At 35.0% G+C, this 288,358-nt stretch overlaps 1 long non-coding RNA gene across 2 annotated transcripts; it reads right to left on the reverse strand.

Annotated features, from left to right (window-relative positions):
• Positions 1-33,669: 33,669 nt before the first annotated feature.
• On the reverse strand, positions 33,670-147,686 carry LOC118546009 (uncharacterized). 2 transcript variants are annotated; one of them, XR_013445325.1, is made up of 6 exons: positions 147,629-147,686; positions 80,064-80,143; positions 76,512-76,581; positions 52,498-52,559; positions 51,225-51,291; positions 33,670-34,015 (listed from the first exon to the last, which is right to left on the reverse strand). It is a non-coding gene; the product is annotated as an uncharacterized LOC118546009 (long non-coding RNA). The 2 variants fall into 2 exon arrangements; XR_013445326.1 differs by lacking the exon at positions 76,512-76,581.
• Between the last annotated feature and the right edge of the window lie 140,672 nt (positions 147,687-288,358).

Genomic DNA, 288,358 nt, shown 5'->3' on the forward strand with positions numbered 1-288,358 from the left:
AAAAGCTATTATTTTTCAAATGGATTTTTAAGAACGACAATGAAGAAGAATTGAAATTACAACATTGAGTAGGCTTTGCCATGATTCACAATTATTTTAATACTGATAACTAATATATATCAAATGATTTATTCAATAATTTCCATTTGTCAGATGGAACGGCTAATCTTAATATAAAAATATTATATTCCTTGTTCAAGCTGATATGTATAATTACAGATAAAATCCTGGCTGTTTAAAAAAACTTAAATAAAACCATTACTGCATAATGGTCAGTCTGTGGCTTTACCCATAAAACTTACTAAAAGAACTGCCAAGAGTTTGAGGTATTCTTTGTTCTACTTTCACTGGACAAAGGTGGATAACCTGATAACTGGAGTTAAAATTAAAGAGTTTGTAATGAGAAATCTCAGATATGAGGCAACTAAGAACCTCAAGACTACAACAGATTCATTGGTTTCTTTTCAAGTCAGAAATTACTTTCCAGTATGTTTGAATACAAATCCAGAATTTAAGATCCAATGTTGATTAAATCCTAATAAGCAGAATTTTCCTGTCTTAGTAGCAGACTAGTAGTTCATGCTTCACTAGTTCTCAATTTATAAATAGGCACGCATGATGATGCTTAAAACTACCACATTGACATCAGTCTCATCTCAAATTCAAGGCAATGGAAATGAGATGACAATGACTTATCTGCATTGCAAATTTTCCTCACTTAAAACAATGTTGGTGACTTCTGAAATGTAGTAAAAAGGTTTAGACTGCCACATATTCTATAATTTATGGATTTTTACAGGCCGATTTTATTCAAGATTATACTACAGAAATCCTGTTTGTCGCCACTTCAAACAGATTCTCTCTTTCCATTCCCATTCAACTCCTAGGATACAATATGAGTATGGCTAAAGAGGGACAGGTTAGGGAAATCATTACTCTTTTATTTTTTTTAAAGATATTTTTATTTATTTATTTGACAGAGAGAGAGACAGCGAGAGAGGGAACGCAAGCAGGGGGAGTGGTAGAGGGAGAAGCAGGCTTCCCGCGGAGCAGGGAGCCTGATGCGGGGCTGGATCCCAGGACCTTGGGATCATGACCTGAACCAAAGGCAGACGCTTAACGACTGAGCTACCCAGGCACCCCGGTAAATCATTACTCTTTGGATAGAGATATATTAGATATATAGAACTCTTTGGATAGATATATATTAGATATATAGAACTAAGCCACGTAGTTCTGAAAGACACTAAGAGCTTTAGGATCAAAGCCTGTTAAGACAGGAGTCAATTTTTATGCATAATTTGTGTGTAAACAACTGTTTTTACATTTATAAAATGTGCAGAGAGTGAACCCAACCACCAAGCAGAAAAATTCCAGTAGAAGCTAGGATCAGCCTTAGGAACTTTAATTTCAGTGAGTCAGATCCTCATCATGACACTAGGTCCTTTATCTGTGAAGTTTTCTCTTTCCAATAATTCAAGAGAAAATGAGAGCATCCCTTGCAGCCAGTGGTGAATGCTGGTCCTTACTAAATCACTTTTTGTTGAAGGATGAATAAATAGAAGCAAAATACCAGATCCAGATCTGGAAAATTATCTGAAAAGTTGGAAATCAGAGCATGATTTTAGAATATTGAAAATATATATATATATATATATATATATATATATATATATATATTTGAAAAATAATTGTTACAATAAATAGTTTAGAATATATCTGATTTGTAGTCTTAAAAAATTTTAAGAAAAAGATATGCTGAGAAGACATGACAGACTCATACAGATTGATTAAAAAGAAGTATGATGATACAGGGAGCAAAAGAAAGGAATCAAAACCTCATGGTAGAATAAAAATCTTTGTTATTGTTGTAAAAAAGAAAACAGTATAAAAAAGATTAGAATTAGAGGACAAATCCATCATCTCTTTATGAATGCATGGCAGGGAAAATAAGAGATGAAAACAAGTGATGAAAGAATTCACATTTAAAACACAAGGAATGAGTTTTCGTGAAAGATAAAGGAAAAATTCACCAGGAACACAATTCAGTGATGCAATAGATAAATCATTCTTAACTTTAAAAAGATATGAATGTACAATCAAACTGACTTAAGATGTCTCAGAAACAATTACTTAAAAAAAAAACAGGATGTAAAAGTTTTGAGCAGCAGTGTTAAATCACATATATATATTTTTAAGTGTAGAAATGTTTAGGAACATCTTAACCAATTTATTTCACTTACACTTTCCCTATTACATACGGCTAAGATTTATATATGGTAAGAACCTGTGACTAAATTAAGACCAAAATAACTCTTTAAATAAGTTAAAAATTCTAAGTGGTAAGAAGCATAATACCATAGTTTAATTAACAGTATTAAATCACATATTTTAAGTTCAAAGTACACCAAAAGAAGTTCCCCTAAATTCAGAAATAGAGCTTGCCAGAAATATGTTTTCAGAATAATAGCTGTTGTATGCAAATTACAGAAACTGTGTTATTTCAAATGGAGAATGAATATATTAGAAAAAGATAGTCTGTTGACTTTTATATCTTTAGAAAAAGTCTTTGGTTTCACACTACTTAGATAGTAGGAAGTATTCCTAGCAAATTTCCCTGTCTTACTCCACTCATCAAAGTAGAAATAAATCTTTTTTGAATAAATAGAAAAGAATCTCAATTGAAGGAGAGAAAATCATTGGAAAGCATCTCTACTTATGGATTCCTAATATTTTCCCCTCAAAATACCTAAAGTAAAATATGTCTCTGATGGATGTCTCATTAAAAGAAACAAACATGGAAACAAAAATTGTCAATTTTTTTTGCTTTTAAACTATTTACAATTTAGGAAATTTCTGCAGTGCAGCCATGACCTGATTTAGCTATAAAACCCAAATATATTATAATTTTTAAATATTCATGTAGTATAGTAGGATCCAATTGATATTTAATATTTTAACCTTGAAAATGATGTCATTTTTTTCATAAAAGTTAGCATTTGTAGCTGTTTTAAAATAATGTTACTGATTTCCCTCATGAGTTAAGAGCGTAAAATTATTTACCTGAGTATTATAGTTAAAAATTTTTTAAATCTATATGACAGTTGAATAGTAAGAACCCAGGCCAAGTACTTTTGCTTCAAGTTCTTTTTGTACATAAATATAAAACAGTGTCCACTTTAAGTTTCATCATCACACATATGGGAAAAATTACAAAGTTCCTGTATCACAGACTAAAAAAAATACATGTCATCTTAAAAATGATTCTATTATTCCTAAATGTACAGTACAAATACAAATACAATTGTGTAAATAGAATTATACCTGCTTTATCAGGTAAAAATTAAAAATTACTCTAGCATCTTCTACATTTATCTTTAAGTAATGAATGTGAATTTATTTCTAATAACTTTTGATTGACATTACATCATAAATATGATCAAAATACCTTTTGGTTTCCAGAAGCCCTTGCTAAGAGATATCATTTATACTTCCTATGGCAGACATATTTGGTTCTCACATCATATTTCCTCTGTCTGTATATGATTTCAGTAGTCAGCTGTGGAAAGACTCATTCTGCACTAGCTGTATTCCATCTCAAATGTGTGCCACTCAGTTTTCCATTCTGCCTCAGGATCTTTTTGGTGCAGCAACAGTCTAATTTGATGGCATTCATGTACAATATAAAATGTGAGATTGTTAATGCCTGTAAGAGCACCTCTCAAACCAATGAGGGTTGAGGGAGTCACGGGATAAATGCATTGGTTTCTTTTCATTCAGGTCGACATCACTGGAGGGCTTCTTTACTTATTAGAGCTCATAGCTTAGTCTTCCCTCTGGCGTTAATAATGCACTCTTACATTGATTTTCCATCTTCCCTGACTCTTCCTCTTTCCACTCTTTCACTTGTGCTTCTTGGTATCACCTCACAATTACCCACTTTATCCCAGTCTAACCTCATGCTCTGCTTGCAGTAAAGCATATGATGGTCTCTCTGTCCTAGAAAACAGACATTCAGTAGGAGATTCTGGAACACAATGACGTTAGCATTTGTAGAATTATCATGTGTGATAGTTTGGGCATGGTGAACTAGACAAAGTGACATTAGGGAATGAATTAAGTCTTGCATTAAAATAGTGTAAGCTCAACTGTAGTGGTAAGAAATGTGAAGTTGTCTGCTTTTAGTTAGCTGCCTTAGAAGCCATGAAGAAAGAGTGAAAGGCTCAGGTCAACAAACATCACTTAAAATACACTGTAAAAGTCATGGCCATGTTTAAAGTGACTATCCTTTATGGCAGTCATGGGGCAAACATTAGTATAACTCAGGACCAAGCTTCAACTATAAGGGTGAAAAAACAGACTAATCAATTAAATTTTTCCAATTTGATAGTTTGCTTGAAAAGTTTTGGCAGAATCTTAAGGAATAGCTTGGGGATTAGGAAATTTTAGAATGGATTTATTATATGAAACCAGAGAGCCCACAAGCTGAAAATAGTCTTTAATAAATGCTTGAGAATATTTCTTTCACTAAAGCAATAAGGAATACTCTAGTGGAGGGGCCACCATTACTTTTTAGCTCAGTTGTGCCCCTGTGCTGTGGATCAGGGTTGGCGGTAGAGATGCTGTCATGTACCTGGGATCTGGGTCTTAGAGTTCATGGGAATGATAGAATTCCAGAATAATAGAAGGTAAATGTCAGTACTAATAAGACAAAGGAAAGGTAGATCTAGCTATCAGAATGGATTGCAGTACCATAAATATGTGACCTTGACTCATGGTCTGTGGTAATGGCTAAGAGACATGATGTTCTTAGGGATCACAGGAGCTGGTAAGAAGAGGGTGAACATCAACTCTGTAATAGAAAACTGTGACCCCTCACTTAGTTTCTAGGTCTGCACCATCAGATTCAGAGCTCAGTGAAGGAAGGAGAAGCATGTGCCCTTGAGAAAGACTCTGACATGTTATTACATGATTATGCAATAAGTTGTAATCTAAATTCTGAGAATCTACTCTAAAAAAATACTTGCATATATATAAAATATAAAAATATAAAAACATGTATAGAAAATAATATCCTTTGATTTATTATTTGTAAAAATGAAAACTGGGTAAAAAATGATCTTTTGGGAAGGCACTCTTTCAAAATATTTATCTCATCCATATATTGGAATGCTATGTAACTATTAAAAAAAAATGAGAACCAGGCTTTCATGTGCTGATATTAAAAGATCTCTAAGATAGGGGCGCCTGGGTGGCTCAGTTGGTTGGGCGACTGCCTTCGGCTCAGGTCATGATCCTGGAGTCCCTGGATCGAGTCCCACATCGGGCTCCCTGCTCGGCGGGGGGTCTGCTTCTCCCTCTGACCCTCCCCCCTCTCATGTGCTCTCTCTCATTCTCTCTCTCTCAAATAAATAAATAAAAATCTTTATAAAAAAAAAAAAAGATCTCTAAGACATATAGCTAATAGGACAGTATATAAACTTCCACATAATTTATTTAATAAAACAACTACATGCTTATATGCACATAGATGATAGTTTAAATTCATTTTTAATGAACAGAAAAATGTACCCCAACTGTTAATGATTATTTAGAGAAGCTAAATGTAGTTGTAAGAGGGAAGTTGAGACTTACACTTTTTTACCCTATATTTCAATGCATTGCTTGAATCACTTTACAAAGGTGATGCATTCATGTCATATTTGTATAACTTAAAAAAAAAAAACCAGAAATGAAGCATTAAAAGTATCTTTTACCTGTGTACCCTCCTCTATCATAATCTCCTTGTTCGTCTAACCCAGAGGTAACTAAATGAAGAATTTTTTATTTATCATTCTATTGTTCTCTTTTTAAAAATAATATTACACATGCGTAAGTAATACTAAGCAAGAATTTTACATGTGTTGTATGTTATATTTATTAAGTCATTATGTATGTATTCTGTGACTACAATTTTCACTACCACTATATTAATGAAAGTCATGTGGTTTATTTCTATTTTGGTACATTGCAACTATATTCTATTGTAGGAATATAACATAATATATATATAAGGAATTTCTCTCTTGTTTGTATTTTTAAAAATATACATCAGTAAATTACACCCTTTCTTCTTTCTTATATTGGTTTTTATGTTATAAAAATCCTTCTATATACCACTTAAATTTAGTCCAAGTACTTGGGTATGTAAATTTTTTTCACTTCTAAATAGCATTTTAAATTGTTAATTTGGTTTTCTGACTCAGTTAGAAATGTATTTTCAGGGGCACCTGGGTGGCTCAGTTGGTTAAGCGACTGCCTTCAGCTCAGGTCATGATCTTGGAGTCCCGGGATCGAGTCCCGCATCGGGCTCCCTGATCAGCAGGAAGTCTGCTTCTCCCTCTGACCCTCCCCCCTCTTGTGTTCTCTCTTTCGTTCTCTCTCTCTCTCTCTCTCAAATAAATAAATAAAATCTTAAAAAAAAAAGAAATTTTAGTTTCTAAATATGGGGATAGTTGGTTATTTTTAAAATTTTTTTAAATTAAAATCTCCACAGTCAGAAAAAATAGTCTTAAAGTCATATATTCTTTAAAATTCATTGAAACATGACTTTATGGTCTTATAAGTGGTGAGTTTAGTAAATTCTCCAATTTATTATATTCTCCATTTTTTTAGTTCAATATTCTTACATTCTTTAGATCAAACTTAATTTTGTGTTATTAAATCTATATTATAACTTCTTTTAGAGAAAGATATGTTACAATCTCAAATTATTTGGTAGTATTATCAATTAATTTTTAAAAATCTGTTAATTTTCCTTTCAGTATTTTATTTTTACAATTTAAAAATGTATAGTTTATTGTGTATTCAGTATACCCCAATAAAGCTGTTTTAAAAAGGAATTTAAGTATTTTAAAACTAATTACTACCTAAAGGCAAGATTTTTCATAGCTTACTGGATGACTGAAATTTTTATTATGGTATCGTGACCTTTTTTATTTCTAGTAATGTTTTTTGGCCTTAAAATGAATTATACCTACATGAGTGTAGCTGTGAGTTTTAGTATTTTTTGTTAAATTATAATTCTTACAGAAAGGTATAAATGTAGATCTCATTGAATTTGTTCAAAGTATACATACCTACCAGACCAAGAAATCCAACATTGCCAGGATCTCAGAATACCAGATTTTAGTTTTGCCTGTTTTTGAATTCTATAAATAGAATCATAAAATATCTATTCTTCTGTGTTAGGATCTTTTCTTACTTTAACTGTAGTTTGTTCAAGTATTTTATGGTATTTCATTCTATGAATATATTACAATTTCTTCATCTTTCTACTGATGGTAGACACTTAAGTTGTGTCAGGTGTGGAACTCGGCCAAATAATACTGCTGTGAATATTACTATACTTTTGGTGCCCACATGCAGCTTTTTTTCTGTTACATATTTACCAGGAAACAGAGTTGTCAGATTAAATATCAGATACCCAGTTAAATGTAAATTTTAGATAAGCCACACAAAATATTTTAGTATATATAGTTACCAAAGAGTGCATGTATGCATTTACATGAAAAAAGATTATCCAATGCTTATATGAAATCTACATTTAACTAGGGGTCATGAAGTTTTGTTTGCTAAATTTGGCAAACCTACATAGAAAGAAAAATAAAGTAAAAATTAAAAAACCTCTTTTTAGTCAAGAAGGTATTTACTATTTTTTAGAAGCTTTTTTCTTAGGCCTTTCACTTTCGAATATATATATATTTGTGGATTAGAATTTCATTTGTACTGTGAAATTTGATTTGTCAGTTTTGATGTTTTTCTTTTCCAAATGGCTATCCAATTATACTTGAACATGTTAGAGAAAAGACCATTTTTTTTCTCTCCTACGTAGTTCCCTTTTGAGTTTGATCAAACCTGACTAAAATATGTGGGGATGTTAGGTGGGAAGATATTATATCTATAGATCAATTTGGGAAGAAAGGATAGTATTCAAACTGTGAACATGGTATGTAAGTCCACTACTTTAGGACCTTACTTTTTCTGAATATTTTTTAGTGTTTTATGTCTAAATCTTAAATATATTTTGTTAGGTTTGTTCCAAAACATTTGAAATTATGTTGCTATTTAAATAGAGTTTTGTGAAATTTTCCATAATTAAAATGGAACTATCTACCAATACTTCCTGGTCATTTAACTGTAAGGCTTATTAAGGCAAGACTCATATATAGTTTTATTCATCATTTTATCCAGAGTGCCTAGCTCCATGTATGGCACATAGTAGGCAATGATTTGAAAATTGGTTGTCAGTTCCATTTACATAGAATATTTGCTTGATGAGCATACTTTAGAAACACAAATGCCAACCTTCACCACATGCATAGTAATCTAACAATTTCTTTATGCTAGAAAAACACGGGACTAGTCCATTTGAATTTAGATTAGGAAAAGAAAGTTAGGAAATAATTACAGGACCAGAAAGGGGAAAATTGGTGAAATGATCTTTAGATTTCACTCTCAGGTACTTAAAATGCAGGGACATACGAACACAGAAAAACTGCTAAGATTCGCTCTGCATTATTAGAATCCAGAATAAAGGATGGATCCATTTTATAGACTTGGTAAGGCCCTAAGTTGCATTTAGTTCAGAAATCCAGGGGTTTTCTAAGGAGCAAGAGTCAAACTACTTGTAAAGAAAGCAAACAGAATAGGAAACCTCTAAAACTCTGAAAGTTTTTTAAATCAAATAAGGGAGTATTAAACCTACTCTCAAATGAGCTGATTAGAACACTTGTCTTACTCTGTGATGCTCCACGGAGCTACAAAGACAAAGGATTAAACATGACAATCAACTCTTGGTCAGGTATATGAAAAACATTGTAATGGATTTTTCCAAAGATGAAAAGGACCTATCACTCTATCAAAGATGAATTTTATCCCCCTTGTCAGAGCCTGCCTGCAGTCTGTGAGCATTTCTGTCATCCTTCCAATTATCAGTCTTCTCCAATGTAAACAATTAGAAAGGTATAATATTGTTCAGTCTCCTTAGTGATTATTATCCTTTACAAAATAATCAGTAAAAGAACAATTATTTTTATAAAACTTAATAAAATTTTTTTTTAAATGTGAAGTAGTTATACAGTCTTTGTATATTGGAATATATGAAGAAAGCATATGCCATCATATGTATGCATCTTTTTTTAGGAGGGGTGTGGTTCACTAAAACAAACAAATAAAAACAGTGTGGTAGTTACATGAACCAAAGAGAATTAGGTATATGAAGTAAAAAGATATTTTCATGTTTTTAATAAATATTTAAGGACTCCTGGGTGGCTCAGGTGGTTAAGCACCTGCCTTCGACACAGGTCATGATCTCAGGGTCCTGGGATGGAGCCCCGCATCGGGCTCTCTGCTCAACAAAGAGTCTGCTTCTCCCCTGTGCTGGCTCTCTCTCTTTCTCAAATAAATAAATACATCTTAAATAAATAAATAAATATTTAAGAAAACATTCATTATCTTTTTTATAATTTTCTTTGAATTTAGTGATGATATGACATAGTTATATTTTAAAATAACATTTAATTTTTAAAAATAGGGCAAGAAATTAACTGCTCCTGATGTTGCATGGCCCCTTCTTTATACTTACAGGCACAAAATCATACATCAGTAGTATTGCGGGTAAATGCAGATACAAGTAAAGTAATGCGCCATTTTAATTTAAATGCAAAATATTTATTGCTCTTACATAAAGTCAATAGCATCCATACTGGTGAATAAGTGCTTCTGATCCAAATCAATTTTTTAAATTACATAAAAATTTATTATAGCTCATAACTTGATATTTCTCTAGATACTGTGTAAATCTTTGAAAACAATTAGCAAATCCAAAAGCACTTTGTACATCTATGAATTTTTAATGCTCCTTTACATGCCATCTTTCTTCCAAGTTGAAAAAAATAAACCCTTTAAATGTCCCATCTCTCTTCAAACCCTTTAACTTCCAGCACTAAAGGCAGCTATGTAGAACATAAATAACATTAATTTTCATGGCTTATGAATCAGACAACATTTTGAATGGATTTTCAACTGGTATAAATGCCTCCCAGTCACATTGGCCTCCTATACAGCCATTGGCTGAATATGTATGAAACAAACTTCTTAGATGATGCGAAGGCCTGTGAAGGAATGTCACATCTTCCCAAAGCTGAAGGGTTAATCATTAAAGAATATGGGAGGTGATTAAATACACGATGGAAAGCAGAAAATGGTGGTAATGAAACCCTTGCTTCATATGGTTAAAAATTGTATATATTCTTCAGATTCATATGATATATTTTATAGGGAAGTGTCTACCCTGGAGCCTAGCTATTTATTAGCAAACTTTTACAGCATGAATTATGCCTTTTCAGGGGAGGGTTGTAAATGCAGATTTAGCATTAGTTAAGGAAAGTGATGAATACCAACTCTATCAAATAACCAATGGTTAATATTTAATTTTCATCATTATTTAATAATTGCTTTTGTTTTATTTTTATTTTTTAAAGATTTATTTATTTGAGAGAGAGAGAGAGAGAGAGTGCTAGAGCAAGTGGGGAGGGGCAGAGGGAGAGACTATCTAAGCAGACTTCCCTCTGAGCATGGAGCCCAAGACTGGGCTAGATTCTGAGCACAGCTCCTGAGAGAGGGGGACTGAAAGCTACCCAGAATGGGGAAGGTGGGCCAAGAGCACAACCCTCAACCACAGTGATGATCAGAGCGGAGAAGATAGATACATATTTCTTTGATCTCCAGGTTTGGGAGCATTGAGAGACATCACTGAATACAAATGAAAACCCTCCCAATGAGCATAACCAGGATTTTCAGGCAGTCTCTCAAGAGAAGGTACATTCATGGAGGTTGGCTTGAAGAAGAATATGGTAGGTACTTCTATACTATTGTTTTCTGGTTTTAATTTTGTATTTTGTAGTAATTGTAGATTTACAGAAAATTTGTAAAGATATCAGAGAGCATCCCCATATGCCCTTCATCTAGATTTTTGCCAGTGTTAAAATTGTATATAACTAGGATATATTTATTAAAACTGAGAACCAACATTTGTGTACTACTATCAACTAAACTCCAGACTTGATTCAGGTTTCCACAGATTTTTTTCCAATAGTGCTGTTTGTCTGCTCCAGGCTCCATCCTCAATAGCACATTGTATTTAATTATTAATTATCCTTTCTCCTTTGTCTCTTAAAATCTAGGACTATATCTAAGGACTATATCTAGGACAGTTTTGAAAAATGCTTAAAAATTTAAGCATTATTGTCTTTTACACGTATTACAAAATACAGAAGTTTGAATTATGATATAACCTTCCATTTTGTCAGATAAACAATAGCTAAGAGAAAATTAGGGAAGCCTAGCAATACTGAAGAAGATGGAGATGGTGCCTGGCTGTGGATGTCAATAGGATGAGAAAAATCTTTTAAACAAAAAACAAACTGTGAGAATTGTATATGGGTCCAATTATTGGGACATGAGAAGAAACAGAAATTGCCAAAAAAAAAGGAAAAAAGACAAAGTGAATAAGGTAAACAGAATACATATATATAGTTCAGATTATAAATAATTTAATAATTCCGTTATTCTGAACTTAGTACTGCCTTTTCTTATTTTCTTTGAGTCCACATCATATTGAGAGTTTTGGTAAATTTCATATCTCTTCTATTTATTAGATATATTTCAAAAGTGGTAGCAATAAAATAGAGCAGATGGTAGAGAATAAACTTATTTTGAGATGAAAACTGAAGATTACATAACAGTCAGGAAAAGGTAAGTCTTTTACTTCTTTATTTCTGCACACAGAAGTATTCTCCCTTTATTTCTAGAAATAGTTCTAGGCACCGTTCATTGAAGTTGATCTTCTGAAATAGTTCAAACTCTCATGCATATAAAGCATTAATGTAGAATTTTGTATTTTCTGTCAAATGCTGATGGACAATGAAATATGGGTTTCAGATTCATCTGTTTCCTCCATATTGTTTTCAATCTTTAAGTTGCTTGCCTCAATTTAAATGCTATTATTCTTTTATCTATTTAAAATTATTGATGGAGATGTATGGTGCTGTCAAAGACAAAATTCACCAGACAGTTAAGAGATGATTTTATTGGGCAACTACAATAGGGAGAATATACCATATCTGAAAATCAAAGTATTTAATAGAGTATTTAATAGAATATTTTTGCCTTAGCAATTTTTATAAGGAGGGGGAGAAAGTTAAGTGCTTTACCGTCAGGGTTATTTTGTATGTAGGGAACATGTCCCATTAGAATGGGACAAATCATTCTAATCCTAACTACTCATGGGACAAAGAACATGACACTGACTAGGGATGAAAGAGGAAGGAACTGTGTCTGACTTTGTAATTAGGTATAAGCAAAGGGAAAGGTCTGTTTTTGATTTTGTCAGTAGCCATCATAAGAAAATATTCACATGGCATCATTTCTCCACTAAATATTTTTTCATTATCCTTGCTGTGCAATACCATATTTAAGACTGACTGGTTCTCACATACTCATATTTTTTAATTCTGCCTGGGATATGAAAACAGACTAGATTCTCAAATTTCTTCACAAATGTGGCAAAGATGCCTACCTAGCCAACAACAACAACAACAAAACCAAAAAAAAAAAAAAAAAAACCCTTTCTCTTTACCTTCTAGAGACATGAATAGTATGAAGTCCTTGGTATTTTGGGGTTTGTCTTTTAGAATTTCATAATGCTCAAACATAACAATTACTTCAGTTTTCTGGGAATATATAGTAGCAAATGCACTGTTTAGAAATACTCATTTCTGATATTCAGAACATTTGCTATCTCTAGAACTACCACTGTCCTGTATATTGTTGATATTTTATTTTCAGATATTTCTCTCAAAAGTTATGTCTACCTAAAATTTCAGTTCAGCCTATTATTCTTGACTTTTCCATTTTGCCTGTGTAGTTTACTACTAGCATTCCGAAAGGTTTTTAAGCAATGGTTTTTCATAAATTAGCCTTACTTTTTTTTAATTTTATACTTTTCATCTCTGTAGCTTATTTATTTTATAATTCAAAGTTTGTACTTCTTAATCCCGTTTATCTATTTCACCCATCCATCTCCCCTCTGGCAACCACCAGTTAGTTCTCTGTATTTAGGAGTTTATTTTTTGCTTGTTTGTTGATTTGTTCTGTTTTTTAGATTCCACATGTAAGTAAAATCTATGATATTTGTCTTCGCTGACTTATTTCACTTAGCGTAGTGCCTTCTAGGTCCATCCATATTGTTGCAGATGGCAAGATCTTATTCTTTTTTATGGATGAGTAATATTCGTGTGTGTGTGTGTGTGTGTGTGTGTGTGTGTGTGTGTGTGTGTGTATGTACCAATTCTTCTTTGTCCATTCATCTGGTGGGCACTTAGGTTGCTTCCATATCTTGGCTATTGTAAATAATGCTGCAGTAAACATAGGGGTGCATCTATCTTTCTGAATTAGTGTTTTCATTTTCTTTGGGTAAAAACCCAGTAGGGAATTACTGGATCATATGGTAGTTCTCTTTTTAATTTATTGAGAAACCTCCATACTGATTTCAACAGTGGATGTACCAGTTTACATTCCCACCAATAATAGTGCAGGAGGATTTTCTTTTCCACTTGTTATTTCTTGTCCTTTTGAGGCTAATCAGTTGGACTGGTATGAAGTAATATCTCCTGGGTTTTGGTTTGAATGTCCCTGATGAAAAGTGATGTTGAACATCTTTTCATGTGTCTATTGGCCATCTATATTTTTTCTTAAATGTCCATTCAGGTGCTCTGCCCATTTTTAAATCAGATTTTTTTCTTTTGGTGTTGAGTTGTATAAATTATTTATGTATTGTGGATATAAACTTCCTATGAGATATATCATTTGCAAATATCTTCTCCCCTTCAGTAGGTTGCCTCTTTGTTTTATTGATGGTTTCCTTCACTGTGTAAAAGCTTTTTAATTGGTGTAGTCTCAATAGTTCATTTTTGCTTTTGTTTCCCTTGCCTTTGGAGACATACCCATAAATATGTTGCTAAAGAATTAGCCATATTTTATAATAATTATGTGTACATGATGAAATATTGTGTATGAAGTCTTAAGAGTACATACATAGATGTTCATACTAGCCATAGTGTGAATCCAAATGCCATAACTAAATAGAACAGTTTTGTGTTTTAGAAATGGCTTTGTTGATTCTGCTTTGCGTAACTTGTCTTAGTGCTGAGTTCTGGAGGGGATATACCCAAGAATAATGTGTTTGTTACTTTAAATATAGGGGGAGATAAAATTTTCCTCCAAATCATCCTTTTTTGGTTATAAAGGAAATATGAAGCACAAGTAGATGATAGGAGCTCTCTTTTCTAGAACTTTACAAATGGTAGATTCTCTTCTAGTTTGGCTCTTAGGAACTTCATCTAAACACAAATAAAGGGTTGACTGTGGGTATATTCTATAAGTGTGAAGAATTTTTTAAGAATTTAAATAAAAAACTAAGAATGACTTCCATACCATCAAATAGTTCCCCTGCCCCACGCCAAGAAATATATTTAGTGTTATATAAAGTATCATTCACTTCAGAAAAAAATTTCATTCTTAGACATTTTGTAAATTTAGAAGAAATAGTTTTACTAAAAAGTAAAAATGAGTTAGTCTCTAGTATTTAATTTTTGTGGCAAAGACTGCTTGGTTTAGAAAATATTTTATCTTAATCCAATAATATGTTGTATAATGATAACTATCCGAAGATGCTTAAAAAGGCAGATGGAACCTATGCAAATCTATATAGATGGATATAATTTCTGTACGGAGAATAATTTGAAAACTTCTTATGTGACAGGTTTAGGTAAAAAACAACCCATATCAAATATAGACTCATAAGTGTAACATGGAAAATATTAGGGTATATGTACTCTTTCAGATAATTCCACTTTCTCTTCTTTCTCTTTAGTTCAGGTTCCACTGTCATTTGAGATGGAGATGTAGATAAAAGTAGAATAATCAAGGAAAAGCAAATTTGGTTACATTAAAAGGAAACTAAGTCTGTTTATCAAAGAACAGGTAATACTTGCACAGTGAAAGGGCGAAATTAGTTAAAGACAGAATGAAGTTTGGGGTAGACACCAAATTTGAAGGAGCACCCCTCGAAATGGTAAGAACTTTGAAGGAAATCTGTCCAAAGATGAATTTTAGAACATCGGTGCTGTGTATAAGGATGGAATTCCAGTTTCCAGGCTTCCTTTTCTAGCATGCTGCATCAAAAATTACATCATTTTCAAGCCTTTGGGAGTTGAATTTATGCTCCTTTAGAATGTGATACCTGGTTAAATGGGTCTTACCAAGAAAATAAGAAGAGAAGAATAAGGTAAACAAATAAAGCCATTATGAAGAATTCTGCATCTCCCCGCACCAGTACCCCAGAGGTATGAAGCAAGTCCCTTGTGTTAGAGGCTCTCCTGCAGTGCTCACTGGCCACCCTGTGGAAGTCATGCTTGTGTAGAATGTAAAAGTAGCTAGAATTACTCTGGTGTGGGCCTGTCAGGAAGAATGATAATTCAGTTCTTTCTTCACCCCTATCACTTTATCCAAAAATATGAACTTGGACTGAAGGAATTAAAACTGAAAAATGGAAGAAATTGAAGAAAGGTATTCTACTCCCTAATAAAAGCAAGCCAGAGTCCAGTGGATTCCACTGGGGAGACTGTTAACTAGCATTACCGCCACAGGTTACAAGTCACAGGGGATGTCCAGGAGCCTAAAGAGGAACCTTCCGTAAAATGCAGTGCTGAATTTAAAACAGCGGATGATGTTCTGCCTTCAATTTTTATAGACCAAAGATCATTTAATTTTGATAAAAAATATTTTAGCGTGTTGAAGAGCAGACTGAACACCGTGGTACAACTGGGAAGTTTATCAAAAGCTTATCAGAAAGGGCACCTGGGTGGCTTAGTTGGTTAAGCATCTGCCTTCGGCTCAGGTCATGATCTCAGGTCTGCCTGCCTCTCTGCCTACTTGCGCTCTCTCTATCTCTCTGTTAAATAAATAAATAAAATCTTTAAAAAAAAAGAGAGAAAGTAGAAGACATTCAATGAAACAGAAGAAACAATTCAGAAATAGAACCAAAGGGTAGGAATTTTGTTGGCAACATAAATTAGTGGTAAAAAAAAATTTATTTTTAAAAAATGTGATGTTAATAAAAATGCTTAACTCTTTGGGAGAAAACTGAAGCTGGATCCCAAACTCATGCAAACCAATAAACGATCTAAACAACTAATCTGTAAAATTTCTAGAACTGTTCTAATATGACAGCTGCTAGCTCCATGTGGCTTTTGAGAACTTGAACTATGGCTGGTGTAAATGGCAACTAAAGTTTTAATTTTATTTAATTTATATTTAAATTTAAAACTGATATTTGATTCAGTTATTAGAAAATACTCAGGCATGATTGGAAAAACTTAATATGTCAATCTATGTTTTAAACTGTAAATTTTATAAAATTAAAATACAGATCAATTATTTCCAATGAAAACTTTACTTCAATTTGACATATAAGTGTAAAATACTCTTAAAATACTATATCTCATTAATAATTTTTATATTGATTCCATGTTGAAAGAGTAATTTGGGTATATTGAGTTAAATATTTTATTAAAATTAACTTACTTGTTTCTTTTTCTTTTTTAATGTGACTACTAGAAACTTTTAAATTCTATTAGCTGGATCACAACATACTTTCATTTAACAACACTATTCTAGATAAAACAAGGTTTTGGGGCACCTGAGTGGCTCAGTTAGTTAAGTGTCTGCCTTCAGCTCAGGTCATGGTCTCGGAGTCCTGGGATCAAGCCCCACATTGGGCTCCCCGCTCGGTGGGGAGTCTGCTTCTCCCTCTGCTTCTCCCCCTACTCGTGCTCTCTCTCTCTCTCAAATAAATAAATAAAATCTTTTAAAAAACCCAAAAAAACAAAAAACAAAAAAAACACAAGGTTTTGATATATTTATGATCCAGAGGTGGAGAAATCCTTTCAATCGTTAATCAAAAATCATTTAATCAGAAAAAAAAAGAAATCATTTAATCAGAACTTGTTTTTCAATCCTTGTAATCAAAAGCCACAAAGGGGAATACAAATATTTTTGTTTCGCAAAATAACGACAGCAAAGAAATAAGAAGTAGGAAAAACATACAATATTTTTGTAAACAACTGTATTAATGTACAAAGGCTCAACCAAGATTTAGAAAACAGGTAAATTATAAAAAGATATAAATCAGCAATTGGGAGCAAGAGAAAAGCAATTAGAAATATTAGTACATACATAGAAGGATATATAACCTCACTTGTAATTAAAAAAATAAAGATACCAACAAGGTAGAAATTTTTTAACTATCAGATACCTGGTGATTGAGAGAAAATGAGAGAAAGAAAAAGAAACAGAGAGAGAGATAATAAGGTATAAATTCATGGCAACTCCTAACACCTTTGGGGACAAAATTGATGATATCTATACAAATTAAAATTGCAGTTACTTTATGAACAGTAGATTCTAGATGTAGAATTTTGTCATAGGATTATACTTAAAAATTATGCTTATATACAAGAGGACATGTTTTGCAATATTGTATATAATAGCAAAAAAGTATGATAATGTAAAGTTTAATAAGCAAAAATTATTTTAAAAATTCTGGTGAGAGTGTGTGTGTGTATATATAATATAATTATATACAAAGAAAGAGTTAGATCTTTATTATGCTGATATGAAAATATATCCAAAATGTACTATAACAAAAGGCAGTAGATGGAATGTTTATGGTATAATGTACTGTATACTGAAAGAATAAATAGCATAAAAAAATCTATATGTTTCTATCAGAAGATTTTGAGCTGACATGAATTTATTTACCTAGCTATCTGTTTATTACTGTGGAATGCAAAAAAATTGTTAACAGTAGGTACATGTGACAAGAAGGATAGGGAAATGTTGAGGGAGTATGGAATTTTCCTTTTAACTGTATACATTTGAATTTTAAACGTACCTATTTATATTTTCAAAATCAACAATGCTGGTTGATTATATGGGAAGTTGGGCCTTTTTTTTCTCTTGATAGTTTTATATTTAAAAATTTTTAATAGTATAAATATTTCAAAACTCTCTGTGATTCTACATGGTAAAAATTAAGTTTCCAGTTTATTAACTACCTCATGATTTATCTTTCAAACTCTCTGAGAGATACATATACCATTATTTCCTTGTATAATGCAAAATAAGTTTATTTTATATAGGCTTTGGGTTCTGGTTATATTTTCTTTTTTTTTTTTTTTTTAAAGATTTTATTTATTTATTTGACAGAGAGAGACACAGCGAGAGAGGGAACACAAGCAGGGGGAGTGGGAGAGGGAGAAGCAGGCTTCCCGCGGAGCAGGGAGTCCGATGCGGGACTCGATCCCAGGACCCTGGGATCATGACCTGAGCCGAAGGCAGACGCTTAACGACTGAGCCACCCAGGCGCCCCCTGGTTATATTTTCTTACCTTTCACAAAAGCCAATATTATTTGCTTCCTCCTAGCCTACTTGTACAGCATTTTAAAGACAATAAATATTCGCTACTGTCATGCTCTTCAATCTGGTAATATTTTTAAAAATATATTTTTCTGATAAAGCAGAATTTTTAGGATATATTACAAAGATTGTTTTACTGTACATGGAAAAACAGGTTTGTAATACAAACTAAACCTTACTCCATAAATCTTACATTATGAAATTGCTTCCAAATAAAAATAACTAAATGAATATTGTTTTGTTTTATTTTTTAATTATTTATTTATCTCAGTAATCTCTATACCCAACATGGGGTTCGAGCTCACAACCCTGAGATCAAGAGTCACATGCTCTCTGGACTGAGCGAGTGAATATTGTAAAAAAAAAAAAAAAAAGGAATGTCATAATATTTATGAAGTCTTAAACCCAGTTATTTGCAAAAATTTATAGATAGCTGAGTAAACATTAAGCATTTGTAAAAAAAAATTCACATTATCAGTTTATTCAATAGAGTGTAGATTTTAGCAGATAATCCCTGAATTATTAATTCAAATAATATGTCCTAGTAGCATATTGCAACCTGATGTATAGAAAATTGTTCAAAGGGAATTGTTTTCGTAATAGTCTATAAAAATAAAATAATTTAACAATATTGAAATGGACATTTGGAAACTTTATAGAATGAGTTCTAAACATCAGACCAAATATAAACAGAGAAGAGAATTTAAATGGAAACCTGTTTGAGACTAGCATTGAAGCTGTAACTAAATGATTGAATCACTGAAAGTAAGTGGACTTAAAGGAGTAAAGAGGAGGGCAATAATATTCATTTAATCAATATTAATGAAAAAGAAACAATAAAATCTATCCAAAGAGCAGGAATATAGATTGTGTATCCTACCCTAAAATAGCACTGCAGCAATGTTAAATAGGAAATTGAATTTATTTTCTACTAGGATAGGAATATAAGTACAGTATAGAAACAGATATAGGCCATTCAAATTTAATAACTTAAATAGCATTATTATGTAGACAGTAATACTGAATCATACTAGTTTCTGCCTTTATTATCATTGCTTTAGACACAGATCTCTTGAAAGCATTGTGAATTCAGGGAAGATTTTTTCCTCATCTAGACTCTAAAGAAAAAGTTTAGAATTATAAAGGTCTTGTTTCCTAAGTTTAATCATGCTTAATTTGATACTTCTCTTGTTCATTACACTTATTAACAGCTGAATTCAGCCGGATCGGTATTTATAAATCCATTCACTAAAATGTACCTTTCTGTGCAGTCACTCCAATAAAATCAGTGTAATCCACTGTGTAGTTAAATGGCTGTATAAAAAAAAGAACTGCTACATGTATATACATTTTCTTTCCTTCTACCTCAGAAGCTAGATCAAAGCCTTTTATGTTATGTGATGCTGCTGCCCCTCAGGGTAGAGCAATAAACTCCTTAAAATTTCATACCTGCTAAGTTAGCAATATAAATGTCAATTTAGTTGAGCTGAAGCAGACTTTTGTAATCAATAGCAAAGATCACAGTCAGTAGAAAGTATATCTTGCTAGGTCTTGCAAGTAAGTGGTTAGTTGTGGAAAACATTAAGTGAACTGAATGAATCATTCTCAAAATGTTGTCAGTGAAATTTTATAATTTCTTATTGACTGCTTTCCAGTTGGTATTGCTGATATTAAATTATAAAACCTAGAGTCTGTTCACAATTCCTATTATGTTAGATTATCTATCCTCAACACAGAATCTCAATTTTCCTGGTTTGAATGTTTTCATTTACTCATAGCCATCTTAAGAGGAGAAAAAATAAAATTTAAAAAAAAGTAAGCAGACATGATTTAGGAGCCATGCCATCAAAGGAATTCTATGCATGCATGTGACTGTCAAACTCTGCATTTGTAGTATGGCTTGAACAAAACTTCTATGAAGATGTAATTTTAAATCAGTCAAAGAATGTACATTTCAGGAAAAAGAATAGCAAAGATTGACTTTTAAAAGTATTTAAAGGGTATTAAATGTACTTAAAGACAGGATTTCTAATGCAGGACATATCCTTGACAAAATTTTATCCCAGTTTCAGAACTGGAGTACTACTTCAATAGTAATGCCCAGGGTTAATTATAACCCTCTCCTACTTTATTTAATTGTACTGGTGAAAATTTTTTGTTGTAGTCTTTTCCTTCTCTTTTTTTTTTTTTTTTTTTTTTTGTACTTTCATTATTGAGGCAGGTGACCTACAGAAATCCCAGTGGATCTAAGCTACCAAAGGAAATTCTATTTGGTAAAGTCGGGAAATAGTCAATGCTACAATGGCCTATGTAAATAATTCAAGACCTTTGAATACTCAGAAGAAGATTGTTAGCTGATTATTACTCAGTAGAGGAAGATGAAAACATGGGAAGCAAAAGTCTTATCTCTTCCTGAAATTCCCTACCATTTCCCCTTTTTTAGCTTTTTTTGTCATATGAGCTTAAAAACAGATTTGACCTGGACAAACAGCTGACTGAACAATTATTCTGCATTAAACACTAAATAGATACAGAAAACATATATTCTATTTGCAGTCCTCCAGGAGCTATACTCCAATACCAGTCTGGATTCAGCCAGGAAAACACAATCCCCCCTCCACTGAATATAGAATTAGGCCTTTACCTAACTTTGCAGTTGCTTGAGGAGCGAAATCTAGGGACAGTTTTCACCAATTGTTCCCAGGTGCTGCCACTGAAGTTGGCAAAAAGTTGACACTGAAGATTTTTCCCCCTGAAGAACTAAACCAGAGTTCCTCAAGTCACTGCCTGAAAGCTGCTGCATTCTTTGAGGACTTTTGGAGAGGCTCCCACAAAATGTTCAGTCTGTTAACAGTGAAGAGGGTGGTTCTCAAGTACTTGTGAGAATGCTGTGGTGAACTTCCTCTCTGCCCAGGAATAGGTGCTTCCCCTCCCCTCACTTCATCCCTCTCATAAGGAAATCCTGTCCTGTAACATATAGTGAAGAGGATTCTGGGAAATGTAGTTTACATTTCCCAGGTGGAAGTGATGCCTAATTGACCCTAGATGGTCCTCTGTTGTGCACATATTTGTGGACCTTGCATCTGTGCATACCCCATTTATGCATATTTAAGTTCTGACCAAAAGTAAAAGCATAACGCTTTGCTTAACTTGTCAGAACTATCTGTGTAGAGTCAAAGGTGTAATCATCTTCTCAAAAGGCAAAATAGAAAATCCCATATGCCATTTTATTAATCTCTGGATAATGTTCATTTCTTTTCTAGCTCAGTCACTATCCCTCTTGGGTATCTTGAAACTTAAAGACTAAAATATAAATTCAATTTCTAGTGACACCATTTATATTAGATAATAAGAGAGCCACAGGGAGAAAGATGAAAAATGGACTTGTTAATATTTACAAACTTACATATATATAAAAACAAAGAAGAAAATAGGCATAATCCCTACAATCCTTACTTTTGCAAAAAGTCACATTGTCTTAGTTGACATCTATAACTTCCCTTTTCACTACCCCTTCCACATTCCCTCATCTTCAGCTAGCACAGTAAACAATCATGTTTCTTTGCCTGCTACATTTTCAAATTAATTGCCAGAGGAACATATGCCCTAAGTAGTCTTCCTTTTCTGAAGTAGTTTTATTTTTTTCATGGCTTTTTTTTTTTTTTTTTTAACCAGAAAACACAGATGTAGTAAGAGAATCTCTTCTCTCTGCCTCCATTGAATGATAGAAATCCAATTAAGACAAATCAGCTCAGCTAATAGAGTAAACCTCTTCTCTTTATCTAATGTTCCAGTGACAGAAGGAACATAAAATGTGTAGCTTTTGGTTTAATGGAATCAATCTTGAGTACCTTGGTTCAAATATCCTTCCCTTTTAAGAACCATGACTCCAAATCATCAAAGCCTAAAGTTGTGGCAATAGGATACAAAACTTTTGCTGATGAGAAATTAAGGTCTGTGATATGAACAACTACTGAGAGAAAGAATGCTATCCTCCTGATCACTGCTACAGAGCATAAAACACATCCAAGAGGACACTTCCCAGTCACACTAAGTGTTTACCCTGCTGATCCTCTTCTTCAAATATCCCACAGCTCTTTATCAGCTTTAAGGTTGTTGTATGACAAGGCTTTAGAGTAAATGATGGTGTATGATTATGAATAGAGCATGAGATAAGGCAGGAAAAGCAGGTCTACATCCAGAATAAATATCTGTTCTAAGGAAATGCGGATGCTGTCATTTCTAATACGAAGGTATACGAGATAATCAACCTGCTATGCAAGTTAATAAACCTACTGCCAGGTGACATGTTTGTCCCAGGGAAATGGTGTCATATTGGGAGCTCATAGCTAATCACGACTATTGGCAAGTGGGCTCTAGTCTAGTTAAATCTTGGATAGAGGAAGTACTGTGTTTTAAAATCTACAACTAAGCTCCACCCCTGTCACCACAGTCACTTTTTCAAGAGGCCATTGAGAAAGAGAAGAGGTTTCTGGCTATGAGACATGCATAGAACCAATCATCTTTCCTATCTTGATATTAAGAACTTACTTTGTTGTAATTATGCTTTTTGTCTATACTAAGATGTCCTTTTACTTAATCTCATCCCAAACCTCTTCTCACCAGGTTATTAATTTTGTTTTTCTACTCCATAGTGTCTAACCAACAAGTGAGTAGTGGCATATGAATCACTGTAGATGATTCTGGTCATCTATACTTCCAGGGGAATTGAACAATCAGACATGCTTTTTGAACTTCTGTCTACTGAGATCTTCCTTCACCCCTAGCATTCAAGGACATCCTTCTATTTTCTTGCTATTTTCTTTGTACTACCAGTAGGTGGTACAAAGTTCAACTTTTTTGCCTTTAGTGAGCTATTCATAGGGAGCTCCTCATGATGTCATGCATGTGGGCTGAAAAGGAAGCTGTAAGTCAGAAGTAGAGCCATGAGAAGAAGACTTATTAGGACTTGGAACATAATGGAACTTACTTGTTCCTTATGGAGTTCCTTGAGCTTGATCTCCTATATCTCACTTCCATTTGATTATGGAATAATTTTTAAGTTGTAATATTATGTACACATGGGGTATTCTACTTGAGGTCAGTGGTTTGTGCTCTTTAAAAATTTTAATTTTGACACAGTTTTGCAGAAGTATTTCACTCTTATCTATTTATATAGATAATACAACAGAACTATTATTAGAAAAAGTTGAGAATTTGAAGAATAATTGTTGCTGTCTCTCAGAGAAAACATTACCCAAAGGGTATTGGTGGTACCGGTAATGGTGAGATTAGAAAACAGAATCCCAGATACATAGAAAGATTAAAAAAAAAAAAAAAAAAAAAACCCACAAAGTAAGGATTCCACTACCCAGCCAGCAAATTAATGATAAAAACCGATCAAAATAAAAAAGGGCAAATAATAAAGACAAATAAAGAAATTAAGAAACAGATAATCATAAAACCAATGAAGACCAGTGATACAAACATATTCTGTCAATAAGGTTTTCAAGAAGAAGCAAATAGCACCCTCAGATGTGAGTCAAGGTGAACAGGGCAACTAATGAAAAAAAGTGCACCATGAGAGAAGCTGTGACCTTGAAGTGATTGCTGCAGTTAGCCTGAGGTGTCTCCACAGAGAGGATCTGGTAAAATAATCAGCATTGTTCTTAACGTCCCTCAGATCCAGGTCCAAGGATCTTAGTGCTTGAAAAAACAAAACAAAACAGAGGAAAGGGTGCTCATTGCTTTAGTCTGTCCTGGTTTGCTTCTTGTAGAGAGCAGATCATAAAGTAGTAGAGAATGGATCTAATGGAGCAAATGGAAAATACCTTTGGAAAGGACACTGTAGTGAGTATCAGATGATTTATCTGTTTCCATACCTCTTTACCTGAGGGGAACGCATACTTTACAGCTTAGATTAAGCAAATTCATATCATGAACAGAGAGGTTAGGCATGTGTCACAAGTCGGAGCAAGAAAATAACCTCATAATCTGGCCAATTCATTGTTTCAAAAATTGATATGAAGCCCAAGCTGAGAAAATCTACCTATACATGGTATGCCTGAGCTGTCAGGAAAGATATACACCTAAGAAGGATGTTAGACTCAGGGACTGTTGAGGTATGAGTTGGTAGTCAGATTACTGAGATTACTGAGACAGATTACAAAGACTACTGGAATCAAGAAGTGAGTAAAAAGACAAAGACCTGAGATTAATTTAAGTCCATAGGTCCATTCATTGTTGAAGCTAGCTGCAAACACAAATTTCTCAGTTCCCAGCTGTCTGAAACAGTATATTCACATTTCTTGGTTACAATAGTTTAATTTGGGTTTTGGTCACAGAATTTGATATCTGAAAATAGAATATTTCTTTTTTATTTTTTTGCAATTTTATTTATTTATTTTTTACTTTTTTTATTATGTTAATCACCATACATTACATCATTAGTTTTTGATGTAGTGTTCCATGATTCATTGTTTGAGTATAACACCCAGTGCTCCATTCAGTATGTACCCTCATTAATACCCATCACCAGGCTAACCCATCCCCTCACCCCCTTCCCCTCTAGAACCCTCAGTTTGGTTCTCAGAGTCCATCGTCTCTCATGGTTCATCTCCCCCTTCAATTCCCCCCACTTCATTTTTCCCTTCCTGCTATCTTCTTCTTCTTCTTCTTTTTTTTAACATATAATGCATTATTTGTTCTAGAGGCACAGGTCTGTGATTCAACAGTTTTACACAATTCACAGCACTCACCATAGCACATACCCTCCCAATAGTCTATCACCCAGCCACCCCATCCCTCCCACCCCCACCACTCCAACAACCATCAGTTTGTTTCCTGAGATTAAGAATTCCTCATATCAGTGAGATCATATGATACATGTCTTTCTCTGATTGACTTATGTCACTCAGCATAATACCCTCCAGTTCCATCCACGTCATTGCAAATGGCAAGATTTCATTCCTTTTGATGGCTGCATAATATTCCGTTGTATGTATACACCACATCTTCTTTATCCATTCATCTGTCAGTGGACATCTTGGCTCTTTCCAGAGTTTGGCTATTGTGGACATTGCTGCTATAAACATCGGGGTGCACATACCCCTTCAGTTCCCTACATTTGTATCTTTGGGGTAAATACCCAGTAGTGTAATTGCTGGGTCATAGGGTAGCTCTATTTTGAACTTCTTGAGGAACCTCCATACTGTTTTCCAGAGTGGCTGCACCAGCTTGCATTCCCACCAACAGTGTAGGAGGTTTCTCCTTTCTCCGCATCCCTGCCAACATCTGTCGTTTCCTGACTTGTTAATTTTAGCCATTCTGACTGGTGTGAGGTGGTATCTCATTGAGGTTTTGATTTGGATTTCCCTGATGCCGAGTGATGTTGAGCACTTTTTCATGTGTCTGTTGGCCATTTGGATGTCTTCTTTGGAAAAATGTCTGTTCATGTCTTCTGTCCATTTCTTGATTGGATCATTGTTCTTTGGGTGTTGAATTTAATAAGTTCTTTATAGATTTTGGATACTAGCCCTTTATCTGATAAGTCATTTGCAAATATCTTCTCCCATTCTGTTAGTTGTCTTTTGGTTTTGGGGACTGTTTCTTTTGCTGTGCAAAAGCTTTTTACCTTGATGAAGTCCCAATAGTTCATTTTTGCCCTTGCTTCCCTTGCCTTTGGCAATGTTTCTAGGGAGAAGTTGCTGTGGCTGAGGTTGAAGAGGTTGCTGCCTGTGTTCTCCTTTAGGATTTTGATGGACTTCTGTCTCACATTTAGGTCTTTCAACCATTTTGAGTCTATTTTTGTGTGTGGTGTAAGGAAATGGTCCAATTTCATTCTTCTGCATGTGTCTGTCCAATTTTCCCAACACCATTTGTTGAAGAGACTGTCTTTTTTCCATTGGACATTCTTTCCTGCTTTGTCAAAGATTAGTTGACCATAGAGTTGAGGGTTCATTTCTGTGCTTTCTGTTCTGTTCCACTGATCTATGTGTCTGTTTTTGTGCCAGTACCTTACTGTCTTAATGATTACGGCTTTATAATAGAGCTTGAAGCCTGGAATTGTGATGCCACCAGCTTTGCTTTTCTTTTTCAACATTCCTCTGGCTATTCGGGGTCTTTTCTGGTTCCATACAAATTTTACGATTATTTGTTCCATTTCTTTGAAAAAAGTTCATGGTGTTTTGATAGGGATTGCATTAAATGTGTAGATTGCTCTAGGTAGCATTGACATCTTCACAATATTTGTTCTTATAATCCATGAGCATGGAATGTTTTTCCATTTCTTTGTGTCTTCCTCAATTTCTTTCATGAGTATTTTATAGTTTTCTGAGTACAGATTCTTTGCCTCTTTGGTTAGATTTATTCCTAGGTATCTTATGATTTTGGGTGCAATTGTAGATGGGATTGACTCCTTAATTTCTCTTTCTTCTGTCTTGTTGTTGATGTATAGGAATGTCACTGATTTCTGTGCATTGATTTTATATCCTGCCACTTTACTGAATTCCTGTATGAGTTCTAGCAGTTTTGGGGTGGAGTCTTTGGGGTTTTCCACATAAAGTATCATATCATCTGCAAAGAGTGAGAATTTGATTTCTTCTTTGCCCATTTGGATGCCTTTTATTTCTTTTTGTTGTCTGATTGCTGTGGCTAGGACTTCTAATATTACATTGATTAGCAGTGGTGATAATGGACATACCTGCCGTATTCCTGACCTTAGGGGGAAAGCTCTCAGTTTTTGCCCATTGAGAATGGTATTCATTGTGGGTTTTTCATAGATGGCTTTATGATATTGAGGGATGTACCTTCTATCCCTATACTCTGGAGAGTTTTGATCAAGAAAGGATGCTGTACTTTGTCAGGTGCTTTTTCTGCATCTATTGAGAGGATCATATGGTTCTTGTTCTTTCTTTTATTAATGTATTGTATCACATTGATTGATCTGCGGATGTTGAACCAACCTTGTAGCCCAGGGATAAATCCCACTTGATCATGGTGAATAATCCTTTTAATATACAGTTGTATCCTACTGGCTAGTATTTTGGTGAGAATTTTTGCATCCATGTTCATCAGGGATATTGGTCTGTAATTCTCCTTTTTGATGGGGCCTTTTTCTGGTTTGGGGATCAAGGTAATGGTGGCCTCATAAAACGAGTTTGGAAGTTTTTCTTCCTTTTTTTGGGGGGGGGGAACAGTTTCAGAAGAATGGGTATTAATTCTTCTTTAAATGTTTGGTAAAATTCCCCTAGGAAGCCATCTGGCCCTGGGCTTTTGTGTTTTGGGAGATTTTTGATGACTGCTTCAATTTCCCTGTTATAGGTCTGTTCAGGTTTTCAATTTCTTCCTGGTTCAGTTTTGGTAGTTGATACATCTCTAGGAATGCATCCATTTCTTTCAGATTATCTAATTTGCTGAAATATGGTTGCTCATAATATGTTCTTATGATTGTTTGTATTTCTTTGGTGTTGGTTGTGATCTCTCCTCTTTCATTCATGATTTTATTTATTTGGGTCCTTTCTCTTTTCTTTTTGATAAGTCTGGCCAGGGGTTTATCAATCTTGTTAATTCTTTCAAAGAACCAGCTCCTAGTTTCGTTGATATGTTCTACTGTTCTTTTGGTTTCTATTTCATTGATTTCTGCTCTGATCTTTATTATTTCTCTTCTCCTGCTGGGTTTAGGCTTTATTTGCTGTTCTTTCTCCAGCTCCTTTAGGTGTAGGGTTAGGTTGTGTATTTGAGACCTTTCTTGTTTCTTGAGAAAGGCTTGTATTGGTATATTCTTTCCTCTTAGGACTGCCTTTGCTGCATCCCAAAGATTTTGAACAGTTACGTTTTCATTTTCATTTGTTTCCATGAATTTTTTTAATTCTTCTTTAATTTCCTGGTTGACCCATTTATTCTTTAGTAGGATGCTCTTTAGCCTCTATGTATTTGAATTCTTTCTGACTTTCCTCTTGTGATTGAGTTCTAGTTTCAAAGCATTGTGGTCTGAAAATACACAGGGAATGATCCCAATCTTTTGGTACCGATTGAGACCTGATTTGTGACCTAGGATGTGATCTATTCTGGAGAATGTTCCATGGGAAGTAGAGAAGAATGTGTATTCTGTTGCTTTGGGATGGAATGTTCTGAATATATCTGTGAAGTCCATTTGGTCCAATGTGTCATTTATGAAAATAGAATATTTCAAGTGAAGAACCTGAGAAATGAAGTTGTCTTAGATGAGGTTAGAGGTAGAGCAATGAGAATTTCTTCATCTTCACTTGGGGATGTCCATAATTCCTTAAAGCAAAGCAATTGAATTCTTGCCTGATATATATTTGGAAATCAGAGGGTATATTACTGAGACTACAGTGTAGAAAAATGTTTTTCACAAATATTTATAAGCTTTTTCTTATGTTTTTCAATAAAGTTTTATAAAAATTGAAACAATTTCTGTTCAAATTAACTACCTATAATGTGAAAAGGAATATGATCTGGGTTTTTATAAGAGGTCCTTACACCCTATGGTCAGCAATCTATATTAAGTGATTAATCATGTTATCTTTACTATGAAAAGCTAGTCCTTTGCTACCAAATAACATTTTCTTACTGCTTTAACACCTGCCAGACACCAGGCTTTCTTTCTGTTTTCCTCAGTTAGTGAGTAGTGTTTATTTGTAGGATTAATTTCTGGCACTTGAGTATTGTCTTTTGAGCTTTAATGTATTTTTAAAATTTTAATCTCATTTAAATAAAAACTTATAAAGGGAAAAAATTAAAATTTTAATTTCATTACATTTTTATGTTCAGAAACAGAATGCATCCACACAACCACAACTGTCACACTACCAAAGATGATTGTTTTATCTTGTTGAATTTTATATTTTGCTATATCTCTACCTATTAACTGCATCAAATGTTTTTGGAGGTACGGGTGAGAGAAAGAAATATAAATAAGTCTATTACAGCATTTTCTGTATACTAGTCATAGACCCAGCATGTTCTGCTTACAAGCTTTTGACATCATTAATTTTAAAAAAAAATTAGAAAAACCCTCATATAAATAGGCTTGTTATTTCTCCCTGAGAATTTAGATGTGTGTGTATGTAGAAATACTTTCATTTTAATCTTGATAAAAATAAAATGTGACATTTCTAAAAACAGTAATATAAAGGAGCGAATGCTTCAGTATGAATATCAGATAAAGTTGTCAGATCGGATGAGTCCCAATAGCAGTCCTAGCCAATAGATTTGGGATGGTGAATTCCCAAACAAGCTCAGTGGAGCCAGCACTGGTTAGCTCACCCACTGATATCAATAATTATAGCTTCAATGACTAAATAAATCCTGTTGTAGAAATGAATAGATTCTTTTAGAACTGATGCCATTTGTAAATTCATTTGATTAAAATTAATAATTTTCTGATTATGACTTGGCATTCTATGTAGGCCTGCCTATTTGTGTAGCTGGGTTCATGTGCTATGATAAAATATGGTTAGTATTCTGTTCTCATATGCCAGTCTTCAGGTTTGTTGATATAACTATTCCTCAGGTAGAAGACCCATACTTGTTTTGATGAAATTGGGTTTCTGACTCTTCCACATGAAGACCATAACTTGAATTGTGGTACAATGATAAAATCACCAGAGCAAATATATCTTGGATGAGAGCCATCCATCATTCCCTGCTTCTCAATATAGAACTATTATGCACCACCCTCTTGCTTTCTTCCAATTAATTTCTAACTACATTAAGGGGCAGACATGTTTTGGTAACTACCTACATGAGGAACCCCTTAAAAAGAACCCTTAAAACCTTGAAAAAATACAATCACCTTTCCCTCAAGGTGATTCATGTAAACCATGTTCATAAGCTCTTCTACTTAAATGTTATTGGAAAGAAATTTCCTGCAGATGCTGCAATAATTTCTCCCAATTTAGATTTATAGTTGGATATAGCATATAAATTATATCTACAGGCTCTATAAGCAATATTTGCAAACCTTACTCCTAGAGTGATCAATAGAGTCTTTGAAGAAAACAGCCATGGTTTTGGCTATGTAAGCTACAACTTATTTGTATAATTTTAATTTATTTCCAATCAAAATTTGACAGCGTTTCTGAAAATGCTAGGCAGTGTTTCAGAAATTACAGACAGATTCTATAACAGTAGATTATATTGTATTGCCAGAAGAACTAATATATTTAATATATGATAGAACTATGCCCTAATCTACCTTTTGTTAACCTTTGCCATCTTTGAAATATTCTATAAAATCACTTTCCTATGAAGTAAAAATTCCTGTTCTTGAGCATAAGCAGTGTTGTTTTGGTAAATGTTTAATAACTATGGGATTGGGGGAAGTTTCCAGTAGCATTTGATAATTTTCATTGTTCAAATACTCTTACTACAGCTGAATCCAAGCTACTAACATGAGATCAGTGAATGTGGAATTAGGAAAAGATATGCACAAATGCTCTCATAAACCAGAGGCATTTGACTTCAGCATATAAGTTAATAAGGCAATTTTAATACGAAGTTGGATGTATTTTTTAAGATTTATTTATCTTATTTTATTTATCTTATTTTTTTTAAAGATTTTATTTATTTGTCAGAAAGACTACAAGCAGAGGGAGAAGCAGGCTCCCAGCTGAGCAAGGAGCCTGATGCAGGACTCGATCCCAGGACCCTGGGATCATGACCTGAGCCGAAGGCAGCCGCTCAACCAACTGAGCCACCCAACCAACTGAGCCACCCAGGCGTTCCAAGATTTATTTATTTTAGAGAGAGAGCACATGTGAGCATGTGAGAGTTGGGGGAGAGGCAGAGGGAGAGAATCTTCAAGCAGACTTCCCACTGAGCATGGAGTATGACACAGGGCTCAATCCCAAGACCCATGAGTTCATGACCTGAGTGGAGACCAAGTCAGACACTCAACCGACTGAGCCCCTCAGGTGCCCTGGAACTGAACATATTTTTTATCAAGCAAAAAAAAGAAAGAATCCAAGCTTAATATGTCATAGAGAGATAACAAAGACTAAAATATGGGGATTTTAGGTTTATTTAAATTAAATTTTAAATGAAATGATTTTGATTGAAAGTAATATATTAGAATATTTTGCCCTGGCTCATTCATTTTACTGAAGAAAGGAAGTTCCAGAGTATACAGAGACTGGTTAGTTGACAAAGCTTGAACTACGACTAATTTTTCATATGCTTACAGTGAAAAAAATGGACTGAAAAAAATGAGTTAAGATTCAATAGATCAAGTTTTAGAGAGTTCTACAAATGTGTTATTCTGAAAATCCAAGTTCAGTGACCTCTTCCATCTAGGACTAATGATTATCCTTTTTGGTAAAATAAAAAAATTATGGATGAGGTGAAGAGTTCTGGAGTAATCACACTCCACCATCTCTCTTACTGAATACAGCTATATAATACCTGGGCAGAATTCATGGAACAGCTATTTGAAGGCTCTGAAAAGTAAACAGTAGCAGGTACATTGAGGAGTAAGATCAAAATTCAAAATATCACCCAAAGAGTGTTAAGTTTGTCATTTTCCCCCTACTGGTATACCCTGATTTTCACTTAGTGCAGCTTGAAACCTAGAAGTGGGCAAGGACCCTGACCAGGAATGGTCAAGGATAAGCCCTCTAGTTTTGGCTTGAGGGAAAAGGGTCTCTTAACATTCACAGCAAGTAGGAGGAATCCTCAATGGTTTACCTTTTCTCTGTTCTCCTATATGTTGGCACCCAAACAAGAGTATGGTGTAGCACTAGGAGCAGGAGTGAAATGGGCTGCTGGATTATCTGACAATCTAAGGTAGGGAAATTTACTCTAATCAGAGGACCATGGTCCCAATAGGATAAGACAAATCTCTATAGTTATCAGGATCCCCCCCCCGCCTGCCGCCCCGGCGTCTTGTCTCTTGAGTCACAAGCACAGATATGAGTTCATAGAAGATCTAGAAAATAAAGGGGCAGACTTCTGGCCAAAGGACAAAAAAAAAAAAGCGCCAGGGTACCACAAAGTACAAAAGGGATTATGGAGGGAGACAGACTTAGAAAGCAACACCCTAGAGTTGTATATGAACTCCTGAGCTCACCTCTAAGATATGCATATGTGAATCTGATCTAAACAACATGCACAGACATTGGAAACTGAGTCATGAGCTAGACCACTGCCAAGATCCCAGATTAGACAGTGGGTAGGGCACAGACAAGATAGCTCTGAATAGCCCTGCAAAGATTTGAAAAAAAAAAAAAAAAAAACCAAACACTTCTACTGAAGCCATGACCCACTGAACTTAGTCTTAATTAACCAACTAGGTTGATTTTCTATCAAAATAACAAAAATACCAACATACTCTATAGGATTTAAACAAAACATAGTCTCATACTATTCAAATGAAAATCAGACAATCCAAAATTGGTTGGCATAAAGTACTCAGAAAAATAACAACTCACATGGAAAAAGATCACCAACAGAATCAAATTTGAGACAACAGGTGTTACATTTGAGAAAAACTTTAAAGCAACACTTTGTAAAAATGTTCCAATAAATAAGGACAAACACCTGTAAAATGAATGGAAAGACAGAAATTCTCAGCAAGGTAATAAATGATATAAAGAACGGAAAAATTATTTAAAGATCAAATGGAAATTTTAGAACAAAAAGTAATAAAAAAACAAAACTCCTTCACTGTTTTGGATTCAAGAGCAGGTTGGAGATGACAAAAGTAAGAGTCAGGGAACTTAAGGATAAATCTAAAGTATCCAGTCTGACCAAAAAAGAAAAGATTGAAAAATATGAACAGTGTATCAGGTTCCTTTGAGGGACCACCCCTCATAGAAGTTGAGAAAAATTTCAATAGAAAAATAAAAGTTAAAAAAAGTCAAAAAGTTAAAAAAAGTCAAAAAGTTAAAAAAAGCCTGCAAAATCCCCAAATTTGGTCAAATATATAAATATATAGATTCAAAAAGTTCAATGAACCCCAAACTGTATATACACGTTGACAGGCAACCTTAGGAGTTTCCCAGGTGAAATACGAAATCAGCTCCCATACACCGAGGGCAAAAACAGAACAAAGAGGAAGATCACTCCAGATTGATAGGTGATAGGTTTAATACGGAAGGAAAATAACATACAAGGCTTGTTTTGGGAAGCCACAACCCATCAGGATCTTAAGAGTTCATATGGAGACTTTAACAGGGTTCAGGTCACATACACAGTCTAGATGGTCTCAGTAGCACATTACTCTCTCAAGTTTGCATACTTGAAACCAGCTCCTACCATGGAAACAGCGGGCAGAACATACATTCCAAAGACAGGGGTGGGGGTGAAGATCCTCTTGATTGTCCAGGTCCAGCTCCCAGGTCAAGTGGCAGTCATGTCTTCGATGACCTCCTTCAATAATATGCAAAGAAATGGACACTGAGAATATCAGAAACTTCTAAAATTAGAGACAAAGAAAAAATACTGAAAGCAGCTAGAGGAAAATTTACAAGCTAACAACAATGCAAATGACAGTATATTTCTCTTCCAAGACTACAGAGGCCAAAAGGAAGTAGCACAACATGTTTAAAGAGCTGAAATAAACTGTCAGCCCAGAAATCTATATCCAATGAAAATATTTTTTAAGAATGAAGGTGAACACATTCCCAGATTAAAGGAAACTAGGAGAATCCTTTGCAAGAAAACCTGTTTTGTTTTTTTAATTGCTATACGAAGTTCTTCAGGCAGAAATAAAATTGCATCAAATGACAGACCATAGATCAAAGAAAATTATCAAGAATAAGGGATATTATATGATAAAAAAGAAGTCAATTCACTAAAAAGACATAATAACTAAAATAATCTAAAATCATAATAAAATAATCTAAAAGCACTTTAAAATACATGAGGCACACATGGACTTAGTAGAAAGAGGAGACAAATGCATTGTTTTCACTGAGACCTCCAACACTCTTCTTGCAGTAACTAACAGAACTACTAGAGAAATAATCAATCTAGAAGACCTGACAGCACCATAAACCAGCTGGATATAACTGACATTTAGAGAGTACCTCACCCAATAGTGGAAAATATTTCCTTTTTGGTGCACATGGAATATTCACCAAATAAACCATATCTTGAGTCAGAAAACAGAGCTAAAAATAAACATAAAATGATTGTGGAAAATGACAGATAAGTACACTTTTACTTCCTGCTATTAATTTCTCTTTCCTCTCCCTTCCTGCCTCCTGTTGGACAGTTATATTCATTTTATTTTTTAAGAGTTACGGTATTTAAGATGTAGTTTCTTTCTATAATACTTCGCTGTTTAGACTCAAGTTCTGTGGAGATTGTTCTAATTGCTCATTATCAGTTGTCCGTTTAGTTTATCACAGCTTTTCACTTGTAATTATCTTACTTGGGTTTATTTTGTTGTTGGCTGAAATCCACTCAAGGGCTTTCTTCGAGACTTTCTCATGTATACCTTTTTTTGAATAGTTTCAGCATATTTCATCTCTGTTGTTTCAATAAATTCACAACAATTGGATTATAATATTTGGGTTAAAATTGTTCCAAAAAATTTGTAAACATTGCTCCACTGTCATATGACATTTGTTATTTATGTGGAAGCAACCATCGTATTTGCTGTGTGGCTTAAAATAACACAAATTTATTAGCTCACAGTTCTGGAGGAGAGAGAACCAATATTGGCCTCACTGAGTTAAAATCAGGATGTCAGCTGGGTTGCATTTCATTGTGGAGGGTCCAGGGGAGAATCCATTTTCTGGACTTTTCCAGCTTCTACAGGCTGCCCCCATTCCTTGTGACCCTTCTGTCTTCTAATCCAGTTAATTCCAGGCTGGGTCCCTCTCACGCTGCCATCTTGGATTCTTTCATGTCTGCCTCTGTCCTCCATTTATAAGCAGTGTTTCAACTGTATTGAACCAACCTGGATAACCTAAAATAATCTCTTTATCTCAAAATAAACTGATAAGCAACCTCATTTCCATCTGCAACCCTAATTCTCCCTTGCCAGGTAAACTAACATACTGTATTTTCTTGGAATTAGGACATGGGCATCTTTGGAATCCTATTATTTTGCTACCACAGAGCTTCTCAGTTTATCTTTAATGTTCATTTAAATATATATATATATTTATATGTATGTATGTACATATACATATGTATATGTATTATATATAGGTAGACAGAAAATGTTACATTAGTTTCAGGTGTACAACATAGTGATTTAACAAGTTTATACATAATGCTATGCTCATCACCAATGTAGCTACCATTTGTCACCATACAATGCTATTACAGTATTGTTGATTACATTCCCTATGCCATAACTTTTATTCCCATGACATTCATTCCTTAACTGTAAGCCTGTATCTCCTTCTCCTTTTTACCCATCTTACCCATCTCCCCACCCTTACTACCTTCCTTGGCAACCATCAATTTGTTCTCTATACATAAGGGCCTTTTTATGCTTTTTGTTTATTCATTTGTGTTTTGGATCCCATGTATAAGTGCAATCATATTGTATTTGTTTCTGTCTTATTTCACTTAGCATAATACGTTCTAGGTCTATCTATATTGTCCAAAGAACAAGATTCATTCATTTTCATGGCTGAGTTATATTCCTTATATATATGTATAAATGTATACACACACACACACACACACACACACACACACACACCCCACATCATCTTTATTCATCTGTCAATGGACACCTGGGTTGCTTCCATAGCTTGGCTATTGTTGCAATAAACATAAGGGTGCATACATCTTTTCAAATTAGTGGTTTTGTTTCCTTTGAGTAAATACCCAGTAGTGGAATTACTGGATCACGTGGTATTTCTCTTTTTAATTTTTTGAGAAAACTCCATATTGCTTTCCAGAGTGGCTGCACCAGTGTACATCTCCTCCAACAGTGCACAGGGGTTCCTTTTGCTCCATATCCTTGCTAACACTTGTTATTTTGTGTCCTTTTGATACTAGCCATTCTGACAGGTGTAAGGTGATGTCTCCTTTTGGTTTTGATTTGCATTTCCCTGATAGATGAATGATGTTGAGGATCTTTTTATGTGTCAACTGATCATCTGTATGTCTTCTTTGGAAATATGTCTGTTCGTGTCCTCTGCCCATTTGTTGTTTGTTTTTGGTATTGAGTTATCTAAGTTCTTTATATATTTTAAATATTAACCCCTTACTGGATATATAATTTACAAATATATTTTCCCATTCAGTAGGTTGCCTTTTCATTTGATTGATGGCTTATCAACCAGTGGTTTTCCACTGTGCAAAAGCTTTTTATTATGGTGTAATCCCAGTAGTTTATTTTTGTTTCTGTTTCCTTAGCCTGACATTTTAACAGTAATAATTCTTCCAATCCATGAACACAAATATTTCTCTACTATGTGTGTGTAAGTATATGCACACACACACATACACACTCATACATGTATTCTCCTTTTTTTGGTGAGAATATTTAAGTTCTACTCTCTTAGCAAATCTCAATTATACAATACAGTGTTATCAACTATAGTTGCCATGTCATATGTTATATCCTTTATAGATTTGCCTAACTTTGGACATTACATATATATGAAATTATAAATAGGTGCTCCTTTGTAATTGTTTTTTGGGTTTTGTTTTTATTTTTACTTAGCATGATAATTTCCAAGGATCATCCATGTTGTAGCATGTAGCATTTTTATGACCAAATAATATTCCATTGTTTGGATATACCATATTTTGTTTATCCATTTATCAGTTTTTGGACATTTCCACTTTCTGCCTATTTTGAATGGTGCTGCTATAAATATTCCTGTGCAAGTTTTGTGTAGACATATATTTCATTTTTCTTGAGTATATAACTTAGAATTATTTGGGTCATATGGTAACTCTTTATTTAACTATTGGAGAAATTGCCAGACCATCATTCAGAGTGGCTACATGATTTTACTTTCCTAGCTGCAATATGTGAGATGTCCATTTCTCCACATCCTTGCCAATATGTATTATATGATCATTTATTCTAACCATCCTAGTGGGTATTAAGTGAAAAGTTTAAGTTTTAAGGTTCTTCGGGGGAAATTAGAATTACTACAGGGAATTGGTCCATCAGGACTTAAGAAGAAAAAATTATAACCTAGTTCTAATCCTGATAATGAGGACAACTCTACATGTCACATTTGGCTAGAAAACTGAACTCAGTCTCAGAAATCTGTCCTTGAAGTCAAGCCATCATTATCTAATTCAAAATTATCCATTGTAAGAAGCCGTTTTGTTACATGAACTCTAGCATAATTTGATAGTATATATCTGTTATTTGTGGCTTCACAACATTGTGAACATTTTATAACTCTCCTTATTTTATGTCTTGATTTTCCATTACAAAAGGCAGATAACCTATAATTGTAGACTTCTCTATATGTAAGGTGCAGGTTTATGGCCTAGATTTCATCAGTCAGATACAACTGACCAAGATTTGGGTTTGGAGTCAGTCAGTGTGGTAATGAAGACTTGATTCTTCATGGATTGTAGTAACAGAAATGCTGGTACCCAGAAGCAGTGTCATTGGTGCTAAATGGTGTGTTTGGGCATAGTTCCTACTTTCTGGACCTCCCCCAAGAATCTGTGACAACCTAACATATTTTACTAATCTACCCAGAATGGATTTTGTTATTTGTATTCTCAATTGATACTGTCCTAAAATATTTTTCCAATTTACTTCAAGTTATCTATAAACCAGTAAAATACAGAATTATATACATATATAAACTAATCCCATTTATTCCCATTACATTCCCTTTTCATAATTCCAAAATGATAACATTAGAGAAATAATAAAAATTGATTTAAGTATAGCAAAAAGTAAATTTTAAATTTAATTCCAGAAGCATAATATTAAAAATTCTTTATTTTTACCAGCACCTGAAATTCATGTCAACATTATTTCAAGAAATATTCCACTCTACAGGCTCTTATTTTTTATCTTTTTAAATTATGGCTTTATATCAAATAAAAATTACATTTATTACAAATCTGTTTACACATTTTTTGTTTGCATTCACTTCTACTTTCTTCAGATTTTGAGGGAACATTTTTGCTACAATTTTGTACAAATTTTTTGCTTTGTTCATATTCTTTTCTTTGATGCCTGCATTAAAAACAAGATCTCTGACCACAAAACCTGTTAATACAGAAATCCCCTGCAACACTATGCCAGGAAGACTTTATCATGGCTGTGTGAAAAAATATTCTCAGGAATCTTCCTGTGCAAAATATTCTTATAAATTAGAGTCTACTTCGGAATTTACAGAATGAGGTAAAGTGATCTCAGGTTTTAGTTCCGCTGTTAGCAGAGAAAACTAGAAAGAATAAAATAACATTTTATGTCTTTGCAATTTAATACTTAAAATGATGTTAAAACTCTCTGAGAAAAATATACAAAAGTTTAACTTACTACATTTCTTTCTTTCTGTACTTTCCCTCATTCTATTTTTTATTTTTTCAGTCTTTACTATATATGCATAATAAGGAATTGTAGGTATGGTGTCATGAAAAATACTGAAAAAATAACTCTGTGTCACTGTCTTTTTCTACAAAAAATAAAATACTAATATCTATAAATCTATGTCTTTGTTTATTTTATAGAATTTGAGGTTTCCTTATCCAGTAACCTGTTACAATGCGGCAAGCTATGGGAACTTTAAAAGGAAACATCTCTTTAGATTTTGGAAAATGAAAGCACACTCTTGTTTTTTGATGTTCCCTGGAGCATAGAATCTAGGCTTTTGGGGGCTAGAGGGTGCAATGGTTTGTGAGGTACTCCCACTCCAACACTAGCAGAGTTTCAGGGTTTTGAAAGCATTCAAGAGGTTTGGAAAACCAAACAGCCAACAAAGCCTCCTCACGTTGACAGAATATATAGAAGTCCTGTCTTAGGAAACTAAAAAAATAAATGACATTTTCATATATTAAATTTTGGAAAGGATTTGTCAGGGCCACTTTCTATACTTGTGTAATGCCAAGGTGTTTGATATATTTTATCTGATAGAGGGGAATATTGTCCCAAATGTCTGCTAATAAACCAATCATCTAATAGGCATCTACTCTGCCCTAGCCAATGTGTGGTGCTATAGTGATTCAGGGTGATGAAACAGAAATAGTTCAGGCCTTAATGAGGCTTATATTCCAGTACAATAACAAAGAGAAAAGTAAAGCACTTTTAGATAGGTTATTTCACATGATAACATGGTAACCTGGTAATTGAGTAGGAAGTGACCTTAGATGGTTGGCCAGGGAAAGTCTAATGCTTTAGGAACTATATTTAAGCTGAGTCTGGAATTACTAGATGAGATCAACTATAAAAATATCTAGAAAGAATGTTCCCAGAGAAAAAAAAAAAAAAAGACAAAGCCCCTGTGGAAGAGACATGTTTGTTGATTTCAGATGTAAAGTCAGTATGGTTGACATATTAAGAGGTATTATGGCATAAAATAATAGTATATTTGTATATAAAATTTATATATTTGAAGTATATATATTTGAAATCCGTGTGTGTGTGTGTGTGTGTGTGTATATAATTCAATAGTTTTTAAAAAGTTCAGAGTATTTTTTTCCTTGAAAAGATGAGCACAAGGCTCAGTCTTTCTTACAACAGATGAGTGGGCATGGAAAGTATATCTGGCCCAAAGCCATCCAACCATAGGTGAGTCCGGAGCTTAATAATAATGCTGGTATATGAGTTCTTCAAACCAATCATCAGTCCTGTCTTGAAGAGTTTTGCATAAAACATGCAGAAATAGAGTATAGGCAGTGGCAAGATCCAAAGCTGAACAATACAAATAGAGGATGAAGGAGAAGCACTAGAATAGCAAATAATGTACAGCTGTTGCTACGAAAGCAATAAAGGAACCATGGCCACATGGCTGTACTGTGGCCTGAATGATTATATAGTTCCTGAACAGTATTACAGTCTCTATGAGATCTGACTGAGCACCTGCTAAGATTGCACTGTTTAATGAATTCCTCATGTGTTCTTTTAATACCATACCATTAGTTTAGTGCATCTGCATAGATTCTTTATGTTGTGACAGAGCTTTAATAACACATATGCTATTTCATTCTCATTAAAAACCATTTGACGAGATAATGTTAAAAGGTTAAATAGTAAATCTGTAGGTTAAATAGTAAAATCTGAAGGTTATACATTTAGTAAGTAGAAGATATGGGATTAATTCTGAACCATATCTGACACTAACATTAATATTCTAGAATGAGCACTTAGTCAAGTCTTTGATATAACCCTGATTCACACGTGCCTCCAGGATGCCCAGCTTCAATGAAGGTTAGAAATGGATACAAGTCAAGAGAATGAGAAGACAAGCCACGGGTTGGGAGAAAATATTTGCAAAAGATATATCTGACAAAGGACGATTATCCAAAATCACAAAGAATGCTTTAAAATGAACAGTAAAAAAAATGAATAAACCAATTAATAAGTAAACAAAAGACCTGAACAGACATGTCACTAAAGAAGATCTATAGATGAGAAATAAGCTTATGAAAAGATACTCATCTAGCCAACATATAATACATCATTAGTTTTTGATGTAATGTTCAACAATTCATTAGTTGCATACAACACCCAGTGCTCATCACCATACGTGCCCTTGAACATAAAATAAATAAATAAATAAATAAATAAATAAATAAATAAATAAATATTAAAAAAGAAAAGATACTCATCATCATATGCAATTAGAGAACTATAGATTAAAAAAACCATGAGATAATGCTATTAATTATGAGGGAATCACAAATCAAAACCATAATGAGATCACCTCGCACCTGTTATGATGGTTATTACCAAAAAGACAAGAGATAACAAGTGGTGAAGATGTGAAGAAAAGAGAACACTTGTGCTCTGTTGGTGGGAATGTAAAATGGTGTAGCCACTATGGAAAATAGTATGGGGTTGCCTCAAAAGATTAAAAACAGAACTACCATATGAACAAGTAATCTCAGTTTTGGATATATACGCAAAAGAATTGAAATCAGGATATCAAAGAGATTTATGCACTCTCCAGTTCATTGCAGCATTATCCATAGTATCCAAGAAATAGCAACAACCTAAAGGTTCTTCAGCAGCTGTATAGCTAAAGAATCTTTGATATATACATACAATGAGAATATTGTTCAGTCTTAAAAATGAAGAAACTCCTGCCATATGCAACAACATGTATTAACCTGGAGGACATTATGCTCCGGGAAATTAGCCAGTCACAGAGGGTAAATACTGCAAGATTCCACTTATATGAGGTACCTAAAGGAGTCAGAGTCATAGATAGTAGCATGGTGGTTTTCAGGGTCTGGGGAGAGGAGTTGGGGAGTTGCTGTTTGTTGGGTCTAAAGTTTTACTTATATAAGAGGAGTAAGTTCTAGAGATAGGCTATACAACATTGTGTCTATTGTTAACAGTACTATATTGTACACTCAACAAATTATTGAAAAGGTAGATCTCATGGTAAGTGTTCTTACTACAATAAAAAATAAGATAATTTTAAAAATAAAAAAGAACAAAGTAGTTGAGATGTAAGAAAAAATATAATGAACAACTATTGCATAAGTCGAAATGCTTTTTCTCTCCATCTTAAGAATTTTGTTTTATTGTTTTTTTTTTAATTAAAACTACTCAATCAATAAGATCTCACAAGTTTTCAAAGCCAAATAGGTATCTCAGAAATTAGATTTAAGGCATCCCTAAAGAACAATTGATTTAGTGCTGATTTAAAAACCATCCTACATGCCTGCAGTTTTTTTGCTGAAAGCCAGACATGTTGCATTTGTAAAAGGAATTGAGGTAAATAAACCTTTAATATGAGGTTTTGCACTTACGTAGCTAGGAGAAAAAAAAAAAAAAGAAAAAATATCCTACAGAATATGTGATTTGGTCTAAGTAATATTATTAGGGAAACTCTAGTTTCATGTAAGTTTTACCATGTCCGAAGCTACCAGAAATAATCTGTTTTATGAAGATATTGGATATTATAATTCAATTTATTGGATGCCTAACTTACATTTTTCATTGTTAATATAATTTTAGGTTAATCTTAAACATCTATGAAAGTAAAGTAGCCTAAGGCCAGTAAACTTATTTTAGAGAATAGGAAATTTTCATTAATTATGCTTTCTGTAGGATAGTAAAGTAAATATTATACAAAATAGATCACACTTACATTTTTATAATCTGGTAAAACCAGGGCAAAATTATATTATCAAATTTAAGTGATTCACTTTATTTGAAACATCATATAAAAATTTTCCCTTTTTGTATTTGTAAAATCGTATTAACACTTTAAAAACATGAACTGAACATAATAAAAAAACCTTCATTCCTTTTAATTTTATAACCAACTAAACAGGATAAACCCCTTTTTTAAAATTGCTGTCTAAACAGCAAAATTTTCCTTAGAAAGCCAAACATTGTTCTAGAAATACATAAGTATTCAGAGTCTCTGTAAACCAATTGACATTAGAGCTTCCGAAGATTTTGCAAAACTTTATAATCTGATGTATTAATTTACTCCCATTTTGTGTTATAGCTTACTGCATTGGCTAGATATTCCTAGAATATACACATAATGGCAATTTTATAAGCAACTGAAAAGGCTAACCATAATTCCAATTAAAATGGTTTCCAGTGAGGGAGGAGGGCATTACTGTTTAAAGCTTGGCAGTACCATGCTTCACATAGAATAAACACAGAAAGGTTGTCTTTTACAGATGAAAAACACAAATCCTGAAAAAGGCTGCAATAGCCTCTCTTCTCCCCCAAAATCACAGGTAGACAACAAATCAAAACTGAAATTTTAGGGGCACCTGGGTGGCTCCGTCAGTTAAGTGTCTGCCTTCAGCTTAGGTTATGATCTCAGGGTCCTGGGATGGAGCCCCACGTCAAGCTCCCTGCTCAGCATGGAGTCTGCTTCTCCCTCTCCCTCAGCAAACCCCCCCACTCACCCACATACACACTTTCCATCTCTCTCTCTTTATTTCAGATAAATAAGTAAAATCTTTTTTTAAAAAAACAAATTTTATGGAAAAAAATGAAAACTCCTTTAGAGAATTAAAAGAAATTCTCACAGGAGATGGTAATTTTCTGACTCACTCATGGCTTGGGACCACCAGAAAACTAACCTGAGCTAAAAAGCCCCCATGAAAGCTAAGGTTTAACTTTCTGTTGACAAGTAGCACAGTGCTTGTGAGTGAGGCTCCTAAAGAAATCTCAGTGGAACCCTCATACTGTTAAAGTGTAAGGAAAGAATTTACACTGAAGGTAAGAACAAAAGGAAACCAAGAACAACAACAAAACATACACACAAAGCTGAGTGTATTAATTTGCAAGAGAAGGAACCCCATGACAGAAGGGATTGAATAGTTTCCCAAGTAGTATAATTAGGAATTTTTAAACACAAGAAAGGGCAGGGCCTGGGGGTGGGGGTTATTTTCAGTTAAGCTAATTAAGGGTTAAAAGCAAAACTTCCTAATAAGCCTGTACTTGTTTATTAAAATAAGTCCCAGTGCTGCTTGTTTAGGAAATAGTCTTTATTTAAGTCCGATAAGGGTATAGTGTATTGTGGTGTAATGGAGTCTCTCAGAGTTTATGGTCCTTTATCTCCTTCATTTGTTAGAGTATAAGAAAACAGTACATTTAGTTTTGATATTACCTAGGCAAGCGTCACATTATATATAAAATGTTCTTTCTAAAACAGATCAAAGAAACTGCAAATAGTGAACTACATTGCTGCAATAAAGGATTTTTTTTCAACTCGAAAGTTTTTATGTTTTCAATTAGTTTTGATCAGAGAAATAGAAAAGTTATGAGACTTTTAACTTTTAGCACTATAGAAAGTAAATGGGAAACTGTGTATTCAGGTTTAAAGTTTACAGTATCACAGATATCACCTAGTCCAAAAGCTTCATTTGATATATAAACCTTCTGGCATAAGAAATATTTCACTTGCTCAACGTTAGACCCTGTGCTAATTGGAGAAGTATGACTGGTGTCCATGTTGGGGAATAAAACAGACAAAACGGTGACTGCTTTTCTATTGTACTCACTCTAGCTTAGTGTATGTAATTTTCTAAGACATTCAAATGTTTAAAAGTAATAGAATATTGAATTTGCAAGGCAAAAGTTTAGTCTAAATATTGATTAGTCTGACCAACTATGATATGGGTACATTTATGAAAGAAAAGAAAAAAAATACAATTTTCCATTAAGGAAAAACATCCTTGTGCACCTGCTTTTCTTCCTTTTATTTCCTTAAGTAAAACTAGGACCCCAAGACATTTTAAGACCTATTATCTAACAGCACTCACTCTTTCTGTCATAATTAATATTTCTGACTGTTCTTCTTGGCTTGCTGTAAAATCATTGCAAAGACTATTTTATCCCTCTAGTGATAGATATCTACAGCAGCCCAACCACTGTTATAAATTCAATCTGACCTTTTCTGGAACTGTTTGAGTAGGTAAATAGGAAAATTTAACTGTATATTGGCAACTATAGACATCCTTAGGAGTTAATGAAAGATTGTTTGTGGAGTGTTGATTTCTTCCAATTTTCAAACTGAGTTACTGCAAACCTCCATTAAAAATTTAAAATATAATGTCAACATTATAAAAGGACACAATCTCTGTACACAAACCTCCCTTAGTGGCTTTTGTAAATTAAAATGCTGAAAATGAAAACATGGATGCTTAGAAATAAGGACCCTTATTAAAAAGAGGACAGAGGGTAAAACATGTTGCTAACCTTTTTGAAATTTAAGTATTTATTTTAGGTGACAACATAATTATCTAATGTTCTTTTTTTATTTAAATTCAATTAGCCAACATATAGTACATCATTAGTTTCATATGTAGTGTTCAGTAACTCATCAGTTGTGTATAACACCCAGTGTTCCTCACATCATGTGCCCTCCTTAATGTCCATCACCCAGTTACCTCATCCCCTCACCCCCCTCTCCCCTCCAGCAACCCTCAGTTTGTTTCCTACGGTTAAGAGTCTCTCATGGTTTGTCTCCTTCTCTGATTTCTTCCCATTCTGTTTTCCCTCCCTTCCCCTTCTGTCTTCTGCCCTGTTTCTTATATTCCACATATGAGTGAAACCATATGATAATTGTCTTTCTCTGATTGACTTATTTCACTCAGCATAATACCCTCCAGTTCCATCCACGTCGATGTTCTTAATTAAACCTATAGAATGAGGAAAACCTAAGAAATAAGTCTACTAATATATATAACATGTAAACTTATGATAAAACAATTTAACATAGGGACTCCTCAGAATAAATGCCAATTCACCTTTTAGAACCTTGAAAACTTATGCATCCTTATTTCCTACAGTGACAACTTAAAGAGGCTTTAAAATCTTCTCAAATAATACGTTCTAAATTTGTTTTGGGATGCTGACCCAATTTGGAAAGGGCTTTCCATTTAAAAACAAAAATAATTTTTTTAAAGATATTATTTATTTATTTGACAGAGAGAGACACAGCGAGAGAGGGAATACAAGCAGGGGGAGCGGGAGAGGGAGAAGCAGGCTTCCCGCGGAGCAGGGAGCCCGATGCGGGGCTCGATCCCAGGACCCTGGGATCATGACCTGAGCCGAAGGCAGACGCTTAATGACTGAGCCACCCAGGCGCCCCAAAACAAAAATAATTTTAAATATTGTCACTCAATGTTTCCTTCAGGGTTACTGATTATGAGGTAGTAGAGACTGTCACTTTGTTTTGGTTGAATTTAAGTTAAATTCATTATTCCATGGAATATGGAATATAAGCCTTTATATAGGGTAAGGGCATCTGGTTTACCATTAAATATATATAAAATTGTACAATTAATATTTTTTACCAAATGAATGAGGATGGTTTGATTTTAAAGGGATTATAAAGTAATTCCACTTAGATCTCTATATACACTTAATCTCTTAAAAAATATAAAATAGTTTTTCATTAAGTTACTTTAAAATTATAGAATAAAGATGGTATAAAATGGGTGAGTCCAAATCAGTATATGTATTGCTTTTTTTTTACTGTGAAATAATTAACATATAATATTAGTTTAGGTATACATAATAATTTGACACTTGTAAATATGTGATATAATCACAGTAAGTCTAGTTAACACCCATCACAACACTGTTATAAATTTTTCCTGTGATGAGAACTTTCAAAATTTACTTTTATAGCAACTTTCAAATATACAATACAGTAACTACAGACAACATGTTGTACGTTATATCCACAACATTTATTTTATAACTGGAAGTTTGTACCTTTTGACTCCTTTTATCCATGCTGCCCACCCCTTATCCCCCTTCCTCTGGCAACCACCAGTCTGTTCTCTATATCTATAAGGTGTTTGTTTTGCTTTGTTTTGTTTTCGATTCCACATATAAGTGAGATCTTACAGTATTTGTTTTTCTCTGTCTTATTTCACTTAGCATAAAGCCACCAAGGCCCATCTATATTATCAGAAATAGCGGGATTTTCTTTTTTTATGGCTGGATAATATTCAATTATATCTGTGCATATATATAAATATGTATGTAAGGTCCATTATAAATATATATCACATTTTTTTATCCATTCATACATTGATGGACGCTTAGGTTGTTTCCATGTCTTGGCTTTTGTAAATAATGCTGCAATAAATATGGCAGTCCATATATCTTTTTGAGTTAATATTTTCATTTCCTTCAGATAAATACACAGAAGTGGAATTGCTGGATCATATGGTAGTTCTATTTTAATTTTTAAAGGAAATTCCATACCTGTTCCATAGTGGCTATGCCAATTTACATTCCCTCAACAGTGCACAAGGGTTCCCTTTTCTCCACATCCTCTTCAACATTTGTTATTTTTTTGTCTTTTTGATAATAGCCATCCTAACAGGTGTGAGGTGAGATCTCATTGTGGTTTTGATTTGCCTTTTCCTGATAATTAGTGATGTTGAACATCTTTTCATATACCTGTTGCCTATTTGTATGTCCTCTTTGGAAAATTGTTTTTTCTTTTCTTTTCTTTTCTTTTCTTTTCTTTTCTTTTCTTTTCTTTTCTTTCCCTTTCTTTTTTAAGAGAGAAAGAGAGTGCAAGCTTGGTGGGGGGCAGGAGGAAAGGGAAAGGAGAGAGAATCTCAAGCAGGCTCCATACCCAGCACAGAGCCTGGTGCAGGGCTTGATCATGGCTTAATTTCAAGACCATGAGATCGTGACCTGACCCAAAATCAAGAGTCAGACACTTAAGTGACTGAGCCCCCCAGGCGCCCTAACTCTGCCCATTTTTTAATCAGGTTATTTTTTCCCTATTGATGTATAATTTATTTATATAATTTGGATATTAACACCTTATTAGATGCAATTTGCAAATATTTTCTCCCACTTCATAGGTTGCTTTTTCATTTTGTTAATGGTTTCCTTGGCTATGCAGAAAGATTTTAGTTTGACGTAACCCCACTTGTTTATTTTTTATTTTGTTGCCTTTCCTTTTGATTTCACACCCAAAAAATCATCACCAAGACTGATATTAAGGTCCTTACCATGTATGTTTTCTTTTTGAAGTTTTATGGTTTCAGATTTTATGTTCAAGTCTTTAAAGCACTTTGAGTTAGTTTTTGTGTATGGTGGAAGATAGTGGTCCAGTTTTCCCAGCACCACTTACTGTAGAGACTGTCTTCTCCCCATTGTATATTCTTGGCTCCTTTGTAGTTAGTTGACTATGGATGCATGGGTTTATTTCTGGGCTGTCTATTCTGTTCCACTGAACTATGTGTCAGTTTTTAATGCCAGTACCATACTGCTTTGACTACTATAGCTTTGTAATGTAGTTTGAACTCAAGGAGGTATGATGTTTCCAGTTTTTATCTTTTTTTTTTATTTTTGGGGGGTCAAGATTGCTTTGACTGTTCAGGGTCTTTTGTGGTTTCATACAAGTCTTAGGACTGTTTATTCTATTTTTGTGAAAAATGCCAGTGGAATTTTGATAGAGATTAAACTGAATCTGTAGATTGCTTTGGGTAATATGGTAATATTAATGGGATATAATATGTGGGTGATAATAATTTTTCCAATCCATAACTACAGGATATCTTTTTATTTGTCTCTTTCAACTTCTTTCATCAGTGTCTTACAGTTTTCAATTTACAGGTTTTTCATCTCCTTGGCTAAATTTATTTCTAAGTATTTGATTCTTTTTGATGCAATTATAAATTAGACTGTTTCCTTAATTTCTCTTTCTTATAGTTCTCTCTGATTGTTAGTGTATCGAAATGCAACAGATTTTTCTATATTGATTTTGTATCCTACAACTTCACTGAATTTATTAGTTCTAACAATTTTTTGGTGGAATCTTTAGTGTTTACTATATATAATACCATGTATCTGCATATAGTGATAATTTTACTTTTCCTTTTCTACTTGAATACTTTTTATTTCTTTATCTTGCTTAATTGCTCTGGCTAAGATTTCCAATACTATGTTGAGTAAAAGTGGTGAGAGTGGACATCCTTGTCTTGTTTCTTATCTTAGAGAAGAAGTTTTCAGGTTTTCATTATTTAGTATGATTTTAGCTGTGGGCCTGTCATATATGAACTATATAATATGTCAAGGTTCCCTTTGTATACACTTCATTGAGTTTTTATCGTAAATGGGTGTTAAATTTTATCACTGGCTTTTTCTGCATCTATTGAGATGATTATATGCTTTTTATCCTTCATTTTTTTAATGTAGTCTATCGCATTGATGTATGTATTATTCTTTATGCTACATCAATATAAGCCAAAATCAAAATTCACTTTGATTGGTTTATATAAACTTGATTAGTGATATTCAGGAATTATTATCAATAAAAGGTGCATACCCATGTCACCATTGCTTTCACCAAACTTATCAATGGCTCTGATCCCAAAATGGATGTGTGTTCTGACTGAAATAAATTTCAAGACATTTTGCTCAGAAGACTTTGCCAAAATTTTTGATAGTACTGTTTTGTTGCTTAAATTGCCATTTACTAGTTTTCTTGATTTTTTGGGTGCATATTATTTGTCTTAACTCCTTCATCTGTTTCTTTCAACCTATTTGTCAGTGTTTTAGATTCCTATTTCCAATGCCACCTTGACCTATTCAGATAACTATCCTAAAGAACCCACTGCAAAACTGTATTCTAAATTGATAACAATAGAATTTGGTTTTTAAAAAAGAGCATTCTGATTATAACTTGCAGGCAGATTTTCAGAACAAAATGTAAAAGAAAAACTCATTAATCTCTCCCAGGATTTGAATGAGTTTTGAAGCCATTTTTTTGGAACACAATCCAAAAAAAAGTAGAATAGCCTTGAGGCAAAAAGTAGAAAGTTCACTTTTGATACGCAGATTTTAAAGTGCTAGAATGTTCTTAAGTGTAGATAACTTTGCTTCTACCTCATTAGAGAATTTATGACATTGTGAATTCTATCTATATAGTAAGCAGTAGTGGTTTTTTGCTGTAAATAGGTGTTCATTTAATCTTTTTGGGGCACATTATTCTAATTAACACCACCTTGCCTTACCAAGAAAGTGGCTTAAGTAAATATTAAGTGAAAGATATGCTTGGGTGAGAGGAGGTGCTTTAAGATATTCTTTCCCATTTGAATCCTGGGATACATCTTAACAGAAATATAGACATATACAATCATGGAAAACACCTCTTTGAATGGTTTGTCAGTTTTTGAGAAAACTTAATATTAGAGTGTCTGGATTTCAAGGAATAAGCATTTAGGGAAGACTTTAGATTTATCATTAAAAAAAAAAAAAAAGTTTCAAAGGATACTACCAGGACTTAAGGATATAGAACAGAGAGCCAGAGATTATATAATAGTTACCATGCCTAAGACTGTATTTTGTTATTTTTGCTATTCAATTCTTTTCTGACCCCATATTAATTTGCACAAAATCATTACTGTATGATGGAAACATTAATATATTAGAGATCTTGCCAGTTTTCTAATAGCTCAGTATATTCCAGCAATGTTGAAACAAATTGGTCTATCTATATTTCTAATCTGGAGATTAAACATAACTGTATCCAGGTTTAGATAAGAACCTCTCAGAAAAACAAAATATATTCTGGGTGGATTACTATCTATAAGTAATTTTTCTTGATTTTACTGGAATATAATATTTACCAAAAGCTATTTTGCCATTTTGAGATGAGTGCCTTCCATGCAATAGGATATAGTGGCATATAAGAGCTCAGTATGGTCACATAAAATGGAATTTTGAGAGTTTATCCTCCTAGTTAAAAATATAGGTTGCTAGAACTCAGGTGAAAGACAAAGGCAGGGAAGGGTGCAGTTAATGGTCAGAAACATCACTAACTAATAAATGCAACAAGGAAGAAACTAAACAGACTCACTCATGGAAGCAACAATATTACTTACTAACCAAGTATTTATTAAATGCCTATTCTTTGCAAGACTCTTTGACAGACATTTGGGATACAGTGATAAACAAGACAGTTATTTCTCTTACTACCAGGGATCAAGTTGTTTCAACAGCTTCACCTAGAGAAAAAAATTGCTAGTCTTAAAATTTATTCTTCAATCCTTACCTAATCCTCTGTCATTTTTTACCTATAGAGACCACTGGCACCAATGGGGAATAGTTTACTGTTCAAACTAGAAAAACAGAAACGAAGTCAAAGTCAATAAAAACCTGGAGTAAATGAGGCAGGGAAAGAGACGATGAGGGTAAAGTTCTGGGTTTTACTTGCAGTACTCTCTGGGAGTCTACAAAGACTTGTTTAAACTTAAAGAGCTTACATGATACACTTCCTCACCCACTCAAAACTATGAAAGCATAATTATCAAAAGTAAAATTTTATTCTCAAGTTAATATAGAATGAACATACATCATATGTTTTATTTAACCCATTATTAATGAAGGCTTTGACAAAACACTATGCACAACTCTGTGACAAAATCATATTGACTTTCCAGGCAGTAGTTGTGAGAGACAAATCCAAGATGAGGTTATCTCCCTTCCCACACCCTGAGTGGGGAGGATAGATTATTGTGATTCAGTTACCCCATTTAATTCTGCCACCAAATAGGCAGTTCTAGCCATAGCCTTGAAAAACTGCAAATTTCAAAAAGGTAAAACCATAACTTCAATGCAAACATAAAGTCAGCAAATATATAAGATCTTATTTAGCCCATTAATTAATGAGGGGAAAATTAAGTTATTATGATTGGTTCAATAGGTATCTGAGAAGCCAAATTATTTATAGTCAATTTAACAAAGAAATATTAATATAACATTGTTGGGTTAAATATAAAACTGGTTAGTGTTCAACAGGCCATAAATCTTTAGAGCAACCTGTTCCACCAGAGAGAATTTCTTTGTATCACTACAGTATAAAAAGCTACAAGATGAAATTTTACTTAGTCTGAAACTATAAATCAATAGTAAAAAATAAAATCAATTAAGTGCATTACCTAAGACTATTATTGTATATTTTTTGGTCACCATTTTAATATCAAAAGGACTTGCCTCCCAAATGTTTGCCTTACTTTTGCCCCATTTTAGATAATGATTTTTTTTTGATAACCTTTTTCACATGGATATTTCATACTGTCAAATCTCCTGACACAAATATCTAACTATTTGAATGATTTCATAACCCCTTTTCTCTTGGCTTGAGGCGAGAGGAAAAGAACCTTTCCTCCTTTCTCTTGGTCTTGAGGAAAAAATATATCACGCTGACAGTACTTTCTGAGGAAATCTTCCCTTGCAAAGTTCAATCCCATCATTTTATACTCTGGACAGAGGTGATCACTAATGTGAGCAGAGTTGATTTGTAAAAAGTGTAGAGGGTCACTTACCTTTCTTTTGGATAAGGGGATGTTTGTGATATTTTGTATATCCTTTGACTTTGGGGCTCAGCCTAAACAGTAACAGGAAGAGTCCATATTAACATTCTGTTTTAGCTTTACAAATGTCATTTTATAACATTCCTCACTAATGTCTTCAAACTGCCTATAACTGTTAAGTTATTCTACGATGATAGTTCATTTTGCAGAGCCGCTACCTATCTCCACTTATCTCTCAATTCTGAGCACACTGGGCCCTTGTTTATAATTTGATCTAAATAGAAGTTTCAACATATATATTAAATATCAATGCAATATTGAAGCATAAAACTTATTTCCTGGCTCAGATCTGAGCTGAAAGGGGAGGCCCCGTACCTGTGGTTCTCAAATGACAATCTGTGTGAAACCAGTATCAGTATCATCTGAAGCTCTCATTGAAAATATAAATTATTGGGTCTCTACCCAGATTTATCAGTCATTATCTTGGAGGGCTGACTTAGGAACCTGTACTTTTCATACTGTCCATAGATGATTACAATGCCCAACCAGGTTTTGAAGGACTGATCTGTTGTTTAATGTTCATGTTTTTGAAGCTTCTGGTATATCCACTTTGGAGCATCACTTGGTGCGGCAACAGGTGATTATTTTACTACTTAGCCATTTCATGTAAATGATCATTCGGCTCTTTCCCCTCCCCCAGCTTACACAAAATAGAATAACAGAACAAAATTCAAAATTTCCAAGTCATTTATAAATGATACTACTCAAATATTCATATAGTATCTTCACTTTATTTAAATATTTAAACATTGACATTAATATTCAATTTATTTAAATTCATTTAAATATTTAAATATTCAAATATTAAATCTTCCTATTTTAACACTTGAAAAATAATGGAGGGTTTCATACTTACTATGGCCAGAGTTAAATACATTGGAAATATCCCTTGTTTACACTCAGGTCATTATTTTTTAGATAGATGATAAATAGCTATAAATAAAGTGATAGACATGTTAAACATCTGCATTTGGGAATCTACCTCCTGAATATATCAGAAGCTCTTGGAGTCATAAAATACAGACAAGAGAGTGGTACTCCTCAGATCATGGGATAATGCTCTGGGTGGTTTAGTAGAACTGCCAGTTTGCTGTTGTGTCCTCTGGACCTTGGCAGTGGATATGGTTCTTGGCCCCATATTTTCATATATTTTTAAGGGCAGCTGTTCACAGGCTGGCACTCTAGTATGAAATTATGTCCAGTTTATTCCACATGGCTACAAGATCTGGTTACCTGACACAACTGGCATATAGCCAGGAGAGGTTGGCGTTTTAGAGAATAACACAATGGCAATTTCTGAGCTGTGGTTATCAGCATGACCCCTAAGATCTTTTTTTTTTTTTTTTAAAGACTTTATTTATTTGACAGAGACACAGCGAGAGAGGGAACACAAGCAGCGGGAGTGGGAGAGGGAGAAGCAGGCTTCCCACAGAGCAGGGAGCCCGATATGGGGCTCGATCCCAGGACCCTGAGATCATGACCTGAGCCGAAGGCAGACACTTAACGACTGAGCCACCCAGGCACCCCATGACCCCTAAGATCTTAACATGTCTACTTTTTCAGACTTTTCTATTGCCCTCTTCCTTCCTGATCATCATGCCTAGACATGCACACATCTTTACCTTTCTGAACTGTGTCTTTGTGATATTGCATATATTGGTCCATCTGTGGGGAGTTAACTCCTTCCACTTTCACTTGACCAATTCCCATTCAACTTTAAGGGTCAGTTTAGAGGTTGACTTACTCCAGATGGCTTCAATCATTATTTCCTTTCTTCACGAAAAGTACACTTTGATGTACTACCATAAAAGCCTATAGTCTAATCTGTCCTAGGGTTCATAAAATTATACTGAAATTATTTACTTGTCTGTCATCTTTACTCATCACAATTGTCCTTGGACATTTTATCTCTTTCAGTATGACCATCTAATTAGAAGCTTGTAACAGAGTAGGCATTCAGGTAAGGATTAATGATTTAGTTATGCTTATTCTGTATGACTGTATCCAAGCCTATTGATAATATTCTTAGTTTTGAAATGTAGAAATAAGAGAAATTATGAGGATTTTATCCTAAAGAAATTTTGCTAAAATTTTCCATGTAATGCTCTCATATTCTCCCATTGCTTTAAGTAACATTTTCAGTTACATATGTTACGCGGATTTTCATGTTAGGTCACTTTTCAAATAATTGTGTCAGCACTCTGATATAAAAATTTTCAGTAACTTTATCTAAAGTCTGTGAAGATACATCAGTTGTCCTTGACAATAAAATATATATATATATATATTCCTTTATAATATTCTATATTTTTATCAAATAATCATTAGAGTATGTATATATTTATTCTATATAAAATATGTAAATGCTGGTAAGTCCCTAAGTATTGGTTTTTGTTAGCTGAGCAAAGAATTACAATATTTTGTAAAATTTCCCAGAACCATAGAACATCTGAACATACATATAACATGTATTGGTTTAAAGGATTTACCAACTATTTATGCTTTCAAGTTATTTGAATTATGAAATTTGAATTAACCATTAATCACACCACTAATAGCACTCTAAAAATATCATACTGCTTTAGAATTAGGAAGTATAATACTAAGGAATTTTGAGTCTATACCAGCAAAGATTTAATCTTAATTTGATCATGAATGATTTTATGACTTGAATATATTTTACCATGTTCTACATTCCTCATTATAAAAACAATAAATGTTCAAAAAACATTAAATGTTCAATTTATATTTTTACAATAAGATATTGATAAATAATGGTTTGATTGCTTCGTTTAATGACATTGTCTGATTACTGATTTGGTATATTTTTCAATGTTTTCTTTTTTGGTTCTTGAATTAGAATATTGTTCTGAGAGTAAATATATCATGGGAAAACTGTGATTATAATGTCCAAAGTGAGATTCTTTTCTATATCATTTTGACTAGTAGAAATCAATGGTGTATGATGAACTTTAACTTAGCTCCAACCAGATAATACAAAATAGATATTTTATTCTAAATTAGAAATGACAAATGTCAAGTTAGAATTAACTGTAGCTATGATATAAAACTAATCTTACTACATCCATAATAAAATAATTTTTCACAGTAACATGAGGGGATACTCTAACTTAGTTGAATTTTCTTTTTCTTCATATTTTTTAATTGAAGTGTAAACATACAATGTTATATTAGTTTCATGTACATAACATAATGAATTGACAATTCTATACATTATTCAATGCTTACCATAAGAGTAGCCACCATCTGTTACCATACAATGTTGTTAAATATTATTGACTATATTCCCTAAGCTGTATTTATTATCTCTGTGACTAACTTATTTTATAATTGAAAGTACTTTTTAATCCCCTTTATCTATTTCACTCACTGCCCTTCCCATCTCCCCTCTGGCAAACCCTCTAGTTTGTTCTCTTTCTGAGTCTGTTTTTGGCTTTTGTTCATTTGGTTGGCTGTTTTTTTAGATTCCACAAATAAGTGAAATCATATGGTATTTGTCTTTATTTGTCTGACTTATTTTACTTAGCATAATATACTCTAGGTCCATCTGTGTGGCACAGATGTCAAGATGTCAGGAGCTCATTCTTGTTTATTCCTGAGTAACATTCCATTCTCTCTTTCTCTCTCTCTCTCTCTCTGTATGCATAGCCCTTTATCCATTCATCTATCAGTGGACACTGGGTTTGCTTCCATATCATGGTTATTATAAATAATGCTGGAATAAACATAGGGGTGCATGCATCTTTTCAAATTAGTGTTTTTGTTTTCTTTGGGTAAATAACCAGTAGTGCAATTACTGGATCACATGGTATTTCAATTTTTAATTTTTTGAGAAACCTCCATATTGTTTTCCAGAGTGGATGCACCAATTTACACTCCTCCCAACAGCGCACAAGGGTTCGCTTTCCTCCATAGCCTCTCCAACATTATTATTTCTCGTATATTTTTTGATACAACTATTCAGATTCATGTGAGGTAGTATCTCCTTGTGCTTTTGATTTGCATTTCCCTGATGATTAGTGATGTCGAGCATCTTTTCATGCATCAGTTAGCTATCTGTATGTCTTCTTCAGAAAAATGTCTTTTCAGTTCTGCCCATTTTTTAAATGGATTGTTTGTCTTTTTGGTCTTGAGTTGTATAAATATTTTATGTATGTTGGATAATAACTTTTTTTTTTTTTTTAAAGATTTTATTTATTTATTTGACAGAGAGAACACAAGCAGGGGGAGTAGGAGAGGGAGAAGCAGGCTTCCCGCGGAGCAGGGAGCCCGATGCGGGGCTCGATCCCAGGACCCTGGGATCATGACCTGAGCCGAAGGCGGACGCTTAACGACTGAGCCACCCAGGCGCCCCTGGATAATAACTTTTAATTGGATATTTCATTTGCAAATATCTTCTCCCATGCGGTATGCTGCCTTTTGGTGATTTCCTCTGCTGTGTAAAAGTTTTTGGTATAGTTCCAATAGTTTATTTTTAATTTATTTCTTAAAGAGGGAGAGGGGAAGAGGGAGAAAGAGAACCTTAACCAGGCTCCACGCACAGTGCAGAGCCAAAGGCGGGGCTTGATTTCACAACCCTGAGATCATAACCTGAGCTGAAATCAAGAGTTGGATGCTTAACCGGCTGAGCCCCCCGGGTGCCCCTCCAGTAGCTTATTTTTGCTTTTGTTTCCCTTGCCTGAGGAGACATATCCATAAACATGTTGCTAAAGGCAATGTCCAAGAGATTACTGACAATCTTTTCTTTAAGGGGTTTTATGGTTTCAGGTCTCATATTTGGGTCACATTTATCCACTTTTAGTTTATTTTTGTGTATGGTGTAAGAAAGTGGTCCAGTTTTCCCAGCACCATTATTGAAAAGACTGTCTTTTCCCCATTGCATATTCTTGCCTCCTTTGTTGTACATTAATTGACCATATAGGTGTGGGTATATTTCTGGGCTCTCTATTCTGTTCCATTGTATATATGTCTGTTTTTATGCCAGTACCATAATGTTTTGATTACTATGGATTTGTAGTATATCATAAAATCTGGAAGTGTGATGATTCCAGCTTTGTTCTTTCTCAAGATTGCATTGGTTCATTGAGGCCTTCTGTGGTTCCCTACAAATTTTGGTATTTCTTCCAGGGCTGTAAAAAAATGTTATGGGTATTTTGATAAATTGCCTTAAATTTGTAGATTGTTTTGGGTAATATGGACATTTTACTATTAATTCTTCCAATCCATGAGCATGGGTATGCCTTTTCATTTATTTGTGTTGTCTTCAACTTCTTCATTAGTGTTTTATAATTTTCTGAGTATGGGTCTTTCACCTCCTTGGTTAAATTTATTTCTAGGTATTTTATTCTTTTCAGTGCAGTTATAAATGAGATTGTTTTCTCAATTTCCCTTCCTCCTACTTCATTATTAGTGCATAGAAATGAACAGATTACTGTATATCAAGTTTGAATCCTGAAAATTTACTGAATTTATTTATCTGATAGTTGTTTGTTTTGTTTTGTTTCTTTTGGCAGAGTTTATGGTTTTCTACATATAGTATCATGTCATCTGCAGACAGTTTTACTCCTTCCTTCCAATTTGGATGCCTTGTATTTCTTTTTCTTGTCCAATTGCTATAGCTAGGATTTCCACTACTATTTGAATAAAAGTGGTGAGAGTTGACAAGCTTGTTTTATTTCTGATCTTAGAGGAAATTCTTTCAGTTTTTCACCATTGAGTATGATGTTAGCCATGTTTTTTTTCATATATGGCCTTTGGTATATTGAGGTATATTCACTCTTAACCCACTTTGTTGAGAGTTTTTATCATGAACAGATGTTGTATTTTGGCTATTGTGGACATTGCTACTATAAACACTGGGGTGCCTGTGCCCCTTTGAATCACTATTTTGTATCCTTTGGATAAGTACCAGTAGTGCAATTGCTGGGTCCTAGGTAGTTCTATTTTGCATCCCCACCAATAGTGTAAGAGGGTTCCCCTTTCTCCACATCCTCACCAACATCTGTTGTTTCCTGAGCTGTTAATGTCAGTCATTCTGACTGGTGTGAGGTAGTATCTCATTGTGCTTTTGATTTGTATTTCCTTGATGCTAAGTGATGTTGAATAATTTTTCATGTGTCCGTTAGCCATTTATATGTCTTCTTTGGAGAAATGTCTGTTCATGTCTTCTGACCATTTCTTGATTGGATTATTTATTTTTTTGGGTGTTGAGTTTGATAAGTTCTTTATACATTTTGGATACTGACCCTTTATCTGATAGGTCATTTGCAAATATCTTCTTCCATTCCATAGGTTGCCTTTTAGTTTTGTTGATAGTTTCCTTTGCTGTGTGAAAGATTTTTATCCTGATGAAGTCATGAAGTCCCAATAGTTCATTTTTGCTTTTGTTTCCTTTGCCTTTGGAGATGTGTCTAGCAAGAAGTTGCTGAAGGCCAAGGTCAAACAGGTTGCTGCCTGTGTTGTCCTCTAGGATTTTAGTGGATTCCCAGCTCACATTTAGGTCTTTCATCCGTATTGAATTTATTTTTGTTTATGGTGTAAGAAAGTGGTCCAGTTTCATTCTTTTGCATGTGTCTGTCCAATTTTCCCAACACCTTTTGTTGAAGAGACTGTCTTTTTTCCATTAGATATTCTTTCCTGCTTTGTTGAAGATTAGTTGACCATAGAGTTTAGGGTCCATTTCTGGGTTCTCTATTCTGTTCTATTGATCTATGTGTCTGTTTTTGTGCCAGTACCATACTGTCTTGATGACTTTGTAATATGGCCTGAAATCTGGAATGGTGATGCTTCCAGTTTTGTTTTTCTTTATCAGAATTGCTTTGGCTATCTGGGGTCTTTTGTGGTTCCATACAGATTTTAGGATCATTTGTTCTCACTCAATGAAAAACGTTGATGGAATTTTGATAAGGGTTACATTAAATGTGTGGATGCTTTGGGTAATATAGGCATTTTAACATTGTTCTTCCAATCCATGAGCATGGAATACTTTTCCATTTCTTTGTGACTTCCTCAATGTCTTTCATAAGTGTTCTATGTTTTCAGAGTACAGATCTTTTACCACTTTGGTTAGGTTTATTCCTAGGTATCTTATGGGTTTTGGTGCAATTGTAAATGGGATGGATTCCTTGATTTCTCTTGCTGCTGCATCATTGTTGGTGTATAGAAAGCAACAGAGTTCTGTGCATTGATTTTATACCCTGCAACATTGCTGAGTTCCTGTACCAGTTCTAACAATTTTTTGGTGTCTTCTTTTGGGTTTTCTACATAGAGTATCATGTTGTCTGGGAAGAGTGAAAGTTTGACTTCCTTGCCAGTGTGGATGCCTTTTACTTCTTTTTGTTTGGTTGCTGAAACTAGAACTTCCAGTACTATGCTGAACAACAGTGATGATGGTGGACATCCCTGTCATATTCCTGACCTTAGGGGAAAAGCTCTCAGTTTTTCCCCATTGAGAATGATATTGGCTGTGGGTCTTTCATATATGGCCTTTATGATGTTGAGGTATGTTCCTTTTATCCCTACTTTGTTGAGGGTTTTTATCAAGAAAAGATGCTATATTTTGTCAAATGCTTTTTCTGCATCTATTGAGAGGATCACATGGTTCTTACCCTTTATTTTATTAATATGGTGTATTATGTTGATTGATTTTCAGATGTTGAACCACCCCTGTAGCCCAGGAATAAATCCCACTTGGTTGTGGTGAATGATCCTCTTAATGTACTGTTGGATGTGATTACCTAGTATCTTGTTGAGAATTTTTGCATCCAGGCTCATCAGGGATATTAGTCTGTAATTCTCCTTTTTGGTGGGGTCTTTGACTGGTTTTGGGATCAAGGTAATCCTGGCCTCATAGAATAAGTTTGGAAGTTTTCCTTCCATTTCTATTTTTTGGAACAGTTTCAGAAGATTAGGTATTGATTCTTCTTTAAATGTTTGGTAGATTTCCCCCTGGGAAGCCATCTGGCCCTGGACTCTTGTTTTGGGAGATTTTTGATTACTGCTTCAATTTCCTTGCTGGTTATGGGTTTGTTTAGGTTTTCTACTTCTTCCTGTTTCAGTTTTGGTAGTTTATACATCTCTAGGAATGCATCCATTTCTTCTAGATTGCCTAATTTTTTGGCATATAATTGCTCATAACATTCTCTTATAATTGTTTGCATTTCTGTGGTGTTGGTTGTGATCTCTCCTCTTTCATTAATGATTTTATTTATTTGGGTCCTTTCTCTTTTCTTTCTGATAAGTCTGTATAGGAGTTTATCAATCTGTTAATTCTTTCAAAGAACCAGCTCCTAGTTTCATCGATCTGTTCTACTGTTCTTTTGGCTTCTATTTCATTGATTTTTGCTCTAATCTTTATTATTTCCCTTCTCCTGCTGGATTTAGGCTATATTTGCTGTTCTTTTTCCAGCTCCTTTGGGTGTAAGTTTAGGTTGTGTGTTTGAGGGTTTTCTTGCTTCTTGAAGAAGACCTGTATTGCTATATACTTCCCTCTCAGGACCACTTTTGCTGCATCCCAAGGGTTTTGGACTGTCATGTTTTCATTTTCATTTGCTTCCATGTATTTTTTTAATTCTTCTTTAATTTCCTGGTTGACCCATTCATTCTTTAGTAGGATGTTCTTTAACCTCCATGTATTTGTGTTCCTTCCAAGTTGTTTCTTGTGGTTGACTTTAAGTTTCATAGCATTGTTGTTTGAAAATATGCATGGTATAATCTCAGTATTTTTGTACCAGTTGAGGCCTGATTTGTGATCCAGTATGTGATCTAATTTGGAGTATATTCCATATGCACTCGGAAAGAGTGTGTATTCTGTTGCTTTAGGATGAAATGCTCTGAATATATCTGTTAAGTCCATCTGGTCCAGTGAGTCATTTAAAGCCCGTTTCCTTGTTGATCTTCTGCTTAGATGATCAGTCCATTGCTGTGAGTGGGGTTTTAAAGTCCCCTACTATTAATGTATTATTATCAATGAGTTTAAGTTTATTATTAATTGATTTATATATTTGGCTGCTCCCAAGTTAGGGGCATAAATATTTACAATTGATAGATCTTCTTGTTGGATAGACCCCTTTATTCTATAGTGTCCTTCTTCATCTCTTCTTATAGTCTGTTTTAAAATCCAGTTTGTCTGATATAAGGTTGGCTACTCCAACTTTCTTTCGACATCCATTAATATGACAAATTGTTCTCTACCCCCTCACTTTCAATCTGGAGGTGTCTTTGGGTCTAAAATGAGTCTCTTATAAGCAGCATTATCAATGGGTCTTATTTTTTTTTCTATTTAGTCACTCTGTATCTATTGATTGGAGCATTTATTCCATGAAGAGTTAAAGTAATTATTGATAGGTATGTACTTACTGCCATTTTGTTAATTATTTTCTGGTTGCTTTGCAGTTCCTCTCTGTTCCTTTCTTCTCCTCTTGCTCTTTTCTCTTGTGGCTTGATGGCTTCCTTTAGTGCTATACTTAGATTCCTTTCTCTTTATTTTTTTGTGTATCTATTATAGGTTTTTGATTTGTGGTTATCGTTAGGTTCATATATAACATCTTATGTGTATAGCAGCCTATAATAGAGTTGATGACTAATTAAATTTGAATGCATTCTAAAAGCTTTCTAAAAGTCTTCCAGATTGCTGATTCATTTTTCTACACCCTCTAATCTGTTGGTTCCCTCTAGTGTATTTTTTTCATTTCAGTTATTGAATTCTTTACTTCTGACTGATTCTTTTTTATATTTTCCATCTCTTTGCTGAAGTTCTCACTGAGTTCATTTACTCTTTTTTCAAGTGCAGTGAATATCTTTATGATGATTACTTTGAATTCTTTATCAGGCATATTGCTTATTTGTGTTTCATTTAGATCTTTTGCTGTGATACTGTCTTGTACTTTCATTTGAGACAGATTCCTCTGTCTTCTCATTTTTACCAACTTTCTGTGTTTGTTTCTTACGTATTATGGATGTCAGCTACGTCTCCTGGTCTTGAAAGTAGTGGCCCAGTGTAGAAGAGGTCCTATGGTCCCCTGTTAGTACAAACCCCCTTGGTCACCAGAACCAGATATCTAGGGTATCTCCTGTGTGGTCTCTGTGCACCCTACTGTTGTGACTGGGTCATGGTTATCCTTAGCGCAGTTTGCTGCTCTGACCCAGTTTGCCTGCTGTGTGTACACTGGGCTGGGTTTGGTCCAGTGTTGTTGAGAGGCCTGAGACCACTGCAGGCTCTATGTGGTAGAGGCCAGGAGTCAGACTAGGTGTCTACAATCCACCTCTTTGCTACACAGAATGGCAGGTCTTTCTCCCTGTGCAGCCAGCTAAGAAGCCTGGCTGCAGGAACTGCAGGGGCACTGGTGTGTGGACTTATTTTCCCCCTCCACAGGGCAGGAGTCACTTTAAGGTGGTGCAGATTTCTGCAAAGGCTGCTTCCAGGGTATGGCAGGATAGGAGCCACTTTGGAGGGAGCCTGCTGAGGCTGGTAGGGTGGATGCTGTGAGTCTGAGGGCAACATGGGGGTGGGGCATGTAGTACTAGCAAGATAGATGGAGTATCAGGGCTGGTTCCTGCTATCTAAACTGGGGGAGAGGAAGAGAAAGGGAATCTGCCAGCACTTTTGCTCCCATAGAAATCTGAAGATCCCTGTCACTCCAGCTCATATTCCAAAATTAGTAAATAAATCTTCATTTATACTCCACACGCTTTTCAAAAAAAGTAATTTGCTACTGATGGTCATTTAGGTCAATTCCAAATTTTTGATATTATGAAAAATTCTGTGAGTACATTTCAGTGTTGCCCTATTTTTTTGTGTGAATATCCAGGATAAGTTTCTAGGAGTTACATTGTTGTATAGAAAATAATATACATTTTACATTTTGATTGGTATTATATTTCTTTCCAAAAACATAATACTAAATACTGAATGTATACTATGCAACATATAAAATGCATTGCATTTATGATTTCTTTTACAAATCATCTGTAATTACATAGCTTTGACACACACAAGGAAGATGAGAACCATCTTTTATCCCTGAACAAATAACTAGTTATGATAAAAACATTTGTTGAAAATTCCAAATTTTTGCCACCAACTGAAGAATTCAAATATAATTATATATTAAAGTCTAACATGAATTTGGTTCAGTTCTCTTTTGTTGATTCCATTCTATTTAGGTTCTTATTCTTTTTCTGGTGTCAAATATTTAGTTACTTTTTTATTTTTAAAGAATGTAAGATTAGAAAACTCTTAAAATTCCTTACCTCTCTTCCACTTTCAACCTCTCAATCATTAATTATATTTTGTTCTTTTACGGTTACTGTAGCTTACTTTATTTTTAACGTTTATCATTTTAAAGAAGATATTAAAATTGCCCTGCAGTTATCAGTTTTGACTAAATAACTTGTTACATCATTAGGAAAAATACAGAAATTGACATACTATCATTTTCTGTCACCTCTTCTCTCTATACTTTATTCAATATAAGTTTTACTTTGTCTATGACATTTATTGAGTTACACTGTATGAAATTGGTATTTTTGTAGATGAAACATTTCTTATATCAGCTATCCTGTATGAGTCAGTCTATTATATTCTGTTATTCATAATTCTTATAACTCTTTAGCTTTAACTCTGTATTTAGATATAGTCCATATTAAAAATGCAACATTTTCAGGTATCTCTTGTTGACCTTCCTGTAAATGTCCTATGATTGTGATATTTCCTGAGCTCATATAGCACTCACAATTAGTGCCATTTTCATGCTACTGTCCTAAGAATTGTGACAGGTATAGTATTAGATTTTTGCACAACTTTGCATGTGTGTATGGGTATATTTATATTTATTGTAATATAAATAGATATACATATTTACATACATAAATATTTATATAAATATATAAAATTATAATTACATAAAATCCACCACTTTAAAGTGAACGAATGAATGGTTTTTAGTATATTGCCAAGGCTATACAACCATCCTAAGTAATTCTAGGATATTTTTAATACTTCGAAAAGAAACCCCATACCAGTTATCAGTCAGTTTCTACCCCCCTTCCCCTTGGCCAACAGGGGGAAAATATACTTTCTGACAATATGGGTTTGCTTAATCTGAATATCTCATACAATGGAATTATAAAATATGTGCCTTTTGGTTTCTTTCACAGCATAATGATTCTAAGGTTCATTGATGTTGTAGTATGTATTAATTGTTTATTTTCTTTGATGGGTAAACAATAATCATATATATCCGTAAAATGGGTGAATTTTATATAAATATATAAATTTATATATTAATATACTGTTATATTAATATATTATACAATTATAAAAATTTTAAATATAATCTATTCATGTATAAAATATATTTATAAATATATAACATGTAATAATATATATTTGAAATATATATACATATATATTCATATTAATATATATATATTTTTTTTTTTTCATACCCTGATGGACCCTTAGGTTGCTTCCATCTTTTGGCTTTGTGATAATGTTCTAACATTCATTTATAAATTTCTGTTTGAATACCTATTTTTTAATCTTTGTTATATAATTTCTATATATGAAGAAGTGGAACATGGGATTATATAATAATTCTACTCTTTTCTGGAACTGCCAAACTGTTTTATCTTTTGGCTGAAATCATAGTTTCACCAGCAATGTATGAGAGTTCCAGTTACTCCATATCTTGTTTTATATTTGTTTTTACATTATTATACCATTCTTTTATGTGTGAAGTAGTAGCACATTATGTATTATTTTGATTGGTATTTCCTAATGAAAATGATGTTGCGTACATTTTCATGTGCTTATTGGCCATTTGTATATATTCTTTGGAGAAATATCTATTCAAATACTTCCCCAGTTTTAATGGGTTTATCTTGTTATGTTGAGCTGTAAGAGTTCTCCATATATTTTGGGTACTAGACTTTTGTCTTATGTATGACTTGCAAATATTTTCTTCCATTCTGTGGATTATCTTACTATCAAAGGATAGTATCCTTTGATACACGAAACTTTGATGAGTTCCAGTTTACCTTATTTTTTCTTTGGTTGCTTCATTTTTGGTGCCCTATCTAAAAAACTGTTCCCCAATCCAATGTTGCAAAGATTTGCACGTATGTTTTAAGAGTTTTATAATTTTATCTTATTAAAATTAATTTAGATATTTGATCACTTTTGAGTTAATTTTTATATGTGGTGTAAGATAGGGGTTCAGGTTCATTCCTTTGCATGTGAATATCTAGTTGTGCCAGCAGCTAGATAAAAAGACGGTATGTTTAAAAGATGATTCTTTTCCCCATTAAATTTTCTTAGCACTCTTGGTGAAAATCAATTGACCATAAAAGTAAGGTTGGTTTTATGTCTGGATTTTAAATTCCACTCCATTGATTTGTCTATCCTTATGTTAGTAACACTCTTTCTTTACTACTGTAGCTGTGTTGGGTTTTGAAGTTGGGAAGTATGAGTCCTTTATCTACTTTTTCTAGATTTGGGCAGCTATTCTGAGTCTCTCATATATATATATATATATATATATATATATATATAATATCAATACTTAACACATGCAATAAAATTGATGCTCAGATGGACATTTATAGCTGTAATGTTGCCAATAAAAAAGATCCCAAATCAGTAATATCTAAGAAGTGTTCCTATATGTCTGCTTTTTAAAAAAAATAGTGTTTAGGAAGTATTAGTGTCACTCTTCTAAATGTTTGGTTGACTTCACCAGTGAGGTCATCTGGTCCTGAGTGATTCTTCATGTGAAGTTTATTATTATTATTATTATTATTATTAATTCAATCTGTTTACTTGTTATACATCTATTCAGATTTTATTTTTCATCTTAAGATTTGGTAATGTGTGTCTTCCTAGAAATGTACTCACTGTTGTTTAACTGTTTGGCATATATTTGTTTAAAGTGTTTCCTTAACATCCACTTATATTTCTGTAAAGTCTGTAGTTACGATCCATTTTTAGTCCCTGATTTAAACAACTGAATTTTTTCTCTTTTTTTCTTGGTTGGTGTAGCTAGAGTCATCAACTGTATGGATCTTTTCAAAGAATCAGTTTTTTGTTTTATTTTTTCTGTATTTTATCTTTTTTTTTTTCTCTAATATTTACTACTTCCTTCTTTTGCTTGCTTTGGACTTTGTTTGCAGTTCTTTTACTACTTTATTAAAGTTGGAGATTAGGTTACTGATTTGGGGTCTTTTTTATTGGAGGCATTTACAGCTGTAAATGTCCATCTGAGCACTAAATTTATTGCATGCATTAAGTATTGATATTACAAAATATTTTGTAATTCCACTGTGGTTTATTATTTGACTCCTTGGTTAATTTGTTAATAACCAATATTTTTGAATTTCCTAAATTTCCTTCTGTTATTGATTTCTAATTTCCTTTAATGTGTTTGGAGAACACACTTTATATGATTTCCATCCTTTAAATTTTTTTGAGGCTTGTCTTATGAACAAACATATGGTCTATCCTATAAAATGTTCTTTGAGCATTTGAGAAGAATGTGTGTTCTCTTGTTGGGTAGAGTGTCTATTAGTTCTAGTTGGCTTGTTCAAATCTCCTATTTCCTTGATATCTTCTACCTATTTGTATTATACATTATTGAAAGTTGGGTATTGAAGTGTCCAAATACTGTTGAAATATCTCCTTCTGGGGTGGTTCAGTTGGTTAAGCATCTGCCTTCAGCTTGGCTCATGATACCAGGGTCCTGGGATTGAGCCCCGCATCTGGCTCCCTGCTCAGTGGGGAGCCTGCTTCTCCCTCTCCCTCTGCCTGCTCCCCCTGCTTGTGCTCACTCTCTCTGTCAAATAAATAAATAAAATCTTTAAAAAAAATATATCTCTTTCTGCCTTTAGTCCTTTTAATGGGTACACTTGTGTTTGCTACATTTGATGGTGTCCCATAGGTCTCTGAGACTCCATTTACTGTTTTCATTTTTCTTTGCCTGTTCCTCAGACTGCACAGTCTGAATTTATCTTTTGTCATGTTTGCTGATTCTTCTATTTGCACAGATCTGCTGTGGATCTTTTCTACTGAATTTTTTATTTCGGTTATTTTAGTTTTCAACTACAGGATATCTATTTGATCCGTTGTTATAATTTCTCTCTCTCTCCTTATTGATATTCTGTATTTGTTGAGAGAATATTCCCATATGTTCCTTTAGTTATTTAGACATGGTCTCCTTTAGCTCTTTGAACACATTTAAAATAGCTGTATATATCATGATGTTTTGATGAAAAATGTACATTTCAAATACCATAAGGTACAACTCTGGAAATCAGATACTCCTCCTACCCAGAGTTTGTTACTAGTGCTGTTTGCTTTTATTATTTGGTTAATGACATTTCTGAACAAATTTTAAAGTCTGCTTCTTTATAATGTGTGGCCATTAAAGTCTCTACTTAGTTTGCTTAGTGATCAGATAATAACTAAATAGGGATTTTTTTAAATTTCTAGAACAAATAAGTCTTCCACTCTTTGCTGAGGGGCTCTGCGTGACCACACCCAACCAGGAATTTTAAACCCAGATTAGCTGTGCAGAGCCTCAGGGAATATCAGAGGTGAGACCTGAAGAGCTTCTCATGTATTTTTCCTGTACATGAGAACAACCCTATGAATGAATGATGCTTCCCAGGAATATATCAGAGATTTTTAAAGCCCCTATAGACATCTCATTCATCACCTTTCCCTTTTAAGATTTTGGTTAATCTGCTGTCTGCCCCAACTCTCATAAATCACTTTAGGCAATCAGGATGTTAAAATATTTGACAAATACCTCTTGGGGAGAAGCTTTTAAAGGCACTCAGCAAGTTCAAGTGAGGTGAAATTAAAATAAGCTATTTGAGTAGAGTCTTCCAGAGAACCACTACGCAGGTCAAGTCATTACTATTTGGAAATCAAGTTTGGAAACAGCTATGGTGCTGTTTTGCTTCCTCTGAAACCAGTAATATGGCCTATTATATTTATTTTCAAGTCTACTGCTGAACTGTAGAGTGGTGGATTAAACACCACAAAGCATGTTGTTGATGCTGAGATTCAGCCATTTTTCTTGATGAAACGTTACCTCATTGCTGAAGTCTTCAGAGTTCTGAGAAATTTGATTCTGAGTTTTTGGCTGCTTTTATTGCTTTTTTGGAATGTTTTTACCCCACGATCTCGCAGTTATCACTCCATTTATTTTCATTGGAAATTTAGAGATATTTCTCTACTTTGAACTTGCATGGTTCTGTGACAAAATCTAAAGGAAATCTTCCTTTTATGGTTGTTGGGGTTTTTTTTTTTGACAGAATGCCTAAATATATATATATTTAAAACCTAACCATGCCAAATGTTTTTGCCAGTGTTAGTTATTTTATGACAATTTTACTGAAACACTTTTGTCCCTTTGAATTAAAATTTCAGTTTTCTGAAATTTTGCTAATTTTTTTTATTGTTCTGTAAGTGGTTAGATTTGCTATTGCAAAATTATATTTTATTGTTCTTTAAATGGTTAGCAACTCATATTAAATTGCTATTATTGTTTTGATCATTTTTATCCCATCTTTTTCCTTTGCATTAACTATAATTATTTCGTTCTGTGTTACCAAATTATTTTCTATCTGTGTCTTTTCTTAGTTACTAAATTAGTTATTTGTTCAGCAGTGATTTTTTTTCTCATTCTTGGTGTACTGAGCTTGCCAAGATCCCTTTTTATTTCATTCCATTTTTAAAAATTAATTTTCTTTTTACATTTTTCCATTATACAACAAATGAAAGCAAATATCTGTTTCTTAGGTTTTATTTCCAAAAGGTATTTATCTGACATTTCATTCATTTTCCTTTTTATCCTTAGGTAGCATTTTTTCATAGTTGTCCTTACATATCTTTTCCATATATGTATACTGAAGATTAGAAATCCTATCAAAATACAGTTTTTCTGTAAAACATTCATCAATTTATTTAACATTTATGATTACCTATTAGGTTCCAGTGATTATTCCTATTATTAGAATACACAATGAAAAATAATTCCAAATATCCCTACCCTAATTCAGCTTGCATTTTATCAAGGGAAGGACAGACATAAAATATAATCCTAGTCCCTGTACCACATACCTGGTAAAATACCATAAGACAAGAATCGACTATGGATATTATGGTTTGAACTTGAGAGCACAATTATTGAGATATCTCCATGGCATGAACCAGGATGATGTCACTGAGGTGATAAGGACAAATGTCTTGGATTACATGGACGTACAATTTTAACTCGAAATTGTGACTTGAGAGGTTAAGTACTATATATTTTATCCATCTCTTCCATTGCAAGAGATTTTTGGGGGAAAGTGTTTAGTAGTACCAATACTTACATAATTGAAAACTTTTTGTTGTTGTTGTTACTCCATTTTTTAAATTTTTTTATTAAAATATAACGTATTATTTGTTTCAGGGGTACAGGTCTGTGATTCATCAGTCTTACACAATTCACAGTGCTCACCATAGTACATACCCTCCCCAGGGTCCATCACCCAGCCACCCTATCTCTCCCATCCGCCTCCACTCCAGCAACCCTCAGTTTGTTTCCTGAGATTAAGAGTCTCTTATGGTTTGTCACCCTCTCTGGTTTCATCTTGTTTCATTTTTCCCTCCCTTCCCCTATGATCCTCTGCCTTGTTTCTCAAAATCCTCATATCAGTGAGATCATATGATACATAGCATTCTCTGATTGACTTATTTCGCTTAGCATAATACCCTCCAGTCCCATCCATAATACCCTCTAGTTCCATCCATGTCATTGTAAATGGCAAGATTTCATATTTTTGATGGCTGTATAATATTTCATTGTGTATATATACCACATCTTCTTTATCCATTCATCTGTCGATGGACATCTAGGCTCTTTCCATGGTTTGGCTATTGTGGACATTGCTGCTATAAACATCGGGGTGCACATACCCCTTCGGATCACTACATTTGTATCTTTGGGGTAAATACCCAGTAGTGCAATTGCTGGGTCATAGGGTAGCTCTATTTTCAACTTTTTGAAGAACCTCCATACTGTTTTCCAGAGTGGCTGCACCAAAACTTGCATTCCCACCAACAGTGTAGGAGGGTTCCCCTTTCTCCTCATCCTCGCCAACATCTGTCGTTTCCTGACTTGTTAATCTTAGCCATTCTGACTGGTGTGAGGTGGTATCTCATTGTGGTTTTGATTTGTATTTCCCTGATGCCAAGTGATGTTGAGCATTTTTTCATGTGTCTGTTGGCCATTTGGATGTCTTCGCTGGAGAAATGTCTGTTCATGTCTTCTGCCCATTTCTTGATTGGATTATTTGTTCTTTGGGTGCAAACTTTTAATCTACATATTTTCCTGCCTGATTTTTACTATAAAAGCTATTAATGTCAGACATTAGCTTTCCCCCTCTCCAAGTGAGCCAGATAGATACTTTAGTCAATCTTGACTGATTAATGTTACAAAGAAAAAGTTTGCTGAGGGGATGATTTACGGAAAAGGCCCTATCCTTTAAATTAAAAAGAAAACGAAAATAAAATCATCCCTTCAGTTAAATGGGAGATGCCCACGATTTGAAATAATAGGAAATAAGCCTAGAAATCAAGCTAATAAACATTCAAGGAGGCTGAAATGTGAGTTCTAAATAGCAGCTCTGATGTTCTGAATTGGTGTGGAGCTCTATCTATCTCTGGACTTCTATTATATTTCTGGTGAGAAATTCTTAGCAAATGCATTCCCAATGATACAAAATGACAAGGATAACTTATCTGTTACCTGTAATATCAAAAAGCTTGTATTGTAATTCACTCCTAATCACGCATAGATTTTTTTGTTGTTGTTAACATTTGGTCAGAGATAATCAATCTCCCTCCCTCTAGCAGTTATTTTCACTGTGACAGTATCAGAGTTCAACCTATATGTAATCAGAATCTTATAAGTAGAATAAACAGGAAAGAGTATAGAAGAAAAAAATACTGAAGAATTTCCAAAATTAGACCTTAAACCACAAATCCAAGAAACAACAAAATTATGCATATTATATTTAAACCATTGAAAACTAATGGTGACCAAGGACAAAGAGAAAATGTTAACAGCTGCCAGAACAACAACAACAAAATACTATTTACAGAAGGACAAGTATTAAGAATACAGCAATCTTTTCATCTGAAACCATACAAACAAGACAAGACAGTGGTATCTTCATGTGCTGAAAGGAAAAAAAAAACTGTCAACGTAGCATTCTTTATACAGTGAAAACATTCTTGAGAGTTTACGGAGAAATAAATACTTTCAAGGAAACAAAAACCAAGGGAATCCATTGCTATTAAGCCTAATGTGCAAGAAATGTTAGAGAAAGGTCTTTAGGAAAAAGGCATGAGATCAATCAGAAAATTAGACTGTTAGTAAGATGTGAAGAACGTTGAAAATGGAAAAAATAGAGGTAAATACAGTATTTTTTTTTCTTTTTTGCAGTTTTTCTAAAACATAACTGATGAAAACAGGCCAAATTATATGTTAGGTGTTTACAGAATAAAATTCAGGTCAACAATGGCCCAAGGGATGGGAGAGGGAATGGTTTTCACACAAAAATTGTTTACACTGAACATGAGGTGGTATAATATTATGCTATAGTAGTTGCAGGTTATTTTTAAATGTATGTTTAAAACCCAGAGCAACCAGTAAAATATATGTTTAAATAATATAACCAATAAATTAGATTAAATGGACTCATTAAAAACTGCTAAATTAAAACCAGAGAAGGCAGAAAAAGAGAAAAAGATACAAGGACCAAATGGAGAAGATAGAAAACAACAAGATGCTACCAGATAACCCAACCACATCAATAATCATTGGGAATGTCAATGATCTAAACCCACAAGTTAAAGGAGAATTTTACACTAAAAAATAAGTAATGATCCAACTATATGTTGTCAATAAGAAATCCACTACAAATATAACATATGAATATGTTATGGTAAGAGGATGGAGAAAGATGCAATCAATTATTAACCAATAGAAATCTGGAATAACTATTTCAGACAAATTATACTTCAGTACAAGAAATTTTTTCAGGGATAGATGGGAGCATTACATAATGATAAAAAGGGAAAATTTTACCAAAAGACTTAAGAATCCTAAATTTGTATGCATGTGTCAACAGAGCATCAAAATACACGGGGAAATAATGGATAGAAATGAAAGGACAAATAGATGAATTTGTAACTGTAACTGGAGACATCAATATGCCTCTCAAAAATTGAAAGAACAAGTAGCCAGAAATCCAATAAAGAAATACAGAACCCAAAAAATACTATCTATCAATCACTTGGATCCAATTGAGAGTTCTGGAACACTCCATCTAACAATAGTGGAATACACATTCTTCTCAAGTGCACATGGAACATACATCTAGGTAGACTGCATCCCTGAGTATAAATCCTTAATCAATTGAAAAGAACAGAAATTACACAAAATATGTTTTTGGACTGTAACAACATTAAACTAAATTAACAGAGAGGTAGCCAGAAAATCTCCCAGTTATTTAGAAATTAAAAAAAAAAACATCTATCTAATGCATGAGTTGAAGAGAAAGGCTCAAGGGCAATTTAAACTAGCTGCTTTTTCTAACTTTCCTCTTAGCTTTAAAGAATAGTGATGGATAGCAGCAGTGACACTTTGAATGGTAAAGTTATACATCTGTGCAAGAGGAGTTTTCAGCCTCTCTCTATATACTCCCTGCCTACCTACCCAAGATGAGCCTTCCACAGTACCATTTTGGGTGGTAATAAGAATGAATGTCAGATTTTGACCACTCACCTTCCTTCCCCTCTAATACTGGGAGAAGCATAGCTATTATAGAGTTTAAGAGCAGTAATGATTTTTAAATGTGCTTTCTTTGTAGACCTGTTAAGATATAATGGTAGGTATCGAATTTCTGCTACTGTCTTTCCTTCCTTATTCATATTTGTTTTGGTAGGATATTACTAAGAAGGTTCTGTCATCAGTTTCTCTCTGTTCTTTTACTTGGAAAATTTTTCCAAGTATTTGCAGGTGTTTTTTTTTTTAATTGTTCCACAGTTTGTTTATAGTGAAAGGTTTTTCATTTAACAATAAGTTTATAACATTTTTTAACAAGATTTCAATTTGACCAACTCAATTAATGGCTTTATAGGCCTAATTTCAAGATGAATCATCAATTTCAAAGGTAATTTGATCGGGAAGGAATTTGGTATGAAATGAAGTCATATTCAGAGTTGTGGGTGATTTCTGAGCCCACTATGCAATTCTAAATCTAATCACAAAAAATAAAATTAAGAGATTATTTGCTCAGTCTCTTCCTTACAAAAAGAAGATTTTCAAAAGTACTACACTAGGAACAACAAGTGATAATAGCAATTTCTTAATTTAGTCCATTAGATTTTCCTTTTATCATCCTATTTCTCTATTACCTTTTAAATAATATTTTATCTTGCAAGGAAACTTTGAAGATGTATCTTCTGATAGAACTTTTAGAGAACGTTGCTCATGTTTGATACATGAGCCCACTTAAAAACCCTAGTTATGACTCAGAGTACTTTTCATCATTATTTTCTCTTAAAATTCCTAATAAATATATTTCATGGTTTCATGTAATTTAAAGGGTAAACACAACTTTAGTTAGTGAAGAGACCCAAAAGATTATTTCTCATTTTGTTAATTCTTTTCTATTGTTATTTCTTCTGAATCTCTGATAGCTTTTTTTCCCTTATTTTCCTTTTTTTCTTAGGTAACTATGAAAATATTAAGCATCAAAAGCAGTATGGAATTTTTATTTAACATTACAAATTAAAATTAAACAATTAGTAGGGGTGCCTGGGTGGCTCAACTGGTTAAGCATCAGTTCAGGTCATGATCTTGGGGTCCTAGGATCGGGCCCCACATTGGGCTCTCTGCTCAGCAGGGAGTCTGCTTCTCCCTCTCACACTCCCTTTCCCTCTCTTTCTGTAAATAAATAAAATCTTAAAAATATCATAAAATAAAAATTAAATAATAAGTATTCTGCTTTAGTTTAGAATGTTGAAGTCTGGGTTTATTTAAGGGCTTTTATATTTTATTATAATATATAAATTGTATATGCTATTATATAGTTGATAATATAAATTTTTTATTATATAGAGAGAATATGAACACTAATGGTCATAACTAATGGATCAAAAGCTAACATAATCCCATTAAATATACCAATGGAAAAAAAAATAAATAGAGAGAGAAAAAACATTTCCAGTATCTTCAAAATAGGAATACTCCTGGTTTAGTAGAAGCTTTCTTTAGGTGGGTGTAGGACATTAGTGAAATGTTGTTGTAAATATATTCCACTAATGGTCATACTCAAATGACTTAAACAGATTAAACAAGGGACTCTTCTTTGTGGGGACCTCCGTAGGCTGTTGGGAGCTGGCTGGCTGTTATCCCTACATTTGTTTGTCTTTCATTTGTTATTTTAAAATAGTTTCAGATTTACAATATGTATGCAGAGACTTTACAGAACGTCACAGCATAAGTGCAACTTAGGCAGCGTATCACTTCCTTAGAAAGCTCCCATATACTGCCTCAGGACGATCCTTTCAAGCAGATGTCAGTCATTGCCATTTAACAGATGGAAAAAAAAAAAAAAATTGAAGTGAGGATTTCTCAACCAGCAAGTGTGTCAGTACTAGAATTGTATCTTCATCCACCTTTTTGACACAAAAGGAACAAAACTTTTTAAAAATTTTAAAGAGAAGGGAAAAATATTTTACTTGGGCCCAAGTTAGGACAGCTGCCTGGGATACACAGTCTTCACAAAGAGAGTGCTCCGGGGAGGCTACATTTGGTGCAGGGTTATCTATGTTCTTTACGTAAAGAGACAAATCATCATAATGAAGGATGTTCCAGAAAGTTACAGACTTTATCTTATGTTTTTAGTATGTGCAAACTGCATGACTTTTATGAGAAGCAGGGATTTTTCCCCCCTTATCTTTATGTTTAGAATGCTCCTTTTTGATTGGTTAGTTTATTTATTTATTGGAAGCAGATGTACAATGTATGCTCGAGGCAGAAATAGAGCCATGCTTTGAGGTTTTTTGGAGTCATTTTGTCTTTGGTAAATGTTAAATAGCTTCCCTGGGAGCCCACAAACAGGGCCTATGAAGGTTAAAAGTTGAGAATTTCCTTTATCAGCTCAACTCCATAGCATTTACCCTTTACTGTATCAACAGAACATAATACCCATTATATTCTTAAGGAGTAGAGTAATGCATTCAAAAGGAGACTAGTTCAGGATTTAGACACTGGAATTGCAGCACTGGTTCTGCAGCTAACAACCTTTGTGACTTCAGGCATGTAAGTGAACTTCTCTGGGCTTAAATTCCTGCATCTCAGTAAAAAGGAATTGAAGTAGCTAAACCATAAATCTCCACCAAGCTCTAAAATTTTATGATTAGATTCATTCGTCCTATGTTTATAAACACTGGGCATTTGCCAGAAGCCATTTTAAAGAAAGAGAACAGAAAAATCTTACTATTGTAAATTGTCAAAAATGTATGTCATTGTAAACATATGTGTAGGGCCCTGAAGTTTAAGCTTCATTTAGCTTCACTGTAAATCTGCCTTTAGTGACATCACTGAATATGGTTTTGCTGGCATGTTTAGCCAGTGTGGTGGGAAAGAGGAAATGGTGGAATATTTAATGATATTATCCAGAAATTCTCCTGACCCCTTTCCTGTCTGAGGTGTTGAGGGGTAAAGAAGTGATCCATTTCTATTAGTAATTCAGAAAAAATGAATTTCTTGCTCTCTTGGAACAATTGAAGAGCCTCTTCTAGAAACTTACTAGAGTGGTAAGACTCACTAGAGTGGTAAGATCATTGGTTGTAAAGCCAAAGAGATGAAGTATTAAGTACTTACTTTCATTTCAAAATTAAGCAGTCAACAGTGCACCTAGTATACTGGAGAAAGCAAGGATTCCCAAAAGCTACTGCAAACAAAAAAAACACACACACATTATCTAAAGACTATGATATGAGCAATTTGGTAATCAAATACGAATGTAATTAGTGACAGGCCACATGACAAATGTGTTTAACAGCTTGAAAGTTGGGGGATAACATTTACATGTAATTCTAAAAATAAATGTGTTAAATGTGGAGAAATCAAGATTAGGTCTCAGGCTACCCTGCCTTTGCCTCATAAACCACGATGAATTGGATCGCACAAAAATTTCATCTCACAAAATCCCACTGGATGTAAACAGAAACTAGCTTATTTTGTTGCAATCTAAAATATTCTGCATACTAAAATAGCTCATAGTTTTGGATGATTTCACATCTGCCTAATGTACCATTCACTTTTGTTTTTGTTTTTTTAAGGAGGATACAGCTTTCAAGCAACAATGAGGACATTTGCTACAATGACATCTCTTTAAGATAAATTACCAAACCCTTCAAGACCTAAGAAGATGGGGCCGATTATTTCCCACATGTTGGTCAAGGTCATTGAGGAAAAAAATAGTATAAAAAGTTAATATTGCAGGAAAGACTTAGCATCAAAAATGAAATAATATTTGATACTGAAAAAGATATATTATCCCCATAGCTCTGCCAAATTCAGTGTCTACACAAATTATTATCTCTCTTTTAAGTGTCAGTAAGTTATAGTTCTCTAAGGGCAGCTTTAACTGCTTTCTGTTACCTAGAAATTTCCTCTGTTTTACTTCTCTCAATCAAAATGACTTCAATTTTTACAATGCCATTTCCTTTTATGTCAGAATTGTGTGCCATGGTATAGAATTTCCAATTGAATATACCTATTCTCTTTCTGTCTACAAAATATACATACCAAATGAATATCTTAAGTATAACTTGCTAAAATAAAGGATGTCACATTTCAGTTGCTCGTGGATACTGATACTCTTTGTACTAAAATCTTAGTACATATCCTCACTTTAAGAATTGTCAGTTTGCTGGATACAAGAAAAGTTCCCTTACTCGTGGAGGTGATAATATTAACAACTAATAACTCATAGATTAACACTACAGTGAGCTTTTAGTCCTAGAATAAAAGATGATAAATATATTATGACTCCTCTACTCTTATTTATAATTTTATTATCAGCTCTGTGGAAACTGTCTAAAAATTGCTTTATATATAAATTTAGCCCATTAAATATGGTAAAATTATTGATATTGTTGCAATTATACTATCAACTTTCCTGAACTCAGTTTCTCTAAATTATTGATATTGTTGCAATTATACTATCAACTTTCTCTGTTCTTTGCTTATAGTTGTGCTTAGAAGTAACTTTCTAGAATCCACATTTCCAATATGTGTTCTAAAATTACTGAAGAAGTAAGAAGTTATATACCTCAGTATTTGTTTGGAACATGGATATTATATGGATAATATATCTGATAAAAAATATTAGATCTTTACCTGGAAACGTTTAATGGTTGGAGTTTGGGGAATATGGTGGCAGCGGCGGTCTTTCCAAATCCCCATTAGACCAACTAAATAGGGAATACAAAATCTCTTGTACAATGTATCCAAAAACTAAATGAAAGTGTCTTTGCTCACTCCAAGATGAAAGCAGGTGGCCAACCATGGGAGCAGGAGTAGGAATTGAGAGCCTTCAGATCATGATGCAAGTTTAACAAGTGTTAAAAAAAGGACTGGGTGGGAAGTGTATCAGTCTACATCCCAGTTCTGAGAAAAATTTGACCTGGCCAATGAGCTGCCCATTGGTCAGTCCTGAAGTGGGCAGAAATCAAGTGGATCTAGTACTCCATATCAGGCTTAATCTTTGGCTGGGGCAGCCTTGAAGGAGCAGGGCCGTGGAGCCCAAGAGAAACATGCTTTGGTCTGAATGTGATGATAGAACCAGTGGGGTGACAGCTGGAGGATGAAAGTCAGCTATGCTCTCTGTGAAAGCCTGCGAAAGAGATCTGAGCAGAGCACCTTAATGGCTGAGGCAGTCTACCCATTACAACTTATACATGCACTTTTCTAAGCTCTTGCATGGTTTTCTGGGGCCTCTCTTTCTGAGAAGTTTACTGGAATGAAGCACAGCTCCTTTTTTCCACCGTTGTAACTGGGGCCACAACTGAGACCTCCTTCAGATTTTAGAACTTAGTGTTCTAACGAAAAATAAGAGAAATTGACACCGGATATTGAGTAGCCATCTTGTTACTGTCAGGTAAAAAGTGATAAGAATGTAGAGAATATGTATGGGAAAATGAAGACATTGTAAAAATTAAAATAAGTATATCTGATGAAGCTAAGCAGACATTCCAATCTGTATGATTCCAAAAATCTTAATCTTTAAGATAAAAATATAATTAATGGAGAATTAAAAGTTCAAACTAGACATATGAAGTGAAAATCAAAAAATATGTTATAATTCTCCAAAGAAATTACAAGATAGAACATACAAAATAGGATTTGAATTACAGAGAATAAAAAATGGTCTATTAGGCTTCTAATGATGATTTCATAAACTTATAGACAATTTAAAGAATATACCATTTAACAAGACAATAGCAATAATTTTCAGAACCAACATAAAATATGTTATCTAACTAAATAACAACAAAACCATAATTGGTCTCAAGCATGGGTCAAGAGCTAATTAACACTAAGGCACACAGAATCAAAAATAACTGAGTTAGCAAGTAAAAAAATGCTGGTTCTAAATCAGATTTGATGATAAGATTACCTATGAAAGAGTAACATACTCATCACAGAGAGCAACAATGTGTTACTGAAATAAAATCTTCAAAGTGCTGAAGGAAAATTACTATGAATATAATTTTATTCCAGCTACACAATCATTAAATAATGTAAGTGAAATAAAAACAGTTTTAGATACAATGAAAGCCAGATAAATTGCCACCCATCTACCTCCACTGAAAGTGCTACTCATGGGTGTAACTCAGCAAGCAGGAAAGGAGATCCAGACAGAGAGAAGGGGGTATAAGAAGTAAAGAAAATGGTAAAACCTATAGGTAAATATACATACATATATATGTGTGTGTGTGTGTGTGTGTACATATATATGTATATATATATGCACGTGACTATTCTGTGTGCATGTATTGACAATAACTCAGTGTGGGGTGATTAAAAATATCATAAAAATAAAAATTTAAAAGCAATATGAAAGATGAGAAAACTAACCACATTAGTTTGTCTTTATAAATGCCTTTTTTCTAGCACTACAGGAGAATAAATATGTCTATTAATTCAACATCCTCTAAAGATTGTTTTAAGCAATAACTAAAATAATATTAAGAGGTCTATCTCACACTGACAGAGGTAAAAAAAAAAAATGAATAGAATATAGAACGTATAATTTGGAACAAGTGTTCTTGATCTTAGCATATGGACATTTTGGACCAGGTAGTTCTTTGTTGCGTGGGGTTGTGCTATGCTTTGTAGGATATTTAGCAGCATCCCCAGACTTACCCAGTTGATGCTAGTAGCAATCCTCAGCCTGTTTTGACTGCTGTGAGAACCACAAATAGCCTCACTTGAGAGCCACTGATCTAAAATTAGGCAGAAAAGGAAAAAAAGATAGTCAATAGAAAATACAGAATATGTGAGAAGAATAATTTCACATATACTAGAAATCATAATGTAAAGTTTTAAAAATCACTTATTTAAACAGACTCCTGTATTTTAAAAATCACAAAAATACAGTGTTTCAAAAAGTCTTATCTAAATCATAATGATTCAGAAGAATAGAAAATTACAAGGGATGGGCCAAGCAAAATTCCAGACAAATCTATAAAAGAAAGGCAATATAATAATATTATGGGAATTTAAACAGAATAGTATATAAATAAAGGATAGTATCTAAACTATAATCATTCATCAAGATATAAAAAGCATGTATTGCTACATACCTATTACAATAGACTAAAAGTTATAATGCATGAATTGTTAGAATTCAAAAAATAAACGTATATTTAACATTAATTTTTCTCCAAATGAATCAGCCAGTAAAAAAATAAATACTAAGAACATTGATTAAACAGTAGTTTATATACAGAATACATATTAATATTCTACATATAAATATTACACATTTAATATACATGAAATTTAAAACATGTACATATGTCTAACTACTAATATCAACATATATGCATTTGTATGCTGACATACAGAGGTAGACAGATCTCAACATGTTAGTAATAACACTTTCCCAAATTTGATCATGTTTTAGGACATAAAAAAAAAATTCATAAGAAATAGTAATAAAAACGAGTAAAACTACTAAAAAAATAGTAGTTACCACCATACAAATCATCTTCTTTAAAAACAATATAATTCAATTAAAAATCACTAATTTTAAAAAGTCCCTCCTCCATTCTGTTACATTTTGGGAACTTAAACACTTCTAAAAAGTTCTTCCAGTTAAAGTTCAATCACAATAGAAATTACAAAATAATTGGAAATACACAAAAATGGAAGTTAGAGCATGTTTCCTCCTCTAAACCCTCTAATCCTACCTTCAGGGTTGGGGAAGAGGCCCACATATTGATGTGACACCCAGCTTCCCCACCATTCAGTCCATCAAAAGCTAACAAAAGAAAGCACACTAACTCAAAGCTAGAGTAGCTTTTCTCCAAGGGGAGCAACAGAAATCCTCCCACCAGAACAACTGGGATTAAGTCCACATTTCCCAGAAACTTTTAGTCCTGTCTTTTAGTATAGGCCTAAGCACTATAGCCAAGACCTTATTTTCCCTTGGACAGAGCTCTAACTACCCAGTGAAGTAGAGAAAGCTCCAGAAACTCACTGGGTCATATCCTATATTACTCAAAGCCTTGCTACCACTATCTGCAATGAATCCATTGGGACTAATCTCATTATGTCTTTTTTTATCTCAGTTAGCAAAAAACTTCCTAAACTGCTAGGTTTTCTTTCTATTTCTACACCTTAATCCAGTAAAGCCCTGTAAATCTCCATTGTTTCTTCTTTTGTAGTCTTCTGTCAACTTCTTAAATTTTATTACTCTATTCCTTGAAATTCAATGTTATGCATGAGTTACACATAAAATTCTCTATACTGTCAACATATTACCTGAATGGTCCCTTCACTCATTTTGTCCAAATTGCAATCCAGCTATCACCTGGATGTACTAATTAGTGCATGAATTCCCTCATAGTGTCTCCCAATGGTGGCTTTATTTTTCTCACTAGTGGCTTTATTTTTCAGAGTCCTTATATCACTGTTTTGGAAATGAACTAGATATTCTTTTATTTCTAAAGTCACATTTAGAACATATGCCCACCAAAAAAAAAAAAAAAAAAAAAACATATGCCCACCTTTTTAGTAGCCATGTTCAAATGTAATCCCTAATAATTCTCATCTCTTGGTATTCACATTTCTGTGTAGTCCTAGCCCACACTGTGGGAAGTGATAGAGTGTGACTTTCAGAGTAGGTCATAAAAAGCATTGAAGCTTCTGCCTTTTTTCTCTTGAATCACTTGCTCTGAATCTGGCTGTCATGTCCTGAGGACACTCCACCAGCCCTATAAAGAAGTCCACATTTTGAGTGAGATTTTCTTCCACCCACCACCATCAACTTGCCAACCATGAGTGAGCAACTTTAGAAGTAAATCTTCCAGGCTCAGTAAGGAAACTCTGATGACCCCAGTCAAGGCTGACATAAAAGTTGCACTATCATAAGAGAAATTTCTAAGGCAGAAGCCTGAAGCAATGCTTCTCTTAAATGCCTGACTGACAGAAACTCTGAAACAATAAATATTTGCAGTGTTTTTATGGTCCCAAATTTTAGTTAATTGGTTGCGCAGCAAAATGTAAGTAACACAATCATTTTTTTTTCTAAAATCTCCAGCTCTGAATCTCAGGTCAACAAGCTTTATTAACCACCATATCTCATTACTGTCATCATCTGCCTAGTCCTGGGACATCACCCTTCATTTTCTAATGATTTTAGCTAATGTCTCACTGTTACTCTTTCACAGACCACTCTAGCAGGAATTCTTCCAAGTTTCCATATATAGAGAGATAATCCTTCCCTACACGCTTTTTTCATATTTTTATTTTCTAATTTGTTGGAGAGAAATAGTATCTCATTGTTTTGGTTGTATTTTTTTTTAACCATGAGTGAGTTTGAAAATGTTTTCATATTTTCAAAAACCTTTTTTCTATCTTTTCTGTTGAATCGCCTGTCCGTGTATTTTTCTCATTTTCAATCAGAGTTTTGCTACTTAACACATCAGTTTTAAGGCTTTTTTACAATTAGGACTATTAGTCTTTTGTTCTGATTACTGTAAAAGTTTCTTCCCAGTTTCACAGTTTTCACTGATTATTTTAGGTCGATTTTCACAATACAAAAGCTTTAAAAATATTTTTACGTACTCAAATTCATCAATCCTTTTACTTATTGCCTCTGGATTTTTTAAAACTTAGAAAGCCTTTCCCTGCACTGAGATTCAAGAGAATTTCACCCATATTTCATTGTCATACTTGTATAGTTGTGTGTTTTTTACTTTTGTATCTCTAATCTAACTGGATTTTTTTCTTTACACACAATGTGAGATATGGATTTTTTTTTATTACAAATGACTACCAAGATGTTCAAGCACTGGGTGTTATATGAAAACAATGAATCGTGGATCACTACATCAAAAACTGATGATGTATTGTATGGTGACTAACATAACATAATAAAATAAAATATAAAAAAATAAAAGTCTGAATAGTCAAGGCAATCTTGAGAAAGAACAAAGCTGAAGGCATCATGCTTCCTGATTTCAAACTATATTACAGAGCTACAGTAATCAAAACAGTATGGTACTGGCATAAAAATAGATACATCTATCAATGGAACAGAATAGAGAGCCCAGAAATAAAGCCATACATATATTGTCAATTAATTTATGAAGAATATACACTGGGAGAAGAACAATCTCCTCAATAAATGTTCTTGGGAAAACAACAACCACAAGCAAAAGAATGAAACTAGATCACTATTTTTTATCATACATAAAAATCAACTTGAAATGAATTAAAGACTTGAATGTAAGACTTTAAACCATAAAACTCCTAGAAGAAAATATAGGTACTATGCTCCTTGACATAGGTCTTTGCAATTATTTTTTGGATTTGATATTAAAAGCAAAGACAACAGAAGCAAAAACAAATAAATGGGACTATATCAAAAGCTTCTGCACAGCAAAGGAAATTAATAACAAAATGAAAAGGCAACCTACAGAATTGGAGAAAATATTTGAAATCATGTATCTATTAAGAAGTTAATATCTACAATATATAAAAAATTCATACAAATCTATACCAAAAAAAAAAAAAAACCAATCCAATTAAAAAATGGACAGAGGATATGAATAGACATTTTTCCAAAGAAGATATACAAATGCCTACCAGGTACATGAAAAGATGCACAACATCACTAATCATCATGAAATGCAAATCAAAACCACAATGATATACTACCTCATGCCTGTTAAAATGGTTATTATCAAAAACAAACAAAACAAAACAAAATCCACAAGTATTGGTGAGAATGTGGAGCACAGGGAACCCCTGGTGGGAAAGTAAATTGTCACAGCCAATACGGAAAATGGTATGGAGCTTCCTCAAAAAATTAAATAATTAAAAATAGAATTACCATATGATCTAGCAATTCCACTTCTGGTATTTACTGGAGGGAAATGAAAACATTAACTCAAGAAAATATGGGGGGGATATATATATGGATATATTATTCAGCTATAAAAAAAAAGGAAATCCTGCCATTTACAACAACATAGATTGTGCCTGAGGGCATTATGCTAAGCAAGATATGTCAAGCAGGAAAAAATACCTATGATCTCAGTTATATGTGAAATTTTAATTTTTTAATTTTTTTAAAGATTATTTATTTATTTATTTGGCAGAGAGCAACACAGCAAGAGGGGTAACATAAACAGGGGGAGTGGGAGAGGGAGAAGCAGGCTTCCCGCTGGGCAGGGAGCCCAATGTGGGGCTTGATCCCCAGACCCTGGGATCATGACCTGAGCTGAAGGCAGACGCTTAAGGACTAAGCCACCCAGGTGCCCCTATATGTGAAATTTAAAAAAAAAAAAAAAAAGAATTTAAACGGAGATCAAATTGATAGTTGCCAGAGGCAGGGGGTGAGGATGGGTGAAATGGGTGAAGAGATCAAAAGGTACAAAATGCCCTTAATGAGATAAATAACTGATGGGGATGTCATGTACAGCATGGTGATTACAGTTAATAATACTGTATTATATATTTGAAAGTTGCGTTGAGAGTAGATCTTAAATGTTCCCATCACAAGAAAAACGTTCCTAGCTTTCTGTGGTGACGAATGTTAACTAGACTTACTGTGTTCATATTGCAATATATTGCATATATATACACACAGTGTGTGTTTATATCTATATATCTATCTATCTATATATATATCTCAAATCATGTACAGTTGAAACTAATATAATGTTAGGTCAATTATATCTGAAAAAATAGTGGAAAAAAATCTAAATTCTATCAGACCTCAAGAAAACATTGCAACTATATTGGTTACGAAACTAAGACCTGTATCCCATCAAAAGTGGAAGGAAGGAAAAAGAGGAGAAAAAATAAAGCTTTACTCAACCACTGTATAAATAAATAACCTCCAAAGCTTAATATTCCAAGTCTGTTTTGGCATAAAGTAATGGTTTGGGGATCAGAAACATGTATAATATAATCCTTTAAAAAAATCTATTTTTGACATCTGGTATCTGCTCAGAGATGAGACATCTGGAAAGAATTTTGATTTTACAGGGGAAAAAAGTCCAGACAAACTACAAATTCACAACTTCCCTTGAACCTACCTGGGCACTGAGGTTTCAGGTGAACAAAATCTAAGAAGGTGCCTGCAGGGAAAGATGGGACAGAGACGGGTGCCTGGGTGGCTCAGTCGTTAAGCGTCTGCCTTCTGCTCAGGTCATGATCCCAGGGTCCTGGGATCGAGTCCCACATCAGGCACCCTGCCCGACAGGAAGCCTGTTTCTCCCTCTCCACTCCCCCTGCTTGTGTTCCTGCTCTTGCTATCTCTGTCTCTGTCCAATAAATAAATAAAATCCTAAAAAAAAAAAAAAAAAAAAGATGGGACAGAGGCAGTGGCTTATTGGGCAATTAGCTACAAGGTAGAGTTTATTTAGCAGAGGCTGTGAATTGGTGGATATCAGGAGTGCACTGCTGAGGGAGTGGGAAACCCCTTATGGGCCACAGAAACTGGGGAGTCTACTTCCTCTTCAGGATTTTCTCCTTGAACCCCATCAGGTGCTCATGGAAATTACTGGATAAAGTTATAAGAAGATGTCGTTAACACTGCAGATTTAGAGAAAGAATGGCAGGTATGGGGGGAAGGGCATGCAATTCTACTTGTTCCTTTCTCCACTCTATCCCTTCTGGAATAAAAGTTTCAATATGTGGAGGTTAAAAGCAATAAACACTATCACTGTTGGACACTGAAATAAACATATTACGTCTAAAGGAAAGGGACAGAAACACAAACACAAAAACAAAACCTTGCACCTGGAAGAGGAATGGAAATATGAGAGGTGGGCCCAGAAACACATCTAGGGAAGGGTAGGGGCACCAAGAGGAATAGGAGCTGAGACTCAGGGACTTAATGCTTGCCTAAGACACAGGCTAAATCAGAAAGACAAAGTACATTCTCCCCCCAACACCAGGCTAAGAAGAGTTGGATATTGTATTAGAATTCTTCAGAGAAAAGAACCAATAGAGTGTATACACAGTACCCTCAATATTGCAGAATTTTCTGATTAAATTTTCAGCCACAAAACAGCTGCTTTCTGCTTTGTCTGCTTCTCACTCCCTGCACTTGCCCTTCAGGGGCTGGCTAATGCCCTATGTGCATTATTGTTTATAAAATAGTAGGTTCATGCACGGTTTTTATAGTTGTTTTTTTCTTCATAGATTATGTCTCGTGTCCTGGCAGCGTGGTAGTGCTGAACTGTGTATAATTATGTTCTCCCTAACTCACTAAGAACTCAGCAGGACCTAGGTTACTACTTTCTCTCAAATTCTAAATATTTTTTCAGGAGTCAGCAAATGATCAGATTTTCTGAAACATAATTTCATTGATGAATCTGGAGGTTTTTTTTAGTGTCCTGTTCTCAGAGATCTTAGCTTCTTAATTTCTGGCTCTCTTTGATGTTTCCTGGCAACTTTCAAGAGCTGTTTGTTTTCAATTTTTAAGCTGAGGTTTTATAATTATTAGTGGTGGAGATTGCATCTTACATTTTGTTGAGCTCATTGATAATGTTTCATCTAATGTCCTTTTTTCTATTAAATCTTTGTTCTTGGGTATGAAATGGTTTCTTGGTTACTTTTGTTATATTGCTTTCTCATGCTGTTCACTATTCTTAAATTTGGTAAGTCTCAGATGAGTGCATTTTTCATATGCTTTAATCTGTTTGTAGATACTGATTCACAACACAGTTTTCCTTTATTAATTCTTACTGAGGGTAGTGTATGTGTGTATGTGGTGGGGGGAAATACGGGATATACAGCTGAAAATGGTATAGTCAAACTTACCTCCAATGACTGCGAGTTTATGTTGAAAATTATGTTTAGTGTTTGATCATTTAGAATCTCGATCTCCTCATGCCTAGCAGATGTAACAAAACCTATGCATATGTCCTCACCTCTCCTAAGCACAAATCTGAAATTACTGCTCACGACTGAAAGAATAACTTTCTACTGTTAAATCCTTATGCTGAGGAGATGTGAACAGTGGGGAAAAATTATTATTTTGTATAAATAATCCTAACACAGTATTACCAGAAATAATTCTAGTATTATAATAAATCTTGCCTCCAAAAGATATATCCAAGTCCTAATCCCTGGACTCTGTGCGTATTATCCTATTTGGAAAGAAGAGGTTTAAAGACGCAATTAAGTTTGAAATGGGGATAGCATTCCAAATTATCCAAGTGGGCACTCAATCCAATAGGAGACAGACAGTGACAGAAGAGAAGACAGACACCCGGAGGAGAAGGGAATGTGAAGACAGAGGCAGAATCTGACAGAGGCATGAATGCCAAAGAAGGTCAAGGATAGCTGACAGCCACAAGAAGCTGGGGAACGGAAAAAAATAGATGCCCTCCTAGAGCCTGCGCGGGGACTACAGAGCCGCCAATACCATGTTTGTCGACTTCTGACATCCAGAACTACAAAAGAATAAATTTCTGTAGTTTAGATGCCCCCAAACCAGGGTAATTTGTTATAGCATTCTTGGGAAAGTTACCTTCCTCTTTCTGGAAGATAACACTTCTAGTTTTTGAATGTCTGTGAAAACAGTCATTTTTTCCCCCAGTATACCTCCCTATAAATGTTAAAAATTTGGTTAACTTCTTCAATATTATCCAATCCACTAGCCATTTTTCAGAGATGCCTCATGAAATTTGAGCTATTAAGTGCTTTTATTGCTTAGAAACAGAAGAGAAGGCTGCCTGCCACAGTGGTCGATCCACTATCTTAAAAACAATCTTCATCATATACTGAATATACTAATTCTAATCCATTTAATTAACAGTTAACACATTAAAATAAAGTTATTTAGAAGGAATTTTAATTTCAATTGCTAGTAATTGTTCAATTTTATTTTTAATTGTTTTCATTGTACTTAAATTGCTTGAATAAAAAAAGATTATTATAAACCACATAAAAAGAACACTACAACTAGTTTTCCTTTCTAATGTGTCTTCCTTTTTACACGTAATTCCTGTTGGAGTTACTCCATCTATGTATGAAAGAATGAAAAGTATAGAAATTAAATACTATTGTGCAAAAAGAATATGGATATCATGCTATTCAACTTAGAAATTTGCTTGGGAAGGCATTTCTAACAGAATTTCTTAACCTTGGGGATTGCCAGAAGAAGCTGAAGTGATACTGTTAAGTGAAAGTTTACAATCCCTTTAGTAGAGATAGAGAATTAAACTCCACTTAGCAAATTTCACTGTTTCCCTTAAAGCTGCTTTCATTGCTAATGCAAAAAAAAAAAAAAGGATAAAATTAAACAACTAAATTATTTTCACAAGTTTCAGGGAGATTTACATAATCTAGACCTTTCTTAAGTTTCATTTTATACTTTGGAGTTTTGAGAGCTTTGATTTTTAAGCACATGACAGATAAGATTCAGCCTTAGAAGACTGCGCTTTGACACTATAAATCGGTCATACCACACACACTGAGATTTATTGTCGTTTACAGTCACTTTGTACTCAAGGTAGAGGTTTAAAGCATTGGTTGTTAACACCTGTATTACAGAATTTGAAGAAACCCCTAGGGTTTGTCAGTCAGTTATGCAAGTTGAGACAGTAAATAACGAACTCAATTGCCAGGACAGAAAAGACACGTTATTTTTGTAGAGTTTAACAACCAAGACAAAATTACTGGTCTCATGACAGAAGCTTAAGTCCTATAATTAAACTTATTACCCTGTGACCTTGGATGCTGATTGTCCATTTGATGTTGAAACCAGCTGCTGACTCACAGGTTCCAGGTGGCACAGATAAAATGTGACAGTGAAAACTGGTCAAAGATTCTGCCTGTTTTGGGGTATTAGAAACCATTCACCAACACAAATGAATGATTCACAGTGATTCTACATGGTTAAATGTGTGAAAAGAGAGAATTGTAGTAAGGAAAATGATTTGTGATTTGACTATTATCTGGGCTCGTTTCTTAACCTCGGGGATTGCCAGAAGAAGCTGAAGTGATGTTGGTAAGTGAAAGTTTACAATCACTTTAGTAGAGATGGAGAATTAAACTCCATTAGCCTTATTTCAAATGAAGCTTTATATCATATTAAGGAGTGAATAAACATGCTTTAAAAGAGCTTGTTTTTGAGAACCATAAGATGATTAAACAAACAATCTGACTTGTAAATACTTTCTTGATAACCTTTGGTCTCTCTGGAAGGACATGTTTACAGACCATTTTTCTAGAAGCCTGGAGGCTATCATATATAACTGACAAACACCAATAAATGAATCTCTTGTTGGGGCGCCTGGGTGGCTCAGTCAGTTAAGCAGCTGACTCTTGGTTTCAGCTCAGGTCATGATCTCAGGGTTGTGAGATTGAGCCCCGCGTCAGAGTCCCTGTTCAATGAGGAGTGTGCTTGAAGATTCTCTCCCTCTGCTCTGACCCAAACACACACTCTCTTTCTGGCTCTCTCTCAAACAAATAAAATCTTTAAAAAAATGAATCTCTTGGGAAGATGGAATAGAGCATACCTATCAACTATTAGACATTGAGTATGATTATCTATACATACAGATCATCAGATCTTACATATATCCTTTGATTACAAAAATAAGTAACAAAAAATCCTTACTTGAGGAATATTATATAACTGAAAAGCAATTCCACAGTATAACCCCGGAACTTTAGCCATCATCAGGTCTTAATCTGACAAATCACAATATACAATTTTTCCCTGACACTCCAATTTCCATGCTGTTTTTTTTTTTTTTTTTAAAGATTTTATTTATTTATTTGAGAGAGAGAATGAGATAGAGAGAACATGAGAGGGGGGAGGGTCAGAGGGAGAAGCAGACTCCCTGCTGAACAGGGAGCCCGATGCGGGACTCGATCCCAGGACTCCAGGACCATGACCTGAGCCGAAGGCAGTCGCCTAACCAACTGAGCCACCCAGGCGCCCAATTTCCATGCTGTTTGGAGCTAATATTGTTTAGTGCTTAATTCTAGCGTAAGTCCTTAATGACTCTGGTAACAAGGTCCCAGCGGGTAAGAAGTAACATTCTGGTTTTCATGTGTCTGAACAACCCCACAGATCTACCCGAGAGTTTTGCTACTCCCACTGCTTCTCTCCACCTACTGTTTCAGCAGCCAGTAATATAAAGGGATCATCACAGCAAATGTTTTTTGTACTTTACATCTCCCTATTCCCCAAAGTGACTGTTGCTCATATGAGTCCTTTAGTCTGAAACGTGTCTTGCTCCCTGTGGGTTACAGATATTTAAAGTAAAGCTCAGATGTAAGAACAGTGCTAAATATACCCTAAAGTTTTATGTTTTGTTTTTCAAATATAAGAAGACTACTTACAGACTAGCAAAATAGAGACTACATGTCAAAAATATATACTTGTTATAAATAAGAGTATTAGTTGTTTTTTGTCACAGTTATTATTTTTATTATTCCATTCTGGCTTAATAATATTAAGGACTTAACATTTAGAAATCTCTGTATATTACTTAATGATATTTTTATAAATTGAATGTCATTAGAAATTTTGATAATTGTATGTACTTATCATTTATCATAGACTTTAAAGTTTATAAATAACTTTCCATTAAAATTTTTGTATTTAGCATTAGAGAAGTTCACTTCATCAGTGGTTAAAGTAATTATATTTCTTTTAATGATAAAATGTTTTAAGTAACTGATAAAAATAATGTATGTCCTGGGCGCATGGGTGGCTCAGTCGGTTAAGCATCTGCCTTTGGCTCAGGTCATGATCCCCAAGTCCTGGGATCAAGCCCTGCATCAGGCTCCTTGCTCAGTGGGGAGTCTGCTTGTCTCTCTGCCCCTTCCCTGCCTCAGGCTCTCTCTCTCTCTCTGTCTCACTCTCTCTCTCAAATAAATAAAAATAAATAAAATCTTTAAAAAATAATAATAATAATGTATGTCCTAAATTAACTTTCCTTCATTCTTTATTACATGGGTTCAATATAGATGTTCCTATTCCTGATTTTCATTTCTTCTCCTCCAACCATCCTCAAAACATACCTATTTTAAATTTTATTTAGTAAATTCTTTAACAATTTCTTTAACCATTTCTTTAATTTTCTTTAATTATTTGATTGCTTCAATGTTAAACTCTTATTCTAATTTTTCTACTAAGTACATTATGTAATCAACCAATTAATTTGAAGACCTATGTCAATGAAGCATAAAGTGCAAATAATTCAAGCAAATAAATTTTCAAATGGAAAGAGAATTCTATCACCAAACTGACAGTTGCTTACAGGATGAGAAATTACACAAAAGAAAATGATCTGGAAATTAGATAAAACCCTTGGATGGCACATAAGCCACAAAAATAGATTTTTATTTCACATGCAAAGTCATATTTGGTATCATACCCTAGGGCTTATTTTCTTTCATTACATCACATTGCAGAGAATATTTTTTCACAATTTCCATTGCTTCTTTCGTTCTTTTCCATATTCTTTTCATACTCATAGTGCACATACTCTCAAACAATCTGTTTAAACTCTAGTCTCATCTAAAATTCTAATGTCACTTGGAATAAAGTGGAAAAAATAGTGTAGCAGAACTCTGTTCACTCTTTAAGCTGTGTTTTAAAGTCCACACAAGAGCTAGTTGTTACATATTACAATAGATAGGTTTTGCTTCAGAGGCTTATTACTTTTACTGATTAACGATACCGTCTTTCATCTGCCTAGAGAATGCTGGATTCTTTCAGGAAAAAGGTAAAGGTTGTTGAAAAAAAACACTTGCCAAATGGTATCCATTAGAGTATAACAGAAAGGAAGTTACTTCTCTTCTAGTTGAATAAGACTGAATAAGTAGTCCTGTGAACAAATCTGCAGACAAGCAAAAGCTTAAGCACTGTGTAATTATAAAAGAATAGATAGTGATGTTTATACAATCCCCACAAAATTCAGTATTTAAGATAGGCTGGGAAAATAATCATGCAGATAAATTGCAGTTATTTTGTTGTTTTTAGGTTGGGAAATTTGCAGTTTCTACTGCTATTTTTTTACTTTCTTACATATTTTTTTCAGTCTATATATTTAGAAAGAACTATGTATAAAGATAATGGCATCCCACAAATTCTGGTTTGTTCTAATGCAGAACTCAAATCTTCAACTATGTAGTCACTATTAAAAAATCATATGTCTCTCTTTAAAATAATTTGAGATGCGTATAAATTGAGTTTCAGAAATATCAATGTGGACAAGACTATAAAGTCAGTAAGAACCATAAAACTCCTGACACTCATGTAGTGCTACTTCCATCTGATTGAGTCATCTTTATAAATAATGGCATATCAACACCCAGCATAATCACTAGGTAGTGTATTAAAAGGTACACTAATATATACATATATATATTTTTCTATTTTATAAAATAGTGATTATCTCATTGCATTTAGGACAATTATATCCCTAAAAAATTTTTAACAATACAAAAACAACAACACAATTAAATATCCAAGTACAAGTAAGTAAAATAAAACTTTCAATGTGCCTCAACAGAAAAAAAGAAAATCACTAACTAGGTTTACAATGAAAGGGAATGGACAATGACACTGATCCAGAATGATTTGAAAGGTGATATCCTTAAAAAAAAAAAAAAAAAAAAAGTGACATCTTGATAAAGAAGTATTGGCAAATAATGTAGAAAGAAGGGGCACCTGGGTGGCTCAGTCGCTAAGTGTCTGCCTTCAGCTCAGATCATGATCCCAGGGTCCTGGGATCAAGCCCCGCATCCCTGCTCAGCAGAAAGCCTGCCTCTCCCTCTCCCCCTGCTTGTGCTCCCTCTCTCGCTGTGTCTCTCTGTCAAATAAATAAAATCTTAAAAAAAAAAAAAAATGTAAATGAGGTCAGACATTAAGACCTCCCTCACCGATATTTAAATATAATTTTTAAAAGTTAGAAAAAAACCTACAAAACAAACTAATATACAAATTGACAATATCAAGGAGAAAATTATAAGTACAGTTTAATGCTGTGAATCTTACAAATAAGTCAGCAAAGAAAACTTTCACTTCTGGCTATATAAGAGTACCTTGTAGGACCAATTCTTATTTAAATGGAATTAGGAGTTGATATCCCAGTGATAAGGAAGGAACAAAGTGAGGTGAATCTCAATTTTTTTGCTAGTTTTCCCCAGAGATATTTACCATATCATAAGTGGCAAAGGTAAAGATATGAAGAGCTGAGCAGAAAGTTGTAACTGAGAGAGTAAGAAATATAAGGGTTTTATGTGGTCAGAGCTGAAGAGACAAGTGATGGTGTTTAGGACATTTATGAATTGAGGTTATAACATCTTAGAGAAAACAAAAAGTCAAATGGAGTCTTACGTTTTGTAAAACATTTTCCCTAATCCCTACGATGTGTTTTTATTTGAGTGCAGCAATTAAAAAAGGCTGATAATTAAGTATAAAGTAGAAGGTAAGAGTCTCAGAAGTCAAACAGGGCTTTTGGCAGATTATTATGGAGATCCTTGTGCATATAAGGCGTAGGATCCCTAGAGAAAGAGTAGGGCTTTAGGACAGACTCTGAAGGGAGACGCGTTAAAGGAAGAGCACTATGGAAATCGACCAATCAAAATAAAAATGGAAAACTCCTTAGAATCACCTCAATCCAAGAGTGATTCAGATCACCTACCCCTTCTCTAAATGCTTCCAGAACCAAAACATACACTTTCGCAGGAAGATGACGTTATTCAGAATCTCACATAAAATATCTACATTAAGCAAAATTATAATCATACCAGAAAGTAAGACCAAGAGAAACACCAAAAAAATAGAAAAAGTCTCCTAGACAATCCAGATATCAGTATTTTCAAATACTGTCTTTAGGGGCGCCTGGGTGGCTCAGTTGGTTAAGCAACTGCCTTCCGCTCGGGTCATGATCCCGGAGTCCTGGGATCGAGTCCCGCATCGGGCTCCCTGCTCAGTGGGGAGTCTGCTTCTCCCTCTGACCCTCCTCCCTCTCATGCTCTCTCTCAAATAAATAAATAAAAAATCTTAAAAAAAAAAAAAATACTGTCTTTAACCATTAATAACAAGGTCAAAAATACAAATGAGATGCAAAATTTCAGCAATAAATTGAAACTTATAAAAGAAACAAGGTGGACCTTCTAAAACTGAAATATATAGTAGATGAAATTATAAATTCAGCAAATGAACTTAAGAGCACATTAGAGGGGCTGCTGGGTAGCTCAGTTGGTCAAGCCTCTGACTCTTAGTTTTGGCTCAGGGCCATGGGATCAAGCCCCATGTCAGGCTAGGTGCTCAGCAGGAATCTGCTAGAGATCTTCTGCCTCTCCCTCTCTATCTGCCCCTCCGCCTGCTCTCTTTCTCTTTAAAATAAATAAATAAAATCTTAAAAAAAAAAAAAAAAGAACAAATTAGACACAACTGAAGAGACAACATTTGAATAGAATGATAGATTAGTAGAAAAGATGCTACTTGGGGCGCCTGGGTGGCTCAGTTGGTTAAGTGACTGCCTTCGGTTCAGGTCATGATCCTGGAGTCCCTGGATCGAGTCCCACATCGGGCTCCCTGCTCAGCAGGGAGTCTGCTTCTCCCTCTGACCCTCCCCCCTCTCATGCTCTCTCTCTATCTCATTCTCTCTCAAATAAATAAATAAAATCTTTAAAAAAAAAAAAAAGAAAAGATGCTAATTGAAGAAAAGAGACAAATTTATTATGAAAATACATAAAACAGAATAAGCACTATAGTGGTCATAAATAAAAATATGTAATCCAGAAGAAAGGAGCAGAATAATAGGGCAAAGTCTATTAGAAGAGACAGTGGATCAAAAGCTGATAAAACTGAAAAAAAAAATGGCAAAAGAAATTATTTAGAAAGATTTTAGAAGTTCTACAAAACCCAACAGGATGAATCTGAGAAAACCACACTTAGCATCATAATGAAAGTGTTTAAGAAGAAAATGAAAACAAGAGCTTGAAAGTAACAACAACAACAAAACCTGCAATTCACATTTAAAAGAACAACAAAGTAACAAAGCATTGTATTCACAAGAGAAATAATGAATTTCCATCTTCTAAATGCTAAAATAACTGCAAACATAGTATTTTATTTTCTGTGGGAAATAGCCTTCAGAGATACTGGCAAATGAAAGACAGTTTCAGACAAACAGAAACTAGAATCTGGAACCGCCACTAGGAGAACATGGCTGGGCATTTCTGACTTGAGTCTTTCATGAGGTAGTATTCAGATACCAGCCAGGGCTGCAGTTATCTCAAGGCTGAAATGGGGCTGGATGATTTGATTCGGCAGTGACTGACTCCCACAGGTTTGGAAGTTAGAATTAGCTATTGATGGGAGACCTCAGTTGTTCTGGAGGACTCTCCAAAAGACAGCTTGAGTGTTCTTACAGCATGTTAGTTGGAGTCTCACTGACTGAACAAAGTAGGGGTCCAAGAAAGAAGCTGGTATGCCTTTTACAAAACAAAATGAATAACAAAAAGCTAGTACTATAACGCGTAATTAGAGAAATGTAAATTAAACTACGCTATGATTCAATTTTTCACCTTCAATTTCTCAGATTGCTAAAAAAATTAAAATATCTGTTAAAAATTAAAAATATGAATGACAACATATTCTGAGCATGAATCGGGATAAACAGGTATCATATATACTTCAAACTAGGGAAGAATTTGTCAACATCTAACAAAAGTACATTAGCATTAACTTCTGACCCAGCAAACTCACTTCTATGAATTTAGGCTGGAGATAAATCAAACAACAACTTGAAAACACACATTTGCACACTTATTCATGCAATATTAGCTGTAATTAAAAACAGAAAAAGGAAAAAAAAATGAAACACTATCTCCATTGATAGGAGAGTGATTAAACAGACAGTACTTCTGCATGATGAAGCATTATGTAGCTACAAAAAATGATGATGACCTCTATGAATGGATAGGAAGTGATATCCAGGATATATTTTTAACTGAAAGAAGCAAAATACAAAAGAATATCTATAATGAGTCATTTTTTCATTTACTAAAAACGTGGCAAAAATATAAATGTATTTATTCTTTTCTTTGCAAAAATAAAGATAGAGAAAGTAAATCAAATACTAATGGTATTGATTACTTACAAAGAGTGGGTGGCAAGAGGGTTGAAAAGATAGAAGGGTGAAGATGACATTCTCTGTATTCCTCTGTGTACAATTTTCACTTCTGGACCCATATTACTAGTTTGTATACTAGTTTCCATATTTATGTTACTAGTTCACATACCAAAACAAACAGACAAATAAAAAATTGCTGATTCTACAGCTGGAGTTTGAAGAATAAAACTCTGGAACAGCTTTTGTGTATGTGTGTGCCAGAAAATAAAGTCATTAAAATATTGGTAGATCGATATATAGCACACATTTACAAGAGTGCACATGTAAATACACACATATCTATTTACATGCATGTATAACATATAGGTATACTTCATAGTTTGTCTGCTAAGGGAGAGTTGTAAGAAGATAATCTTCAAAGAATAAGCACAATGAGATTTGGGTTTTTTTTTTTTTTTTTTTTTAAAGATTTTATTTATTTATTTGACAGAGACACAGCGAGAGAGGGAACACAGGCAGGGGGAGCGGGAGAGGGAGAAGCGGGCCTCCCGCTGAGCAGGGAGCCCGATGCGGGGCTCGATCCCAGGACCTGGAATCATGACCTGAGCCGAAGGCAGACGCCCAACGACTGAGCCACCCAGGCGCCCCGAGATTTGGGGTTTTAATCACAGTTTCTAAAAATGGAAATTTTGTCTCCTCTTTATATAGATTAGAACCTAATTTTCTCAAATTCTGTTACTGTAACAGAAATGACTACTATATTGTTTTGTTTATTTAGTACTTGCTTCATTGAGGAATAGGTGTTGAATTTTATAAAAGGTATCTGGGGGGTATTTCTTAACTTGGTCATGAGATTTTTCTTTTATTACCATTAATGCAGTTAATTAAATTAATGTATTTTATATTATTGAAACAAATTTCCATTCCTTTATTAAATACTCCATGGCCCTAATATTTCTAAAGCACAAATATTTTACCCTTTTAATATTTCATTTTGGATATTTAAATTTATATGTGAAAGTGACATGGACTTATAGTAGTATTACTATTCAGCCTGAAGTGACATGGACTTATAGTAGTATTACTATTCAGCCTGAAGTGACATGGACTTATAGTAGTATTACTATTCAGCCTGAAGTGACATGGACTTATAGTAGTATTACTATTCAGCCTGGTATTAAGACTTCTCTAGCCTTTTATTTTTCTTATTTTTTTTTTACTATTTCATTTATTCATTTGAGAGAGAGAGAACACCAGCTCTCTGGTGGGAGGGAGAGGGAGAAGCGGACTCCCCGCTGAGCTGGGAGCCCGATGTGGGGCTCCATCCCAGGACCTGGAGATCATGACCTGAGCCAAAGGCAGACGCTTAACCAAATGAGCCACCCAGGCACCCCTCTAGCCTTTTAAAATAGCTTAAAGAGTTTTTATTATTGCCTATGACTCAAAACAACTCTGTCTCTTACAGGTTTAAAAGAATGAATATTACAACTATATGCCTGCAGTTTTTAGGTTTGTATTTCTCTTCTCACCCAAGTGATTTTTGAATAAAAGTTTTTCTTTAATTTTCTGGTGGAAGGACTTTTGAGTTTTTTATTCTTTTGTTTTATTGATGATTTCCAGTTTTACTGCTCTGTGATGAGAGAATGATGTATTTCTATTTCATGAAAATTACTATTTTCTCTCTCACCATCATTTTTTAAATGTTGATATGCATTTGAAAAGGTGATGTATCTTCTGTTATCACTATAGAAATTTGGTGCATATCCATAAATCTCAGTGATCATGTTGCTTAACTCTTCTGTGATCCTTTGTTTTACTCCCTAATTCCATTCTCTCTTCCACCCCAGAAGTAACCACTATTGTTCAACTGATGAATTTCTTCCTCATCCACATTTTATAATTTCACTACACATTTATTTGTCTATAATAAATTAATAGCCTCATCTATGTCTTCCTATATTGGTGAAAGCATCCCTAGGTTTTTTAAGTGTATACATGAAAATAGAATAACAGATATACAAACCTAAACTATTATGGGGTGTTATTATTAATATTTTACTTTATTTCCTTTACAGGATAGTATTTTTAAGCCATTCAGATTTTTAAACTTTTGTTTGTTTCATTTATCTCTTTATTTATTCCTTTATTGTGTGCTGGTGTAAAACAAAATTGACAATTTTTTATAGTGATTTTTCAGCATGTGCACACTTTTAGAATTTCATTAATTGTAGTTTCTATGTAGACATTGGTTTTATTGATACATAATTTGATCTTTTGCAAATAATTTTTTTTTTTTTGCTTTCTATCCTTTATTACATAGTTTTCTTGTTGTATTATGTTGGCTAGAATTAGCAATACAATATTGAATAGAAGCTCTGGTAATTAGCTTCTTGTCTCAATCCCAATTTTTTAATCAGCATGAAAATAATTCTAATGTTTCAACATTAAATAAAAATTACTAGAGGTTTTAGATAGACATTTTAGTTACAAAAAAAAAAAACTGCACATGGTAAATGTTTTTAACATGAACAGAAAGTAACATTCTGTTAATATTCATGTGTGTATGAATAATTTCCTTAATATTTAATCATCCATGTTTTTTTGATTTAAAACTTACTTGGTCACAATGTATGATTTTATTTACAGATAGATAAATTAAGTATACTTATATTTTAATAAGAAATCATTTTGTGAAGACATTTTTGGAGACTGCAATTAATATTAAAAATGATGTGGGAGGTTTTCCCCTTCTATTATGTCAGAAAAGAAATGGTATAAGATAGGGCATGTCATTTCTTTGAAGTTTGGTAAAATTCATTGTATAAGTGCATGTGACTGGTGCTTTCTTGGTGCACAGATTTTTTAGTACTGGCTAGATTTCTTGGTAAGATGGTTAAAATTATATTTACATATGTTTACAATTTTGTATTATTTTTGTAATTTTAATTTCTTTGTAAAATGTCTAATTTTGTTAAAGTTTATAAATAGAACCACTGCACCTATTCTTTTTTTTTTTTACAGTGTAGTTTTTTTTTTAAGTCTTTATTTAAATTCCAGTTAGTCAACATACAGTGTAATATTAGTTTCAGGTGATTCAGCACTTCAGGTGATTAGAATTTAGTGATTCAACACTTCCATACAACACCTGGTGCTCTTCACAAGTGCTCTCCTTAATCCCCATCACCTATTTTACCCATCCCCCACAGCCACCTCTCCACTGGTAACCCTCACTTTGTTCTCCACAGTTACTACTATACCTGCTCTTACTTGAATATTACAGATATGATGTGTCAGCAAGTCACCATGCCCCTCCTTTCCTACATACATAAAAGTGCCAGGATGACCTTGACTAAGTCATCACCTATTTGGGAAATATAATTATGCTTTAACAAAAAGACATGAAAAAGAAACTCCTGGAAAAGCTATTTTGGCCGATTTCTAGCTAGGATACTGTGGCAATACAATGCAGAAAATGCTGTAACTATACTGTAGACACAATATGAAGACATTTCTCCCCACAGCTCTTACTCATTACCTTTAGAGACTGCATGTTTCAATTTGAAGCCTCTAAGACTTTTCTTTATAAATCTGATGCATAATAAAAACATTTATTTGTTCCTTTTCTGCACTTTCAGAAGCCTCATATCTTTTTAACTTATAAACATTTTTAAGGAGGCACATAGCTTGTTATTTAGTTAGCATTTAGGCTACCCAAAGATAGCAGCTCAATAAATAAATTCAATAATTAAATTTCCCTATCTGCAAATATTTATCCTAAAATAATTTTTTCAGTCTTCATTTTTTTATAAAGAGAATAGGAAGAATAAGGAAAACATACATATATTATAATGTATGAGAAATATATTTTGACCATATTATAAAAGAGACTTTTCAAAAAACTTCAATAAACTACATCAAATAAATTTTGAACATTTGGAATGTACCAGATCTCAAATTAGATGCTGTGAGGATTGAGGCATATGTTTCTAACCTGATGATACTTACAGGAGCTGACTCACACTCCCATCAAAATAATTTTATTTTATTTTAATTAATTAATTAATTTATTTTTATAGAGAGAGAGAATGAGCAGGGTGGGGAAGGGCAAAGGGAGAAGGAGAGAGAGAGAGAATCTTAAGCACGCTCCACAACTAGCATGGAGCCCAACATGGGGCTCGATGTCATGACCCTGAGATCATGACCTGAGAGTCAGATGCTTAACTGACTGAGCCATCCAGACAATCCCCAACAAAATAATTTTAAAGAAAATATATTTTAAAAATATATTTAATTTTGGGACGCCTGGGTGGCTCAGTTGGTTAATCGTCTGCCTTTGGCCTGGCTCATGATCCCAGGGTCCTGGGATTGAGTCCTGTATCGGGCTCCTTGCTTGGTGGGGAGCCTGCTTCTCCCTCTACCTGTTCTGCCTGCCCTTCCCCCTGCTTGTACTCACTCTTGCTATCTCTCTCTCTCTCTGACAAATAAATAAAAATAAAAATATATATATTTAATTTTTTTATGTTTTTTTTTTAAAGATTTTATTTATTTGACAGAGAGAGACACAGCGAGAGGTACATAATAGAACTTCTATTAGGGGGAGTGGGAGAGGGAGAAGCAGGCTTTCCTGATGAACAGGGAGCCCGATGCGGGGCTCGATCCCTGGACCCTGGGACCATGACCTGAGCCAAAGGTAGACGCTTAACGACTGAGCCACCCAGGTGCCCCAAATTTTTTTATAAGTTTAAGTGTGATTTCCTTTTTGATTGCAACAATACTTCATAAAATTGCTAAGTGAAAAACGTTTAGAAGCAAACTGTAATTCCTATATATTAAACATGTTAATTTGCAATAACAATTTGGAAACATTCAAAGAATTTTTATTTTCCTTATCTCATCCTAGTAAGATATCCCTTACTTAGGGATAAGTTGCTATCCCTCCTAGTAAGTGGTAAGTTGCTATCCATCACATTTCAGTTTTTGTCACCATTAAGTGATACAAAGATCTGGAGTATTTATTCTTAAAATAGAGAAATAAAAGGGCACCTGGGTGGCTCAGTCTGTTAAGCATTTGCCTTCAGCTCAGGTCATGATCCCAGGGTCCTGGGATCAAGCCCTCTGTTGGGCTCCCTGCTCAGTGGGGAGTCTACTTCTCCTTCTGCCTCCCCCCATGCTCATGCTCTCTCTCTCTCAAATAAATAAAATCTTTTTTTAAAAAATAGAGCAATAAAGTTTTACCTGACTTCTCATTTCATAAAATTAAATATATACAAAACCTGGTACATAACTGCCTCAAATAATCTTTATAAAAAGCATTATTTGAAAATTAGACACTATCGCTTTTTCTTTTAAACTGAAAACTTTAAACATTTCATTAATTGTAGAGCATTTTTGACTGCAAATATTTCTCACTGTAATCAGTGATTTTGTATAATAAAGATTGGAAATAATTTAGTAACATTAAACTTATGTTACAAAATTTGTATTTGCTGTTGTAAAACCAGAATGAAATGGCATATACTTCTATACTACAATGTTTAATTTAATGGAAATACAGAAAAGTAATTATTCTAGAAAAACATCTAAATATGCAATTCAGTGACATAGTCTCCTAAGTTTAATTAAAATTACTTCCTGTTTAGGAAAACAGAAAGATCTGCAGTCTACTATTGACCATCCCAATCAAATGTCCCTTATGTGCCAAGACAGAGATTAATATACCTTCTTCTCTCATGGACCACCTTCATATCCTAAAGCATGATTACATATCTGAGGTTTCAAGCCATCTCCTTGATAACAGAAAGCATTTACTGAAGTTCTATTATGTACCAAATGTCCTCAGGGATTATGTACATTACCTCCTCTAATTTTTCAACAACCACTTAAGATAGGTAATAATTTAAATAATATCTGTCTATAACAACTATATCCCAGATACTTCTAAATTTCCACAATTTCAATAACACTATTTTAAAAAAGCATAAAGTTTCCACCCTCATGGACCTTATGTTCTCGTGGTGGTGGGAAGAAGAAAGAGTCAGAAAATAAACATAACAACTTATTAAAATACAAAATGTCATTTGCAGATGTTATTTTTAGAAAGCAGAGAAAGGAAATAGAGAGATTGGATAGTCAAACCAGGTCTCCCTTAGTTAGAACATAATTTTTTTTTTTTGAGATTTTTTTAATTTTTGAATCTTTACTATAGCTAGTATTTTTTTTCTTTTTTTTCATTTTATTTTATTATGTTATGTCAGTCACCATACATACCTCATTAGTTTTTGATGTAGTGTTCCATGATTCATTGTTTGCATATAACACTCAGTGCTAGAGAGACGATATTTTAATAAAAATCTAAAGTAGATGAGAGATTGAGTAATGCAATATCTGGAGAAGACCATCCCAAATCTAAGGAACAAGAAAGGGGAAATCTTTTGGGGGAAAGATTCCTGGTTTGTTTGGGAGTATCTTGAACAACAGTGTAGCCGAAGGTGAAGAAGTGCAGGTAAGAGTTTCAGATGATGAAGAAAGAATGGGAAAGAGCTATCAGATCCCAAAATATTTGTGATATTTTTAACAACTTTGGCTTTCACTGAGATAAAAAGGCTTTGAAGTGATTTCAAAAGAAGAGGGACATATGCTCACTTGGAAACACTGTGGCTTCATGAAGAGAATGACTGAAGGGAGAAGGGAAGCAGGGAGATCAGACAGGAAGCTATTGTGATAACTCATTTCAGGGCTGAAGATGGTTTGGACCAGTGGCTTTATGACTGTGGGGATGAAGAGGTTGTTGAGAAGTGGTCTCCTACTGGATGAAAGGCAGAGTCAATAGGATTTTGCTGAGGGTTTGAATATCAGATATGAGGGAAGGAGGGGAATTGAAAAATTTAGCCTGAGCACCTGGAAGGAAGAGGTTAAAATTTGCTGAGATGGGAAAGACTGCCCTGAGACTCTAAGAAGTTTATCTTTTGAAGTATTATGTATGAGGTGCCAATTAAACAGCCAAGTGTAATATCAAGTAAGCAGCTGCAGACATGAGCCTGGATTTCAGGGGGAGATCTAGGCTGAAGACGTAAATTTGGGAGTTGTTTGTAAACAGATGATACTCAGTGAACCATGAGACTGGATGAGAACAAAAGAGATTGTTTATATATAGAAAAGGGAGGAAGTCCAAAGGTTGGCATAGGAAGATAAAGCAGAATCAGCAAAACACTCACCAAAGGTAGCCAGGGGAGTAGGAGAAAAAACTAGAAAAGGCTGAATTAAGAATGTTAGTGAATAGAATATATATTTTTTTAATTTTATTATGTTATGTTAATCACCATACATTACATCATTAGTTTTTGATGTAGTGTTCCATGATTCATTGTTTGCATATAACACCCAGTGCTCCATTCAATACGTGCCCTCTTTAATACCTATCACCAGGCCAACCAATCTCCCCATCCCTCTCCCCTCTAGAACCCTCAGTTTGTTTCTCAGAGTCCGTGGTCTCTCATGGTTCGTCTCCCCCTCCGATTTTCCCCCCTTCATTTTACCCTTCCTACTATCTTCTTTTTTTTTTTTAACATATAATGTGTTATTTGTTTCAGAGGTACAGGTCTGTGATTCAACAGTCTTACACAATTCACAGCACTCATATTTTAAGAAGAAACCTACAAGGGATTTAGAAGAGCAAAGATTACTGGTGACTTTGACTAAACAATTTCGGTGGGGAAGGGCAGGGAGGGGTGGGGATAGGGGAGGGGAGGGGAAGGAAGGGAAGGGAAGGAACAGGGTAGCAGCTGGAAAGAGACAATAGGTCAGGAGAAGATTTGATTAAAGTGGAAAAAATACAGCCTGTGTATTTAGTGATGGGGAAGAAATAAATGCATGATTACGCCAAAAAGAAGGGAGAAATCTGGTGTGACAGCCTTGAGTAGAGAAGAGGGGATGGATCTGATGTACCAATGAAGCAGGTGGCCTCTGTTAAGAGCAGAGAGCTCATAAATATTTAGAGGAGAAAAGGCAAAGCACAAGAGCAAAAATACAGGTGAGTGGGGGTATATGTGATGATGGGAGCTTGCTGAAATTTTCTTCTCACTTTTTTTTTTCTTAGCAAAATAGGAAGAAGGTCAGCAGTTGAGAATGTGGATGAGGGACAAGGTGTTGGATGTTTGATAAGAGAAATAAAAAGAGAACTAGTCATCTAGAAGAGTCTAGAAACCTGAATGAGCCAGAGAAATGTGGCATGATTGGCAGGAGGAGTAGGGGACTGATAGAGATGAATGATTTTCTTTGTGAGATCAATCACAATTCTGCTCATTTGGTAGATGAGGAAATGGAGACAGAGAAAAAAGTCAGATGTCAGGCAGCTAGTAAATGTCAGAATTAAACATGCAACAAGTCCGAACCTAAGAATAGTTAATCATTTTATTCTGCCTAAGTAATCTTATGGCGTTACCAAAATTTCCCATGGATACCAGAAGGTAGAGTGTTGTCAAAATTTGAAGCAAATCATTCTCCATTCCCTTGTGAAAAGACACAACTGTCACAGATGGAGTTTAGCAGGCAGCCGCTAAAGCAGAATCAAAGAAAGCCTATATTCCCATCTCTAAAGGACCTCACAACCATAAGCTAATATGAGAAGGAAGGAGTATTTGGTGACTGTGGAATAGTCACACCTACTATACATGCCATAAGATTTTGATAATGGTAAGAAAAAAGTATACAGAATGGGAGGGAAAAAAAAAAAACCTACCGAGAAACTGAACCACTTACTTGCTGAAGATTCTTCATTTGATACCTGTGGCTTATGTGATATAGGGAATTATAAGATAATTCAACCTCCCCTGAATTCTCATCACAGATATTCTTTAAAAATATTGTGGACTATGCTTAAAAATGGCCAACATGGTAAATTTTGTGTTATGTATATTTTACTACAATAAAATTAAAGCATACAGATTTGGAAAAATATATGGGCCTTCATTGTCTCTAAAGATATCGTATGGTTTTAATATGGGTATAATCAAGTTTCAAAGTGTAATTTGACAGACTAAATACAAAAGCAAAAGGAGAAGACTTTATTGGGTATGAGCAAAGCAAGTTTCCCTATATTCTTAGATTAAAAGACAAAGAACATTTAGGAGGCCTGATTAGAGAGAGAGATAAAGGGGGCGGAAAGCCTGTGGTGGGCTGACCTTGTCCATAAAACTATACAAGGTTTCTCTGTGGACCACTGAGATTTTATCCTCTGGACCGTTGACACCCTCAGGGGTACTACTCCACACTGATGCACGACTATTGGCAAATGAGGCTCTTCTGCAAGATAAGCCAAGACTCAATATTTTCCAGACAGAAATATCAGCCATAATGTGTTAACTGTGGAGAGTTAGTTGGCAGGATGACTTCACAGTATAAAAGACCGACGAAGGGAGGTTAAGCCATTCAGAGCTCAAGAAAGACAAGACACTGGTATTTTCAGTCAAAACATTAATGTCATTTTTGTCAATTAACTGTACTTTTAACATGAAATGTTAAGCAAGAATAATCTAACAATCTAGACAGCCTTATATGCCCAAGTTTCAAAAATTCTTGTCCCTTGTAACACACTTCAGACCAAATTCGGTAATCTTCTTACCTTAGGTACATCTATTTCTATTTAAAATATAAAATTGTAAAAATGCGATGTTTGCTTTTCATTCTCTTTGCAGTAACATTTTGTCAGAAAATGAGAAATACCAACTGCAGGTTGAATAGAAGCTGCCCATTAGCTGTTTCTGCTAAATTGCAATTTCCAAAACAATCATTATTTTTAATTCTATTTTGCTTCCATAATGATGGTTATTAAAGTGCCTCATCCATAATGAAAACCTAACAAGTTAATTCTAGACAACTTTACCTTGACTACAATATTTCCAAAAACAACTATTTCACAACAACAGGAAGTATATTCCACTGTTTGTCTTTTTAGGGATGAGATAGTACCTAGAGTCTGGTCATGAAGGAGTTGAACCTTTTTGTATTTTTGCCAGTTACACTAGGAAACAATACAGCATTTTAAAGCAGTATTAATCAAAGTTCTAAAATTACACTATAGAAAATAAAATTTATTCATCTCATTTTAAATCTAAAGTAGAAAATACTTGTTTCTAATAGTTTTGTTTTAGCAAAAGTCTAGATTTAATCAGTAAAATATGTGTTCCTTAGCACAGGCAAGCTGTCTTACCTGTGGTACAGTTTTCTGTGTACTTACTTGCTGGCCACCCAAGTTAAAGCTTAGACAGGTAGAGATGGCCATTGTTGAAATCTCATACACAAAGAAGTATTATAAAGCTCAGGTCACTTCAGTGGTTCTGAACATTCATGTTTTAATCTTGTGTCTGTCTTCAGGTGTATTATCATTATACCCCAGGAAAATCTAAATTCCTGCCAAAAAGCTTCTAGCTTTTATGTTTCGATCATGTGGATTCCTTCTAAAAAAAAAATCCTCCCCAGCCCCCCAAATTTTCCAACATTTTCCCAAATGTAAATTCATTCTACACTTAATTTCCATTTCAATCTTAACCCCTCCACAGAGCTAGCATTGATCCATGAATTCTTTTACTTCCAGTGAAACACGTGCTGTCTGCTGCGAAAATTTCTATGACTTTATGGAACCCCTAGACATTACATACTTTTAATCTTTGATGAGAGTTAAGTGTGCACATGTCTAGTTTTCTACAATAATCACCTAGCAAAGGACAGGGGTCAGGTGTCATGTATAATGATAGTCGGGTTTCCACTTACAAGTACATAATTCCTGTAGAATATTCAATGCTAAATTATCACAGGAGTACCCACTACTATGTAGATGTAACGAACACTTGACAGTAAATATTGACTCTGTTCTATTACTATGGACTGTTTGTACTGAAACCTGCGTGATAGTAAGGATAGAGAGGGCAATCTAAGTAATTGCCTAATTAAATGTTCCAGGGCCCTGAGCAACTTACATAGTAAATAAGGAGAATGAGCCTCATCAATTTCCCAAAGGATTTCTTTTTTTTTTAGGTACAGTGGCCAATAAATAAAACAAGAGAGACAAGATATATATGCAATCATATCTACATTAACTTAACCAGAATATGTGAAAGAGTACATTCTCAAAATTCAGAAACACTCATGAATAGAAAAACTCAAGGTAATTCCTGCATTCTTAACTCATCAGTTTCCTTATGGCCTTACCAATTTATCTTTATCCTAACTTTCCCAAAATCTTCTCTAGAGTTTCAGAATAGCAGAGATGGACAGAGGTCCCCACTCTATAGTTACTCTTTTATTACCATAAGGTGAGGAGGAGGGCAGATCAGGGTACACGGTATGTCCAACATGGACCTTAGCTCTAGTCCTCTAGTAATTAAATTTCTACTCTCTCATTGACTCTTCTCACTTCTTTGGTCAAAGAATGCAAACAATTTCATGATTCTATCAATTTTCTCTACATGTTTTGTGACTCTTATAAGTCCTAGTGACCTGAACATATTCAATTTCAAATCTATTACATTACATATATTTTTAAAATAAATTTTAATTTCTTTCCCTCTCCATAAAACAGATATATGTCTCTGAAAATACAGACATTTAAACAACAAATAACTATAACATTAAAGTTAGTCATTTTGAACATTTATTATAACTACCATTTTTTCAAATATGCTACAGGGTTTGAGAAAATAGGGTTAATGTGAGATGATACAATATATGAGAATGATGATATAAAAGAAGCTATAAGAAGTCTTCCTGAAAACCTTTATAATGACAGGATGTCATGGCCTTAGTGATGAGAGACTGAATATACAAACGGACAATGCCAGAGCATATATAAAAATACAACTGACCCACAATCTGCCTGACCAATCCAAGAAGCCAGACCACACACTGTATGGCAATCGATCCCAGTCAGTCCTAAATCAATAACTGATACCTTACCTCATACTTGGGTCCACTTCCAACTTACGACCAGCAGGACAAAGCCAAATACGCTCTCCTAACCAATCACAACACCTTGTGTACTGCATACATTTACTATTTTAATACTCTATAGTTATTCATACATGTTGTATGCTTCTTATATCTTTGATTGCTTTCCAGGGTTTATAACTTGATTTGTAAGCATTAGGTATTCAGTAAATATTGGCTGAATATTAAACTAATGTGTTATCTTTTTAATAATTTATTTTGTGATATCATGGTAGTTATAATAATATCTTAATAAAAACTAAATTGAAAGATACTATTGATTTATAAAACAGATTTTTTGGGCACACCTGGGTGGCTCAGTTGGTTAAGCATCTGACTTTTAGTTTTGGTTCAGGTCATGATCTCATGGGTGGTGAGATGGAGCCCCTCCACCCCCCACCCCCGGGGACTCCACACTTAGTGGGGAGTCTGCATGAGATTCTTTCCCTCCACCTCTCCCCCCACTCACAGGTGCATGCACACACGCTCTCTTTCTCTCTCCAAAATAAATAAATAAACCTTTAAAAAAAAGATTTTTAAAATAATTTGTTTAAAATTGGAAGTTATCTGTTTCATGACTTCACTGAGCATGTCATTTATGAGTAGTTATCTTATATAGGTAAATTAAACCATTTCTTGAGATTAATTAACCAATAGTCTATCTATTTTATAGGGTGATCAGTACAATCAGCGTTACCCTCAATTTTAACCTAATTCTAATACTTTTAACTTTCCAAATATTTCCAAGTATATACTCTTGTTTGTTTGGGGTTTTTGCTTTCTTTTTTTTTTTTAACTTTGGTTTTTCATTGCCTTGAATATCTCAATGTGCTTAGAAGTTAAAACTAACCGATTATGTCTTTCACAATAGCCATGTGTATGATACTTTGTACAAATAAAAATTGTTATGCTTATTGATGAGTTCCTTCTGAGTCTTTCCTTAAGGTACCTTTTAATTTTATGTCTGTTTTTTGTTTAATCTCCCATTTATAACTCAAGTCCTTATAAGCAATATTTTTGTGTTAATTCACTACTAATATTCTCTTCAATTTTGTTCATCTTCAAGTACATATAAAAGGTAAGGGAATATGAGAAAGAATGAAATTCAAAAATTAAAATAGTTTGTATTTGGTGTATAGTATGAATGTCATAACCTTCAGATTTCTACCTTACATTTGAATCTTTTATTTTCTTTCACAAGTTTTCTGTTTTAATAATTGTATATCTTTAATAGAAGCTTAAAATAAGTCTCCTTTAAAAAGTCCTAATTTTGGAAATAATCCGAAGAATGTAGCATATGTTTAGTTTGTGTCATTTTTAGTAAAGTCATAGATGCTGCTCCTGATGGCACAGCTGCTGCTGATAATGAAGCAGAAACAACGGAAAATCACCTACTATTCTTTTTGTTTTGAAACAATGAAAAAAAATACTTACATGACAGCATTTATAATGCTTATGTAGTTTTTTTTTTTTTTTTTTTTCCCCTGCAAAGTTCTCTAAATCAGTATATTCATTTATTTTGTAGAAAGAGGATTGCCCTTGGAGGCAAAACTAAACTATCATTTGCTATGTATCAGCATTTTCTTTAATTCTCCTTCAGGAGACCTTTCGTTCTTATTTCATGATAAGGCAGGAAAATAGAATGAGCCCAAGGGTACTATTTAATTACATGCTTTCTCAGCTAGAAATCAAATAGGTCACTTCTCTCTGAGTGAAACCTTAATGATAAAGGAAGAAGGTATGAGAAATAATATTAGAATAATGATCGTCTAAATGAGATCCTGATACAGAACAAATCAATATAATTTTCTAGGGTTCCACTAATAATGACCTGCAGACTACCTTTAGGTTGACTGTTCAGTCCAAGCCAATAATCCCATTCTTTTTTCTATCAAATCTAAGTCTCTACCCACCAGTTCACAGAGTTGGACCTTCAATGGTAGTGTCAGTATGACGGGTCCCATCCCCAAAGCCACAGATGCCTACACAAGAAATGATGACCTAACCCAAGACTATTAAAATCCACTTCTCAGAATTTGAAATTGGTATTAGGTGACTGGTTTTTAAGGGATTATATTTTAATATATAATGGTCTCTTAAAAAGAAAAAAGGAGATTTAAAAACTTGAGTACTGTACTATGATTTTCCTCCAGTACTTTGACAAAGTTGCTGTCAAACAACAACAACAACAAAAAGCCCCAAAACCAGATTATAAAAAAACACAGTAATAAAGTAAACAAAGATGGGGCACCTGGGTGGCTCAGTTGGTTAAGCGACTGCCTTCGGCTCAGGTCATAATCCTGGAGTCCCTGGATTGAGTCCCGCATCGGGCTCCCTGCTCGGCGAGGAGCCTGCTTCTCCCTCTAACCCTCCCCCCTCTCATGTACTCTCTCTCTCTCTCATTCTCGCTCTCTCAAATAAATAAATCTTTAAAAAAAATAAATAAATAAAGTAAACAAAGAGAAACACAAGTGAGAATATTTTGAGTTCCTAATGCGTTTCTATCTCCTACTCTCGTCGCTTTCTGAGTCCCAAATATATTTTGTCCTTTTGCTTCTTCGAATCCTCAAAATAAAGCTCTTCTTCTATTAAACTCATGTTGGTTTCTGGTATTTACAAATAAGGTAAATACAGAATCAATGCCACATATGTCAGCAGTCTTGGCCAAGATAAACTACCTTTGTAAATGTAGCTGTGAAAATTTCTATCATTCTATCACATAGTATATTCCTAAAATCATTTAAATCCATGGATTCTCAAGGTCACAGACTGACACAAGAAAATAACTCCAGTGTATATTGGAAATAAAAAAACCTAAATTTTAAGTTGGAAACTTCTAGGGCCTTATCTAAGAGGCAAATATCCTCCAGGGCCTATTTTCCCCCTAAAGTTCTATTCTTTTTTTTAAGATTTTATTTATTTATTTAAGAGAGAGAGAGGTTGAGATTGAGAGAACAAGTGGGATGAAGGGCAGAGGGAGAAGCAGATCCCTGCACAGCAGGGAGCCCGACACGGTACTCAATCCCGGACCCTGGGATCATGACCTGAGCCGAAGGCAGATGCTTAACCGACTGAGCCACCCAGGTGCCCTAAAGTTCTATTCTTTATCTGCATAATTTGTCAATTCAGGTCATATCATTACTCTCTGATAGTGGAAATTGCTCAGAATATCGGCAGAGGGAGAAATAAGATAATCAATGGTGATCCCAACCCAGGGAGCATCATTCCAAGCAACTTGATGGTCTATCAGCATGTGATCTATGTTAAAAATGTCACTGCCACATCTTAGAGTATCCTATCTGGCCCTACTTGTTCCTACCTGTTCATAGGCAGTGTTTCATATTTTGTAATTATAAATCTTTGCGATGGCAATGATATCCTCCATTGTACGACTGAGTAAACAGAGCCAGAAAAGTTACTAATTGTGAGGACTGAAGCCCAGGCCTCCTGTATCCTCATAGGCTACCTTCCCAGGACCACACCTCTTCTCCACTTAGAGGACAGATGAGGGTGTGCAGGGCACTGACGTGCTGAGTCAGGATTGTGCTGTGCTCAAAAACAACATCCTAACCTCTGCTTCCAAGATGCTGAAGATTCCTATGTGGATTTACTAATGTAAAAAGCTGTTATTAGGACACAGCGCTGAGGTAATGAACTGTAGGTGGTGGCTAATCATTTTTATTTGTGCTTTAATTATAACACTTGACTGTTTTCAATTAAAAAACATTACTCTTTAAGCTAGCAACCTGAAAAACAGATCTATACTCAGAGTAATGAGATTCCTGAGAAAGAATAACATATACGTTTATAAAACTGAAGTGACAAGGATGCCAGTAAAATGGTCTAGAATATAGTTGTGCTGACCCAGGTATTTTGAAATACGGAGGGAAGCAAAAAGGAGATGTAACAAAGAGGTAAAGTTTCAAGAGAGAATCATATAGCATTTTATAAAGATCTTTACTGTAAAGTTTGTACAGATTTTTACATAATACATGAGGCATATTCACACACATGTACACACATGCAATACAATACAAAACATGTAGTCACCATTTTTTTTGGCGATATACTTAACGTTTTTTCCTCATTGAGCATTTCATTATTATTCATTCACTTAGTTTCCATATCCAATATGAAAATGTTTGGTAAAAATAAATGGGGTGCCTTTTTTTTAAATACTAAAAGAATCTGGCTGTATTTGCAGAGTAAGTTTTTCTTTTAAATACATATTCATAAAACTACATGTGCTCAGAAATATATACTAAAAAATAAATATATACTAATATAAACACTCTTATTTTGACTAATTAATTAATCTTCAGAATATCAAGGAAGTACAGAAGATATTATTCTCCCCATTTTTAAATTAGCATGCTCAGTGACTTGGGCAGGGTCATGTAGATGGCCTCTCCACAGAATGGTGGTGTCAAAGTAGACAGACGCCTGACATGGGGCTGGCTTCTGAGGACATGTCAAGTGGTAAAGGTGGACACTGCCGAGCTTTTCAGGTGAAGCCTCAGCAGTCACCACATTCTGTTGGTCCAGTCAGGTCCCGAGGCCAGCCCAGTTTCAGAGGAAGAGATAAATGAGTCCACTTCTCTATGTTAGGAATGGGAAAGGATTTGCATCCATATTGAATCCATTATTCTAAGAGTCTAGCAAGTACCCAGTCACCCTAGGATCCTCAAGACCAGAAACGAGGCTATCAAACTTAAAGGTGGTGATGGTCAGATAAGGGCCTCCTTAGTCTTCAAAAAGCTATAAAATAGTTTGAATTTGATTTAGTCTTCTTGAGCAAGATGAAGCTTTTACAGAATTCTGGAATATATCCAGTATCACTGATACTTAATCCTAATAATATGAATAGATGTTATAGCTTATAAGACAAGTGAATGTCGAATAACCAGAGTTCCTTTCAGCATAAATTTAGATTTCAAAGTTCTAAAGCTAAATGAGATATATACCATTATATATTTACTTGTTTTTTACTCTTTCAAAAGCACTTTTACTTCTTATTCCAATGACTGAATAAATATATAATAGGGTGTTTATCAAGAAATAAAATAAGAGATTGAAATACTTGTCCTGATACATGTATCATAAGTAAACAATGAAGTACTTGTGGAAATTAATTCTTAATAATCAAGGGAAGAACACATAAAAGACATAAATGGTATGTGATATTGAGATAAGTGCTTTTAAAAAGAAAAGATGTCCCTGTCAAATGGGAATGTGTTATTTCATATGGAAATTCATAAAAACCCTGCTGCTAGTATAATGGCAGTAGGATGGGTACTTGGAACTAATTTTTCAGTGATGGTTTTGAATTTGTGAACTATGGCATGTATCTCCCAGGTAGCTGGAATAGGGGAGAGGTTTTTTGGAATTTAGCCTTTGGTGAGGGAAAAGACATTTTCCTCAATGCAAACATTTGTGAAAGGATTTGGCATTCTAGGAAACTTCACTGATAATTATTAACTGAGCTTTGCTCTCAAAATTTCATAGAAACCTCGAAGCTCAACTCCAAGATCTTTGTCCTTGTTTTTAAGCTTCCTGGATTCTGATCCTTTATCTAAAATAACTAAGAGATATTCCATTTTCATCTCAAATTTGGCATTTCAAAAATTGAATTCATAATTTTCTTTACAAAACCAATTTCAGGCTTACCTTACTTATCTGCTCTTAATTTCTGTGTATCTTCTCTCTGCCATTCCTTTCAATTCTTACAGCTAACACTCCGTTGTAGACTTCTGTGTGTCACCTAAGACACATGGTCTAACCATATTTTTTCACAATTCCATTTGCTTTCTTTGTCTATGCCTTTTTGCACAGACTTCCAACCCTCCACCTCTAAGGATCAACCTCCTCATATTCCATCACCTCAAAGTGACAATATGCACGTACCCATCCTTTAAGGTTTAGTTATCTATCATCAACCTTGGCATTCCACCTTTACTCTCACTCTCAACTGTTCTCCAGATGGCTCTGTCCTCTGTAACTCCTAGCCTTTGTTTCCAACTCCCTTTGATCAGTCTTAACGTGTTTTGCCCTCTGTCAATTCTTTCTTTGATTCCTTTTATTCATGGCTTGTCACCTTCATTGATCATAAGAATGCTAAAGGTGAGGAAACCCATTTTTACTTATCTGTGGACCACATGCTGCTCAGAGTTTTTGGCTGATTAAGTTGATTCATGCAGTTCAATGAGGCAATAACACCGCTTGGGTTTATAAAAGTAGCACGACGTTTAAGGACTCTGAAATAAATTTTCTGCTGGATATGAGCCTAAATCCAAGCATCACAATAAAGTGCAATTTGGGTGGTTTATAAAAAGATCAAATGCCAAACAGAGAATTCAGATGTTGCATGTTAATTAATAGTAATTGATGTTAATGGCTGGCTAACTGAAAGATTTCAACAAAATAAGGAGATACTCACTAGCTGTAAATCATACACTAAGAAAATTACCACAAATTCCTTTCAATAATGGCAATCCATACACAACAGCAAACAAGCAAGAAAGCTTAGATCATGTCACAATATCCAAGAAACAACCTTTGTAAAAGAAAAATTTACTAAGAGAAATTAAATCTCTGTTTCATGTTATTTTATAGATAGTACTATGTAATCCATTGTGATATACAGTTTTGGGAAAAGAGGAGTCAACATGATTTTTTTAAGATTTCCATGGTTCTATCCATTCTGCTGTTATAATGAAAACTCTTAAGTTATGTTCATGCCTATAACAATATAAAACAGGATGCAAAGACCTTCCCGGAACCAATAGTATAGATGAAATTAAAACAAGACATAAACAAAATCAGGTAAAAATCGACAATGGAACTTTATGTCTAAGCAGTTATGGGCCATTACCTATCATATAGTGATAAGATAAATACTCTTTACCTAAAAGAGATATGCCTTAGACAGGTTGTCCATAAAGTCTCAAGGGTTGATTACTAAAACAGACTGGTAAAGCAAAACAACTCAAGTTGAGGGAATGAAATATTACATACCCACATTGTTTATCAAACACTGAATGGTAACTCCCGTTTGAATATCAGCCAGCACATCTGGACTTACTAAACAGGCATTCTAACAGAAATGACAGACTTTTCAAAAGACCCTAAGAGTGATTTGAAAGTTCAGCTCTAAAAATTTATTTTTATTTTCCCAATCTGGTGGGGTTTTTGTCAGATGCCATGGAAGGCATGGTGTCTGAGTCCCAAAGATAAAATGAACTGAACCCAAGTCAGAGATGAGAGAGGATGGTTGACAGATGATGGACATTTGGGCCCTTGTACACCCCGTACATTCTCCCTTTGCGATGCCTTTTCAGCGCCAGTTGGAGCAAGTCCCCACTGTCCAAACTGTCAACAGTAGTTTTGTGATATGTGCTTCTTCAGAGTCCCTGCATCTATGAATGTGGATAGATGCCTGTGCTCTGAGGGTCCTGATCGTTCAGTGTTTTAGCCCAGCTTCTACAGACTTCTGTATGTATTTGTGTAAACTAAAAAGAGCAAAATTCCCCCCATGAAATGTCCATGATACTTGACATGCTTTATAAATTTTTAACCTTTCATGTGATCAGTGATTTTCAGACTGTATCTTCTGTAAGCCAAAAATATCTTTTGTGTTCGATTTGTGACATTTACAAGCAGACATTATTCAGCATTCAGGGAGAGATACGTGGTATTTTGAATATATGATAAATGGGCTAGAATTAAGAAGGAAAAATAAATGAAGGCTATAATGGCACTAAACTGAGAAACACAAAGACATTAGTGAGTTCTAAAAATCAATCCAAATAAACCATTCAAAATAAAAAAGGAATACTGTAACTTTCAAAGAAGCTTCGAAACTGAAAAAAAAAAAATTAAAGGCTTATTTTGAAGAATGAAAAAGAATGACACTGAAAAGGATGTCAAATATTCCAAACTATTAGCTATATAGTTGTCTAAATTAGAAATAAAACAGGCAAAGCAACAAAACCTGCCCCAACCCATCCAAATATAAAATAAGAAAAAAAAAATATTCTTTAATGAATTTTAAAAGATTAAAAAATCATCAGATCCCTATTTACATGGCTTTCTATGCAAGAAATAGATTGAAAGCCAGATGAGACAAATTACTGAAGGTAATAGAGTAAGCAAGTAGTGGAGCCAATTCTGTAATCTTGGTTTTTAGATTTGATTGCTGTTATTCTTCCTTTATGTTTGGTGAACTTCCAAAGACACAAATCCACATGTGATAAGGGCTTTCCACCTTTTATCAAAACTACAGGGGCTAATGACACCTATGAAAGTGAATGAATGATAAGGAAATATCACACTGGATATAGGCTGTTGGGCTAGCCTCAAAACAAAAAGTTGTAGTTGGATTCACTTCAAACTCATATCTTTAAAACGCTGAAGATTTCAGAATTAGAAGTATTTCTGCGTTGGCAAAGTGGGCCCAACTGCACTTGAAGGAAAAATATTCATATGCATGCATATTCAGGGAAAAATCCAAATCAATACACTCTTGTCAAATTTGGAGAAGAGAAACATGAAAATACATCATCTCAATTAGACATTAACTCAACCTCATTGGGAAACAATGAAATTCATTTCTTCTTCACTTACTGTTTCATTTACTGAGTTCATCCATCTTTCAATTTATCACAACTCTACCTGTAGAAAGTTTAATTTTTTGACATTTGAAATCATTGACACTTGGAAAATATATTTCTGAAGAAACAGTTTTAAAGTAGTTTAAGAAAAGTAAATGTGGTTATTTTCTCTGAGATGAAAGAATTTTTGAATCAATATACACAATTTTAAATCTCTTGAAAATGGATTATTTTAGGATGGTAGATTGGCCATGATGACACTTGTCTGGTTGCTTACACCTCTCCTATTGAGTCTATTCAAGCTCCTAAAATGTTTTATACTGCCATCAGGGGAATTTGGAATGACTTACATTGGAAGAGTGTGCTCTGACCTAGGAGTGAATTCAATTAAAAGAGTGAACACTCAACTCAGGAGGAAATATAGTTTTCATTTTTTATAATTATGGCCTTTAGAAAGCAAAATTTATTTACTCTTATTCATAGTACATTAAATTCTAAATTTTGGCAAAGTCCTGGACTATCCTAAATTAAAACAACAGTAACTAATAATAACATTGATGTTATGTTTTAGTCACTAAATACTGTAGTTTTAATATTTTTGTGTAGAATCATATAATTATATAAGATTTCTATATAACTAATATGTAGTATGAAATTTAATTTTAAGTATTACATAATTTATAAGTAACATATTTCATTGTAAATATATAAATTTAAACAAATTCAGATAATTCGTCATTGCATTTAAAATTACCTAAGTCTTTTAAAAATATATTTATTCCGTATAATTATCCTCCACTAGACTGAGCATCTATTCAGCATCTAGAATGTAGTGCCTATTTCGTTTTTTCTTTTAAAGATTTTATTTTTAAGTAATCTCTACACCCAATATGGAGCTTAAACCTACAACCTTGAGATCCAGAGTGCCATACTCTACCAACTGAGCTACCCAGGCACCCCAACTAGTGCATATTTCTTTAACTTCTATTTTCTTTAAATAAGTTCAGAGATACAGTTTGAAAGGGAATACAATCTGTTTACTTATTTCTAAAAAAATGGGAAATAGAGAAACAATAAATTACATATAGAATATTTAATTCAGAGATTAAAATATTAATAATATAAAATATCTTCAGGGGTACCTGGGTGGCTCAGTCAGTTAAGCATTTGACTCTTGGTTTTGGGCCAGGTCATGATATTGAGCCCCACATAGGGCTCTGCGCTCAGTATAGAGTAGGCTTGAGATTCTCTCTCCCTGTCCCTCTGCCCCTTCCCCACCTCTTTCTCCCTCTCTGAAAGAAAGAAAGAAAGAAAGAAAGAAAGAAAGAAAGAAAGAAAGAAAATCTTGTGAGGACTGTTGTCACAGAATTGGTAAAGTATTTTATTCCAAATGGGCAAATGCTAAGCAATATGCTAGCATAGACTATTTCTTAGTCAGCATCGTATACCTGTACTTGTAAGAGTACCTGGTATAGGGGTGCCTGGGTGGCTTAGTTTGTTGAGCAGCCAACTTTTGATTTTGACTCAGTTCATGATCTCAGGGTTGTGAGAGCGAGTCCTGCATCAGGCTCCACACTCAATGGGGAGTCTGCTTGAGATTCTCTCCCTCTGCCTCTGCCCCTCCCTCTGCTTGTGTCCTCTCTTTCTCTAAAATAAATAAATAAATCTTAAAAAAAAAAAAAAAGAGTACCTGGTATATAATAGAGGGCTAACAGATATTTGTTAAACTATTGCATTGATGAATATATGCGATTTTGCCTTTTCTAAGTCACAAGATCTCATGTCTTCACTTGTAACCAATATTCACTTGACAGACATTTTGAAGATCATTTATAGACCATCTAGGCCACCTACAATGGTGAACTCAAAGAAAAAGAAAAGAAGTTCACATTTTCTAATGTGGGGTTTTGAGGAGGGGAAAAGGGAAAACCACTGCATAAACATATAACTTCTTTGCATAGCAATTTATATGAGAAAGAATATAGATTAGAAAAATATGTGTTTGGTTAAAAATTCTATATACATATTTACATATTCTATGTACAGACATATTTATGTATAGAAGAACTTGTCACACTTTCTAACCAAGTCTTTGGTATTTTTCATATTTTTATTCCTTATAGTCCATCAGAACTGCAAATAGTCTGTATGATGCAACTCATGCTAAAATGTTGGACCTACTGTGAAGAGCATGCTGATACAGTGTGTCTGTCTCTGCTACTGGATGTGCTACAGTCCTTAAAGATTAGAGAGCGCCTAGGAAGCCCAGAGAATTGAAATGGGAATGAAGGGATTCTGATAGTACGGGCGTTGTTCACACAGGTGGGTGAATAACTGGGAATAGAGAGGAGGTGATACTGAAAGTAAGTAAGTGGCAATTAAAAATCTGACACCACCCAGAAAACACTGGGGCTCATGTTTAGAACTCTAATCTTTGAATATCAAAGACAGCATTTTTATCAAGAATGCGTTTTACCTCTTTTTGACCTTATCCACTACATGCCATAATCAATTTCCTTGGGAAGAAAGAGAATGAGAGAAAGGAAGAGCGAAAGAGAAACGGAGATTGATATTCCTAGGATATGTGACCATCCCTTATCAGAGGAGGGCAGAGAACATTGACTGACAGTCATTCAGACCCTCAGTAAAAATGTGATGATTACTTACTCTGTATGGACCACTGTTCAAATATTCGGATAAAAACACTGTTCAAATATTCAGAAGAAAGTAAGTGAGCCGTTCATGAATACATCTGAGCAAAGTGTTTTTAGGCAGAAAGAACAGAAAGTGCAAATGCCCTGTGTGACCGGAGGGGCATGAGAGAGGGCACTACAGGGTGTAGTAGGAGATAAGCTCGAAGAAACAGCATGAGGCCTGGTCATAGAAGTCCCAGCAGGGACTTTGATTTTTATTGTAAGATGAGGAAAGAATGGAAAATTTTGAAGACAAATAAGTTGGTTTCGCTCCCTTTTTAGTAAAATCAAGCTGGCTGCTATGTGGAAAACAGATTATAGAGAGCTAAGTTTAGGAAGCCAGGAGACCAGTAAAGAGGTTCTTGAAATAACTTCAGTAAGAGGCAGGGGTAGTTTTCAGATGACAAAAAGGGGCCAGTTATGGACATAATTTAAATATGAGGCTAACAGGATTTGCTGATGAATTGAAAATAAGGGATCAATGGGGTAGACCAAGAGTGTAAGCAATGGGTAAAGGCATTTTTTCAAAAGTAAGCAATTTTCCTTCTACCAGAAGGAAAAATGATGCTTAGTTGACCAAAGCAACAAATGTCCACAGCAGTTTCCAAGAAGGTATGGGCACAAGTGAAAAAAGACAGGAGGCCCTTATCATCACTGTACCACACAATTAGGGACAGATCATCAGCGAGAACCATATGATGCTGATATCTGAAGTTCCGCACTGTAATTCCTTAAATTTCTAATACCCAAGATCTGGGTTGTTTATACCATCTGGGATAACTCTGTAAGTTTTGGTCAAATGTTCCTTTCTGTTGGTAAAAGGAGAAGCAAAGACTAGCAATTGGTTAAAAAAAAATGCGGGATGTATATCTTATAGTATTTAAAAGAAAACAGGAAATAATAATAAAGGCTAGTGTCACTTTTATTATATGGCCATGTACTTGATCCTAGTAATTGACCCCTGGGCAACAAAAGGTCCTGATATGGTTTTTCCCATGAGTACTGAGAAACAAGAATCCCACTAGATATTTTTCTAGTTATACAATGGGAAAAGAACTAGGCAGAAACATTGTTTCCATTCTAGGTGTTCTAGCCTAGAGCAACGCAAAGTGTTTCAGTTAAGATCTAATCAGAGAGACTAAAATGAATGCAATAAATGTGAACTGACTTTTCTAACCAAAGGACATTCCTATGTGAGTGGAGTAGTAATACATTTTAATATACATATATCTGAACTTTAAAAAATACCTTATGCAATAAATTGAAATAAAAGCATTTTCTGAGTATATGAGTAAAAATAAATTTAAATGAAATAAATCTCTCACATTGGGTGAGAGATTTTTTGTCTTGGTCAGTTGAGAATATTAACAAATTAAGATAACATTACTTCTCTAAGTTAAATGCTACAAATGCTACTTCAAATACTAAATGAGGAATTTTGCCTCTATCTTAAAATCCAGTAACATGTGAAGACAGTAACTGGAAGAATATTCATCTGCAACATAAGCCTTGGCCAGCAAAACACTGATGGATAAACAGTGCACAATCAGTGTTTGTTAACTAAATGATGCTAAGCACAGTTTGATTATTCCTTTTTTTTTTTTTTTTTCTAAAATGACTTTCCATTTGGGTTCTTTGTTACTAATCACACAATCAGAAGGGTACTTTTCACGATGGTCTTGCCTTTGTCATATTAATAATTCATTCAAATAAATTCCTATAACTGGCTCTACCCTTCATTCTTTTAGGCATTTGTGACACTTACTACTTAACCATAAGAGTGGATGGATGTGATAATAGTAAATAGAAAGCCGATCCCAATTTAGTAAAACTCTGAAGCTACAGTCATTAACTCAAAAATGCACTTGTCAGAGGGGCGCCTGGGTGGCTCAGTTGGTTAAGCGACTGCCTTCGGCTCAGGTTATGATCCTGGAGTCCCTGGATCGAGTCCCACATCGGGCTCCCTGCTCGGCAGGGGGTCTGCTTCTCCCTCTGACCCTAACCCCTCTCATGCTCTCTGTCTCTCATTCTCTCTCTCTCAAATAAATAAATAAAATCTTAAAAAAAAAAAAAAAATGCACTTGTCAGAAATCAGACTTCAACGAGACAAGTTTCTTCATATTTTACATATATGTATCTTGACATTAAGATAAATCTACATAAAAGCAATCCACACCAACTATAGTGTTTCAGAGAAATTCTAGAAGCATAGAAGGTGCTATTCATCTTTTTTTTTTTTTTTTTGAGTTTTAACCATTTAATCATACTCTCTGGTTATTTTTTTTTTTTTTTTATGCTTAAGAAAATCAGTAATTTTATCAGGTAACTTAGTGTTTTTTTTTTAATTATGTTATATTAATCACCATACATTATGTCATTAGTTTTTGATGTAGTGTTCCATGATTCATTGTTTGCGTATAACACCCAGTGCTCCATTCAGTACATGCCCTCTTTAATACCCATCACCAGGCTAACCCATCCCCTCACCCCCCTCCCCTCTAGAACCCTCTGTTTCTCTGAGTCCATAGTCTCTCATGGTTCGTCTCCCCCTCCGATTCCCCCCCCCCTTCATTTTTCCCTTCCTACTACCTTCTTCTTTTTTTTTTAAACATATAATGTATTATTTGTTTCAGAGGTACAGGTCTGTGATTCAACAGTCTTACACAATTCACAGCACTCACCATAGAAGGTGCTATTCATCTTATTCTTAGAGCAACAAACTAAAATGTGACCAAAAGGATCCAGATTCCTGGTACTGAACTAACAGAATTCTATACCCAACAGTATCTGTAAAATGACTTTCTAGGACTCATCCCATAGAAAGTTTGTAATCAATAGACTTAGAATTGATACATTCCAGAAGGTAAACTATGTAAGTGGTTAATCCACTTACATTTGTTTAGAAAGAGTGTGTGCGCGCCTGTATGTTTGTAAAATAATGGGTATATAAAATGATCATATAAGACAAAGGGATATGAAGAAGAAGAAGTCCAGAAAGACAAAGTAAAATCCTGCTGTTTAGAATTTGCATATTGTAGGCATGTATTAATTAATTAATTTATTATTATTATTTTTTATTTCCTGGATTCTTGTGTGTGTCCCCTGGTAGAGATCTTCCTTTTGGGTGTACTGGGATGCTGGCTTGGTAAGACTAACTCCAACTGCCAGTGAAGCTTCCGGCATGAACGCAGAAAGAGAGAAAGGAATGGTGGGGGACTCAAAAGTTTCCAAAAATGTGAGCAAACAAATGACTGTAATTATCTAATGGACATCATAATTCTCCTATGCAAATATAATTACTTCACTCTGTGCCTGATGTTGCTATCTTACAGAGCATAGGGCCTTAAAATCTTACCATGGAATTCTCAAGTGTATTAATATTTTTGTTGTATTTATACACAAATACTAATTTAAATCATTAATTTCCTTCTGGACTCCCCTGATCCTGCTTTCTTGGCTTCTGGTTGTTCTTCTTTACCTGATCATTCGTGTTTAACTTTCTTCAAGATACAGCTCAATCTGAAACCACATGTTTTTTCCCTAACCCATTAGATTTTCTCCTTCCCTATTATGGACTGTTGCTAAATTTATCTTTGTTAAGTCTACAAACACCAACAGGATATGTCCTATATTTTGCCCTCTTTAATATTCCATGCAACTCTGGGAACTATGTATCTAATATCATATTTGATGACTTAATGACCAATTTCCTGCCCTTACCCACTGTTTATCTTGCAGAGATATTTTTATAATTTAGAATGGATTATTTAGACTTCTAAATTGTGATGATCTAGTAATAAATAGCAATAGATAATTTTGTTTCAATTTGCTTTATCTGTATGTGGAAGATTTTGAGATTTTCTCCTTATGTTTGTAAGGCCCCTGATTTTTTTTCCTCTCTAAATTGCTCATATCCCTTGCCAACTTCTTTTGTGATATTTCTACTTTTCATGTTAAATCACAAGAGTTTTTTAGATGTTCTCTGTATTATTCCACCATCAGTTTTAAGCATTGCAAGTGTCTTTTTTCAGCCTATTTTTATAAAGCTTGTCTATACTCATTACAACAAATCCAAACAATAGAACACTGTGAGTAGAAGTAATTGCCTCTTCCCGAATACTTACGGAAAAATAGGGCTATTTCCTGTTGGCTGTGGAATAATCAGCATATTACACATAGTCAGGCACAACATACGAAATCCTTATTACGTGTCTTGAATATATTAATGAACATTACAAGCAGAATCACATTTAGAGGCAGGCAAGAGTTTCCATGCCCTGGGCTCCGTGCTCTAGGACACTCACGATTGCTCTCTTTTACCTTCCTGAGGTGAGGGGCCTATGGGACCAAATTAACAAGTGGACCTGAGCCTGAGGTCCCCTTCTACACCATATTCTAAGCATCTCTGGTCTTTCTGGCTCATATTGAATGAAGACAGGTTGGGTCACAGATGAGGGCATATCTATTTTTGAGTGGTGGCCACATAGAGGGATTTGGGTAAAGCTTGAATGTGAGGCCCTCAGAGTGCAAATGGAGCTGGGAGAGTAAAGGAAAGGGTGTAAGCCTGGGCTCTGCTGTCACTGTGGAGATGCTAAAGTGCTGTTTCTAGGAACTGCAAGCTTTCAGAAAGTTTTCCAGCAAAAACAAACAGACAAAAATCTAATGCATAGTCCCTCACCTTGCAGTGCCGTGTCCCTGTAGTGCATGCAACTGGCAGAGCTTAACAGGGACATAACTGTCAAAGGAGAAAAGTAATTTACAGAATCAAATCTCCAGCATCACAAAAAGGACAGACTAGGATTGTTTGAAACTGAAAGGTAAGAATTTAATAAATGACACAACATGCTAAGGAACTAGAGTAACAGCTACAACAATGATGAAGAAAGAGGAACAAAGTTAGAAGACTTAAGTGGTTAAAAAGAAAACCACAGGTTTGGGGCGCCTGGGTGGCTCAGTCGGTTAAGCGGCTGCCTTCGGCTCAGGTCATGATCCCAGGGTCCTGGGATCAAGTCCCACGTCGGGCTCCTTCCTCAGCGGGGAGCCTGCTTCTCCCTCTCCCTCTGCTTGGCACTCCACCTGCTTGTGCTCTCCCTCTATCTGTATCAAATAAATAAATAAAATCTTTAAAAAAAAAAAAGAAAACCACAGGTGCAAAGTGGAGTCAGTCATGCTAGGCCAGGTTACCAAATGAGGGTTTAATACTTAACCTAATTATAGTTTTGATCTTCCTCAGAAATAGAGTCTTAACTGGTCAGTCAGGGTTTTTGCACTCAGTACCAGTAAGGCAATCTGTCACACAGGCCCTCTCCGTGCCCCAAAGGAAGATGAGGTAATCCACCTAATAAGACCCTTTTGCAAAATGAGATAACCCACCTAATAAGACCCTTTGTCCCCAAAGAAAGGTTGGCTCACATGAAATGATTATTTTTTTCTGCCTAGGACTTCTTTGTCAGGCCTTCAAAAATCTTTTCCTTTGCCATTCCCCTCTACTTGTTAGATGGGATGCTGCCCAATTCATGAATTGATTCATAAAGCCAATTAGATCTTTAAAATTTACTCAGTTGAATTTTTGTTATTTAATAAAGCTAACTGATTAAAAGATTTATTATAAAGCTACCTAATCAAGGAGGTATGATAGTGGCATAAGCCTATTTTGAAAAACTGAACAGTAGAGAGAGTCCAGAAATAAAAAATATAATACATTGTTTGAACAAATGTATGGAAAAAGTTGAATCTCAGCCCCTACCTCACACCTTACATCAAAAGTAATTTAAGATGGATTATACATCTGATTTTTAAAATTAAAAAAGTAAATAAAGCCTCCAGAAGCAAGCAAAGAAAAATATTTTCCAGAGGTTGGAACAGGCAAATATTTCTTAAAAGATGATAAAAAAGCACTGGCTACAAAATTAAAAAGATAATAATATACTGGATTTCATCAAATTTAAAACTCCTACTCATCAAAAGGCAAATCACAGACTGCAAAATTTTCACAATATAAATATCTAACAAAGGATTATTATTCATAATATACAATGAAACCTTACAAGTAAACAAAGGAACAACAAAGAAAACAACAGTTTAAAAATGGCGAAGAAGAGATAGTTCAGACAATTCACAACTTAAAATAGAAATGGCCAATAAATACACAAAAAATTGCTCAAGAATATTAGTTGTAAGGGAAATATTAATGAAAACCCCAAAGTGATACATTTCATACCCATTTGATTGGCTAAAATTGAAAAGACTGACAATTAGAAGCATTAAACCCAACTACCTCTTCTTTGTTCCTATCCCGAATAATAAGAATATTTTTGCTTCAGGGGCACGTGGGTAGCTCAGTCGGTGAAGCGTGAGACCCTTGATTTCAGCTCAGGTCATGATCTCAGGGTTGTAAGATTGAGCCAGCATCGGGCTCCATGCTGAGCATGCAGTCTGCTTGAGATTCTCTCTCCCACTCTCCCTTTGACCCTCCCCCCAGTCACACTCTCTTTCTCTCAAAAAGAAATTTTTGCTTCATATACAAAGCATTTTCTTATTGCTGATGATACTATTCAAAAGCAATTGAATGCTATAAAAGAACTGTTACACATTAAGATATTTAATATTTTTATCTAAATATAAGTGATGAATGAGATTTTTAAAGCAAGAATAAAGTGAATATTTGAACTGCTTACTGTACTAGTCTTATTCCAAATTCATCTAGCTTCATTCTTAGGTAAATATCTCAGACTGAGATCTGATAATCAAGAACATGCAGATCCTAGTTAGTAGCTTAAAAAGAGGGTGTTGAGTCATCAAAGGAGCAGGAAGCAACTTTAAAGAAGATAACAATCTAGTGAATCAATGATTACCAGAAAATCTCCCAATAATTATTTCCTTCAGATGAGTTTTCATCTCCCAAGATGAGTTTCTCTCATGGAAAGACAAGTGTCTTCTCCCCAAGCCCCACTTTCACTCCCAGCCAACGGCACAGGATTAAACCCATCTCACGCTCAAGAACAAAGTGCACACACACCTACCAGATATTTACGGAAGTGCAACGGACTTGAGAAGTTAAACACTAGATATTCTTTTCTCATTCTCATTTCTTCTTTCAAATACCCCTAGCCAGGCCCCAAGCTCAGGAAAGAAAGCGTGGAAAACATACCATTGAATGAGAATCCCAGTTAACTTCAGTAATTTATACCACTCTCTGTCATAACCCCCCACAATACTTAAAAGCATCTGCTATACAGAAAAAATCTCTAGTGGAGTGTCCATATGCAAAGACATCTAAAAGCTCAAAAGGAACACGTATGAATTATTAAGGCAACAATTGCAGCACATAAAGATCTGTAGATACTAACAGCTTATAGTTTATCTAAAAGCATTTAACAATAAGATGCCCCTATTGAAAGCTGGCGGCAAAATCATAGTCCCTGGGAATTTCCTCTGATTTAATTTATGGAAACTTCAGTATTTCCTAAAATGATATAATTATTTTTAAGGAGCTTAATTGTTTTTTAAAGATTTTAAAAGTTGGAAAAGGCACAGAATCAAAGCAGACTTATGTATATCTGTATTTAGGAGGGGAAGCATGATGAAGGGTAAGAGAGTTCAAAGGCATAGTGATCACGATTTAATGAAGTTAAAATTTATTATTATTTTTTCATATTTATAAAAATCATATGACTATGTCTTTGAAGAGTGCTATGCAAATGAAGGAGTTTGGTGAAAAACTGTCGTGGTAAACCTTCTATGGATGTTAGCTTCTTGTGACTTCCTTTGGTTGAATACTTAATGTCATGTCTTGCTTCAAGCAGAAAGAAAAAGAAAAACCTTCTTGAAAGATATAGAGGAATACACAGCACATGTATGTGCTTAAGACATTTATTCATCTTCCAAAAAATAAGCCAAAAGGGGTTTGCATAAATATATGTCATGCTGAGATAAGAGGAAAATATATTTAAAACTTTGCAAATAAATTAAGGATATTTTTGGGTCTTTATTTTCATTATGAACTAACCAAAACAACATATGTTTAATGATGAGTAAACAACAGATTGCACTACATTTCTAAGAAGTGAATTTCTTCCGAAAAACTGAAATCTTGTGTCTCCTAATTACCACCAATAATTATGCTTGAGGTAAACCTTATAAGCTGTGATATTAACATTGAATAAATAGGTAGCTCTCATTTATTTGGAAGTGATTGAAAACACCCTTTTTAGAAACATATATGTGTTTACTGCCTCTAAATATCTTTCCCAAATAAAGGTCAGATGAGTATTCTCTATTTTAGCATCACTAAATGTACCTTTTTTTTTTTTAATCAATCTCTGTGTATTTGGCTCACCCAGGCAAAAAATACCCCTGTATTGGTCACTGCCATTAATATGCAAAATTAATGGATATACATTTAAACTGTTAACATATATTGTGCATATAAAATGGCAAGCATGAGCAAAATGATTTTATAAATATTATTTATCATTTTAAACTCTTAACACTCTGGCACAAAAAGGTGTTTATTGATGGATAACATGATGCCTATCTTTTTGGAAAATGAGAAAATCTAACCAGACTACCCAGATTTAGGTCCACAGTAGATGACTGCTGGGCCCTCTTTTAGGTCTTTGTTTCTCTACATTAAAGAGGCTAAGGTGGCTTCACTGCTCACCAAAAAGGTTTGCTTCTCTTTTCATAGTTTATAATTGTCACCTGGCAGTGTTCACCAGCTGGGGACTGTATTTTGCAGCCCTGCTTACATCTGGATGTGGCTATATGAATTATTCTCTAAAGGAAATGTGATCACAAGTGAAATATGTAACTTCTAGAGAAAAATGGTTAAAAAGTGGAAATATCTTCTCCACCTCTTTTCTCCCAAATGCCAGCTGGATTCAGAAGAATCCAAAGCCTTAATAGAGATTCAAAGCTGAAGATACTGTACCCTTATATCATCAGTTGGAATAAAGTCAGTAATGAAACACAACACGTGCACTGGAGTATTAGCAGAGGAAGAGTTTTTAAAATTCTATTTTATTCTATACCCATTTTGTTGATGAATGAACTAAAGCTCAGAGTTTAAGAAAGCTTCTCAAGGACACACCTAGGCAGAGGTAAAGCTGGATCAAATCCAGATCTGTATTATTTCCTGCATTAATTTTTCATTGTTGCTGTTAACAAATTGCTATAATATTAGTGGCTCAAAACAACACAAATTAAGTTATAGTTCTGTGAAGTCCTGCATGGGTCTCACAGGACTAAAATCACTGTGTTGATAGGGCTGTGTTACTTTCTAGAGGAGAAACTGCTTCCTCGCCTTTTTCAGGTCAGAGAGGCTGCCCATACACCTTGATCTTCCTCCATTTCCAAAGCCAACATACCATTTTTTTCCTCCATAGTCACATCTCCCTCTGACTCTATTTTGCTTTTCTCTTCAATTTGCAAGAACCCTTCTGATGGCAATTTCCCCATTTTGATGTCAGGCAATTAGCAACCTTAATTCTATCTGTAATCTTGAATCCCCCTTTTGCCAGGTTAACTGAACATATTCCTAGGTCCCTGGGGTTGGGATGTGGACATCTTGGGGTAGGGGGTGGGGAATTATTCTGTCTACCGCACTTCTCAAACCATACTCTTCACCATTATACAGAGTGCTTCATGACCTGGACCATATGTGGTGATGGTGCCACTTATGAAATGATCCCAAGGAATTTTCAAGATAAGATGCTAGAAAATATAATAGTCATTTCTTGATTGTAAGTTATCTTCGAATAGCTTTCAGCCATTTCTGCATACCTTTTCTGTTGGAAACCTTCTTTCACAAACCAAATATTTTTTTTCTCCTCATGAGTCTAAAAAAATAGGAGGAAGGAAAGATGCTCATATAGTCCTCCACAGCAGGTAGATTACAGCTCAATTTTCAGCATCAATAAAGTGTTATTTCTAAGGAAAGAATCATCAGGACTTCATTTTTCTCATGTTCATTTCTAGAGTATTCATGTAGGCACTCTCCTACCAAGTAGTTCAAGTAAATATAAACATAACCAGTAGGCAGACCTATATAAATAAAAACAGAGAAGTCCAAATGATAGAAAGATGTGCACAAAGGGAATATAAGTTTTTATGGTGCTGCCATATGAAGGTAAAGGGATAGGATTTGTGAAAATAGAGTGTGCTATCAAAAAAGAATCAAGATGTCTTAATAAAAGAAAATAGGAGTAGCTCTGCTTTAATTTTACATTAACTATACATGTAAGAAGATTTTAGGTTTTAAGAAACAAATTGTCAAATGAAGTATAATAGGAGATTGAGATCTGAACATTCAGAAATCATTCAGCCAATTCAAATTCCTAAGTCTTATGTATATGTTTATTGCACCCTCGATGATTGCCATACATAAGATTAAGTTTTATATGGATATGTTGAATTGAGGGAGGAGCAGTATTTGTCATGCAAGGGCACACCTAAACTTGGAACTAGTTCTCTCATGGTGTGGGTAAGTGGACCTGTAATGTCTACAAGCACGTTTATATGAACTAGCTATATGACCTTGAATCACCACTTGACTTCTCTGTTCTCTGTTCCCTATGTGTAAATGTAGGTTTGGACATCAGCAGTTTTCAAACATGAGCATGCCTCAACATCAACAAGAGAGCTTCTTAGAAACTGGAACGCTGGTCCCCAGTCTCAGAATTTCTAACTGAGTAGGTCTGGAGTGGGACTCAAAAATTTACATACTAAACAATTCTCAGGTGATGCCATTCCTGCAAACCCGGGGCCATACTTTGAGAATCATGGGAATAAATTAATAATAGTTCTTTTAGCAGTCGGTAAAGTGTATCTGAGTCACTGCACATGCATTATCCTCCCCACTCATTCTTTCCCTTCTTTGCTCTCTCAAGTGATTCTTGTGGTCCTTCACACCCTGCTAAGAATTAGTGGGTTATGCGATCATTTCAACCTGGTAACTCTTTAAATCTGTGTCAACAATGAAATCGTATGTAGAAAATATGTCCAAAAGAATGAAAGGATGCAAGAATGGCAGGAAAGAGGGAAGGAAGAGGAATTCCATTTGTACTGGGTTGTTACCATGCGCCTCGAACTGTGATAAATGCTAAAGAAGATAGAAGAAAAATATAAGAATTATAAGGATCCTGGTGTGAAAAGTGTACTAATACGTGGCTCAAGGCCATAAGAAGAACAAATGTAAGGCTGTGATGGAAAAAGAAGAGAAGAAACCCGATCTTGTAGTAATTGAGAAATGGAGTTAATTGTATTTCCAAAATAACCTGTATGACAAGCAAGGGTTATTTGCTAAACTCTGGAAGTTCCAAATTGAAACTGTGAACTAAAGTTTCAAATGGAAATGAGTTGGGCCGAGTATACAAAGCATCTCAGAAACCACTTAAATTGCACTATATAAATGACAATAATCATCAGGATAAGAATACTGCAAATGACACACACAGTTAGAATCGCTGTAAAGACTCATCCTGATTTCAAAAGATGTGGTCTCTATGGCAGCTCCTTGACAATGGTGCATCTGCAATGCATTGCCCCTGCGAGGTGAGAATTACCATGGAGTACAAAGTGGTCTGCTGTCATCAGAATTTGTGATTGCTTATAGTCTCTGAAGCATCTCGTGTTGGAGAGAGCCAAAGATCCCGAGCTGCTACAGCTCATAAAAGTCAGAAATAGCAAAATATGTTTCCAATTAATGAGTCACGAATAGGAAAAAAAAAAAAAAAAAAACTGCTGCATTTCTTTAGATGGCAAAATCCTTGGCTTTTCATGCTATGTAGCCAAAAAGGAAATAATGACAATGTTTCAAACAAGATGAACTCCATATGATAATGCAGCCTAATGAATCTTACAAGCAAGACTTTTGAAGAATTGTCAAGATTGCCATGGCAGCTCCTCATTAGTGCCTTTCTGTGGTTACCAAGTAATTCCAGTAACAAAATGCCCTGCTCAAGACGCAGGCTAAGGCAAATGAAAGCATGTGAACTTCTTCACTCTTAAATTACAAGTTTGAAAAAATCTATTTGGGTAGGGCCCTGGGAAGAAAGGACGACGCTGCATACATCAGGCAGTTTGCCAGGTACTTAAATTCCACGGTGGCACATTCTAGACGGTTTCCTCCAACCACATCTGCATCCCTGACTATAAATGTTATGAGGAAAAAAAAAAAAAAAAGAACTGGGAATCAACTGGGAATCAACTCACTACACTCTTTTTAACCTGTTAGCTGTGGAAATCAAGTGATAAAAATTCACAAAAACTGTACATTTTTTTCATTGTCTACAATTGTCTAGTAATTATCTAATATGAAAACAATTAATGCAACACTTAAAATAACCTGACAGGTATCATTTGAAGGAGTTCAATGGTTGGACGTAAACATCCAAGGGCTTGATTTAAATCATTAGTAAGGCACACGGTCTCGTTTGTTTTCCTCCAGTAATCTTATAACAGAAGATTTGTGAATGGAGTACACCATGAAGGTTGACTTAAATCCTCCTGTGAAAGAAAAGGAGATGGAATGTACCTAGCAAAATTTATACTCAGACAGTAATGTAATATTAATACTTAATTTCAATAGTTAGCTTCTTTGGGGATTCCTTTTATGACCTCCCTTGTTTCTGGAATTTAACAAGGGTCAGACCCATGCACAGGTGAAACACACTCATGTTTTCCACCCTGCTTATCTTATCGATATCTATAAGCTACTTGCAAGTGGTATCCTTCTATGCCCCTGACCTTGTCGCTGTGGTCCTCTGGGAAGTGCTCCTTTGCCACCAGAGCTTACCCCTGCACCGTACTGCATACACCTGCGGACAGCTTTCCCATCTTGGACATAACAGATTTGCATATTTACTATGGTAGTTCTCCAGCAGGTAGCAATACATGTTCTTATTCTTCCCAAACCAATATACTAGCAGAGTTTTCTGACAGAAAGAGTTAAAGTCTCCTTTGGAAATGGTGATTAATTTAATAAATTCACCATAGAGGTTAAAAGTAGCTCTGATTTCTTCCCTAGGATGTTCTCCAAATTGAAAAACCCTAGATTGTTGAGGCGCCTGGGTGGCTCAGTTGTTAAGCATCTGCCTTTGTCTCAGGTCATGATCCCAGGGTCCTGGGATCGAGCCCCACTCAGCAGGAAGCCTACTACTCCCTCTGCCCCTCCACTTCTTATGTTCCCTCTCTCGCTGTCTCTCTCTCTGTCAAATAAACAAATAAAATCTTCTAAAAAGAAAAACCCTGGATTGTTAATCAAAGCTTGTGTGTCATTGCTGGGCCCAGAGCGTCCTCCTGAAGAAAGTCTGAAATGTGTCACTTTCTTGAAATCTGTGTCACCTGACCTAATTTCTGCATCTTGAATTTTATAGACTCTTTCATACACGTGGCTCATTTTGCTGTGGTCAAGCTCACTCTCCGTAGAAATGAGGCATGGTCTTTGGAGCTTGGGTGGCAGGAGACATCAGTGGATCTCCATCTCTCCACACCTCGGCAAGGGACCCAGACGCACAGGCGTTGCGTTTGGTCTCCCTCATCCGCTCTCACTGCATACATCCATGCATTCACAGAGGAGCTCTGCAAGGGCTTGAATCCCAGTTTAGGCTCAACTGATAATCAACTCACTGCACTCTTTTTAACCTGCTAGCTTAATTGCTTTTAGTTTTTTCCTTTCTGACCTCAATTATCCTTTGTCTTTGCTTGTATGAGGATCTCAATTTGCAGTCATTATTTTTCAATATATCCTCTCTTCTTGCCCAGGATCCTCCTGTTAAGACTAATATTTTACAAATCCAGGTATTCATTTCTAATATAACGTTCCTTAAAATAAAAAAAAAATCAAAGATATTTGGAAATAAGAGTTTTCTCTTTTTTGAGCAGTAAAGAGGAGGAGCAGCAATGTCTCTAGAAGACAAAACCAAGGAAAACACATCTGATTCTCTTATGGGAAAGGAAATTAACTGGTATGAAACAAATAAATGAGAAACAAAAAACCTCTTTGTCTACTCTTCGGCAGTTTAACAAGAGTAAGGTGAGTTCTGAACACAAAGATAAGGCAGAATGGATTTTTTTCAAATATGAACTGGAGTATTAAAAATATTTTACTTCATATTGATAATATGGCCCAACTGACTACAGAAGATTACCAAGAAAGATAACAGCAAATATTAAACATGTGGTTTTCTTGCTCTAATATAAAGTAAAATAATGCAAAGTATTATATATTAAAGTTCTGTATCATTATTCTAAGTTTACATAAATTCCCAAATTATAGTTATAACTATTTATATAATTATTATATGTAAAATCATAAAACTAGTATCAGTGGTTTAGTTTTAACAGTTATAGAAATGGAAGATTTTTTAATGTATTAGAACCATATTATGCAGAGTATTTGGTGTAATAAATTATTATACAGTGATTATCATTTTAGGATTTTCCTTCAATAAAATCTAAGCAGGTTTCCAACTTTAAAGATAAGTCAATAAGCTTTGAGATTCATATTTTGTATCATATTATTTAAATAAACTAGGTAATTTGTATAATTTGTAACATATTTAACTCAGACTATTTATAGATCACTAGGTTAAATTCACAAACATATCTCCTGATGGATATATATGCAGTAGGTGGATATGTGAATGGCTTTATAGGGAGAAAAAAAACTGCACCCATAGGGAAAGAAGTAATCATAAGGATTTTATTTTTAAAAATGTCATTTAAAAGGCCTTCAATCTCTCCAAATCTTGGTATGAAATTGGATGGGAAAGTAGTTCATACTACAATAATTCAAAAATCAAAAACCACTTAGATTGATAAATGAAAATGAAAGAAATCATTCAATAGAAATTACTTTTTTCAATTGAATTCAGAATGGGCAACCTAGCAAAATTACAGAAGCCATTTAAAACAAGAAGCTTACAAGATCAGGTAGATAATAAGAAAGGAAATCAGGAGATCTAGGTAAGCTTCTCAGTCAGAGAAAGTTAAATGCCGTCCAAAAGAATCCCTAATTGTAACCCACGTGACACCAAAACACACACACACACACACACACACACACACACACATACATACACACGGCTACAGTTTAAGACAATCCCATTTGCTGTGTCTTCCTATACACTTTTCTTCCCAAATAATCTGATTGACCCTTCTTTGTAATTAAAATGGGGAACTAATCTGGAAACTTGTAAAATCTTCTTTGATGTTATTGTAGATTGTCCATGATCTCATTTTTTAAAAAAAAGGCAAAATTAAAAATATATGTATTTCTGGTGATGGCAAGATGGCGGAGGAGTAGGAGACCTGGATTTCGTCTCCTCTCAGGAATTCAGCTGGATAGGGATCAAACCATTCTGAACACCTACAAACTCAACAGGAGATCAAAGAAAAGAAGAGCAACAACTCTCTGAACAGAAAAGCGACCACTTTCTGGAAGTCATATTCTATCCCTTCATAGTAGTTACCCGTATTTTGGGCATATATATATAAGTTGTTTTCTCTTTAAAATCTTGAGATAGTTTCTTCTAACAGATCAAAATATACTCTAAATCTCTAGTGTATGGTTTTTTTCTACTCCCTTGCCTGATCACATTCTCTCCCTTTTTTCTTTCTTTTTTTTTTTTTTTTTTTATTTTTTAATCCTCTTCTTTCTTTTTTCAAACAACTTATCAAATCCTTTTTTAAAATTTTTTATAATTTCCATCTTTACAGTCATATTCCATCCCTTCATCATATCAACCCTTATTTTTGTACATATATAAGTTTTTCTTTCTTTAAAATTTTTCTTTCTTTAAAATTTCTTTAAAATTTTCTTTCTTTAAAATTTCTTTAAAATTTATTTCTTTAAAAATAAAAGGGACTTTCTTTTAACAGACCAAAATACACCCAAAATCTAGTGTGTGGCACTGATCTATAATCCAGCCTGATCATATTTGATCACATTCTGTTTTTGTTTTGTTTTGTTTTGTTCTGCTTTTGTTTGTTTTTATCTTTATCTTTTTCTTTTTTCTTTTTTTCTTTCCTTTTCTTTTTTCTCTCTTTCCCTTTCTTTTCCCACTGCTTCAGGTCTCTTCTGATTTGTTTAGAGTATATTTTCTGGGGACGTTGTTACCCTGCTAGCATTTTGTTCTCTCATTAATCTATTCTCCTCTGCACAAAATGACAAGACGGAAAAAATCACCTCAACAAAAAGAACAAGAGGTAGTACCGACTGCCAGGGACCTACTCAATACGGACATTAGTACGATGTCAGATCTAGAGTTCAGAATCATCACTTTAAAGATACTAGCTGGGCTTGAAAAAAACATGGAAGTTATTAGAGAAACCCTTTCTGGAGAAGTAAAAGAACTAAAATCGAACCAAGTAGAAATCAAAAAGGCTATTAATGAGGTGCAATCAAATATGGGGGCGCTAACTGCTAGGATAAATGAGGCAGAAGAAAGAATCAGTGAGATAGAAGACCAAATGATGGAAAATAAAGAAGCTGAGAAAAAGAGAGATAAACAACTACTGGATCACGAGGGCAGAATTCGAGAGATAAACGATACCATAAGACGAAACAACATTAGAATAATTGGGATCCCAGAAGAAGAAGAAAGAGAGAGAGGTGCAGAAGGTATAATGGAGCAAATTATAGCAGAGAACTTCCCTAATTTGGGGAAGGAAACAGGCATCAAAATCCAGGAAGCACAGAGAACCCCTCTCAAAATCAATAAAAATAGGTCAACACCCCGACATCTAATAGTAAAACTTACGAGTCTCAGAGACAAAGAGAAAATCCTGAAAGCAGCTCGGGAGAAGAGATATGTAACCTACAATGGTAGAAACATTAGATTGGCAACAGACTTATCCACAGAGACCTGGCAGGCCAGAAAGGACTGGCAGGACATATTCAGAGCACTAAATGAGAAAAATATGCAGCCAAGAATACTATATCCAGCTAGGCTGTCATTGAAAATAGAAGGAGAGATAAAAAGCTTCCAGGACAAACAAAAACTAAAGGAATTTGCAAACACGAAACCAGCCCTACAACAAATATTGAAAGGGGTCCTCTAAGCAAAGAGAGAGCCTAAAAGCAACATAGACCAGAAAGGAACACAAACAATATACAGTAACAGTCACTTTACAGGCAATACAATGGCACTGAACTCCTATCTTTCAATAGTTACCCTGAATGTAAATGGGCTAAATGCCCCAATCAAAAGACACAGGCTATCAGATTGGATTAAAAAACAAGACCCATCGATATGCTGTCTACAAGAGACTCATTTTAGACCCAAAGACACCCCCAGATTGAAAGTGAGGGGGTGGAAAACCATTTACCATGCTAATGGACACCAAAAGAAAGCTGGGGTGGCAATCCTTATATCAGACAAATTAGATTTTAAACCAAAGACTGTAATAAGAGATGAGGAAGGACACTATATCATACTTAAAGGGTCTATCCAACAAGAAGATCTAACAATTGTAAATATCTATGCCCCTAACATGGGAGCAGCCAATTATATAAGGCAATTAATAACAAAAGCAAAGAAACACATCGACAACAATACAATAATAGTGGGGGACTTTAACACCCCCCTCACTGAAATGGACAGATCGTCTAAGCAAAAGATCAACAAGGAAATAAAGACTTTAAATGACACACTGGACCAAATGGACTTCACAGACATATTCAGAACATTCCATCCCAAAGCAACAGAATACACATTCTTCTCTAGTGCCCATGGAACATTCTCCAGAATAGATCACATCCTAGGTCATAAATCAGGTCTCAACCGGTACCAGAAGATTGGGATCATCCCCTGCCTATTTTCAGACCACAATGCTTTGAAACTAGAACTCAATCACAAGAGGAAAGTCAGAAAGAACTCAAATACATGGAGGTTAAAGAGCATCCTACTGAAGAATGAATGGGTCAACCAGGAAATTAAAGAAGAATTAAAAAAATTCATGGAAACCAATGAAAATGAAAACACAACTATTCAAAATCTTTGGGATACAGCAAAGGCAGTCCTGAGAGGAAAGTATATAGCAATACAAGCCTTTCTCAAGAAACAAGAAAGGTCTCAAGTACACAACCTAACCCTACACCTAAAGGAGCTGGAGAAAGAACAGCAAATAAAGCCTAAACCCAGCAGGAGAAGAGAAATAATAAAGATCAGAGCAGAAATCAATGAAATAGAAACCAAAAGAACAGTAGAACAGATCAACGAAACTAGGAGCTGGTTCTTTGAAAGAATTAACAAGATTGATAAGCCCCTGGCCAGACTTATCAAAAAGAAAAGAGAAATGACCCAAATCAACAAAATCATGAATGAAAGAGGAGAAATCACAACCAACACCAAAGAAATACAAACAATTATAAGAACATGTTATGAGCAACTCTATGCCAACAAATTAGATAACCTGGAAGTAATGGACGCATTCCTAGAGATGTATCAACTACCAAAACTGAACCAGGAAGAAATAGAACACCTGAACAGACCTATAACCACTAAGGAAATAGAAGCAGTCATCAAAAATCTCCCAAAACACAAAAGCCCAGGGCCAGATGGCTTCCCAGGGGAATTCTACCAAACATTTCAAGAAGAATTAATACCTATCCTGCTGAAACTGTTCCAAAAAATAGAAATGGAAGGAAAACTTCCAAACTCATTTTATGAGGCCAGCATTACCTTGATCCCAAAACCAGACAAAGACCCCATCAAAAAGGAGAATTACAGACCAATATCCCTGATGAACATGGATGCAAAAATTCTCACCAAAATACTAGCCAATAGGATCCAACAGTACATTAAAAGGATTATTCACCACGACCAAGTCGGATTTATCCCTGGGCTGCAAGGTTGGTTCAACATCCGCAAATCAATCAACGTGATACAATACATTAACAAAAGAAAAAACAAGAATCACATGATCCTCTCAATAGATGCAGAAAAAGCATTTGACAAAGTACAGCATCCTTTCTTGATCAAAACTCTTCAGAGTATAGGGATAGAGGGTACATACCTCAATATCATAAAAGCCATCTATGAAAAACCTACAGCGAATATCATTCTCAATGGGGAAAAACTGAGAGCTTTCCCCCTAAGGTCAGGAACGCGGCAGGGATGTCCACTATCACCACTGCTATTCAACATAGTATTGGAAGTCCTAGCCACAGCAATCAGACAACAAAAAGAAATCAAAGGCATCCAAATTGGCAAAGAAGAAGTCAAACTCTCACTCTTTGCAGATGATATGATACTTTATGTGGAAAATCCCAAAGACTCCACCCCAAAACTGCTAGAACTCATACAGGAATTCAGTCAAGTGGCAGGATATAAAATCAATGCACAGAAGTCAGTGGCATTCCTATACACCAACAACAAGTCAGAAGAAAGAGAAATTAAGGAGTCGATCCCATTTACAATTGCACCCAAAACCATAAGATACCTAGGAATAAATCTAACCAAAGAGGCAAAGGATCTGTACTCAGAAAACTATAAAATACTCATGAAAGAAATTGAGGAAGACACAAAGAAATGGAAAAACGTTCCATGCTCATGGATTGGAAGAACAAATATTGTGAAGATGTCAATCCTACCTAGAGCAATCTACACATTCAATGCAATCCCCATCAAAATACCATCCACTTTCTTCAAAGAAATGGAACAAATAATCCTAAAATTTGTATGGAACCAGAAAAGACCCCGCATAGCCAGAGGAATGTTGAAAAAGAAAAGCGAAGCTGGCGGCATCACAATTCCAGACTTCCAGCTCTACTACAAAGCTGTCATCATCAAGACAGTATGGTACTGGCACAAAAACAGACACATAGATCAATGGAACAGAATAGAGAGCCCAGAAATGGACCCTCAACTCTATGGTCAACTAATCTTTGACAAAGCAGGAAAGAATGTCCAATGGAAAAAAGACAGTCTCTTCAACAAATGGTGTTGGGAAAATTGGACAGCCACATGCAGAAGAATGAAACTGGACCATTTCCTTACACCACACACAAAAATAGACTCCAAATGGTTGAAAGACCTCAATGTGAGACAGGAGTCCATCAAAATCCTAAAGGAGAACACAGGCAGCAACCTCTTCGACCTCAGCCGCAGCAACTTCTTCCTAGAAACATCGCCAAAGGCAAGGGAAGCAAGGGCAAAAATGAACTATTGGGACTTCATCAAGATAAAAAGCTTTTGCAAAGCAAAGGAAACAGTCAACAAAACCAAAAGACAACTGACAGAATGGGAGAAGATATTTGCAAATGACATGTCAGATAAAGGGCTAGTATCCAAAATCTATAAAGAACTCATCAAACTCAACACCAAAAGAACAAAGAATCCAATCAAGAAATGGGCAGAAGACATGAACAGACATTTTTCCAAAGAAGACATCCAAATGGCCAACAGACACATGAAAAAGTGTTCAATATCGCTCGGCATCAGGGAAATCCAAATCAAAACCTCAATGAGATACCACCTCACACCAGTCAGAATGGCTAAAATTAACAAGTCAGGAAATGACAGATGTTGGCGGGGATGCGGAGAAAGGGGAACCCTCCTACACTGTTGGTGGGGATGCAAGCTGGTGCAGCCACTCTGGAAAACAGTATGGAGGTTCCTCAAAAAGTTGAAAATAGAGCTACCATATGATCCAGCAATTGCACTACTGGGTATTTACCCCAAAGATACAAAAGTAGGGACCCGAAAGGCTACGTGCACCCCGATGTTTATAGCAGCAATGTCCACAATAGCCAAACTGTGGAAAGAGCCAAGATGTCCATCAACAGATGAATGGATAAAGAAGATGTGGTATATATATACAATGGAATATTATGCAGCCATCAAAAGGAATGAGATCTTGCCATTTGCAACGACGTGGATGGAACTGGAGGGTATTATGCTGAGCGAAATAAGTCAAACAGAGAAAGACATGTATCATATGACCTCATTGATATGAGGAATTCTTAATCTCAGGAAACAAACTGAGGGTTGCTGGAGTGGGGGGTGGGGTGGGAGGGATGGGGTGACTGGGTGATGGACACTGGGGAGGGTATGTGTTCTGGTAAGCGCTGTGAATTGTGCAGGACTGTTGAATCTGAGATCTGTACCTCTGAAACAAATAATGCAATATATGTTAAGAAAGAAAAAAAGAAGAAGAAGAATGTAGCAGGAGGGGAAGAATGAAGGGGGGGAAATCTGAGGGGGAGAAGAACCATGAGAGACGATGGACTCTGAAAAACAAACTGAGGGTTCTAGAGGGGAGGGGGTTGGGGGGATGGGTTAGCCTGGTGATGGGTATTGAGGAGGGCACGTTCTGCATGGAGCACTGGGTGTTATGCACAAACAATGAATCATGGAACACTATATCTAAAACTAATGATGTAATGTATGGGGATTAACATAACAATAAAAAAATTAAAAAAAAATATATGTATTTCTGTGATAATATTCAAATAGTTGAGTTTCTACTCCATAATAACATTTACCATGTTAAAAAGAAAATCTCTGTGTGGCTTTGGGAAGTTATGTGAGTTCTCTGGTACCAATCCCTTATTAATAAAATGAGATATTATGTGTTTTTATCTGAAAGAGGTAGCTGTGGACTAACACATTAAAGTCAATCAAATGTGCCAAGAGCTCTGGAGGGGAGTATGTCTGGCTATGAAATATTTAGTATGTGGGAGGCATCTGAGTTGTCATTTTTAATAAAGTTGTTGGCAAGAAATGCCAATCAGGAAGACTATCACTCTATTGCCTGTTGTTTTTGCCTGTGGTTTTATTTATTTATCTTTCATGGCAAATTGAGAAAATGCTTGAAAAATAAATCAAGCATGATTTAATTTCTAAATGTCTATTATTTTAGTCATCTAAAGGTGACATTTTTAATGTTTTTTCCATTATATGTCATGGGAATCGGGAACTCTCTCTTATGTATAGAGCAAGGATTTTACGGTTCTTATGGAATAAAATACAAAGAGCGTGAAGTAAATGACAAAACAGGAGCACAATGGAGGCATGTACACGTACAGTGTGGCCTAGCCAGCGCTCCATGAGGGGCCCCTGTCAGTGTACATGCTGGGTGACCAAAAGCAGTATTACAATGATCCCTGCTATTTCGTTAAAGCACATCTCAGAAACTACTAGCACACAAGTTGCAGCCAGACAACACATCAGACTTACGTGGTCTCCCGAGATGTCAGAACATTTCTGTATTAGCTGCAAATATTGAATAATTCAGATATTTCAGATACATGACTGCTTTTTTGATTTCATTCTTTTATGAGAAGACTGAGAAGGAGGAGAAAGAGAAGACATGCTAGTGTATTTGAAAAACATTATATCTTTAAGTGGGCAAGAATGGCCTAAGGCTAATTTATCAGTTGTCATTTATCATGATGCTTTTATTATCTTTCTCTCAACCAATCAGCATCACTTACATTATCTGCCTGCCCTCATTGGAATTGATGTCTATAACTCCCATATTAATAGCACCATGTAGAGATTAATGGAAAGATTAATAGAAAGCATAAATGAAGCTGGTTTTGATTAATTTACCTACATTTTATAATCTTCAGTTTCCTTATCTTTAAAATGGTGATAGTATCAACCATGAAAGGTATCGAGAAGATTAATTGGAAACATGTTTCTAGAAATAACAAAACAAAATTTTAAGAAATATTTTACCACTAGTATTTCTTACTAAGTTATAAGGACACAACAAAGAAGCAAATGGTTTGAATGATACTGGGAATATATATCACTCCATAAGCCTTTCAGATGAATCAAGACATCTTTGTATATCATAAAAGAGCAAGCTAAATAGGATTCCAAATCAGCTCTGTGAAATAAAAATTCTTAACATATTATTTGGTAATCTCACAAATAAAATAAAAATAGCTAGATATACACTTATATTTAATTTTAATAAGTCAAATCAAGACAATAGTAGGAAAAAAGTTTACAATATCCAATATTCCCTACAACTACGATAATGTCTTTCCAAGTCACAAATATACCTCTTCTCTTTCTTCTCTTTGTATCAATCTCCTTCATATCCGAAATACAGACAGCAGCATAACAGGTGTTGCAAGCTCAATCTCTGGCAAAGGTATAGAACACCATGGAATGGGACAGTCACTTTGAGATAACCTAGCAAAGTTGAATCTGAGAAAACTGAGATTCAGAAAGGTAAAATAATTGATCAGAGGTAGCACAGTTGATTAATAAAAGATCAGGAACTCTAATTTGGAAATCATAACGCCTAGGTCAGTAGGTTTTCCAAAAATAGTATGTTAGTTCCACCCACGCTTAATTATAAATATATATGCAATTTCTCAACTAAAGATTTAATCATATGTTATGGAATACTATCTTCATCACTAAAATTCAAACAGACATTAAGTATTCTGAAGAGCATAAAAATAACAAGCCACTTATTCCAGCAATTGTTATAGAATACTAATGGAACCAGAATGACCAAGAGGGAGTAAGCCGAGAATATTTACATCATTACAGGGGGCAATAAAAGAAGAGCATGATTTGTTGATCTTTGTTTTCCAGTTACTAAAATTGGGTCTTATTTTCAACAGATACATTTGAGAGCATTGGAGAGGAATGAAGTATATAAAAATAGAAGCTTCAGACTAGAAAACAAATTGGCAAAACATCTAATAGAAGAGGTGCATCCAAAATAAGCAAAGAAATCTTAAAACTCAACAATAAAAACAAATAAACCCACTATAAAATGTGCAAAAGATCTATAAAGACTGACTCAAGAAGACATATAGATGTAAAATAAGCATAGGAAAAGATGTTCAACATTGTCATTAGGAAAATGCAAATTAAAACAACGTGATATTACTACACATCTACTAGAATAGACAAAAATTAAAAATGGACAATACAATTTGCTGGAGAAGATATAGAGCAACTGGAACTCTCATTCATAGCGTGTTTCTCAGACGGTTCAAATACGAAATAGAGTTTACCATATGATCCAGCAATCCTACTCCTAAGTATTTACTTAACTCATTTGAAAATTTATGTTCACACAGAAGCCTGCAGGCCAATGTTTATACATACTTTATGTATAATCTCCCCAAACTGGAAGCAATCAAGGTGTTCTTCAACAGGTAAATAAATAGACAAACTAGAAAACCATACAATGGAGTACTTTTGAGCTATAATAAGATATCAGCTATGACACCATACCAAGATAAGGATAATTCATAAATGCTTATTTCTAAGTTAAAGAAGTCAGTCTGAAAAAACTACTGTATTGTTTTGTTTCACATCAGTTTCTGGAAAAGGGAAAACTACGGAGATAATAAACATACCAGTGGTTGCTGGGGCCTTGGAAGAAGGAAGAACTGAATAGACAAAGAATAGGAGACATATAAGGTGATGAAATTATTTTATGTGATTCTGTAATGGTGGGTACAAGCAACTGTGCATTTATCAAAAAATAAAGGAAGTTTACAGGACAAAAATAAACCTTAACATAAGAGAATTTAAAAATATATTTTAGGAAATTGGGAGTTCCTAGCGTTGAATGTGGACTATAACAAAAACAAACAAACAAACAATCCCCCCCCCCAAACCCTCTAACTGAATTATAAATGTATGAAATAACCTCACTCAAAAGGGTGGGGAAGTCATTGACATAAGATGCTCAGGAAATAAGTGGGGGCTATAAGAATAAAGGACTGTATCCTGCCTGATAAGGTTATTTTCCATGGAGTCAGAGGCTAACAATTTGGAAACTGCTATACATGGATAATGTAATTGAAACAATAAGCAAGTTAATTGCAGAGTGTAGAAGGCAGGTTTCTTAACCGTTGAAGTGGGAGGATGGAGACAGTCAATGGGAGAAGGCTAGACAGATCCACATGGTAATGTATTATGCATCTATAGGAGTTCATGTTCAGTTGAATACAGATATAGATGGATATACACACAGAGAGACAATTATGCACATGAGTGTATGCTTGAGTTAGTATCCATGTACTTCCTTATTCTGTCACCCAAGAACCTGGAAGTATCAACATGCTGACAACAATGATCACACTTATTACCCAGATCTTGGTTTCTAATATTATTCTCCAAAAAAGGGAACTGAAACACTTTGGAGCAATGACTGATTCTAGCACTGGAGGGCATGGCATATACAAGATGTGCCTTGAGTATCTTGTAATGCCAGAAAACAAAGAAATGCTCAAAAAGAAATAAACAATGATTATGTTGAAAAGAAAAACAGGGGCGCCTGGGTGGCTCAGTCGTTAAGCGTCTGCCTTTGGCTCTGGTCATGATCCCAGAGTCCTGGGATCGAGCCCTGCATCGGGCTCCCTGCTCAGCGGGAAGCCTGCTTCTACCTCTCCCACTCCCCCTGCTTGTGTTCCCTCTCTCGCTGTGTCTCTCTCTGTCAAATAAATAAATAAAATCTTTAAAAAAGAAAAAAAAGAAAAACAAACAAACAAACAAAAAACAAAAGCCACATAGAAACCAACTGTGAAAAGCTCCCAACGGGCAAGGCTGGACAAAATTCAGCAACAGATTTTTTAAAGGATAATTTAATTATAACTCAAAGTATAAAATAAATATCTATTAGTCCATAGTGATAAAAATAAATGATTAAATAAAATTTTAAAAGTTGACAAGAATAGAGGTGCCTGGGTGGCTTGGTGGGTTAAGCAATCTGACTTCAGCTTAGGTCATGAACTCCAGGTCCTGGGATCAAGCCCCACATCAGGGCCTCTGCTTAGCAGGGAGTCTGCTTTTTCCTCTCCCTCTACCCCTCCCCCTGCTTGTGCTCTGACTCTGTCTCAGATAAATCAATCAAATCTTTAAAAAAAAACATCAAAAAGAATAAACAAATCTCCCATCCTGAAGAATTCCAAGTAATTTATGCTGATACTTTACCCTCAAGGAGGGCAAGCATATCTCCCCAGTCCCTAAGTATAGGCTGTGCATAGTGACCTCCTTTCAAAAATATAGTATGGGATGGGGGAGGAAGAATAACTTTATAGTGAAGAAATATGGCAAACATGACTTTGGTTTGATGATCATGAAATCATCATCAGTAATGTCATATAGACAGCATTTACCCTTGATATGATGTTATGAGAATGGCATTTACCTCCATGGTCCCCCTACCAAAAACCCATAACCTCAATATCATCGAAGGAAATTTCAGACAAATCCCAACTGAGGAACACTGTACAAATTATTTGATAATCCTTAAGTCTGTCAAGGTCATCAAAGACAAAGGAAATCTGGGAAATTGCTATAGACAAGAGGAACCTAATTTGACATGACAACTAAACATAATGGGATATTTCAGTTGGGATATTGAAACAAACAAAAGATTAAATTTTTAAAAACCTAAAATAATCTGTATAAAGCATGAGCTTCAGTTAATAATAATGTGTCAATATCAGTTTTTTAACTGTGACAAATGTACCATACTAATATGTTACTAATAAGGGAAACTAGGAATAAGGGTAATGGGAACTCTGTATTACAACTCTTTCATAAATCTAAATTAATTTTAAAATTAAAACCTTATTTTAAAAACAAAAAAATAATAGAAATTACCAGTGAATCTGGAAATTCAATGAAAACCTCTTTGTGCTGGAAATACATTTATTTTTAATGCCTGGTTTAAACATTCATTGTTTAATGCCTAATTGATTACCCTGGTTTGAAAGCTGGATGGGGTTGGTTTGGATTGTGTGGATATATTACAAATGAAGAAGAAACAATGTAAAGGAGATCTGTGATGCCCTAATGATAAAACTCTATTCTACAAAAAGGCATAGAGTCAGTAAGCAGTAATTATAAGAAGGAAAAAGACTGAGGAGCTTATCAGAAATCATCTAAAATGTTAAAAACAACACTAATCACAAAGTTCATAAATACCAATTAAAGCCTGAAATCACCACAGTGCAGCATGTAGACTATGTCCTAGACTGGAAAAAAGGTTTTTATATATTATAGTTCAGTTAGCATTACATACTAGAAAGCATATGAGAATTACACTTACAAAAACATGTTATCTTTATTAACTTAGTGGATGATATGGCACTGAATCTGCCCACATTCCAGTCACTTTATTTCTAAATCTGTAAAATCAAATTAAATAATATAGAAAGAGTACTTTTTAAATAGTAAAATCTTAAATAAATGCTATTTTCTCTAATCTCCAAATACAAACCACCCAAGATCTTGCATTTGCAGGCAAATGATAGAGATAAAAGATCAGTTTGGTAAACATAGTATATTAACCAAAGTACTAAAAATTGGGTTGACTTAGGGGTCTGTGAACTGGTTTAAAGCTTCTTGAGTAAAAAGGTTCAGGGGTCTAGTGTTACAGTTCTACAGACAAAAATGCACATCAAAAAAATGGCTGAATTACTTGATACCAGGGTAAATTGCTACCAGCATAAAAACACAGTATCAATAGAAACTATGTGTTCTTAGCTCTGCAACTTTGCCCCTAACATTTATGTAATAGAATGTCCTTTCAATTTCTTTCTACCAATTTGTATCAACTGATACAAAATAAATAATAAATCTCTGTAAACTCCCAAACACTTAATGCTAGACAGTCCCCACTCTGCATGGTAGAAGGGGACCATAATAGTTACTGTGCAATTTATCATCTTAACAACTGTCCTGTGAACTTTAACTTTTTTTGTCAAAATTTTAAAAATCCTGTCAGTTACAAATACATAATAAAGTTTTAAAAATACACTAATATTTATTTAATGCACTGCATTTTACATTAGAAACAATGAGATTAAAGTGTTTTATTTCTTTTGATGTAGCAGTAGTTTAAACAGCGTTTACCTTCTAGTCATATGATCCAAAGAGAGAAAGAGCATCGTTCATATATCTTGGAAATTGTAACATGCCTTTCTAAATTTGATCAGTGGTAGCATTTTATCCCTTGCCCTTTCGGTGACATGAAATGCTTCCAGCATTCCCTTAGTGTATTTTTTTGGCCAGTGTCACTTCCTCTGAGACTTCTCCATCCTTTTCTTCACGACTGCTTTCCTCCTTTATGTCTCTAAGTTTGCCTTCACTCCGCCCTGTTGGCATTGTATCCAGAGGCTCCCAACAGCAGTGTCAACATTCCCACGATCAGCTATTTCTTCTCTAATTCCACTTCTGTTGATTCAAAGTTTACTTCAAGTGTTAACCACTTTTAACTTCTTTGCTACACTTTCATCTTTGTTGGCCAATTCAATAGCCCATTTCTTTAAAATATCACATGGGTTTATCACTAGGGACAAAGAATCAGTACAACTACATGCTAAGTATCTGTGCATAAATTGAGTATGTGTGTGGTGACCAATTTTCAATAGACTTTGAAAGAAGTGATGGGATTGGTATTGATCAGGAGGCAGATCTATGTTATTTGCATAGTGATTTATGGACTCAGGTAAGGCAGTCAAGTTTGTACTTCATATAATTACTCACAGTTAATATATCCTAGCAACTGAAATTTGACCCGTGTTGTTGGGAGACCAGTATTATTTAACTAATCTGTCCTAACTGAAATCTGTGTATATCATAACCATGCAAAAACAGTGACTATCAATAAAAGAATTAAGAAATTATAAAATAAATCCACTTTCAATGAACATTTTTACATATATATGTATACATATAATTTTTTTATGACAAAATTGTTTCAGTTTCTCAGCAAGTGGCCAATATATTAGAATAGTCATATATCTTTTCAACAATTAAAGAAATATTTGTTAAGCAATTGGAATAATGCTTGTGGGTGGAGAACAGAAAGAAAACTAATCTCTGCCCTCACAGTACTGACACTGCAGTGAAGAAAATAAGCAGTAATAAGATAAATAAGTTATGAAAACTAGCATAATAATAATAACAAAGGGGGGAATGAAGCTGGGAAGTGTAGCATAGTGTCAGGGAGGTGGTTAAAATTGTCAATAGAATGATCAGGGAAGATTTCACTGAGAATCTAAATTTGAAGTAAAGACCTAAAGGAAATGAGGGAGTGGGGATTATGTACATTTTATAGAGGAGCATTTCCTGCCGAAGGAATGGAAATCTAAGGGCTGGGAGTTGAGAGTTGTCCTGTTATGGTAGAGGAATAGAGAAAAAGTCAATGTGACTGAGTCAATGAGAGGAAAAGAGGAACAATGAAGGAAGAGGGGATGGGGAGCCAGCTTACAAAGACTCTCAAATATATTTATAGTGTGGTTTTACTCTGACTGAGATTACAAGTCATGGCAATGCTTGGGCAGAAGAGTGGCATTAAACACATTTTAACAGTATCACTGGCTTCTTTCTTAAAAACAGATTGATGAGGGGTCGAGGCAGAAGAAAAGTAGTTAAGATTCTATTGTAATATTTCAGGAAAGAAATTAATGAGGTTCTAGACTAACATGGTGTTTTGGTGTGATAGTAAATAGTTGAATTCTATTCATATTTCAAGATTAGAGACATATCATAGCAGTTTTTCAGTATCACAGAGGTGTCTGAACAATCCTCTAGAGTTGGTCAAAAGAGAATTTGAGATATTAATTGCCTGAAAGGAGGTAGAACTCAAACACTAAATCACATCATCAACCATGAAAGCTCTCTTGCAGCACAGTGTGCAAACATTTTCTTTGCAAAGGAGAAGAAATGAATTTTAAGATAAAGTTGAAACAAGAGGAAAGAACATATTTGACTAAAATATTTCAAGATTAATTTTAAGGGTCCCTTCAGCTTTGTATGAGATGTCAGTTTCACTTCCAAAAACCATTCCAAGACAGGGAAAGGATTCTAAGACATAGGATAAGAGGCAGCATGATAGCCTACAGGGAACACTAAACTATAATCCCGAGTAAAAGGCAAAATCTTAAGGCCTCAAGGGTTTTCCTTTGAAACAACTTTCTGCTCAATAACTTGAAGACAAACAGCCTAATGTGAAAGCGGGAAGTTCGTGCTTTCATAGAGTCCCCTGGTAGGGACATACTTATACATATGAACTTGTAGCCCCATCTCTCAACTAATTCTAGTATCCAGGGGAAAACCTTTTCAACTTTTGAGTATTTGCCTTTTCAACATGGAGTAGAGAATGTAACTGTATTCCAATTGTTCATGGATGAGGTGGCACATAAATTTGCACACAAATCTTTGAGATATTTTTTAGAAAATGTATATTTATCAAATGGCAAATCTGTTAAGTTTACATGTGATATCTTTGTTTAACCAAATCATTTTACTGGCTATTGTACCATGAGTACCCTTTATTTTCCCTTTCTGGTACATTCTCTCAATATATTTTACAGCTAATGCTGCATGTTTTTCACTTTAACGCATTCTGTCCTCTGAAGTAAACAAATGAATACTGATTTTTGTCAACCCCAGGTGACTCATCTTTTGTAATTTGTCATGTCAGATTTTATCAGCCACTTCATACTGGCTTACTGGAAAAGCACAACAAAATCCAATTGATTCAACACCAAAAAATTTATCATAACATGACACTTTTTAAATGATGAAGTTCCACGATAGGTAGAAAAAAGGCATTGTACTATTTAAAAAACTCCTGAGAAAAAAGAAAATAAAAACTTTCTCTTGGTTATTCAATGTTCCCAAGTATATCTCTAGATATTCTGATCATTTTGAAAAGAAACCCATATTAAGAGTAACATCCTTGATTATTATATATATGTGTGTGTGTGTGTGTGTGTATATATATATATATATATATATATATATATATATATAATCATTTCCTGCAACTTTAAAAATTGGCTAGCTTAGTATAGGACTAATGCATTGAGTATAGCACATTCCAATGTTTACCCATCAAGTTTACCTTGATTTTCCAAAGATTCAATTCCAGCCATTTAGCACCTGCTAATTATGAGATACAACTTCTAAGTTCTGAATAAAATTTCAGAGTGCTTCCAAGACCAGTACATCATCAAGAAAAGTAGGTAGACTCATTATCCAAGGATCTATGATTGCAATGTTAAATGAAGCATTATTTTGACAGGTTTTCACTGCATCATGCTTCTTCCTTGGCAGTCTGCCAGCAGACAGATTTTTTTTTTTTAAATAGCTCCCAATGAGATTTCTGTAAATCCCACATGTCAATTACCCTACATATTATATACAGGAATAAACTGAACAATCCTGATATACATTAAAAAAGACACCATTCACTGTGTATGCAACTTCTTTGAATAGCTGTCTTCCTACTTTACAAATATTGAACCATAAACAAAATAGTTAACCATGTTTACTATTACGGTTAAAGTAGTATTTATTAACTATGAAACTCACAGTAACTGGATAGAGTTACATTTCATTCATTCAACACATTATAGGTAGTAATAACGGCAATGTGTTAAATCTGTGATTTCACCTTATTTTTACATCTATCCCAGAAATACAATTATATCTTTATTTTAATGATGAGAAAACTAAAGCTCTGATGCTGGGGATACAGGCAGATAAATCCTAACCTGAGATGTACGAGGACAAACAACTTAAAAATTAACTATAATTAAGTATAATGAATGTTGATAACAGGGAGGGGTGAGAATGAACAGCAAGGGGCAATGACCAACTTTAGATCAAGAATTCTAAGTTTAAGGAATTGTACAAGAGAATTAAATCAGGGCTGGAAGTTACCAGTTAAAAGTAAAGAAGGAGATGGGGCGCCTGGGTGCCTCAGTTGTTAAGCATCTGCCTTTGGCTCAGGTCATGATCCCAAGGTCCTCGGATTGAGCCCCACATTGGACTCCCTGCTCAGTGGAGAGCCTGCTTCTCCCTCTCCCACTCCCTGTGCTTGTGTTCCCTCTCTTGCTGTCTCTCTCATCAAATAAATAAATAAAATCTTAAAAAAAAAAAAAAAAAAGGAAAGGAGGAGAACAAGAAGGAAGCAGTGGGAAAGGTTTCAGCAAGTACCAAGCACTAAATATGGAAGAGCAGACACAACTGGTAAGAGTTTGGTAGGTTTGAAAATGAACCTAATGGTGGCAGTAAAGTTAATGTAAAGATAAAGACATTGTCAAAATGTGGAAGAATTTGTATGTTACGCTAAGGGCAATTGTTAGGCACTGAAGTATCATCACAGTAGGTTCACATTTTAGAAGATCACTCTGTCTCTAAATGGGAAAGGATTAGAAGATGGCAGCTCTGAATTCAGAGAAACCTAAAAGAAAATCACTGCCATAGTTTAGTTAGTTGAATTAAATTAAAATGTTTTAGCTGAAGTGGGAGGGTTAGTAAGAGTAAACAACAAAGAAAACATGCATAGGAAGTGGAGACAAAGGAAGTGGTTTTCAAACATGAGCATGGGGGCGCCTGGGTGGCTCAGTCGTTAAGCGTCTGCCTTCGGCTCAGGTCATGATCCCAGGGTCCTGGGATCAAGCCCCACATCGGGCTCCCTGCTCAGCGGGAAGCCTGCTTCTCCCTCTCCCACTCCCCCTGCTTGTGTTCCCCTCTATTGCTGTGTCTCTCTCTGTCAAATAAATAAATAAATAAAATCTTTAAAAGAAAAACAAAAAACAAACATGAGCGTGTGTCAGAACCATCTGAAGGGTTTGCTATAACACACATTGCTGCGTCTACTCCCAAGGTTTCTAATCCAGAAGATACAGGATGGGACTGAAGAATTTGCATTTCTAAATTCCCAAGTGATTCTGATGTTTCTGGTAAAGGGCTCCCTTTGGGAACTACAGGTCAAAAGAAGGAAGCTGGGAAGGGAGCCAAAAAAGTCAATGGTCATGCAGTCCCACCCTTCTTCCTCACACCATTGTTCAGTGCAGGGAAAGGAGCTCTCCAAGGAATGAACCTGAAATGAATCCAAATCATTCAAATCCCATTAGGACTCAGGATTCTGTCTTTCCAGAGACCACATTTCCCCACAAACTCCATTTATACAGTATCTAATCACACTCACAAGCCAAGAGAAAGATTTAGAAAGAGATTTGACTCTAGAAGTCACTCTTGGTTTGTCTATAGATCACACATGTACGAAATTGGATTAATCATTATCCTTGTTTCATGACACAAGCATTGCTCAACGTATGGTCTACTTTTATTAACTGATAGTTAACTTAAATAACAAAATAAGCACCTGCCAATCAAACATTGAGACAAAAAGTCAAGATATTGACATAAACCTATATTAAAGTATCTGGTAACCCCCACCGCACATCCTGACCTTTCCCAGCCTGAGTTAACCATCACCTTTAATCTTTTGTGTTCTTTTCATATAAGTTTATGCTTATACACATGTTTTTCTATAAAGAACATTTTTCCATTTCAGGATTTTTTTAGCTTTACATAAACTACATTATGCTGTATGTTATGTTTAAAGACATATATTTATAATTAGTATTATATTGGTGATATTCATCTATAAGTCTATGTGTCACTGGATCAGGTGTGACTACTGTAAAATATTTCATTACATGGATATACTATAGTTTTTCCTTTTGTTTTCCTTTCTGTGAAAAATACCTCTGTGAATATTCCTGTATATGCCTGGTCATAAATATATGCAAGTTTATCTTAGACAGTAACCTAGGAGTGGAATTGCTGAGTCATCTTATATATAAATGTTCACATTTAAGAGATAAAGCCAAACTTTTTCCTGATTGTAGTAACATACCCATTAGTGATTAATGATCCTTTGGATCTATATGCTCTTCAGCACTTGATGTTAACAAATGGATTTTTTTTTAATTTTGACTTCAAATGAGCATCAAATTGTATTTCATGGTTTTTGTGTTTCATGGTATTTCTGATCTTGATTTGCTCTTCTCTTTCTTGATCACTAATGATTTTTTTTATTTTAAATTACTGATTTTTATTACCTTATATTTACTTTAATTCTTCTGATATGTTCTTATACAATGCAGTTTACCTTACATGTTTTCATCTTTTAGAAAGGAATAAAATTGAATATGAGCAAGCTTTACAGGGCCAGCTTCTAGTGTTAGTGATTTTGAACATCTCTTTGTTTGCTGACTAAATATGTTTTCTCTTCTATGGCTATTCCTTTTTCCCTCAACTTTACCAAGCATTTGTGTTTTTTAAAAATTGATATATAAAAGGCCTTTAGATAATCTTATTTCTAATTATTTTTTAATACAATCCTCAAATGTGTAGCTTTGAAAATATCAGGACAATGAAAGATTTCTTGGTAAAGCACGCTACCAAGTCATTATTAAAAAAAAAAAAAAAAAGGCTCTAAGAAGGATAATTTCTTAGCCTTGTACACAAATACCTATAAAACCAAACAACTAAAGAAAAAAAAAAAAATAAAACCTGAGCTGTTTTGTAGAAACTTTGTAAACTTTCCCTTTAAAATCAGTAATAAGGAGAAATACCAACCACACTGTTGAGAATTTAGCTAAACTGCTTCATAATATCACTGTCTTGGGCAATCATTTTGTGTCACCAAGTGGCCTTCAGGAATAGCTGACACTAGTCCATGCCCGAAATAATACGTCACAGAGTCACAAGTTAATTTAAGTTCCTGATATCATTTCCCCAAAGGCCCTTTTGATAAGCAGTCTTTCCCGTCCTTTCCCTGGGCCTTTTCCTTGTGAGCCACTTAAATAAGACCCCCCTGAAACTTACCAAAACCCCCATCTTTCTGGTTTGAATTGACCAATCTGGCCTCAGCTCAGGTACCCCAAAGCATTCTGAGAACCCTAATAATGGCACATGACCCATGTCCTGCTGTGTTTTTAGCATACACACTGCCTTGTCCTCTCCTTGTGGCCCCTGGAGCCATGCCCTCTACCACCTCTAGGACCTGTGAGTTATAAACTCCTCTATTTCATTTCCTTTTTGGTCTTTTGTTGAACCAAGGCTCACTATCTAACAAATGTTAATTTTTAAAAAGTCACAACATAAACCAATAAAATATTGAAGCCTTTAGTCAATAGTCAGAAAAAGAATTTAGAAGCAGAAGCACTGGAAAAGAGGAAATACAACTTCCTTTTTGGTTTGTTTGTTTGTTTTGCAGATGATATGACCATTCACCTAGAAATTTTTTAAAAATCTACAAATTTTTAAAACAATAACCAAGGTTTAATAAATTGGTTATATGTGAAATTAATATACAGTATTTAAATGGTTCTGATACCCTCCTCCCTTAGAATTAGTGCTTCCCCAAAAATGTGTTTGGTTCCCCAGTGAAATAGACTGTTACTTAATCAAGTATAGGCATATCTGGACATCATTTCTGAAACACAAAGTTTAACACAGTTTACTCTCAAGCTGCAATTTCTTTCTCTTTTCCTCTCCCTCTCTCTCTCTCTCTCACACACACACACACATATGCACAAACACATATGCATATACAGATAAAATTCAAAAGGGACATCCTTTATGAAAATAAACAAAATTAAAACAAAATTAATAAGGGTGGTTCAGGAACTATAAGTTTTATAGTCCAAAAAAGAAAAAAAAGCAGTTACTGAGAAATGCTGTGAAGAAATACAAATAAGCTCAGGGCACCTGGGTGGCTCAGATGGTTAAGTGTCTGCCTTTGGCTCAGGTCATGGTCCCAGGGTCCTGGGATCGAGCCCCGCATCGGGCTCCCTGCTCAGTGGGGAGCCTGCTTCTCCCTCTCCCACTCCCCCTGCTTGTGTTCCCTCTCTCGCTGTGTATCTCTCTGTCAAATAAATAAATAAAATCTTAAAATAAAAGAAATACAAATAGGTAATATTTTACGTGTACTTTGATGAATTCTAATTTTTCTAGCCTATATGAAATCTTCATGTACTTGAAAAAAATCTTTTTAAAGGAATAAGACGCAACTGAGATAACTAGTTATCCTATAGTGATCATACCTTTTTCCTTGTTCTTACTGCTATAAGCATAAGTAGGGAACATTAACAGTAATTGCAAAAATGGAAATGAGCCTAACACAGGGAGGAAAAATAATGCAGGTTATTGGGCATCTTTAATGCTTGAGTAAGGACAAGTAAGTAATACGAGTTAAATTTTTGAGTAAGAAGGGTAAGTAGAAAATCTATTTTAAAAAGCCACATGCTATTACATTTTCAACATATGCTATACATTTATAGGGCACAGAATTGATTAGGTAACTCAGTGTTTTAATCAAGAAAATCCCCTGGATGGGTATGGCAAAATGGGTGTCTGGTTCAGGGTAAGAAGCAGAATTACATTATTTTAAAATAACAGTGGTAATTTTAATCAAGATTTTTGCCTAAATTTGTGAGCTAAGTGAATAACTGATTACATAATGATCAAAAAAGTAATCTTGTTAGATGATTTTCATATGTCTAAAAATAATCACTTAAGTTTTCTCTCCAATTAAATTCACATATATTAATAAAAAAGGGGACAGATGTTCTCTTTAAAACATTCTTATCAATAGAATTTAGTAATGCAAATGTGGCTGCTATTGCATAATTGATTTGAAAAGAATAGTCTAAATTTAAGAATTCTTTAATTCTTAAAGGCATGCAAATAGTTTCATACTATCTAATATTTAGCTAGTTGAGTACTGTTTAAAATTTCTTCCTTTCCTCCAATAATCAAGTATTTATTGAGAATCCACTATGTGCCAACCACTGTTCTGGGTCTTGAAGAAATAGGAGTGAACCAATCATATAAGATTTCCTTTCCTCATGGAATTCTAGTGGAGGAAAATAATTTTCAAAATAAAATCAAAGTATCTAATATGATAAATGTGAAAGACCTAAGGAGAAAAACGGCATAAAAGAAGTATGCTCACTCTGTCTGCGAGGGTTATGGAATTGAGCCAGGATCCAGGAGGTACACTGGGACCGGTGTATACATATCTCAGATCTTATTCTTCTGCAGGACCTACTGAACCCTGTACTTTGTCCCTTTGCCCCACATCCTAGCTGCAGTGGCCACAAGGATGGTTTGCCCAGAGCCCGCTAGACCTGCAGTCATAAATGACCCAGACTGTCCCACTGTTTACTTATTTTTTAATACCACTGGTTATTCTTAGACTTTCCCCAGAATGAAAGAACTTCCACATGGCTCTCCTCATGTGCAGCAGAGACAAAGCCTCAGCTCTGCACCCTATTTCAAGTTCACCAGCGGAGGTCTGTCTTCACCAGTGACTGCTGGAAAAACTGCTTCGCAAGCTAGAAGGGTTTGGGAATTTATACCCAATGAAGTAAACTCTAATGAGAAATAAGAGATTGCAAACAGACCATTTAATGTCTTGCTCGTTCTTTCCCTGTTGGTCATTTCCAAGAAGTAATGATTGCATGGGTTACTTTTGGAAATGGCTTGAATGACCTAAGAAACAGTGATATTCCTTGTGAGGCCATCATCCATTCAAAAGGATCTGCTTACACTACTTCCTTTCCTTTCCCTTCCCCTTACTTCCTTCCTCCCTTCCCCCCTCCGTCCCCCCCTTCCTTCTTTCCTTCTTTCCTTCTTTCTTCTTTCCTTCCTTATTTCCTTCCTTTCTTCCTTCCTTCCCTTTCCTTTCTCTTTCCCTTCCTTTCCTTCCTTTTTCCCAGCCTTACTTCCCTTTTCTTACATACTCCTACCTAAGCTTTGTCTCAAGTCCTGCTTGCTAGGAAACTCAGTGATGTTAGTTAATTCCTGTTGGGTAACAGCATTCCCCCAAATTTAGCAGATAAAACAATAGCCATTTTAAAATTTTATGGGTCTAAACGGTGCCAGGGCAGTTCTAGGGATCTGGACTAGACTTGGTTGATCTCAGCCAGTTTCGCTCATACCTGTGTTTTGTAGGCTGAAAGCTGCCAGTTGAAGTTAAACTCAGCTGAAATGAGTTGTCTCTAATGAACATAGTCTTCCATCTTCCTAGTGTAGGCTTGTTTTCTTGGGGGGTGGCCAGGCTCCAAAAGGGTCAGTGTAAGTGTGCAAGTTCTTATAAGGCCTAGGCTTGGGTTTAGAACCTATCCCATGCACAGCGGGCTATTTCCCAAAGCAAGTCAAAAGTCATCTCAGAGTAAAAGGGTGGAAAACATCTCATCTCTGTCCTCACGGGGGCAGCTGCAAAGTCATATTGCAAGGAACACTGTCAGAGGGAGGGAAAGAACCGTGACCATTCTTGCCATCAGTTAGGCTAGGATAAAATAGAAGGCCTCACTGAAGAGCTGACATTTGAATAAAAATATCTAGTTGTGGGAAAGAGCTAGGAAGTTATCTTGGCAAACGTCATTGCAGTCATGGAGAACACCCGGGGCCAAGTCTTTACAGCAGGAGCATGCATCGATTGTTAAAGGAAAAACACGGGCGACTGCAGTTACAGCAGAGGGAGCAAGGTGGAGGGCGCTAGGGTACGTGTCAGTGAAATCTTGAGGTCCTGGGGGGAAACAACTGAATGAATGACTTCAAAGTTCAAAGCACTAACTTCATGACATAAAAATCACTTGGGCCCTCTGGCTCTCACTCTGAGAACTGAACGAGCTTTGTAAAGCAGTGTATTTCAAACTGTTTCATGTAGCTGAGCCATTTCCTTCAGTGACATCTTTTATAAAACTGCTATCTGTTAAAAGTAAACTCAAACTGATCCACTACCTCCACCTTTGTACCAATCTAGAGGCTTTTTCTTAGAAACACTTTCTGTAATAACTAGACCAGATGATCCTTAAAGTCCTGTCCACATTTGTGGTTGAATAAGGTCATAATAAAGTTTTCTATAAACTGCCTAACATATCAGAAAACTGAGCAGTTAACAGGTCATTCATTCCTAGACCCTCCTTATCAAGTACTGTACCCTGTCACAAAAAATTCAGCCTTCAGAGCTATTAATTTTTGTCACTAACTTAAAAAACCCTCAACCACGTATTTACATATATATTATGTTTATTTCAGAACTTCTCTTAATTACTGTTTTGCAAATCAGTTCAAGGTAAGATATCTTAGACCCATTTTCTGAGAATCTCAAAAAACATTATCAGCTTCTGCTTATTGATGATTCCTATGATGTCTAAAAGAAAAAAAAATAGTGCTAGTAGGAAAAACTACTTATTTAGATATAATTTTATAGTTTAATAAATCTTATAATAGATTTATAATCTGATGTAGATGTAGAATAAGCTAAGTATTTTTCATCCAGCGACAAAATTCTACAAATTCAGAGGCAACATGTTGCTTAACTACATTCATTCAGGCCAATCAGGGAGCATATAGAGATGATGGAATTTTCTTATTTTTATCTTTAACCACTGGATTTCATTCCTTCTGAAAACCAACAAAGATATAAATATCAATGAAGTACACATGACATTTTGAAATCCTCAAGCCAGGAATTTCTCACTCTGAGAAAACCTTAAACTACTTCTGTTTGTCTTATACAGTATTTATAGTTGCATTCTGTGTAAGTCACGTACAAAATCATGAAGAGAAAACATGGTAAGATCATGTTCCTACAATCTAATGTTTGATTTTAAAATATTTTTTCTGCTAAACTAAAAACCATATATAGTATAAACTAGTGTTAGATACAACATTTTATAAAGGAAATCAATCTTTGCTTGTAAATGATTGTACATGAAATGAAGTAAATGATTCTCAGCGGGACTTTCAGTAATCTTAATGAAAATTAAAGAATTTTAATTTGGTTGTGAAACTTAGATTTTAATAGAGATGCAGAAATTTTAAAATTTGTCATTATAATCTTCCCAATGGTACCATTTTCTTTTCTGTTCTCTCTGATCCACATTACCTAATTTCAATTTCTCATTGCATAAACTGTTCATGTCTTGGTAGACACTTTCTTTCTTCCCTTTTGATCCAGAAGTACTGCTTTTAATTTTGAAAGCCATTTGTAAAGTATAGCTGTTGTAGATAATGCCACAAATACAGAGTTGAAAAATGTCAAAGACTATTTCTTTCAGTCCTTAGTAATAGTTCTTGACACCTAAAAAAATTCTTGTCAGCAGAATACTGAAGATAAATAATTCCATTCATATTTCTGCAGAAATGCACAAAATAAACATTGATCTAAAGTGACATTTATTAACCTGAATGTGAGATTAACTATAGTGTTCATCGGGAATAATATTTAATACTCATCTAGAAACTTTCATCTCAGACTCAAAAAATGTAAATACATTAATTCTATAATCCTTACAAGACTCCTGTAGAGAGGTAGTAATTTTTAACACTTCTTCATTGATGAAGAAACCAAGACATGAAGATTACCCCAAAGTTATACCAAAAATCAAATCTGACTATAAAAATGAGACTTGTGTTTGAATTTCTAGCTTTCTATTACAAAGTTAAAATTTTTGTCCAAAACAGTTTATTAGTTTTTTTCAAAATATACTTTTTTCTAAGAAGTAGAACATGTGAAAACATTTCTTCTCCAGTAAATCAACCAAAAATAATAATCACTTCTAAATATTAAGACTTTCCAACATATGGACTCCTGAATAGTCATACTAAAGAAAGTCATTGAATATTTACTTACTCAACAACTAGGGAAGAATAGGTGAAAGCTTGTAACAAGACAGGATCTTAGGGTGTGTGGACATTAACAATGTAAGATCAACTTTCCTATGGACATAATGTTTTCTTAAATTACTCAGTGGTGTCAAAAAGTGACAGAGACAAAATGCCTAAAAGTTGAAGTTTTTGCTGATCACATTGCTCTGAAGATTGTCCATACCGAGGTATGTAATGGAAAGTTATAGTTACAGCAAGAACAGCTCTCCCCTTACAATGGCAGACATGGATTCATCTAAATATTTTGATGATGACTCTTCCTCAACAGATGATACAAGGAGTCATCTCTCATCTCACAGCCTATGTCAAATCCAATATGCTTTTACAGCATCATGTCATTCTCAAAGTATTTAGCAACTTTATATTTTTTTACAGAGTTTATATTTGTTTACAGAATTGTGTAATTATCTGTCTTCCTTACTGGACAATAAGCTTCATGAGGATGGGGGTGGTATCTGTTTTCCAAACTATTCCCAGTACTTGGTACAGTATCTTCCACATGTTAAGTATGAAAGTATCAATACATTAAAAACATTTAATTTGACTAGGATATTTGGGCAAAATGTGCTTCAAAGATATTTTTTTTTCCATTACGTACAATGTAATATAGTTACGGTAAGACATCCCTCCCCATTTACCCATATAACATAATATGGTGGTGGTGTAACAGTACCACCAGCATTTTGTAGCCTTAAGATGACTTTTAGAAAATGAGGGGCGCCTGGGTGGCTCAGATGGTTAAGCGTCTGCCTTCAGCTCAGGTCATGATACCAGGGTCCTGGGATCGAGCCCCACATCAGGCTCCTGGCTCAGCGAGGAGCCTGCTTCTCCCTCTCCCTCTACCTCTCTCCCTGCTCATGCTTTCTCTCTCTCTGTATCTCTGTGTCTCAAATGAATAAATAAAATCTTAAAAAAAAAAAGAAAGAAAATGAACCAAATACTCCTATCTGAAACATTAGTTCAGTAGTGTAACTTGCTCTGAGGTTATCATGCCACTAATGAAATAAAGTATCATAAGTTAAATTAGTTTAGTGGATCTCTTAAGTCCAAGCATATTGGGTAAAAAGGTTTTTACCCTCAAGTTTCTGTCATGCCTTTTCTTGTATCTTTTTATTAAGTTGCTTTTGAATCTTTAGGTGGGGAAAGTGAATAGATTCCCAGAATGATGTAAAATAGATCAATTTTGGACTTTTCTGGAATTTCTCAGATTCAAGAAACTTCATTTCAATAAACACCCTTTTGGGGATCGATTGAATTTTAAAAGAGAAAAGAGTATTCTGTTCTATTGCCGAACTTAAAATATTCTGTGTTTCATTAACTTGCTCAAAGGAAAAATGTTTTTAAAAAGCTTGATGGAAAAACAATTAAAACAAAACAAAACAAAAAACCCACACCAAATAGTACTGTGCTGCAGAACAAAATGTTTAAACACAGTAAACATGACTTGAATTATAAATGTAACTTGGAAACATTAGCTATTTGTTGTTTGTTAAGAGTATTTTCTTAAACATCTGCACCTCTATGTGCATACGTGAGCCGATGAGTGTACATCGGTGAGAACACTGCAGACATCCACAAAGGCAAAGGAAAGTTCATACACCATTTATTTCTTTTGCCCTTGTGAACTGCAAGTAGCCCTACTCTGGGTGAGGACAGGCACTCAAGCCTTCGGAGTCTGAGCCTGGTGTCCTCACTGCAGTGCCATTAGAAGGCTGTGCTGTAGGATTGCTTTTGGACTCCCACATGTGTGGTTGTATAATCTCTCGGCACCTCACTTGGTTTTTAATCTCTATATTTGAAGTATGAAAGCCTTTTTTTTTATTTGAGATATAATTTCCTGAAATGACTTAAATTTATATGCAAATATTAAACATCTCAATACTAACTCATAATGGCATTTATGGTGTTTAATTAAATAGTGTAAGGTTGGTGTGTATGGTTTAGCAGCTCATGCTAATTTCAGATACATTCAGTTTCACAGGCACATCCACAGAATATGTCTTGCATAATATAGAATAATTTGAAAGAGGATCTTCTCAATATATTTTAGATATCTTAATGAATCCTGATGATAAAGCCATATGAAATCAGACATGAACATGAGTAGGTTTTCCCTTTTCTGTTTTTTCTGTCAGTTTCAAATACTGTGAGTGGGTCTATTTTTATATTTAATCAGGCTAAGTGCATAAAGGGAAAAAAAAAAGCCTTCACATAATATCCTGTCAGTAAAATTAGTAAAACCTGGAAAGCAATTTCCATTTTAGTATGTGGATCAGGAGATAAGTTGCAATATTGGTTCATTTTCACTATAGCAAAAGAAAGTGTAATTTTCAGTTCTCTTCTAACTTCTATTATCCACATGGGAGCTGTTATTATCTACATAATGTACTGAGGCATTTGCAATTAGGCTTACTGTTCAGATTAGTCTCCCTTGGTTTCAAGTCACTTTCACTTGAAACGATAAAATTAAATTAGCAGTTCTACCCAGGTCAGTGTGAAGTTTCCCCCGATGGATTTTCAAGCTATTGTTGTTCTGTTACGGTTTTTATATCATAACATTGGATGCATTTGGAATACAGATATCCTTGTCCATTTGCAGGAATTTTTCATAAGAGGGCAATATATAATTTTTTAATCCAATTTCTTCCATGTAGCTATCGTATAAGCGTTTAAAACTGCAGTTGAACGCCTTGCTTTGGAGTTAGTTCTATCCTCTCCTTTTGGTGTTTCAAACTATGTGATGAGGTTTATATTAAAGCATACTGACATGACAAAATAATACAGAATCCTTAATGTAAAACAAATTGCCTTCGTTCTTTGAAGCAGGAGATAGAATGACTCTGAAATTACGACTAGGAAAGAGCTAGTCTCTTTTTTGCTTTTTCTCTTTCTTTATATTCTTTTATTTCCTTCCTTTCTCTCTGATATACATCTATTAAGCATAACCAAAGAATTGTTTTTTTTGTTTGTTTTATTTTGTTTGTTTATTTTGGTCTTTTCAGAGTGTAGGGAGTACAGAGAGGGACTTTTTAGAAAAGGACAATAGGTAGAGTAGCCACCTCAATAGTATTCACATCCAAATTACACTGCATTTAACTGATGAAAGGGGAAACAAAATGTGCAACTGACAAATAAGTGAACATCCTCAATAATGGAGGTAGCTCTATTTTTGCCCTGGCTTATTTAAAACATGAAATAAACTTGCATCCTAGGCTCTTGCTTTAAGGAATTCCCTTAATTTGGGGCGCCTGGGTGGCTCAGTTGGTTAAGCGACTGCCTTCGGCTCAGGTCATGATCCTGGAGTCCCTGGATCGAGTCCCGCATCGGGCTCCCTGCTCGGCAGGGAGTCTGCTTCTCCCTCTGACCCTCCCCCTCTCATGTGCTTGCTCTCTCTCATTCTCTCTCTCTCAAATAAATAAATAAAAAATCTTAAAAAAAAAAAAAAAAAAAAAAAAAGGAATTCCCTTAATTCTCAATTACACCTGTCCTTTAAACCTTCCCTCTATTTAGAAATCCCTTGTCTCATTTCATTGCTTGACTAGCTTTTACTCTTCCTTCAAGCCACAGTTTGTCGCTTCCATGAACGCTTCTCTAACATCCTCAAACTAATAGGATGGGTGCACATCTTTTGGACTCCTGTAGCCCCATGCTCTCACGTCTGCATGGTGACTGCGTATTGTTCAGCTCATCTTTAAGGCATCAATTGCCTCATTCATTTCTATTTCCCTAGAGCTTTACACTCATTTTTAACAGAGTAGAAGATGAATAATTATTTGTTTAAAGACTAACTGAATAAATGAATGAATAATTAAATGATAGGTTAGGTATTTTTTTTAAGAGAAGCAGAAAAAACTGACAACAATAAAGAAGCTAAATGTGAAAGACTATTTAAGCTGTCAGAAATTCTTCCAAATTATTTTCCATCTTTCCTTATAAGATACATGGTTTTCTGACTTAAGGATCACATCTGGCTGTGTGTATGTGGGTGTGTGTGTATGCACAGGTAAGAGAGACAGATAGACAGACAGAAAAAACAGACAGGGAGACTGTGGATGCTTTTAGGCAAGGTAACCCATCTTCAGGACACATTCTCTCTTACTCCCAACTGTATCACATCTGATCATCTGACCACCTCATACATTTATGGTACCTGACTATTCATAAGCATTTGAATTTGGAACCCTTGTTCTACTATATTTTGGGAATAACAATGCTCCAATAGCAACGAAAAATTAGACAAGCAATATTTACTTTAATTTGGTGATTTTTCTTTACTAAAAGACTGACGACTGTATTAGTTTGAAAATTCTAATCTTCTGACACTTTTATTTTTTTTAATTTAATACTCAATTTCAATAAAAACTTCTCAGACAAAAACAAACAAAAGATACCCATAGGTACACAATCCCTATCCAGAATTCTTAAAATCAAAACTTTCTGAAGATCCAATATTATTTCATAACTGGTCTGATTATAACACTTGACTAGAATTCACGTAAAGCTTATTTTGTTATTTATTTATTCCATTTAATAAATTTACTGAATATTTGTACATTTTGATGCAGAAATATTAATATTGTTTACTTTGAGGTGTGGTCAAAATTTGAAATGTGTTTCAAAATTTTCTTAAATTAAAAAATGAAAGTAATTTAAATTCTGAAGCTCATCTGGACCTAAGGATTTTAATTAAGGTGATAAAGAGCCATATAAAATAAATATAAAACAACCTTAAATGTAAGTATAGCTGACTAGGAATTTTTTTTAAAAAGAACAAGAAATAAGGAATAAAAAGAAACACCTCCTACAGCTGGTAGGGGAAGGGATGCTTTATTTAGTAATGGTACACAGGCATTCAAAATATTCTCCCTTGGGAAAACTCTTTTTAACTTGAATCTAGGAATGACCATGATTAATGTATCTGGTTACTCTGAATTTTGTTCCAGGATAAAAAGTCCCCTAAACCATTTTAAACAACCTTTTGTCAATTTGTGTTTGACAAACATTAGCAGCTAGACTTTTTATTTTGGTCCTATCTTAAAAATGTAATAATCTTTAAGTTTAAAGATAATTATAATGATGTTACCTTAATTTCACAGTTTTAGATTGTATTTTCTTCTCTGTACATGCTAACTACTTCACATATTGTCTTCTTTGATATTAACTAGATACTAGCTAGGATTAGGAGAGATGGAGATTTCATATGTAGATAAAGCATATTCTTTAAAAAGTGGTTCCCCCCAGACACGCCTGGCAAACAGTGCTGTCTTACCCAATGGATCTTACTGGTAATAGCTGCTTCCTACGGAAAGTGGTGAAGTTGCCCAAGATGAGTGAAATCCTCCCTACCCTTTTTGTCTTTTCCCACCAAGGTTGAAGGTGTATCTCTAGGTTTCCACACATGTATGAATGGAAATGAGATTTTCAAAAGAAAAAAAGTCTAATTAAAAAAAAAAAAGAAAAGAAAATCTTGCTGTCAAGCTTTTTTTGGTTTTAATCATGTTCATTGCATATGAGGCAATCTTATTATATCTAAACAGAGATACCTCTTTATATTGATCTGAATCCTATCAGCTTAAATTCACAAACGTGTGGCTTTTTTTTTTTTTTTTAAGGGCTTTTTACAAAACTGGGTGCTAACTTGGAAGACCTACCACGGTATCCAGACTCTCTGAGAAAAACCTGATGTAACTTAAATTTAGAACTATCAGATATACACATATGCACAAATCTGCCCAGGGATACCGAATCACAATTTTAAAGGTCAGAAAAAAGGTCTAATCACTAAGAAATTATTAATTTTCTTTAAAAACTGCATAAGCTATCTTATTATATTCCTGTCTAAAATTGTTTTCTGAAAATGACTGACATAAAGTGTGTCTTACAGTCCATAACGTGAGGTGTCATACACGCTATACTTGGCGGGGTCTGAAAATTTAATAGACGCTCATTACAATAATAAGTTTTCTGAGAATACTAAAATACATTACAGGTTTTAAAAGTACACTTCTTTAAAAAAGTACACTTTAATAAAGAAAATATGATGTATTTATATACAGCTCCCAACCAAGCAAAAAATAGGACCATCAAATTCAGACCAGTTGAAGATGAGTGCAGCTTCTTATGCCATGAATGGATAGAAGTATTCAGTCAAGTGAACTTTTTCCTCAGCAAGCATATCAGAAGATGACTTAGTTCAGACTTGTCAATGTATTAATTTAAAAGGCTCCTATCTTGCTTTCCCAAACTCCCTTCTAAGCCAATGTCTTTCTGAATGGTGCCGAACTTTAACAGAGTAAATGTGCTTTCTATGTAATCAATGAAAATGCCTACAGCAGCACAAAATAAACCAAATAACAGTAAAGCCCAACTGTCTCAACAGGATAGGGACCCAGCTATTTGTGAAACTGTATTATTAAATCCTGTCTTAGAGCAATGCCCTTGTTCTGTATACACTGATATAAGTGTAAATACCCTGAAAGTTGAATGATAAAGTTCATGCAAATTAAAGAAACACTGTAATGAATAGACCTATGGTACTTTTTTCCTACTTTTAGGTCATTCATGCCATTAAGTGTTTAATAATCAAGACATTTTGAAGTTTTAAATTTGTTCACAGTGTAAACCCTAAAACATAGATAAAAAGTTTTTATTCTGATTACAACATTCTCTATAGATAATTTGAAAAATAAAAACCAACTAAAATCCAATCATCTCAAGATAACCTCTATTAGTATTCCTTTCCTATATTTATTTTTATTTATATTTCATATGATTCCTTTTAACTTATGTAATTATATGGTATATATAACTATATTTATTATAATTGCTTAATATCTATTTTAATTTAAAATTGCCAATATTTGACTGTACTGATAAAAATGGTAACTCAATATGATTGTGTTAAAATGTGCATTATATTGAATGCATAATATATTTTTCTGCTTTCTCATTTAATATTATATTGTCATCATTTAAGCATATTTTGATTTATTTCCCTAAATTTCTTTGGATGAGTGATAGTATAACTTATATAATAATTTCCTAATCTTTTGGCATTTGAGTTGGCATCTTTCAAACTTTTCATTTTTTTATACTATGAACAGCCCTGTTCAGCGTTCTTCAAATAAGTCCCTAGATATTTCTTTAGGATGGATTGTTACAATTACCAGGCATTAAATCTTTAAGTATTTTGATCCACATAACCAAATTCCTTTCCAGGAATGCCAGAGTAATACAGATTATGTAGACTGCTCTAAGCAGGTTGCAGACATGGATCTCAACTTCCTCTCAACAACAGCAAAACTATACATTCTAACCATTGCTTAAACCATAGGTGAAAAGCGGTTTTGAATATGATTAAATAGGGAGATAAATACCCTGGTATTAAAACATAAGATTCAGGATGTCAAGCTAAGCTTCTGAGTTTATTTCCTGTCCTATTAAAAATTCAGCAGAATGATAGTAAAGAAATTTGAAAAATGTGGGGGAGCCCAAAGCCTAAGGAAAATGGGAAGGAATCTGTTGTCTTGTTCTCAGCAGGTGAGAGATGTCAGCAGAGTTCTCAAAGGTGGAAAACTGAGGGAATGGTGTTGATTGGTATGCCACACAAAAAGGGGCTAGAGCAGTGGGTTTCAACACTTGACTTAGTTAATACCCTGACAGACATGAAATCAATGAATGTACTTTCAATGGAAGGCAGGGGTAGGAGAGGTTGCATTCATTAAAAGGATATATTGATCCAGTTGCAAATGACATATCAGATAAAGGGCTAGTATCCAAAATCTATAAAGAACTTATCAAACTCAACACCCAAAGAACAAATAATCTAATCAGGAAATGGGCAGAAGACATGAACAGACATTTTTCCAAAGAAGACATCCAAATGGCCAACAGACACATGAAAAAGTGCTCAACATTGCTTGGCATCAGAGAAATCCAAATCAAAACCTCAATGAGATACCACCTCACACCAGTCAGAATGGCTAAAATGAACAAGTCAGGAAACAACAGATGTTGGCGGGGATGCGGAGAAAGGGGAACCCTCCTACACTGTTGGTGGGAATGCAAGCTGGTGCAACCACTCTGGAAAACAGTATGGAGGTTCCTCAAAAAGTTGAAAATAGAGCTACCATACGATCCAGCAATTGCACTACTGGGTATTTACCCCAAAGATACAAATGTAGGGATGCGAAGGGTTACGTGCACCCCGATGTTTATAGCAGCAATGTCCACAATAGCCAAACTGTGGAAAGAGCCAAGATGTCCATCGACAGATGAATGGATAAAGAAGATGTGGTATATATATACAATGGAATATTATGCAGCCATCAAAAGGAATGAGATCTTGCCATTTGCAATGACGTGGATGGAACTGGAGGGTGTTATGCTGAGCGAAATAAGTCAATCAGAGAAAGACATATATCATATGACCTCACTGATATGAGGAATTCTTAATCTCAGGAAACAAACAGAGGGTTGCTGGAGTAGGGGGCATGGGAGGGATCGGGTGGCTGGGTGATAGACATTGGGGAGGGTATGTGCTATGGTGAGCGCCGTGAATTGTGCAAGACTGTTGAATCACAGATCTGTACCTCTGAAACAAATAACGCAATATATGTTAAGAAAAAAAGAAGAAGAAGAAGAAGAAGAAGATAGCAGGAGGGGAAGAATGAAGGGGGGGGAAATCGGAGGGGGAGACAAACCATGAGAGACGATGGACTCTGAAAAACAAACTGAGGGTTCTAGAGGGGAGGGGGGTGGGTTAGCCTGGTGATGGGTATTAAAGAGGGCACGTTCTGCACGGAGCACTGGGTGTTATGCACAAACAATGAATCATGGAACACTACATCAAAAACTAATGATGTAATATATGGTGATTAACATAACAATAAAAATTTTTTTTTAAAAAAAAGGATATATTGAAAAAGTCAAATTTCCCCACGTATCTTCCTGGTTCTTTGTCCAGAATGGTCACGACACAGGAATTTCCCAATTACAGGTAAACACTTAGAAAAATAAATAATAATAATAATAATAATAACAACAATAAAAGAGATCAAAATACAGCCAGGTATAGAGTGTAGAGGGAAGAAACTATGGTAGAATCTAACAAGGGATCTGGATTCCTAAATTAAAGCTTTAAATATTTTAACATCTCATAGTGAAGAATATTATACAAACTAATCTTTGAATATTCTTTAAAATTGAACTTATTACTGGATAAAGTATCCCTGGATGATACGCCTAACGCGTATATAGTTTCTGAGTATTTCTACTGTATTATTACCAAAAAGAGAGGAAAACTGAGAGTCACCCAAAGTTCAAGAAAAATGAAGCAGGAAAGAGAAAAATCTAAAATAATAAAATACACAATCTGATGTTAGAACAAATGGAAATAATGCAGAAAACAAAAAAACTAAACTTTATTTAGTAGTTTCAGGCAAATTACAGAAGCTGTTTTAATGATAAAATAAGAGGAAGAGATACTGTGAAAAGAGTTATGAGAGAGTGAGAAAGAACTCTTGGAAATTAAAAATGTAACTGCAAAAGTTAAAATGCCACAAAAAAATTAGAAACCAAAAATGTGAAATTCTCAAAAATGTACAATAAAAGACAAGTAGAAAATATAGAATAGCTAGAACATCAATTCAGAAAGTCCAACAGTTTCAAATGAAGATAGGCTGGTTATGAAAACATTTATACCCATTACCTGGATTTAAAGAGACACAAGCTACTTTAAAATCACCCTTTACAGGGCACCTGGGTGGCTCAGTTGGTTGGGTGGCTGCCTTCATCAGGTCATGGTCCTGGGGTTCTGGGATCGAGCCCCACATTGGTCTCCCTGCTCGGTTGGGAGCCTGTTTCTCCCTCTGCCTGCCACTCTCCTTGCTTGTGCTCGTTCTCTCTCTCTTTTTCTCTGACAAATAAATGGATAAAATTAAAAAAATAAGGCAAGGACTCTAAAATTTCTATAGATGGGAGAAAAAAACAAAACAAAACAACAAGAACAAAAACAGCAAGCAATGTCAAAGCTTGAGACATTGGCACAATATAGGTGTATGTTATAAAGGAAGAAAAGAAAATTATAGGCAATAAGTAACTCTGGAAATGGGGTGACAGAATTGCAGAAAAAAAAAAAGATAGTTATCATAACACATCCTTTGGTTCTGAATTGAACAATATTTATTTAGGCATTATAATGCAAATCCTGTTAATTACTCATTTGATCCAAACTGGCTCTCTGTACATTTTATTTGCATACCATTAACAAGAGAAATAGGAAAGATGATAATAAACTGGTGGGGATAAAAAAATCACATGGTTCAATTAAATTATTAGAACTAAAGAATAAACTCAAATACTTAGAACAATTTTAAAATAAAGAACCATATTTCAAAGAAAGCTGTGAAGAGATATCACCTTAGATTTTCATCTGAATAACTTCCATAAGAAATACACAACTTTAGTAGAAAAATTTAAAAGTTTGAGCCTTGCCTTAGCAAAGCTAAAGTATATTTATTACACATAGAAAGTTTGAAAACAAATATAATCAAATTCTAAATGTTCCATATGTAACCGATTTTGTTTCTTCATGTTATTTCCTCTACATTCCTTCTCTAAAAAAGGATATAGTGAGAAATGAAGCCAATATAATTACCTGCCTCTATGTAAAAGATGAAGACAGGCATATTTTCAGGTTCTTAGTTAAACATCTCTGAGACCAAACAAAAAGACCCTAACAGTTGGCCCTAGGAAGTATTTCCTCTCAGAAAATAAGTAACCCAACCACAACAGTCTACCTGTCAAATCTAAAAGGACAATCATCAAGACTCATTTTAAGATCATTGCCTTGCTGTGCCCACGAAACCAAAGCTATTCTATCATCAAATCTACTTAATTCCAGTCAGTTCTTTACCTTGAACAATCCACCTAAATGCACCAAACCCAGGTCCTGAAACCCTTTAAATAACCTTCCCTATCTTCACTCTGCCAAGTTCGCTCTGCTGCATTAAGTTTAATAAATTTAATTTTGCTTGATCAACAGATTTTCCTGTTAATTCTGTAGTAGGGTAGTCGTCTTCAACAATTCTGGAGACCCTACCAAGATCCACCAGAATCCACCTTGACGCCATGGTTTAAAATGATCTTTTCCAAAACAGAGTATGCCTTTGAGATCTCTAGAGCTCTGCTACTACAATGCTGAGCTATGTTCTATGTTGAGTACAAACAACTATTAATGGAAATCCCAAACCCTGAGTTTATTGTGTATCCCAGGAATGTATATTCATGTTTGTTTGTTTTTTTTTTTTTTTAAGATTTTATTTATTTATTTGAGAGAGAGAGAGAGCATGCACAGGCTGGAGGCGGGGCAGAGGGAGAAGGCGAAGCAGGCTACTGGCTGAGCAGGGAGCCCCACATGGGGCTTGATCCCAGGACCCCGAGATCATGACCTGAGTCAAAGGCAGACAATTAACTGGCTGAGCCACTCAGGTGCCCCTCATGTTTTAAAAATCTTTTGATAAACTGATCAATTTTGAAAATTAATATTCTTTGCAAAAAGTCTGTCTCTTACTAATGACACTATGCGTCTCTCTAACTGCCTTCATCTCTTTCAGTTGTTAGTCTGTAAGAGGAAGTTCACAGGGCAAAGAACAAATGTAGGTCAGCTAAGTTTGTCTTTCAAGTCAGCTATGAGGAATAACAAGCGACAGGTTGCAATAGCCTAGGGTCCATATAGATCAATCTTCCATTTGAGTCATCTCTCAAATAGTTGGAAAATTTTCCTCAAATCTTGTTTTGTCTATGGGAGTCTGGGTGCCCCAAAGATCCACTTAAACACCTTCTATTAGAAGTGGCTGCTAATGTGTCTGTTCTCCAGCTGAAAAGGACCAACTCTATTAGGTTGGGATCCTGATATATATGATACTTAAGCAACATATTTGATCAAAGATATTTTCATGGGTTTCTATCTATCTATGTACATGTCTCCTCTTGACCAGACTCTGGCCTCTTATAGGACTCTTATTATAACATCAATTCTTACTCTTTTATTTCTAAATAGCAAAATATAGCAAATATAATTTACAAGAAAATTATCACATTGGGGAAATTTCAATATATAAAAAAAAAGTTTACTTAAAGTTTTCTTACAGAACTGGGAATTGGGAACAGCAATAAATAAAAACAAGCTAATTAAAAATGAGCATAGGCTTTGAATATGCATTATACCAGAGAAGATCTACAAATGACAAATAAGCACATTAGAATATGCTAAGCATTATTAGTCATCAGAAAAATCCAGTTTTAAACTAGAATGGGATACCACATTATACCTATTGACATGACTAATAAAAAAGATGATAGTTAAGGATGTGAAGACATATGAACTATCATAACGTGCTGGTAGTTATGTAAAATAAAACATCACAGCCATTTTGGAAACAGTTTGGTATTTCCTGAAAATGTTAAACATAGAATTACTATGGGATCTTACATACATACCAAGAGAAATGAAACCATACATCTACTCAAACATGTCTATACAAACGTTCATGGCAGCATTATTCACAATAGCCAAAATGTGGGATCAACCCAAATGTGTTTTTGGTTTTTTTTTAAGATTTTATTTATTTATTTGACAGAGAGAGAGAGAAAGAGAGAGAGTACAAGCAGGGGGAGTAGCAGGCAGAGGGAGAGGGAGAAGCAGGCTCCCTGCTGAGCAAGGAGCCCGATGTGGGGCTCGATCCCAGAATCCTGAAATCATGACCTGAGCCTAAGGCAGACACTTAACCAACAGAGCCACCCAGGCATCTCGACCCAAATGTTTTTAAATAAAGAATGGATAACTAAAATGTAGTATATTTGTAGAATGGAATATTATTCGGGAGTAAAAAGGAAATAAGTACTGATACCTGCTACAACATGTATCAACCATTAACCCATCATGCTGAGTAAAAGAAGCCAGTCACAAAAAGGCCACATATTATATCATTCCATTAATATGAAATACCCATACTAGACAAAGATACAGAGAGAGAAAGTAAATTAGTGGTCGCCTATGGCTGGGAAGGAATGGAAAATGTCTGCTAATGTGTACAGGCTTCTTTTTGGAGTAACAAATGTTCTAAAATTATATTTTCATGATATTCGGTGTTACACAATTCTGTAAGTATACTAAAAAAAAAAACATTTAAGTACACATTTTAAATGGGTGTGTGGTATGTGGATTGCATCTCAGTAAAAGTATATGTTTGTTCAGGATACTGACCATAAGCCCAAATTGATATTTTGTATAGCATTTTAGTTTGACATTTCTTTCTCCCTACTGCAGGAATTATACTGTATCAATTTATGAATATTAGAGACAAAAGAATCTACTCTAGTCAGTTTAAGGGGAAAGGGATTTAAGGAATACTTAAGTTTCTTCAGAACCTCCCCATGGGCTATAGAACCAGACTTGGTACAAGGAAGATTGCAAAAAAAAGAACTTAGGTTCCAAAATTGCTTCCTTAAGGATTCCTTAAGACAAATAAATGATATGGAAAACTTAAAACTGTGTTGCATTTGGATCACTCTAACTACAACTTGAACCTATATTTGTCATATATTCCCCTTCCCATAACATACACACTATTATTACTTCCTACTAGTACTACTCTTCTTTCTGAATCTCTTCCCTTGACTCGTGTCAAATGGAAACTCTTCAAAGATCAGCTGGCCTTTACAGTTAGCTTCTCTAAAGGAAGAAATCCCTCGTGGCTGATTTTAAATCATGGTCTCTTTCGGAATTAAGAGCTACTGAGAGGATTTTCCCAAGCTTAGACAAGACAGACAAGAAAATTTACAAAGGAATCTAGGATAGCTGTGAGGATGGGGTGGATGCCATTATACACTGCCTAAGTCTCCCTTCAGGAATGTAGGTCCTAACAGGTTCAAGGTCACCTGTCTCCTTCCTGGGGCAGAATATACCCAATGTAATATACTCATCTTTTTCTAATTTCTTAAATCAGAAACTCTTTCTTTTAAACATGAACATTTAGAACTACAGTTTTCCTTTCTAAAATTATTTAGATATATCCCATCCATTTAAATATGAGTTTTTTTAAATAATTTAATTCTGTTTTTACATTTTTCATTATAATTCCTTTTGATTTCTGGATAACTTAGAAATATATTTTCATGTATTCCAACTTAAATACCTTTGTATACAGAGGATATTATCTGTATCATTTTTATTGCTGATATCTGTTGAGGCTTGCTTTGTGACCTGGGATATGTTCATTTTACAATGTTCCAATGAACCTGAGGTTCCCAGTTCAACAATGCATTAAAAATAATTTTTAAAAATATTTTATCCATTAGGCGTTGCCTAGAGCCAAGGTGTTGGTGCGTGATTGGCTATAAATGACACAAGAGAACTTTTCAGGATATGAAAATGCCCTATCTCTTGATTGCAGTAGGGTTTCATGGATATAAGTTACAACTCAACGAAGTTGATTTAAAAAATACTTTATCTAGTGTTTTTAGTAACTGTACTGGAAGTAATTTTGTTGGGTATGTGGTCAGCCATATTGCCTTAAAAATCACCACCAAATGCTGCAAAGATAGAATGACAAGTTGCAGGCAGCATTTAGAATGTCTACACGGTTGAAAGGTTGGAGAATGTAGATACCACAAACAAAACAAGTTATAAGGCTACTACAATCAAGCGGGAGTTATAGATCTGAACTAAATCACCAAGACTAAAAATAGAAAGAGAATGAGTTGTGACATGAAGGACAATATACTGCACTTAATCTCTGGTAAGGTATGGATCAAAATCCCCTCTGCCAGAGGAGGAAACAGGATAAGATCACCTCGTTGTGATATAATTTATTACTTCAAATTAACATGTCCACATTAAATATTCACATTAGCTGAGTAGGCAGAGCACAGTATAACTATATAATTATTATTCTTTTTATGAGCAAAGAAACAGAAAATACAAAATAAGTCCCTCCCAGGGAAGGTAAATGATGAATGTGGTACGCTGTGGACCCCGGCATCTCTGGCAATGAGGATGTGAAGAGGCAGGGAATGTATGTATATAAACAGAAAGGTGCTGGAAGAAAAGAGATGGCCTGGAGACATATTTCAGCTACTTACCATTTCATTATGGGCTAGGCCAACTAACTAGTAATAATAATAACTCCCTCTGTTGTGAGTCTTTCAGACCATACTGCTTCCTATTAGCGTTAGGAAGTATATAATTTTTTTTGCGTTTGAGACTTAACCTCTGTTAAAAAACAAAAACTAAAACTAAAAACTAAATGATGAACCAAGAAAGACACTAAGAAAAATTATCTATAAATATCAACCTGGCCGTCACACAGTAAATGAACTGTAATGGCTGACACTTCCCTAATTGGGATAATGGCAATGTCAGGCTGAATATGGATCAGATTCAGACAATCTTTCAGCAAGATTTCTCTAAGGAAATACTATGTAGACATGTGTTCAGGAAGCAGTATTCAGCAGTAATAAGTAGAAATCCATTCTGAGCTAATAAGTTTAAATGGCTGCCAGTTTTAATAGGTTTTACCTAAAGATACAATCATCTTCCTGAAGATAACTCACACTGTGGGAAATAAGAAATGTCCTTAGTAGACTGAAAATGTATGTCCCCAAATCTCAAAGGGACTAGTAAGGAGATGGGCATTTTATTCAGCCTGCAATGAGCAGTCATATAAGAGAATTCCAGGACTTCTGCAGTGAATGAAACAGTAACACAAATTCCTAGCATGTCACTTACACATACAAATATATATAATCTATTTGACCTGATTTCCTTGGCAGTGAGTACACATTTGGAAGAATAAAACTTAAATTATTAATTTGATGAGTTTCCACGAATATAGAAGAGAGAAAAAGAACAATTAAATTCATGATATGATGAGATTTCTATTCTGCCAGGAGAAGTGAATTATACCTACAAAATATGTCTGATATATAAGCCATTTTTTTAGAAAGTGATAATTGTAGATATAGTATTCAAAACTGATTAATATATGGCACTTATTTGAATGTTTACCTTTTCAAGAATCATCAATAACCTCTTATGTCAATCCTTAGTGGGCACATAGATTAGATTTCCAAATTAATAGGACATATTCTTAAATATCTTGGATAGAAATATTCACTAATTAAAAAACTAATTACTTCTGTCTTTTCATTCTTAGCCTTGAACCCATTTGAAGGATGTCAATTTTTCCAGAAGCAACTCAACAGGGAAAAGCAAGTTTTCATGTAAGCAGTAATGCTGATGTTACCATGCATCCTTTCAATGTAATAATATAGCAATTTTCTCTTATTATCTATTTTAAATGTTTTATTAAGTGTGCATCATTCTGAATAAGGAGTAAGAAATACCGCTTTTCCCAAGTTTAGAAACAATTCAGAAATAAAACAAAAGTATTAACAGGTAGACAACCAAAATATTATCATTCCTACTAATGAGTATGAGGCAGGAGGGAAGGGAGACTCAAGAGTCAAGCTGACCAAAGTAAATCCATTTTGGTTTTAGGCTGACCCTTAACCTAAATGTCAGCAGGTCATAAAAGGAGTCATAGGATGGGACTCAAGGAAGACCTCAAGACCCCACTCCCTCGGGCTGGACATTCTTAAAATTGCTCCCTGGGGGTAATTCCACAACCTTAAGACAATGAAAACACTAACTGCCCAAAGTGAATGATAAACCCATAGTTAAAGAGTAAGCCCCTCTATACAGTTAGCTAATTGAAGAAAACAGAAAACATTTTGTTACAGGCAAAAGGGAGTCCTCTTTTTCAACTGGCTAGAGAGCCTGCTACTTTGTGTATGAAGTAGCTCCTTTCTAACTTCTATACTTAATTAATCTTTGTCCCTTTCTCTAAATGGCTTGCTCTTGAATTCTTCCTTGAGCAGAGCCAAGAACCGTCTTGGCGAGAGGGCCTGAGGCCCACCGTCTTGGGGCCTCGGCTCCAGGCATCTGCTATATATAGCATTGAGTCCAGGATCCCCAGTTTTACCCTATTTTAAGCAATGCAAGCAAGTGTTCCTGTTTAACAAGCAGCACCTCTATTTTAAACATTAAAGTATCTCTAAAACATAACTAATTAGTCAGATCATCCTTTCTGAATAGCACACACACTCTGAGAAGCACTAAGTAATTTTGAACAAATGCATTTTAAGACTTGATATTTAGCCATCAAAACCCAAACCTAGCATGACAATGTCAACGTATGTAATATCACTAAACTGTACACTTAAAGGTGGTCAAAATGTTACCTATCCTTTGCTACATATGCAAAAGAGCCCTAAGTTAGCTCAGCTTCCTGTCTCCATTTCTACATTATTAAAACTGTCTCAACTCCTAAAACTCTTAGTCAATAAATATATGATGCGAGCCCACCTGGGTCTGAGGAATAATAGAATTTCTATTTATTATTTAAAATTATAATATCAAATCCAGAACTCCAATGTCTATAAGACATTGTAACTGTAAGAAAAAATAAGTACCATCCATTCAAATACTATGGACCTAATAAAATCTCTCATTTATCCTTTAAAATAGAAATTTTTCAGGGAAGTGGCTGTAATGTAAACTGTAAAGTGACATTTTAATTTAGAAAAGTTTGTTGAAACAATGCTTTCATCAAAACATGCATTTTCCTAAATGATAGAGATCGCAAAGTATTGTTGAATCATTCACATGCTCAACATGTAATCCTAATAGTTTACTGTAGTAAAAGGTTTTGGTTTGTTATGGCTATTGCTAAATTTAAGTTACAATTAATTGTTTTATAATTACATAATATTTTATAGCATAAAGCTGTTATATTATAAAGGACATGCAATCACGCCAATACGGTAAAATATTATTTTAAAACCATCCAAGAGTTTATTATTAAGTGAATGCCATGCAGCTAAGGCATTTGATAAGAACGAATATATTTTTTTACATAGGAAATCATTAAATATTATTCATAAGAGAGTAAACATGACTACTCACCTAATTAAAGATCGAACCCAAGTATAAATTAGAGTATGTGCTTATCTGGAATGAGCATTGGCAAGGATCAGATATTTGTTTTCATTCCTGTGTGTTATGTACATCCTGTGCATTTATGAATTATGCATATATATCCCTGCTAGGAAGGCATTAACCAAGGATAGAGCAGCAAAGGAAAAAAAAAAAAAAAAGCTTTGAAACTTTATTAGAAGCAATTTACTAATCCCCAAGCATGATCTTCATGTGATTCACTCAGAAGTTAAATATCTGTCTACCTGGGTGAGCTCACGGAAGTAACTACTCTCACATGTTTTGCCTTAATTATAACTGAGAACTTTCACAGTGACTTTTTCCTCAGGGGCTTATTTACACATTAGACTAACAAATAGAACAATACAAAATCCAGGTATTTAAACATTTACATTTCTGGAAATCAACCAATGTTTGAAATTTTCATTGCTGAAAAGTAGAACATTTCTACCAACCAAAGTATATTTAGAGAGCACAGAAAGAGCATGTTTTCCCCCAACTATAAGAAAAACTCATCCTCTCAAGTTGTGGAGCTGTAGGTATACTGCTGCTGGGGATTTTCTTCTGGGAATGCTAGCTGAGAAATGTTGGATTTGCTGTTCTTGAGGGCTTTACAGTATTACTAAAGAAGAGGTTTCTATTGAAAAAAGGGATAAAGGTATAGATTTTTTTATTTTTAAGTGTATTTTCTTTCTAGTTAGTATATATTTGACTTTTGGATTTTTTGCCCTATCCTAGACCAGGACCTTTTTAGGAACTGAAGGCATATCGCTAGCAAAATACCTAATTAATGTTCATTAATGTAGCAAGTATTACACCAAGTCTTTTCTACTTCACTTTATGTAGTTGTCCCAAACTCCTTCAGGGAGTAGGTATTATTCTTTCTGATACAGATGAAGACCCTGAAACATGGGTCAAGTAACTGCTCAAAATGTCACAGTTGGTGGTTTTCAGAGCTAAGACGCCTTCGCCCACATTCTTAACCACTAGCCTCTGTATATACACACGCATATATAAAATATACATATACACAGATATATAATATAGATATGTACATATTCAAGTTGAATTTTTTCCCATCAGGAATCCTCTCCCTTTCCTTTGTTTTCTTTATCTCTTCATGTTTGATACCACCCTACACTTGCAGTTTCTCTCCTAACTTTTGCTGCCAAATTTTATGAGTACATAAATTCTACTCAATGCCTCCATTTTCTCATCTTCCATATGCCCTTAATTCATTACAAAATGGTATTTACTCTCAATAGTCTTTCATAGTTTAGACTATATTTACTGAATTTTTTAAATGCAGTTTTTCAAAGCCCCAGAGATTGTGACTCAGTAAATCTGTGATTGAATTCAAAAATCTGTTTGTTTTTTTTTTTTCACAAGTGCTACAGTGGTTTTCTCTAATTTTTTTTTCTTCAAGCATGGATCATTTTCAATTGTGTCTGTCACAGTTTCTTAACCTACGGGGGTTTGTTTTCATCTCTTATATTTTGATTATAAAGCCAGAGCTACTGTGTCTGTCTTCTCTCATCTCATCTTTAGCATCCATGACTCTAACCAACACCTTACAGAGAAACGCTTCTCCAATCTGTCTCTCCAGTCAAGATTTGTCTTTTGATTTCTAAATCTTTATATGAAATATCTTATACCTATACCTGGATATCCCACAGGCTGCTTAAATTCAGTATTTATAAATGTAATCTCACTGTATTCTTAGGCCAAACTTCTCTTCTGTTCAACATCCTGGTTAATGGTGCCACTAAACCAAGGGAGACACCTGAGACTCCTAGCCAAATTCTCCTCACTAACCTCCCACATCCAGCCAGCCATTATCAATTGCATCTCCATAACAATTTAGAATGAGTCTACCTTTCCAGCTCCATTGTTTCCCATCTTCCATCACTGTTTCTATTGTCATCTGTAACTCCGATTTCTTTGTCCAACAGTGTAATGCTTTTCCTTATTCCAACTTTTATCTCACATTTCCATTCCTAACACTGCTGCAAAAATTATAATTTTAATATATAAGTAATTATATCCCTCCAACTAATAAAAATTTTCAGTGATGATTCCTCCCTTCCATAGTTTGAATGGACACTTGGACTTTATGATCTGGACCCTGTGTATCTTATTTTATGGCTATCTATTAATCTCTTGGATTTTAAATTTGCTCACACAAATCACTTATGAGTTTGCAAGAAATTATTGGCTGGAAAACAAAATGGTACAACCACTTTGGAAGAAGGTTTAGCACTTTCTTAAAAAGTTAAACACAATCTCACCACGGGACTCAACAAAAGCACTCCTAGGTATGTACCCAATTGCTTTGAACACTTATGTTCACAAAAAAACATGAAGACACACATTTATAGTAGTTTTGATCATAATTTCCCTAAACAAGAATCACCAAGATGTCCTTCTATAAATGAACAGATAAACTATGCATTAGGATAGAATATCATTCAGAAAGAAAGAAAGAAGGAGAGAAGGAAAAAAAGAAAGGAAGGAAGGAAAGAAGGGAGGAAGGAAGGAAGAAGTGAGCAATCATGCCACTAAAAGACACAGATAAACCTTAAATGCACATTACTAAGTAAAACAAACCAATCTGTACTTTAGTTGATAAAGTTGAGCCCCAAAGGAATATGGGAAAATATTCTAATACTATAAGTATACAGCAATTGAACAATTCAATGAATGGATGATGATTGATAGAAATCAGGTTTCTCACAGTTGGAATGGGAATATACAGTTAAAACAAAAAGGCTAAAATAATTCATGTGATAATGATTAGAGTTAGAGACAAGAGTATAAACTCATGGTTAGCTTAATGTAGATACAGATGTTTACATATAGAAATATTCATGATGGGGGGATGGGTGATATAGGGGATGGGGATAAAGGAGTGCACTTATCATGGTGAGCACTGGAATAGCTGAATCACTATAGTGTACACCTGAAACTAATACAACACTATATGTTAACTGTACTGGAATTAAAATTAAATAAAAAAGAAATAAAAAGAGAAATATTCATAGATATGTGTACACTACTAAAAAGGGGAAAAACAGTAACTTTGTAGTAGAGAAACCTAACACTATCTCAGCCTCATGACCAGGGCAATATCAACAGTAATAAGTCATGTTAATACTATGTATCCTTAATACGATGTGATGAAAATGACCCTTCACTGGTGGTAGCATTCCTACCAAAAACCCTTCACTACAATCTAATCATGAGAAAGATGTCAGGCAAATTCTAGAAGATCATTCTAAAAAATATTGAACCTGTAATTCTCAAAACTGTCAAGGTCATTAGAAACAAGACAGGTCTGAGAAACCGTTAACAGCCAATAGGAGCCTAAGGAGATGTAACAATTACATGAAATGTGGTTTCTTGGATGAGCTACTGAAAGAGAAAGGATATTAGATAAAAACCATACAAGATAGAGTAACTAAATCTATAACTAAAAAATACATTTATGTGCTATATATTGATAAAATTCCTTTATGTTAGTTTGCTTGGGATTTTAAAAGTGGATCTATTTTTATACTAATCATACCAAACTATGAAAATTAAAGAAATCTCTACAATATGCACACCACATACTAATAGCATGTTAATCCTTTGCAGAAAAGCCTACTTATGTAAAAAAAAAAATTACATATGAGGGGAAATTTCTTTTACAAGATGTGAGCTAATTTCACCATTGTAGTTTATAAAGAAGTGATCTAAATATAGCTCATGAATTTTCAAATACTATTCTATTTCCCTAACTTTTATTAATGTTTTAGTTATATTTATGTAAACCATGGCATTACTTAACAAAGATTTTCCAGAATGCTAAATGACACTTCTTAGGCTGCTATCTTATATGCTTGTATTATATGCTATCTCCATTCACCTCCTGTTCTGAAGGCTGATTTTCAAATAAATCATGTACTATATTGTAATCTGTGCCGCATATATATATCTTTTTTTTCTTTTTCATATTGAGATATTCATCTGATGTGAGAGGGTTAAGGCTGATAGGGGAAAAATTAATAAAAAAATATATTAAAAAACAAGTAACTCAGAGCTTTCCAGTTTCAGATATACAATGCTTTGTCATTTCCAAAGGTGAAAATTAGAGCCTTTTGAATTGGCTGTGTTCTTAAAACTAAAGCCTGCCCCCTGCCATGGAAAAGCTTTCATATTATGAGCTCCTCTTCACAGAGACCTGCTAACCAGCCTCCAGCTCTGCCAGGGTTATAGAAGTATTGTTTTCAATAGAATGAGTTTTCATCAACTGTTTAGTTTTAATAGTTTATTTTGACTTATGCCTTATTTCAATACTCATGTTTTCCTCATTATGTTCATGGGATCTAATTCCTAGGTGACATTTCACAACTCCTTTAGGGACTATATTGTAAATAACCACAAAGCAAATAGTACTATCTACCAACTGCCCTTTCTGATGCTCTAAATTTCGAAACTATTCCTGTAGCAACAGGAAAGTAATATTATCTTGGGGTTTGTCTCCCCATATGCTATCGTCTTGGCCTTTGACAAAATGGTTTCTGTTCTAACATAGTTTAAAGAAGAACACAACCAAACATTCAACATTAGTTGAACTCATGAGTTAGGTCTCAAAGGCTCATTGTTTCTGAACTGAATTGATCAGAAATTAAAGCTGTGTTCCTGGAGAAAAAAGCAATGATTTAGAAATCCTCACAGGGCCTCTCCTTTTCCTGACCTTGTGTCTAAGAATTACAGTATTAGAAGTCTACAGAATCAAAAGCAAGTAACTCTGCTCTGGGGCAGCATGCCCTGTTTATGTTTGGGTGATAAAACCAGTCAAAGGGTAAATTGGAAGTATTACTAACACTATCTAAATCATTTACTGTTGTTGGAAGCACCAAATCATCATTACCGAAGATGTTATGGTAATATTTGCTAGCAAGAGGTTTTTAAAGTCACTTTTTAACTTTAATTCAAGAGTGCAGATTTTTTCCACTGTAAGTTTTGGAAAGATATTTTGCAATCATTGCTTTTCTCCATTTTATAGCATCATCTATATGTCAACCATATATGTTGAAATATATATTTCTATTAACAGTGGTACATTGTTATGGACTAAATTGTGACCTCCCCAAATTCTTATGTTGAAGTCCTAAACCCCAGTGTTACTGTATTCAGAGATAGGGACTTTAAGAAGGTAATTAAAGTTAAATGAGATTAAGGGTGGTGCACTGATCCAATAAAATTAGTGTTTTTCTAAGAAGAGACACCAGAGAGCTCACCCTCTCTCTCCTTGCAGGAACACAGATATAGGCTGGTGAGGACTCAGGGAGAAGGCAGCCATCTGCAGGCCAAGAAAAGAGTCTTCACTAGAAACGAAGTTGGCCAGCGCCTTGATCTTGGACTTCCAACATTTAGAATTGTAAGGATATAATTTTCTGTTGTTTAAGCCACCCAGTTCATGATATTTTGTTATAGCAGCCTGAGCTGACTAATACTTAACATCTACTGAGTGGTTAATGAAGACATATCTGTTCACTACATATTTACTTCTTTCTCAATACCATTTTCCCACGCTCTTTTATTTAAACATTTCCTCAGTGGTTTTTCTCCATTATTAGTCAAATCTTTTTTTGTGTTTTTTCTTGTTTTTGTTTGTTTCTTTCTTTTTTCCTTCCTTCCTTCCTTTTGTTCAAATGAGTGATCACAGTAAGTATAGAAAACACTGTTTATTATTATTCTATACTTCCTTCTCACTAAATGAGACTGGAATGGATTCTAGTGTTTCTTTCTTACAACATATTTATGTGGTAAAAGTGTGCTTGTTTAAACCTCTGAAAGTAATCCCCTTACTCTTAGTGGTTTATTGGTGAGGATGTGAGCTATTCTGCTCAATGAGATGTAATGGTAAATGTGCTAGGAAGGAAAATCCTTCATTAAAAGGTTTCTCATTTTTAAAAGGGGAAGTATGTGAGTGAGTGGCCTTGGCCTTGCCTAGTCATTATTGTCTGTGGATATGAAGTCTGGAACTAGTTTAGCTTCTTGCAAACATGAAAACCATTTGTTTCGGTAGAAAGTGATATACTGATATAACAAAGATAAAAATAATTTAGAAGTCTGAGATTATTACTGATTCTGGATTAAATAGCATTGGAGTTTTCTTATGTCCAGACTTTTTGCTAGGCAAGATAAAGCACTGAGTTGAATTTTAATAATTATATATGACAATTACATCTTAATTTATAGGTAGGATCAGAAATTAAAGTCCTTTGATTTACACTTTCTTGAGTTGTCTTCAACATAAAACTTTTGAAAATAATTTTAATTAATCTATTTAATAAATGCCTTCCACATTAGAGAGAAAAATAGATACTTTGTATTAAGTGAAACTTCTATATTTCAGTAAAACCAATACATAAAATTGCTTGTCATAAAAATCTCTGGGAATGATATATAAGAAATAAATAATAGTGTAAGGGATGCTGGGAATTAGCACAGGGAGTCAAGGGTAGAAGGAAGACTTCTCACTTTACACAATTTTCTTTTTAATTTTAAGGTCTTAGAAATTTGTAAATATATATCAAATAAGTTTAAATTTTTACAAAAGTAAAGACTGATGAGGCTGTTAAAAATCAGATATTTAAGGGAAATAAAAATTAAAAAAGTTACTCAAAATATTAACACCTTAATTTTACATACAGGGATCTATATATAATGAATGCAATTATAAGGGTATCATCAAAACTATTTTAGCAGTTTTCCTCATCAGTCCATACCTGCTTTAAAATTTCTAATTTGATAACTAATAGATATCTCTTACATTTTCTGAGCTTCCTTATTCCTATTGTTCTTCCTAAATATTGCATAAAGAAACTTATATTCAATGTGATCAAGAATTACAGTATATAAAAGTAGGAACTTTTTTTTTCAGTACTTATTGAATACAGTACATTAACGGCAGAAGAGTACTAACATGATTATTATCAAGTTAGGAGGTGCTATCTATACTGACCAGTCTAATCCCAGGTAGTCATATGGAGGATTCTATTGGTACCTGATCTGGTGGCTTATCTAAGTGGAACTTGCTGAAGATCTGATAGTTTTCTAGGTTTCTAATATAAGTTTTAAAAATCAATAATTACCTAAGAAATTCCATTAAACCATTACAAGTATTATATTGCATTAAATTAATATAATTAACCATAATGCTTAGTGCTACCTAATCATAGTGAAATTAACATTCAAATTTTACTGATGGCAGCAATTTAAACATTATATTAAAATATCCAAATATAAATGGACATGCCTGCCGACCATAAGAGTATCCCTCTTATGGAAGCTTATACAATGGTAATCATCCAGCAAAAGAATAAAAAAAAAAATATATGAGCTTAAAAGTTTTTTTTAAAGATACACGCCCTTTATTTTATTTTATTTTCTTAAGATTTTATTTATTTATTTGAAAGAGAGACACAGCAAGAGAGGGAACACAAACAGAGGGAGTGGGAGAGGGAGAAGCAGGCTTCCCGCTGAGCAGGGAGCTTGATGTGGGGCTTGATATCAGGACCCTGGGATCATGACCTGAGCCGAAGGCAGATGCTTAATGACTGAGCCACCCAGGCTCCCAGAGTTTAAAAGTTTTTAAAAATGTTATTTACAATAGCATATTATTAAAAATAAAATATTGTGAGTGTAAATACATAGCAGAATGATTGAGCAAATGGCAGAATAAGGACAATATATCACATACATATAACAACTTACCATATAAAGATTATGTATTAATATGAGAAAACGTTCATCATATAAAATGAAATAATAAAATATTCTACTTCTCCTATGATTTAGATATATTAAATATATATAACTATAAATATACAATTTTATATAAATATAAATATACATGTCTAGGAAGGGACAAGAAAGAAACATGGAACAAGGAAATTAACTTACTGAAAACTTTGCTGCCTTTTAAATTTATATGTTGATTATAATCTTATTTACACAAGAAGCAGATTATATATTGCTCTAATTGTCCTTAATAAAATACACTTATGCTTTTATACTTATCAAATACATTTTAAGATAAATTTTTAGTGAGGGGCGCCTGGGTGGCTCAGTCGTTAAGCGTCTGCCTTCGGCTCAGGTCATGATCCCAGGATCCTGGGATCGAGCCCCGCATCGGGCTCCCTGTTCGGCGGGAAGCCTGCTTCTCCCTCTCCCACTCCCCCTGCTTGTGTTCCCTCTCTCGCTGTGTCTCTCTCTGTCAAATAAATAAATAAAATCTTAAAAAAAAAAAAAAAGATAAATTTTTAGTGAAACCTATTATTTTATCTTGTTGAAATAGGTAGTTTTAAAATGAACAATCCTTGATAAGTATGGAATGAGTTAAACCCACAGAGCTAGTAGATTTTCTTCTACCCACAGTCCTTCCACTCATTTTTGCTACATTAAATAGCTGATACATAATGAATAGCTTCTCTATATCCTGAATTTTTCTTTCATAAGTGTTTTTGCGTCCCCTTTTGTCTTGAGGCTTGTTGAAACCTCCTGCATGTTTAGGGTAAGAATCACCAATAGTTTCCAAATCAAAACATCATCTAGTAGTATCATGGATTCTGAGGCCTAGTCCCACTCATATTGAATTATACTGGATTCTGTTCCACTCATATTGAATTATCTTGTTGCACACCACTTATCTTCTTGGGAAGATAAAAGTAATAGAGGAAAGGCTTGGGGGCTCCTGCGTGGCTCAGTCAGTTAAGCATCTGACTCTTGATTTTGGCTCAGGTCATGATCTCAGGGTCATGAGATTGAGCCCCATGAACAAGCTCCATTCTGGACATGGAGCCTGGTTAAGATTCTCTCTCTCCCTTTCCCTCTGCCCCTCCCTCTACCCATGCACTCACTCTCTCTCTCTCTCTCAAAAAAAAAAAAAAAAAAAATTAAATTAAATTAAAATAAAAAAAAAAAATAGGGAAGGCTTGAGGGGCCAAGAACTAAGAGAGAGGTACAAAAAAGTAAAAATAACACTCACCAGATATTTTTCTTGAGGTATATACTAATTATAAAGTTGTAAGTGGGAGAGGGGACTAATAAGCTGACTTGCTTGTGAGACTGGTAAGAGTTTTCAGTCCTCTTATGTTTCTTGGAAGGAGAGACTTGTAGTAGGGTACACAGAGGCCTATAGACTAGGATTAAAAGTAAGCCACGAAGAACAGCTCTCAGTAAGTCTTAAGCCAGTTATAAATAGTTCACCCCCTGATTTCTGTGAACTATAGCCACCATATTGCTTGACAGAAGGGAAAATAAATTCCCTCTGTGGGGAAAAAAACATTATCCAGAGTCCATAATATCTCTAATGAAAATTAGAGATAATTCATAAAAATTGTCCAGCATTCAAAAAAAAATTATTAGACATACTAGAAAATAAAATCACATAACACAAAGAGAGAGAGAGAAATAGAAACAAATTTTTAAAAATCTGCTTGTGGGCATCTATATATTTTATTTTTAAAGATTTTATTTAGTTATTTGAGAAAGAGAGAGAGAGGGTGAGTGTATGCAAGAGGAGGAGCAGAGTGAGAGAGACAAGCAGACTCTGTGCTGAGCATGGAGCCCAATGTGGGGCTTGATCCCAGGACCCTGAGATCATGACCTGAGCCAAAATCAAGAGTTGGTCACTTAACCCAACTGAGCCACCCAGGCCCCCCTATGGACAGATATTTTAAATGATTGAAATTATAATATTTAACAATGAGTAATATAGAGAATTTCAGCAGTTACCTTAAAATTTTAGAACATCAACTAAAATTCTAGAACTGAAAAACATATTTAAAGAATTAAACATGAATAGGATAACATTAAATCAGAAGAGAACCCAATGACTATAAAACTAAAAGACATTAAGAGTAAAGCAATCTAACTTAAGCAAAAAGAAAAAAATATAGAAAACATCATAGAGGTCATATAGTACAATGTGGAAATACTGAACATCTAATTACGTGAAGTCTCAGAAAAAGGAGACAGATAATATAAAGAAATGTTTAATAAGGGCCAAAATTGTTCAGAAATTAAAAGACTTCAAACCACAGATTTAGTAAGTGCTAGAAATAGCCAAAGGGTTAGTAAAAATAATACCACACCAGGGCACATAATAGTGAAATCAATGAAAACCAAATAGAAACAGAAAATCATAAGTCCAAGAGGTATAAAAATAATTATTTTAAGCAGCTTCATTAAGACTTATAGCTAACTTCTTAACAGAAACAAGTTCAAGCAAAGACAATGGAATAATATATAAAAAATGGTGAAAAATATTATTCATAGGCAAATGATTATATATGTTGAAAAAATCAGATAAACTATTAGAATTAATAAGTGATTTCAACCAGGTCTTTGCACAAAATTTAACATTATATCTAACCACCAGCAACAAAAATGGGAAAACTCGTGTTAGAAAATAATGTCATTGAATACTTCTACTTTCCAGTTCCCCAGGTAAAGAGTTTGGAAGTTGCCACTCCATCCTAATAAGTAACAAATTGAAATTACTGAAAAATCAATGACTATTGTAGGATCCATAAGAGAGGTGAGGACACAGGGCAAACCAGTGTCCCCAAGTCACAGATTAAAGAGACAGAGAAACAAATAGGCAGGAACCAATGCTGGGGTAAAAATTCTGACTTACAATTGACAAATTGCTGGAGGCTCGGGGTGGACGAGTCTGAGATTTAAAATCTTCAGGGGGACCCAGTCGTAGTTGGGGCCTGGGGCCCCATAATTTTGTGAGATTTATCTTCAGAGGCTTGACTAGTTTCCATCAGTAAATATCAACATAAAATCTGTTTGTGCTTCCAGAAGAAGGAAAAGAGCAACAATTTTTTTTTTAAAGACTTTATTTATTTATTTTGAGAGAGAGAGAGAGACAGCGAGAGAGGGAACACAGGGAGGGGGAGAGGGAGAAGCAGGCTTCCCGCCAAGCAGGGAGCCCGATGTAGGGCTCCATCCCAGGACCCTGGGATCATGACCTGAGCCTAAGGCAGATGCTTAACGACTGAGCCACCCAGACACTCCGAAGAGCAACAATTTTGAAACATCCCACAGCACTCTGTTCTTAACAAGGCCTGCTCTGAGAAGAAACTAGTGAACTAGGGTTTAACTTGCTAGGGTATTATTAGAGCCTTAGCAAACTGAGAGAAGGGAAATACCCACCTCCAGTCAGCTCTTGCCTTTTCTGTGGAAGAAGAGAAATGCCCAGCTCCAGCCCACTGGAGACATCTTCTCCCACTAAGGGGGCAGAAAAAAACTGAGAAACACTCATGAAGTTCAATCTAGAGGCACAGATGCACTAAAACGCTGAGACCTAATCACAGGACTACAGAATGCTTCCCTTCTTCCAATACCAAACCATCACATCAATAAAGGTCTATTTTCAGCAGTTCCTTTTACCCAGTACATCATGTCTGGCTGTCAAGAAAAAATTTGCAAAACATACTAAAAGGCAAAAAACGCAGTTCAAAGAGACAGAGCAAGCATCAGAACCAGACATGACAGAGATGTTGAAATTACCAGCCTAGAAATTTGAAACAACTATAATTAATATGCTAAAGGTTCTAATGGATAAAGTGGACAGCATGCATGAACAGATGGATAATGTAAGCAGAGAAATGAAAATTCTAAGAAAGGACCAAAAAAGAAATGTGAGAGATTAAAAACATTATAATACAATAAAGAGCACTTTTGATGGCCTTATAGACTGAACATGGCTGAGGAAAGAATTTCTGAGCATGAGGATATAGTACCTCAACAGAAACCTCCAAAACTGAAAAACAAAGAGAACAAAGGTTAAAGGGGGTAAAAAAAGGAACAGAATATCCAAGGACTGTGGGAAACTACAGAAGATATAACAGATGTGTAATAGGAATACCTGAAGGAAAGTAGATAAAGTAAAAGAAGAAATATTGAAACAATGAGAATTTCCCCAAACTAATATCAGATGTCAAACTACAGACCCAGGAAGTACAGACAACATCAAGCAAGATAAATCCCCACCCCCCAAAAAATATACATAGGCATATCTTTTTCTAACTACAGAAAATCAAAGATAAAGAAAAACTCTTCTGAAAGTAAGCAGAGGGAAAAAACAGCTTACCTGTAGAGGAACAAAGATAAGGATGACATTCAATTTCTCCTCAGAAACCACGCAAAACAAAAAGAGAGTAAAGCTAATATTTAAAATATTGAGAGAAAATAAAAACCTCCAACTCAGAAATCTATACCCTGCAAAGTTATACTTCAAAAGTGAAGGAGAAATAAAGACTTTCTCAGGCAAACAAACTGAAGAGAAATGTATGCCTTGGAGGAAATGTTAAAAGAAATTCTTCGGAGAGAAGGAAAATAATATAGTTCAAAAACACATCTACATAAAGTAAGGGTATCAAAAAAGAAATAAATGAACCCTTCCCCCTAACCATGCTGGTCTGTGCCCCAGGATCCTGCCAAAAACATCACTGGTGTGTTTCACCCCTTTCATGCGGATGTCCCAGCTCTGACACGGCTGCTGTGGTCACTCCTGCCTTGCACCGCAGAACAAATTCGTTGAAAGGAAACGAGAGCAGAGATCTTGGTCACAGTAATCAAAAGATGGTTTCTTGCGGTACAGTGACCAAAGAGGTCCTCCTGTAAGCAGGAGATACCAATTGTAGACTGAATACTAACAATTTCCACAGGTAGGAATATTAAATATGCCCTTTTGAGTAAAAACGGAATGTGGTTTCCAAAAAACAAGTAAGTAAATAATGCCATTCCAAGCACTGAGAACATCAAACCTTACAAATAATCTAATGAAAGACGGCTTTCTGTCATTGATATATGGGGCATCATGAATACAGTGTCATCCTTTCCATCAGTTCCATCAATTCTGATTAGAAATATCTGATGTAGGATCTGTTTTTTAATTTACATATTAAATTGACATACCTTTTACTTCTCAATATTTTTTCCAGTTTTATTTTATTATTTTATTTTTTTTAAAGATTTTATTTATTTATTTGACAGAGAGAGTGAGAGAGCACAAGCAGGGAGAGGGGCAAAGAGAGAGGGAGAAGGAGGCTCTTCACTGAGCAGGGAGCCCAATGCAGGACTCGATCTCAGGACCCTGGGATCATAACCTGAGCCAAAGGCAGACACTTAACTGACTGAGCCACCCAGGTGCCCCTTTTTCCAATTGTATGTAGAAATAATTGACACACATCACTGTATAAGTTTAAGGTATACAGCATGATGGTTTGATTTACATATATTGTGACATGATTAACACGACGGGTTTCATTAATATCCATCTCACATAGATACAATAAAAATAAAAGAAAAAAATTTCTCCTTAGTAAGAACTCTCAGGATCTAATCTCTTAACAGCTTTCCTATGTATCATACAGCAGTGTTAACTATAATCATCATGTTGTACATTATATCCCCAGTACTTATTTATCTCATAACTGGAAGTTTATACCTTTAAATGTTCTCGTAATATTTACACTTTATCTTGACTCTGTTTTTCGAGTTGGTCCCTATTTTTGCCTTAGTGATAAGAATAAGTGTATCTTGAGACATTATTACTGAGTTAATTTTTACTTCCCTTTCCATGAAAGCTGAGTTTCATTGCTTCCATGTTCCTAGAATTGCCATTTTTTCGTTCAAATAATAATATTTATTTTGGAGTTGTTTGGGTAACTTAGAGAACTTTAAAATCCCTATTCTATCTCTGAAATTGAACATTTATTTTTATACTTGTGTTGGCCTTAAGAATGTGCTAGAAGTGAAGGCAATGGTTAATAGAGAAACTTATTAGTAGAAAATGACTATTTGAACAGATTTCCCTGTGACCTGAGTTCAAACAGTCAGCAAGCATGCTTACTTTAACTTCTGGGCAAGATTCAGTTGGAATGAGTATGAGCCTTAAGAAGGCAAGTGAATAAACTTAAGCATCATCATATCATTAACAGCTAGGGGTAAGACACTTTCTATTTCTCTACTGGCTATCTAATGTAACTTCAGTGAGGTTTTACAATGTCCCTTGAAACAGCTATTCAGCCACCAGAATTTTGAAGAGAGGGCTTGTTAGGGCATCTTATGTGATCACTAAAGGTGCTAGCTGGGAGATTAACAATAAGCAACCTGTTTTATATTGAAAAGACAAAGTGATTTCAAGTTTGGATATGCTATTGAAGTAACCTAAGTAAGAGATATCAGTAGACTATCAGCTAGAAGAAAAGGAGATGAAAAGAAGTGGATGAATTCAAAAGGTGACCAGTAGGCAGAATTATTAGGATTTGTATATGAGATTGGGAGATCGGAAATCAGAATAGTCAAAATATTGCCAGAGATGTTGATTAAACAAGTGGTATTGACATATAATTTGGGGAATAGTTGAGAAATTCGGTTTTAAGCATGCATAATTTGAGATGACTATAGGACACTCAAGTGTTGAAGTTCTTAGCTGTAGTTACAGACAGGGGATCATCAACTTCTAATCATTCAATTTATGAGAAATGAGAAAATCAATGACGAGTTGTTCAGAGATGCTGATGGGAGCCTCCAATAATGTACGCCTCTGAAAATGGCCAACAATCATAGTTTGTGAAATGGGAGGAATGCATTTTCTGAGAAGTCTTATTCACTTTAATTTTGTTTAAAAACAATGCACAACTACTATATGGTGAGCAGTGTCTAAAGTTCCAAAAGGAACAAAAACCCTTCTCTACAAAAAAATGTACATTCAAAAATTAGGATATCTTTTTAATTATATTTATATTTTTCTCCCCACAGATACAAAAAACATATTTTTATCAGAAAATCTAGGTTGGTCACCCAAATATTATTTTTCTATTATATATGTGTTATATATAAAATATATATAGTAATGTAGTATACATAATAATTACATAACATATAAAATATATATGTACATATATATTTTTGTTATAAAGTTCTGCAAATAAATAACTATGGGAAACAGAATACAGAGCACTAAGAACCTACAAAGACTCACAAATAATATAGAAACTAACCGGTAAAAATGTCACCAGTTTTCAACATCCTAAATTTCTAATAACACTAAAATAAATACAATGCTTTATCTTTACAAACTTCTTATAAGTTGCTTGGTGGAATTGATCATAGTAAGCATTGTGGCTCTTTGAAGTGGAAAGAGATGTTGGAAAGAATATTATGTTAACCTTGTAGGTTAATAACTATGGTTCATTGTCCTGTTTTCATTTTTTTTATGCATTGGCTTAAAATAGAAACTTAACATTTGTTGTTTGGCCAATTACCTCATAAAGAAATTGCTCATATGGTGCCAAGTGAGAACAGATGCTACAAAACGGCATCCTCCTATACACAGCTTTATAGTTGTTAATTTCAATCCATTGCAAATGTTTTTCAATTCCATTTAAAGAAGATGATAACTGTGATGTGTGAAGCTTTCATTGTTATTAATTTATTTATTTTTGTAGCTTTGTCTCACATAACAATGTGATTTCTTCAGGCTTGATTCTCCATTTCGTTCAAAGTGTTTTATTATTTAAATCTTCTCATTACTTAAGGCTTTCCCTTTTGTTCACTATTTGGATTCTCATAACCAACACACTTATTCATGTGTGAGATGCTGCATTAAACACTTTTGTCAGAAAAGTAAACAATTTTGGGATAATAGCATAGTGTACACCAATTAAGCAACAGATGTAGGAAACTGGAGTAAGAGAAAGACCGTAGGTCCACCAAGTGTGTGCACGTGTCTAGGGAGGGGAGGGTATATTCGTGGGCTGTTCACTCAGCTTGATGATATATATATATATATTTTTTTGCTTTCAGCTGTTGTTATTTGGTAGGTCTATGCCAAATCATCTCACGAGATACCAGAAATGAGCAGACACATTTTCATGTTTTGCTTGTTATATTCCCCTATTTATCCAGTGCATATGAAAAATATGCGCACTATAGATATATATAACAAAAAAGACAAAATTATCCAATAAGATTAATGTCCGCAATATCCTTGCATCTTAGGTTTCCTTTCTGGGAAGAGTGACATATTTATCTGACTTGATTTGGAAAGAAATCTTATTATAATTCTTATTAAAAAAAGAATGGATTTAGGCTGTGTCGAATATTAACTACTAAATTAGAGAGACAGAAAGACTGACCCAGATTATGTAACATTTTAATAACTACCATACAATATCTTGCAATAAAAATAAATGATGCCTTAAGCATTACCTTTTCATCTACTCTTGTTTTCTAATTATAGAACTAGACAGTTTTGGGGGGGACATGAGGAAATGGCTTTGGGTCTCCACACAAGTGTTCTGGTAATGACAAGGCCATCTCATCGATGACAAATTTAGATTTGATAAGGGTCTCAGTTTTTTTATTTTCCAGAAATAGAGTGGTAAAAAATTTTTTTTAATAATTAAATAATTTTACTTTCAGTTCTTCTCTTTTTTCCTTCTCAATAAATTTGTGTTCAATATGCATGTGTTTACAAATACATCTGTTCCTTCACCAGTTTCCTAACATATTGTCTTTGCTTCTAATACACCTGATGTAGATTTACCTAAACTGTGAATAAAAGGCAGGTCTAATTGTTTATTTTGCAAAGGGTAAGATTCCAAAAATAGTAGCACACTGGTGACAAAAATAAGGATTGTACTCTAAAAATTGAGCCTTTCCATGCTCTAAAGGAAATGGTCACAGAAGAGATATCTTAGACTAATATGAAGTTGTAAGAACTGAAGTATAGATGTTCTGATAAAAACTTTTTTCTTCTTTAAATCAGTTGAAGAGCAAATGTGTTCATATTCCCCATTTCTATTAACTAATCACAGCATTATTTTCAACCCAATTTCTGTGTCCCTGTAAGACCCAAAGCTAATTGACTATCACAGATTCACAGATGTTATTTTATTCATGCTCTAGGCAAGTCTTACTGGTCATACCGTATATTTTATTCCTGAACTGCTAATAGAAAAACACTTAAAAGCACCTGATCTACTCTGTAGCTTGCTCAAACCATGACACTGACCCTGAAAGCTTCATGTTTATACTGAAAAACCACAAGATGGGACCTTAAACTTCCCTTGGAAGAGGACTTCTCTGGAGAAATAAACTTAGGCCACCAATATTTCAGGACTTAACTGATACCTAAGAATGGCTTAGCCTAATTTGATGAACATGCCAGGCTAGATGACATTTTTTTTTTTTTTGAGAGCGAGAGCAAGTGCCTGAGCATGGGGAGGGGCAGAGAGAAACAATCTTAAGCAGGCTCCATGCCCAGCGCAGAGCCCAACACAGGGTTCAATCTCACGACACTGAGATCGTGACCTGAGCAGAAATCCAGAATCAGATGCTTAAGCGATTGAGCCACCCAGGCACCCTGACATTTGATTTTTTAATTAAAATGTAACAGGTAATACAGTATCATGTCATCTACAAATAGTGAAAGTTTTACTTCATCCTTGCCAATTTATAGTACTGACAATAAAAATAGGCACATCAATGGGACAGAATAGAAAAACCAGAAATGATGGGGCGCCTGGGTGGCTCAGTCGTTAAGCGTCTGCCTTCGGCTCAGGTCATGATCCCAGGGTCCTGGGATCGAGCCCCGCATTGGGCTCCCTGCTCAGCTGGGAGTCTGCTTCTCCCTCTCCCTCTCCCCCTGCTTGTGTTCCCTCTTTCGCTGTGTCTCTCTCTGTCAAATAAATAAATAAAAATTAAAAAAAAAAAAAAAAACCAGAAATGAACCCAACAACAATATGGTCAATCAATCTTCAACAAAGCAGGAAAGAATATCCAATGGGAGAAAGGCAGTCTCTTCAAGAAATGGTGTTGGGAAAATTGGAAAGCAACATGCAGAAGAAAGAAACTGGATCACTTTCTTATACCATGCACAAAAATAAATTCAAAAAGTATTAATGACCTAAATGTGAGACAGGAAACCATCAAAATCCTAGAGAAGACAGGCAGCAACCTCTTTGACATGGCCATAGCAACTTCTTACTAGACTCGTCTCCTGAGACAAGGGAAACAAAAGCAAAAATTAACTGTTAGGACTTCATCAAAAGAAAAAGCTTCTGCACAGTGAAGGAAACAATCAACAAACCTAAGAAGCAACCTACTGAATGGGAGAACATATTTGCAAATGACATGTCTGATAAAGGATTAATATCCAAAATATATAAATAACTTATAAAACTCAACACCCCAAAAATGAATAATTTAATTAAAAGTGGGCAGAAGGCATGAATAGACATTTTTCCAGAAACTTAAAGATGGCCAACAGACACATCAAAAGATGTTCAACATCACTCATGGTCAGGAAAATACAAATCAAAACTACAATGAGATATCACCTTATACCCGTCAGAATGGCTAAAATCAACAACACAAGAAACAACACGTGCTGGCAAGGATGTGGAGAAAGGGGAACCCTCTTGCACTATTGGTAGGAATGCCAACTGGTGCAGTCACTCTGGAAAACAGATGAAGTTTCCCCAAAAAGTTAAAAATAGAACTACCTTACAACCCAGCAATTGTTCTACTAGGTATTTACCCAAAGATACTAATTCAAAGGGATATGTGCACCTCAATGTTTATGGCAGCATTATCTACAATAGCGAAATTATGGAAACAGCCCAAGTGTCCATCAACTGATGAATGGATAAAGAAGAGTGGTATATATATAGTATACACAATGAAATATTACTCAGGCATGACAAAGAATAAAATCCTGTCATTTGCAATGACATGGTTAGAGCTAGAGAGTGTTATGCTAAGCAAAATTAGTCAATCAAAGGAAGACAAATACCATATGGTTCCACTCATATGTGGAATTTAAGAAACAAAACAAGTAGGCAAAAGGAAAAAAGGGAGAGGCAAACCAAGAAACAGAGTCTTAACTATACAGAACAAACTGATGGTTACCAGAGGAAAGGTGGGTGGGGAGATGGGGGAAATAGGTGATGGGGATTAAGGAGGGCTAGTGATGAGCACCAGCTGTTGTATAGAAGTGCTGACCCACTATATTGTACACCTGAAACTAATATTACATTGTATGTTAACTGGAATTTAAATAAAAACTTAACAAATGTAATGGGTAATAGAAATGTTAGAAAGTCAGTCAAAATTGGTGAAAGGATTCTGAACATTCTTTTGTCACCCCACAATTCACAAACCATACTTAAATATACTGACATTGCTTTCAGCTCTGTATGACAATGGAAAATATTGGATTTCTGAGTGGACATGAAACCAAAATAGTACTTCATTATTTCTGTTTGGGGTATTTATATGGGAATTGAGTGTGGCATTTGCTTACCAACAAGCCATAGTTGAACATTTACCTCAATTGTTTTAGACCAGCTAACTAACTCCCAAAAGTCGAGCAACTAACTGTTCCCCTCTCATCACCATTCTCTGATATGATTTGAAAGATGTAGTGTGTGATTGGTGACAAAATCTACCTGAACAAGACAAAGCTTAATGACTTTTAAATAAAGTGGGAATCTGCTCTCTTCTCTAAACAGACTGACAAGATGTACACTCCATAGAAATAGACAGAACGGTTACTGAACAAAAAAATATATATATATATGTTATTTATCTTTATTCAGTGTTAACAAACATCTTATGGAAAAAGAACTGCAGCTACTTCTGGCAAATGTTCCTTAGAATAAGTAATTATATTATAAATATCCACTATTTTCAGCAGTAAGAAATATTGCTAATAGCATATGCCAGGAGATTCATGCTCCAAATTGTAGGGTATGTAGACTTCTCCAAAATCCTTCCTAAAATCAATCACTTAGTGGTCACATGTACTTGAAATCAAAGTAAATTTTAAATCAATGCTCAGCATACTTTCTATAATATTAAGTAATATGCACATCCAGCAAGAGGAAAGCTTAACATTCTTTGTAAGCAGGATAATAAAGGCGGTAATTGCTAATAGAACACTTGCAATGATCTAATGTCGAGTCCATAAACACCTACACATTGACTGTCTCAATTGCTCTTAGATGAATCTTGGAAGGTGGCAGACCATTTTTTAGTGCAAACTGACACTCAATTATGGTCTTCATTTAATTAACTATAGTATTCACAAGGTCAATTTGTTCTCTATATACAAGATATTACATCTTCCTTATCCAACATAGTGTCCCTGCCTTTCTGTCACCAGAGACTGAAATCAGGTTAGCATCTTGTGTAATGATCCTTACAGATAAAGGTGCATTGTTCAGCTGAATGAGAACATAGAACAGTAGTCTAATCACAGAGCAATATACTTTTAAAGCTAGAATATCATTTGAGAGGTAGTAATTCATCTACATAGCATATTGTAGAAAGAAATAGCAATCCTCCTACCACTTGATAGAGAAGCAAAGACACTAAGAGATCCATAGACACAGAAGAAACAAAGGAGAACAAGACCTCACACATGTTCCGTTGTTATAATCACTCTACTTTTTACCCAAATAAAACACGCCCTTTTAGGTTTATATTCCACATAAGCTCAAAAAACTGTCAAATGCTATAAAGGCACATAAAACAATACAAAATTCAGCAACCTTGTGCATGCGCGTGTGGACGGACACACACACACACACACACACACACACAAACTACCAAAGTACTGATGAACAGTTATGAAGTTTCTCCCTTTCTTCAAAATTCCTGCTTAAAGCAGCTGCTGATCTCTCTTCCTTTCTTGGTTCCCTCTCCTATTTCTCAAAAATCTCTCCTCTCTTTAGGACACTGCTGTTCTCCCCTCACATCTTTATCCTGATGGCTACCTCCAGGGATGTCCCCCATCTTAAGTCTTTTCCTTCTAGGTGTTCCATCTTTTCCTGGGCACATATTTTTTTATCCTTCCCAACCCCTTGGCTTCCCTAATTCCCTATCTTCATTTATTGCACCATTATCTCAACAATGTTTAGTTACAGAGATAATTTTCCTTACAAGGAAATTGGAGTTGTGTGTGTGTGTGTGTGGAGTTGGCTGGGGAAGGGGAAAATGAATATGTGAAAAATGATACTTAATACAGATTTTGTTCTTGTCACATCTGTGTATATGCAGACATGCATAGCTCTGTTATTTCACCAAAGTTATGACTGAAGATCAAGTTCTTATGACATGGTCACACTTAAGTCAATGGTTTTTAATTTGAGCCACTAATTTCACCTCTTATTTTACTTTAGAACTCTTGCTGTCTCAAAATATGTAGTCAAATGCATTCAGCCGGAAGTTTTCTATTTCAAACATCTCCAAACGCAGAAGGGCCAATCCCAGAGATCTCAAAAAGTATAAATCAGTTAAGGTAATACTTGTCTAATTTACCTGATGGATAGAAGACTTGAACCAGAATAAAATCTGTCCATGGAGATCTACCACTTATTAAAGTGAGACTTTGCCTCTTTTACATTTATGCATTTATAAAATAGCGATAAACATAACCTGTATCACCCTCAAAAAGTTGTGACTAAATGTTAGGATATATATTAAATCACTTGATAATTGCAAAATTCCAATTCAGTGAAAGGTATTTATGTTGCCATTGATCACTCAGCCAGGTGGTGTTAAATGGGGTTTCTTGGACACCAGGTTTTTCCATTGCTTTCCAGGTGTCCTCTTATGCATATTTGTGGCATTTGCTCAGCCATTCTGTCTGTTATTTAAGGCAATAAGCAAAGAATTAAGAGAACAGACTTTAAAATTAGACCATCTAAGCTCAAATTCTACTTGCTACCCACGATACTTAGGAGATGTCATTTAACCTCTTCATTCCTCCGGATCTTCATGTGTAAAATGAAGATAAAACTAGCACCTAACTTAAGGTGTTGCTGTGATAATTTAAAGTGTTATATAAATTACTAGAAAGAAAAAAGGGAGTATTTTTACCATCTGATATTCTGTCATAGAGTCTATGAGAAAGACAAAAGTCTTATATAACTGAAAATATTACTAAAAGTTGCTAATTTAAACGTCATGTGTTTGCAAATATAAGGCACTATTTCCTAATATATTCACTTTGATTTTCTAATGTTGGCTATATTTCACTGTATGTTATAAGCATATCATTTAGTGAAGGGAATAAAGTATGTGGGAACAGACAGACTTTTGGGGTTGAAATCTGTTCATCTTTAAGTAAGTTATTTAGTATCTTGTTTTATTTTTGGCAACTTTAAGGCAATTGCAATAATGATTCTTAAGATTTTTGTGAGCTGTAATATGAAGGTCTTCACATTATTCCTGGCAAATGGGGTATAAGAAAAACATGTTACCTTCTCCTGTTGATGGGGGGAGGGGTGTGTGTGTTTTCTAATAATATTTACTACATGTCAGGTGCCTAGACTTCACACTCACCTTCTAAATTTCAAATGAGGAACCAATCTCAAGTCTTAAGATAATCATTAATAAATGATACTTTAAAAGGTGTTTTAGGGGCACCTGGGTGTCTCAGTCAGTTAAGTATCTGCCTTCAGCTCAGGTCATTATCTTGGGGTCCTGGAATCAAGCTCCCCATTGGGCTCCCTGCTCAGTGGGGAGTCTGTTTCTCCCTCTCCCTCTTCCACTCCCCCTGCTTATGCACTCTCTTTCTCTTTCAAATAAATAAATAAAATCTTTAAAAAATATAAAGCTTCATAATCTGCATCTCTGGACCCTTATGAGAGCCTGGGATTTTTTTTTTTTTTTTTACAAAACATTATATACCTGTGGCCTGGTCTGCTGATTGCATAAACAATGCAACACATACACGAGTATTATCAACATACAAAATCATTTAAAAACATGGATTTTTGTTTGTTTTCATTTACTGTCTCAAGCGATACTAACAGCATATAATCATTTTAGGAAATAATAAACCTATCTGTTAAAGCCAGTCTTTACCCCAAAAATGTGGAAATCACTAGCCAGAGGACACTCAAACTAAAGCATTTTAAAGTTATTTTAAATCTGATTCAAAGCAGGGCTCTTATTTTAACTGTCCATCTTCCCCCACACTCTAGTTATTTTTATAGTTTCCTCTTTATGCTCTGATTTTATAGTGTGACTGCTCATGCATATTTGTTCCAGGGCTAAATTTCTAATATGCATAGTGCACAGAATCCTGCACTCTCAGAGTTAAAAAAGACCTTAAAGTCATCTAGTTCAACCATACCTCAGATGCATGAATTATTCCTACTTAGTGTCTACATCCACTTTCATGGTGCCTTAAATATACCCTAGACATTAGCCCTATAGCCTAAAACATTAACTCTGACTCTAAGTGGAATTCTTAATTCATCAACACTTTTAAAACTCCCCACTTGTAACAAAAAATCTCAATTAAAGTGTATTTAACCGCTACTTTCACAACATGACTGATTCTCTATAATATATATTGAACTAGCTTATCATCAGTATGCGTCACTCTCATGTATTAAATTAGATGCCTAGGGAACTACATTAACTCTTTCAGACCATGAGGGTATTTGGTGTTCAAAGTGCAGTAACTGTAGTAAAGAGTTATGTACCAGAAAGAGGCAGGAATAATAGAGAGCTTGACAAGAAGTAAAATAAAGAGTTCCAGAAATAAATGACCTCTATAAGAATGGTGCTTTTAGTACATTTTAAATACAAAAGAAACAGATTATTAAATACTGTCTGCTGCCATTTAAGTGGATTTCATCTGAAATTTAAATCTATATAAGCACTCACTCTTTAAAGCATCACATTAAGAGGGTTGGATTGCCTGTTACAGACCTCATATTGACAGAAAGATGTTGTGATAATGACAGTCATTAAAATAACTGCCTAGTCAGTCTCAAAATGATAGGCATTAAATTTGTGTTTATTAACCTTTAACTTCCCTTTTGAGTTTTCAGTGACTCAAAATGAAAAGTACTGAATTTAAAATTTCTCCTCTCTCTTATTTTCTTTTCTGTTAATTTTTTCCCCACAAGAGTCCTATGCTAGTCACATAGCATTACAACTGACATTAAAATAATGCATGATTAAAGTATTCATTGTACTTTCACAGAATGGACTCTTGTCCAATAATTTTGGATATAAAAACAAGGAACATTATTCTCCACAAAAACTTTCTTTTTTTTACATTCATTGCTATTGGAAATTGAGCGTATTCTACATAGTCTACCATCAATTTAAGGACCAAGATTGAGATGAAAAGATACCCTTTATGATTAAAACTGCGTACATTTGTATCTCTTAGTTCCTGTGAAATGAACTGATTCCTAGTTTCTTTAAACATACAACATAGTAGTCACTTATTCCCATAGGTTATTAGTATCAGAAAGTTCTATAAGATACTGAATTGTATCTAGAAGCTCTAAGAAGTGCAAAATTCTCATAGAATTTATTGTACAAAATATTCTGTATTAGTTTCCTGTTGTTGCCATTAAAAATTATTACAAATGCCGTGGCTTGAACAAATTTATCCTTCAGTTCTCTAGGTCAGAAGCCCTGAAGTCCAACATGGGTCTTCCCAGGCTACAACCAAGGGGTCTGTAGGCCACATTCATCTTCTGCATGCTCAAGAGGAGGATCCATCTTCTGCTTACTTGCACAGTTAGCAAAATTCAGTTCCTAGAGATTACAGGACACCACTTCCTTGCTGACTATTGACCGAGGACCTTCCTCAGAGTCTAGACAGTGCCACATTCCTTGGCTCAAGGTCTTCTTTCTCCATTTTTAAAGCCAGCAATATCAAGTCCCTCTTACTCTTCGAATCTCTGTTCCTTCATTTTCCATCTCATCTCTCTTACCCATCCAGAACTCTTCCTGGATTTTAAGAATTCATGTGATTACACTGGGCCTCCTGAATAATTTAGGATAATTTCCCCATTGCAAGGTCTATGTACTGAATCACATCTGCTAAGTGTCCTTTGCCTGTAAGGTAACACATTCATGAATTCCAGGGATTCGAGTGTGGACATACTTGCGGGGACATTATTCGGTCTGCCATGTATCCAAAGGGGGTAGGCTGAAGTGTTGAATATTCTAGGACTACAAATACTGCACACAGGAAACCTCAAATCAAAGACTTTACTTCAACTTTCTTCATATGATAATAAAAGAAACTATGCTAATCGTAGTTGTCTGATTTAGCATAACTACATATTTTAAATAAAGTGGAAGATTGACGTGGTAGCATAGTACAACAAGCCTAAAAGTCAACAATATGTATTTTGCATATTAGTCGAGAAGCTGAAAAGTGTCTGATTATTTACATTGCCTATGATTGATCTTGCCATCAAGAATTCTTTCACCCTCTGGTAACCTTACCCAGATTTTTCTCTGGGGATCTAAGCTCTTACCTCACTCTCAATTCAGGCGCTTCCAAAGAAAGCAGAACCTGGGAGATGGAACAGCCAGCCAGGCCTGAACAGTTCAGCATAGCACCTTCCCTTAACCACTGAGCTGAATTTATCTGCTTCAAGATATCTCTAAACTTTAGAGAACAGATCTTTTCAATAACATTTAGAGTGGGTTTTCTTCTTGATCCCCAACAAAAGATGGAACACCCCCCAAATAGTTTCACATAACCTTAGTATGAAAATCTGATGAAGGTATTACCAAAAATAATTATAAACTAGGATGGGAAAAATCTAAGTGCAATGTATTAAAATAACATAACACAACTTAATAGGGTTTATTTGAGAAATGGAAAATGACTTAACGTTAAGAAATACATCAACAAAACTGGTCTATCAAAAATTTATTGTCTCACCTATGTGCAAATTTCAGGAATACCTTTGCTGTAGGCAAAAACCTATTGGAACTAAAATTATTTTATGCATACATGATTTTTTAAGTAAGTTTTTAAATGAATTATAACATACATGAAAGCATAAATTTTATAATGACAAGCTTGATAAAACTTTGCATATTGAATACATCTCAGAAACCCCCTTCCTGACACCAGCCACACTATGGACCATATAAACTCTATCCTGACTTCTAACATCAAAGACTCGTAGTGTGTAAAAAAAAAAAAAAAATGTAGACTTGCTTGATGCTGATCTTTCTTCAGGCTGGATTCACCCTTTCTTATTTTCGTGTAAGGGTCACTCTTCATTATGTTATCAACACTCAATTAAGGATTTTGGTTGGGTTCCATCTTCTGATAAAATTACTGTTCCCAAAGCTTCACCTCCCAGGGTAGCTTCCTTGGTACACTCATCACTGCTCTTCTCCCAGGCATATGCTGAACTTTGCTCCTGGTCTGCACAGCACAGAGAGACTGCCAAATCACCATTCCACTTACAGAATTTTTGTTTTAACAGCCCTCTCCAGAAAGCTTCACACACTGGCAAATGTCTTCAGAAAATCCCAGTCATGTGCTTGTTGACTCTCAAGCTCAACTTTGTCACCCCATGCAAGACTATAACAACAACAACAACAACAACAACAACAACAACACTTTGCCTGTTTCTATTACTTCAAACTGTGGTCCTATCTCCTAGGAAAAAGCCAAGATTCTCTCTCTTGATGGCACCCAGAATCAGGAATGCCCACAGTAAAAAACATTGGTTACAGATTATCAACTCAAATTTCTGTGGCTCTCCAAACTCTATAATCTTAATGCCTCTCAAGACCCTTTCTTCAGCAGCATTTTAATCTTCTCTAATATAAGTTTTTCATTTGTCAGGAACATTTGTCTGTGTCATGAATATCTCCACCCTTCATTAAAGTGGAAACTTTTAAATGTTTAAAGTGGAAACTTTTAACTTTTAAAAGTTAAAAAACTTTTAATTTATGTATATGACACTGTGCCATCGATCTGGGTTTATTTCATAATACTTTGCCCATAGGATTTTTGTTGTTGTTGTTGTTTTTTAAGATTTATTAGTGATGCATAAGGTACATTTAATTTGCTGTTTCTGGCTGCTATATACTAGTTCAAGCATGCATCCATTATATTTCACACATTTACCTACCCATTTCCTTAATGAAGGAAAACTAAGGAGTAGGCTTCCTTTTAACTGACCTCTTTATGGGTCAGTTTTAGATATACTGTGTGTCTATTGTCCAGGGTGGAGTTGCTGGTTCATTAGCAAGATTTAGAAACATACATTTTATTCGGTGCTATCTCTTAGGACTATCATTGGCTTTTATCTTGCTTTTATATCTGGAAAACTTGCTGCAACTTTTGCTTAGTTCTAATTTTTTTCTGGCACAGTGACTAATCTATGTTGGTGCTTTTTTTTTTTTTTTAATCCTAGACATGGAAAAGCATTTCCCCATCCCTTTCACATTGCATACTCTTATTTGTTCTTATTTTATTTGGTAAATCAGAGCTTTCAGTTTTTCATTTATAAACTAGGAGTGATATCAAGTATTCTTTCCTTTTTGCCTAATGAATGAACATTTTTCCCATAAAGTATGATATTTGATTTTAGTTATTTAGACAGGCTTTTACAAACTAAGGAATTTTCTCTTTCTAATACGATGAAACTTTTTATAATAACTACTTTTTATTTTATCATGTATCTTCTCCATTATTTTAAATAACGATTGCATTTCTCTTTCAGCCCATCACTGAGGTAGTTTATACCAACAGATTCTCTGATATTAAAACATTTTCCCTTCAACTTGGTCATGAAGTACTGTCATTTTCATTACACTGTTATTTCTAGTTTGGATTTAAGATTTCTAAAGGAAATAAAATATTTTTAAGTAAAATGGTCCCCAAACTGTTTTAGTTACACTGTCTTTATCTGGTTGTAGGAGATGGTTGTTTTATTTAGATCTTAATTTTGAAACATTTTCTCCCATTTCTATGGTCTAAAAGTGCACGTATTACATAGGGGTCATCTTGAATGTTAACGTTTGGTAGAACACACCTGTCAAGCCATGTGAATTTCAGGGAGTTTTGTTGGGGATATTTTTGTTATTAATTCAATTTCTTCAAAATTTTTTTTTTATTTATTCAAGTTTAATAATTTTCCTTACAACATAATAGCATCTATTTGGCTGGTTTTCCTTCGCTATCTTCCTCTTCAGGATATGTATTGAATGTTTACTTCAAAAATTTTTATCTTTTAGTTAGAAAATATTCTGCACTCTATTTGCTTCTCCTTGAGAGATCTCATACATTTCTTTTTTAAGATTTTTTATTTATTTATTTATTTGACAGAGAGAGAATGAGAGAGAAAGCACATGAGAGGGGGGAGGGTCAGAGGGAGAAGCAGACTCCCCGCCGAGCAGGGAGCCCGATGCGGGACTCGATCCAGGGACTCCAGGATCATGACCTGAGCCGAAGGCAGTCGCTTAACCAACTGAGCCACCCAGGCGCCCGAGATCTCATACATTTCAAAAAGGACTCTAACAAAAACTCCTAAAAGCCAACTCTTCAGTGTTTTTGTCTTCTTCCCTCTGAAGTCTTAGCCCTGGAAAGTGAGTTTTCATTTTTCTTTCCCTTGTCATGACTTTTCATTTCTTCAGCCCTAGGTTGGTCTGCTTCTCAAGAAGTGGAATGAGAGAATGAAACACAATGTAACAGTCTCTGCTCTAGAAAGCTGGTGGTGACAACACTACAAAACAGAAACACCAAATTCTAAGTTCTGTGCTAAGAGACGAGGGAGCATCTGTGTTCCCAGATTCCCAAACTGTTGGTGGCAACTCTCATTCAGCCACACGGTAATGTCCTCCATTTCTAACGGAAATGGCACTGAGCAGACTGAGACACCTCAAGATGATTTGGTTTCATTAGTGTGTCTAGACATGTTGTTTGGTTAGTTGATTGGCTGATTCTCATCTCAAGCAGAGAATCAAGGCAAGTCCTGCTTATTGGATGCTTTCATCTTGTCTCTCACTCAGTGTCAAGGAGCAGGAATTCCCAGCTCTGGATGGTTAACTGAATCTGACAGCCCCACGCCCCAGCGTTGGCAGCTTGCGTTACTGGCTTTTATTCTTCCTCCAGGGAAGTTGAGAAGAGGGAAACAAAATCAGATGTGCTCAAGGTGGCATTGTTCTTAAATATTTGTAATTTCTATTTCTCTTTCCTTTAAAATATTTACTCATTTTAAGGGCATGCAAATGATAAAATCAAATAATAAACAGATTATACATTGATAAACCATGGAGAGTTTTTCTTCCACACACGTTCCTCATCCTGCAGTTCAGCCTCACTGCGTACTCATGTTGGCAATAGCTGCGTGTGTATACTTTTCAGACACATGCTAGTCATACAGGTACACACACATATATTTTGAATCAAAAATGTTAGCGTCTTATTCTCAGGATCTGGCCTTTGCCTTTTTTTCCTGTCTACCATATCAAGTCACCACTCATATCTGTAAAAGTGAGTCATTTTTTTTTTAAACAGCCACATCTTATGTCCCCTGTTGCATGAATAGTATTGTCACGGAGAAAGGCTCAGAGTCGACATCTCTCTATCAAGTCATAGTACCCAAGGGAAGAAGAGGAAACTTAGGGAGAAAGGATCTAGGTGTGTTCCCAAATATGTGACTACACGGGCCAATGGGAGCCCCCTCAGAAGAAAGAACACATCGGAGGAAATCACAATTGTCAAAATGAAAACAAGAAAAAGGCAACAAACTGATTACAGAATACTACAAAATTCTAATCAATTATTTAGAAGTTTGGCTTAAAAAAATATGCCAGAACTTGGAGAAAACTTTGATGAAGAGATAGAGATGATGAGTAAAGTGATATAAAAAGATATCAGTAAAAAGTAGAATTTAAGCATCTTGCAGGTTCATTTGAGATGTCTAGATATTTCAGCAGATTCATTTGAGGATCACCCTAGGTTTTAGATGGATCCTAAGATTTGTGTATTTTCATTGATTTAAGGTTGTATCTTGGGTCTTTTTTCCCTGTATTGAGAGAGAGAGAGAGAGAGAAAGATTAGATAGGGATAGGTATATATATATACATATATATATACACACACACATATATATGTATATATATACACACACACATATATATGTATATATATGCATGCATATGTATATGCACACACATATGTGCATATACACACAGATATTTTGTGAGGGAAGATAGGAGGTGATTGTAGAAGTCATGGAAGCAGGGATATTTAGAATATATTGATGACAGTTGGTTAATAATTCTGGAAGCACATGGTTTAAATACACCAAGTAACTCACAGTAGTTGTCTTAGTCTATTTGAGCTGCTTTAACACCATACTACAGACTGGGTAGGCTAGAAACAACAAAAATGCATTTCTCACAATTCTGGGGGAGGGAAGTTTGAGATCAGTGTACCAGTGTTGTCGAGTGCGGGCTCTCTTCTGAGCTGTAGACTTCGCATATCCTCACGGGCAGAAAGGGCAAAGAGCTCTCTAGAGCCTCTTTTAAAGGGGTAGTAGTCTCGCTTCACCTTCATGATGGAATCGCCTTCCAAAAGCCCCATCTCCTAATACTGTCACACTGAGCATTAGAATTTCAATATATGCATTTTGGGATGTTCACAAACATTCATGCCATAGCAGCAGCATAGGTAGTTGTATTTAGATTGCTAACAGTTCATGTCTACTAAACAACTATGGCCCAGCCATAAAACAGTTGGAATGTCTGCAGGAATTTAGCCATTCATGTTCTCCATGCCTACACCCATGTACCCCACCTACCAGCCACTTTGATGAATATATCTAGGTCAAGATTGCTAGCAATCTGTGCAGACAAATGTCATTAGGGAATATAATTAAATCAGATATTATATAATAACTGTCACGATAAGTTCAAAGTTAGTTAATGAGTCTCTCCTAGAGTCTTATTTCTCTGATTCTGTCCCCTCTTACTTTCTGCCATTGACTGCTTTTCCCATCTTTGAGAAACACGGACTTTTGGAGTACTGCTCATTCTTTGCCCCATGACAAAATCTGCAAACCTACCAGTGTCTGCTTTTACCTTCTACTTCTTCCCTTACAATGAACCAACTATTTGGGCTTTTTTTTTTTTTTTTTTTTCTATCATAGATGAATCTTTTCCTCAATAAAAATATCATTTTCTCTGACTTTCCCTTTCTCTCTTGACTTATCAATATCTCCCTAATTAGATCATTCTCATTCACATATAAAGCTGCTCTGTTTTTCCCAGATCAAGTATTTTTTAGCCTCTCTTGACTTCATATTCTTATCAGCAAAAGTTCTCCACAAACTTCTTCAAAAAATTGTTTACAGTTTTCACCTCCACTTTCTGACATCACATCACTTTTTACACCACTCCAAACTAGCTTTCACCCAACCCCATCCATCAACCACTTCAATGAATCTGCTTGAGCCCAGATTTTTAACAAACTCTGTTTCTCTTAGGTTCTGACAACACATAACTTTAATTTCCCACCTAATTCTCTGCCTTCTCTTTCACGTTCTTCTCTGCAAATTTCTGCATATTAGACCTTAAAATGTCATTTCTTGCAATTCGGTCCTGGACCACCTTTTCTCTCTATAGATGATCTCATTCTCATGACCTTAGAACTATTGGCTTACTGATGAATGAGAGATTTTTCCCATTTTTCTTCTGAGGTATATATACCTGCATACTTGAACTCAACATAGTCAATCTAAACTCTTGACTTTATCCTATCCCAAACTGTACCCCCCTTATCATTCAGTTGTTAAGGTTTAAAATATTCACATTGTTGTCCAGAAGAGTACCATGCATCAGTTAGCAATCCCAGAGTAGAGTCCTGTGTACCAGTTTATCAATCCCAGGATAGGGCTCTAAATAATTCTACCCACTGCATCTTGGTATAGGAGTCAACAAGGAAAACGCAGCACAATCAGGCACTGAATAGAACAACACCTTAAAGAGAGAAGACACGGAGCAAGACCAGCTTCAGTAGTAGGCATTGGTCCCCCATGGCTAGTGGGTCTCTCCAGGTAGCCATTTCAGGGCAACTTGCTCACATTTATCCCTCTTGTGCCACAGTAGGAAGGACTTTGTCCCTCCTCTTAGATGACAGACGTAACCAGTGGAGCTGGCCATGTGCCATGTGATGCACATGCTTTAAATAGAGACCATCTAAGAGCATTCACTGAGCCTGAAAAAAGAAAAGATAGCCCCACACAGTGTTAAGTCTGGCACAAGCTCTGTAGGCTCTTTATCTCTTGGTAAGGTAGTGTTGCAAGCCCAAGGCCCATTGTTAGGCAGCTGAGTGGAAGTCTAAACCTTGTGTGTCCAAAACTGCTTTTCCCAAGAGCTAGCCCTCTTTTCTACCTCCAACTTCTATAAAATCATGGTTTTCACATATATAACCAAAGCCAGGTCACTTTTCTCTGCATCCAGTGCTACAGTGTTAGACCAAGCCACTGTGATTTCTTCTGAGACCATGGTATTGTTCTAAATGGTCTCCTGACTTCCTCTTTTCCTTTCACTTAAATTAATCCTGCACAGAACACCCACACTATAATTACAAAAGAAAAAAAAAAATCAGATTCTGTAGTCTCCTGTTTAAAATAATTTAATTCTTCTTCATATAAAATTCCACATAGTTGGCAACAGGTCTCTGCTAACTTATACAATCTTATCCAGCATGCTTCCCTTTACACTCAACTATGGTCTAGCCACTCCAGTTTGTAATTCCTGGAATCTACATAATACTTCCCTGTCCTTGAGTCTTTGACTCGTTGATTCCTCTGCCTGCAATGCTTCCTGCTTAGATGTAGACATGGCTGATAACTTCTTACTATGCAAGCTTCACTTTAAATTGCAACTTCTCAGAAAGGCCCTCCTGGCTACCTTAAGAGGTCTCTATTACCAGCACCACCACTATCTATTTCGACAGCATCTTGTAATTTTTGAGAATTTGGTTTGTGATTTTTCCGCTCTTACTTCATGTGTGCATATAACCTCTAATTTGTCATGAGGGAAAAGTAACTGCATCATCATCATTGTTTTCTAATACAGTTTCTTATACTTATCAGGCAGCCAAAAACATCTTTGCCATTAACTGATTTATGCCAGAAATATGAACTGGAAAATTAAAATATTAGACAATTCAAGGCTAACTACTTGATCAAATAATGAAACAAATAAACAAAACCAATCTCACTGTCCTCTCTTATAAATACCCAGACAAGTATTTAGATAATCTGTAATTCCTTGATACATACATATTTCTCTGATATCAACACTCAAGAAATTGTTTTCAATCTTAAAATGATGATAAGGTTTTCTTTACAAAATTTTTATGTTCCTGATGTTGCTGTCACCTGCTAAACACTGTGCCTGTTGTTTGGATTCCATCAATAAACATTTTTATCCAAAGTGAGAAAAACTATTTCTAAAAATAATATGTAATTGAATTCATGCAAGATTTTGATAATTTTAGAAAGATTCAATATAACTATGAAATTGTAGCATCTGATAAAGAATAATCTTTGTCAGTGCTTAGGGAAAGCAGATAAAAGAGTGGAAAATTGATGTAATGTTCTGTGTGTGGGAGGGTGCCTGTCCCAACAATTTAGTATCTATAATACAGAATATAAAAGAATCATTGTTTGAAAGCTGTGATAATTTTCCTTTGAAGGGTAGTCTTTTAGTTTTGTGCAAATATGGAATGATTTCCAACTACCTAATGGTACGACTCTATTTCATGAAGTCCCTGAGTCAAATTGCCTCCCAGCTATGATAGTGACTCACAGACTATCTTTGACAAACAAAAAATATGAAATAGAAAAATTACTAAGAGGCAAAATAACTGCCAGAATCCTAGGGAGAAAAATTTTCATTTTTTTTTTAATTTGGTTTTTCCTTTTCAACCTAGTCAGCTGATAGTTGTGACCTTGTACCATTACATTCCTTAGAGGTGTACATTCCAAAAGACCATTTGTCTACATCATGTATGTGATGAAAGAAAGAGAGGAGCCTGGAGTGACTTTTCGATATTACTTATCAATTTTTATACTCATCGGTCTGTAATCAACAATTCTGAAAATTTATTAATGATCACATGGGATATTAAAAACAATGATTTTCAATGCTATTTCTAAAATTGAGCACTTCATTGTTACTGTATAGATTTGTGCTATAGGGCAGATGAATAAATCAAGGATTGGGAGATGATACACAGCCATTAAGAAATATTTGAGTGTCTAATATCTGCTAAGCACTGATACAGACCGTGAGAATACAGTCATAAACATGGCATAAAAGATCCTTGCTTAATGGAGACTACTTGGGGCAAAGGGAAAGAAATAACTAACAATTAACAAGTAATTATACAGTATGATTTCTATCTGAGATACATATTTTAAAGAAAAGTGAGACATTATGCAAATGACTTTAGATAGAATGATCAGGGAGGCCTCTCTCAGGAGGAAACATAATCTCTGATCTGAGTGATGATGAAAACATGTTGAGGAATATCAGTACAAAGTTCATAGGATGTGAAAGGACTTAGCATTTACAAGAAACAAACAAACAAAAGCCTGTGTATCTGGAGCATAGTGAAGGCAGGAAGTGGGCACTAGATGAAATCAGAAAAATAAACAGGGTCTTCTTAATACAAGATCTTGTGAGATGGTAGATTCCAGATTTTAGTGTCAGGATAGTGGGAATGCAGGGATAGTTTTTTGTTTGTTTCTTACAAAGAACTACACATATTTACTGTGTACAACTTGGTGAGTTTGGACATAATGCAAGCATCCATAATGCCACCATCACAAGCGAGGTAAAACATATCCAACGCCCCCCAGTTCCTCTATCCCTGCTTTCCTTTTCTCTTTTCTTCTTTTTTTTTTTTTAAGTGAAAGGGACAATAACGAGTCTATATGCTAGAGGACAGTGGATTAAAAGAGGTGGCAGGAGGGATAATCTTGGAAAAAAGAAGGTGCCTGAAGAATTACTGCATTAGGAAAGGTGAGAGTTCAAACTGGCAGTGGGGATGGAGAGAAGTAGACAGATTTGGAGCTGCGCATTCAGAATCTCACATTACGCTAGGTTTCTCTACTTATTCAAACCTTGGATTTTGTATACAGTGACAAAAGAAAAAATAAATGGTCTCCTATCTTCTATGTTTTTTACTGATTTTTTCTAAATGTTTGGTATTTTAATAATTTTAAAGTAGTCACAATTTATTTTTCCGTGAAACTTGTTAATACTTTTGGATAAGAAATTTTATTGCAATGTGAGCACATATGTTAATGCAGGAACATACTTGCTGTGATGTGGAAAACGTCCCCTTTTTCTTAGTCCTTACGTTATGTGACTTCTTACATTGAAGTTTCTCAGACTAAGATATATTTGACTAATGTTAATTACACACTGACACAGTTTTAAGTCATTATAAAGCTTCACAAACACTTAATGAATTCTGAGATATATTCTAAGATGTCAAATGAACAAAACCATGAAGGTGAGTGCTCAAATGAGGGACTGCATGAAAAGAAAAATAAATGAGTGGCGACAAACTCCTTAGAAGAATTATAAATTAAGTAACAAGTGTTCATCTAAACTTTCTTCACTTCAGATGAGTACAATATTAAGAAAGAATAACCTGCTATTTCATTCTGAGAAATTAATGTCAAGCTTTAGCATTTGTTTGTTACCCTGCTAACTTTGAAGATCTCAACAGAACACACATTTCTAGCATTCAATTTGTTCCAACAGGAAGTTTAACCCAGGGCTCCAGTTCAAATGTGTGTTCCATCATCTGAAACTGCAATTTTCAAATATAAGGACTGCACAGTCGTTAAGTATAGACAATGCTTTTAAATGCTATTAGGTGCCACAATGGGTTGTATATTGTTATAGTATGAGCACCATGAGGGTGATCCCACCTCTGCCACTCAGCAGCTGTGCACCCTTGGTAAGTCACTGAACTTCTTTAAACCTGTCTCCCTGTATGAGAAATAGAGAGGTTGGACTAGGTGATACATGAGGTCCATTCCAACTCCAAAGTGTTAACAGTTTCTGCCACAATGTTATACTGGATAGGGAAGTATTTCCCACAGTCATAAAGAAGTTATAATGATGGCATAATATTTTTTTAATAGTCCACAATACCTCTTTCTCAGTTAATACTGTTTGATCAGACTCTAGCATGATGACCTGATTTGGGACAGACTGTACTGCTAATGAAAACTGAATCACACTATTTTACTCTCTGGAAAGTGCCCTGAAGATGATGAGGAAAATACTGACCACAGATGTCTATACAGGGACAACTTTCCTCTTTGGGTTTATTAGTCTTTTTAAAATATTTTATAATGAATATGTATCTTTTTAACATTTTAATTAAAATTTTTATTGAGACAATTATATATTCCCACAAAGCTGCAAGAAATATACAAAGAGATCCTATGTATAGTGTACCCTGTTTCCACCATTGAAATCTGCAAAACTATACATAATATCACAACCAATATATTGACATTTATATATTTTGCCAACCTTACTCAAGTTTCCTCACTTTTACTTGTAATGACCTGGGTGAGTGTGTGAGTCCAGAGTTTCGCTAAACCCCTCCACGACTTTGCTGCCTTAGCATCCAATTATGTGGCTAAGCAGGACTTGAAATGACCCAAGCCATCCCATAATTGCATGCCCTAGAGAGAAACCCACAGACTCACAGCAAATGTAAGCTCCTGCTATGACTTCCCCAACACTTCTTGTGAGCAACAGTCTCTCATGCCTCTTGGGCTTTCCCCTTGTGTGTCCCTTACGTAAGACCCCTGTGGAACCTACCAGAACCCCACTCTTTTTTGGTTTATTTATTTTTTTAATTTAATTTAATTTTATTATGTTATGTTAATCACCATACATCATTACTTTTTGATATAGTGTTCCATGATTCATTGTTTTCCTATAACACCCAGTGCCCTCCTTAATACCCATCACCACGCTAACTCATCCCCCCACACCCCTCCCCTCGAAAATCCTGTTTTTTTCTCAGAATCCATAGTCTCTCATGGTTTGTCTCCCCCTCCAATTTCCCCCCTTCATTTTTCCGTTCCTTCTCCTAATGTTCTCCTTGCTATTCCTTATGTTCCACAAATAAGTGAAACCATATGATAATTAACTTTCTCTGCTTGACTTATTTGACTTACCATAGTCTCCTCCAGTCCCATCCATGTTGATGTAAAAGTTGGGTATTCATCCTTTCTGATGGCTGAGTAATATTCCGTTGTATATATGGACCACATCTTCTTTATCCATTTGTCTGTTGAAGGGCATCTCGGCTCTTTCCACAGTTTGGCTATTGCGGACATTGCTGCTATGAACACTGGTGTGCATATGGCCCTTCATTTCACTACATCTGTGTCTTTGGGCTAAATACCCAGTAGTGCAATTGCTGGGTCATAGGGTGGCTCTATTTTTAATTTTTTGAGGAACCTCCACACTATTTTCCAAAGTGGCTGTACCAACTTGCATTCCCACCAACAGTGTAAGAGGGTTCCCCTTTCTCCACAACCTCTCCAACATTGTTGTTTCTTGCCTTGTCAATTTTTGCCATTCTAACTGGTGTAAAGTGGTATCTCAATGTGGTTTTGATTTGAATTTCCCTGATGGCTAATGATGATTAACATATTTTCATATGTCTGTTAGCCATTTGTATGTCTTCTTTTGAAAAGTGTCTGTTCATCTCTTCTACCCATTTTTTGACTTGATTATTTGTTTTTCGGGTGTTGAGTTTGAGAAGTTCTTTATAGATCTTGGATTATCAGCCTTTTGTCTGTAGTGTCATTTGCAAATATCTTCTCCCATTCTGTGGGTTGCCTCTGTTTTGTTGACTGTTTCCTTTGCTGTGCAGAAGATTTTCATCTTGATGAAGTCCTAAAAGTTCATTTTTGCTTTTGTTTCACTAGCCTTTGGAGATGTATCTTGAAAGAAGTTGCTGTGGCTGATGTCAAAGAGGTTACTGCCTATGTTCTCCTCTAGGATTTTGATGGATTCCTCAATTCTCACATTGAGGTCTTTCATCCATTTTGAGTTTATCTTTGTGTATGGTGTTAGAGAATGGTAGAGTTTCATTCTTCTGTATATAGCTGTGCAATTTTCCCAGAACCATTTATTGAAGAGACTGTCTTTTTTTCCATTGCATATTTTTTCCTGCTTTGTCCAAGATTATTTGACCATAGAGTTGAGGGTCCATATCTGGGCTTTCTATTCTGTTCCATTGGTCTATATGTCTGTTTTTGTGCCAGTACCATGCTATCTTGGTGATCACGGCTTTGTAATATAGCTTGAAATCAGGCAACGTGATGCCCCCAGCTTTGTTTTTCTTTTTCAACATTTCCTCAGCGATTCAGGGTCTTTTCGTCTTCCATACAAAATTTAGGATTGTTTGTCCCAGCACTTTGAAAAATGTCATTGGAATTTTGATCGGGATGGCATTGAAGGTATAGATTGCTCTGGACAGCATAGACATTTTAACAATGTTTATTCTTCCAATCCATGAGCATGGAAAGTTTTTCCATCTTTTTGTGTCTTCTTCAATTTCTTCCTGAGTGTTCTGTAGTTCCTAGAGTATAGACCCTTTACCTTTCTGGTTAGGTTTATTCCGAGGTATCTTATGGTTTTTGGTGCTATTGTAAATGGAATCAATTCTCTAATTTCTCTTTCTACAGTTGCATTGTTAGTGTATAAGAAAGCAACTGATTTCTGTGCATTGATTTTGTATCCTGCCACATTAGTGAACTGCTGTATGAGTTCTAGTAATGTGGGGGTGGAGTCTTTTGGATTTTCCACATAAAGTATCATGTCATGTGCAAGGAAAGAGAGTTTGACTTCTTTGCCAATTTGAAGAACTTTTATTTCTTTTGTTGTCTGATTGCTGGTGCTAGGACTTCTAGTACTATATTGAACAACAGTGGCGAACGTGGGTATCTTTGTCATGTTCCTGATCTTAAGGGAAAGGCTCTCAGTTTTTCCCCATTGAGGATGATATTCACTGAGGGTTTATCATAGATGGATTTTAGGAAATTGAGAAATTGAGAAATGTTCCCTCTATCCCTATACTCTGAAGAGTTTTAATCAGGAAAGGATGCTGTATTTTGTCAAATGCTTTTTCTGCATCAATTGAGAGGACCATATGGTTCTTCTCTCTCATTAATGTATTCTATCATATTGATTGATTTGCAAATGTTGAACCACCCTTGCATCGCTGGGATAAATCTCACTTGGTTGTGGTGGATGATCCTTTTAATGTATTGTTGGATCCTATTAGCTAAGATTTTGTTGAGAATTTTGGAATCCATATTCATCAAGGATATCTGTCTGAAATTCTCCTTTTTGATGGGGTCTTTGCTTGGTTTTGGGATTAAGGTAATGCTGGCCTCATAGAATGAATCTGGAAGCCTTCCTTCTGTTTCTATTTTTTGAAACAGCTTCAGGAGAATAGGTATTATCTCTTCTTTGAATGTTGGGTAGAATTCCCCAGGGAATCCATCAGGCCCTGGACTCTTGTTTTGGGGGAGGTTTTTGATCACTGCTTCAATCTCGTTACTGGTTATTGGCCTATTCAGGTTGTCAATTTCTTCCTGTTTCAGTCTTGGGAGTTTATAGGTTTCCAGGAAGGCATCCATTTCTTCCAGGTTGCTTAATTTATTGGCATATTGTTGTTGATAGTAATTTCCAATAATTGTTTCTATTTCCTTGAAAGGGCTGGCAAGACATATTCAGGGTACTAAATGAGAAGAACATGCAGCCAAGAATACTTTATCTGGCAAGGCTGTCATTTAGAATCGATGGAGAGATGCAGAGCTTCCAAGACTGATGGAAACAAAGAATATGTGACCACTAAGCTGGCCCTGCAAGAAACATTAAGGGGGGTTCTATAAAAGAAGAAAGACCCCAAGAGTGATACAGAACAGAAATTAACAGAGACAATCTATAGAAACAAGGACTTCACAGGCAACATGATGACAATAAATTTATATATGTCAATAATCACTCTATGTGAACGGCCTAAATGATCTCATAAAATGGCACAGGGTTGCAGATTGGATAAAAAGACAGGACCCATCCATATGCTGTCTACAAGAGACTCATTTTGAACCTAAAGATACATCCAGACTGTAAGTGAAGGGTTGGAGATCCATCTTCCATGCCAACGGACCTCAAAAGAAAGCTGGGGTAGCAATTCTTATATCAGACAAATTAGATTTTAAGCTAAAGACTGTAGTTAGAGACACAGAAGGACACTATATCATTCTTAAAGGGTCTATCCAACAAGAGTTTCTAGCAATTGTAAATATCTACGCCCCCAACATGGGAGCAGCCAACTACATAAGCCAACTGTTAACCAAAATAAAGAGTCATATTGACAATAATAGGTTAATTTAGGAGAACTCAATACTCCACTCTCAGCAATGGACAGATCATCTAAGCAGAAAATCAACAAAGAAACAAGAGCTTTGAATGACACACTGGATCAGATGGACCTCATAGATATATATAGAACATTCCACTCTAAAACAACAGAATACACATTATTCTCAAGAGCACATGGAACTTCCCCAGAGTAGACCACATACTGGGTGCCAAATCAGGTCTCAACTGATACCAAAAGATTGAGATTATTCCCTGCATCTTCTCAGACCATAATGCTTTAAAACTGGAACTCAATCACGGGAAAAAAATTGGCAGAAAACACTTGGAAGATAAAGACCACTCTGCTCAAGAATGTTTGGGTCAACCAGGAAATCAAAAAAGAACTTAAACAATTCATGGAAACCAATGAGAATGAAAACACATTGGTCCAAAACCATTGGGATACTGCAAAGGTGGTCCTAAGGGGGAAATACATAGCCATCCAAGACTCACTCAAAAAAATAGAAAAATCCTGAATTCACCAGCTAACTTTACACCTCTTTTTTGGTTTAAATTGACCAATCCAGCTTTAGCTCAGGAATCACAAAGGCCTCCACAACGGGCCCTAACAAAGCCATGTGCTCCAGGTCCTCCTGCCCTTTGCTACCTGCACCCTGCCTTCCTGTGTGCCTGCCCCAAGCGTGCTGTGTACCTCCTCAGGACTGGAAATAAACTTTAATTTCCCTTGTGGTCTTTTATTAAACCATTAAAAGTGGCCTATAAAATTATTGAACTTCCTAGCAAATTGGGGTTCCATTAAATACTTTAGAAATATATATATATATGTATATACACTTTTTTTAACTTTATGTAGTTCTGCAGTAAGAAAAAAGAATCTCAAAATGTTTGACTTCTGAGATTTTTATTATCATTTATTAATTCTCCTTTTTAAGATGTTACAGAATTTAAATTATATTTTTAACTATGATTATGGCCATGGTTATATATCGTTCATTGGAAGCATGAGCACAGTCAATTAAGTTAAACAAATTAATGAGAAAATTTCAGGACATCATGAACTCATCTGCAATTGTAACAAGCATGGCATGGTCTCTAAGAATTCCCAAAATGTATTTGAAATTGAAGAAAATTATGATATACTATGGTCAAATTAGGAAATTGGTTAGAAGCAGCAGAATCCAATGCAAAATTCTAAAAAATATCTAGACATGTAAATAAGGTGCATCTTGTAATTGTAGAGTCAAAACTTGGGCAGCAATTCTGCAAAAAACTCCTTAAGCAATGATTTATATAAAATCACCTCATGTGCAGAGGCCTTTAAAAAGTTGTCAATGCCATTTAAAGGGAAGACGCTAGAATTTTTTGCAATTAAAGAAAAAAGACTATTTTAAAAATATTAGGACCAAGATAATGAAAACCAGTAAAAATTGGGCTTCTGATTTCCTCCCTATCACATTCCCTGCTCAAGCTTCATGATGTCACATGGTTAGCTGCAGACTATAGGCTTTTTCCCTCTCCCACCAAGGACTACACCACAAGTGAGCTGTGACACCCTACAAGCTGGAATGCCTCCCTAGTTCCTTAAATAATATGTCCATGATAGCAACTGAGATGTGTAGCCATAAAGTACATTTTCTGCTTGGTTTGTCAGCTATGTATAATAGTCACTACTAAAAAGGTTCAAACATTCCTTCCTTCAATGCTGAAGTATGAAGAGTTCCCAAGAGTCTACTCATCAAAAATGTAAATCACATCAGTGATGGAATCACTGAGTAGCAAAATCAAATTAAAAAAAAAAAAAAAGAAAAAGGAAATTAAACCAGCAATGTCGGTAAGCTTCCATAGCAGAAGAGGAGTAGGGATGCACCACAGATTAAAGGATCATTCATAATGAGTGAAGCCCCCCAGCATATCACACAATATCCCACTGGACTTACTTCCTCATTTCAGGGCAGGTTCAGCAGGGCACAGGTGGAATAGGTAAGTATCTAATACGCACTGAGTTAGAGAGTCCCATGGCAATCCAAAAGCCAATCAAGATAAATGACATTTAATGATGTTTGGTTGACTGGTTGGAGTGCAGTGCTTCTCCTCCATTAGCATACATAAATGCATACTACATTAAAAATTCAGCTTCCATCATATTCCATGCTTTCAAAATTTCTATATTTTCCACCACACTGTCTAAAATGTTCAACATGGCGCTCAAGAACCTCTGTTGTGTTTTGTTTTGTTCTCATCCTCTTCCTCAATCCTTTTTTTCTCTATCCTTATTTCTGTTTGGTATTTTTATCTTATTCGGATGAGGGCCTAACATACTGTGCCCAGTTTCATTGGCGTTAATGCTGTTACTCACTTGCCGTTTCTTCTTTCCTCCTTTTTGAATTCTACTAAAGGACCCAAGGTTCAGTAAATATTGACTAATTAATGGACCCTGGGTGAAGCTCGGTGCGAGTAAGTCAACTGTTGGGAGTTTATAGTGGTGATCAGTTTTATTTTCAAGGATGCACCTGGAAAGGGGCTTTCAAACTGAGTTCCAGATCTGAAAGTTCCAAGGAGAACCCTACCATGAGGAGGAAAATCAGAGAAAAATTGGAACTGGCAGTATTTCAATAAGGAGAGCATTTTCATCTTAAGGTAAAGAAGTGAACCCTAAAAAAACTCAAATATCCTGTTCTTGTAAGGACTGAGATCCTAAGCTAAATAGTACATTCTAGAGAACTACAATAAGAAACAAATTTAGTGGTTTATGGGAGTCAATGTAAATGATTTCAAAAATACCTACAGTTTACAGTAGTAACTTTTAGTTCTCATTTTATGGCCATATTAACAAAGAATCAAAGTTCTCCTTCTTCTTTAAAAAAATAAATTCAGGAAGATTAGTTTATGGAAGAACCAGAAACCGTGCATGGAAGTCAGTTACTGGGGACTCCATTAGACACTGTCACTAGAACAAAGACTCATGTCACCACACCAGTTCACAGCATGCATGATTCACACCAGATTTCAGCAAAACTACAAAACATTACATGCTGTGCACTTTTGTTATTACAAAATTGTTATTATTAGTCCAGACAGAGAATATTATATCTACAAAATATGAGTGGGTGGAAAAGAGGGTGGACACAAGTTATCTACAAAGGAAAGGGTATTTATCGTGCCTATAGGGAGAAAAAATACAATATTTAGGTGAATGTGGGGCCTGGAAGAGAAGGTGGCAAAATGTTATGAAGGAGGTTCTTCAATAATTGTGAGAGAAAACAAAATGGCACCAAATAGGAAGTCTAGAGAACTTATTTTAACTAGCTAGGAGAACACATTTTAATGTATTTTATAATCCCCCCAAATTATTCGCATATATTGGCATAGCATAATTAGTATACTAAATACAACAGAGATTAATATTTAGAGAAAAACTGCACAGTTTGAACTTAGGGAGTGATGGATTCAAAGACATAGACTCATTACATCAACCTGTGTTTTGGAAGCTGAAAAAAATCAAGGTTTTCTTTGTCTTCCTGAGAAAAGTGGAGCAATGCATCCTTTATTATGATTTATTCCCAAGCTCTGACTAAAGGAATGGTAAGTTTACTATTTTTTTGTTTTGTTTTGTTTTTTAAGATTTTTTATTTTTATTATTTGTCAGGGAGAGAGAGAGAGCTCAAGCAAGGGGAGGGGCAGACAGAGCAGGCAAGGGAGAAGCAGGCTCCTGGCTGAGCAAGGAGCCTGTTGTGGTACTCAATCCCAGACCCTGGGATCATGACCTGAGCTGAAGGCAGATGCTTAACCGACTGAGCCACCCAGACGCCCCTGTAATAGATGTTTTGATGAAGATGAGGGCACCTATTTATTTTTGAAGATCTTTGTGAAAAAACTGTTAAATATTTTAAAATGTAATATTTCTTATTCTAAACTAACAAAAAATTTGCCCATGGAGCAGTTGAGAAAAAAACATTTTATTACCATTTCACAATTTTGCCAAAAATGGTTCTTTGCAGACTGATAACCCTACTTATTCACTAGATTAGATTATAATGACTTTTTATTTGTCCAGTAAGTTCATCAAAATATGATGAATTGTTATTAGTGAAGACTGCTCAAATATATATATATATATATATTTTGCAGTGGGGTCTTCAGACTTTTTAAAGATGGAATCCCATGTGTTTTAAACAATAGAATTTAAAAACATTTTATACAATTTAAGATTATAAGAAATCTGCAAGATCTTTGGGGAAGTCTAGGAAAAAGAATTTTGATTCCTCTTACAAAGAACTTACTTCTTTGACACTTGACAAAAAAAACACCACTTCTTTGACAAGGAAAATATTCTTTCAAATCAAGTCATTTTGATCTAACATGAGAACGTATGGAGCAGTGAGATGAAAAAGGCAGTAATTCCAAACATCATTTGAATTTATGCTATCACTTTAAAGCCTTACAAACATTTCTGATTATACCTTTAAACTCAGATGAATATGAAAGAGCCCTCTTTCAGCCTGTTGCAAATCTTGTGTCCTGAGCTATACGCCCATGTTAGCAATGTACAAGATAACATACGATATTTATAGCTACACTGTGAAAAAGAGAATGAAGCAAAAATAGAAATGGAATTATTAATAATACTGCTCAGCGATAAGCTTTTTAAACTTTTAGAAGCATCTCCATCATTAAGAGCACTTGGTTCAAATACGATCTCAAAAAGTTGTTTGTGTGAATGAGTAAACAGAGAAGTCTTCTTGCGAAAAGAGATGGTACCACTCTGTATTACTCCTGTAATTACTCCTGTACTGACTTCTTTGAGTTTCTTTTAAAGCAATTATGATAGAGATTGACAATTACTCTAAATTCTCAAGGTCTAATTACTTTTGCCAACATAGCAGAATGGAAGAAAAGCAATCTAATTCCAGAGGTAAAACTAAGTTGATTATTTTAGTCAGTTTGAAAAGCTATAACAAAAATACCATACACTGGGTGGCTTAAAAAACAGACGTTTGTATCTATAATAGTAGAGGCTGGGAAGTCCAAGATCTAGGTACCAGCAGGTCCGACATCCTAAGAGAGCTCACTTCCTGGCTTATAGATAGCCATGTCCACACTGGACCTACAGAGTGATCTCTAGTCTCTTTCTCTTCTTAGAAGGGCATTAGTCCCATCATGGGGGCTCCACCCTCATGACATCATTTCAACCTAACCCCGTCTCCTATGCTCCATCTCCAAACACAATCATATTGAGGCTTAAGGTTTCAACAAATGACTGGGGGGCAAGAGGTATGGAGGAATAAACATGCCATCCCTAATACTGACCAAATTGAAATTCTCATTTTCGGGGCACCTCGGTGGCTGTCTGTTAAGCGTCTGCATTCGGCTTAGGTCATGATCTTGGGGTCCTGGGATCTGGCTGTTTTCTGGTCCTTGCTCAGTGGGGAGTCTGTTTGTCCCTCTCCCTCTGCCCCTCCCCACCCACCGCACATGCTCACTCTCCCTCTCTCTCTCTCTCTCAAAAAATAAAATCTTAAAAAAATCCTCATTTTCTTAGGAAAAAGCATTCAATAATTTAGCAAAAATCTATTAAACTAACCTCTTTTGAAATGAGTCATGAAACCACAAATTCAATAACCTGTGAATTCTAGGGATTTAGACATGACAAAGAACTTCATTTAGTAATGGCAATATTAAAAATTACATTTGTTTAGTCCTTTATGGGGTGAGAATTTCACATTACCCCTAACCTAGATCTTAGAAACATTATCACTGGATATTGGTCTGGCTACCTGTCACCCCAGTGAAAATATATTCCATTAGATAATTTAATCTTTATTGAGTATAGTTTATACAAAAATGTACTTGCAAAGCATTTCATGTAAAAAAAAAAAAAAAAATCTTACCAAAGAGAAGTTATTGCTAATAGACTTGAAAGAACTAATGAATCATTCACTGGAAAAACTCACTTGAACAGAAAGTGTAACACCATTTGGCTATTACCTTTTTCACTTAAATGCAGGAATTAATTGTAAAGTGAATCTCACTCATTCCCATTAAGTAGTAAAGAAGTGTGGTGTGATGTAGTTTACCGACACTTAAGACAACGAAAGCACAGTTTTCACACCTCATTTCTACACATAAATGAGAGGTAAAATGAAACCTAAGACATATAATAGGAGCCCTTTAGGCTCTTTGATCGCTCATTATGTGGATTTTTCCCCTACAGTATCACATTAGCCTCCCGGCTTTATACACCAGAATGAAACATGATTCAGATCCGATGTAAATGTTGCAGGTATTATTAGAACTTCGTAAACTCTTGCAGCTCAAGCGATTGAAATAGAACCTAACTTTTCATTTATACAGTCTTTACTAAGTCATATTTCCCCAGACTTTTATTTCTCATTAATGTTAATGGAACCAATGTATATATAATTACAGGGTAATTTGGGCATTTGATTAATATGTCTACTTATTACACTTTTAAAAAACAACAGCTCAACTTTTTCTATCTTGAATTTAAAAAAAGGAATGAAAGAAATATGGGGTCAGGGCCTGTTTTCCTACTCCTCTGTGTATAGATATATAAATGGCTGATTACATAAATTCTACTTTATGCTAAGAAGTAAAAATTATCTGCATAATTTGGTAAGATGACTTAGAATAAATTCAGTTTCTAAAAACATCCTTATAACACGCTGACATTAATATGAAGTGTCTCTGAACTAACTCCAAATGTTATAGGCAATCATTATATTCAGAGTATTGTAGTCATTAAGAGCACGAGCTGTGCCTACATATAAAACAAGTACGAGATCCTACTTCCTCACTCAACAATATGTGTAGTCTTCAACAATTTGCTAAGCTCAGTTTCCTCATGTAAAATGGAAATAGTACTATTAACTATCTCATAGATTTGTGGAATTAGATGGCGTGATGCGATCAAAGCACTTAGATGAGTGCCTGACATGGGATCAGTAATGGGAACCTTCTTTTCAGTATTTTCATTTAAATATACAGTCATACTATTTAGATAACAGACCCCAAATTATAGTAGTTTAATCCGTTTTCTTTAAAAAAATAACTGAATAAATGGAACCATGAATGAACTAAAGTATCCTAATATGGCTATTAGGGACAAAACTAAATAAACATATATCTGTTCCTGATATATTAACTCATGTTGTTGCATCTAGTATCTTCTAATATTTATACGTCTAGCTCGAACTGGGACAATGATGATGATGTTAATAATAATACTGGAGACTAACTGTTGAATAACTTAAACTTAGTTACAACTGTTATGCTTCATTAATTTTTACATTGACTTTAAAATTGTTCATTAAAGTGTATTTTTCTAAATTTTCTTGAAATATTTTTGTATCATAGACTAGTTAATATTAATGATGAAAAAGTGAAAATGGGGCAAGTCTATGAATATAAATTTTGTACTCTTCCATGTCAGCTCAAGGATTCCTGTTTCTGATAGGTGTTCCTAACTCCATATCGACAATCCCACTTCAAACATTGCTCCTTGAGCTCCTTTGAATTTGCTACTGCCACTTTCGTCTTAAAGGAGATTAACAAATTTTGAAAATCATTAGCACTAACGGAAAAGCCTTCTGTTTATTGCCTCATAAGGAGAAAGGGTGGGAGAACATTCACATAAGGAAGAATTAGGAAATAAATTTAGATATTCCTTTATTCATAGTTTTTTCATTTACTATAATCAAATGCTAAAAATAAAGATGTCAGACAAGCCACATTCCAAAGTAAGTTATATGGTAAGACACAAAAAACTCTAAGAGAAGGTAAACTAGATGTTAAATAACCATAGAAATGCCTCGCTCCCAAAGGCTATGAAAAGATGAGGAGAATGGAGGTTGAGATATTATTTTTAAACAGTAATTCTTTTTTAAAAAATATTTATTTATTTATTTTTGAGAAAGAGAGAGTAGGGGGAGGGGCAGAGAGAGAGGGAGAGAGAATCCTCAAGCAGATGACGACTCCTCCCGGAGTCCTACTTCAGGACCCTGAGATCATGACCTGAGCTGAAACCAAGTCAGTAGCTTCACCAACTGAGCCACCCGGGCTCCCCTAAAGAATATTTCTTTAGTGAGAACTATGAGCTCAGGCTTCAAGGGGGAAAGGGAAAGGAGGGCTGCCTCCTATTTAGAATTCTTGAGAAAAGGGTTCTAACAAAATTACTTAGAGCACTAGGTGTGGAGAGAGGTGGAACAGTGTCCAAGGAATCTCAAGAACAAAAGGTTGGCTGAAGCAACTGTGGCATCAGACAAAAGGCCTGGGAATTACTCCATTCCCACAGTCGGTTGAAGCAAAGATGCTGGAGCATTTCTGTGAATCGGACACAGGCTACACAGGAAAAACAAAACAAAACAAAACAAAACAGCACAGTGTTGTCTTGTATTCTGTGCAAAAGGCCTCCTAGAAAGGTAAGGGGTTGGGTAAGGTAAAAGGTGGAAGATCCCTGGATGTGGATGAAGCTCAGCCAAGAGACAGATTCATCTGCCAGGAGTAACCACTGGGCAGCATCAGCACAGGCTGCCTCCAGAGGAACCATGAGAGGACCCAAAACATATCATCTTTCAAATCCTGCCACATTCCAGAGAGCATAAGACAATTTCTTTCTTTTCTTATTCTAAACTTCGAAGGATCAGAAAGCACAGATAACAAGAGTGGACAGAAAATTAGAAGGTGACAAAAAGCCAGTTTCCTTTTGGAATTACAGAAGAAAATGAAAGGGGCCTTTGCTCAGAAAAAACAACTTGTAAACGTGGAGCTGAAAACAATGAGGGAAAGCCTTTACAGCAAAGTAAACCCCTGGTTGCAGTATGGATGCTGAGACGAGTCTCAGGTAGGAAGAAGGCAGCCTGCCGGAACGGAAGATCACATAAGAAGAAGATTGAAAAATGTCTGTTTGATGTCCATGAGAGTGTCTTGATGAGGAGAGGTAGAAGTAATTTTAAATTGGAAAATGCATTCTTTTCCCCCAATTGGAGACATTTCTACAAGAGATATTCCACATGGTTTGAAAACGCTGCTACAAGTTAAAACAACTATTTCTGTCTCTACAACTTCTTTTCAGCATGGCCTTGAGTAAGTCACTCATTTTGTCTATTCTCATTTCCATATGCGTTAAAAAAATAATATTCACTTCAGAAATGTTTTGATGTAAGATCATTTTCTAAGTGGCTGACAATTTAATAGTCCTTGAAAGAATAAATGTCCTTATTCAAATAAATAAATTTCAATATGGATTATTTAGACAGGCATTTATACATGTTTACTAAAAATTATATACTTATCTGATTAAATTTTTTGTGTGTATGCCATTCTATACATTCAAAATGAATAATTTGGTTATTGGAGGTATCTTAATTCTCTTAAAGAAGTATTTTGGAGAAAATGAAATTAATTCTAAAAATGAGTTTTATTTAATGCAGTTCTGCAATTAATTTTTATTCCTTAAACAGGTAAGTATGCAAATAAATAAGTAGAATTCTAACTCATAATACATTTATATACAAAAGTAGACTTCCTACAAAGATATATTTTCACAAAGGAAGACTATGAGTGTATGAACATTACCTTTATCTCCATAAAATGGTCCTCAGTACGAGAGAAGGAAAAAGTAGCTCATGGAAACTGAAACAAGAGTCTATTTCAACAATTATGTCTAATGACAGAGAACACCTAATCCTAGTTAAAACTTAAACCAGTCTTATCAAATTTGAGGAAGGGAATGATAATATGTGTGATAAAAGCTAAATAATACCGAACACAGCTAAGATTTAAGTCATAATCTCCCTCTGGAATTTAAATTATTGCTATATGATAATTTGAGAACCCCCCCCAAAAAAAGTGCCTAAGAACTGATCTCATAAAAAAAAAGAAAACACTCTGTAAGATACTTTTTAAATGCCACCTGTAAACTATTTCAAAATTAAGGAAATCTGTGAGCTATTGGTATTTTATGGTTAATTAAAATATGTAAAATACTGTGATATAATGTATAAACTAATCAACTCAAACAGATGCTAGCTTAAAATTAATTTGTCATACCCTACAATTCAACAAAATTGTACAGAATCATCCCTCAGAGAAAACACTGTATTTATCTCCATGATATTTTTAAATTAAGAGGTATACTATTAGTTAATTGTTGAATAGAGCCTAAAAATACATGTGTCTGATTTTCCATGATGAATGTCCTGTCAATTACTGTTTGGTTTAATATGAGAAAATTATCACTTAAAAATTTAATTGCATATTAAAATACATGTTATTTGCATTAATGTTGTATTAGAATATTTTTTATGCATGCCAGAGGAAAATTCAAGCCACTATTTGTCACTTCACCCAGAAAATAATATAAACATACAATATCATTCTTAAAGAGTTGCCTAATTTTAAGGAATGATTTTCATGAAGTGTAATTGTTGACCAAGTAATAGTTTATGACTTCCTACTGAGATGTAAAAATTTATACAGCAAGAACTTCTTTTTTTCTTTTTGTGAACTAAAGAAAGAAGCTACATAAAGAAAATAGACTGAAGAGCATACAACATACACACACATATATATGCAATATATACATATGTGCCTATAAATATTTAGACATTTGCTTTACATCTATCATAATATATCTTTAAATTATTTATATTTATAGAAAAACAAATTGAATAAAATAGAGATTTTAGAAAGACATTTCAGTCTGTTTCAAGATGTATTGTGGTAAATATCTTTTTTTTTTAAGATTTTATTTATTTATTTGACAGAGAGAGAGACAGCGAGAGAGAGAACACAAGCAGAGGGAGTGGGAGAGGGAGAAGCAGGCTTCCCGCTGAGCAGGGAGCCCGATGCGGGGCTCGATCCCAGGACCCTGGGATCATGACCTGAGCCGAAGGCAGACGCTTAATGACTGAGCCACCCAGGCGCCCCCTATGGTAAATATCTTATTTGGGAGTGTGGTGGGTAACCTCAAGAGGTCTCCCACTGACTCACTCCCCTCTCCTATTCATAGCTTCTATGGTCTTCTCCCACACTGGATCATCATTGGACTGCGTCTGTCACCAATATAAAATGGCATAATAATGGTATGTCATTTATGAAGTAGGCTATAAAAAATGCTGTAGCTTCTCTTTTGCATAATATCCCTTCCTCCTTCGGAAAGAAGCCAGGTGCCATTTGACACTGTGGGGAAGCCCATATGGTAAGCAACCAAGACCTCTGCCAGCAACCGTATAAATGAGCTTGAGCGTGGATCCTCCCACTTCAGATGACTGCAACCCTGACCAACATTTTGATTATAACTCCATGAGAGATCCTGACCTAGAACCACTCAGCTAAGCCATTCTGAAACTTCTGACTCACTGAACATGTCAGATAATGGATGTTTGTTTAAGATACTAAGTTTGGGGGCAGTTTGTTATACAGATATGTAAAGATATGATTTGAAGATGATACATATAAATGAAAATACAACTCTTGCTTTTGTTTTCTTTTAAATTTAGAAATAACATTTTCGGACCAAAACTTTTATAACCCATATATTTACTTTCCCAGTCTAGCTTTTTTTAAATTTGTTTGTTTATTCAAAGTCCGGCTTCTCAATATCAGATCTGTAAGTTTCTTTTAGTGGCTCAAAAAAAAATCTATTAAAGCTTATTTTATCTATTTCGTCTTGTGTATCTTTAGCTGACATCAGTCTCTTAATAAACGTTAGTCACTGCTTTTCTCCTTTTTATGAAAATTGGGACTTGTGAAATCTGTCCACCTAGACTTTTGAAGATATTATATACTTGTGAAGGGAGAATGAGTACTTTACAGTAATAGCTACTCAGGTGCAGATTCTCCTCTCAGGTTTCTTCCCCATCAAGGTTTTTTAAAACATTACAATTCACTTACAAAAATAAAACAAATCAAACAACAACAACAACAAACTCAAAGAATCATGACCACAAATAAAGATCTGATAGAAACATTCAGTAAGTTTTGTTTTTATATCCTCTGCCATCCAGGAAATATTTAGAAAGTAAGATAACACAGAATCATCTTATTTTCTTTCTCCTATATTTTTTACACTGCATTTCTATGGCTACACTTCCCTAAATATACCAGTTTTTGCAACATACTTCCATTTATTTTTAAAGGTATTTAGTGAAACAGTAGCAGCAAAAGGCCAAAGTTTCCTCTAAGCTAAAGGTCAGATGTGACAATGCTTGAAAATAAGAAAATGTCCAAAAAACAGAAAATCGCCGTGTATAAGACAAGTGACCTTTTTTCAAATGATGACACAACTGTTTTCTTTTGTACCAAAACTACAATGCACAAGGCTAGTTGATTAAAAAGGTTATACTGAAACTCTATTTTGTTACGTTATTTATAACAAAGAAAATTTGCCACGCTTAAAGTTGGGGTGAAAAGGAATCTTTCAAATGAATTTTATCTATCTTATAGTATTCTGTACACTTACAAAGCTAATATTTTTTCCCCTTAAGGCTGATCTAAAAACACCAAACCAAAACAAAACAAAGCAAAATGTTACTTAAATGTTAAAGAGAACCTATAGCTGGAACTGGAATAAATAACATGTGACTTTATTTTTTGATTGATCATCACATCAGAAATATGAAAAAAAATTGGGTACGGTATAGATTGTTCAAAGGAACCAAAGGACGGTCAGCTGTCAAATGTAGAGGAAGCTGAAAGTTTAGCTCTAGGGAGTGATGTATCTATGTGCGTATATATCCATAAGATAACATGGAATTTTAAACACAAGTAAATGTCTATGAAAAAATTTTGTCTCCACAAATCTGCCCATTTCCCCAAATGAAACACAGTTCCCACTATTCACAGGCTTTTCTCATGCTTGCCTTTAATCTGGGTTTGTCTGATTTTCTCATAAAGAATATGTATTACGAGTGATAGCATGTGACCTATGAAGCCAATTCAGAAAAATATATTGAAGTTTCCACCCTGGTCTCTTGGAATCCTACTGGAGGCCAGGCACATGAAAAAGTTTGATTACTCGTCATTCCTCACATTGTGAGGAAGCTCAAGCTGACTCATAGAGATGCTTTTATTCAAAAAACTGCCCAGCAAGCCAAGCCTTTCTTCCATCTCAGAACCTCCAGGCCAACCTAAAAAGTACCAGTGAATGCTTTCAGTTGACATGTGGAACAAGAGATTCACCTAGCCAAGCCCTACCTGAATTCTTCACATCCCAAATTGTTGTTTGTTTTTTTTAGCTTTAGGCATTTTTGTTACACAGTAATAGATAAACTAGGACAAAATTTGGTACCTGGAAATGGGCGAAGTACCAAAATCTAAAACATTTAGCATTGGCTTTTAAACTGAACAGTAAGCATGACCTGCCAGAGCCCAAAGGTACCTTTTAGTGTAAACTGGATGAGCCTGGAGGAGATGATTCATTAGAGCCTGAAGGACAGATAAGACAATGCTTCTGGAGATGGGAGAATAACACATTCTATGTAATGGCAGGAAGTTGGCAACACTATCCCTTATGACAACATGAAAACACATGTATCTAATACACACAGCACCTAATACATTCATGGATCCATGGAGATTTTCCAGAAAAATACAGAATTATAATATCTAGAATCTCTCATATTTCTGTGATGCAGTATTAAAAAGGAATGAACTAAAAAATGAAATGTTCAATTCTGAAAAGAATGTAAAGTGAATGTAAAGAAATACAATTTCCTAAATTGAAAAGTAAGATTGTTTCTCTTCACACTCTCTCCTCACAAAATACTTGCAAAGTAAGACATGCTTCAGGGTGAAAAACAAATCTCAGATGGAGCTATAAAGTCTACCTTCATTACCACTTCAGAAAGGTCTAAGATAGAACATAGAATATTTAAGCTAGACAAAAGGACTTGTAAGAATTTTTTATATAGACTTTGTATGTCATAAAGTCAACATTCTAAAGTGAATAATTCAGTGGTTTTAGCATGCTGACAAAGTTGCATAACTATATTCATATTTAATTTCAGAACATTCTCATCACCACAAAAAGAAACCCCATACCCATCAGCAGATACTTCTCATCCCCCTAAACCATTCCTTGGCAACACCTAATCTTTCTTTCTGTAAATATTCGCCTCTTTTGAACATTTCTTATAAATCATATAATGTGTGACCTTTTGTGTCTGACTTCTTTCCTTATAATACCTCCAATGTTCACCTGTGTTTTATCACATATCAGTACTTCATTCCTTTTCATGGTTGAATAATCTTACGTTGCATGAATATAAGGTATTTTTTATCCATTCATCAGTTGATGTCATTTGGTTTGTTTCCATCTGTGGTCTACTATGAATAGTGTTGCTATTCCTAAACAAGTTTTTGCATGGATATGTTTTCATTTCTCCTGCGTATGTAACTAGGAGTGGAATTTAACAAAAATTCTCCTAAAACAGAAAGTATACACTTTCCAACTCTATGAGGTCACTACACTTAGACCAAAGCCAGCAAAAATATCACAAGAGAAGAAACTACAGACCAATATCCCTTATAAATATAGAGGCAAACATCCTCAACAAAAAGCTAACAATGCAAATACAGCAACATATACAATGATTTATATACCATAACTAAGAGGGGAATCAGATTCTCCTCCCCGGGGTTTGTTTTTGCTGCTATTTGTTGTAGTAGTTATCTTGTGACTTTTCTGAACTTAGTCTCTGAAGTCTACCTTTTGTCCTGAGTGGCCACCAAATCCTGATTGTTAACTTGGTGGTCAGCTAATGATTGGACATAGATTTCCTTAAATGCCCAGAACCAGTAAGTCTCCCAGTCTTTGCTGAGGTGCTCTGCATACATACAGTGGAATGCCTTAAACACTCAGCCAGGTAGTTTACAACTCTAACTTAGTCTTCACTTCCTGCTCATTCACAACCATAAGGTCATCCAGAAGTGAAAACACAGGGCCTTTTTAGGTCTCTGCTGAGCATGTGCACTGCCCTAGGCATGTGTGCTGTCTTGTACATGTGTGTGGCCTTCTAGATACCCCAAAATATGTGGGAGCTCCCTATGGACATCTCATTCCCATAGTCTATCCTATCCATGTATCACCATTGTATGTTGGGGGTGTGGGTTCTAGACAATTTGTCCCTCTACGCTCCAGGTGTTAGATGAGATAAATTTTATTCAAAGAGTTCTACCTGAGAAAACTCTTCCATGCCTGAATCTTATTTGGATGATAACATTCTAGATTTAAATCCTGAGCCTCATGCTATAATAGGATGATGCTTTGGGGGCCTTTGAACTCTTACATGTAGGAGTGGTATGAATCATTACAAACCAGAGGTGCAATGTGATAGCTAGCCTTCAATGAACCTCCAATGAACATTTGTGTAGTGTATATATTTACATCTTTGTGTAGGTGTTCCCTCTCTTTAAATCTGGGCTGGCCCAGATTAAATGTAACAGAAGTGACATTTCATAATTGGAGTTAGGTTAGAGGAAGTCTTGAAAATTATGCTGTGGTCTCTTAGAATATTCTCAGGGAAGCTGGCCAAGATGCAGGAAGTCTCCTTGCTCTGAAACTGTGATGATGTGAAGAAGCTCAGGTTAGCCCTGTGGAGAGGTTACATGACGAGATAAATGATCATTCCTAGTTGTCCTGATATCCCAGCCAAGACACCAGACCTATAAGGGAAGAAACCATTTGCAAATCCAGTTATCTAAATAACATTCAGATTACTGGAACCCATCACATTTTTGTCTGCAAACACATGTGAAACCTCCAGCAAAAGCACCGCCCAGCTGAACTTAGCCAAAACACAAAATCATGAAAGATGATAATATATTTTTACTTTATACCATTACATTTTGTAATGATTTATTAAACAGAAATAGACAGTTGGAACATATTTTTATTTCGCTAACAAAATTTGTAAAGAGAAATATGTTGACTAGTGACAGGTGAAATATATAAAAGGAAATGTTGGGTGATGATTCACTGGAGAATGAGAACTAAAGGTCAAAATTAATCAGGACAGACTTAGTGCAATACTTTTTTTAAAGATTTTATTTATTTATTTGAGACAGACAGAGAGAGAGAGAGAGAGCACCAGGGTAGGAGCAGAGGGAGAGGGACAAGTATACTCCATAGTGAGCACAGAGCCCGACATGGGCCTCAATCTAATCTCATGACCCTGAGATCATGACCTGAGCCAAAATCAAGAGTCAGATGCTTAACTGACTGAGCCACCCAGATGCCCTGGAGCGATATTTCTTTTTAAATATAGAGCTACAGAAGCCCAGCCTGGCACTTACTTAAAAGACTGCCATAATGTGAGGAAGATCAGGTTAGCTATATGGAGAGTCTGAATGGAGACATGCATGGCCAGCCACCAGTAGAAATACATAGATGCTCTAAAATGTAAATTTAAGACTAGAATTACTTATGTTGTGGATATAGGCAATCTTTAAACATGAAAATGACCAATGATAGAAGGATTTTTAGTGTGGAAACATTGTGTGATGAATACAATGCTTATTTTATAATTAGTTGACCTTAGTCCAAATCATTGGTCAGCCACTTACCAGCCATGTAAAATTGGGTAAGAAATAAAATATATTAACAGCTAGTTGTTGATTCATTCACTCTTCCAGTTATACCCTTGAGTACATCCAAGTAAAAACCTATCCTCAATTTTAACAATATAAATGTGCTTTGTCTCTTACTGAATTTCACTTACATGGAGATCATCCAATACGTGTTATTTTGTTTCAAGCTTCCTTCACTTAATACTACATTTGTAATTTCTATTCATTTTATCCCCAGAGTTATAGTTAATTCATTGTTCAATGTTTTATTGAATTCAATTATATAAATACATAACAATTTATTTAGCCATTTCACTATTATTGGAAATCTCTAATTTCCAGTGTTAAACTATTATGAATAATGATGTGATGATGCTTCTTGAATATGTCACCTTGTATATGTACTCATGCACTTCTACTACAATAAAATTGCTGAGCCAGAGAATAGGTACATATTTACCTTTCGTTAAAAATCAAAAGTAGATTTTTTTTTAAAGATTTATTTATTTATTTATTTGCGAGAGAGAGAGAGAGAGAGAGAGAGAGAGAGAGAACAAGCAACAGGGGGAGAGCAGAGGGAGAGAGAAAGGCAGACTCTGTGCTGAGCAGAGAGTCCGATGGGGGGGGGGGCGGCACATCTCAAGACCCTGAGGTTGTGACCTGCACTGAAATCAGGTGACCCTGAGCCACCCTGGCACCCCCAGAAGTAGATTCTTAAAAAAAAAGTTGTGCAAATCTAAATTTCTCAATGTTATTTGAGAGATTATTTGAGAGATTATGTTGTTCCTTAGCCTTACCAACATCAAAATTTCCATCCTGTTTTAAGTATCAGATTTTTTAATTGCTGATTCCATTTTCCAATGAGAATACTACTCTGAAGGTTATATGGTAGGTGATATGGCTAAGTAAGATTATTTTTTCATATCTGATTTTTGAACATTAGTGGCATGAAGCATAAACTTTTATCAGATGAAATATATTTGTGTGGACAAAAATGATCAACTATTTATCATTTTTAAGTTTTCCTTGTATTCTCTGAAGTTGCTTGTTTTTCAGAATAAGCAACACCTAGAGTAAAATGGTGTCACCTACAGCCAATATCCATTTGTAGCCCTACAATGCTACTAATACACGTCCAGTGCCAAGTCAGTAATTCTGCACAGGTCCAACTTCAAATAAAATTTTTCCCCAATTGGCAGTGAGTAGAGGTCCTTCCCACATTATCGGCACAGTCAGATATGAAGGAAATGCATTCTCCTTACTCCAAATATGTCTGGCCAGACATCCCACCCCTTCCATTGCCAATTTATTTCCTGAACCCAGGGAGCTAGCTTTAGAGTTCTGCCTAAGGCATCTGCCCCAGAATGCCTGTCCCCACCTTTCTGGTGGGCATTTTATTTAGACTACCTTAATTCTGCCTTTTCTCAAGTTTCAAAGAAGCTAAGTATTCCATATTGAGAAGACGGCTGTGGTTTTCATTCACATGTCTAAGATTATACGGAAATGCCATTAACTCTGGCAAAAGAATACATAAATATCTAAATACTCAGGTCCAAGCCTAGTTCTTTCTCCTGTTTATTCCTAACTAAACAGCTCTCAGTTCTGCCTCACAGATTTACCTTTACTTTTTTTACCAGAAACTTCCCCAACTGTAGGGTGTATTGTGGCCAACGTGCAATTGCTAGCAATCCTAGATTTAGGAACTCCCACCAGTGAAGCAAGCAAATTGATGTTTGACCTCACTCCATATAGAAATAGGTAATAGGGAGGTGGAGAGGTAGGAGATCCACAGAGGGCTCTGTTATCAGCCTCGGAACCAGCGAAGTAAGCTACTCATACAGGTATATCTCCTGAATTTCTTCTTGTCACATTGAATATAATATTTCCACGGTATCAGTGACTTTTACTGAACTACTCCTTCTCTATCCTTCCTGATATTACCCAACACATGGAAGGTATTTCTGATCCCAGGATTATCAGTTGTCATTCATTGTTAGAGTCACTTTTCATCAATATCTATAGTAACAAGCTGGCAAATATCTTTCAAAGGGTCCGAGAAAAGCCTCAGCATCTTTTGAGATACCTGCCTCTTGTTAGTCCAAATCCCTAATGACTCCTGCTGAACACCATCTCCAGCTTCTGCCAGGGTTTCCGGTCAGCATATCCGACCTGCAGACATGACTAAGCCAGCTGGCCATAAAGGGAGGTTTCAAGTGGATCTTTTAGTGCTTGTTTTTGCTCAGGGCTCCAATCAAATATACCTTCTGTCTGCTGTCTTTGTGAATTGGGACTAATGAAGTCTAAGTGGGGAATGTGATTACAAAGACCCAAAAGATTCACCTGTTTTGGGGCTTCCTGGTTAGTGGCAAAATCAGTAAAGAGAGTCATTGGTTTTTCACAGTTTGTGGGATTTCTCAGCTTTCTCCAGGTAATTTTATTCCTCCAAGTGTAACACACTGGAGCAGCCTTCTATTTCAACTGTGTTTATCAGCCAGACATTCCTTGTCATATGAAAGACTTACACTCCCCTACATTCCTTCCTTCTATGAGGCAACTGTCATGATATCATCAATGCAAGGAACCAACTTGCTCCTAATGGTTATCAAGTTCCGATGCCACTACACTAAATGATGATGTATGTCTTTGAATTTAAATATCCCTGTGGAAAAACCATTTATATATATATATATATATGAAAAAACCATTTCACAAAAATGCAAATAGCATTATACTGGATTCCAAACAGATATTAAAAAGAAAGCGTTAGCTAAATCTATTATGACATACCAATCATCTTTGGTCAGTTACATTTCTTGTACAGTCTTTACTATAGTGGTTATGGTTTAAGTAATGAGAGAACTGCCTCGTCATATTCTCCAATGGCTATTGCCATATCCCATAAGCAACTGAGATTTAATGCTCCTACCATCCCTCAATCATTTCCTTAATAAGAACAGTGGTCTTGTACATTAAGAAGTCTATACTGCTTAATTTTCCTACAGAAAAGTGCTTGGGCAATACAAAATTCCCATCCAGCATGTCCAATTAAAATAGGTAGCCTCCCTTTTGCAAGTAATATTAATTCTAATTTCACATTCAAGTAAGGGCAACAGAACCTTGGAATATATTCTCCAGTCAGGTCTTCCAGTCTGTAGCTGTACTCTCCACCTCTGTTTGCCCTGTAGGTTTCACATATGGCCCTCTAAGAGTGCTCTTTTCCTCTCCTATGGGATCACTGCCCACTAGTAATTCCCGGAAATTGTTTACACTACCCCCAGACCATTTCACCCATGTAGTTGTGAAAGGCCCTTGGATTCCCTCCTATGGTCTGCATGATCGAATCACAACCCTTCTCTCAGTCATTTTATATCTTATTTCTTCATCTGAGAGCATAAATTCAGCACCATGTTCAAGTATATTCTGTTTTAAATTACAACCATTATAACAGGATTAAATTCATATAAACTTGACTATACAGAGTTAATTTGATGGATAACTTTAAGAAGTATGAGTGTGTCATTTGGGGGACCATGGCGGGGAATACTATGGACTGAATGTGTCACCCCGAAATTCATATTTTGAAACCCTAATCGCAGTGTGACAGTATCTGAAGACAGGGTCTTTGGAAGGTAATAGGTCATAAGGGTAGAGCCCTCATCACGGGATTAGTGCCCTAATAAGACAACGGTGCTTGCTTCTTCTATCTACAATTTGTAGATAAAACAAGGCATTCGTCTGTAAACCAGGAAGAAAGCCCTTACCGAGAACCTTCACCCTGAACTTTCTAGGCTCCAGGAATGTGAGAAATATGTTTGTTGTGTAAGCCACCCAGTCTATGGTAAGGTGTTATAGCCACCAGAATTGACAGCTATAGTTGGAAGAAACCTCTCTCTTATGTACCAAATTTTGAGAACGTGTTTTCTGTTGGCAATCCAATTTATTTTCTCCTATTTTTCAATAGCTGTTTAACATCTCCACTGGCTAAAGAGTAAATATTTCTATCACAGCTTCCCCCACCCCTCTCAAACTTTTCAGGCAAAATAACTAAACTAGCAAATGAGTTGCTACCTCTTAAATATTTTCTTGGCTCAGGATTACACAGGGATCCCAAAATTGGTGGAAAAGCAGGGAACTGGCCATATTATAGCATCTATCATGGTCTATGTTAACAACCTTGGTTTAGATGTGTATCCTTACCATCATACAGCCAGTTTGGGGTGTCAGCAACTGTGATACTTCTACTTCTTCAGAAAATGGATTCTAGTTGCTATAGAGGGAGAAAGAGTTTCTTCTCTTGGGGTAAGTGTGGAAAATTCCTTTATCCTTACCCACTGTGACAGATTAGTTTTCATATTACCCATAATGACCTGCTCACAAAAGCTTGCAGCCACTTGGGATCAGTCGACAACCCAAATAATCCCTTTAAATCAGCATTATCCAGTATTAGTGATGTGACCCACCCTCTCCCAAATGGTTTATTCTGAGAATTCATGCTGGCAAGGATTAGTCTTCCGCTATGTTTTCCTCACAAAATGGCCTTTAATAGAATACCCTCTGGATTCCACAGGAATCCAGGATTCCTCTGCAGGAAATCAATGGTTATAAGTGATTTACTTTTCCAGTAAATATGTAGGCTAAAGTGGCCACTGAAGCATGGGAAGGCTTTCAGCAACCAGAAAACCTGATCTTAATTCATTCTCTAACAGTATTCCTATTTTCTCCTTTAAAGGTCCAGTTTTCACCAAAGCTAATATTAACAGCCAGAAAATAGTGGTTTTGTTAATTATTCTTCTGTTTCATGTTCTCTTTCTATTCACTTAGTTAATTCCTTTAGGTCTAAATCTATTGCCTTTAAATTGCATTGGTAAGAATTGTTACTCATATACCGTCTCCAGTCTTTTGCCAATTAATACCAAGGATAAAGAGTCAGCCCTGCATCAAATAATCTTAGTCCTTTTCCTCCCCTTCCACTCTTAAAAAACATGTACCATAGTCTTAAAGATTTATGGGTGTGAAAAGCAACGTAGATTGTCAAATTTGACTTACACAAATCATAGAGCTCACCTCCACTGGTCTATTTGACTGTAATACAGAAATATAGCACTGATTTTATTGCTGTAATTTTATAATAAGCTTTTTTTGTTAAAGATTTTATTTATTTATTTGACAGAGAGATAGTGAAAGCAGGAACACAAGCAAGGGGAGTGGGAGAGGGAGAAGCAGGCTTCCTGCTGAGCAGGGAGCTTGATGGGGGGGGCTCAATGAGGGGATCGATTCCAGGACCCTAGGATCATGACCCAAGCCAAAGGCAGGCGCTTAAAGACCGAGCCACCCAGGCGCCCCTACAATAAGTTTTGATAAATAGTAGAGCATGTACTTCCATATTATTCTTCAAGATTATGCTGGCTAATTTTGGTCTTACGTATTCATATAAATAGTAGATTTGGCTTGTAAATTTCTAATAAATTACATTTGCATTTGGAATAAGACTGCATTGAATCTACAGATCAATTTGGGGTGAAGAGACATTTTTACAGTATTGAGTTTTCCCATTGAAGAAGGCATTTCCTTTCTTGAAATCATATATTTTTTAAGTATGAAACATGAATGAGATTAGCTTCTATTTTTTCTTTCATGTAATGTCCTTTTCTCAGTTATACTCACCTTCCTTATTAAAACACACATGCACAGCCTTCCCCACTATCAACATCTTGCACCTGAGTGTTATATTTATCACAATTATTAAAACTACACTGAAATTTTTTATCATCCAAAAGCCATAGTATACATCAGGGCTTACTCTGGGTGCTATGCTTTCTGAGTTTGGACAAATGTATAATGACACGTAACTACTACTACAGCACCATACTTAATAGTTTTGGGTGCACTAAAAATCCTCTGTGCTCTGCCTATTCCTTCTCCCAACCTCTGGCAAACTCTGATCTTTGTACTATCTCCAGTTACTACTTTTACAGAATGTCATGTAGTTATAATCATACAGTAGCCTTTCAGATTGGTTTCTTTCACTTAGTAATATGCATTTAAGATTCCTCTATGCATTTTCATGGCTTGAGAGTTAACGTCCTTTTAGCACTAATAATATTCTATTGCCTGGATGTGCCAGTTTGTTTATCCATTCCCTTCTGAAGGACATCTTTGTTGTTGCCCAAGTTGTAGCAATTAAAATTTTGCTATAAACACCTGTGTGTAAGTTTTTGTGTAAACGTAGGTTTTCAACTCATTTGAGAAAATACAAATGAGCACAATTTCTGGGTCACATGGGCGAGATTTTAGTTTTTTAAGAAACCGAAATTGTCTTCCAAAGTGACTGTACCATTTTGCAATCCAATCAGCAATGCATGAGAATTTCTGATATTCCACATTCTTGGTAACATTTGGTGTTACCAGCATTTTGGATTCTGGTCATTCTAATAGATGTAGTAATATCTCAATATTGTTTTAATTCTCAACTCCTGTAGAAATCTCTTTAATATCAAGATTAACAAGAGAGGGACTCCTGGGTGGCTCAGTCGTTAAGTGTCTGCCTTCGGCTCAGGTCATGATCCCAGGGTCCTGGGATCGAGCCCCGAATCAGGCTCCCTGCTCAGCGGGAAGCCTGCTTCTCCCTCTCCCACTCCCCCTGCTTGTGTTCCCACTCTCGCTGTGTCCCTCTCTGTCAAATAAATAAATAAAATCTTTAAAAATAAAAAGATTAACACGAGTTTTCTGTTATGTTTTCTTCTGGATGACTTTTAAAGTTTTACATTTACTTCTATGATCCAGTTTAAGTTAATTTTTATATGATATGAGGTATAAATCAAAAGACTTTTACATGTTTATTATTTTTCATGTGGATATCGAATTGCTTCAGACAATTTGTTGAGGAATATTCTTTCTTCACTAAGTTGCCTTTGCACCTTTATTTAAAATATTTTATCCATATATGTGTTCGCCTATTTATAAACCATCTATTCTGTCTCACTGATCTATTTGACAATTCTTATGCCAACACTACACTGTCTTGATTACTGTAACTTCATAATGCCTTGAAAGTGAATGGCATTTAGTGCTTCAAATGTATTGTTCTTTTAAAAAGGATCTTCTGCTTGTACTAAGTTCATTGTATTTGCATATAAATTTTTAAATCAGTTTGCCAATTTCTTGAAAAAAAAAAAAAAAAAGCCTGCTAGGATTTAAACTGTGATTGTGATTAATCTATAATCATATTTGGGGAGATTGATTTTAAGAATTCAATCTTAAAAATATTGGATCTTCCGACCTGTGAAAAAGTTGTATCTCTCCATTTATTTAGGTCTTCAAATTCTCTCAACAATATTTGTACTTTCAGCGTACACAGCACTGACAACTACTTCAGTTTCTTATTGCTGCTGTAACAAATTACTACAAATTGCTTAAAATAACACAAATTTATTAACTTGCTGTCCTAGAGGTCAGAAGTCCAAAATAAATCTACTGAGCTAAAATCAAGGTGTTGGCAGGGCTGTGTGCCTTCTGGAGACTCATGGGAAGAATCCATTCCCTTACCTTTTCTAACTTCCGGTGGCTGCCTGCATTTTTTGGCTTGTGGTGCCTTTTTCCATTTTTGAAGCCAACAGAATAGTTTTTTCAACAGTCTCTGATTCTTCTGCCTCCCTGTTTCACATTCAACTTTTTTGATTTTATTAGGCTTGCTAAGATAATCCAGGATAAAGTCCTTATCTTGAAGTCAACGAATTAGAACCGCAGTTCCATATACAACTGTAATCCTTGCTTGCTTTATCATATAATACATGTACAGGTTCCAGACACTAGGGAGTGGATATCTGTGGAAGGCCATTATTCTGCCTATTACAACATTTTTCACCATGCTTATCTGTAAATATGTTCATATGTTTTGATGCTATTTTAAGTGGTATTGTTTTTAAAATTTCAATTTTCAATTATTAATTGCTAGCATATATAAATACATTTTATATATTTTTTAAAGATTTTATTTATTTATTTGAGAAACAGAGAGAGAGAGAGGATGAGCAGGAGGAGGGTCAGAGGGAGAAGCAGATTTCCCACCCAGTAGGGAGCCTGATGTGGGGCTCAATCCCAGGACCCCGGGATCATGACTTGAGCCGAAGGCAGATGCTTAACGACTGAACCACCCAGGCGCCCCAATACATTTTATATTTTTATGTTGATCTTCTATTCCTCAATGTTGCAAAACTCACTTAATAGTTTGAGTTGCATTTTTTGTACATTCCATTGAATTTTGCATATAAATGACCATATCTTCTGCAAATAAAGACAGTTTTACTTCTTTCCAGTGAAAACCTTCCTTCCTTCTTTGTTCCCTTTTTTTTAACCTGATTATTGTATTAGCTAGAACCTCTAGTACAATATTGAATAGAAGTAGTGGGAATGTTTATCCTTGCCTCTTTCCTGTTTGGGGGTCGGGGGGTGAGGGGAAGTGGAGAGGGGTGGAGACTTTCATTATTAATTATGATGTTAGCTATAGGTTTTTTTCATAGATGTCCTTTATCACAGTGAGAAAGTGCCCTTTTGTTGCTAGTTTGCTAATATTAGATTGCCAAATACTTTTGCCGAATTTAATGAAGTGATCGTATAACTTCTTTTTGAGTCTGTTAATATGGTTAATTACATTGATTGGTTCCGTATGTTAAAACAATTCTGTATATGGGGACAAACTCCACTGAATCATGATAGATCATCTTTGTATATAGGGTTAGATTTAGTAAATTTTTTTGTTTAAAATTTTTTCATCTATGTTCATGAGGAATATTGGCCTATACTTTTCTTTCTTTCTTTTTTTTTTTTAATATCCTTGTCAAGTTTGGTATTAGGGTAATGTTGGCCTTATAGTAGAAATTGAGAATTATTCCTTTCTCTTCAGTTTGCTGCAACAGTTTGTGTGAAAACTCACATTACTTTTTTCTTAAATGTTAGGTAGACTTTCCCAATGAAGCAATTTTACACTGGAACTTTTGATTGTGGGAGAGTTTTTAACTACAGATTAAATTGTTGCTCATTAGGAAGCTACTACCCTATCTACTTCTTAAATGTTGAAATTTTGTCAAAGAATTTGTCCACTTACTTGTATTTTATCAATGTCAAAATTATTGGCATAATATTGTTTACAGTATTCCCTCATTATTGTTCCAATATCACCAGAATTAGCAATGATGTCACCTTTTCATTGCTGATATTGGCATTCTGATCAGATGCTGCAGATTAATTTTATTGGTATTATCAAAGAGTCAGTTTTTGGGTTCATTTGAGCATCTCCTTTTTTTCAGTTTCCTGTTTTGTCTATTTCCATTTTAATTTTATTTATTTCCTTTAACTAATTTAGGTTTAATCTTATTTCATTTTCTTGTTTTTTAATTTGGAAATTTTGACTTTAGACCTTTCTTCTTTTCTAATATATAACATTAAATGCTTTAAGTTTTCCTCTTAAGTACTGCCTTAGCTGTATTTCAAAATTTGTGGTTTATTGTGTTTGAATTTTCATTTAGTTTGCATTTTTATTTACTTTTGCTCTTGGCCCCATAATTCTTCATTGATTTCTTTGTTCCCCACTGACTTCAGACATATTTTTACAAATATTTTGTCCATCTTTTTCAGCTGACCTCAATAGGAGGTTTGGCTCAAATTACTTAGCCCACCATTATAAGAAGGGACCCTCCTTGATTCTCTTCTTATCCTTCCTCTCTTAGCCTATCCCATTACTTTAAATGTTTGCTGATACTTCCAAAATTTGTAACCCTAGTGTTTAATTTTTACCTGAATCCAACTGCCTATTCGATATATTCTGTTAGATTTTTAAAATGCACCTTAAATGAAACACACTTTAGTACAATAAAGCCATACATGACAAACTCACAGCTAACTTTATACTCAATGGTGAAAAATGGAAAATTTTCCTCTAAGTTCAGGAACAAAGTAAGGATGCCCAATCTCAATACTTCTATCTGATGCAGTACTGAAGCCCTAGCCACAGTAACTAGGCAAGAAAAAGAAATAAAAAATATCCAAATTGGAAAGGAAATAAAATTATCCCTCTGTAGATGGCATGATCTTATATTTAGAAAACCTTAAAGATTCCACCCAAAACTGTTAAGACTAATAAACAAATCCAGTAAAGTTGCAGGATATAAAATCAACATACAAAAATTAGTTGTATTTCTATACACTAACAATGAACTATCTGAACAAGAAATTAGGAAGAAAATCCCATTTACAATAGCATCAAAAACAATAAAATACTTAGGAATAAACTTAACTACAAAGGTGAAAGACTTGAATACCAAACACTACAAAACACTGATGGAGGCAATTTTACAAGACACAAATAAATGGCAAGTCATCCTGTGTTTATGGATTGGAAGAGTTGATACTGCTAAAATGTCCCTACCACTCAAACCAATCTACAGATTCAATGCAAATCCTTATCAAAATACCAATGGCATTTTTTTTTCAAAAACAGAAAAAATAATTCTACAATTCAAGTGGAACCACAGAAGACCATGAGTAACTATATCAATCCTGAGAAAGAAAAACAAAGCTGGAGACATCACACTTTCTGATTTCAAAATATACTTCAAAGCTATAGTAATCAAACATAAAAGCAGACACATAGAGCAACATGAGAACCCAGAAATAAATCCATGCTACATGGTGAACTGATATTTAACAAGGGTGCCAGGAATATAAAATGAGGAAATGATACTCTCTTCAACAAATGGTGCTGGGAAAACTAGTTTTCTACATGCAGAAGAATGAAACTGGGCCCCTATTTTACAGCATTCACAAAAACCAACTCAAAATGTATTATAGACAAATATATGATTTCAAAGTGTAAAATTCCTAAAAGAAAGCATAAAGGAAAATATTCATGACCTTAGTCCCGCCCATGATTTCATAAATATGACACCAAAAGCATAGGCGACAAAAGCAAAATTAGACAAGTGGGAGCATATCAAATATAAAGGCTTCTGCACAGCAAAGTAAACAATTAAAAAAATGAAAAAGCAACCTACAGAATTTTTACAGAAAAAAAATTTACAAACCTTATATCATATCCAAAATACATAAAGAATTCATACAATTTTTTAAAAAAAATCTAATTTAAAAAATGGGTACAGGAACTAAGTAGACACTTTTCAAAGAAGACATCCACAGAGCCAATAGGTACATGATAGCATGCTCAACATCATTAATCATCAGAAAAATGTAAATCAAAACTACAGTGAAATATCAGTTAACACCTGTTAAAATGACTATCATCAGGAAGACAAAAGTGTTGGTGAGAATGTGGAGAAAAGTTGCACACTGTCTGTTGGAATGTAAATTGGTTCAGCCACATATTCAGAAAACAATATGGAGCATCCTTAAAAATTTAAAAATAAATCTATCATATGATCCAGCAATTCCACCTCTGATACCCAAAGAAAAGGAAAACATGAATTGAAGATATATTTGCACTCCCACATTTCCTGCAACATTATTCACAATAGCCAAATATGGAAACCACCTCGGTTGTTACCCACCAACAAATGAATGGATAAAGACAATATAATATATATGTGATAAGAGAAAAAAAAAGGAAACACTGCCGTTTGTGAAAATGTGCATAGAGCCTGAACACTTTATGCTAAGTGAGAAAAATCAGACAGAGAAAGATAAGTAACATATGATACCACTTCTGTATGGAATCTAAAAAAGCCAAACTTGTTAAAACAGAGAGTAAAATGGTATTCAGCAGGGAAAGGGCCTAGGGGATAAAACAGACTTTTTTAAGGATCCAAACTTGCAACCAGTAGTAAATAAGTCCTAAGGATCTCATGTACAGTATAGTGAATATACACAACAATATTGAATTATAATCATCAAACTTGCTAAACGACTAGAACTTAATTATTCAAAACATTAAACAGAAGTGATAATTATGGTAATGGCAATCATACTATAATAAATAAGTGTATCAAAATTAACATGTTGCATACTCCAAATCTGTTCTCCAAGTCAGCCACATCTTTGTAAATGACACCATTATCTACCCAGTTAATCAACCCAAAAGGTATTATTACTCTCAGTTCCCCTCTATCCTTTATCCTCCACTGCAGTAAATCCTTGAGTCATCCAATTGAACATCACAATGTATCTTGAATTCATCCTCATCTGTTCATCTTCAGTGATATTATTTCTTACTTATAACTGTATCACTCCCCTACTTTAATCATTTAGCCATTCCTATTAATCTTAAAACCAAGTCCAATTTCCTAAGCAAGTTCTCCAAGGCCCTTAATTCCTCTGACATACCCTGCTATCTTCTTGTTCAGCTGTACTCAGATAACTTTAGTGTCCTCAAATATGCTCTTCACATCTAGAAGGTTCCTTAAGGATTTTTTTTTTTTGATGTTTCGAAAATTTTCTTCCCTACAACCCATCCTATTCCTATAAGAAATCATCTTTCAGCCCTCAGTTTATGAATCACTTTCTCTTGAATATCATCTTTGATCCTTCACCATCCCTGATTTTCCAATATGTAGTAGGTACTCCTTCTCTGCACACCTATAGAATTATGGACATTATGGATTTTTTTAACTATTGCACCCCCATGTTCTAACCAAATTCCTATTATATAGTAGGCCATCAGTAAGGATTATAAAATGAATCGTTCAACCAATAAATACTATTCATTGAAAATTGTTGTTTGTTCTTTCTAATTTAAAAGAGTAAGTCATCTAGAATCTTATTCTGTTTGGTATGAGGAATAAATTCTTTTTTCTTAATAATATCTAAAATTTTACTACTAATATATCACATGTTATTTGTCACTTACCAAAAAGGTCACACAGATTTTATTGTTTCTATAATTTGTCAATTAACTAACTTATTTTAAAATCTATTTGTCATGCAATTTCAACATTTTTTTTCATATGCTTAAATTTGGTAGAACCTATTTCCTACTGTTATTCTTTCCACAGTGTTTTCTTGCCTCATTTTCCTATATCAAGTATATTAACATATTTTCAAAGACCTTTATTAGATCATTAATTTTTAAACTTTGTATTTTAAGTGGCATAATACTAAGTGTGTACAACACATAAAAAATATTTAACAAAAATTCTGCACTCAACTTGATTTAAATCTTCCTCTTCAGTACATTTTACTCTCCCTCTTCAATGAGAATGTATCACTTATTTTTTTAGAATATTTTAACACAAAAATTTTATATTATATTTTCTATTCCTCTTGTTAGATTGGGTGATACAATTTAATTTTTATTCATATTTGAATGAATGTTCTTTTTACATGTGTATGTGTTTTTATAAAATATTTTGTTATTTACATTTAGTATTTTTTTTTTTAAAGATTTTATTTATTTATTCATGAGAGACAGAGAGAGAGAGAGAGAGAGGCAGAGGGAGAAGCAGACTCCCAAGGAGGGGGGAGCCCGATGTGGGACTCGATCCCAGGACCCTGAGATCATGACCTGAGCCAAAGGCAGACGCTTAACCATCTGAGCCACCCAGGCGCCCCTACATTTAGTATTTTAGTGTACAGGAAATGTTCACCAAATTTGTCTTTATTGGATATAATCTGAAACTTTCTAATAAGATAAAATAGACTAATACTTATAAAATTAGTTTTAGCTTACTCTCATCTCCATAGATTTGATGCTGTTTACAATTATTCTTTCTTGAAAGCACCCTCTCCCTTTGCTTTTTTGATACTCATCCCTGTAAGATTCTTCTTTCTTTTTTTCTTCTCAGTTGCCTTTTAAAATTTATTCCTCCTTGTCTATCCCTAGTATTCTCTTCACTTCTCATATCATTCTACATTATATCTTTGGTATAAACTGTTACTTTAAATGATCATTTTTCTGATTGTATCTCCAAGACTTCATTTTTTGCTCAGAAATCTGTCTTAATCCTTAGACATTATTCTTATCTTTTGGCTATCTCTATCTAAATTGTCCATTAGGACTCCAATGACAATATGTTGAAAACTTAGATAACCATATTCCTTACCTTCATGTCCCAAACTATAAGCAGAATAAAATCTTTTCATTATCCTTCATATTTTTATGAATGCCATCCAAATAATAAACCTCATCATCTGAGACCCCTCTCTATAACCATTTTGAATATAGCCAGTTATCCCTAAATACTGTTTTTCTAACTCTAAATTATTTCACATTTTCCTTAACTCTGTCTGCCCAAGTTTACCTCTACAGCATCTTTTCATAATTATATTATTGTTATAGCTTTCTCATTTATTTCTTATGCCAATCCCTTTCTTGCTTGTAGTCTTTTTTCCACAGTACTGCAAGATAAATCTGTCTAAGAAATAAAACATTTTATTGCACCCAGTAATTCTTCCTGCTCTCTAATACAATGTCTTTATGGTATCCATTCAAGTGTAAAGGAAAAAATTCAATCAGCATTATCTAACTTCTGTTATCAGGGAATAAAACCCTGACTCTTCTCTGTAGCATTGTGTAGGTGTGACTTATTTGATCATCCTTTCAACACATTTAATGAATGCATATTAAAAGTCAGGAATTAAGCCAGCTGGGTAATACAAGATGAATAGGATGTTATCTCTACCTTACTCTGCACAAATGAGAGACCCACAAAGGTAAACAGAAAAATCACAACACAAAATAATTGCAATTGCTGGATATGAACACAATTTTACGGCAACACAAGATATTGAAAACAAACAAAACCTCTGCATTCACAAGTAGGATAAGGTTCACAAAGGTTTGGATTGATTCTGGAAGAATGACTATGAGTATGATATGTGAAGAAATGGGAGTCAGGCTTTTGGGGCAAAGGAAACCGATATTCATCAAAGTGCAACTGAAAAAAATGAACATGGCAGAGGAGTAGTGACATTTCAATATTCTACGGACCTGATGCTTATAATAAGAAAATATGGTGAGATAGAATTTTGGAAGGAAGAAAAAGGGCCGAGAGGGTCATTTCCTTTTTACTGATACTTTTCTGCATGTATTTCACAAATAGATAACATTACAATTTTGACTATAGATCGTAAATATGGGAAATCATATTAAGAAAATCATAGTTTGCCTTTAGCATGAAAATATTTCAAATTATTTGTGAACCTGAATATATTGCTTTTTTATAGAAAATCTAAATAAACGTGTTTGGTAGGTAAAACTGTAGGAGACAAAGTTTCAATGAAGACTTATTGTATTATTTCAATTCTTAAAAACATTTAAATAAAATCATTACTTCTAGAATTAAAAATTTAATATGAATCTGAAATATAAAAACAAAACTCTAGATAGTTAAAGGTGCTACTTTTAATTGAAAGGCATATTATTAAACACTAAATTTAGAAAATATGAAATTTAGAATTTAGAATTATTAGCTTATTTCAAGAACTTTTTTTTGGCATTGGTTATTTATTTATGTTTTTGTATGATATCATAACTCTACCTCTTCCTTAGGAAATATCCTTTCTGTTGTAAAAGAGTTTAGGTTTATTGGGTCGTATTCCTATCTGATAACTAAACTCTATGTCTTTGTGAATGAAATACCCCCTGTTCTCCATGTCACTCTCTGGTATGCTTCATTGAGGTAACTGTGAAATCTTTTTCATTTCCTTGAAACAATATTTATTTCATTTTTTCTACTCAATTCAATTGAAATATTTCAGAACTTAATATATTCTGTCACAGCTTTTTAATGTATGTCCAAGCCGGGGGGGTAGAGAGGTGGGGGGGGGAATAACTGTATCTCATACCCAGAGAAGTGAGGGAAGTCCCCCTCCCTGTATGATTAAAAAATAAAATATGGAAACTCTGAAAGCTGAAAGGACATAAAGTTCTCATCCTTTGTGATATATCTTATTTTTATTTCCTAAAAAAATTATCAAGAAACTGTTTTTTTAAAGACGCATTACAGAGTTTCCCACAATGTAGTACATGTACCACTGGGATCAACTCAGAAGACTATCCATAGTTAATAAATGGACATTTTTTTACTTCAATCATTTCAAATTTATGTTAATATATACTAGAAAATTTTAACTATCAAATGAATTTTTTCCCATATATTATCACTTAAGGTGAGGCAATAATCATTTAAGTTCACAAATAACTGATGTATTACGTTTTTAAAAATCAAACAAATAGGAAGTGGTCAAGTGATACTAAAAATAAGTAAATAAGAGTGATATGTAGAAAAGGAAAAGTCGTAACCCTGCATACAGATGACTAAAATGTTTGCAACCATGTTAAATACGCAGAAATCAATTTCTTCAGAATTTTTATGACTAAGATAAAGTATACATGCCACAACACAGAGCTCGATGATTAATGATTATTATCATTGTTTATTAATCATATGAAGAAACAACCTGGGAATTAAGGGAAAGGCATATTAGCTCAAGAAACCTAACCATATAGATTAAATTTACTCTGTTGAATGATTACATTATTTTTGTTTTTGTTTCCTTAATTCTCAAGCTCTGTGATTCTGAGTTAAAGACAGATTTCAGTTATTTCTTTGGAAGTTACAGAAGACAAGGAGACTTAGAGATTTCCAACTGAATTCAAATGTACCTCTTCTTAAAGGAAACACAACTACAGAAAAAAAAAAAAAAGGAAAGAAAAGGAAAAAAAAAGATATTCTCTCCATTTTGTTTTGACATTGATAAACAGGATAAAATATGAGCACTACAACCTCAAGCATTTGCTTTCCACCTGAGTGAAAATAGGAGCACACTGGGTGTTTCTTTGGTTACAGAGGTAGGAAAACTACATCCCAGAGAGCCTGAGTTTCAGGTTATTGTGACAAACTAGTCTTAAACATGGGTTTCCCAGCAACTCACCCTATACCTTTTTTAGTCTGACCTTTTCAATTATGAGAAGGGAGATTAAAGTCATCTTTCTAAAGCAAATATAATTATTCTAAGGAAAGAAGAAAATACTAAAAGTATCAATAATTACAAATAATAGTTTGGACATGGATTATTTATTTAGAACAGTGAAGCTAATGCAAGGCAGACAGAGAGAGATGCCTTTAAATTTTAATAAACATAAATGTACCTATAAAATTATCCAATATAGATAAAAATATTCAATAAACACTCTTGCCCAAAGATCTAGTCCCAAGCCATCGATCTTTGAATCTAGTTGCCCCATGCACATGACTGTTTGGCTCTTTCGATCCAATTATAAGTTTCATAAAGAGTCATCACTCAATAAATCAGACCAGACAGCATGGTTGGATACATTTCTTTTGGTAAATTGGCATGGTATATAACAAATAAGCAACAAACATTCTCATTTTCCATGCACTGAGTTTTCTCAATGACAAGTTGTTATGAATCATCAATCTGAAATGGAAATTTTTAAAAAAATAAAATGGGTATTGAAGAACTATCCTAAAAATGTTGCAACTCTATAACAGGCCATTCTTTCTTTTCACCAGTCACTGCTTTTCAACTTCATCAAACATAGCTGAGCCACAAGAAAATGTTTGCTGGACAAATTATCTGAGAAGCTTTTTATCATTATTCTGTTTTGAAGCTGGAGGCATATATGTATTTTGTTTCAAACAGCTTTTCGATTTCTAGTAAGTAAAAGATAAAATACTCTTTTTAATAACACTTGTTTTGGGGTTTACTCACTACAGCTCTTTACATTTTAAATATACCTGATTGGTATATAATTATGGTTTCACAAGATACTTGATATTTACAGGCACAATGAACTTTCCCTATAATAATGCCACTTTAATGATTACCATAACAGAAATTTGATGGGAAAAACATATTTACTTTCTTCCCTTTTTTGCCTACCATTCTTATAAACAAGAGTTTCAACAAAGATCTGTTAATGTCTCTTCCAAATAAGGAATAATTTAACACTGTTTTTTCTTCTCACTCGACAAGGAGGTGGGTCCTTATGTTAAATACTATGTTATTTGAAACTAGTGACCTATAAGAAAAATGATATTCCCTTCTCACAAAGAAAATTATAATGCTTCATAAGAAAAGCAGCACAGCAACCTAAAATTTTTTTCTCAATAAATCTTGAGCTATAGCATGTAGCATACTAGGATTTCAGCATCAGTCTTTCAGTTACAAGAAATCAGAAAGAGAGATAAGATGTAGGTTGACAGAGGCATTTGACAGAGAAAGTTGTACCTGAACAGGAAACAAGAAAAAGAAAATATTTCTTAACATTTAACATTGCCTGAAGCTAATGGTCTCTAGTAAGAGCAGGCTTCCAAGCACCTGTTTTGCTCTCAGTGTGACTTCTTTGACTCACAAAGAGAAATGGATGCTATAAAGGCAAATTGAGATCTATTTTCAGTGGTTCTTTGACTGCTATGAGCATTAAATGTATTTTGCTTTTCAATGAGCATGAAATGATTTCCATCAACTAATAGCCACATTTATTGAGTATTCAGGGAAAAAAAAAAACACTGTGATATTAAAAGACTATAATGAGAGCAAAGCATTTGGTCTGTTAGAGTGATCGGGGAATTACTTACATTAGTCACTATGGTAAAAATCTTTCTATATATACAATATAATACTTAAAGGAAAACAGCTACAAAAATAGTAGTAGTAGTAGTAGTAGTAGTAGTAGTAGTAGTAGTAGTAGTAGTAGTAAAAGGAAACACAATATGATAAAGATTCAAGGTCCAAAAATGTCTCTTTTTTTTTAACTGGAAAAACATATTAAGGCCTACATTTCTAAAACATTGCTTTAAATTTCAGATAACTCTTTTTTTTTTAAGATTTTATTTATTTATTTGACACAGACCGAGAGAGAGAGAGAGCAAGCACAAGCAGGGAGAATGGCAGGCAGAGGAAGAGGGAAAAGCAGGCTCCCTGCTGAGCATGGAGCCCAATGCAGGACTCAATCTCAGGACCCTGGGATCATGACCTGAGCCAAAGGCAGACGCTTAATAGACTGAGCCACCCAGGTGTCCTTAAATTTCAGATAACTCTTATTGCAAAGTCATACATTCCCAGGTTATTTTTTGCACACACACACACACTTTGTATATGTGTTATTTATGTGTATATATATTCTCTTTTCCATTATATGCTATACATTTTCCTTTTTCCATACATACACACACAGTTTTTGTCTTCTGTTTGGATTCACATTTAACAATGTTCTATTAGCCTGAATAAGAAATCACAGAATTTCTGAGAAAGTATTTTCATCTTGGGCCACTTTTATTTTCTTTCTTTGTCAGTAAATTAAATAAGACAGGTGAACACCTATAAGAGACTGAAATTACCTCAAGGCTAAGGATGATACTCATAAAAAGATAAGATAGAAATAGTTTAGAAAGAGATCTATAAATAAGAAGGAATTATTTACCCAGATTTGATGCATATAATCTTTCTATAAAGCTAAATGTTTCTAAAATCTTATATTCTCCATATCCTAATGAATTTTTTTGTGAAATTTCACCATGTTCCACAATGTAAAAACCAACCCCTCAAAATTAGACAATCTAGGTGGCCAAGGACATAAGGTTACTATTTGGAAAAAGAGTACTGTTTCTGAGTGTCTGGGGATGTCTTAAATATACTATTTCACTAACCTCCATAGGAAATGTCTCTCAACGGGTGAAGTTCAAGAGATTTTCAGTTTTTATCAAGAGGAAGAAAGCAAACAATGACTTTGTGGTTTTAGACAACAGTTAATCATTCTGAGGCACCAACAAACTGCCTTTGAGTCATAAGGATTATTATATTACTTTCAGTAAAATGAAAATAATATTTACTTCCTAAGACTGCATGGATAATTAGTGCAAAAACATATGCAAAGTATGTAAGATAGTAGCCAGCACATAGTAGATGGTCACTTAATAGTAATTATTAATAAATAATAGCAACTGTTATCAAATAATGGCATTAGTTAATAAAGTTAATAATAAAGCTTGATTTTTTTCTGTGAAATTATGGAGGAAGTTCACCTAAGCAAGATTTAAATATATTAGGTTGCATCTCTTGAGAACTTCTCAAAATAGGTTCACCCACTTTAACTGGTCTTGCAGGAAGAACAGTATTTAGTTAAATGAAGGAACCTCAATTCAGGCAGAAGGAATTGCATGAGGAAAAGCAAAGTTGATACTAAAGGTACTGTTCTCAGGGATCACGAAATTGTCAAAAGGTACCAGACTCAGTGCTTACATATAAAGACATACACTGTTAAGAACATTATCATGCTACATTGTAATTAACTTGTTGTACTTTACTTTCCCTTAATAGATTGTAATTTCACTGAGAGCAGTGATTTATCTTAAGTATCTGAGTATCCCCTGGTGCCCTTCAGAATAATGATCATTTGATGAACCAATGGGAAAAAAATGAATAAAATGCATTCATTCTTCCGTGGGATACACGTTGCATGGAAGACAGAAGTGACAGCAGAGAGGAAAACGAATCATTTCGATGCAGGGAGATAAAATGGATATGCATAAAGTACTATGGAAGCAGAGCAAGATGTGATTATCTGTATGGGAAGAGAGAGAAGGCTACAGGCAGCCAGAGTACAACCTGGACACTTGATGATGGGTTGGGTGATGTATGATATTTGCCAATGCTCTCTCAAGGAGTTGGTGAGTGAAGAAGGCAGCAATGAGTAAAACACACTTTTCTGAGGGCAGAAAGCTGTGAGAGAAACACAAGTGACAGAAGTCCAGGTCCCGCAGACACAAAACCTGTTACGCCTGATAGGCTGTAGAACCCAACTGATGCCAAGTCCTCACTGTCTCACAGTCAAAAGCTATCATTTATTCATAAGAACAGATACATAAAGACCTTGAGACTAGTCACCAGTACTTCCAAGACAGAGCACAAATGATGGGAGTTCCAAATTTGTGAGTCCATGCAGGAAGAAAATGTAAAATCCAGTGAACAATTTTGGCCTCTATTTACTTTCTACCATCTCTCACAATTGGTTCCACATGTGTAGGTTAACAGGCCTCACCCGCAAATATCTCACAACGTAATTAAACACACAGACATCCTTTTCATTGTTCCAAAAATGTCAGCTGTCTCTTTCCAATACACTATAATATCCAGGGGGTAGTAAATTGTATTATATACTTTTTTTTTGCAGGTTAAAATGAGTCCTATGATGTTCTGCCTGGATAACTCCGTCCCCTTTCTCTCTAGGGTCAGTGCATCTGTCCCCCAGGTGCTAGGAATGTTGGGCAGCTGGAGGCTCATACTGTGTGCCCTTCACTGGAAATTAGCATTGGAAGCATCCTCATATAAAGTTATTGCCTTGCACAGGTTTCAGTCTGAAGCCAGTGACTAGCTGAGGCAAGGATAAAAGTTCTAGCTCCCTTGTTTCAATTCAGGACAATTCTGAAAGACCGTTTAACTCCAGAGGTCCCCACAGAACTCTTTGAGACCTCAATTCCCACAACACTGTGGCACAGATTTTTTTCTCTGATTTTTGTCTTTCTTTAGGTGTGTCCCCCAGGACCATTCTTCAACAAATCTTCTGGTACAACTCTCTGACTCAGAGTTTTATTTCCAGGAAACACAATCTAAGACAGCCATTACCAAGGGTAATTCGAGGAAGCATAGTGTAATGTGGGATTTGGGAAATGGATCACTTACCAGCAATCTGGCACTGAGCAGCCATAAATGGGTAGTAAGTGGAGTGTGGCTAGCCTCTGGCAGGTCATTAACAATGTAATTGTTAAAAATTCCATCAATGGTTAAATGGAATGGGTTATCAGTAGAAAGGGACAACCCAGCTGGTACAGTATCTTTGCTATTAGAGAAGTATGACAGGATAGTTCATCATGAATGCCATGGAATTAAGTGCTGCTGACTTCCACTGATTTGTAGAAGATTGGTAATGACAGGATTGGAAGGATTAATCATCAATTCAAGGCACAAAGTGAAAGCCAGTGTCTCCTTGGCAACATTTATAGAAATCCTGATCATTTGTATCTGAAACACAGAGCAGAGGACCAGGTTTAGGGCTTAACTATATTTAAGGAACTACAGAAAATCTTGAACTCTCAGTTCCAGGAGGTCTTCTAAACCAAGGTCAAGGCCATAATAGGAAAGAAGTGGACCCCCATGTGGAGATAAATCCAGTCAAGTACAGTTCTGAAACTTGAAATCCTAGATTCCTCTGAACCCCTGGGTTTACAGATGTGGCCCTTCAGTCTCTGGTGTTAGAGAATTATCACTCCCCATGCCTGAACACAACACAGAAGCCTCAAATGAGACAGACACCTTATAAAATAATCCTTTTCTGACAATCCAGCAAATAATGAGGGTTAAATCCCTATCAGATTGGCTTCCCAGTAAAAAGGAGAATGTATACATCAAAGAAGCTGTAAACATAGACAACATGGGCTGGCAAGAACAGAGTCAATGCCTCAGCCTGGAATCTGAGAGTGCAACCCATAAATGTGATAAGTGAGAGTTTAGCCATATGGAAGTAATCTCCTATAATAAAGCTTTAACAGTAAGAACCCCAGAATACAGAGCAAAAACCCCAGGGGGGTAAAAAAAAAACACACACACAAAACAAAACAAAACAAAACAAAAACCCCAGGATACAGAGCTAAGATGGCTGCTGGAAGCTTAAAAAAAAAATAATGATGATGTCAGAAAAGGGAAGTAGAAATGTTAGAACCGTGTTTAATTTGTTCTGCTTCACCCATGTTAAAAAAGTAATCAGAGCATGTGAATAAGAACTGGGTCATGCAAGTGTGAGGACGTAAATGCCTTTTACACTACCAGGATTTCCTGTGGTCCCCAAAACAAAATAGGTTCTCGGTAAGAATTTCTTGATGGAAAGCTAAGAAAATCAAAATTAAAAGCTAAAAGAAATTGGTTTTTATTTATTTTCAACTTTATCTCTTTTTGTATTTTCAAATATATATTTATTTTCACATAAATCACTGGTGTCAGTAAAGTAATATTCCTTATGGAAAATGCAATATCATATTTTATGATGTTTCTGGACATAATATAACTCTATATAAAAAGACATGCTTAGTAGTTTACTGTCCACTTTATTTTTTTTAAAAGATTAATACTGAATGTAACTGGAAAATCAAAATAGCATTTAATATATTTTGATCTATTAGTGTGTCTATCATTAATCTTCCTCAAATATGAGATTGTTTAAGCTTTATTTTATTACTTAATAAACTGTATTACAATTTCATTTTTTATTACATTTTTAACAGTTTGGCAACTCTTTCTCTAAATGTTTCTCACAGTTTATATTTGGAAAATCTTTGTTTATTCTGATAGGCTGGAATTTTATTTTTTCTTACATAATAGATAATAAAAAATGGTTATTTTATCTCAGTTTCTAGGAAGTTTAAAGTCAAATTGTACTCAGCTGCTGTTTCTAGCCTCATGCTTATTTTTTGGCACAAATATTATCTTTGGTTTTATATATATCATATTTTAGTATTATTTTAATGATTTATTATATAATTTACCTCAGCTCCTTTATGGATTTAGGTAGGTTATAAATAATAACAAAGGAAAAAGAATCAATTACTTATTTTCATTTCCTCTGGGTAAACATTTCAATCGCAAATACAGACAGTACCCAATTTATTATGGGGGTTTTCAACTTTATGATGTTGCAAAAGTGATACACATTCAGTAGAAACTGTACTTCAAATTTTGAATTTTGATCATTTCCAGGTCTCCCGATATGCGGTGCGATATTCTCTTGGGACGCTGGGCAGCAGGGGAGGCTCACTTCCCCATCAGTGAGCCATCACCAGGGTAAATGATTGATACCCTCACAACAGTTCTGTGCCTATACAACCCTTCTGGTTTTCACTTTCAGGTTGTATTCAATGAATCATATGAGATAGTCAACACCTTGTTCTAAAACAGGCTTTGTGTTAGATGATTTTGCTCAGGGGTAGGCTTAATGTATGCATTCTGAGCACATTTAAGGCAGGCTAGGCTAAGCTAGGACCTTCAGTAGTTTAGGTGTATTAAATGCATCTGCAACTTACGACATTTTCAACTTACAATGGGCTTATTGAGACATAACCCCACTGTAAATTGAGGAAGATCTAAAATAAAATTGGAAGTTTGGACCAGTAAATCTGTATCATGCATCAAAGTTGGAGTTCAGAGTTGTATTCATTATGAACTCATCCTGTCTTGGTTAATGACAAGTAAGGAAAAACAATGAGTAAATACGTGACTGAAATTGACAATTAATAATCTGAAGCATGCTTTCTCTTCACTGAAGGCTGTTATCACGTTATACCACGTGAATATTTAATGAGCCTATTTCTCTTTAGTGGTATCATTTCTTTACTCTTCTGTTATGGCCATGATAGTAACCTTGCCTCTGAGAGTCAGAATTCTATTTTTGAGCCAGTTGTACCAACTTGCATTTTGCCCTCTTTACCTTAAGTACTTCAGCCTTCAGTAAAATTTTGTAGTCTCTTTATTCAAAAGGGCACGATTGCAGGAAATACGGTGTTCTAGTTATTTAGGCACTGTGAGATTTCCTATGGGAAGTGTGACACTTTCCCAAGTGTTAGAAATATTGAAAAGGTGTGTTCTAGGCTAGATTTCCAGGCAAAGTTCCCAGAATGAATTACAGGCAAGGTCAACTGAAGAAACTATTAACTTCTATCACACACACAAAGATGAAAGGCAAGACTTCAACCTATAAAGACACCTGACAGAGCTTTGGTCTAGGAATGAGAAAGAAGACAGAACTATTTCTCAATACCCCAAAATAAGACAGGATGCTGAGCACCACTGCACAAACTGTGAGGGTCTCCACAATGGAACTTGAGAAGAGAAACAGCTAAAGCTACAGGAACATCTCCTCTGCTATTTTCAGTCTTTCGAGTCTTGTATGAGCACCACTTATCAACGTACAGAACCCAAGTTTGCAGGAGAACTGGAAAAAAGATGGCTGTTTTATTCAGTTTCTCCACTTCCGGACTTCACAGAACAGGGAAGCAAGGAGAGTGGATCAGATGTTATCGCCTCTTCACTACTTCTACCCGCCCCCCAATGACAGATTTACCCATACTGGGACTTGTCAAGCCAACTGTTTTCTAATCGCGGTAGTTATAATACAGTGTCCGTCCTCTCTGACAATGAAGGTCCATTAAAAAAAAAAAAAAACAGGGTTTACATAAAATGTGTGTGTGTTTATCTTTTTCTTTAAACTGGAGATAAACTGGTTTTAAGCTACATGTATTTACAATGAAAGAAAGGTGGGTGGTGAGAAAAGAACATGTGTATAAAATGGATAGTGTTCCTGCCAAGAAGAAATTCAGAGGCAAGATAAAGTTAAGTCAGAGTGTCAGTGGGGAAAGGACAGCATTTTCAATAAATGGTGCTGGGTCAGTTAGTTATCTATAAAGAAAACAAATTGTATTTTGACCCCTGCTTATACAAGGTATAAAAATCAATCCCAGATGAATTGAAGATCTAAATGTGTGACAGGCAAAACAATAAAGCTTTTGGAAGAAAATAAAGGTAAACGACCTTGAGCCAGGCAAGGTTTCTTAAACGAGGCACAAAATACTAACCATAAAATAAATATATTGGAATATATTACAACTATGAACTTTCACATATCAAAAGATGACATTAATAAAGAGGCAACCAACAGAGTGAGCGAAGATATTTGCCACACACATATCTGAGAAAGGATTCATGTCCAGCATATTTTTTTTAAAAAAATTGGCAAAAAAAAAAAAAAAAGTGGAACACTTAGCAAAAAATATGGAAATTGTCAATAAACATGTAAAAAATGAGCAACTGAGTCATCAAAGAAACACATATTAAAACCACAATTTGATAGCACTAAATAATCTTCAGAACTGCTAACATGAAAAAGAGAAAAATACAACATTGATGAGGACGTGGAGCAACAGAAATTTTATAAACCACCCCTGAGACTGAAAACTGTGACAGTCACGTTAGAAAAGTGTATCTGTTAAAACTAAACATATACATGCTTGTGACACAGCACTGTTACTCACAGGTAGCTACTTGACAAAAACATAAACAGGTATTGATCAAAAGACATGTGCCCATGAATTTGAACAAATATTCTTCAGATACTACATTGTGTGTGGCTCTCACAAGCTTAATGTTGAGAGAAAGAAGTCAGAAGAAAAACGGTGTGTACCATATGCTTCCACTTATATAAAATACCAAGACAAGTAAGACTAATCTAAAAAGTAAGAAATCTGAACACTGGTTCCTCTTGTAGGGCTTGGGGGGAAGTGGTAGTGACAAGAAGATAGCAAAAGGAAGGGGAGAGCCAGGCTGCTGGTATTAGTCCGTTTCTAGGTCTGGGTACTGTTTATTTTAAATGAGTGTATTCAGTTTGTGAAATTTTATAGTTCTTTAAAAAATCAAATCAGAGTGTTTTGGTGCATCCTCATGCTCATGCGTGCTGGAATTAAGTCATCACGGATAGAATTAAGGCTCTGTAAGTATGGAAAGAGAGTTTCAACAACATTTCTTGGTTATAGTGATTTGAGGAAATATTAACATTTTCTTAACATTGTTGTTCAGCTATGAAAATATTCTGAATCCCAAGATCCTCAGTTGGGTTTTCTGAAATCAGAGTATAAAATTCCAAACCACAAAGGTACGCCTGGGCGGCTCAGTTGGTTAAGCATCTGCCTTCAGCTCAGGTCAAATCATGATCTTGGGGTCCTGGGATCAAGCCCTGCTTTGGGCTCCCTGATCAGTGTTAGCCTGCTTCTCCCTCTCCCTCTTCCACCCCTGCTCATGCTCTCTCTCTCTCTCAAATAAATAAAATCTTTAAAAATAAAATAATAAAATAAAATAAAATAAATTCCAAACCACAAAATCAGAATTGAATTCATGAGGACTAGGTATGGGGGCAAAAAGCTTCTTACTATGCATACTTTTATTAACTATAATGAAGTAACAAATTCTCAAGAATCTTAATATTGTGGAGGATAAATATCTTGAAAGATTATAAATGGAAATTGGATTCATTGTTTTATTTTAATAAACATAAAATATTTATACAGGGTTATATAATTCAAATTCACTTGTGACCTTAAGCATTTTAACTAAATTTCTTCATAAAGGGTAAGTACATATGGCAATAGTCAAATATAGTTCAGAGTTAGATCCCAGATTTGAATAATGAGCTGTCATTTAAAATGTTACCAGGTAGGAGCACCTGGGTGACTTAATCAGTTAAGCATCTGCCTGCAGCTCAGGTCATGATCTCAGGGTCCTGGGATGAGCCTCGTGTTGGGCTCCCTGCTCAGTGGGGAGTTTGCTTCTCCTTCTCTCTCTGTCCCACCCCACTCTTCTGTTCTCTCTCTCTCTCTCTCAAATAAGCCAGTAAGATCTTCAAAAAAAATTTTTAAATGTTATTGGGCAAATTGCCTAATTTCTCTGAATGTCAATTTTGTATCTATAATATGATCATGATATCTTTCTTATTAGCTGTATGTGAAAGGAAAACATGATAATATATTATGAAGTATTTATGCATAATGTGCGAGACATACTCTGCTAGACTCTGTTTAAAAAAAGGCATGTTTCCAGCTCCCATGAAATTTTGCATCCAAAGGATCGTACATACACGCAGTTGCCCAGCATAAACCTACTACCTAAAAAGAGCTCCCTGTACTAGCTCCCTTCTTTTTTCCTATCCTCTATTCAAAAGAATCTAAGGTCTTCAGATTGAGGCTCCTGCCAACAGGAAAGCATCAGTCTTCTGTTTCTTCAGTATCACCAGAAATAGCACCTGGCTGATAACAGAACAGGCTAGACCAGGGAAAACCGAGAACTGAGATAAACTTTCCATGTAGGGCAGCAAATCCATTATAGTAAAGACCATTATCCAACAAAAATCTGTCAGCTAGTTTAGGAAATCAAACCAAACCAAAAGTAAAGGAAAATAAAATAAAAATAAAATCAGGAATGTCTAACATTATTTCAATCACAGGAAATGAAGGCAGAGATCGTACTCTAGTCTCCATGAAGAATTAACAAAGTCATAAACAAAAGAAAATCTTATTTTACCATCCCAGGAAAACACAAAAACAGGATAAGAATCCATATGTGACATATTAAGACAGGGGTCTAAGTTTCTAGAACTGAGATAAAAGTCAAAGGTTGGCCACCACCAAAAATGAGATGGAATTCCTAGACCTTGAACATTTTATGATTACCTGGAAAAGGCTCTCACTTTTTTTTTTTTTTATAGGGTTCTCCATGTTACCCAGTGATGTACATGTCAGCTTTGTCTTAGAAAAAGCTTCTGTTCTCCATTACATATAGCCTTGGACAGGATAATAAAGTTTACTAATTCTCAGGTTCATCAAAATTTCTTAGTGAATTGTCTATATGCTCATTCTCATGGTAACTGGGCAAAAAACTAGCTAAAAGTCCTGAGAACTCAAGTAGGTTTTCCAAGAATTACAGAATATATATCCTATCAAGGGACTTGCCAAGGCCCTTGGCAGCCTAGCCTAGGAGAAGCACATTCCCCAGCTATTATGAAGAACGAGATCTACTCTTCAAAGACAGGTTAACCTGGGCATGTGCCCTGATTTCTGGGTCCTGGTAGCATAGGTCTTGCTCATAGCATAGCAACGAGAGAGTCTGTGAGTCAAAGGACCTATAGGTGTATGCCTAAGAGATCTAGGGAAAAAAGTCATTTGGTACTACCAATAGAAGTATAGAATCTCAACTTGTTCAGATGCCATGACTATAATATTCAGAGAATACACACACACACACACACACACACACACGCATGTATGCACACACATTTAACAATGACATTAGTTTGTAGGAAGATGATTGAGACATATATTTGTCTAGGCCTTACTTATTTGTAGGTTGTGGTGTCCCTTGGGTAAAGAAGACAAAAAGGTGACCTTCTTTCTGTCTCAATAAGAGATATTCCAAATAGGAATAGAGGTTCCCTGATAATCATGTTATTTATCAGGCTTTGCTTTGGACTGAGTATTCAAAAAAGGAGATGATGGAGACTGATACTTCTAGGGGGATGTGGGTGGTGGCTTTGGTAGCCATGTTCATTCATATGAGGAGTGGGCCAGTTTATAATGTTTCAGGAGTGTCATAAAACTGGGACACTTTCCCACACAGTATCCCTGAGATGGCAGGACTATGGTTGGAGTTTGGGTAGAAAACTGGGTACTAAGTTTCTGTTGCATCTAAGCAATGAAACTACTGGTAGAGCAATCTCCTCTGAAGGAAGAATAGGGACAAAACAAGTCCTTTTTAATGAATGTTAGCCATGTAACTTCTGCCCTCTGCCATGGATGTATTCTGATTTTTCTTGTTCCATTACCCAGACTCACTGTGCAGCCCCTCTTACCATGTTTCTTGGTTCTGGGATCCTGTTTCTTCTAGCCTCCTATCATAACCTTCAGGGGTAATGAGCTCTCTGACAACAACAATGAATGTTTTGACAACAAAGATTTGATTGTGTCCTTTAATTGTGGAGCTCAGTACTTCTGCAGGGATTACATGTGTGAGGTAGAGGTGATCTGTACAAAATGGATATAAGGTTAGGGATCTGCTGACTTCTCAGGTTTACATAAAAATCTCTCTTAAAGATTTTACAGATTAAAAGATGTGAAACAGTTTCTTTCCAAAACTAAAGTCAGTAAAACTATGTTTCCACGGAATGCTGACAATTCAGTTCCCCATTTACTCCTACTCTACATATTTTTAATTTGAATACATTAGTGAATTAAACAATGTAAAGTTTGTTTTTATATAAAAAGGGCAATAAAATACTATCAATAGAAAGGTTACAAACACCTACTTCATACATAAAAATATGGAGATAGAAGATTAGTAAAACTCCAATTCTGCCTCACCTTATTAGCATGAATCTGTATTTGATGCAACACTTTTATCTGGGTTAGGTGCCGAGGACTACCAGCCCAGTACCAGCTGACAGGAAGGTCAAGAAATGGTCTTGTCTCCTTCTATCCTCCTCCATGTTACACTTTTTCAGAAACAAATCTTTCTACAGAGACAGAAGAAAATCTAAATAAAATAATTTTCTTACTATTGCAATCAAAGGAGCATGGGGCTTTCACAGCATAACAGTTATTTACACATTTGCTCTCCTTAAAGTTTTTCAAGCGTGTTTTCATTGAAACATGTTAACATGTTTTATTTTGTAGGAGGACGATCAGACTTGCAGTAAAAGAAATGCAAGGGGCGCCTGGGTGGCTCAGTTGGTTAAGCGACTGCCTTCGGCTCAGGTCATGATCCTGGAGTCCCTGGATCGAGTCCCGCATCGGGCTCCCTGCTCGGCAGGGAGCCTGCTTCTCCCTCTGACCCTCCCCCCTCTCATGTGCTCTCTCTCTCTCTCATTCTGTCTCAAATAAATAAATAGAATCTTTAAAAAAAAAATATTTAAAAAAAAAAAAAAGAAATGCAGAAGATAACATTTTTATAATAAAAGAACATGCACTACATTAAAACAATACTAAGCTGAATTTTTACTGAAGTTACAAATCTCTAATGTTAATTTTTTTTAAAGATTTTATTTATTTATTTGACAGAGAGAGAGACAGCGAGACAGGGAACACAAGCAGGGGGAGAGGGAGAGGGAGAAGCAGGCTTCCCGCGGAGCAGGGAGCCCGATGTGGGGCTCGATCCCAGGACCCTGGGATCATGACCTGAGCCAAAGGCAGAAGCTTAATGACTGAGCCACCCAGGCGCCCCTAATGTTAATATTTCTTACGAATTAAATAAAATTTGGTCTTTTATGGGCTGCTTTTATAGCCCTATGAACTGCAGTTTGCATGGATGTTTCTTCCAACTAGACTCATGGATAAACTCATGGATGTCTAGAACCATTCTTTTTTTACGGCTGCATTTCCAATGCCTGGTCGCTAACCTTAAACACAAGTCAATACTAAATAAATATCGGGGCGCCTGGGTGGCTCAGTACTAAAGCAAATACAAAATATTCCCAGTAATACCTTTAATGCAGAAAATATAACTTTGTTAAGAAGATTCATTTGTGAAGCCTCAAAATTATATCTAAGATTCTTGCCACTTGCTTACGTTTTATAGTCATACCGCAGTGTGCCAGTTGGCTAGGAAGACCATTCCATCCTTCAGGTTCAGGCTGTGACTGAGAAGCCTGGTCCATTTGCCAAATAACAGGTCAATTAAACCTTTAATGATTGAGAAGATCTGTACAAAGGGTAAGTCTATTTTGCAAATTAATCAAGAAATGGTACTGGTCACTTAAACTCTACAAGATAAAAGCTCAGCCATTGTAACAAAAGCTATTCTCTCACACATAAACAAAGAAGCAAACAGGTTAATTTAAGTTCTGTATTCTCCCTCCTCCCCAGTATATCAGGCAATAACTGGGTCCAATCAATCAGTCAACAAGAAGGGCTGATGTTATAAAAAATGTATACATTTACATTTTCTCCCAGATAATCAGCTTTTTTATCTTTTCTTTTCTTTTTTTTTTTTTTTATTTAGTGGATTCAGGAAGAAAAAAAGACAGTGATAACATTTATCTACCTCTGGCTGTCCCATTAAGGTTATCCAATTCTAAAGATACTTGGTGGCAGACTACTGGAGAGTAGGGTGAAGGGTAAAGGAATGCTTTATTTATTTCCCAAGAGTCACAGCCACTGGATTTTCTATACTTCTAAAGGAGAGTCCAAATATCTCAGCAATGATTTCCGGACTAAGAAACCTCTATTGGGACACGGGGGACAAAAAACTATTGAAAATGTTTTTAAACCCTGACTATCCAACTTGAAGAAGAATTTTAATATTTAATCATAAATTTTCAAATTATTGTTATTGATTAGAACAAGTTTATCAAGTAAATGGCAGTGTATGAGATGAAGAAGTTTATATAACTTGTGTATACATGAACCAAATTTCAGTCTACCTCTTGGAATTCTTCAACTGGGCAACCTAATTATTGCTTTATTTATTTTGAAGGAACTGAGCTTTTTGTATGTGGTATATTATTAATTTATTAAAACCTGCTGTGTATGCATTAAACACAAACAAGGGGGAATAAGTTGGCATCTGGAATGTATAGGTAACTTCGGTTGGTATCAGAAGGCTCATTTCTGTTCTCACTAATATTTAACATTCAATGAATTAATAAAAATACCTTATTTTTAAATTACTTATTTTAAACATTTATTACATACAATAGTTGGACTTCAGAAGAGTCAGTGATGTGGGATTATGTCTTCTGATTTTACTGTTTCCAGTGAATTAAATGATATTAGTTCCCCACATGCTACTTAGTGGTGATTTAATTGAAAACATAACTGAACTACACAGTGCTAGGTATCCCAAGTAAAATTATATCTCCTTTTTTGGTAAAAAAAAAAAAAAAAAAAAAAAAACTTTCCAAGGGCCAGTTTTTCAGTTTAGGTTGACAGGAAGATTCCTTGTCCACTGCTTCCCTGGGACCGGAAGCAAGAGCAGGATTTCTGTTCTTCAGAGGCAAGAGAAAGGATGCAGGGAGAGTGGGAAGTTCCCAGGTACTGCGAAGTCATCATGGAGAGGGTGGGTACAAGGCTGCCCAAACAGCTCTAGATGACCACATACTGGTCTGGTCCAGTTCACCATTTGTTTCTGGTTTTATTCTTTTTGTTTTCATCACCACCTCCCCGAGTTTGTTAGATTTTAATTGTGTATATTTTTATTCTGCACTTTGGGAGGGATCAATTTTTACTGAAATACAGTGTGCACATAAAAAGACACAGGTCCTAAGCCACAGCTTGGTACATTTTTAGCAAGTCAACAAGTCCCACTTAACCACCTCACAAAACATCATTCTGTCAAACATTCAACAGTCATTTGAGTGCCACCGAGGTATCTGGCCCTGTGCTGAGTGCTCAAGATAGCACTAGTGTGGTAAAGAGGACATCCCAGTCTCTGACTTTGTGGCACTTGTATTCTAGCTAAAGGGATGGATCAAAACAAACAAATTATTACTGACGCTAGTAAATAAGGAACAGTCAGGGTACTGTGATAAAGATTAACAGGCAAAACTTAATTTAAATATTTGTGGTCAGAGAAGACCAAATCTGCTCATGAAGGAGGATGGAACAGAAAGAGCAAGCACGGGTATCCTTGTCAATTCTTACCACTTGCCCCGCCCCTTTCATCATTCTGTGCCCTACACACTGGCTCCTTGCTACTTTCTTAATCACAAACAACCCAAGACAGCTTGTGCTTCAGGACTTTACATTTGCTTATCCCTCTGTTGAGAACTCTCCATTCCCAGAGACCCGCATTATTCAGCTCATTCACTTCCTTATGGTTTTTAATAAGCATTGCCTACGTAACAGTAGGATATTTTATCTTGATTTATTTTCTAAAATTCCTGTTGGCAAACTCCAGATTTTTGCCTTCCGTTACTCCACAGCTATAAACATGGTCATGACTCAGTACAGTTCACTATTGTATGGCAAAAAGGCTATAAGTAACCTAACTCTGAAATCATAAATTGTGGCTTGTAATGTTCATCAACAATGTCATCAATATGACTTCATTTTTAATATGGAAGAATTAACTAAACCTTATTGATCTGTGGTTCTTTTTATTCCATAGGAGTTTATGAAAGACTTTTTGAAAGATACAACTCTTGCACATCATTACATAATTGTTCTGCAAATGAAACAAACAGGATCAATAATTGATTAAAAAAAAAAAAAAACACTCCGATCACCTGAGTTAACGTTGTTTCCCAAGCATCTTTTATTTAAAGCAGTTTTTAAAAATGTCCTTTAATACTGCAAAGAATAAGGAAGAAAGAGTGCCATTTGAGGGGATACAGTATTTAAACTCTGAAAAAGTTTGAATTTAATTTCTTCAGAGACTCAAATTCAAAATGTTTCCATATTTTTGGTTTATAGACCATTTCTGCAAAAGCCCTCTTATCAGGAAAAGTCTCAAATGTGTTCTCTAATTTTATACTAAATTGTACATTCTCTTTTTTTTTAAGATTTTATTTATTTGAGAGAAAGAGAAAGAGAGCGTATGTGTGTGAGCATGAGTGGGGGAGGGGCAGAGGGAAAGAGAGAGAGAGAGAGAGAGAGAATCCCAAGCAAACTCCCCACTGAGCATGGAGCCCCTTGTGCGCTTGATCCCACGACCCTGAGACCATGACCTGAGCCGAAACCAAGAGGTGGATGCTCAACCGACTGAGCCACCTACGTGCCCCTAAAATGTATATTCTTAACTAAAATGAAAAATACAGTTGGAGAGAGTAAAAAAAAAAAAAAACACTACTAATTAATGGTACATTCAGTCACTTTGGTGAATTATAGCATATATATTAAATTATTTCACCCTATTCTGAAATATTGGCCTTCATAATACAACATACTGTCATTACTGTGGGTTTGATTCTGACTAATTATTCAGCTACATTTTGTGTTTAAAGAAAACATGCTGGAATTGGCTATTAATAGAAAAAGAAAATAAAAAGGATGCCTCTCTATTTTTTACTGAATTCCTACCATGGGCCAAAAATTATGCTAGGCAGTTTAAATATGTAACCTCATTTAATCATGAAAAGAATACTCTCCTGTGTCTCCTCTCCACTTGCTCTCAATATTTCACTTCTGAGGGGCGCCTGGGTGGCTCAGTCGTTAAGCGTCTGCCTTCGGCTCAGGTCATGGTCCCAGGGTCCTGGGATCGAGCCCCGCATCAGGCTCCCTGCTCAGCAGGAAGCCTGCTTCTCCCTCTCCTACTCCCCCTGCTTGTGTTCCCTCTCTCACTGTCTCTCTCTGTCAAATAAATAAATAAAATCTTTAAAAAAAAAAAAATTTCACTTCTGATCACCACATACGATCACCCCACCCCACTCCACCACATTTGTCACACCCACCAAATCTCCAACACCAGCTGCGTATCCTACAATTCTGATACAATTTACTCAGAATTTGTGCAGACCCCACCCAGTGAGCGCTCATTTCCATAAAACTGCTTCCCCCCAAATTCAGATGCCAAACGTAAGTCCAGGTTGTCACCGGTACTTCTAACTGACCAACTATGTATCAGAGACTCCTGTGACCCCCCCGTCGTAGGGTTCACCCCAAACTCAGGAAAACAGTTTACTTTCTAGATCACTGGTTTATTATAACATGACATAATTCAGGAACAGCTACACAGAAGAGATGCACAGGACAAGGTGTGGGCGGGAGGGGAATAGAGTTTCCATACCCACTCAAGGTGTTGGCGCCCTCTTAACACCTCCACATGTTCACCAACCCAGAAGGTCTCCAAAGTCAGGAATTTTTATGGAAGCTTCATTACATAAGCATGATCTATTAAATCATTGGCCATGGGTGACAATTTCAACCTCCAGGCCCATGGAGCTTCAGGGGTGGGGCTGAAATCCCAACCCTCTAATAACAAGCCCTAAATCACAGCTTGATACATTTTTACTCAACGTGTCCTAGTTACCACCTCATGCAACAGTCACTCATTCATTCAACAGTCATTTGAGTGCCAGCTAGATACCTGACGTTGTGCTGAGTCCTCAAGATAACACTATTGTGGTAAATAAGACATCGCAGCCTCTGACCTCATGGTATTTGTATTCTAGTTAAAGAGACAGACCAAAACGAGTAAACAAATTACTATTGATACTAATAAAGAAGCAACAGTGAGGGTATTATGATAAAGATTAACAGGCAAGATTTAATTTAAATATTTGTGGTCAGAGAAGATAAAACCTGCCCATATAAGAATCTGAAGTTTAGGCAATGAGGGACTCCTTGTGAATTACTTTTTTTTTCCTCCCATTACACTTTGTAAAACAAAGAAGTTCACTTGGAATCAGAATATCTGAAGTGTAGGTTGGGCTTTCCCATTTACTAAGTAATATGATTAAGTTCATGTCACTAATTTCTATAAGCTTTACTTTCTTGATCTACAAAATAGGTGTAATAATACCCCAAAGGACTGAAATAATTTAATTACGTGAAAATGCTTTAAAGGGATGTAACGTGCTTTATAATATAAAATGTTGCTCTCTGATGAATTCAAGCTATTATACTAATACTTACTCAACATCTTACCATTTCCAGAAAATCCACGCATATGATAGGAGGTTTCAGTGCTTTAACACAAAATACAGACACTGATAATTTTAGACCCTCTGAGACAGAGTGGGATAGGAACAGAGAGAGTTTCAGAATAAGGAGGATCTTTTTGGCATTTCTGACAGAGAAATGTAATTTTCAAAACAACAGAGAAGAAATGGCGAGATGATAACTCTAAAAAATTCTAAAATCAAATTATTAAAGCAATGGTTTTTGAAAAATAATTAACATAACAGTTTAAAGGAAATCCAATATCACAAAAACAAGGTAAATTCACAGAGACATTAATCGCAAATTATCCTCATATCCTTTTCCTTTTTTTTTCTTTTTTTAAAGCAAGAACAGAATGAGTAAGAACCGCTTTAATGTCATTTTATATGATAGATGTTTACTTCAGTATAAGTTAATTAAAAGCCAATAATGTGTATGCAATACATGTATTTATGTGCAAATCTATTCATAAGTAAAATAGCACAAATATAAGTAACAGACAAGTGTAAGATCCAGATCTCATCTCACTCTACTCTTTCCATAATTAACTCTGGTCTACCCAGAGTGGCTTTACTGTCCATTGGCCATGACTAGGGTCCTCCCACTTCCTGATCTTTGCATTGGTTCTTCCTTCTGTTTGGAATGGTCTTCCCTCAAATACCCATGTGGCACACTTCCTCACCTCCACCAAGTCTTTATTCGAGCATTATCTTTTTAGAGAGATTCACAAGGGCTAGCCCATTGCCACTCCCTCCCACCATATTCTCAGTCTCCCTAACACTGCTCATTTTTTCCCCATCACCCTTAACCCTTTGAAATATTTTATATAGGGACGCCTGGGTGGCTCGGTTGGTTAAGCGACTGCCTTCGGCTCAGGTCATGATCCTGGAGACCCAGGATCGAGTCCCGCATCGGGCTCCCTGCTCAGCAGGGAGTCTGCTTCTCCCTCTGACCCTCCCCCTCTCATGTGCTCTCTCTCTCTCATTCTCTCTCTCAAATAAATAAATAAAATCTTTAAAAAAAAAAAAAGAAATATTTTATATAACTTACTTCTTAAATTTTGTCTTGTCCAACTGGAATGTAAATTCTATTACAAAAGAAATGTTTTGTCTCTTTTGTTCATTGATCTATCTCCCGAATCTGCACCTTTCCTCTAACATACTAAGTGCTCACACCAGTCAGAATGGCTAAAATTAACAAATCAGGAAACAACTCGTGGCAAGGATGCGGAGAAAGGGCAATGCTCCTACGCTGTTGGTGGGAATGCAAGCTGGTGCAGCCACTCTGGAAAACAGTATGGAGGTTCCTCAAAAAGTTGAAAATAGAGCTACCACAGGACCCAGCAATTGCACTACTGGGTATTTACCCCAAAGATACAAATGTAGTGATCCAAAGGGGTATGTGCACCCCGATGTTTATAGCAGCAATGTCCACAATAGCCAAACTATGGAAAGAGCCAAGATGTCCATCGACAGATGAATGCATAAAGAAGATGTGGTATATACATACAATGGAATATTATGCAGCCATCAAAAGGAATAAAATCTTGCCATTTGCAACAACGTGGCTGGAACTCGAGGGTATTATGCTGAGCGAAATAAGTCAATCAGAGAAAGACATGTATCATATGATCTCACTGATATGAGGAATTCTTAATCCCAGGAAACAAAGTGAGGGCTGCTGGAGTGGTAGGGGGTGGGAAGCATGGGGTGGCTGAGTGATAGACATTGGGGAGGGTACGTGCTATGGTGAGCGCTGTGAATTGTGTAAGACTGTTGAATCACAGACCTGTACCTCTGAAACAAATAATACATTATATGTTTAAAAAAAAAAAAAAAAGAAGAAGAGGATAGTAGGAAGGGAAAAATGAAGGGGGGGAAATTGGAGGGGGAGACGAATCATGAGAGACTATGGACTCTGAGACACAAACTGAGGGTTCTGGGGGGGGGATGGGTTAGCTTGGTGATGGATATTAAAGAGGGCATGTATTGAATGGAGCACTGGGTGTTATATGCAAACAATGAATCATGGAACACTACATCAAAAACTAATGATGTAATGTATGGTGATTAACATAATAAAATAAAAAAATGCAAAAAAAAATTTTCAGACTACCTCAACATTTTAAACTATTCTGTATTAACTTCTCTTAGCTATTAAAAACTGCAGTCTCTTAATGAGTTTAGAAACCCCCCAGCCACTCCCCCCAAAATAATCCATCTGTGTTATTAAATATATCATCTACTCACAAAAAAAAAAAAAAAAAGTCTATGAGATATGAAATGTTTGCAATTAGCAAAGGCACAGAAGAATTCAATTATAGTTAACCTGGAGTCCTGATAGCCTTTTCCCTCTGACTGCTCTACATTAAATGTTATTATATTTCAATAATTATCTCCTTCTCCACTATATTTAATTCTATAAGCTAACTAAAATATTCTATGAGCTATATGGATATTGTTCCCTAATTAATTTCCAAATCCACTGCCACCTACTTTGGCATCATTTAAGGAAAAATTAAATTTTTTGAAGTTTTTCTAAAGTATATTTCTCTACTATACTTCATACATAAGAATGATACACTAATGGAAGAATGAAAGGCAGAACTTATCTCTTTGAACAGAGGAGGGAAAATACTATGAGCTAAGATAGGGAAAAACTTCAGGAAATGATTTTTTTAAAAGAGTCTGATGATCTTAAAGGCCAAAGAAAAAACTCCAGCCAGTAAAGATAGCTTCCTCCAGCCAGAAATACCTCCTAGACTACTGCAGAGCTTTACAAAAAGTATTCATTAGAGGTAATGCAGTTTATTAAGGCAATTCTTTTGTCATCCTTTTTTTTTTTTACCTGATACATAATTATTCTTCTTTACCGAACTATGTTTCAGATTACAGAAAATTTTAGAAATACATTTACTTTTACTTTTGTTTGGGAATAAGTTTTATCTTTTTTTATCAACAGAGTAATCACTCCTGAGTAGATCTGAAACATTTATTGATGGTTGGTGTAAGTTATACATCTTTGCTAATGAAGGCAATTAATCTCTTACCACAGATGGGTTCACACTATATTTCCTGCCCAGACAGCACCTTCTTCTCTGTTGCCATATTTAAATCTTCATGACCTCATTTTTCATCCAGGATGATAATTCGTTAGCTACTGACTGCTTTAAGAACCAATCTACCATCCACCCTCTCTATTAGGATTTATGCGTAAGTCTCCTCACTGCAGAGGACTGGCACACACACTATAGAGTGGTAGGTGCTACCCATCAAACGAGTGACAGCCTTGACTCTATATCAACATTTAAGAAGAGCTGAATTAACAACCTGATTCTCGGGCGCCTGGGTGGCTCAGTTGGTTAAGCGACTGCCTTCGGCTCAGGTCATGATCCTGGAGTCCCTGGATCGAGTCCCGCATCGGGCTCCCTGCTCGGCAGGGAGTCTGCTTCTCCCTCTGACCCTCCCCCCTCTCATGTGCTCTCTCTCATTCTCTCTCAAATAAATAAATCTTTAAAAAAAAAAAAAAAAAAAAAAAAAAACCAACCTGATTCTTTACCCTTCTGAGCGTCATCAGGCTGAGGGAAAATGATTTTCCTTGCTTTGTTCATTGAACTTTCTAATTAAAGAAACTTCTCTAATCCTTTTCCTCAAACTGACAGAGCTTGACTCGTCCAAGGAAAATTGCCACTGATTTCTCAGGAGATGGCAACTTTACACATTCTTTTCTCTGTTTGGTTTTATCAGTCTCTGGCAATTGCAATTGTGATTTATCAGTTCCTATGCCCAAGCTATTAGCTGACTGAGTCCATCTCTCAGTGAAGTATATGGGGCTTAGTGAAGTCACTGTTATTTCTTGAATGAAAAATAAAATGCGTTGAAGCACAGTGAGTATGTATGCCCCATGTGTACAACTTGCCAAAATCGTTCCTAGTTAATACTTAAATACACGTGAGGTTTGCCATTTCATTATCAAGCCTAAAAATGTTTAGCATTTCAATAAATCTACCAATTAATAAGTATTGAAAATAATTAAAATAAAAGCATTCTTTTTTACAAAGGTTTTATTTGAAAGAGAGGGAATGAGAGAGAGAATGAGAGAGAGAGCACAAGAGTGGGGAGGGTCAGAGGGAGCAGCAGACTCCCTGCTGAGCATGGAGCCCAATGCGGGACTCAATCCCAGGACTCCGGGATCATGACTTGAATCGAAGGCAGTCGCTTAACCAACTGAGCCACCCAGGCACCCCAAAATGAAAGCATTCTTAAGAAAAATGTTGAGGTTTAATAAAAAAACTAACGAATGAAGATTTATTCAATTACATAGAATACATGTGATCTTGATTAAGTATTACAGAATTAAAATAGAGATTCATGCTTAAGAGCATGGGCTCTCAACAAAGTATTTGGAATCACATTCTGGCTTTATGACTCACTAGTTATATGGTCAAGAAAAGCCAATTAATCATCCTGTGCCTTGTTTTACTCAAATGTCAGATAGGTATGGTAGAGGACAGCAGAAAAATGTTCATGTTCAGAGGCAGACAAGTACCCTGAAAACCACATGACTGTTCACCCTGAGCCATAGTATTAACATCCAGCACGTGCCTGAGTCATATGTTGAGGTGGATAAACAGTGTGTAGTGCATGTACTCTGTGAGGGTGGATAATAAAACTGAATTGTAAATAAGAGGCTGTGAGTTTTTGCTTAAATGTACAAATAGGGCATAAGGGTCCACTAATTACTTGCATCCTGAAATGAAAATTATTTGGCTGGTTATATAGGGAAATTTTAAAAATATATTGTCACACCATAAAGTCTATTGCCCAACTTACTAAGAAAGTAAAGACGCCTACTTATCATCAACTAAAGGCAAAGACAGATGGAACAAGTTTTTCAAAATCGAGTGTAAGTTTTGTTCTTAAAAAGCAAGATGCATCAATGATATTAAGTGCTCCACCAGTTTACCACAAAATCAGCCAGAATCCCAACAGTTGACCCAGGCTGTTTACACCCTGAAAAACTGGCTTCCCAGGATATGGATCCTATTCCCTTTCTTTAATTTTCTACTAGTCTGAGATACTGTTAGTGCTGTGAGTGTAGCAATCAACTGCCCTATTTCTGAGGCTTATTTCTCCTTGTTTTTCTGTAATAACTTCTCTACCAGTCATCTGAAATGGAACTGGAGCTAATGCAGGTATATGGAATCTGTTCCTAAAGCCATGGGACTAACACTTATAATTGACTCTAGCCAACATCATGTGAGTTAAATGGGATCGTATGTACAAAATGTTTATCACAGTGCCTGGCTCTTTGTAAGTAATAAACACAAGTTATCCATCATGATCATGATCATGATCATGATCATCATTACCATGTTCATACACCAGGGGACACAGAATGAATAAGATTGATTGAGCAGTGCCCTCAGGGAGTTTACATTTTATTGTGGAAGACAAAAAACAAACATGTTAAAAATAAATACAGGTTGAATGTGAATATGTCACAAAACTCAGAAGGTGATAAATGCTGTGAAGAAAATGAACATGACAGAGAGCTACAGCAGAAGTGGAGGTCATTAATTTATGGAGGATGCTTAGACAAGACCCCTGAGGCAGTGCTACTATGGAGTGCAAATGTTAAAGAGAAGCCAGACATTCCAAAAAAAAAAAAAAAAAAAAACCCAGAAGGGCAACTTTGCAAATTTGAAACCACAAAGGAAAAAGAAGTGAGACTGGAAAGAGCATGGCTTACATGAAGAGAAATAATCCCAGCATACACAGGGCACAGCAAATGAAGAAGGTCTAACAAGAGGCTGCCCAGGGAAGCAGAGTCAAGATAAGATGAAATACCAGTAAGGAAAAGAGTTAGCATGTCATCTTGGTACAAATGGAAAGCCACTGAGTAATTTTAAATAAAGATAATGTTATGCTTGATTTATTTTTTAAATGATCAAGACCACTCTGGGCAGAAGAGGTCAAAGGGGGAAACAATGGAGACCACTGAAAGGGCTGTAGCTGAGATCATCTGCAATTTTGAAAATGAGTTACTGTTTGAGAACGCAAGAGACTGTGCTAGAGCCGTGGAAAGAATACGGGAGGCAGGACTACCTATTAAGAGTGTGCTTTAGTCACCTCGGTGAGAGGTAACAGCAACCGAAGCAAAAGATAAAGAGAAATGGTGAGTTTGGGGGCTCCTAGAGTAGAGAAACAAGGGATATTTTATAATTAGAAGTCAGAGGTGAAGAAGAAAGGGTCAAAGATTATCTTCAAGTCCTTAGCTTAGGCAACAAACCATATTTCAAGGCCAACCATTGATACCTTGTACCATGTGTACAATATGACAAGCTGGTTTTATTGAAAGATTGTGTGCGTATGTGTGTAACACAATGAATATTCAAATGGATATGTCCAGTAGGCAGTTGAATAAATGGAGCTAAAACTGCAGAGACAAGTTTGAGATAAAAAAATATATATATGATACCATATGACTTCACTTATATGAGGAATTTAAGAAACAAAACAGATGAACATATGGTGGGGGAAGGATGGGGGGAGAAACAAACCATAAGAGACTCTTAAGGATAGAAAATAAACTGAAGGTTGATAGAGGGAGGTGGATGGCAGATGGGCTAAATGGGTGAGGGGTATGAAGGAGGGCACTTGTTATGATGAACACTGGGTGTTGTATGTAAGTGACCAACACTGAAGTCTACTCCTGAAACCAATATTGCACTGTATGCTAATTAACTAGAATTTAAATAAAAATTCAGAGAAAAAATGAAAATAAATGTCATATAGTCAGCTTTTTTCAACATTACCATTATGAATATAGAATTATTTATATTAAAAAATATATATGGTATGTATGTGTATGTATGTGTGTGTGTATATGTCCCACTACCCAATCAGAGCAGATCCTGATCATAGCACTGTAACAGGGTCCAGAAGTTCCCCACTATGTAAGAAAATAACCCTTTAGAAAATTCATAGTGAGCGTTCCATGAGGGTCCTTGATATAGGGCAAGGTTGCAAACACAGTGGTGGACAGAGGGTGAGGACAGACACTTAGGGACTATTTAGCAACCAATACAAGATAATTTCAGTAATTTCCTAACTTGTTCTCTCTTATCGGAACACATCGCCTGAATGTTATTCCTGTTAATTATGTTAAGAACATCAGCATAAAATTGGCAATCTAAGCTATAGATGTGGATGAGACCTATTGGCATTAAATAAGAAATTTCTCTTATGCTTAGCACCAATCTTCCATGGTGTAGTGGAGAATCTCTGTACCTATTTTCTTCATTGGCAGCTGATGAGCAGAGGGCATAGAAAGGCTCAGACCAAGCCAGACTTCATGAAGAGCTGCTCCCCCTCCACTTGTCAGAATCTGGAACTTCATCCCTACCTGGCAATAGCAAAGCAACACCTTCTTCCTACCAGAGCGGTGTCAGCGGGGGCCTGCTCCAACACAATTGAAATAAGACCCAAAGTCTCATCATATAATTCCCCAAATGTTCCAGGTTTCAGCTGAAAATCACTCAGCACACCAAGTCCACAAATATCTCAAGTTAAGTGAGAAAAGATAACCAACAAATGCCTCTAAGTTGACACCGATGTTAAAATTATTTGACACTTTAAATCAACCATAATAAAAAATTAAAATGCTTCAATAAGCAACTGCAAATAGATTTGATTAAAACAAATGAATAAAAAATGCAAAACTCAGTAAAAATTAGAAGACATAAAGAAGAACCAAATGGAATTTTTAGAACTGAAAAATGTAATCTTCAAAATAAAAACCTCAGCGCATGGGCTGGACAGCAAAATGGAGAACAGAGGGGAAGAATAATCAGGAAATTTGAATAACAGTACAACAAAAACAGCCAATGTGAACAATGAAGTAAATATAAGCAAAAATATTAAAAGAAACTCAAAACTACTATATTCATAGATACAAATATGAAGGGGCAGCACAAGAGATATTTTTGTGGTGACAGTATAGTTTTTTATTTCTGTTGAACTTATGAATATGAATCTGTAATTATTTCCAAATAAAAGTTTTTAAAGAGAGAGAAAAATACTAGTCAGACATTTTCTAGCTTTTTTAAAGGATAAATTTAAGTGATTATCAATATATTTGGATTTATATCTAAAACTATTTTCAGCTGTCTCCCGATCCTTTTTTCTGTTTCTCTCCCTCCTGTCTTTAAGATTTACTAGGGGTGGGGCGCCTGAGTGGCTCAGTTGGTTGGGCGATTGCCTTCGGCTCAGGTCATGATCCTGGAGTCCCAGGATCGAGTCCCGCATCGGGCTCCCTGCTTGGCGGGGAGTCTGCTTCTCCCTCTGACCCTCCTCCCTCTCGTGCTCTCTGTCTCTCATTCTCTCTCTTGCAAATAAATAAATAAAATCTTTAAAAAAAAAAAAAAAAGATTTACTAGGGGTTACTTTTCCCTCATTTCTTATTATTTCTCTATTATTTCCAAATTATAATAATTAAACTTATTCTGCTAACAGTTATATTTTCTATTTTCACATGCCTATTTAACTGAACAAAGTAATAGACTTACTAATAGTTATGTAATTTCCCAAAAATATAAAAGGACCTCTGAATAATTTCTTCCTGATGCATAGGCTACCTTGTCCAGTGGTTTAATTTTAGCCATTTTTATTTCACAAATTAGTTATTATTTTTTCCCAGGCAATGTTGGTCTATACTATTTATTCATATTTATCAATAGCTCACCTCACCCTTTCTTCCATTATAGGCCTTCTATTTGATGTAATATTTTTTTCCAGGTTCGTTGTTCTTTAGAAATTTCTTTTAGTCAGTGTCTGTTGATAATAAACTCTAGGTTTTTGTTTTCCTGAAGATATTTTTATTTCTACTACACAGTTGGGAAACATTCATTCTAAATATTGAATTCTAGTTTGACAGTTACATTATCTCAGCACGTAGAAGAAATTATTCCAGGTTCTTCTGTCTCCTATTACTGTTGTTGAATATAAACTGGTTTTCAATTACTGCTGTTTTATAATTGATCTGTTTTTCTTCTTTGGCAGCTTTAAAAATGTTTCTCTTTGTATTTGGTAAATTCAAGTATGTTATGTCTAGGTGGAGATTTATTTTTATGTATCCTATTTAGATTTCCCTGGATTTCCAGAATATCAGGGTTATTGTTTATCAAAAGTTTTGGAAAATTCTAAGCAATTTCGTTTTCTAATATATAATTTTTTCATCCTGTCTCCTTCTACTCAACAAGATCAAAGAAGCCAAGTTTCCAGTTCTTTTTTCATTCATGCCTTAGGGCCAAAATCCAACCTTGATACTTCCTTACCTTGGATGGTTTGCTTCATTAGGAGTTCTGGAAAGTCCTTACAATTACATAAAGTGATAATATGCTTAGACTTTTTTTTTCTGTATTTTAACTAATATTTTTTAATTCAATGAAATGTACTGAATTGTCATACTGCCACAATTAAAATCTACTTTATATGGTTTTTCCATCTGTTTTATGCAATAAATTAAGTACTATAACTGAGACATTGAATAAGGCCTTAGTAAGGGATTCAGAGACCCCGTGCCAACCTCTGCACGCGGAAGGTGGTATGTACTTAGTTCATGAAAGTAAAATAAAAAACGCTGAGCTGGGAAATATTGATAGGGAAAAATACTTTCCTAAATTCCAAATAATGTTTTTAAAGGTATTTATTTATTTTAGAGAGAGACGGAGAGAGAGTGGAGGGGAAGGGCAGGGGCAAGGGGAGAGTCTTGTGCGGACTCCGCGCTGAGCAGAGCCGGAGGCGGCTGGCTCTCAGGACCCTGAGATCGCGACCAGAGTCAAAACAAAGAGTCAGATGCTCAACCGACTTTGCCACCGAGGCCTCCCAAATTCCAAATAATGTTATCAAATAATTTGATTCAACAGTTAATTCAATTCTGACTTGAAGTACTTTTACTTAACTTTTTGCCTATTTTATATAAAGGGAAATATTCTAAACATATTATTTGTCCTTCTTCATCCCTAGTTATAATTTTTCTTTAAAGCTTATGTGATTCTAACGATTCAATTAGCTATAAGTAAAAGATTTAAACAGCCCACACTTGACGGAATGGGATTTCGCAAAGACATGAATATGAGGAGGCAAGATCATGGGGCCACCTTCAAGTCTGTCGGCCACAATGATAATTATACATTAATTATTATTATTATTTATATCTCTGAAAGAAATAGAGGCTATACTCATATGTAAAAAAAAAAAAAAAAAATGCTTCCCCACCATTTTTGAAACACAAGTCTGAGATAAACCCATACTGGTAGATCAAGCCAAAGCTATGGTTCCCAGAATAATGCCATCTACCATACAGGATCTAATGGCAAAATGATTGAATCCATTGGAATTATTCCCTTTTTATGCCAATAGTATGGCTTGATTAAAAGTATGGGTAAGAATTATGACAAAGAAAACAATTCTACTATAATTTATTTTTAATATAAAAATTAATAGATTAAAAAATGAAAATTCATTGGCAGATCAGCTTTTCATACTGTTAAACAGCTACTATTAAAATATTTTTGCCTAATATTTTATTTAATCAAATCAAAACAATATGGATATGACAAAAAGTTGTTAAGATGAGGTTTTTAGATGACTAAGTCATGACTGTTATCTAGCTTAGACCTATGGCAAAATGTCATTAATTATAAGCGGCACTTTGATGTAGCAGGGTGCAAACTCGAAAAAAAGTTTTTAGAATCAGTAATGTACAGTATCTAGAAAACTCTTCCTACTGAAATGATTTTTTAAAAGATGTTATTTATTTATTTGAGAGAGAGAGAGAGAACGAGCAATGGGGAGGGCAGAGGGAGAGAGAGAAGCAGATTCCCTGCTGAGCAGGGAGCGGGATGCGGGGCTTGATCCCAGGACCCGGAGATCATGACCTGAGCCGAAGGCAGATGTTTAACCAACTGAGCCACCCAGGCGCCCCTGAAATGATTTTAATATATGATATCTGTTTTATTTAAAAGAATATAATTATTTCGAAATACTTTCTTTACTTAGCTAGTAATATGGTTTTCTATATAAAAATGGTTACATCTACCAGAACTTCACAAATATTACTAATATATTTATGTAAAGTATAAACACCTGTATTTTAAAATCTAATTTACCCCTAAGAGTCTGCAAAGTCCACTATGAGAAGAAAGACACTCTAAGAAAGGAGAGTTGATCTGTGAAGTCAATCCATAACACTACACATCGTGATTCATCACGCCTACACATGGGTCCTCATTCCAGTAAAGTGATGAAGCAATAAAATTAGTCCATAAACCAAAAACAAAGAAAAACAAATAAACGAGAATAAGAATATCTAGAATAAGGATTTGGAAAAACCTCCAACATTTATGAAGTATTTCCTGCCAAACCAGGAGTAAGCCATCTATAAATGAACCATCGATTTTATAAGGGACGTTGTAGTCTTCCATAACGCAGTGATGGAGAATTGGCTACTCATTTTTTTTTTTTAAAGATTTTATTTATTTATTTGACAGAGAGACACAGCTAGAGAGGGAACACAAGCAGGGGGAGTGGGAGAGAGAGAAGCAGGCTTCCCGCGGAGCAGGGAGCCTGATGCGGTGCTCGATCCCAGGACCCTGGGATCATGACCTGAGCCGAAGGCAGACGCTTAACGACTGAGCCACCCAGGTGCCCCAAGAATTGGCCACTCTTAAGGAAACTAGTTCTATTATCAGGGGTTCAAAGTGCTTCCTGTTAATTTGAGTAATGAGCTTTTAAGTGATTAATACCCCAATGCCCTCTAGGTGGTATTCCTCTATATATCCGAGGTGGATGGTAACTAACCAGGACTTTCTTACTATAAGCACATCAAAAAAAGGAACAACAAATAGAGTTAAGGAACCCTATAGTGAAAAAATGTCCATTATGTTAATGAAAACAAAGTGCCTTCTGACAACCCATTAACTGAATAAAACCAAAATTTTTCATTCATGCAAAATGGATGTTTGAAGATTATAATTACCCTATTAGTCCAAATCAAAAGACAAGAAACATGAAAATTAGAAAATTTGTCTTTGAACCATTAACTAATTATTGATTTGACCTGAGAGAATAGGCTCTCCGTGTAGCCATTCATTTTCTAATGAATATAAATATAGAAATATGGTCGAGCATACAATTTATTTCATGTCTTTGAATTTTTCTCTTTAAATGTTATAGTCTAATATTTTACTCAATTTCCCTCCACATATTTTTGTATTTAAAAAAATTAAACTGCAATGGGAAATTACACTCTTAGAAATATTTAATAATTCCCCCTTGATCCACACCCTCAACACAGGGTTGACTAGAGTCAGCACTTGTTTTGTCAGACATCTTAACTTTTGCCAATTATGAAAACTGAGATTTAATTTTCGGTTACAGAAAAAAATTCCCAGTCAAAACCATTGATATATTTGAAACTGTGGTTCATGTTAGTAATGATTCAAAGATGAAATATTCGTTTGAAAGGTTTTATATCTTATCAGATTCTCCCATATCCTTTACTAAAAAAAATTATGTCTATATGTGTCAAAATAAAAAAGAGTATAAAGAAAAAACTCAGTATGTTCAGCTAATTAGCACAAGTGAAATAAAATAGATTGCCCAAATATGACATGACATAGGACTGTGCTGAAACAAGACTAATTAGAAATGACTTCAAATCACATGAGTTAGCTCTGCATAAAAGGAAAACATGACAAGCAAATGTGGAAAAGAACATAGAACCAGAGCTTCATACTCCATAGGTTCTTTTTCCACTTTTCTTATGGTTGTGCACTGTAGTCTCTTATGCTGGTTCTTTTTTTATATCTATATCCTAAATGTGAATCTTCTTTGCATTTCTGCTTGTAGCACTTTTTTCTTTTACAATCCACCATACATCTGACCTTGGCCATTTACTCATGCCCATTGTTTCCTGTATATATTTACCTCAGAAATAATTTTCAATGTTAATTTATCTTCTCCCCCACTGCTACCAGCTAAATATATACCTTCCTCATCATATGCATGGACTATTGCTTCCTGACTCCAAGCTTTCTCTCTCTCATCCACCCCCACATCTGCTATTAAAGTAATTTTGCCACAATGTAAATGTTAAGACATCATCATCCTGCTTCAAACCAATTAGTGGTTTGCCATTAATTATAGGACAAAGCTTAACTTCCTTAGCAAGGCATAAACACCCTTTATAAACTGGTAACTTCCTGCATCTCTGGCCTCAGCTCCGATCATTTTTTTTCTTCCTAGGTTCCTAGTCCAACCCTACTGAATGACTTTTAGTTGCCCATATTTGTGGTGCCCCTGTGGGAATGGAGTACAGGGGCAATATGCGGTGGTAGAAATGTTTTCCTTCCTTGTCTACTTGCCAACTCCATTTTTTGAAACTTTGTTGACATGGTTCCTCCTCTACAAAGTCTTTCATTCCTTCCTACGAATATAGGACATAAAAATCTCTTCATTAGTTCTACAACATGTGCATCTCTCACTCTCGGTATATATTAAACAATTATAACAGTTTACACATGTGTTTTTTCTGTTATAGACTATTAAGGAAAAAACTACATATTTCATCTTTGTATCTTCAACTCATGGCAGAGAGCTTAAAACAGAATAATGCATAATGGCCAGTTTATATATGGAATAGAGGAACTGATGTATGCATTTCCAAAAATGGATTTGAAATGAACAGCAATTTTCCAATGTGAGAATCATTCTTGAGAACAGGTTCAAAGCCTATTTTTTTTTCCTTTAAATTTTGAAGCCTTGGGGAAAAAACTTAAAGTCTGATGGAGAAAATGTAATAGTAGCCAAACCTTTCATTTTAAAAGAGTGTCAAGTTTTCATGGAGTATAAAAATACCCCTAAGAAAGACAAACCTCCTATACTCTGGAATGTAGTGAGTTAGTTTCTCCCCACTAATCAGCATCAATACAATAAAGGCTATGTCAGCACTTTTGTAATGAGGCAGCTGTTCGTAAATAGTTACTGCGTGATTATATTCGTGCACGTTGGAAAAATGTTCAAAACATCTATACTGTGAGAATCAGCTATCATTAACTAACAACACAGCATTAAATTAAGCATATGTGTGCCCATTTAACACCTTCACACACAGTTTGGATATCTATACCTTAGTTAATTTTTGCGAGATATAAGATGTAGTTATATTAAAGCAGTCTTGTTGCAAATAAGAGCTCTTATGCAGCCCATAGGCTTATGCAGTTAAACAGTGACAGCATAAGTATTACAAAAGGAGAGTAAGTGACTCCCAACCTCACCCCCGACACACACCCAGATGAAGACTTAGAGAATGGTTTATATTTGGAAGGACTGCTATATTCCATAGCCTGATCCTCAGCTTTTACGGTCTGGCATTTCAATTTGCTATCTACATCCATTTCTAGTAAGTTCTCAAGATTACCAAAGAACAGGGGCACCTGGGTGGCTCAGTCAGTAAGGTGTCTGCCTTTGGTTCAGGTCATGATCTCAGAGTCCTGGGATCGAACCCCCGCATGGGGCTCCCTGCTCAGTGGGGAGTCTGCTTCTCCCTCTGCCTCTGCCTCTCACCCATCCCCACCCCTGCTCATGCTCTCTCTCAAATAAATAAATTTTGTTACAAAATTGAAAATAAAAAATTAAGAAAAAAACTAAAGAAAAAAAGAAAAAAAAAAGATTACCAAAGAATATTGTATACACAAGAATGTAAATTTACTGCTTGCTATAGCTTTCTAGTGGTTTGAGTTCTCATTTCTTCTCAAGATACAGCCTTCCTGAGCCATGCACCTGGAGTGTTCAGTTAGGAATCCCAAATTTATTTGGTAAACTCCTTCTCCATCCATATAGCTTAAGAGAAGATTCCAAAACAAAACTCTTGAGCCATATTCTCCCAGGTCTAAAAATTAAATTATAATTCTATCTCCCACTCTGTATTTCAAACTTCCACTCTCTTTTCTCCATAACATCTTTTCACCTCCATCCTGGATCCTCCCTCTCTGCCTGGCTCCTCCAACACAGTCATTCTGTGTCCTGCCAACAGCCTGACAGTTCCAGACATAGCAGTTTGCCTGAAATTAACCCTCACCACCCTTCTTCCCCACACCTGTCCCTGATGTTAAATACTCTTCTGCCAGCAACTTTGAATCTGCCTTCCTTGTCTGAGAGTGGCTAATGTGGTACAAAGTCTAGGCTAAGGAATAAGAATGGTGCAAATTATGTAAAAGTTTTATGACACTTTCTATTGAAAGTATTAATAAATCTTTAATTATTAATGTAAATATGTCCTTGGGAGCCAATGTCTTTTTCCTCTAAAGTTCATCAAATTTCTAATTCTAAGCCCTTTTGATTTATTTGAAATTCCATAGACTATCACCCCTCTCTTAATAAGCCTTTTATTCTGCTAGGCTACAATACAGTTTGGGTTTTTCACTGATCAGAAACAACTACTTCTGAGTTCTGGCCCCCCAAGATTTAGATTTTAATCTCCTTATTTGCATGGAATATTTTCTATGTTTTTTTCAAACTCACATTTAAAATAATTTTTTCTCCCTCACAGGGATTAATCTCATCCATGTTGTGTTCTTAGTTCCTGACAAATGTCTCCCTAGAAGACAAAAGGAAGACTGGGACACTGGGCCCAGTCTGGGAGAATGTTCTGGGCAATCTGGCACAACCCTGAACGTCCAAGAGCACCCGTTAATAGAGAATGTGAGTGAAGGAGGCATCTGGTTGAGAAAGTGAAATAATAAATCTAGCTGACTGTCCAACTACAGCATCATTTCAAAGATTAAGAAAAGAAGGTAAAAGCAGTTATGATTTGTTTTGCCTTAAATGATATCAAAGTTGATTTTCCAGCAGTTCATATTATCTAGCTAGAGAAATGTTTTGAAATAATGAGTTCTCCTTTTAAAAAAAGAGCTTATCATCTCCTGCAACATGCCAGTGTCTTATTAGGAGATAAATATTTTTATTTTTTATTATTGTGTACCTCTGTGTCATTCCATGATGGGAAAGATGGCAACAAATACAACCGAGCCATAATTGAGAGCCAGATTACAGTCAGAAACATTCTTCCATAAAGAATTATGTCCTGAACTATCATGATCTTCTAGGATCCAAAGTAGAGAACTAATCAGAAGGAATAAAACCAGATATATCATTTCTGTTTTTTTTTTTTTCAAACGTTGCAATTGAATAGTTGAACTTTTTTTTGTTTTTAAGGACACATTAATAAAGAATACTGAATTTACTGAAATGTGCATATGGATTAGGAATGATTTCAACAGGCAGTCTATAAATAATTGCCAGACTTTATCCCCCAAACTTTCTATATTAGGTCTAACATATTTTGGCTTAACTATATACTAAATTTCATAAGTGTACTAACTCTCTTGTATTACTGGTGTTCAAACCAAACTACTTTCCTCACCTCCTAAATTTTCTCATTTTCTAGAAAACTGAGTTAACTTACTCACTTTGTTTTAGTAGTTTCCATAGCATAGAGTGTATAAACAATATAAATACAATATATGTTTTATAACATTTATAGATGTCATATATAACATGTTTATAATATATTTATATATGTTATATATGTCACAATACAAATATAAACATAAACAATATAAATATAAAGGCTGTTTGGCTTATATAAATTTTTATACTCTTTGACTGGCATTGTGCAGGGTACCAGTATTGAATGACAAATACAAATCAACAGTGATCAGTTTTTTAAATGATTGATTTTTCTATTGTGTGGTTTGTTTTTCACATATACAAGGTACACAAACATCTATACTATAAATTTTAGTATACATAAAATACATTCAAAATTTAATCTTTTAAAGGTAAGTTATAAAATACTACTATCAATTCTTCATTTAAAATCCTAGTCCAAAGAAACTGGCTTAAG

Source organism: Halichoerus grypus, chromosome 2 (assembly GCF_964656455.1).
Source record: "Halichoerus grypus chromosome 2, mHalGry1.hap1.1, whole genome shotgun sequence".
Taxonomy (NCBI): Eukaryota; Metazoa; Chordata; class Mammalia; order Carnivora; family Phocidae; genus Halichoerus; species Halichoerus grypus.